We start from the raw sequence: 231,128 nt of genomic DNA on the forward strand, positions 1-231,128 counted from the left end.
CAAGGGGCACCCCCTGGTGCAGCTGCTGGGCACAATCCCGCTTGCCCTATTGCTGTCTCCCCAGTTGTGGTTTCCTGCAGGAGGTGCCCCTGCGGCTGGCTCGGCCGGGCTGCTGTGCTCTGCCCCACGAGGGTGTTGAAGGAAGCTGGCAGCCCCAGGCACTGAGCTTGGCAGCCTGTTTATTGCTTGTGGCTCAGGGGAGCCCTCCCCTGGCAGGCTGTGGGCTGGGCTTTGCAGGAGGGGAGCAGGTGCCTGGCCTAGCCCTTGTGCAGCAGGCAGCGGCTGTGGCCACTAGCAGGCTGGCTGGGCTGGTGTGCACGTGGGCAGTACCCAGTAGAGTCGCTGCTGGCCTGCAAGGCACCCGCAGCCCCCAGCCTGTATCCGCAGGGGGACAGTTTGGGGGAGCAGTGTCTGCCTATGCTCTAGCTGGCTCAGGCCCAGGCCAGGGAGCAAACCCTGCAGGGCCACATGCTCAAGGCCACAGGGGCCTGGAGGTTGGTTACCTGACGTGAGTCAAGCCCAGCCACACTCTGGCCTAGCACCAGCTTCTGCCTGCTCCTTGCTGGTGGGAGGTGCCTGCTGCACCCCAGGCAGCAGCCAGGCCTTGCCCTGCCTGTGGCCGCGGCCCAGCTGGTCAGACCCTGTGCTGAGGGGGCTGACACAGCACTGCAGGGCATGTCCAGGGGCCCCAGCTCAGGCCTGGCAGCTTGCTGGGCTGTAGCTGCCTGCCTCAACCCTGCCGTGTGTGTTCCCCCCCTCCGCCCCCAGGTCCAGCAGCACACTGGGCAGAAGGGATGCTGGCAGAGCACCCGAAGTGCTGGATACTGACAGGCGTGAGGGGCTGGGCCCTTTAGCACTGACAGGGCTCTGGCCTGTCCAGTTAGCGCCCTCGCTGGCTATGCACAGGGTCAGCCCCCATCCCCTCTCCCTGCAGGCAGGGCCTCGGAACGGCACCACTTGACTCTGGTGCCCAGTTGTCTCCAGCACCTTGGGGGGCGGGGGGAGAGGTCAGGGCTGCCGCACAGGGGCTCCCTGCAGCAGACACGCAGGCTGTTGCACTCGCACGTTTGCTACAGCCGTGGTGGGGGTGCCTTGCAGCCCATGTGGCTTGGCGAACTGGCCCCTGAGCTGGTGGCAAAGTCAGGGCACCCCCTGGAGGGCGGCGGGGGCAGGGGACAGCCAGCCTGGAACCCTCTTGTGCAGAGCTGGAAGTGCAAATGGCAACACTGAATGGTAGCTGCCCATTGGCAGTGCAGGGGCCTGGCACCAGGCTAGGGATGACCCAAGGGTCTCCCCAGGTGCAGCAGGGCTGGGGAGCCAAGCACAAGCTTGGCCCAGAGTCCTGGTCAGGGATGGGTGGCCGTAGGGGCGGGGAAAACCTGCCTAGCTGAGCCCTGGGTGCACAGACGGCCATGCCCAGCAGGATCCCTCCCTGGGGCAGCACCAGCCTGAGGGCAGGGCCTTGGTGCCCCTCCCATGGGGGGCAAGGGACAGGACTGAGCTGCCTGCAGGAGACCCCCAGTTTGGAAGGGCTGCATGACCTTCATCCCCTTAGCTAGGTGAATGGCACAGACAGCTTAGCTGCTTCCTGCCCAGCCCCACACAGCTCCTCGCTGCCTGCCGGCAGGTGCTGCTGTGGGCCTGTTCCTGAGAGGGGGGGTGGCATGCTGGGCAGGCTAACCTGTCATGTGCCCCCCCATGGAACTGGGCCCAGCCAACCCCATGGGCCCAGCCTTGGAGAAAGCACCCTCCAGCCACAGCAGTAAAAGGAATGGCACTAGGCATTGGGGTTTTGCATCAGCCTGTCCTGGGGGGGGGGGGCAACGCAGGATGCAGAGGGGTATGTGCAAGGCCAGGTGTGCCCTGTGGAGGGGCACCGCAGGGAGCCAGCAGGGCTGGGTGCCGTGGCGGGTGTATCCTGGGGGGCGGCACTGCAGGGCTGGGTGCCGTGGCGGGTGCCCTGGGGAACGGCACTGCAGGGCTGGGTGCCGTGGCGGGTGCCCTGGGGGGCGGCACTGCAGGCCTGGGTGCCGTGGCGGGTGCCCTGGGGGGGGGCGGCACTGCAGGCCTGGGTGCCGTGGCGGGTGCCCTGGGGGGGGGGCGGCACTGCAGGCCTGGGTGCCGTGGCGGGTGCCCTGGGGGGGCGGCACTGCAGGGCTGGGTGCCGTGGCGGGTGCCCTGGGGGGGGGCGGCACTGCAGGGCTGGGTGCCGTGGCGGGTGCCCTGGGGGGGGGCGGCACTGCAGGGCTGGGTGCCGTGGCGGGTGCCCTGGGGGGGGGCGGCACTGCAGGGCTGGGTGCCGTGGCGGGTGCCCTGGGGGGGGCGGCACTGCACGGCTGGGTGCCGTGGCGGGTGCCCTGGGGGGGGGGCGGCACTGCAGGGCTGGGTGCCGTGGCGGGTGCCCTGGGGGGGGCGGCACTGCAGGGCTGGGTGCCGTGGCGGGTGCCCTGGGGGGGGCGGCACTGCAGGGCTGGGTGCCGTGGCGGGTGCCCTGGGGGGGGGCGGCACTGCAGGGCTGGGTGCCGTGGCGGGTGCCCTGGGGGGGGCGGCACTGCACGGCTGGGTGCCGTGGCGGGTGCCCTGGGGGGGGGCGGCACTGCACGGCTGGGTGCCGTGGCGGGTGCCCTGGGGGGGGGCGGCACTGCACGGCTGGGTGCCGTGGCGGGTGCCCTGGGGGGGGCGGCACTGCAGGGCTGGGTGCCGTGGCGGGTGCCCTGGGGGGGGCGGCACTGCAGGGCTGGGTGCCGTGGCGGGTGCCCTGGGGGGGGCGGCACTGCAGGGCTGGGTGCCGTGGCGGGTGCCCTGGGGGGGCGGCACTGCAGGGCTGGGTGCCGTGGCGGGTGCCCTGGGGGGGGCGGCACTGCACGGCTGGGTGCCGTGGCGGGTGCCCTGGGGGGGGCGGCACTGCAGGGCTGGGTGCCGTGGCGGGTGCCCTGGGGGGGGCGGCACTGCAGGGCTGGGTGCCGTGGCGGGTGCCCTGGGGGGGGCGGCACTGCAGGGCTGGGTGCCGTGGCGGGTGCCCTGGGGGGGGCGGCACTGCAGGGCTGGGTGCCGTGGCGGGTGCCCTGGGGGGGGGCGGCACTGCAGGGCTGGGTGCCGTGGCGGGTGCCCTGGGGGGGGGCGGCACTGCAGGGCTGGGTGCCGTGGCGGGTGTGTCCGAACAGGCTACAATGCTGGGGGTTGGGAAGGAGCTGGCTGCTCTCCCTTTGCCCTGCTGTCCTGCACCCAGCACCATGGCAGGCAGCGTGCTACATGCATGCTCAGCCTTTCATGGGGCTCAGCCCCCCCACGTCGCTGCCTGCCCCACCCCACACAGACGCACTGCACCGTACACACAGTGTTACAAAACGATCATGCATTAGAAATGGAAGTTCTGCTGGGAGGGGGAGGGGGAGGGGGAGGGGGAGGGTCCCTCCCCTCCCCACCCAGGTGGCTGCAGGGGCAGCTGCCCTCGGGCCCGGTGGCAGGGCCGGCGCTCGGCCTGGCGCCGTGGCGGTGTTGGAGCGTTTCGCCTGGAACGGTCTAGCCGAAAATCCCGCCGAAGGTGGAGGCGATGACAATGCCCAGCACCACGCAGCAGATAATGATCATGATCTTCTTCTGCTTGGCCGGGGGCGGCACCGAGGGGAGAGAGGGGAGAGGTTACCGCCCGGGCCCAACGCTGCCCCTTAGAGCACGCAGGGCTGTGGGAGCCACGCTCCCTGAGCCCCGCATCCAGCCATGCTTCCCCAGGCCGGGTACACGAGGGGCAGCCGCTGGGAGCACGCTGCAGAGCGCTGGGGGGTCAGCCTGAGGTTGCTGGGTAGCTCTCAGGAGTGACCTGGGGGCAGGGACCTGCACAGGAGTCGTTCCCCTCTGTGCTTTGGGGCCAGGCAGCATCACCGTGCCAAAGGCCTAGAGTCGGCCGGGGGCGCCTTGTGCTCACGCTTCTGGGCAGGGACCCAGCCTGGCTCTGGAGCAGCAGCTTGTGGCCACCACCGGAGCTGGGGCCCTGGACTAACCAGCCCCAGGCTTGACTGCCATGTGACCCTTGGCCTGCCCACCCTGCTGGCAGCCACCACAAGGTTCCCTAGGGATGGAGCTGGCACGCTTGGAAGGCTGCAGTGGGGCCCTATGACTGGGCTGTGACTGGGGCAGCACCTGCAGGCAGCCGCACTCTTCTGGCTGCAAATCCTGGCTCCCCACGCTCCCCATGTCTCCTCTGCCCAGTGAACCCCGCCCCATGGCACCTGCAGGGGGCAGGTGTGTCCGTCGCTCCCTGCCCTCCCCTGCACATTCGGCTGCTCTCCCTAGGAGCCGGGGGGAGCAGGACAGCGCCAGCTCTGCCAAAGAGCCCTGCACACCCAGCCAGCTGTGCCCTGGGAGCCCCCATTACCCGGCCGGCTGTGCCCTGGGAGCCCCCATTACCCGGCCAGCTGTGCCCTGGGAGCCCCCATTACCCGGCCAGCTGTGCCCTGGGAGCCCCCATTACCCGGCCGGCTGTGCCCTGGGAGCCCCCATTACCCGGCCGGCTGCGCCCTGGGAGCCCCCATTACCCGGCCAGCTGTGCCCTGGGAGCCCCCATTACCCGGCCGGCTGTGCCCTGGGAGCCCCCATTACCCGGCCGGCTGTGCCCTGGGAGCCCCCATTACCCGGCCAGCTGTGCCCTGGGAGCCCCCATTACCCGGCCAGCTGTGCCCTGGGAGCCCCCATTACCCGGCCGACTGTGCCCTAGGAGCCCCCATTACCCGGCCGGCTGTGCCCTGGGAGCCCCCATTACCCGGCCGACTGTGCCCTAGGAGCCCCCATTACCCGGCCGACTGTGCCCTGGGAGCCCCCATTACCCGGCCGACTGCGACCTGGGAGCCCCCATTACCCGGCCGACTGCGCCCTGGGAGCCCCCATTACCCGGCCGACTGCGACCTGGGAGCCCCCTATACCCGGCCAGCTGTGCCCTGGGAGCCCCCATTACCCGGCCGGCTGTGCTCTCTGGCTGGCCCCACGTGCTGGTCACATTGAGTCCCCAACCTCTTGAACAGGCAAGACTCAAGCCATGACCCTCATGGCAGAATGGAGCCCAGCCAGTCCCTCCTGCACCTGAGCCCTGGAGCCAAGGCTGGGCATGGCCCTACCGCCTCCAAGTGGGGGACGCAGCCACCTGCCAGCAGGGAGCCCTTCTTGGCACTTGGCGCTGCACTGGCGGAGAAGCCAGGGACTGGGGAGAATGGTAACTGGGGCCCCACTGCCTGCCATGGGGCTGCGGAGGCTCTACCTAGCAGGGGAGGCCTGTGCCCAGCAGAGAGGGGCTGCAGGCCCATGGCTGGCCCCGCCGCACACACTACTCACCCGCCGGGCTTTGCTCTGGTACTTAACAGCCTTCTTGGTATCGGAGACCGCCCGCTCCACGTAGTCCACAGAGTGCTCCACGTTGTACTCGATGCGGTCAATCATCTCCCCCTGCGCCGCGAACCCCCGGCCGGAGACAGCCAGACGTGAGTTCCAGGCCCCCGCCCTGGCCTGCTCCCCTTACCTGCTCGCTCGCTGCGCCGTGGCTGGCCCGTACGCCCTCTCGCAGTGCAGGGCTTGGGCACCGCCCCCCTGTGCAGGAGAGAGGAGCGAGAGGTGAGACTCGCCATTTGCCTCCTCTGGCTGCTGAGCCCTGCCTTGCGCTGGGGCCCCGGGGCTGGGGCCAGATATAAGGAAGGAAGCCTCAGGGCCCATGGCTGTCCGGCTCGTCCCGCCCAGGCCTGGCCGTGCGGTTCAGCAGATTCTCCCGCTTGGGCCCCCGTGGGTACTGGGGGGCTGTTCCCCGCCTGGGACCGGCACAGGGCTTTGGAACATCCCAAGTGCCATGTCGGGGAACTCGGCATTTCTCACCCAGGACTCACAGCAGGGCTCGGGGCCCCCCCCGGCTGCATGGGACAGACACCACACAGACGGGCACAAGCGCTACTGCCATGCACGGACAGTCCCCTGCCCCCTGCACTGCCCTGCTGCTCCCCGCCACGTGGGCACGAGGAGCCAAGCCCCTGCTGGGGGCGCCCTACCCCATCAGCTGGGGCCCACGGCCCACCTGGGCTAGCCCTTGGGGCACCACTTAGCCATGCAGCTGGCAGTGCCGAGGGGAGAGGTTATAGGGCTGGGGCATTGCGGGACAGGGCAGATGCTAGACCTGGCCCGGGGCAGACTAATCCCTGCAGGAATCCAGTGCCCTCAAAGTCAGCAGTCGGAGCAGGAGGTGCCCCCTTATGCCAGCCCCTCCCCCTGCACTGGAGTCCTTCCTGCTCCCCCCCCCCCACACTGGAAACCCCCACCCCAGCCCTTCAGCCCCCCAGTGCCAACCCCTCAGCCCCTCCCCCTGCACTGGAGTCCTTCCTGCTCCCCCCCCCACACTGGAAACCCCACCCCAGCCCTTCAGCCCCCCCCGTGCCAACCCCTCAGCCCCTCCCCCTGCACTGGAGTCCTTCCTGCTCCCCCCCCCACACTGGAAACCCCCACCCCAGCCCTTCAGCCCCCCAGTGCCAACCCCTCAGCCCCTCCCCCTGCACTGGAGTCCTTCCTGCTCCCCCCCCCACACTGGAAACCCCCACCCCAGCCCTTCAACCCCCCCCAGCCCTTCAGCCCCTCCCCCTGCACTGGAGTCCTTCCTGCTCCCCCCCCCACACTGGAAACCCCCACCCCAGCCCTTCAACCCCCCCCAGCCCTTCAGCCCCTCCCCCTGCACTGGAGTCCTTCCTGCTCCCCCCCCATACTGGAAACCCCCACCCCAGCCCTTCAACCCCCCCCCAGCCCTTCAGCCCCTCCCCCTGCACTGGAGTCCTTCCGGTCCCCCCCTCACACTGGAACCCCTCCACACCAGCCCCTCAGCTCCCCCCCACACTGTATACCCCCTCTCCATCCCCCCACCAGTCCTCCCTACTCCCGCCCTTCAGCTCCCACCACTGGAGCCCTCCTTGCCAGCCCCTCAGCCCCCCCCCCACTGAATACCCCTTCCCTGCCTCTTGCACTGGTGATCCCCCTGTGCCCTCCCATGCCAGCCCCTCAGCTGCCCTCACTGGATACCCCCATCCCTACCCCCCAGCTGCTCAGCCCTCCCCTCCCCAGTCACACAGCTGCCCTCTCTGCCTGAGGTCAGGTACCCACCAGGCAGGGGGCTGAGAAGGGGACACGAGGCTGCACTAGGCATGTGGCAGCGCCCACTGCGCACGCACCAACACGCTGTGCAGCCAAGTGGGGGGCCAGCACGCCACACCACGCCCCGCCCCCACACTGAGACAGCCCTGGCTGCACTTTTGTGTAGGTCTCCCTTCCAGCCCGTGGCTTGCGTGGCAATGGCTGTGGCAGTGGTGCTGGGGGTTCCTGGCACGTGATGCTGCCAGGGCAGTACCAGCTGCGCCAGTCGGGGGTGGGCAAGGGACATGGCTTAGGACTGGCCCCGGGTGCTCCCTGGGACCAGGGGGTGGCTCCGCCTGCCAGTGCCCAGCGAGGGGCCTAGCCCTCCACAGAGCTGCCCCAGTCAGGGGCCCCCTGGGGGCCAGCTGGACCCATTTGCCCCACTCAGCCAGGCAGGCAATCGCTGCAGTGTCCCCAGGTGCCCGGGCGCTGGGCCATGGCCTGCTGCTTCAGCCGAGCAGGGTGCCAAGGGGCCAGTGTCCTGGCCTGGGGAGGGAGCACACACATGCGGGGGCACGGGCCATGCAGACAAGCGCATGCAGCGGGCTGGCCCACACTGGGCCGTGCACGGTACCTGCTGGCTGAGTCACGCTCATCCAAGTGCTCGGCGGCAGCATGTCAGGTAAGAAGAGGGTCAGGAAAGAGCAGGCCAGGTCTCCCCTGGCAGCCCAGGCCTGGCGCTCCGGGGTGACAGGCTGAGGCAGCTGCACGTGGCCTGACACCCAAGGAAGGCTCGGGGTTCGCAGTGGGCACTTCCCCCAGTGCTCCCGGGTCCCAGCTGGGCCCAGAGCTGCGGTGTCAAAAGCCCATTTACTGACGGCTCCTGCAGAGGGGCTCCCGGAGCAGCCAGATCTCTTGCGAGGTCACTGCTCCCCTGCCCAAATACAGCCCCTGGCATCCACAGTCTTCCCATTGCCCCGTCCTCAGGGCCAGGGCCCCATGCACACAGGGCCTGGCTAGCACAGGGTCGTTCCCACAGGAGGGAGGGGCTCCCCGGCCTACAGGCAGCTGTGACCACAGAAGTGAGTGGCTGGGGCCTCTTGCAGTGGACTGCACCTGGGGCCTGCCCTTCCCTTCCCACTCGATGCATGGGTCAGACCCAAGCCCCAGCAGCTACCCAGGCAGGCAGGGCAGGAGCAGGGAGTGTGCACCTGGCAGGGCCCGTGGGAGCCACAGGGCCCTGCCACACCCACCTGGCTCTCCACCAGCATGGCCATGTCCATGAACATGTCGTGCAGCTCCCGGATGCTGTTCTCCAGCTTGATGATCTCGCTGTGCCGCGTCTCAATCTCGTTCAGCGCCTGCTTCGTGATGCTGGAGTCCATGATGATCTGCAGGGAGCGGGAGAGGGCTCTTGGGCACCGCCTGGGGAACCCATGGGGGGCGGCTTAGCCCAGGGGCTCTCATGGGCCCGGCCTTCCTGCGGCACTAGCCTGGTAATGGCCGGGGGGCCCAGATGCCTAACGCAAAGGCTCGCGTGTCGTGAGCTCTGGCAGGGCAGACACTAGGGCCGGGTGGGTCGTGGCCTGACCGTGGCACGTAAGCAGCCAGTGCTGATGGGGCTGGAGTTGGCTCTCGCAGGCGGACACCAGCAGGGCCGGTTTGGGCTGGGGCGACGCCAGGCCGCGGTGAGCGTCCCACAGCACTAGACTGCATGCACCGTTGCAGGCTCAGGAGAGGCAGCCCCCTGCACGGAGCTGGGCCTTGCCTGCGGGAGGCTGACTGCCCGGGGCCCCCAGGTGCTCGTGGCTGCAGCCTGGGAGGATCTAGCACAGTGCCAGGGCCAGCCAGCCGCCCTCGCATCCCTGCCTGGCCCCGCATGCCACATGGAGCTCTTGAGCTGCTGCCCAGCTGGGATACAGGGTGTCCCCTGCAGCCACCAGGATCTGCTGGGCCAGGGCAGGCTTGGCCCTGGGCCCAGCAATGGCTGGAACCTCCCACTCCTCATGCTGCAAGTGGCCTGTGCTGAATGACCTGGGTCTCAGGCAATACCTGGCCCTTGTTGGCCCCGGCCCTAATGCAGCTTGGCGTCTGCGGCTGCGTGCCAGCCCCCGTGCTCAGGGCGGCGCCACGTGCTGTGCCATGGCCATGCCTGTTCTTTGTCCTGGGTGCCAGCTGTCTGGAGCAGCGACCCAGACCCTGGGGGGTTGTACATCCCCGGGGCTCTGCTTTATCCCCCGCTCTCCTTGGCCACAGTCCCTGCAGTACAGCTGGCTGGCTGTACTGGCCCCCAGGCAACATGGGCTCTGCGGGGCTGGATTTCTCCTGGGGAACGAAACGGCTCGTGTCTCCTGAAGCACCTGCCTGCTCCGGTCAGGAAGCGTCCCAGGGTGCCCTGCCCCTCGCGTGAGCAGGGCTGGGCCACAGAAACCACCCACTGGCCTTTCCCCCTCCTTTGGCTCATGACATTTCCATTTCCTGCCCGGACGGCGGCTCGACTCCGGACAGCACAGAGCCAGACACTGATGGCACTGGAGGCGGCTCTCTGGTGACCCCGAGGGGCTGGGGAGGGAGCACGGGCTTCTCCATGCCAGCACCAGAGTAGTCACTGCGGGTGTCACTCCAGGGCTCTGGCCAGCACCGCTCACGGGCATCCAGCGAGGCTCCCAGGAGAGCGGCAGCGGGGCCTGAGGGCTGCCAGGCTCCTGTCCCGAGCAAGGGGCTGGCTTACACGACTCGGGCGCACTCGTCACTTGCCTCCGGGATCCCTGCTTCTGGCAGGCCAGAGAGCAAAGCAGGGGCACCGCACAGGGGCACTGGGACAGGGAGGGAAAGGCAGATGGGGAGGGGCTCTCCAGGGCTCTGGGGATGGGGGAGCGATGGGGCAGAAGAGCCTGTGGGGCTGAGAGAGGGGAGGGGCTGCACGGGGGCATAGCTGGGCCCTTGTAGGCTGGGGGGAATGAGCTTCGCTCACGTGGCTGTGTGCACAGGGAGGAGGAAGGATTCTAGCAGCGGCTGGGCTCTGCCCCATCCCGAGACAGCTCCAGCCGAGCCACACCCCTGGCAGTATTGCTCGCTGCCCCCACCCAGACGTACCCCAGAATGGGCCAAGGAGAAAAATCAGATGCCTCCTCCCGTTTGCATCCAAGGGCCTGGTTTGTATTGGCTTTGCCTGCGGGCGCACGAGCCAAGCAGGGCAGGAGCGCGCGGGTAAGGAACAGTCAGCAGGCGAGACGGGCTTGCCGTAACGTCAGTCGCTCGCAGGGCGGGAGTGCGCGGGTGAGGAACAATCGGCGGGCGAGACGGGCCTGCCGTAACGTCAGTCGCTCGCAGGGCGGGAGTGCGCGGGTGAGGAACAGTCGGCGGGCGAGACGGGCCTGCCGTAACGTCAGTCGCTCGCAGGGTGGGAGTGCGCGGGTGAGGAACAGTCGGCGGGCGAGACGGGCCTGCCGTAACGTCAGTCGCTCGCAGGGTGGGAGTGCGCGGGTGAGGAACAGTCGGCGGGCGAGACGGGCCTGCTGTAACGTCAGTCGCTCGCAGGGCGGGAGTGCGCGGGTGAGGAACAGTCGGCGGGCGAGACGGGCCTGCCGTAATGTCAGCCGCTCGCAGGGCAGGAGCGCGCGGGTAAGGAACAGCCGGCGGGCGAGATGGGCCTGCCGTAACCTCAGCCGCTCGCAGGGCCGGAGCGCGCAGGTAAGGGACAGCCAACGGACGACACTGGCCTGCCGTAACGTCAGTCGCTCGCAGGGCGGGAGCGCGCGGGTAAGGAACAGCCAGCGGGCGAGACGGGCCTGCCGTAACCTCAGCCACTCACAGGGAGGGAGCGCGCGGGTAAGGGACAGCCAACGGGCGACACTGGCCTGCCGTAACGTCAGTCGCTCGCAGGGCAGGAGCGCGCGGGTAAGGAACAGCCGGCGGGCGAGATGGGCCTGCCCTATACTCAGTCGCTCGCAGGGCGGCAGCACGCGGGTAAGGAACAGTCGGAGGGCGAGACGGGCCTGCCGTAACCTCAGCCACTCACAGGGAGGGAGCGCGCGGGTGAGGAACAGCCAACGGGCGACACTGGCCTGCCGTAACGTCAGTCGCTCGCAGGGCGGGAGCGCGCGGGTGAGGAACAGCCGGCGGGCGAGACGGGCCTGCCGTATCCTCAGCCACTTGCAGGGAGGGAGCGCGCGGGTAAGGGACAGCCAACGGGCGACACTGGCCTGCCGTAACCTCAGCCACTCACAGGGCGGGAGTGCGCGCGTGAGGAAGAGTCAGCGGGCGAGACGGGCCTGCCGTATCCTCAGCCGCTCGCAGGGCGGGAGCGCGCGGGTAAGGAACAGCCGGCGGGCGAGATGGGCCTGCCCTATACTCAGTCGCTTGCAGGGCGGGAGCGCGCGGGTGAGGAACAGCTGGCGGGCGAGACGGGCCTGCCGTATCCTCAGCCGCTTGCAGGGCGGGAGCGCGCGGGTGAGGAACAGCCGGCGGGCGAGATGGGCCTGCCCTATACTCAGTCGCTTGCAGGGCGGGAGCGCGCGGGTGAGGAACAGTCGGAGGGCGAGACGGGCCTGCCGTAACCTCAGCCGCTCGCAGGGCCGGTGTGAAGGCCCCCAAGAGCTCAAGGTGGGGAGAAGCCTCTGCAGTGCCCCTGGGAGGGGTGTCTGGGTGCAGAGAGGGGAACGTGAGGCAGGGCGTGCTCTACTTGTCGGCCATTTGGTCACAACTAGAAGCCTGGGCTGCCCCTGGCTGTCATGCTGGTGCCTGGGGCAGGTGAGATCTGCCGGAGCCAGCCGGTGCCCTTCCCCCTGCCCTGGTGTGCACTCCCTCTGCATGCTGCGGGCACGTTCTCTGGCCCTGCCGAGGCACCTGGAAGTCCTCGGCCTGCTCTCACAACACGCAGACGGGGGGGTGGGGACTCCTGTGCTCTGAGATGCTGCTGCATACACAGGCAGGTGGGTAGTGAACAGCACAGGCTCCGTCCGGCTGGCTGGGCTGTTCTCGGTCCCGTCCCGGCTGCACTTGGGCTTGAGCTGCAGGAACCGAGTGTCTTACCCCCGAGGAGAAGATGGCCGGATTCCCGCTCTCCAGCATGTCCTCCAGCTCCTCACTGGTCGTGGTCCTGCCAGCTGCAAGGAACAGAGAGGGCAGGAATTGAGAAGGGCAGAAAGTAGCTAGGCATAGCCCAGGGCCCTGCCCCTCTGACCCTCAATCCGGCAGACCCCGTGGCGAGCCTTTGGCTTTGTAGACTCTACGGGCCAGGTCTGCTTTGGCCAGAGGCGCACAGGTGCTGCTGGAAGGCGAAGCAAGCCCCGGCCTCCAATGCGCTCGAGAGCAGTCACCGACTGGCCTGGCGCCAAGGCCCCCTCCGTATAAAGAGCAAGGAGCGTCTCCCATTGTCCCGGCCAGTGGCCAGCAGGAGCTGGTATCTGCCACGCTACCCCCTGGTGTGGATGTCTCAGAGCACCGACGCTCCCCGGGCAGCCCTGAGCCAGCCAGGGGCCCCAGTCCACAGGGGCTGGGTGCTGTTTGTCCATAGGCTGCTCTCCGGGCTGCCGTGGCCCAGACTAGGGCCAGTCGTGTCCAGAGAAAAGGGGCAAACCTAAGCGTCACGGCCCTCTCTAGAGTGACTCTCCCCGGATCCTCACTGGGGTCGCCTTGCCCCATGTGGCCGTGACGCCCCCACCAACACCGCACGGTGACTGCCCCTCCTCTAACACTGTGCTGACAGGGCCAGGGCCAGGGTGCAGCGGGGTGGGCCTGTTGCTGTCCTCTGCCCGGGCAGCCCTCTGGCTTGCAGCAGGGGTCAGAGCAGAGCCCAGGCCTACAGAGCCGGGAGGTGGCTTGTGAGAAGCTGTTCTCTGAGTGCCACATGGGAGCGGCCAGGCAGCAGAGCTGGGCAGCTTCAGCCTTCCCCGCAGCACCGATTCCAGCTGCCTGGTTTTCTCCCCGCGTCGGGGAGCCAGGCTGGCATGCACAGAGGGTCTGCACCGGGGACCTTATCCCCGTGATCTTTGGCTGACCTGCTCTGCAGCTCGGGGCGCCGCTGACACCAGCAGCAGTGGCCTGGCTAAGGGAGGCTCTACCTCCCGGGAGGAGAGCTCTGGCCACGGGAGGCTGCCTCCTCCTGGTCCCTGGGGCGCGACGTTCCACCACGACGGAGCCAGAGGGGCCACGCTTGTGATGGGACTCTGGGAAAGGCAGCAGCTCTTGGGGAGGAAGGGAGCAGCCTCTGGAGAGCCGGCCCTCGTTTCAGGAGCCTGCTGCTGCAGCGCGTGCCTAGGGCCCAGAACCAGCGCCCTATGCTCGAGCCTGCCCCAGCCAGCCAGCCGAGCCGGGGTCGGAGCAGCAGCCTGTGGCTCCTCAAGGGCTGAAGAATGCACATGGCGAATGGCTCCCATTTGACGGGGGCACCCACGGGCCTTCAGAAATCCCAGGCCAGGCCTGGCGCCCTGCAAGAGACGTAACGGCTTGGAAAACGCTGCTCGTCAGCTTGGAAATGGGCGGGTTGGTGGAAGTTAAGATGTCGTGGAACTCAGATCTGCCCTGGCATAATGGTGAAGGGACCATTTACCAAAGCAGGGCTACCCAACACGTAGTCCGCAGGCCACACGTGGCCTGTCGCCCATGTGTGGCCCGCGGGGCGGGTTGGGTTCACGTGGGGCGGGACTCTTCGACTATGGCCACCACTGGGAACATGCTGCACAGCCAGGTCTGATACGCGTTTTAGTAGTTAATGGCCAGGCTCCTTCCAAGTGCTGGCATGGGCTGGAAAGCGGGTAGATGTTGCATTTTATTAATAGCAGCAGAACTGACTTCAATGGGGCCAGTGTGTTGTGTAGTCTTGCCTTCATCTTTGTATTCATGGCCATCAGTGTGAAAGAAGCTATTTGCATATATTTGCATGTTTATGCAACCACACTTAAGTTGCAGTCTTCACCATGTGCTGTGGGTATCACTGTGGCCCCCTGGGGCATCCAAAGTTGAATAGCCCTGGCCTAGGGTGTTATGCAAATGTCAGAAAAACCTACAAAATGTTGATAAAAAACCCAAAAGAACAAGCGAGAGAAAAACCCTACTGGAAACAAGGAAACTGGCTTCTTAAGGGGCTGGAAGGGACCCTGATAAACTGGCCAGGAACCCAGCTCTGCCAACCCTGAGAGCCAGCTGCCTCGTGAAATGCAAAGTGAGTGAGCAGAACTCACAAATAACACACGTGACTAATGGGACCTGGACACCTACAGAACTAGCTGTGTTTATTTGGGAGGAATGTGACAACGGGTGGCCAAATCAGTGCACAGCCCATCTGTGACTATTATTCACCTGCCTCTCTCAAAATATTAAATATACAGAAGTGAGCAGTGAGAGCCAGGCCCCTGTCGAAACGCATCAGGGAAAGGTAGCACTGAATGGCTGCTTGGGGTGCAGGGGGAATGGGGCCTAGGGCTCTGGAGGCCTTCGCAGCCGCATGCCAGCGCCCACCAGGTACCTCCCCTCGCTGCGCGGAGCAGGACGCCAGGCGGCACCCGGCCCTGGGAACGGCCCCAGTGCTGAGATGAAGCCCCTGCCGGGGGCTGACGGCCCCGCACTGACTCTGCTGCTGCAGGCAAGGCCCAGCTCCAGGCACTGTCCAGCATTCGACTGGCCGCTAGATTGGAGCCGGGTTTGGCTCCTGTGCACGACCCCCGCCTGGGGTAGCGGCCACAGAAGCTCCCTGACTGTGCTGGCGTGTCCTGCCGCCCCCTCCTGGGCAGAGAGAGGGGCTTCCAGGACTCACCTCCCTACGAGCCGGCTTCCCGCGGGGCCAGGAGGGGCTGACGGTGATTTCTCTGGCTGGCGCTGGCCTGGCCCTGCACTGCCCCCATTCCCCACGGCACATCGACTTCGCCAGCAGAAGGGAAACCCTCCATCCTTGTGGCTGAGCGCTATGTCTGCTCAGTCCCCCAGCCATCTCCCCGTGAACGGGGGAGGGTGAGAAACAGGCCGGTCACTGAAATCGCTTTAACGAAGTGCCCCAGCTCCTCATTAGGGTTGCCAGGTGTCCAGTATCGACCCGGGCAGTCCAGTATTTTTTCCTCCTGCCCAGTAAAAAAAAATTCAGAAAATACTGGACACCTAAAATGTTTTCTCCTGGCCAAGAGGCAAAATACCAGACACCTGGCAACCCTACGACACACTCGGCAATTGGGGCCAGCCCCTGGCCTCCCCCCGCCCCCAGACGCCCTGCTTACCTGGTTCTGCAGGGAAGCTGCAGTCTGCCTTGACCAACAAAACAACATGGCCACCGGCAAAAAGCCTAAAGACCAAGGGGACGCAATGCGCAGCCACGCCGCTGTACCTATCCCTGTTCTGACTCTGCAGTGCTCTGAAAGGGGCCCTGCTGTTTGATTTAATTTTTTTTTCCTTAACTCTCAGAGTCCTTTTTTTTTTTTTGCTCAACAACTTTGGTCTCCCCCCCCCCATTTTTTTCCTGCAACAGAATTTTTTCCCCAGTGTTTTTTTTCTGAGGGGGGGAGTGTTCGGTATTTTTGGTTAAACCATATGGCGACCCTATTCCTCGTGCAGGGTGGAGCTGATGTCTCCATGAAACTCACACGCTTTGCTGGTTAAAGGGAAGCTTAGCCCGTGTTCCTGGCAGGCGGAGAATCATCCCCCTGAAGTTCTACCCACAAGCTCACCCTCAGCGCCCCCACTGGGATCTGGAGCCGACAAACGGAAGTTCAGGAATTTCCTCAGGTTTCTGCTCCTCCCTCCACCAGCCGCAAGGGTCAGATTTAAGACCTTCCATATGAACCCATGCCTGGGCCATTTGCAGCCCAGAGGACGTGGGAGCCTGCCCGTACGTCTCACGCCCACACTGGGAGGGCCAGCGTTTTGTTCCCAGAGGCTTCCCTCCCCTGCCCCTGGGGGCTGATAGCAGCTCTTGAGCCACATGTAGACACACAGCCCGCGCCCAGGGAGACCCACGGAATCTCTAGCTTTGCAGGGAAAGTGAAAATCTTCTCCCAGCCTGGCTCAGACCCAGGTTCACGGCCTGGCCCTGGGGAATGCCGAGGGAGCTCACATCTCACTCCATTTTTCTACTGGACGTGAGCCAGCCCCTGCCTGCAGAGCTGCTGTCCCCTGCATAGCTCGTGCCCAGCTACCGAGGCTTGGCAGAAGCCCGTTGTGGTTTTGTCATTTGTATTGATCACAGCGAGTTTGTCTTTCCACTTGTTTGGACGGCTAGCTGTTGAGAAGCGCCTTGCGCGGGGGGGCGGGGGCAGACACCAAGGAGTAATGTTGAGGGACATGTTACAGGTTTCTGAGTAAAAACAAGAGGAGCCCTGTGGCACCTTGAGACCAACACGTTTATTTGGGCCTAAGCTTCCCTGGGCTGGCACCCAAAGGGCAGCAAAGCGGGTTCTAGCCCACGAAAGCTTAGGGCCAAATCAATTTGCTACCTGCAATTCCCGCTGCAACGCCTGTCAGCTGCTGCAGCAGAACGCCAAGCAGTGTCTGAGCATTCACAGAGCCACCCCGAGGGGTGCGGAGTTCCCCAGGCCCCTTTGACTCGTGCTGTCCTGCCTGGAACGATTTCTGCATGGCTCCGTGTGTGAGCAGAGCGTTCACGGCTCACCCACCTTCCAGCCGACAGATGAGGGGTGAGGAATAGTGCAGGGAGCTTTGGTGAGGATGCCAGCCTGTTAATGCCATTGGCCAGACACGGCCGAGGAGCCTCAGCAACGCGGCTTGCTAAAAGCAGGGCACTAATTAAGCAATAGCCCAGTCCCCGCGCTGAAAAGGGCTCCCTCCTCGCTAACTCAGCAGCTATTAATTGCAACCTCTGCACACCTCTCGCAAACACTCGACAGCCGGCTACCGGCGGCACAGCCCACGCGTGCAGCTTGTCGCCAGCATCACAATACACACAGCAGTCGCCGAGGAGACGGCAGGAGCAGAGTCGAGAGGCTGAGCCAGGAAACAGCTTCCAAGAGTTTCACCGGCTCCCTGGCCACGCTGAAGCAACCTGCTAGGAGCTGCCTGCCGCACTGGGACTCCCCAGACTGGCGCTGCAGCTTGGAGGGGCAACGCCTGCGGGGCAGGCCGGGGGCGGAGGGGGGTGAACGCACAGGCCCCCAGTGTGCCTAGGTTTCATAGGCTCTTCTGCCCCTTCACAAGGTCCATCCATAGCTACAAGGGGAGGCGCCGTAGGCTGCTCCAAACACACACAACGCCCCACATGTGCTGTATCTAACCAGGGGAGGAGAGCGCCCGGCCCCGTGGGCTGGGGGCAATGGGGTTGGCAATTGGTCACCGTGTCAAATCCAGCGCAAGCCGCGGGGGGCCTTTCGGAGGATACAGCTGCCACCACACAGAGCTGGGGCACAGGCAGGAAACGTGCAGGGACAGCAGGGGACCGGCAGCTGAGAGCAAGGTAACATCAACAGGAAATGAAAATGCGGCTGCACCAGATTTGGGGGCTCCCAGGAAAGGAGTCTGGGGTGTCAGCCCAACCCTCCCTGGAGCCCTCTCCCAAGGGTCCCATCACAACAGGCACCAGTTGGCCCCTTTGAGAGGCCCTGGAGACGGGATTCCTCCTGAGCCTGGCAGCCTGTACAGGGTCCAGTCCACGCAGACATAACCAGGCTCCTGTGCTGTCAACCGGCACCTCTCCACAGCCTGCAGCTCCCTCCCAACCCTGCCTCTTCTAGCGAGACTGTCTGCGTCCAGGCACCCAGCAGGCCTGGCTCTCCGGCAGTGCAAAGCAGGCCAATGTGGGCCTTGCCGGAGCCAGCCGCACCGAGAGCTCTGCTCTCCTGACATGATGCTACTCACTGATTTCCAGCTGCCTTTGAATCCTCCCTTTGCAGCGCTCTCGGTAGTCAGACTGGGTGGCGTTGTACTCGGACATCACCTCCACGAACTTGCGCGACAGCGTGGAGTGCTGGCGAGGGAAGCGTAGCAAAGAAAGTTGCGTTTTACTTAGTTCCCCAGGGAGAGCGGCCGTTCTCCGCTGAGCCTGATCCCAGCTCTGAAGGGCACCCCCTAAGCGGCTCTCCCCTGCCATTGCCAGCTCCGAGGGACCCCAGTGCAGCGCGCAGCCACCCGACAGCGTCTGCAGCAACATCATCTGCCGACGTCCCAAGGGGGCCTTCAGGGCTCTCGCCCCGACACGAGCCTGATGAGCTCGTACCTGCTTCTTGCCCTGGGAGCAGAGCATTTGGCAAGGCTGCTGGAAGGGAAACGGGCGCAGATTTAATGTGGCCACGCCCAGGCATTACGCAGGAAGGTGGCCAGACGAATCGCTGGGATTGGCTGAGCAGAAAGCTAAGCAAATGTCTCATAAGCAGAGGGACTGGAGTCCGAGCTGCTGCCTGCAAGGACCTCGGGGGGCACCAGAAGCTGGGCTGGGAGAAGCAAGGCAGCCACACGGACGACCAAGTGGTCAATGCACCTGCCTCATTCTTTGTGAATGCCCAGTGTCTGCAGTGCAGCAACGGCAGCGGGAGCCGTAGGAAGACCAGGTCCAGCCCCACTGACTGCAGCTCTGGAGCCCCTGCTGCGTGGCTCAGAGCTCCAGGGCCCCACCACATGGCTCACAGCTCCAGGGCCCCCCACCGCGTGGCTCAGAGCTCCAGGGCCCCCCCACCACATGGCTCACAGCTCCAGGGCCCCCCACCGCGTGGCTCAGAGCTCCAGGGCCCCACCACATAACTCACAGCTCCAGGGCCCCACCATCTGGCTCAAAGCTCCAGGGCTCCCCACCACGTGGCTCAGAGCTCAAGGGCCCCCCGCCACATGGCTCAGAGCTCCAGAGCCCCCCACCACGTGGCTCAGAGCTCCAGGCCCCCCCGCCACGTGGCTCAGAGCTCCAGGGCCCCCCACCACATGGCTCAGAGCTCAAGGGCCCCCCACCACCTGGCTCAGAGCTCCAGGGCCCCACCACATGGCTCAGAGCTCCAGGGCCCCCTGCCACGTGGCTCAGAGCTCCAGGGCCCCCCACCACATGGCTCAGAGCTCCAGGGCCCCCCGCCACGTGGCTCAGAGCTCCAGGGCCCCTCGCCATGTGGCTCAGAGCTCCAGGGCCCCCCGGCACATGGCTCAGAGCTCCAGGGCCCCCCGCCATGTGGCTCAGAGCTCCAGGGCCCCTCGCCACGTGGTTCAGAGCTCCAGGGCCCCTCACCACGTGGCTCAGAGCTCCAGGGCCCCCCGCCACGTGGCTCAGAACTCCAGGGCCCCCTACCACGTGGCTCAGAGCTCCAGGGCCTCCTGCCATGTGGCTAAGAGCTCCAAGGTCCCCACTGTCAAGGGTGGCTTATAACTATGGTGCTTGTGCCTCAGAGCTCTGGGGGCCCTTCCACGCCTGGTGGCTGAGAGCTCCCAGGCCTCCACCCTGGCAGCTGACAAGTCCGACTGCATCAGTCCCGGGCTCAGGACTGAAGCTGAAGAGGTCATCTCGGAGGCTGTGACTTCTCAGTGCTCCAGGGAGAGCGCTGGGCCAGGCAGGGACAGAACACTGCCCAGGACAGCTCCTGAGGCGAGCAGAGGAAACGCACCCGCACCAGGGGGCCAGGCCACGAATGACCTTAACCTGCATTCGGCTCCAGGGGTGGGGACGGAAATGGCTTCCCAGCCCGGGCGTGCTGCAGTGCTGGCCCGAGAGGAACACGAGCATTGGCGCAGCCAGGGAATGTGCCTGCTGGCCCCCTGCCTTTGGGGCGGGGAGTCCCTGAGCCAGCCCCACTGCAGCTGTCTGTCGGATTCCTAGTCCTCGTCCTGCTGTGTCCTGAGCCCCAGCTGCACAGCCGGGCATGGCCTGCCCCTCGCTCACCGGAGACGCGCTGAAGTGGGCACCCCGGAGCGGGCGCAAGGGCAGGCTCCAAGCAGAGACCAGGCCCCCTCACAGCCCGGAGGCGGCTCAGCCAGGGTCACGCTCTCGGAGGAGCAGTTCCCCAGTTTCTCTTCTAAACCTTCTTTTGCACACTCCCTCCCCCGTCTCTGCACGTCTGCGCGGCTCCCCGGGCGGGTGGCTCTGCAGCTTGCTCGGCCTTCGCTAACGCTTTGCAGCTCCCCCGGAACGCCAGCTCTAGCTCAGGGCACAGGTTGGGAACAGCAGGCCAGGCCCAGGGCTTCCTTTCTCACAGCCCCTCCAGCTCTGTTCAGCCCTGAGCGCCCCAGGACCACCATGGTGTGGCCCTCGCCACTGGAACAGTTCCCTTGGCAAACGGGCGCTGCTCTGCAGGAACTCAGCTGCCTGGGGGGCTGGCAGGCCCTCAGCAGAACAGAACACTCCGATCTGGGTAGCCTGCAGGCCAGTTTACAGGGAAGTGCTCCAGAAAACCTGGGGCTACGAAGTAACAAGACCCAAGAGGAATACAGACCCTGAGTACAGCTGGGCGCTCCCTGCAGAGGTTCACAATGGTCTAAAGGGGAAGGTTGGCTCATGCCAGCACAAGTCCTAGCCAGCACTGGGCAGGGTCCCAAGTGTATTCTAGGAAGACCAAGTCAAATTGCTAAATGAATCCATACCCAGCATCCGCGTCCCAGGTGCAGCAGCAGTCAAAAAGTAAATAGAACATCAGGAATCATCGGTAGGGATAGAGAATAAGGCAGAGAATATCTTATTGCCGCTATAAATCCATGGGCTGCCCACATCTGGAACACTGCTCACAGATGTGGTCGCCTCCTCGCCAAAAAGCTCTCAGCATTAGCAAAGGTTCAGAAAAGGGCCACAAAAATGATTGGGGGTTGGAACGGGTCCCATATGAGGAGAGGTTAAAGAGCCTGGGACTTTTCAGCTTAGAAAAGAGGAGACTAAGGGGGGATATGATAGAGGTCTATAAAATCATGAGTGGTGTGGAGAAAATTTATTTCCTTGTTTTTATAACACAAGAACTAGGGGTCACCAAATGAAACTAATAGGTAGCGGGTTTAAAAGAAATAAAAGGCAGTATTTTTTCACACCAATGTACATTCAACCTGTGGAACTCCTTGCCAGAGGATGTTGTGAAGTCCAGGACTATAACAGGGTTCAAAAAGAGCTAGATAAATTCACAGAAGTTAGGTCCATCAATGCCTATTAGGATTGGTAGGAATGGTGTCGCTAGCCTCTGTTTGCCAGAAGCAGAGAATGGGAGCCAGCGGCTGGATCACTGGATGATTCCCTGTTCTGGTCATTCCCTGTGGCACACCTGGCACTGCCCACTGTGCGAGGACAGGACTCTGGGCTGGACTCAGGACTTTGGGCTCGCCCAGTCTGGCCGTTCATACGTTAGAGTTTGTTCAGGACCAAATCTCTCCTCTGCCCATCACTTCTCCCTCTCTTCCACCTCGCCCCTCCCGTCCTCGCCCTCTGGCAGATGCCAAGCGATCACAAGGGCGCTGCCAGCACAGGGATTAGCACATGGACAGGCTCGGCCCTGTGCCTGCGGCCGTATGAGGGCAGGGGCTCTGCTGTACACAGCACACTGGGGCAGAGCTGAGTTGCTGCAGGTGTGAGTGGTGAGCACTGGCGGGGGGCCTGTCCCATAGCATTCACGGGACGCATGCACAGGGGGGAGGGGACCTTTGCCCCGAGTGACTGAGGGTCCTGTCCCAAGAGCTAAACAGCCAGATACATGGCTACAGCAATGCTAGAGCCCCCCGCCCTCCCTGGGGAACAGCAGCCCTGGGGCAAGGAAACATGGACGGGAAATGAAAATGTGGGTGCACCAGATATGGGGGCTCCTGGGAGAGGAGCCTGGGGAGTCAGCCCAGCCTTCTTGGGACACAATTCCTCCCCCAGCAGCCTCTCGGGCTGCCACGCCCCTTCCCTTGCATCACTGTGTGCAGCTTGCCCTGTCTCCCTGGTATATCTGAAGAGGGGGCTGGATCGTCCCCCGTTACCCTGCCGGGCCGGCCCGGTGCCAGGAGAGGGGCTGGATTGTCTCCCGTTACCCTGTCAGGCTGGCCCAGTGCCAGGAGAGGGGCTGGATTGTCCCCCGTTACCCTGCCTGGCCGGCCTGGTGCCAGGAGAGGGGCTGGATCGTCCCCCGTTACCCTGCCCGGCCGGCTAGGTGCCAGGAGAGGGGCTGGATCGTCCCCCGTTACCCTGCCTGGCCTGCCTGGTGCCAGGAGAGGGGCTGGATCGTCCCCCGTTACCCTGCCTGGCCTGCCTGGTGCCAGGAGAGGGGCTGGATCGTCCCCCGTTACCTTGCCTGGCTGGCCTGGTGCCAGGAGAGGGGCTGGATCGTCCCCCGTTACCTTGCCCGGCCGGCCTGGTGCCAGGAGAGGGGCTGGATTGTCCCCATTACCCTGCCCGGCCGGTCCGGTGCCAGGAGAGGGGCTGGATTGTCCCCCGTTACCCTGCCGGGCCGGCCCGGTGCCAGGAGAGGGGCTGGATCGTCCCCCGTTACCCTGCCTGGCTAGGGGAGGGGCTGCTGTGGTGTGTTCCATGTTGTCCACATCAATCCAATTGCCCAGAGGCCCTGCCTCCACGCAGCTGGCTGAGAGCTAAGGCGTGTTTGCTTCCAGCCATGCGCCTCCGTGGCCGGTACCTTGGCGTAGCAAGGGGAGGTCCACGCTGGGTGGGCAGAGCTCTGACCTGCCTCGCTACAGATCAGGTGCCTGGTCCTTGCTAGTGTCTCCCCCCTGCGATAAGCGGCCCTGAGCCTGGTCCCTTCCCACCATACAGAGTCCTGAGGGTGCATGAGGCCCCCGGCACCAGGAGAGGGAGCTGGCAACCCGGGCAACAGAGAGCCCTGGGTCCCTCCCCCCCCCCCCCAGCCCCGGCCTGTTGCTCTGCTGGTTCTGTGGAGCAAGGGCCCTCTCCGTGGTCTCATGGCCACGCTGTCGGTGTGGAGCCTGGCGCTGGCTGTGAAATACCCTCTGCATAAGGATGGGGGTGTGGGAGCCAGAAGCCCAAGGATGGGAGCCCTTCATCCTCTTTCCTCTGGGCCCTGGGGCCTGCAGCGGGGCCTCAGGCGCAGGCGGGAGCAAGCCCTGAGCAGGATGGGGACATGCTGAGGCTCATTCCCGGGGCACAGTCTGACCAGAGCAGGCACCTCCGGCTCTCCCCCAGGGAGCAAGGTGAGCACCAAAACTGCACCTGGGACACAGAGCCCACAGAGCCAGGCCCGAAGCGATGGGTTCCTAGGGCCCAGCACCTCACGGGGCCGTGACCCCCCCACAGCAGCCACCTGCATCCCAGGAAAGCGCATTCGAGGGACTCAGCACTGGCCTCACAAGAGGAGGCAGCTTGGGGAGCCTCTTACGTCTGAGAGAGAACAGAGGGAGCAAGACACAGGTGTCACATTACCAAATTGGAGGGAAGCAGCCAGATCGCTGCTGCACCCCTAGGTGGGGGTGTTGGCCCCAGAAATTGATATGGGGGGAGCCATGTGGGGTATTGAATGGGAGCTTATTGTTTGTTAATCTTATGTACACTATTTATGTGAGTGTATAATGTCTGTGTGTGTAGGTAGGAATCTGTAATCTGTGTGGAAGCTGAATATTTCTGTGAATGTGGTTAAGCATGGCTATGGACAGGCTGAGTAGCAAAGCCCTGTAGAACAATGACTCTCAATAGGCTATGGACACACCCAAAGAATGGGATTTGTCACCTGAGGGCAGCCAGCAGGAAACATAGAGATTGGCCTCTGACCAGGTGACTGGCTGCATACAAGAAGAGGCCAGGAAGGAGTATAAAGAGGCCATGCGGTCGATGCCATTTGGTTCTCAGCTCAGCACTTCATCCCAGAGGCAGCACTGCAGGGATTGAAGAGCCCGGAAGACCTGTGAACCCATCCTGATCTCAGGATGTGCAATAAGAACTTTTAAACCAGCAGCTGCAACATCTCTGCTAGAGCCTGCATCGAGAACTGGGAGATTCGGTGCATGTAACGTACTGTACTTTAATAACCTTACTCTCATGCTTTTCTTTCTTGTAATAATAAACCTTTAGATATAGATTCTAAAGGATTGGCCCAGCGTGATTTGTGGGTAAGATCCAGAGGGTAAGTTGACCAGGGATCTGTGGCTGGTTTCTTGGAACCGGACAGAACTTGTTCGGGGTAGGTGGGATTGGGTGCTAGGACCCCCCACCCGTGTATAGGCCCGAGGCCATCTGGGGCACGGATATTGCTGGGGTGTCGGAGGGGTTTTGCTCGGGAGGCTTCAGGCAGGCAGCTGAAGCGCTCTGTGAGACTGGTTTGTGGCCTGTGTGGAGAGGTCGCCAGTCAGGGGGACTGTAAAGAGCCCCGGATTTGAGCAATTCGCCCTGAGCGGACGCCCTAAGCTGTGCCCAGACACGGCCCGGTCCGTCACAACAGGCGACATGCATCATGAGCAGCTGCTGCGCTCACAGCCACAGTCAGTGCAGGGAACGGAGCGGCGCAGCCCCGCAAAAACCTACCCAGCAGAAAGGACTTGCAAGGAAAGGGAAAGCAGCACAGGGTCTAAAACTGCTCCCACTTGCAGCAGAGACCAGTCAGCATGGTCGTCAACAGGTGGGCCCCTCCCCAAGGCCGGGCAGGCAGAGCTCTGGGCACAACGGCCGGGCCCCTCCCCAAGGCCGGGCAGGCAGAGCTCTGGGCACAACGGCCGGGCCCCTCCCCAAGGCCGGGCAGGCAGAGCTCTGGGCACAACGGCCGGGCCCCTCCCCAAGGCCGGGCAGGCAGAGCTCTGGGCACAACGGCCGGGCCCTTCCCCAAGGCCGGGCAGGCAGAGCTCTGGGCACAACGGCCGGGCCCTTCCCCAAGGCCGGGCAGGCAGAGCTCTGGGCACAACGGCCGGGCCCCTCCCCAAGGCCGGGCAGGCAGAGCTCTGGGCACAACGGCCGGGCCCTTCCCCAAGGCCGGGCAGGCAGAGCTCTGGGCACAACGGCCGGGCCCCTCCCCAAGGCCGGGCAGGCAGAGCTCTGGGCACAACGGCCGGGCCCCTCCCCAAGGCCGGGCAGGCAGAGCTCTGGGCACAACGGCCGGGCCCCTCCCCAAGGCCGGGCAGGCAGAGCTCTGGGCACAACGGCCGGGCCCTTCCCCAAGGCCGGGCAGGCAGAGCTCTGGGCACAACGGCCAATGAACGATGGTGCCAATTGCGGGCAGAGGAGCCGGGGTTGCTGGGATGCAAAGCGATGCTCCAAAAGCGACAAGAATGATTAAAGGTTTAGAGAACATGACCTATGAAGCCAGGCTTCTTGAACTGGGCTTGTTTAGTTTGGAAAAAAGAAGATTAAGGGGGGACATGATAGCGGTTTTCAAATATCTAAAAGGGTGTCACAAGGAGGAAGGAGAAAATTTGTTCCTCTTGGTTTCTGAGGACAGGACAAGGAGTAATGGGCTTAAAGTGCAGCAGGGGAGGTTTAGATTGGACATTAGGAAAAAATTCCTAACTGTCAGGGTGGTCAAATATTGGAATAAATTGCCAAGGGAGGTGGTGGAATCTCCCTCTCTGGAGATATTTAAGAACAGGTTAGATAGACATCTGTCAGGGATGGTGTAGGTGGAGCTTGGTCCTGCCTTGAGGGCGGGGGGCTGGACTCGATGACCTCTTGAGGTCCCTTCCAGTCCTATTATTCTATGATTCTATGAAAAGCCGCTGCAAGGGGGCTCCGGCCACTGCACTGGCAGCTAACACTCTCCAGCGTGTTTGCTGCAGCCCTGGCCTGCCAGCACGTTCCGTCTGCCAGGCAGCCACGGCCTCACTCGGGACAGGAGTCAGAGACATTGGAGAGGAGAGTGATTTCTTGGCAGTGAAACAGCCAATCGAATGACTCCTCATGCTAGGCCAATTCTCCAGGTAGGACCGGCCCAGCGTACAATTGTTCCTGACTTACAGTGTGTTCTCAGGGCTTTCCCCAGCCCAGTTTCAGGCGAGTCAGGCGTTGGGTCCATTACTATTCCGGGTGCCCCAACATCTAGTGCATCACATACTCGTATAATGCTTCTCCCGGAGCCTTTGCTCAGTTTCATCCCATTATTGCTGAGTCTAACCACGTGGTACCATCCCTCTGCCATTCTGCTCCTTTGCTTTTTGCACCCTCAAATATGTGGGTTTGGCCACCATCTAGCCCGAAGCAGCACTTCAAAGCTTTTAGCACAAGTTAGTCTCATGAGACCTGGGCTCCTAAGTGGCTAAGTCACTTTAGAAAATGTTACCAGGCCATTCAATTCCTGCCTGTCTGGGACTGGATGCACTAATGAATTCATGCTGCTCAAGACTATACAGGCTTTATGGGACATGATGCCTCATAGATTTCAAGGCCAGAAGGACCATCATGATCCTCTCCTCTAAGAAACCTGCTGAGAGACAGCGCCAGTCAGCAATGAACTTCACTGCAATGGGAACTAGAACTGTGTAAGCTGTTCCAATTCTGTTTTTTCCCAGGCTGCCAGCCAGGTCGGTGCCTGAAGCAGGACACACAGGGCCCCATGGAGGCAGTGAATTCCCAGGCCACATTATGGGCCTGCAGAGTGCAAATACAGAAGTTCATAGTCTAAAAATTTTTAGTTTGGTCACATTTGGGGCATAAACTTCCCGACTGTGTCATTCAGTTTCCACATCTCTTCTGACCCTGCAAAGCCTCTTTTCATGTCCTGTAAAGTGAGCCAGTTTCTAGGACACGCTACAGAAGGGGCCTTTCTGTCCCCCACGTGCATGGACTATAGTTGATTTCTTGGTTCAGTAAAATCCCTTTGGGCCAGATATTTCAGAACGTGTATGAAAACCCCAGACACCTGAGCTGCCCACCCAGAAGCACTGATGAGCACACCCCTTTCCCACGACACACACCGAGCATGGGACCCACATGGAAGTTTTGGGTGTGTGAGCTGGGAGTGCACAGAGCCTGTGAGCACTTTCGCTGGCACATTGGACAAACCACCCATGACTGCGCCTGCATCATGCCTGCGAAGAGGCACGTGACATGCTTTTCAGGGCTCCAGGCAGGATCCTGGCAGCTTATGTCCTCCCTCACTTTCTGGGGCACATTAGTGCACAAAGCTCCTCTCAGCCTCCCTCCTCCCAACCCCAAATCCGGCCGGAGACAGACGCACCTGCGTTTTCCTGATCCTCAGGTCAGCAGAGGATCTGTTCAGTCCCTCCTCTTGCTCAATACTCTGTTCAATACCTGGTCATGGACAGAAGAATACAGCTTATTTTGGGCTGTTTAGCAGAGAGTGCTTTGCAAACCGACCCCAAAAGCCTAGAATACCTGTGAATTAGAGACGTTTCTGGAACCACTGCACTCATGTCCTGAGATACTGGCTGAAAGGAGCTTTCCTGAGTACAAACCACTAGCTCCAGCTCTCTCTTCCATTTTGAGACAGCAAGACTGGTTACCAGTTTAAACATCTCTCCCCGGGTATGTCTACACTACCCTCCTAGTTCGAACTAGGAACTCATTCCACGAGGAGTAACGGTAGTTCGGAATAGGAAGCCTAGTCCGAACTACCTAGTTTGTGCCGCGTGTAGCCGCGCGGCACGGGGTTCGAACGAGCAGGGATTTTAAAAATGGTGGCGCCCAGTTTATGCAAATGAAGCCCGGGAAATTCAAATGGCTTCATTTGCAAGTGCGGTATGCCTACATTACCCCGCTAGTTCAAACTAGCGGGGTAGTGTAGACATACCCCTCTGACATGCTCCACTGAGAAAGTGTCAGGACATCTATATAAATCCATGGGACGCGCACATCTTGAATAGTGCCTCATCTCCAAAAAGATATATTGGCCTTGGAAAAGGTTCAGAAAAGGGCAACAGAAATGATTGGGGGGTTGGAACAGGTCCCGAAGCGAAATTAAAAAGACTGGGACTTTTCAGCTTAGAAACGAGGAGACTAAGGGGAGATAGGACCGCGGTCTATAAATTCATGGCTGGTGCAGAGAAACTGAATAAGGAAAAAGTTATTTACTTGTTCCCATAACCAGGGTTCGACAATTAATGTAATCTACTTGCTCGTGGTGAGTAGATTACAAGCCGGCATAGCCGCGCAGCATGGTCTGCGCATGCATAGCATGCCAAACCGCGCGGCTGGCGAGTGGGGCTTGCCGTGGCTTGGCGAGCCCCGCCCATAACATAAGAACTTCAGGGTCGTCAAATGAAATGAACAGTCCACAGGTTTAAAACAAACAGAAGGAAGTTTTTCTTCACACAGCACACGGTCAACCTGTGGAACTTCTTGCCCAAGGACGTTGTAAAGGCCAGGACTTTAACAGGGTTCAAAAAAGAGCTAGATAGATTCCTGGAGGTTAGGTCCATCAATGGCTCTTAGCCAGGATGGGCAGGGATGGTGTCCCTAGCCTATTAGTCAGAGGCTGGAAACGGATGACAGGAGAGGGCTCACTTGACGATTCCCTGTTCTGTTCACTCCCTCTGGTATCTGGCACTGGTCGCTGTTGGCAGACTGGACGCTGGGCTGGATGGGCCTTTGGTCTGACCCAGTCTGGCCGCTCTGATGTTCTAACGTAACAGAGTAGGGCTTCTGTGTCCAGTACATGGAACAGCAAACCCTCCCATCCATGCTCCACCTCCATTATCCACGCTGTTAATGAGCATATTGCTAGTACTGGACCCAGGACAGAGCCCCGTTGCTCCCACACCCTCCAGTCTGACAGCAGAGCATTGGTAACGACTGTCTAAGCTCAGTCTGTCTCCGTGTGTGCCCACGCCTGACAGCGACTGCAGAGCATTGGTAACGACTGTCTGAGCCCAGTCTGTCTCCATTTGTGCCCACGCCCGACAGCGACTGCAGAGCATTGGTAACGACTGTCTGAGCTCAGTCTGTCTCCGTGTGTGCCCACACCTGACAGCGACTGCAGAGCACTGGTAATGACTGTCTGAGCCCAGTCTGTCTCTGTGTGTGCCCACACCCGACAGCGACTGCAGAGCATTGGTAACGACTATCTGAGCTCAGTCTGTCTCCGTGTGTGCCCACACCTGACAGCGACTGCAGAGCACTGGTAACGACTGTCTGAGCCCAGTCTGTCTCCGTGTGTGCCCACACCTGACAGCGACTGCAGAGCACTGGTAACGGCTGTCTGAGCCCAGTCTGTCTCCGTGTGTGCCCACACCTGACAGCGACTGCAGAGCACTGGTAACGACTATCTGAGCTCAGTCTGTCTCCGTGTGTGCCCACACCTGACAGCGACTGCAGAGCACTGGTAACGGCTGTCTGAGCCCAGTCTGTCTCCGTGTGTGCCCACACCTGACAGCGACTGCAGAGCACTGGTAACGACTATCTGAGCTCAGTCTGTCTCCGTGTGTGCCCACACCTGACAGCGACTGCAGAGCACTGGTAACGGCTGTCTGAGCCCAGTCTGTCTCCGTGTGTGCCCACACCCGACAGCAACTGCAGAGCATTGGTAACGACTGTCTGAGCTCTGTCTCTGTGTGTGCCCACACCTGACAGCGACTGCAGAGCATTGGTAACGACTGTCTGAGCTCAGTCTGTCTCTGTGTGTGCCCATACCCGACAGCGACTGCAGAGCATTGGTAACGACTGTCTGAGCTCAGTCTGTCTGTGTGTGCCCATACCCGACAGCGACTGCAGAGCATTGGTAACGACTGTCTGAGCTCAGTCTGTCTCTGTGTGTGCCCATACCCGACAGCGACTGCAGAGCATTGGTAACGACTGTCTGAGCTCAGTCTGTCTCCGTGTGTGCCCACACCCGACAGCGACTGCAGAGCATTGGTAACGACTGTCTGAGCTCAGTCTGTCTCTGTGTGTGCCCACGCCCGACAGCGACTGCAGAGCATTGGTAACGACTGTCTGAGCTCAGTCTGTCTCTGTGTGTGCCCATACCCGACAGCGACTGCAGAGCATTGGTAACGACTGTCTGAGCTCAGTCTGTCTCTGTGTGTGCTCATACCCGACAGCGACTGCAGAGCATTGGTAACGACTGTCTGAGCTCAGTCTGTCTCTGTGTGTGCCCACACCCGACAGCGACTGCAGAGCATTGGTAACGACTGTCTGAGCTCAGTCTGTCTCTGTGTGTGCTCATACCCGACAGCGACTGCAGAGCATTGGTAACGACTGTCTGAGCTCAGTCTGTCTCCGTGTGTGCCCACACCTGACAGCGATTGCAGCCTGCTCCTAATTCTTTAGTTTGCTAGTGAGATTGTCATTTGGGACTGTGATAAAACGTAAGAGCCCAAGAGCGGTCAGGCTGGGTCAGGCCAAAGGTCCCTAGCTGGGACTGGCTTTTTCCTTTGGGGTTGAGGAACCAGGGGCAAAGGATCTGAGGAGGGTCTGTAGTTAAGCACTGGGGAGGGGCAGATATGGGGAGACCCAGGACTGGAAGGGCTGCAAGGAGTAACTAGGCCAGTGGACGCCAGGGTGAGACCTTGTGCTTGTGACCTGACTGCTGGTGAGAGGGCTCTAGAGCAGCACAGCACTAAGGCACCAGGGGTTACAGAGCCCGGATCCTGGCGGGGCCTCCGTCTCAGGCAGAGTCTCTAAGTGCCAGGCATTTTCTGTGTGGGAAGGGAGTGCTCTGACGCCAACTCCACTCCTGAGCTGACCTAGCGCCCCCACTGCATTCGGAAAGCAGGCTGGTGGGGAAGCTCTGGGATGGTTCCCTGGGGAGGGGGTGGAGTCTCCATCCCTAGGGGTGTTTAAGTCTTGGCTTGACAAAGCCCTGGCTGGGTTGATTTAGTTGGGATTGTCCTGCCTTGGGCAGGGGGCTGGACTTGATGACTCCTGAGGCTCTTCCAGCCCTGGGGTTCTATGATTCTAAAGCATCCCCTGAACTCCCCAAGAGGACAGCTTCAAGGTCAGTGAGAGACCCCCACGCGGGAACACCGCAGCTCGCGGTGCTTTGCAGCATTGAGCTCAGCCTGCCAGCGGGGCGCCCTGGGAGCCGTGCACGGGGATATGACCCCAAGAGATGGGCTCGGGGGCTGTGCTCATCAGTGCTGGGGACGGATGAGCGCGGCCCCACACCAAGGCAGGAGGGACCACTGGCAGCCCTGATCTGACACCCATGATCAAGTCACCCCTCGGCAAAGCAAACGGACTGTGCTCCCAGAGTCTCAACACAGGCAGGTTTTCTGACCCTTCACTCATGCTCCTGGCTCTCTTCTCAGCCCCTCAATTTACCAGCACCCTTCCTGACCCACGGGCCCCAGAGCAGGACATGGTGACTGAGCAGCGGCCGCAGCAGAGCCAGATCGAGGAGGTAAAACCACTTTGCTGCTGCTCGAGATTCCCCCAGAGTCGCATCAGCTTGCTTGGCCCCAGTGTCGCACTGGCAGCTCATGCTCAGCCGATCCCCCCGGTGTGTTTTCAGGGTCCCTGCTTCCCTGGAGAGAGCCCCCCGCAGATGGCTGCCAGTCCCTGTCATATTCCCCTGGATTCAAAGGCCCGTTGCTCGCTTGCGCAGCTGAGCAAGAGATCCGGCTCGCGGGGCGTCCTGTCCCCCGTGACTGGCCAAACCCGTCTTTGCAGATGTGCTGGTACTGCAGCCAAGCGAGAGGAGTTCTTCGCCCGCCCCCCAGGACAGTCATTGCTGTCACAGACAGGAGCAGCTGTCCGAGTCTCCCAGGAGCAGGCAGTCAGGGCGGGTCTAGCACCTCGTCACCCTGCGGGGCCAGGGCTGCTGTCGAGGAGAAGGGTGAGAAATGGGCCAGGGAAGGGGGATGTGCTTTTACTGCCAGACACAAGGATCTAGTTACAGATGCGCCTGTGGGAGCCAGGGAAGGGCAATGTACTGCGCTTGAAATCTACAGAAGGGAGACAAGAGGCCAGGCAACTACCTTCCTCAAGCTACAGGAGCAGCCGATTCTCCTACTAGGAGGGCGAGATGGCAGCTTTCCTCTGAAAGGACAAGTGGTCTGTTACTGAGCACTGCGATCGATGACGCTACCGCTGGTCTCCGGACACTGGGGACACCTGAATGCTGGCTGGAGAGGCAGTGCAGCCCCTACAACGCGCCTGATGAGCTCCACGATCAGGCTCAAATGTTCTCTCTCCGAGTCAGTGCCCTGCTCCGTGACGTGCTCCCCGGTCCGTCCGCCCGCCCTGGCAGTGACAGAGGGAGTCTGCTGGTAATGGAAGCTGCCAGTCAGGCTCCCCCAGCCCTTTCTGTGCTGCCCCAAGGCAGGAAAATGCCAACAAAAGGAAGTACACTGATGAAATAAGTTGACCTTCCTTGACTCTGTGTCCTTTCTCCCTTCACGCCCGTCCCCTCTCCAGAGCCCTGTGTCTTCTTAACAGGCACCTCGCCCCGTTGGACAGACCAAGGGGAGAAACCTGTGCTGGGAAGATTCGGATATTCGTGCTGCAGACTGGAGCTGCTCATGTGCAGCTGCTGGGCATCTGGGGATTTCGGTAGGGGGCTGTGAACACAGGACAAGGCAGAATTTCTGTTCGGGCAGCCTGGCACCCTGCCAGCACACGCAGAGCGCGGTCTCTTTGCGGCCACGCACCAGCCTCCTTCCCTTGCTTCCTACCAGGGCTCCATCTGCATGTGGGAAAAGGCCTCCTGCCCGAAAGCAGAGATCATGCCTGACCACCCTCAGAAAGCTGCATCCAGGCCCGGGGCCCAAGGAAAGGGCCCTAGGGCAGGTGTGTCCCTCACAGGCCCTTAAAAGCCACCTAACCCAAAACAGAACCTGGCTGCTGGCACTTGAAATGCAAATGGTTGTAGAGCAGTTTTTAAACTAGGGGCCAGGGGAGAACTGACAGGTGCACAGGGCACGTGGATCAGACAGAGACATCCCTGAGGGGAGGGTGTACATATGGAGATTCGCGGAGAGGATTCATAACATACAGAGATCTTATGAGAAACAGTCAAATGAAAAGAGTCCCATCCAATCATGTGAGGTAATGGCCGACAGCTAAAAAGTGACCAGTCTCAAGAATAAAATGCATGAACTAGAGTGTCTTGTATTGAATCAGCCTATTGATAAAAGGCATCACAGAAACTTGGTGGAATGAGTAAATCGCTAGGACACAGTAGTAACCAGGGTATGAAATATATCGGAAGGACAGAACAGGTTGTGCTGGTGGGGGAGTGGAGCTGTATGTGAACAAAAGCATAGAATCAAACAAAGTAAAAGTCTTAAATGAACCCGACTGTGTCACCACCCAGAGTGGTGGGTTCAAATCTCACTCCTGAACTGCCCACCCTAGGAGCAACAGGGCAGGACAGACACCACAGGCTGTCCCCGTGATGGAGCCAGCTTCCTCATTAGGAAGGGAGGCTAAGGGATGCCCTGAAGGGAGAGCAGGAGGGTGAGCTCTGGAGTGGACTAGGGGCTAGGGCATCTGTCTGGGGAACATAGGGTGGTGGGTTCAAGTCCTACCCCTGCACTGCCCACCCTCGGTGCAACAGGACAGCCAGCAGCAGCAGCTACTCCAGGCACTGACAACCCTCAGAAAGCTGCATCCATTGCACAAGAATAGCTGCTCTTCTGGAAAGCACCCACCTGCTCTTGTGCAAGAAGATTTATAGTACAGCATGGTAAGAGAGGACTTCTTGTGCAAGAGTTATGCTCTTTTCTAACTGGTGTAAGCTCTCTTGCACAAGAGGGCAGTGTGGACGCTCGGCAGGGATTTCTTGTGCAAGAAACCCCTATGGCTAAAATGGCCATCGGAGCTCTCTTGCGCAAGAGAGTGTCCACACGGCCATGGATGCTCCTGTGCAAAAACACATCTCACACAGGGCAGTGTGGACGTGTTCTTGCACAAGAACCCTTGCTCAAGATGTTCTAGTGCAAGAAGCCGCCAGTGTAGACACAGCCCCAGGGCTGGAGCTGGCTTCCCCCATTAGGAAGGCTGGATAAGGGACACCAGGGAGGTGGGCTGGGCTCTGGAGTGGACTGGGACAGTGTTTCTCAACCAGTGGTACAAGTACCCTTGGGGTATTCAAAAGAAGTCTGGGGGAGGGGTACGTCAACACAATTGAAATTTACTCTATGGATAGTAATTCCAGGCTCTAATCATATGAATATAGCAGGAGACATATATTACCACCCACCTGACCAGAAGAGTGACAGAGACTGTGAAATTCTCAGGGAGATTAGAGAGACTATAAAAAAACCTCTCAACTATAATGGAGGACTTCAGCTATCCCCATATTGACTGGATACCCGCCACCTCAGGACAGGATGCAGAGAAAAAGTTTCTTGACATGTTAAATGGCTGCTTCTTGGAGCAATGAGTCCTGGAACCCACAGGGGAGAGGCAGTTCTTGATTTTGTCCTAAGTGGGCCACAGGATCTGGTTCAAGAGGTAAATGTAACTGGCCGCTTGGAAATAGCAACCCTAATATAATAAAATGTAACATCTCTGTGGGAAAAACACCTCAGCAGCCCAGCACTGTGGCATTTAATTTCAGAAAGGGGAACTACACAAAGCTGGAGAGGTTAATTAAACAGAAATAAAAAGGTACAGCGCCAAAAGTAAAATCCCTGCAATCTGCATGGAAACTTTTCAAAAACAGCATAATAGAGACTGAACTTAAATGTATACTTCAAATTAAGAACATATTGGGAGAACCAAAAAAGTGCCACCATGGCTTAACAACCAAGTACAAGAAGCAGTGAGCAATTAAAAAGCCTTTGAAGTACATCAAAAGCAGGAAGCCAGCTAAACAACGAGTGGGGTAACTGGATGATCAAGATGCTAAAGGAGCCCTTAAGGTCATTGCAGAGAAACTAAACGAATTCTTTCCTTCAGTCTTCACGGCTGATGATGCTGGGGAGATTCCCAAACCTGAGCCATTCTGTTTAGGTGACAAATCTGAGGAATTGTCCCAGATTGAGATCTCACTGGAGGAGATTTTGGAACAAATTGATAAACTAAACAGTAACAAGTCACCAGGACCAGATGGCATTCACCCAAGCATTCTGAAAGAACTCAAATGTGAAATTGTGGAACTAGTAACCGTGGTTTGTAGCCATCAGCTTCTGTATTACATGTCTGGGAGGATAGCTACTATGACACCAATTTTTAAAAGGCTCTAGAGGTGATCCAGGCACTTACAGGCCAGTACCAGGCAAATTGTTTAAACTAGAGTAAAGAACTGAATTGTCAGACACATAGATGAACATAATTTGTTGAGGAAAAGTCAACATGATTTCTGTAAAGGGAAATCATGCCTCACCAATCTACTAGATTTCTTTAAGGGGGTCAACAAGCATGTGGACAAAGGGGATCCAGAGAATATAGTGTACAGAGATTGACTGTTGGAGGAGGTTGACTGTGTGTTGTGTGAAGAACTACTTTCTTGTATTCGTTTTAAACCTGCTATCAATTAATTTCATTTGGTGACCCCTAGTTCTTGTGTAATAGGAATAAGTAAATAACTTTTCCTTATTTATTTTCTTCACACCTCATGATTTTATAGACTTCTATCATATCTCCCCTTAGTTTCCTCTTTTCTAAACTGAAAAGTCCCAGTATTATTAATGTCATATGGTAGCCATTCCAAATCCCTAATTATTTTTGTTGCCCTTTTCCGAACCTTTTCCAATGCCAAGAGATCTTTTTTGAGATGAGGCGACCACATCTGTACACGTGTTCCAGATGTGGACATCCCATGGATTTATATAGAGGCAATAAGATATTCTCTGTCTTATTCTCTATCCTTTTTTTAATTACTCCTAACATTCTATTTGCTTTTTTAATTGCCGCTGCACATTGAGTGGCTGTTTTCAGAGAACTTGCCACAATGACTTCAAGATCTCTCTCGAGTCGTAATAGCTAATTTAGTCCTCATCATTTTTAGGGATAGTTGAGATTATGTTTTCCAATGTGCATTACTTTGCATTTATCAACATTAAAATTCATTTCCATTTTGTTGCCCAGTCTTCTAGCTTTGTGAGATCCTTTTGAAGATCTTCACAGTCTGATTTAGACTTGACTATCTTGAGTAGTTTAGTATCATCTGCAAAATTTGCCACTTCCCTGTTTACCTCTTTCTCCAGATGATTTATGAATATTTATGATCCAGGACTGACCCATGTGGGACCCCACTAGTTACCTCTCTCCATTCTGAGAACTGACCATTGATTCCTACCCTTTGTTTCATGGCCTTCCCTCTTAGCCCATGATAACTTACTTAAGAACCTTTGGTGAGGGATCATGCCAAAGGCTTTCTGGAAATCTCAGTCCACTAGATCCACTGGATCCCCCTTGTCCCAAGAGCACTGCATACAAGCCTTGTGCACTGTCTGCAGGAGCCCCTCTCCCAGGTCTTCTGAAAGCCAGCGAGTGACCCCAGGGCAGCCGTAGAGATCACTAAGCCTGCAGGCTCGGTGGGGAGGGTATTGAGTCCAGCGGGACACGGGGACTCTTCAAGCAGCTGAGAGACAGAGAGCAGCAGCGAGGGCCAGTTCCTTGCGGTGCTGCTCGCTAATACTCACTCTTTAATTTGGAGCGCACTTTGTTCGCTGTCTTTTTGATGTCAGACATTAACTCTTCGAGCTCCTCCTTGGTTTCTAGAGGGAGGAAGGAGAGAACAAAGATGGGTGCACTGCGGACATGGAGTGACTCTGCCCCAGCCCCAGTCACTGGACAGGACTCAATCTGCACCTGCCAGGTGGGTTGGGGAGCCCTGGACAGTGTGGCTGGAGTCTCCATCCCCTCCTCACAACGCACTTGAACCACTGACTTTTTTCTCCACATTATCTCCAGCTGAGGGCCCCAGGCCACAGCCTCAACCTTCTGCCCAAGGACCATGCGTGGGGGACTCAGCAACAGAGCTTCTGTCTGGCCACAGGCTGCAGTTCACTCTACCTGGCAGCAGAACCTTGCCTCTTCCTCCAGGGCCTGGAGACCCCCCACCCCAGCACACACTGACCTGGGCCTGGTACAGAGCAGCGCCAGGCTGAGCACCTGCCTCCCTGGCCCATGCAGGGAGATGCCAGCTGGGCCACATCAGATGCATGCTGCACCCCCTCATCCGAGGGCCTGAGCATCTACCCATCCCCCTTTGCCCCCCCAGAAGGAGTAAAAAGGGGTCACTCGGCAAAGCAGGCTGGGAGCTCCCTTCTCAGGGAGCCTCAGCCAGCCTGAGAGCGCCAGGCCCGTGGGACAAGGAAAGAACCTGGATGTGCTACTAAGTGTCTGAGCCTTGCCAGGCCATTCCCAGTCCTGCAGGCACCTGCGCTCAGCACTGGACTCCCCCGGACTCAGTCACTTAGCTCGGGGGGTCTCCCCAGCTCCTTCCCAACTAGGGAGATGGGACCTGTGGCAGGCCAGCGGAGAACACAGCAGCAGAGAGAGGCTGTCCAGGGCTCCAGGCCAGGCGTTGGCTTGCAGTCACAGTGTCCCAGGCACAGCCAAGCGCCCCCCACTCCATGCCAGCACCTCGCAGGAGCTGGCTTCACTTGGCCAATTCTACACAGGCCTCCAAAACAGTCACCCCTCAGTCTGAGCAGCCAGACTCTTCTTGGCCCCTGCAGCTCTCAGACACCCTGCTCAGCTAATTCCCAGCCCACACCCACCAGCTCACCTGACCTCACGGCTTGTGGGTGAAATGTAGGGAGAGAAATGGTTCCGTGTCTGAACCCGCTTCTCATGAACATGTCTGGCTAGTCTGTCAGCAGCATAACACTGAACAAGGAAGGCAAGTCATCTCCCCGCCACCACCAACCAGCTTCTCCAGGTGCCCATCGTGTAACAAGCATGTGTCACTTCTGCACCCCCAGGACCCTTACCATGCAAACCACATGCACCAGTAGTGCAGCTCCAGCGCGGAGAGCACCCATTCCCCATATTCCTAGAGCTTCCTCCCATGGCTCTCCCTGTGCTTCACACACCTGAACAACCCTCCAGCGTCTGTGTGGCCGGGAATATTTGCCTCCTTTTACAGATGAATGAACTGAGGCACGTGACTAGAATTCAGGCATCCTGACTCCTTTGTGTGATTACGTGCAAAACCACCGCTCTACCGGGGGAGGGGGAATGCAGAAGCCAGGCTGTGCAGGTCAGCCCACACATTCAATAACTAGTATTGTATTTTGATCATTAGAATGCCTCTAGGCAGAACCAGCACAGTTCTTACATTGTAGGGCTCAATTCCACCCTGGGGAGGCCTCAGCTGGAGAAATGTTCCATGTTGGGGCCCCACTGTAAGAGACAGAGTGATAAACCGAGAGAATCCAGCGGAGAGCAGAAAAAACGGTCAAAGGTTTAGAACCCCCGACCTGCGAGGGAAGGTTAGAAACCTGGACGTGTTTAGTTCCTGGGAGAGAGGACCGAGAGGGGTGCTGACCGCAACCTTCAGGTATGTCAAGGGCGGTTACAGAGCACGATGATCAATTGTTCTCCAAGTAGGGCAAGAAGTAGCAGGCTTAAACTGCAGCAAGGAAAATGGAGGTTGGATATTACAGAAAACTTTCTACATCCATGGGTAGTCAAATTATGGAATACGCTTCGAAGGGAGGGTGCAGCGCCCCCTCATTGGAGGTATTGAAGGAGAGGTGGATGAGATGGTCTTAGGTGTACTGATCTGAGTACTCAGGAAAGCACTAAACCAATAGCAAAACGGGCCAGTAAAAAGAGCATTAATATGAGCACTCAGTACAAAGCCAAAGAGCTGAGAACAAAATAGAGCAAGGAAGCAAAGGACACAACAAAAACGCATTCTTGCCTTGCCCACACACCACTGCCAGGCACCGGAGAAACAAACAGGAGGAACTGGAATTGCTCAAGTATTAGCATAAATTTGATCTAGTTGGTGATACTAAAAGCCAGTGGGAACATTCACACAACTGGAAGGTTAAAATCAATGGCGATAACCTAGACATGGACCACACAGGCAAAAGAGGGGGAGGAGACGCAGTCTGTCACTGAGAACTCAGAAGAAAATGATCCAGATGCTTGTGGATCAATGTCCTAACAAATAACAGGCAACTCAAGGTATTTATTTGTTGGTGTCTTCTACAGACAGCAAATCACACATGGGAACAGCATGACTGACTCCTCACACCTCCATGTATAACGTGTAGGAGAAACAGCTGCATGGTCAGGAGAGGGGGAGACTTCAATCAGAGTGACACTTCCTGGAAGTCTCATGGTGCCAGACCTAAACCATTCTTGGAATTTCTAACTATTAGAGATGACAATTTACTAACTCAAACTGTCTTGGATCCAACCCAGAGGGGTTCTGTATTTGACAGTGTCCCTGTAGATAAAATAGTGACAAAAAATAAAAAATAAAAAAATTGAAAGAGCCAAACGAATACCCAGAAACCATCTACTTCAAGACAGACCCAGGAAAACCAACAATAGTGGCTTCATGCAGTGGGTTTAATCCACTTGTCATCACCTACAGCCCCCAACTTAAACCCATCCAACGCATTATGAATAAACTACAGCCTATACTGGAGTGGTGCCACTCCCCCATGGCACTTGCGAGTTCACACATGGACACACAAGCCCAGGGAGGCCAAGGGCCACTGTTAGTGCGGCTTCTTTTAGAACGGACTCATTTTTAAAATTCCAGTTCCTGGCAGAGGCTCTGTGAAGGTTTTAGAAACCCTCTTACTTGTCACAAGGGGGTTGCTGTTCAGCTGCTGACTCTCTGGAGGGGTCTTTTCAACAAGGCAGCCACAGGTAGGCTCTGATCTTGCATGTGCATTGGAGAAGCCCCCTTATGCCAACAGGAGGACCTGTGTTAGGAAGTGAGAACAGCCTGGGTCCCCCCTACCTTTCTATCCCAGGAAAGTGTGACGCTTCCGTTCCCCACTGTGCTGTCAAACGGACAGTGTTCACATCCTACAACAGAGAACACATTCCTTTCATCTTTGCAAACCACACAGCACTATATGAGAAGTCTGAAATTCCACGCCTCGCTTACCCCGCCCTATTGTGTCATGGGCATGGACAGCACGCAAATTCTGCTAACCTCTGAATAGATTTTGAAATCACAGTAAGGATGGAATTAAAAAACTCACCTGCTTCTGTCTTGTGAGTTTAAAATAGAACCTGTTAGAATGAAGGTAGCTTCAACAGAAAGATATGGGCTGTGCCATTTCTCAGCTTCATGAAACAGATTGATTAGATAGATCTTTATGATAAAGAAACTAGCAGATTTAGTCAGCAATGATCGGGTTCTTACCATGATTCATTTTTTTAAATAAAAGAAAAATGTACATGCTTTATTGAAATGATTGTATGTTTCAAATATGCTGTCTTATGTCGTTCATTTTAGTAATTTTTTAAAATGGGACTGCCATCAAGTGTATTTTTTTTTCATCCCTATAACGTCTCATCAGGTGCTATGTTTTAACAAAAAAGGGCTATAGTCAATCTGGTTTCCAATAATAGTGCCTTCTAGTTTTCAAACCTTAATCCTTGCTTTAGCCATGTCAAAACAGAGCACTACTCCAAATTCCTCCATTTTATCTTGTTTTCTGTAAGGTTTCTTAAGAAGCTAACCTATTCCAGGCTCATCCTATGTTTCTGGCTCATCTTAGTTCAGTCTCTTTCAACATTCACTGAGTTATGTCAATTTTGAGGACTATACGTGATTTGGTGATTGTCTCTTTTCTGTTTGGTTTTATGAGAAGCAATCTCATTCCTGGCACATCCCGTTTTCCTGCCACAATGAAACCCTCATGTTTCTTTAAGTTCTGAGAAGAGGAAGCTGTACACTGAATGTGGTGGTCCTAGCTCTTACCAGTGAGGAGGAGTTCTTGATCAAACAGACAGATTCTCTAAATACAGAGCAGATGACACAACTTTGGAGGGCAAGGGGTTTATTAATCAGATTAAAGAGATATCCAGGTCTTGTTTACCTAGAAGGCTTCATAGATATTTTCTACAGAGAACTAGGATCATGACATATCATCATAAAGTGAAACCTGAGTAACTGGCAAGGGAAGCAATTTTTAATTAGATTGTTTAAAACTCTGGAGATTTTTTGTTTACATTTTTAACTCAAATGCCTGATGAAGGGTTGGGAGAAAAGACCTTTTCCTTAATGATTCAGGCCCTCCAGTGAACAGCTGAGAAAGTTCTAATGCTCAAGTTCCCCATGGAAGCCATCAGAAAAAACAGGGACCACAAACTATTTATTTCATATTATTTATATTTAAAGATTGAAAAAAACCTTTCAGCCCTGCTTTATTGATTGCAGAGAGAAGGACAGTCCCAGTACTAGTCTCCTCTGCAGGCCACCTGTCATGTAACTATTTATCCTGATGCTTTCTTTGCAAAAAGAACAATACACTGCACAGGAAAAAACAAACCAGAGGGCCAGAGATATCCTGGGTTTCCAGCTACACCTTGCAGGATGCTTTACAGTTGATCTAGCCTCAGCAACAGAAGAGTGCAAAGCCCAGAGGTTCCTCCTTGGAGATTAGCAGAACTAGCTGAACTTTTTCATAACATGTTATGGCATCAAAGTACTAAAAATAAAAAACATTGTTAATAAAGCTCCAGGCTTTCAGCCAGGGGCCTCTCGCCTCATCACATGGCAAAAAACCATTTCCCCCTCAGGTCTGCCCCAGAGTCCTTGAGGCAAGTCCAACACATCATTGGACTGCCTGTTATGTCACAGGCACTGCTCCTCTTGCCTGGCCGCAGATAAGACGCCAATGCCACTGGATGTTGTGCCACAGAACTCAGAGGCTCCCGACTGCTTTACGGTTCAGCTCTCTTGCTCCTGCCCAGGGTCCGAGAGCATGGCATTCGCTCAAATTTGAGTTCTGCCTTATTACAGCTAGGCCCATTCTTCATAGCAGAGAGAGAACATTGAGGCCCTTCTGGCAAGACACAGGACTACATGTGCTAATTCATTCTCTTGCTTCCACCCGTGAGGAAGAGAAATTACCACTCCTTAATAACAGATGGCTGCAGTGCCCTTTTAATGCATCTTTTAGCCCAAGACTTAAGTACTTTCCCTGGGGATAAAAGAAAATGTTGTGGAGGTCACAAAATACTTCCTTCAGCTTCACTGAAGAGAGGGTCCGAACTAATTCCCCTCAGGATGTTCAATGGAATCTGTGGTTCACTGGACCAATTTAATAACAACTGGCCTATTCTCATGAAATTAGATGAAGAAACCCAGGATTAAATAGATGGAGTAGCTCATCCGAAGCATCTAATATTGCAGGGTTACTCAACTTTGGAAGCCCCAGAGGCCACGATGATACTCACAGCACATGCTGAAGGCCGCAACTTAAGTGTGGTTGCATATACATGCAAATATATATGCAAATATATGCAAATAGCTTATTTCATGCTGACGGGCATGAATACAAAGATTACACAAAGACTACACAACATGCAGGCCCCATTTAAGTCTGTTCATCTGATATTAATAAAATACAATATTTACCCAATTTCCACCCCATGACAGCACTTTTAATGAGCAATGGCAGTACAGGAAGTTCACTACTAAAACGCGTATCAACAGAAGACCATTCTATTGACTAGCCTTTGTGAAGCGTGGTCCCAGTGAAGGCCATGTTCAAAGGATCCCACCTGCAGGCCATGTGCTCAGCCCCACATAAACCCAAACCACACAAACAAATAGGCTGCGTGTTGAGTAGCCCTGTAATATTGGATTAAAGAGGCATGTAGAGGATATGCTCGGTATACTGAAAGCTATTGTCCACAGCCCTAAACAAACTTCAGAGAAATTGCTGCTGTATTGCTGATGCTGTTGAAATTTGGAAGGCACTTCAAGAGACATTGACGAAAGAAATACCTCACCAGGAGTAAAGAAGCGACTGGAGCAAACGCTAACTCTGCCTCATTTTCCTGTGAACATTCTTAACCAAAATACAAAGGTAAATGTCTAACTTCTGAAGATGCTACTGCTGCCATGACATGGGCATCTGAAAATCATGCCTCAGTCATGCCCGTCATAAGAAATTTCAGGGCTGGAGCAAGACCATATAATCATTATGTGTTTACTGATGATGTATTGAACAAAGTCACTCCCCTGAATGGGTGGGAATCATTAGCCAGGCACTTGGAACAGAGTTCCTTCAGTGGCTAAGCCAACTATTTCCTCTGCAGGCACAGGGGCTACGTCTACACTGGCCCCTCTTCCGGAAGGGGCATGTAAATTTCACGAGTCGTCGTAGGGAAATCCGCGGGGGATTTAAATATCCCCCGCGGCATTTAAATAAAAATGTCCGCCGCTTTTTTCCGGCTTTTAAAAAAGCCGGAAAAGAGCGTCTAGACTGGCCCCGATCCTCCGGAAAAAGTGCCCTTTTCCGGAGGTTCTTATTCCTACTTTGAAGTAGGAATAAGAGCCTCCGGAAAAGGGCACTTTTTCCGGAGGATCGGGGCCAGTGTAGACGCTCTTTTCCGGCTTTTTTAAAAGCCGGAAAAAAGCGGCGGACATTTTTATTTAAATGCCGCGGGGGATATTTAAATCCCCCGCGGATTTCCCTACGACGACTCGTGAAATTTACATGCCCCTTCCGGAAGAGGGGCCAGTGTAGACGTAGCCTTAGTGTGCCGAGGTCTTGTCACATGGTTAAATACAAAAAGAAAGAAGCAAACAGCTAAGCGAGCTGCACGGCTGTCGTCTGGATACCAAAGCAAACGGGCATGGAGCCTGCTTGGGTGCTTTCCGGTCTGTGTTCTAGGTGGCCAGTGTAACAAAGGAGATGAAATAGGAAACGGTCTCGCCACAGAGCTAACCAGGTCTAGGCTGATTCCGTATGCGTGCTATTGGTACCCTGGCTCCCAGGACCGGCCAGGCACGGCACCAGCCAATGCTTGAATACGAAGTGCACAGAGCAGACCTGCCACCTGCAAGACTAATGCTCATGGGCTGTAGTGGTCAAGATGGTTTCAGGACCTAAGCACTGACTTTGTCATTTCCCAGGGACCACTGACCCCTGCCAGGACCTGCCCCCACCTCATGCCTTCCTCTAAAGACCCACCCCTGCCCTGCCTCTTTCCGCCATCTCCCCCCGAGCATGCCCCGCACTCAGTCCGCCCCAGCACCTCCTGCATGCTACCAAACAGCTGATCACGGTGGGTGGGAAGCGCTGGGAGGCAGAGGCACCGCTCAGCAGGGCCACCAGCTGGCAGGAGGCACTGGGAGGGGAGCATGAGGCTGCTGATGGGTGTTGAGCACCCACTTTTCCCCATGGGTGCTCCAGCTCTGGTACACCCATGGAGTTGACACCTATGCTTCAGGGTGCAGCCAGATGGCAAACGCTGCCCTGAGGAAAGGCACTCTGTTCATACCACTGACCCAAGGCTAACGATGGGGATGGGCAGGGAGGGTGCTGGGCAGGCGTCTGCTGCCGATTCTCTCATTCCGCTCCCTCCTTTGGAAAGAAGCAACTGGGATTTGATTTTCCTCGCAGTTCTGAGGAGCCAAGAATAACAATTCCTTGCTCTGTGCTGAGGAGGTGGAGGTAGGAGAGAGGCAGGCACAGTCTGGCCTGACGTGCCAAATAAGCACAAGTCCCAGAGCATGATTTCCTGCGCATCCCTCTCCTCCCGCAGGCCCGCAGCTAGAAGCCAGGTCACCTGTCAGAGCAGTCACCACAAACGTAAGTGGTTCCTACAGTGACAGCCACTGGGAGCCACTAGAGCAGGGGTGCGGAACCCAGGACCCAGGGGCCAGGTGTACTCCCCTCCCCCCCCCCGCTTGCCTGGATCCAGCCTCTGAAGCTTGGGGCTCCCCCCCAACATTGGGGAGCCCATGCTGGTGCTCTAGTCCCTCCCACCTCCCCATGGGGCTGGAGCACACAAAAGCTACCAGGCTGGAGCCCCCTAAGCTCTGGTGTGGGAGGGTCTTCTCCTTCTCAGTCGGGGGGCACATCGGTGAGGGGTTGGTTTTCTTTTTCTTTTTGCTTCTCACTTGTGTGCTACCCCTGACTGATCTTTCTGTGGGCCAGCAGCCCCCAGCCCAAGAAAGGTTCCCCACCCCTGCACTAAACACTGAAGACTCAACCCTCTGATCTGAAGCCTGCACTCACTTGGCATGCAGCTGATGCTGAGCAGTTAAGACTCCGTAACACAGGCGAATGTGGATCTTTTATAAATGACGTGACATTAAAACTCAACCTAACGTTCAGCACTTTGCACAGGAGGCAAATCCAAATGCAAACGCTGCCGACCACGCACACGTGTGAGCGCACAGGTGACGGGAGCTTTGAGAGCAGGTGCGCAGACATGGACCGGGACAAGCGTTTCCAACATAAATGAAAGAATCGTTTAGAAATGAATTAAGCAAGAGACACCTGACGTTGCATTTTCCCTCCAATGAGCAGAACCCGCCTGCCTTCCTCACTGTCGGAGTCTCTAACAAGAAGGATGGGGGCAGGTGCAGCGCCCCTTACACCACCTCCTGGCGGCACCACCATAGGGGTCACCAGAGCGGCCCCCCCTGCAGACAGAGTGGAGGGGAGAACTTCTGGCACCGTGCATGTGGGATGGACAGAGCGGCACATCCCAAAGAACGCCCATTGCAGGTGCTGGGGCTGGAATTGTTTCTGAGCAGCAGCAGGAGCGAGCAGCCCCAGGGTTTCTAGGGAAGGTCGGGAGTCTTAAGCGCGTGTCATTTTATGTCCATCCGTTCTGCAAACAGAGCGCGGCTGTCAAATGGAAGGTTCTGCATAGACTGTTGAGCCAACAGGCTGGAGAGGAGCAGCCAGGACGCCCGCTGCAGTGAGAGCTGACACCATCGGCTGCATCAGAGGCCACCAGGAGGTCTGCTCTGGCTGCCACCAGACCCTCTTCCTGAACTCCTTCATGGAACCCTCCAAGAGCAACACCTTGGACTTCGCCATGTTACAATCACTGCAGCCAAGGAGCTTGGTGGTTGCCTATCGCAGTGGTGCACAACCTGTGGGTCACAACCCACAAGGCGGGGTCTTCCTGGGGGGTTGCCAGCCCTGGGGGTCGCTGTTGAAAAAAGGTTGCACACCACTGGCTTCTCGTAACTGCAGCCTTGGAGGAAGAATAAATTGTACAGCCAAACAAGTCCTTGTTCGTTGGCGTCGCCCTGCTGGTCCTTCTGGCTAACAGCCTCTGCACTAAGTGGTTCAGGACGGGGGGTGGAAAGGTACTCATGGTCTTTTTCTGGGACAAAGCATTTGCTCTAGGCATTCTTGGAAATGGGTGGCAGAGATGAGGAGGGTCTGCCAAAGGGCCTGTCATGGCTCCTTCCCCCCTCTGGCATAATAAATGCAGAAGTGGGGGCCAGCAAGTGTACCCCAAAGCCTTATCTACCAGGCTTTGGTATAAAACTTCCCCCAAAATCTTAAAAAACCTAGATCTTGGGAATAAAACTTCCACTGCCACCACCCAAATATTAATAAAGCAACCAGGGGAAAGATCATTTGGGAAATCTCACCCCTAAAATAAAAATCAAGGCACACAATTAACCACTGCCAGGTTAATAAAAAGAAAGGAAAGAACTTCTATTATCACAACAATGTTCCTGTTGCCAGAAGAATGACTAGATGGGAAGGTAACAAAATATACTCATGGAAAACTCCATGGGCCTGAACTTAGTTACAAAGGAAAGCCAACTCCTTTTACAACATGTACAGGCCTCACATCCCAGACCCGACTCATCATATACAGAGTAGCCCAGTGTCGGTGCGTCTGTAACGCTGACGTTCACGGCCCCCCCCTCCCCGGCCTCCGTGATGGTTCGGCCCAGTGTTGCGCTGCTCAGCTGGGCCTCGGCGGGGGAGCAAGCGGCGGCAAGCGGCCCTTTGAGGTCCGCCCCGGGCCCAGCTGAGCAGCGCTGGGGGAGCAAGTGGCAAAGGGACCCCAAGCAGCAAAGGGCCGCTTGCCGCCTCTTGCTCCCCCGCCGGTGCCCAGCTGAGTGCGGCTCACCTGGGCCCGGGGTGGCAAGCGGCCGTTTGAGGTCTGCTTGCTGCCGCTTGCTCCCCCGCCAGGACCCAGCGGGAGCGCGCCATGGAGGGAGGGGAAGGGGGCAGGGCACCACACAAGGAGGGGAAGGGAGCAGGGCTGGCCGGAAGGGGGCTGGGAAGCAGAGCTGGGGGAGGACTGGGGGCTGTGGGGCTTGAGGGGAGGATGGGGGGGCCCGGAGGAAGGGGGGAGGGAAGCAGCATTGGTGGGGGGGTATCCAGGGGGCCATGGGGCTGGCTGGCAGGAAGAGGGGGTGGGAAGCGGAGCTGGGGGGAGGGGGAGGGGGCTGTGGGGCTGGACAGGAGGAGGGGGACGGGAAGCAAACCTGGTGAGGGGGGTGTGTGTGCAGCGCGGACCCCAAATGGCCACTTACTGCCACTTGCTCCCCCGCTGGGGCCCAGCTGAGCACCGCTGGGCCCTCCCCCGGCCGTGTACGTCACCACCCCGCCCCCCTCCCTTGCGGCAGTCCAGCTGAGCAGGCAGCACTCAGCCAAGCACCACAGCGGGAGGGAATGGGAAAGGGGAACGGGGAGAGACGGAGGGGAGAGTGAGAGGCAGGAGGGGGAGAAGAGAAAGAAAGAGACGGAGAGAGAGGCAGGAGGCGGAGGAGAGCTGAGAGGGGGGAGGCAGTAGGGGAGAGAGAGAGAGAGAGAGAGAGAGAGAGCGCGCTCAGGAGAGAAGACCTGAAAATCCCATCTTATGATGGGCTAATTGGCTAGTTAAACAAGAAAACCTGATGGATTTATCTAAACTTTACCCTACTTACAGAAAGTGAAGAATTGTTTCTTGGAGAGAGAGAGAGAGAGAGATGTTTGTCTCTCTCTGTAGCTGCAGAGAGCTCACACAGACAGACAAAGGAGGGAAAAACCCAAATTATTTTGTCCAAGTTTGAAATTCCTATCTACATTCCTATTGGCCACTCCACCTGGCTAGGTGTAGTTAACCCCTTAGTCCTCAGGCTGCTGGCTAACCCTCATAATCATGACAGGGCCAGTCATGGTTTCCAGGACCCCCACATGCAGGACAGAGCCACCTTGGCAGGTGCGGTGGAGCTCAGCACATCTGACACTGCATCTGCTAGCTCCTCCAACTCTTCAGCATGAAGCCCCAGATTAGAGGCAACCTGCTTCAGGGGCGTCTGGTGTGCCCTGGCATCCTGTTGTACTGGCTGAGGGGTGCCTGTGAGGTCCTCGTCTGCCCTCTCCTCCTGCAAGCCAGATTGCTGGCTCGTTGTGGCCTCCTGGGATGATCCTTGTCAGGGGCTTGTGCCTCTTTGGGAGGCTGATGGCTGTTCCAAAGCCCCCGATGTTGAGCAGGCTGGGTAGGCAGGTTGAGTGAACCCCCATGAGTTCCAGGGAAATCAGGGCACCGGCCACGGTCCCTGTGGTCCTCCCAGGGGATGCAGTATCACGGGCAGGGGTGCCGCCATCAGCATCATTGCTTGTCCTGGAGGCAGGGATTCCTACTCGGTGCCATCTTCCGAGGCCTCGTGGTCCCTGTCAGAACTGCAGGCTCAAGAGGATCTCTCCAATGGGACGGGTCTCTGCCATGGGAGCTTGGGGAGCAGCGTGGCTAGCAGATCAGCAATGGGAACCCAGAAATCAGCACCTCCCCATGCTCACGTGGTGCTGGGACCCGCAATGGAATCTGGACTTGGAGCGGGTCCTACAGCCCAAGGATCTCCATGACCAGGAAGATCGATGGGCTGGAGACAGACGATGCTGATTACCCCAGCGGTTGTGGGAGCGGTGCCAGGGTCCAGGGCAGTGGGGACCATCCATGTCTGCGCTGAGGCTCTCGTGAGAGACCCCCCAGTCCTGCTCCCCGTCCCACCACCAGGGGAATGGGGGAGGGGGGGCGTGCACAGAGCCTGCCTCCGGTGTCTGAAGCCTGAAGGCTCCGTGAGAGGGAGCACTGGCAGGATGGGGAGGGGACCAGCGCCACTGGGATAGCGACACCCAGAAAGGGCCCACGTGGGTTACTCTTGGACCATAGTACCTCTGAGAGGCACCAGCAAGGCCAAAATGTCCTGTGCCGCCCGAAAGATCTCTGGTGTAGGCCTCACTGCTACTCGGCATCACCGGGGGACAGGGAGGGCAGGGTTGCTCGGTCTGAGTCAGCCCCCAACCCTGCAGGGAGGTGTCAAGCTGCCCACAGCAGGTCTCGGCTCTCCACTGGCTTCTCTGCCTTCACGGATGCCAGGGAGTGTTCCCTCACCACAGTCACCATTTTCCGGACTGGAGGCGGCCAGGGGGCTGGTGCCGTCCTGACGATGGCCCAGTGGAGCTCTCCACACGAAGTCATGGCAGTTGCAGCTGGTCTCCGGTGCGGGGACTCGCGCTGACGCCATTAAGCGTGCCTGAGGTGAACGTTTCTTTCCTTCTTCATTGGAGGCTTGAACAGTTTGCAAATATGGTGGCTCCTTGCTAACGTGCCCTTTGCCTAAACACCACAGGCCACTGCTGTGCGGGTCACTACCAGCATAGGGCACCTGCTCTCTGGACGTGGTTTAAAACCTGGAGAGTGGGGCCCATCCCTAGACTAAGCCCTGTCAGGGGCACTAACAAGTACAAACTACAACTCCTACTGTGACCTACTGAGCAAGTGACACACACTGAGCACAGGCAGGAGTAAACTGGCTGAGGCACAGCAGCTCCATTGTACGGTCACAGGCAGCAAGAAGGAGCTGAGGGGGGAACGCACAGCGGCCCTTCCACCCTGTCGTGGCAACACCACTGCCTACTGCTGAGGGAAAATCTTCTGGCACCAGTGCATGTGGCGAACAGGCCTCTACTGTGGAATGGACACGAGCAGCCCCTCGGAGAAGACCGGGCTTTACGGGCTGTCCTCGAAGCTACACGCTCACACTAGAGTTTTGCCTTCCAGAGAAAGCATTGTAGGCTGAGCCACTCCAACAGCGCCTCGGCCCAGGGACAGCGCACAGCCAGCATGGGCAGCATGGCCCAGGGATGGGGAGTGACTGCTATCCTAATGGAACTGCAGCCAGAGAGCTGACAGGCCACACTGCTGGCACATCAGAACATGGACAGCGAATCAGTGGCTACGGAGGATTCCAACAGTTCATCTTAAGAAGGCTGCTTTATTTTTAGCAATATTGAAAATTAGAGCTTAATTCTATTGCCCAGCAAGACAGCACCACTGGGGGGCTGTGTGGAGAAGCTAATGGAGACACAAGCAGTTCCTTAGTGTCAAAATCTGGAGCTGAAAGTCCGCCCCGCCCCAGAAAGGAAGAACAATCCCCCGGAGTAGACCTGGGGCACTGATGTGACCTGGGGCAATTGAGCCTTCTCTCTGGTATGTTCCTCAGAGGAAGGACATAGCTAAAAAGGACCTTTCATCCACCAATGCCTGCCTTCTCCCTCGCTGCTAACGACTGGACAGGCAATCCAGGAACCCATCCATACTACAGCTGCGTATGAAGGAAGGCGCAGCAGACCCCAGAGGCGGTATCTAGCTACAGACATTCGTGGAATATCAGGCCAGAAGTGACCACTGTGATCATCTAACACAGTGGTAACCAACCAGTCGATCAGGATCTACCAGTGATCGTGGTGCCTCTGACAGGTGATCCCGACTGGTTTGGCCAGGAAGCTCTCAAGTGCTGGCACTTCAGTTACCCCTCCCCCCATTATCATGCTGCTCCTGCCCCCAGCTTTGGAGCTGCCCCTCTGGGAGCCTCCTGCTTGCTGTGCAGGGTGTGCGAGGGAGAAGAGATGGGACACTGATGTCCCCTTCTCCCCCCATTCCTGTACCCTGTCTCCACTCAGAGAGAAGGGGATGAAGGGAGCTTGGCAATGCATATCTCTGTCATTCTCACACACTGTGGCTACTTCTACAGTGCAGGCTTCTTGCGCAATAACTGTTTTGTGCAAGAGTTCTTTGCAAAAGTTCTTGCACAAGAGCGAGTCCACACAGCCATGAGCTTTTGCTCCATACATGGGGAGCGCGGACCCCAAACGGCCGCTTGCCACCACTTGCTCCAGCTGAGTGGCGCTCGCTCTGCGCCGTTCAGCTGGGCCCCGGCGGAAGGGGAAGGGGGGCGGGGCGATGACGTACATGGCCGGGGGGCATGGCCATGTACATCACCGCCCCCCTTTCCCTCCTGCCGTGGAGCGGAGTACTATGCCCCTCAGCCGGACCTCCGCAGGTGAGAGGAGGAGAAGGGGGGGCGGGGACGTACATGGCCCCGCCCCCTGGCCATGTACTTCATCGCCCCACCCCCCTTCCCCTGCGGCGGCCCGGCTGAGCGCGCAACACTCAGCTGAGCCGCCACGGAGGGAGGGGAAGGGTATGGGGCGGTGATGTACACAGCCAGGGGGCAGGCCGTGTACGTCACCGCTCCCCCCTTCCCCTTCTGCTGTGGTGCTCAGCTGAGTGCCTCAGCCAGGCTGCCGGGCGAGCCAGCAGCGCAAAGGTCCGTTTGGGCTCCTCTGCGGCGGGAGAGGAAGGGGGGGCGGGGCAGGGCGGTGACGTACATGGCCCACCCTGTGTACAGCGCTCAGCTGAGCGCCATGGTGGGGGTGGGAGGAGAAGGGGAAGAGGGGCAGGGAGAGACAGAGGGGAGAGAGAGGCAGGAGGAGGAGAAGACAAAGGGAGAGTGAGAGGCAGGAAGGGGAGAAGAGAAAGAAAGAGACGGAGAGAGAGGCAGGAGGCAGAGGAGAGCTGAGAGAGGGGGGCGGCAGTAGGAGAGAGAGACGGAGTGAGAGAGCTCAGGAGAGAAGACCTGAAAATCCCGTCTTATGACGGGCTAATTGGCTAGTTGATCAATAATGGGGAACTGTGGTCAGTGGAAGCTGGAGGGTCGGTGCCTGTGGATGAGAAGTAGCACATGGAGCCATTCCTGTACATGCCAGATGCTTTGAGGGGTGATGCAGGGCCAGAGCAGGAGCGGGCCTCTTGCGCAATGCCGTTACGCCCATTACTTTTCAGGAAGAACGGCATTGAACACGAGGGTATTTGTTGCGCTAGAAGGGGCAATGCAGACAGCTCCTTTTGGCGCAAGAGCCTCTTCTGCAAAAATGGAGGCTCATTAAGTATGCGGATGAGGCATGGCGATATTCCACACTTAGCCTCATTTGCATATTTCTGGCGCAAGAAGCCGGAGTGTAGACATAGCCGTGGAGGCAAACACAAAGGGCTCATCTAGACTACATGGAGCGGTCGAAAGAGGAATTTGCATATCTTCTTCCGATCGCGCTTTTGAAAGTGAAAGTAGTTTAGATGCGGCTTTTTTTGGCGAACCCCTCCCCTTGTTGAAAAGCTGCGTAAACCTCATTTTTTGAGGAAAAGTGGCTTTTCGTCAAGGGGGGGGGGGTTCGCCGAAAAGCTGTGTCTAAACTTGAGCCTAAACTACTTTCACTTTCGAAAAATCCTTTCGACCATTCTGTGTAGTCTAGATGAGCCTAAATGCCAACTGAGCAAGGCATGGGAGGAGGACACCTGTCTAGTGCTAAGATGCACCCTGATAAGTGTATGAATACCGTGGTTGGACGGGTACCCTGGGGCCCAGGGGGCTGTGCCCCGGAGGGGAGCAGGGTGAGGGCACTGGGCTTCAGCTATTAAAATCAAAGGAGCACCTATGCTGTGACCACAGGGACTGGACACAGGGGCCCAGCTCCCTCCCAGTCCTATGTCCCTAAAAGCCTCCTGAGCGTCTGTTGGAACGGAAAGTGCTTCCTTGTCATGGCACAGGACTAGCTTTCTCCAGAACACAGAGCAGTAACATTTACTGACCACTTCTCGGCAGCATTATTGCGAAGCATTCTCCCCTTTCGTCCAGAAATGGACCAGTCCCATTAGTGCAATTCCTTGGTTCCTAATATAGCTATGAATATTGTACAATCCCAAGCTTCTGGCTGATAAGAATTACCATCAACTCCTCATCTTTTCCCCATTTGCTTAATATACGCACATGATCTGTATAGCTCCCTCCACCCCTACCCCCGCCACGGCAGTCTGGCTTTTTAAATAATATGGCTTTTTTTTTCAGTTGTGGCTGTTTGGACATCCAATAACAATTCTTAAACAGCTCCCTATTAGCATTCCTATTTTTCTGTTGAAATATTTTCTCCTGGCTGATTTGGCACATAATAGTTTTCAGCTTTATTACTGGCCTTTAAAATACCCAGTTTTATTTTGTTTTTTATAATAATGGATTTGGACTTTTGTGACGGACCGGGCCGTGTCTGGGCACAGCTGAGGGCGTCCGCTCAGGGCGAATTGCTCAAATCCGGGGCCCCTTACAGCCCCCGACTGGTGACCTCTCCACACAGGCCACAAACCAGTCCCACAGAGCACTTCAGCAACCTGCCTGAAGCCTTCCGAGCAAAACCCCTCCGACACCCCAGCAATATCCGTGCCCCAGATGGCCCCGGGCCTCATACACAGGTGGGGGGTCCTAGCACCCAATCCCACCTACCCCGAACAAGTTCTGTCCGGTTCCAAGAAACATTGGTTACAGGAATTAACATCAGTAACAAGAACAATCCTATACCAGGTGTATACTGAAATTCTCCATCAGGCCCCTTCTCTGGCCCCACACCATTGCAGTTTTGGCCGTTCAGGTTTAAACTGCAAATCTTCTTGGCCAAAGCAAGTCCTGCCCCTCCCCCTTGTCCTCTGGGCTCCAGGCCTGAAACCTCTGGCCAGACCAAGACAAAGGGCTGGCTGGGTGTGACTCCCTGGCTCACAATGGCCCTGGAATTCGCCCCCTTCCCCCACTCAGTGGGGTAACAGCAGTGAGCTGTAGACTCCCAAGTCTCTCCTCTGTCCCTCTCTAACCTCTGTTTCCACATGGAACCAGATATCAACTTCCCTGATTGATTATGAGTGTCCACAGTGTCCAGAGATGGGAGCTTAACTGCCATCTCCTGCATCCTAGGGAGAGTGACCACACAGCTGTTCTGCTCTGCATACTTGGCTACACAGTCCTTCTCCTGAATCTGAGACACTAACTTCCAACTCTCCTCACTCACCTGGGAAGAATCTTGTTCCAATTCTCTGGCTGTTCCTGCCTCATCTGGAACAACCCTCAGTCCCTCTGAGACTTCTCCAACACCATCCACACTAGGTTTCCCTAAACCCAAGTCAGTGGAGTCACTGCTAACAGACAAATTCTGTCTGTCAGGCACCAAAACAAGTGCCTCACACAAGAAGCTGCTGCCGTTTACAGGCAGAGCTTTCTCCTGAACGCCTTCTCCCAGCAAGGCCCTGTCACCTCCCTCAGTCACAGCAAACTGCTTGCTACAAGCACTGCCAGGACTCTCCTCCCTATGAGCTCCCTTAAGCAGCAGTTCACCCTTCCCTGGCTCTGCAGCAGCCTTGCCCTGCTGAGCCACAACCAACTCCTCCTGCAATTCCCTTACTCCGTGAGTCATCTCTGGCCCCTCTGGTGGATTCACAGACAATCCCCTCTCAGGCACACAGACAGACCCACAAGAGACAGGGTCAGAAGCACCTTCACTCCCTGTGCAACTCTCTAGATGGCTGTAAACTTCCACACCATCATTAGGCTCCAGAGTTAACATGCCCTCAATCTCTCCTTGTGCCTGGGCTAAGGGGTCACCCTGGTCCCACAGAGTTGCTCCCCCCTCTGCCAGCAACACAGCAGCATTAGGCACAATATCAGGGTCACCACTGTCTGGTCTCTGGGGTTCTGGTAAAACACTGACTGACTCTACCTGAGTCACCTCATCCCTCTCCCCAGCAGACACAAACCTTGGGCCACCCCCTTCCTGGGCCTTAGCCATATCCAGACCCAACTCTGGGACAACAACACTGCTCTCAGCCTTCACAGACTGTGGGGCACCTTCCTCAGACAAAGGAAGAAACTCTTCCCCACACACAGACAGACAACCAGAGACAGCTTCTCCCTTGTCCCAACACCCCTGGCTAATCTTAGGCATACAGCTAGCCACTGGGACAGCTTCCTTTACTGCCCCACTGCTACTTCCACCAGCCAAATTGCCAGCTTGCACACACTGTGCTTCACACAACTCAATTTCAGCTTGTGCAGGTTCAATTCCACAAACCTCACCAGCCACCAACTCCTCAACTAAAACTTCACTCTGGCCAGCCACTCCAGGCTGCTTCAGAGAAACATTTCCCTGACTTCTGGGCTCTTCCTGCCCTGGTTCTGATTCCAGCCTCACCTCTGAGGCATCAGACGGGCCCTCACCCACAGGCTCACATGTAGAGACACTTTCCCCTTGGTTACAGGGAGACTGACCAGCTCCAGGAAACTTTTCATACCCACATGCACCCCCTTCCCAAACCTCCCTGTTAGCTACAGGTAACAGAAAAGGTTTGCATTCACACATGCTTTGGGGTTGGGTCATCACATCAGCTGGGCAAAATACGTCTGCCATATCATAAGCACACCGCATACCCACAGAGTTATACATTGAACCTTCAGGAGAATACAGTCTCTCTTGTTCTTTTAGTCCCTTAAGCTGAAGGTCAAGTCTAGCATTTTCCTCCTTGGCTAGGGCCATCTTCTCTGCATGCTCCGCCATTTCCTTAAGCTGATGTCTGGCCCTCTCTGCCCTTCTCTCTGCATACTCTGCCATTCTCTCTGCATGTTCTGCTTTTCTCATCTCAAGTTCCCGATCCATCTCCTGCTTTCTCTTAGCAATTTCTTCATCTGCCTTCCGCCTTCTTTCAGCAGCCTCCTTGGCTTGCTTCTGCTCCTTTTCATCCACATCTCTGGTTAATAACAGCACTACCAGATCTAGTTTAGAGGCCCTTTTCCTAAAGGCAATGCCTCTCCCCAAGCACAAATCCTTCAGAGCACTTTTGCTCAGACTCTCATATAATTCCGGGATCATCGCAGCGGCTCTTTAATCAACCAAACTCTCAACACCAAAAATCAAATTTAGACAGCGTGGGGTCCTGATCCCAAAGCTCAATTGACCAAGATCTGTGGATCCTGCCGACTACGCCACTGTGACGGACCAGGCCGTGTCTGGGCACAGCTGAGGGCGTCCGCTCAGGGCGAACTGCTCAAATCCGGGGCCCCTTACAGCCCCCGACTGGTGACCTCTCCACACAGGCCACAAACCAGTCCCACAGAGCGCTTCAGCAACCTGCCTGAAGCCTTCCGAGCAAAACCCCTCCGACACCCCAGCAATATCCGTGCCCCAGATGGCCCCGGGCCTCATACACAGGTGGGGGGTCCTAGCACTCAATCCCACCTACCCCGAACAAGTTCTGTCCGGTTCCAAGAAACCAGCCACAGATCCCTGGTCAATTTACCCTCTGGACCTTGCCCACAAATCACGCTGGGCCAATCCTCTAGAATCTATAACTAAAGGTTTATCATCACAAGAAAGAAAAGCATGAGAGTAAGGTTATTAAAGTACAGTACGTTACATGCACCGAATCTCCCAGTCCTCTAGCAGAGATGTTGCAGCTGCTGGTTTAAAAGTTCTTATTGCACATCCTATGATCAGGATGGGTTCACAGGTCTTCCGGGCTCTTCAATCCCTGCAATGCTGCCTCTGGGATGAAGTGCTGAGCTGAGAACAAAATGGCATCGACCGCATGGCCTCTTTATAGCTCCTTCCTCGCCTCTTCTGGTCTCAGCCGGTCACCTGGTCCTCAGCCTCTCTCTGCTGGCAGCTCTTGGGTCTCCGCCCTCCTGCTTTAGGTGTGTCTTTGGGCCATCAAGGGCCATTGTTCCACAGGGCTTCACTACTCAGCCTGCCCATAGCAATGCTTAACCACATTCACAGAAATATTCAGCTTCCACACAGATTACAGATTCCTACCTACACACATAGACATTATACACTCACATAAATAGCGTACATAAGATCAACAAACAATAATCTCCCTTTGAATACCCCACATGGCTCCCCCCACACCAATTTCTGGGGCCAACACCCCCACCTAGGGGTGCAGCAGCGATCTGGCTGCTTCCCTCCAATTCAGCAACGTGACAACTTTGCACACAACTGTAATTAAGTCAGGATCAATTGCCCCCAAGCAACCTCTTGCTTTTAGTTCTAGGATCAGTCCCTCTTTCTCTGTCGGGGGGGGTCTACTACAGGATTATTCTGCATTGGCTGTAACACTTCTGAGGTAGGAAATTTTATCTATGATTTTTAGAAATTCCAAGGGACAATTTAGTACTGACAACAGGAAGCCTCCACAATGTGACTCAGACAAAAAAGACCCCATGATAATACAACTTTTCTCCTACACATCACAGATCCAGGCTCCAGGAGCTGGTTATCTTGTTCCTATATGGGATTCAGTTGTCCGTAGCACACCCCATGCTGTGCTTTACCTGCGAGGACAGTTTTGAATGCTTGAGGGTCACTATCTGTATCCAAGCTGACAGTAACTCAGAAACAAGGAACGATATTTGACATTCCCCCTCCCCTTTTGCCCATTCAATCCTCCCTAAATAGGTTATACCCAGTGATATTCATATGCCCATCTTGTGACTCTTGCCACCAGGTTTCAGTTATACCAAGTAGGTTGCATTTATAACTATGAATTATTCCAATTCCTCGTTTGTTACCCAGCCTTTGCACACTGGCACGCAGACAATTGAAGAATTTCGTCGCCACATCTCTTAGTGCCTTGATTAATTGTGTTCTCAACATCTTCACTTTGTTCTAAATGATGCTGATCTGTTCTCCCTTTTCATCAGGCGTTGGTAGGGTCTGCCTCGGAGGCACCTGTCATTTCTGCTTTGGCTCATCTCCCCCACCAGTCTGCATTTCACAGTGCACAATTTACAATGGAACCGGGTCATACTCTGGAACCGTTAGGGTAGCGTCAGCATCCTACCACGTGGATATTAGCCCACGGGGGGTGGACCCCATATTTGGTGGCTCTCTCTCCATTCCTATAGGGTGGCCATTTAACACCAATTTGTCAGGGAGCTGAGTCAGGTACGATCTGAACCTGGGGATAGATGCGACCTGGTTTCCTTGGAAGTGGCTGCCATCGGAGCACAGAGAACCAGAGAAAGGTGAAGGGCACGGCCTACGTCCAGAGCATTGGTGCCAACTGACTCGGTGCCAGTACAGCAGGGGCACCGGAACAGGGAAGGTGAAGAGACCAGGGAGAGCTATGGGGTGGAGAGATGGAGAGGGACTCAGGGGAAAAGGCGATACAGCCCTGGGGAATCGGTGAAGGGACAGCCTGAGGGTGGGACCTGGAGGGGTCGTGACCCTGGTGTGGGAGCCAAGAGCTCCCCCACTTTTAGGGACTCTCCGCTGCCACCGCTGCACAGATAAGCCCTCTACCATGGCCGTCCCGTAGGAGGGAAAGGGCATTGGCGGAGCATTGCTGGATTTCAGGGGTGGCTGGCCCTTAGGGCCCTAGCCAGCAGGCACAGCTCTGAGCATCTCCACTGGAGGACCTGCCCCAGGACCAGAGTTCCATGGGGAGGCCTTGCAGTGCCTGGTGCTACCACGTGATATGCCCAGAACTGGCCCCCTGGCTGGGATTTCGATAAAGCACTGCCCTGGCAGGAGGGAACGCACCTCTCGAGCCCTGCACGGCCCCGGGCAGCCACATCCCAGATGCCAATGCGGAGAGCTACCGCTCCTTGCTGCGGGTACAGATACATTCGTGGACAGCGCCCGCGTGCCAGGAACCCAATCGCTGCCTCTGGAGCTGTAACTGGCTACAGATCTGCTGTCCCTGAGTGACATCTCTGAACCGAACATCAGAGCAAATGGCTGCGAGAAACTAAGGCTCAGCGCAATGCTGAGCTACCAGCAGTGCCCCCTCGTGCCGCAGGGCCTGTGTGCGTCGCACACACACATCCGCTGCAGGCCTCTGCCAGGACAGCGACAAGCCAGACAGCCCACTCATCCCAAACCGAATTCAAAGCACATAGAAGTTCCTCCGCACGGGCAGTGAATGAACACCCCCAGTCCTGCACACAATGGACCAGGGAGCCAACCAGCAGGGTGGGGTGGAGAGTGCAAACATTACAGAAGCAACTACGGCCTGGTGCCAGCACAGCTGCTAACTCCAGCGCCCCAGGCTGTTCTCGCTTCAGGGTGCCAGACACCAGCAGGCCGGTTCCAGGAGCTGGGAGCCCAGCCCACTGGCTCACTGACTGCTGCCCGCATTGGAAGATGTTGAGCTACTTGCCGGGGGCCTGCATACCTGGGAGAGCCCCAAGAAGCCGACTGACCACCCTGAGCAGGAGGATTTAATGACGAGCAAGGCTCTGTGGAGACTTGAACTGCTCCAGGATAAACAAAACACTGGTTTGTGGGGCCTTCATAGACTCACACGCTTCACCCCACCCAGCCTCCTGGAGCCCAGGAACCCAAACTTCCTGTACCACAAAAGCAGCAACAGCTCTTGGGGGTGGCCGGGGATCAGATCTTGTGGGGAGGAGGGGGTGCATGACAGACATGCTCTTGCAGCTCCCATTCGCTCCTCCATGACCATTCTCCTGGCTAAAACAACACCACGCTAACCCCTTGCACCTTTAACTCTGCAAGCTTCCCCTGATTCCATCGAGCAGGGAAGCTAAATTCCCAGCTTTGCATAGCTTTCTCCTGTGACAGTGACCAAATCACGCCATGCCCCCGTTTCCCAGCTGGAAACCAGAGCTAACACCCCTCTGTGAGAAAGGACACGCTTGTCCCCCTCTGCCAAGCAGGGTCAGTCCCTGCTGCACATTTCCTCTGGCCTTGCCTCCCGGGGTCAGGCTGGACCGTTAACCCCACTCACCGTGTGCCAAACCTCCCCTCGCCCCAAGGCTGGCTCACCCCAAACTAGGGATGCAAATTCAGCATTTGAAAGAGTCAATGAAGTGGGGATTTAAATATCCCGCGCGTCATTAGCATGATCTCGCCGGCGCATTACTCCGATCAACAGCTGTTTTGAAAGTGAAAGTGCGCGTTGGGACGCGTTAGTTCGAACCAAACCCCTTGGCTCCAACTAACGTCAATCCACAGGATGTTTGGTTCGAACTGACCCCTGAGAGCTGTTGCTGCTTTTGTGGTTCGGTGTCTGTGCTGCTTCCCGGGGCGGAGAGGGACCTCAGCTTGGGGCCATGGCTGGGGGAGACCAGGGAGCTGGCCCAGCAGGACCGGGCGGTGAGGAGCCCCAGAGAGGAGGAAGGCAAGTGGCAGTGGCCGTGTCAGCGCTCCGGGAGGCCCCCATCACAGTCGTTAGCCCCCGTTGTGCTCGGCTACAGCTGTGAGACTCCAGAGTGACTCCACCAAAAGCTGTCGCAGCTAGGGTCTAGTTTTGGCCCACAGCCAGGACAAGGACGTCTCCTCGAGATGGGGCTACACCTCCAGCTCAAAGTAGTGTCCCCCCTCGTGGACGGAGTGGGGCCTAGGAGGGAAAATCTCTGGCTCTCCTCTTGTGCAAAGCAGTTTGGTCCCCCAGTGACGGGAACAGAAAAGCTGCGTCAGGCACCAGAAGGGAGGGCTTCTTGTCACCAGGCCCCCATGGCAGCATGCACTGCGCATCGTGCAGTCCCTAGGCAGCCCCTCCCCCTAAAGCCAAAGGCTTGCTCCTTAGCCACCGCGGGCACCCCACTCTCTCCACCTGGCCAGCGGGGGAGTAACCCTTCGCTATCTCCCACGGGGCTCGAGAAGTGAAATTCACCAGGTTGCAAACCTCTCTGGGCCTTGGGCGCTGTGTAATTACCATGTCCTCTTGGCTTAGCATCACTGGGTCTGAGCTGCACTGGGCCAACACAGGTCAAATAGCAGGGGTAACCGAAAAGCCAGCCAATGGCACAAGCTGCCAGGGGAGGCTGTAGTGCTGGCATCCCAGGCAGGGTCAGGGCTAGATCAGTCATGCGTCTGTCAGGAACGGCTGGGGCGAAAGGAGGATTGCTGGCACACGGCTGGGGGACAGACTGAGATCCCCTCCACCCAGACGTCTCGGAAAGTGCTGGGAAGCGGTGCCAGCCACAGCCTGGTTTCAGAGAATCCTCACGTAACCCTGGGCCAAATTCTGCAGACACTGACTTTGGTGGTGTCACCCAGCTGTAGCCGAGCACAACGTGGGCTAACAACAGCAGCTTTCCCTCTGCCCCGAGCCGCTGGTCCCGCCCACGGCTGCACACAGCTCTGTGACTCACAGGCGCTGACTCCCTGGTTCCAGTCAAAGTGGCGGATGGTGCTGTGGGGTGGGTGTTGCAGGGGCGGAGGCAGAGCAAGGGTGAGGCCTCAGAGGCAGGGGTGAAGTAGGCCAGGGCATTCGGACACAGCAGCTCTAGGGAAAAAGCACCTCTGACCCACAAGCCTTGATCTGCCCCACGTGGCGAAGTACCAGGAGGTATGTCTACACTACAGCGCTAATTCGAACTAGCGCATCTAGAACTAAAAACTAGTTCGAATTAGTGTTTTGCTAATTCGAACTAGCGCGTCCACACTGATTGGACGCAGGGGCGCATTTAAGGGCGGCTGAAACCGGTTCTGGCAGGGCATCAGGTCAGTAGTTGCGTTGTGTGGCTGCTGTCTGAGGCTATCTGAGGCTCGTGCTTAAAGGGACCCCCCCGGACAGCCGGTTCTCAGCTTTTCTGCTTGCTTGCCAACCTCGCCGAGGGACAGCAAAGCGTTGGTCTCTGTGCCCATCTGTGTCGGTGCTTCCCTTCGGGGACGCCGCCGCAGGTGGCAACATGGAGCCAGAGCTCACCCTGGGCTTTCTGGTGCAGTTTATGGACTTGCTGCTGCAAGCCTGCCACCAATGGCTGGAGGCTGCCTGGTTCCACCTGGTGCATGTCAGCCCCCTGCCTCTCCGCCTGGCCACCCTGGGGGACATGGAGCAGCTGCGGCGGCGCCCAGGCGCCGGCGTGCCCTGCCGCATCTGGCGTCTGGACACCAGCAGTGACTGGTGGGACCACATCGTCCTGGAGCACTGGGGAGACCAACAGTGGACCCAGCACTTCAGGATGAAGAGGGACACCTTCCTGGAGCTCTGCGAGTGGCTCGCCCCTGCCCTGCGCAGAAGGGACACTCGCATGAGGCCCGCCATCCCCCTCCAGAAGCGTGTGGCCATCGCCCTCTGGAAGCTCTCCACGCCGGACAGCTACCGATCCGTCGGGAACCAGTTCGGCATGGGGAGATCCACCGTCGGAGCGGTGCTCATGCAGGTATGGCACTTGCCGGCCACTGGGCCGGGGGCGAGGGGGGCTGCAAGAAGGGGATGGGCCGCCCCAGGGAAAACGTGGGGTCAGGGGGTGTGACGCGCGTTGGGGGTCCCCCGTCTCCTGCACCCCGAAATGGCACAAACAGACTCCACCAGCCAGTGGACTTGAGGGTGATTTATTGCTCCTCCAGGATACAGCACAGCACAGCACAGATGTAATCTGGTTACAGGAACTGGGGCTAAGAGGCCTCAGTGCTCCCCTTGAGATAGGGGAGTCCCAGCCCCCCTCCCCAGCTCCTTCTCCCCTGCTTTCCAGACAGGAACTAACTCTACCTCTCCCAGCCCTGCCCCCAGCCAGGGCAGCATTCCACCTCCCTTTGTTTCTCCCCATGGGGGGTTGGCTGGTTCAACCGGTATGGTACCTTTGCATAATAAGGTTTTCCCTGATGGGTCTTGCTCCAGACAGCAGAGGTCACCACAGCCCAGCAAGTACCCCCACTACGTCACAGGGGGGCAGGAGGCAAAAGTGTCCCGCACCGGAGGGGCAGTCTCTCCCGGCCGTACTACACGCCGCCCGGGGGGGTTGCTCCCGGGAGTGGGGCGCGGGGCACTGCCAGGGCACGAGCACTCCCAGCCACCCCACTGATTCGCGCTTTGCTTTGTCTCTCCGCAGGTGGTCAAGGCCATCAACCGGGTGCTGCTCCGCAGGGTGGTCCGCCTCGCCGACCCGGACGCCGTCATCTGGGGGTTCGGCGCCCTTGGCTTCCCCAACTGCGGGGGGGGGGGTGATGGGACACACATCCCCATCCGTGCCCCGGAACACCAGGCCTCCCAGTATGTCAACTGCAAGGGCTACTTCTCCGTCCTCCTGCAGGCCGTGTGTGACCACCGGGGCCAGTTCACGGACATTAATGTGGGCTGGTCCGGCAAGGCACACGACGCACGGGTGTATCGGAACTCCTCCGTGTGCCAGAGGCTGCACGCCGGGACCTTCTTCCCCAACCGCCACATGCCCATCTGCCTGGTGGGGGATGCGGCCTACCCCCTACAGCCCTGGCTCATGAAGCCCTACACGGGGCACCTCAACCCCTCCCGCCAGGCCTTCAATGCGAGGCTGACCAGGGCCCACATCGTGATTGAGGGGGCCTTCGGGCGACTGAAAGCCCGATTTAGGTGCCTCCTCACCCGCCTCGACCTCGCCGAGCACAACATCCCTCCCGTGGTGGCAGCATGTTCTGTGCTGCACAATTTGTGCGAGAGGAAGGGGGAGGCTTTCCTGCCAGCCTGGATGGCTGAGGATGACCGCATGGCTGGCCAGTACGCTCAGCCCCGCACCGCCACCATCCGGGAAGCCCAGCGGGGGACCGTCCGGATCCGGGAAGCCCTGCGGGAGAGCTTCCAGGTGGAGGAGGAGGACTGAACTCTCCCTGTATGCCCCACTGGGGCCTTCTTCCACCCTCCCCCCTTTCCCCTCCCTAACCTCCCTTCCTAATGTCAAATAAAGACATCTGTTTTGGCAAAAAAACCCTCTCTTTATTTTACATAACTGGGGTGGGGGAGGGAGGAGTGAGGGTGGGAGAGGGGAGGGGGAAACCTGGGAGGAGGGAGCTGGAAGGGGGTGGAAGGGGAGGAAGGGAAGGGAAAGCTCAGGCTTGGGGGTCCGGCTAGCTCTCCCGTCTCGCAACACTGCGGGTGCGGGGACCTCGGGGGGGAGCAGGTGTGGAGGGTGGGGCAGGAGGGACGGGGGGTGCGGAGGAAGCGGGAGAGGGAGCAGGGGCAGCAGAGGGAGCAGGGGCAGCAGGGGTGGGAGGAGGAGCGAGAGCTGCGGCAGCCGCAGGAGCCGGAGCAGGAGGAGGCAGGAACCGGTCAACCAGGGTCTGGAGGTGGCCTCTGAGGCCACGGCCCTGCTCCTCCAGCTCATCCACACTCCGCTGGCGCAGCCGAAGGTCCTCCCGGACCCAGTGCTCCTGGTTGCGGAGCAGCTGCTCGAACCGGAGGTGCCGCCGCTGGTACTCCTCCTGGTTTCTGGCATGCCGGCTGGCCCGGGCGCGGGCGGCTGTTGCAGGCGGGGTGGTGCGCCCTGCAGTCCCAGATGCTGCGGCTGTGGTGAAACAAGAGCCGCGGTCAGTTCTCCCTGGGGACAAGGTGGGTGAAACCCAGCCCCTCTCTGCAAGGCCAAGGCCCCTGCATGACACCCAGCTGCTGTTCCATGGTGGGCAAGGCCCAGGCGCATGGTCCCTGGGCTCCCTCTCCCCCCCACTCCCCCGTACACATAAGGGGAGCATGATGGTACTCACAGGTGGAGGTCTCCCCGGCCTCGGATGACACACGAGATGTTGTCTGTGGGGTTCCTCGGGGGTCCTGGGTAGGCTCCTGGCAAGATCCTGGCTCGCAGCGTCCTCCGGCTCCTCCTCCTCGGTGTCCAGGACCGGTCCCTCTGCCCCGGGGTCAATGACCACCCGGGGGGCATGGATGGTGTGAGCCCCCAGGATGCGGTCCAGGGCATGAAAGTGGGGGCAGGCCTCCGGGTTGGCTCCTGGCAGGCAGGCCTGGGAGCAAAACTGCTGCAGGTCCTTTATTTTGCAGCGGACCTGCTCCCGGGTCCGCTGGTGGCCTCTGGCGGCCAGGCTGGCAGCCATGCGGCCGTAGACAGCCGTGTTCCTGTGGCTAGTGCGGAGATCATGGACATTGGAGGCTTCCCCCCAAACCTCGATGAGGTCCACGATCTCCGCACCTGACCAAGCGGGCGCCCACCTCTTGCGGCCCCGGGCAGGCTCCTGGGAGCCGCCAGGCTCGTCCCGGGAAGAGGGGGAGGGCTGGGTGGCATTGGGTGGCTGGCTCATCTTGTGGCAGGTGCAGGGTCTGCTGGCTGGGTGCTGGCAGCCTTGCAACTGGCACAAACTGTGTAGCCAGCCCGTGGCCCTTTAAGGGCTCTGGGGCCGGGAGGGGGGCAGACAAGTTTCCCTGGTGTTGGCCAGAGTGGCCACCAGGGCAAGCTGGGGAGGACTAGCCTCCCACTAGTTCGAATTAAGTGGTTACACAGCCCTTAATTCGAACTAGCTAATTCGAACTAGGCTTAGTCCTCGTGGAATGAGGTTTACCTAGTTCGAACTAAGCGCTCCGCTAGTTCGAATTAAGTTCAAACTAGTGGAGCGCTAGTGTAGCGCCTATCAAAGTGAATTCAAACTAACGTCTGTTAGTTCAAATTAACTTTGTAGTGTAGACATACCCAGGCTGAGTATGTCCCTCCTCCCGTGGCACCGAGGGACACCGAGAACTGACCGCGGCACTTCTCCCTCAGGCAGCTCGCTCGGTGCCTCCACCTGCTCCCCACTACGCACGTAGCAAGCAACCCGCTGTGGAGTCTAGCGAGCCCCTATGGCCTGCGCCTCCCAGGAGCCCCCAGTGTCCAAGGGCAGCCAGGGGCTAGAGAGCTTCACAGCATCTCCCGCTAGCGAAGTGCAGCAGAAAACCACTGAGGTCCTGAGCTGTGCAGCTCACCAGTAATGAAGTGGGGACGGGGACAGTGCAATCTCATCCCTGGTGGGAGGAGGCTGTACCGTGTGGAACGCCCATGTGAACAGCCCTGCGTTACCATTCCCCACCGCCCTGCCCCGGCACGGCAGTCAGAATAGCATCCGCTGGACCTGCTTTGGGGCTCCCTAGCATCTGTCTCTCCAGTGCTCCCATTTTCCCCGCCCCAGTGAAACACAAGTCTTGTCCTGGGGCTTCACACCCACCCTTCAGACCCCCTCCTGTTTCGGGGAGGGGGAGGTGAACTGAGGCCTGGTTCGCGCTTCTCGTATCACCTTTGCCATTCTCTGACCTGCCGAGACCTTTCTCATGCCGCGCCCGTCCCAGAGCAGAGGGAGTCAACCCTGCCCAAGGGTGGAACAAGGGTCACGAGAAAAGCGTCGGCGAGACACAAGATCCAGTGACTCATGAGGAAAGGGTGAATTGAATCATTTAGATACCGAACCGCTTTCACGTCTGTCTTTGAACAAGAATGATGAATAAAGTCTGCAGCGCCGGTGAGCCGCTATCAGCCAAGACTGACGATCCCACCTGCAGACAGCTGGGCAGGAGCTGGCTAAAAGCTCCCACTCAATGCTTTTCTCTTTCCCTGTGCGAATGGCTCTGGGATTCTCCCTTGCTCATGGGTCTCGTTTTACTTCAGATTCTCTGCCCCAGCCTCAAGTCTCAGACCCTCTAATCATGCCACATTGTCACCTCTTGGCCCGGGCATGTTCTTTCGCTACGGAATCCCAGACAAGGCTGACCTGAAACTCCTGTGCAGATCTGACCCCCTGAAACAAGGTTTCAATAGCCCCCAGCATCATACAACAGGTCATTTCCCACGCAGGTACTCTCACCTTCCCATCGCTGCTGGGGATGAGCCATAGTCACTCGGATTTAATTCGCACTCACGGCACAGTCCCATCTCTGTATCCTGGCCTTTTTTCTTGCCTGTTCTCTTCAGCATGTGAGCAAGTGAGCTGTAGCTCACGAAAGCCTGTGTCCTAATGCCCTAAAAAGCATGTTAGTCTTTAATGTGCCACCAGACTCCTTGTTGGTCTTAGCTGAAGAGTGTTTGTAGGGCTCCCCAACTGCTCCCCACCAACTGATTTTAATGTCCCCTCCCGTTGCCCCTTAACTCACTAGATTCCTCAATCTGCCAAGATTTGCTTTCCTGACTCTAATCCTCCTGCAGACTCATTCTTGGAGCATTATTTCACGCTACAGACGGCTCTGCAATGCCAGCATTCACACTTTACCACTCACATCTGGTACTGGCAGCTGTTTCGACTAAACGCTGCTACCTATGTGCCTCATCATTGGAATACATTTGAAAGAAGTCTATTTAAAATTGAACTACTCTGTAGGCGATACCATCTGCACCGGGCTAGATAGCAACCTCCTCCTCTCAGCCAGCCAGGCCTGGGCCCCCTCTGTGCAGGGACATCACCCAATGCAGAATGATTCGCTTTCCTACTCACTGTGCCCCAGTGACCAATGCAAACTGATTTTCATTGCTCCTGCATCGCACCACAGGCACCGCACCTGCTTCCCATCACTGCTCCGGTGCAGAGCATGTCATGACCCACGGTTTAACAGCAACATAAATGGAGCATTCTCTCAATTAACTCTGGTCAGAAACAGTTCCGCTGTGTCAGTATTTACCTCCTCACTGCGCTTCGCCTCCCCTCGGCCCTTGCACTACGAAACTGTGCTCTGCGCTGCCCTCTCCTTCGGGCTGCATGAGGCTGGGAGTGATGCAGCAGGGCACTGCACCTTCATTTCTAGAGACCCTAGAATGTGTGGGGACAGCTCCCTGCAGCCTGTAAACAGGAGACACCCCCGTCGCTTTCTTTGGTTGTTCTTTGTACAGCTTCTCAGCACAAACAACTAAAACCTCCTGCCCTGGGACTGGCTACCCTGTGTTCCTGCTCTGGGCTTGTGCAACCTTGCCCGGGCTACCACGGGACGACCTGAACCGCTCCACACAGCTTGTATTTTGGAGCCCGTGCTCCACGCTGCCTGCAGGAAGGTTTGACGCAAAAGCTAGAAGGCTGGTTCCCCGTGGCCTAGGCTGCACCCTAACATGGCTCCATAGCAATACAACCATAGGTAGCTCTTCTATTGTGCTTTTCTCCAGTAGCTCTCCAAGTGGTTTCAACAAAGGGGAGCACCCTTACCGGGACCCCGAGGCACCGAGAGGCAGCAACTTGGCTGAAGTCACCCCCCAGGCCAGTGGCAGAGCTAGGAATGCAACCCAGGTCTCCTGAGTCCCACTCCACTGCGCTACCCACTAGGCCACCCAGTGTCAGCACCACCCACGGCACTGGGGCACTGCCTCTCTTGCAATGCCTATGGAAAAGGTACAGCACAAGGCTATGACAAACTTGTGAAAGTCTTTAAAGAGTCCCCACATCCATCTGTTTGTTTTGGGCCACCTTTTCTCTTCCTTGGGCCATGTGCTTTCTGCTTACTCTGCCATGGCAGTACCCACAGATCCCGGCTCAGCTCCGGGCCTGCGGAGCAAGGCGCTCTGCAGACACAAACTGAGAAGCTGTCCCTGCCCCGTTGAGCTAATCCGACAAGCACCCAGCCTCAGGTTAGAGCCCTGGGGCTTGTCTACACTGGCCCCTTTTCCGGAAGGGGCATGTTAATTTCACCTATCGTAGTAGGGAAATCCGCGGGGGATTTAAATATCCCCCGCGGCATTTAAATAAAAATGTCCGCCGCTTTTTTCCGGCTTTTAAAAATTCCTACTTTGAAGTAGGAATAAGAGCCTCCGGAAAAGGGTGCTTTTTCCGGAGGATCGGGGCCAGTGTAGACGCTCTTTTCCGGCTTTTTTAAAAGCCGGAAAAAAGCGGCGGACATTTTTATTTAAATGCCGCGGGGGATATTTAAATCCCCCGCGGATTTCCCTACTACGATAGGTGAAATTAACATGCCCCTTCCGGAAAAGGGGCCAGTGTAGACGTAGCCCTGGTGTTTTCAGGTGCTTGGCTTTCGTCCTTGGGGGTGAGCTGCGTTTGTGTCTAGTAACAGGGCGAAGGGCTGAAGGTCTGAAGGGCTGGGGATGGAGGCAGCCGGGGAGAGAAGAGAGGGAAATGAGGTCACCGGCCGATCAGCAGAGGAGAGAAAGGTTCACAGGGGACCCTGCTGAACGATGACATCAATGGGCAGCTGCTGCTGGGTCTGCTCCTGTCGCAAACACTCAGCTTGGCAGCTCCTCCCAAGTTGGGCACAGACGCTGCCCCCAACCTCCCTCCAGTCTCCCTTTGCCAGCTCCACTTCCCGCTGGCTCCCCTCCGCCCACAGCCGTCTCTGCGGCGTCTCCTTTCCTGAGCTAGGGCTCTGCAGCTCACCGCTGCACCAGGGGCTCTCTAGGCAGGGCCCGCTGGGCTGTGCAGACTGACAGAGCTTTTCCCTCCTATGCTACCAACTGCCCAAGCCACGGAGACTCTGCCCATTGGTCCCACACCCCCATTCTGTGCCCTCCTCTGGCCTGCACTGACACTTCGGGCAGGTGCCTGGAAAAGGGTCAGCACATGAACATTCCCCCCCTGCCCCCGCCCAGGAGCTTTCACGACTGTCAAGTGCCAGGGGCGGGGGGGCTAAAACTCCCACTGCAACGGGGATGCACAGATCTCTTACTAGGAGATCCATTCCCCTGGCAGGGGCTTCTTGCATGGTGCACGTCAGGCCTGACTGCTCTCTGCCTGTGGCCCACAATTGAGCAACCCCTTGAGGGGCTTAGACTTTGCTCTCGCAGGTGGGGATGGCTGGGTGGTGCTGCTGGGCTGCGATACGGCGGGCAGACTAGGAGAGCTAACCCGAAGCTGTGACTGTGTCCGTCGCTCCCTCCCTTGTGCTGCCTGCACTCGCAACAGCCTGGGGCTGTGCAGAAGCCCATGGAGGATCAGGGCAGGGAACACGTGCGCGGAGCTCAGGGGCTCAGGATACTGGGCCATGACTTCCCCTAGGAAGCGACTGGAAAAGTGACTGAAAAAGTCAGAACAGTAGCAACTGGGATCTTCTCCCTGGTGCTGCCCCCAGCTTTGTTGATGTGTCTGGGTGCAGCGGCATCAGTGTGGTGCCTTGTGACACGCTCGTAGCAGGTATGTGGCAATCCCTGCTCGCCTGCAGAGATCGCTGTCACTCACACACAGGCCAGCAAGCCTGGGCCACACTTGAAGCAAACGGGGATAGGCTAGCACCGCGGGGGGGGGGGGGGGGGGGGAGGGGACTCAGAGGTTACAGCTGAGGTCTCCTTTGAGGGCTGGGTTGGCTCAAAATTGCATTCCCCATGAGCAGAGAGAAGGCCTGAGTTCCCCGTGATGCAAAGCCTCCAGTCCCCAGACGCGGAACCGAGTCGTTTCCCTGGCAACAGGAGAGGAGAACAGAGGCAAGTGCTGGCCAAGCCATGTGCTCTTCTGGAGGATGGGCCAGGGACCAGGCTGCCTCATCTCATTGGCTGCAGTAATTGGGAGGAGGATTTTACCATGTAAACAATATCAGACCCACTCTCCTCTTGTGGGTAAACTCACGACAGCCAAATTAATGGGACTATGGCCTTTTCCACTGGCTTCTGTGCCCAGGTCACTGGTCTCCTGAGACCAGCCAGCACTTCAGGAAAGCCAGTTCCATCAAGCACATCCACAGACAAACTCGGTGCATGTAAAAACGCAGCCCAGCTCCTATTTCTTCTGCTGCTCAGCAGCCAATAACACGGCTGTAGAGAGCCCCTGGCTAGGACGGAAGCCATACACTTTGGACTGGGAGGGTAATAAGCATTGGAACATTTTCCAAGGACCACGGTGGACTCGCCATCACTGGCAACGTTTAACTCCTGTTTTTTAACAGATCTGCTCCAAGCATTATTGTCTCTGGGCTGTGTCATGCAGGGGGTCAGAACGGTCCCTTGTGGCCTTGGAAGCTATGAGGCGTTTCATCTTGTGAATTTAGCTCTCCTTTGTATGGTTCAGTTGTGCTTGATACATGAACATTCAAACCTTTTAATGGGAGACCCAGGATGGGCAGGGCAAAAGGACACAGAGATTCATTCAAACAGGGAACAAAGAGATATTCTAGCAGGGTTCTTTGGGTGATCTTTAGTAACTAGCGTCTTCCTGTCATGGCACTGATGCACAAATGCAGCCAGAGGATTTCAGCAAAAGGGAGCAGTGACTTGGAAGTATTCCTCAGAAGGACACTCAGCAAAGTCCTCCACTGGTGCAGACAGCGACAGGTCTGGGAAGTTCCTGGAGGTCGGAGAGGCCCCTCTAAAGCTCTCTCCCAGCAAGCGCTTCCGTTTCAGGCACCCATTGCTGTAGCTCTTAACCTGCCCCAACCTATCCCACCAATGCCGGAGAGTCGGGTGTGACTGGAGACACAGAATTGGCTCCTTGGGCTGCGGTTCTGTAGCTACAGACGTATTCAAAAGTCCAGAACCGATCTCAGCTCCTGGGCAGTGTCCCTCTAAGATTTCCCATCTGTGAGCTGGGTGAGTTTTGTCTTGTGTACCGATATTGCGCACAGCCTCACCGCAGCCCGGCTCCAGCTGTGGCACATGGGGCAGCCCCCCACCATGCGCTGGAGCATCACCCCGGCACGCTGAGCCCCCACTGTTGCCAGGGACTCTCCCCAGCAGACCTGCTGCAGCCCAGGACTCCCACATTCTGCCTGGACTGTGTGATGGCTGCACCCAGGTGGGGCCATGGCCCACGAGCAGCTGCACTGTGGCCACAGCAGCACTCATAGAATCCCAGGGCTGGCAGAGACCTCAGGAGGCATCCAGTCCAGCCCCCTGCCCAAGGCAGGACCAACCCCAACTAAATCCACCCAGCCAGGGCTCTGTCAAGCCGAGACTTAAACACCAGTCCCAGAGCACAGCCCTGCCCACGGGAGCAGCTGGGCCATGGCTGCATGGTGGCTGCTGGGCCTCAGCTGCTCCCAGGGTTGTGGCCATGTGCTGGGCAGCAGGGGCCGCAGCTGGGGCTGTAGTGCTATTTTAAGTACTGTGGCTCAGGCTCCAGCTCCCAGCTGCCGTGTGATGGCTGCCCAGGTGTGCCTGTGTACCTCTGGGCACTGCTCAGTACTGACAATTAACCCCAGGGTGCATAAAGCTAGTCTGAAACACAGCAAAGAGCCGAGCCGGATGGAACAAATTCAATCATCAAAAATATTCCCTTCCTAGTGAATAATTACATCCTGTCCTCTGATCTTTGTGTTTGCACCCTAACCACCAACCTCCATGGCTACGCCTGCCCACCAGCCAACCTCCGTTGCTACGCCCGCCCACCAAACAACCTCCGTGGCTACGCCTGCCCACCAAACAACCTCCGTGGCTACGCCCGCCCACCAAACTCCGTGGCTACGCCCGCCCACCCACCAACCTCCGTGGCTACGCCCGCCCACCAACCTCCGTGGCTACGCCCGCCCACCAACCAACCTCCGTGACTATGCCCGCCCACCAACCAACCTCTGTGGCTACGCCCGCCCACCAACCAACCTCCGTGACTACGTCCGCCCACCAAACAACCTCCGTGGCTATGCCCGCCCACCAAACTCCGTGGCTACGCCCGCCCACCAACCAACCTCCGTGACTATGCCCGCCCACCAAACAACCTCCGTGGCTACGCCCGCCCACCAACCAACCTCCGTGACTACGCCCGCCCACCAACCAACCTCCGTGGCTACGCCCGCCCACCAAACAACCTCCGTGGCTACGCCCGCCCACCAACCAACCTCCGTGACTATGCCCGCCCACCAACCAACCTCCGTGGCTACGCCCGCCCACCAAACAACCTCCGTGGCTACGCCCGCCCACCAACCAACCTCCGTGGCTACGCCCGCCCACCAACCAACCTCCGTGGCTAAGCCCGCCCACCAACCAACCTCCGTGGCTACGCCCGCCCACCAACCAACCTCCGTGGCTATATCTCACACCACAACTCTTGCCCAAGTGCACTTCTTAACCTGCTGCTTGCACAGGAACATTGATTTAGATTTGGATTCTCCTTTCCCTCCCCCTCTGAAAGAAGAATTTTCTGGTTATATTGGCATCTCTTCTTACCCTCAACCCCCCTGCTGTGTCAGGAACGGGATGGGCAAAAGAGACAGAATAAACTCTGATTTCACGCCAGCTGCTTTTTGTCCTAGCATGCCAGTTTTACATCACCGCAGAATGAGCCGAGCCAATACAACGTGCCTCCAACACAAAGCTTATGCAGAGATGCGACTGACTTAATCACGTGAACTTACTGGAGCCAAGAAGACTTCTCATTTACCAGGACTTATTCCAGCACAACATAAACAAATCCACAAGAAAAAAAGAAAAGCAAAAGCAAAAGTTTTAGTTAATCCCTGTAGTTCTGGCATGTTTGCCTCCACTATCCCTTTGACCCAGGAAGTTGTAAGTGGCATTTTCAGTTTTGTGTCCATATTCTATTTTGGTCAGTTAATTAGAGAGACAGCAGCTGCACTGTCTTCCCAGGACTTTACTTCCTTGTTCTCTCCTATGATCCCCACACACCAAGCTAAACCATCCCTCTTCTACGCTGCTATAGATTTCCCAGTGCTTCTTGACCACAGAGATCACTCTATGGGTATGTCTACACTACAAAGTTAGTTCGAACTAACGGATGTTAGTTCGAACTAACTTTCATAGGCGCTATACTAGCGCTCCATTAGTTCGAACTTAATTCGAACTAACGGAGCGCTTAGTTGGAACTAGGTAAACCTCATTTTACGAGGATTAAGCCTAGTTCGAACTAGCTAGTTCGAATTAAGGGCTGTGTAGACCCTTAATTCAAACTAGTGGGAGGCTAATCCCTCCCAGGTTTCCCTGGTGGCCACTCTGGCCAACACCAGGGAAACTCTATTGCCCCCCTCCCGGCCCCGGAGCCCTTAAAGGGCCACGGGCTGGCTACACAGTTTGTGCCAGTTGCAAGGCTGCCAGCACCCGTGCCAGCAGACCCTGCACCTGCCACACCATGAGCCAGCCACCCGAGGACACCCAGCCCTCCACTGCTCCCTAGGACCAGCCTGGCGGCTCCCAGGAGCCTGCCCAGGGACGCAAGAGGCAGGCACCCGCTTGGTCAAGTGCGGAGATCGTGGACCTCATCGAGGTTTGGGGGGAAGCCTCCAATGTCCACGATCTCCGCACTAGCCATAGGAACGCGGCTGTCTATGGCCGCACGGCTGCCAGCCTGGCCGCCAGGGGCCACCAGCGCAGCCGGGAGCAGGTGTGCTGCAAGATTAAAGACCTGCGGCAGTCCTACTCCCGGGCCTGCCTGCCAGGGGCCAACCCGGAGGCCTGCCCCCACTTCCACGCCCTGGATCGCCTCCTGGGGGCTCATGCCGTCCCTGCCCCCTGGGACGTGATAGACCCCGGAGCAGAGGGACCGCTCCAGGAGACGGAGGAGGAGGAGGGCTCTGAGAGACAGGAGCCTGCCGGCAGCCTGCCCAGGACCCGGGACCCCCGAGGCACCCCACAGAGCCGCTCGCCTGTGTCGTCCGAGGCCGGGGAGGCATCCACCTGTGAGTACCATCGTGCTCCCCTTATGTGTACGGGGGGCTGGGGCAAGAGGGAGCCCCGGGACCGTGCGCCTGGGCCTTGCCCACCATGGAGCAGCAGCTGGGGAGCCTGCAGGGGCCCTGGCCTTGCAGAGGGGAGCTGGGTTTCACACACCTGGGCCCCTGGGGTAATTGACCGCTGGTCTTTTTGCACCACAGCTGCAGCACCTGGGCCTGCAGGGCGCACCACACCGCCTGCAGCAGCTGCCCGTGCCCGGGCAAGCAGGAGAGCCAGGAATGAGGAGGACTACCAGAGGCGGCACCTCCGGTTCCTGGATCACCAGCTCCGCACCCAGGACCACTGGGTCCAAGAGGACCTGAGGCTGCGCCGGAGGAGTTTGGAGGCCCTGGAGGAGCAGGGCCGTGCCCTGCGAGGCCACCTCCAGAGCCTGCTCGACCGCTTCCCAATTCCTCCTGCTCCTGCTCCCCCTGCTCCCCCTCCTGCTCCCCCTCCTGCTTCCTCCACACCCCCCGTCCCTCCCGCCCCCCCCCCACAACCATTTCCCACCGACGCCCCCGGACCCGCAGTGTGGCAAGATGGGAGAGGCAGCCGGACTCCCACCCCTGAGCTTTCCTTTCCCTTCCTCCCTTCCCTCCCCTTCCAGCTCCCTCGTCCCAGGTTTCCCCCTCCCCTCTCCCACCCTCATTCCTCCCTTCCCCCACCCCAGTTATGTGAAATAAACATACGTTTTTGTTTGAAAAACAGGTGTCTTTATTTTACAGTAGGTAGGGAGGGAAAAGGGGAAGGGGGGTAGGGTGGAAGAAGGCCCCAGTGGGGCACGCAAGGGAGAGGTCAGTCCTCCTCCTCCACCTGGAAACTCTCCCGCAGGGCTTCCCGGATCCGGACGGCCCCCTGCTGGGCTTCCCGGATGGCGGCGGTGCGGGGCTGACCGTAGTGTCCAGCCATGCGGTCAGCCTCAGCCATCCAGGCTGGCAGGAAAGCCTCCCCCTTTCGCTCACACAAATTGTGGAGCCCACAACATGCTGCCACCACGGGAGGGATGTTGTGCTCGGCCAGGTCCAGACGGGTGAGGAGGCATCGAAAGCGAAGCCCCCTCCACCACAATGCGGGCCCTGGTCAGCCTGGCATTGAAGGCCTGGCGGGAGGGATTGAGATGTCTCGTGTAGGGCTTCATCAGCCACAGCTGCAGTGGGTAAGCAGCATCCCCCACCAGGCACACGGGCATGTCCACGTCCCCGACCCTGATGTGGCGGTCGGGGAAGAAGATCCCGGCCTGCACCCGCTGACACACGGAGGAGTTGCGGTACACCCGGGCGTCGTGTGCTTTGCCAGACCAGCCCACATTAATGTCCGTGAACTGGCCCCGGTGGTCACACACGGCCTGCAGGAGGATGGAGAAGTACCCCTTGCGGTTGACGTACCGGGATGCCTGGTGTTCCGGGGCACGGATGGGGATGTGCGTCCCGTCGATGGCCCCCCCGCAGTTGGGGAAGCCGAGGGCTCCGAACCCCCGGATGACGGCGTCCGGGTCAGCGAGGCGGACCACCCTGCGGAGCAGCACCCGGTTGATGGCCTTGACCACCTGCGGAGAGAGAAACAGCAAAGCGCCAATCAGTGGGGCGCCCGGGTGGCTGGGAGCGTTCGTGCCCTGGCAGTGCCCCGCGCCTCACTCCCGGAAGCAACCCCCCTGGCGGTGTGTAGTACGGCCGGGACAGACCGACCCCTCCGGTGCGGGGCACTTTCGCCTCCTCCCGCCCCCCCTTTGTCCCTAGGGCGGCCCATCCCCTCCTCGCAGTCCCCCTCCCCCCCGGCTCAGTGGCCGACGAGTGCCATACCTGCATGAGCACCGCTCCGACGATGGATCTCCCCATGCCGAACTGGTTCCCGACGGCGTGGAGAGCTTCCAGAGGGCGATGGCCACCCGCTTCTGGAGGGGGATGGCGGGTCTCATGCGAGTGTCCCTTCTGCGCAGGGCAGGGGCGAGCCACTCGCAGAGCTCCAGGAAGGTGTCCCTCCTCATCCTGAAGTTCTGGGTCCACTGTCGGTCCTCCCAGCGCTCCAGGACGATGCGGTCCCACCAGTCGGTGCTGGTGTCCAGACGCCAGACGCGGCGGGGCACGCCGGTGCCGGGGCGCCGCCGCGGCTCCTCCACGGCCCCCAGGGTGGCCAGGTGGAGAGGCAGGGGGCTGACGTGCACCAGGAGGTGCCAGGCAGCCTCGAGCCATTGGTGGCAGGCTTGCAGCAGCTAGTCCAGAAAGTGCACCAGAAGGTGCAGGGCGAGCTGTGGCTCCATGTTGCCACCTGCGGCGGCCCCCCCCGAAGGGAAGCACCGACACAGACGGGCAAAGAGACCAACGCTTTGCTGTCCCTCGGCGAGGTTGGCAAGCAAGCAGGAAAAGCTGAGAACCGGCTGTCCAGGGGGGGTCCCTTTAAGCTCGAGCCTCAGATAGCCTCAGACAGCAGCTGCACAAAGCAACTACTGACCTGATGCCCTGCCAGAACCAGTTTCAGCTGCCCTTAAATGCCCCCCTGCGTCCAATCAATGTGGACGCGCTAGTTCGAATTAGCAAAACGCTAATTCGAACTAGTTTTTAGTTCTAGATGCGCTAGTTCGAATTAACTAATTCGAACTAAGTTAGTTCGAATTAGCGCTGTAGTGTAGACGTACCCTATGAGATTTAAGGCCTGCTTTCCTAATCCCTTTTTGCTGGTATCATTGAAGAAGGCACTTAATTCAGGCAACTGAAGATCAATAATCTTTTGAAGTGGAAATTAAGTCTTGAAGATAAAACCAGTGAACTCTAAATCCTTCAGTGCATGTGCTCCAAGTGTAAGTGACACCCCTGCTGTTTATTATGGGTTATTTTAAATATTCATATAACTTTGAACCTTTTAAGATTGCAGTGAAAAGCCAACTAATATTTAAAGCATCCAATGACAGACATGGAATGAATGAGGGTTTCATGTTTAAAAGGCAGTAGGGAAGGGCTGTGATGGAGGAAAGATTGGAGTCTGCACTTAACAGCCTTTTCAATTTTTAATTATTTTCCACTAGAAAGTTCCGGTGGAAGCTGCTCTCTGGGTGTCTCTGATGAATGAGCTGGGGAGGAGGTTTCAGCACTTGCATCAGAAAGGGAAAGGTTTTAAGTAGGCTTGCTCTGACACACAGGGGGCCAGGGGACTGGACGGTTACAACTGTGACAACGTTCTTTAATAAAGCTGCCTTTGATAGTAACAATCTTGCTGCCATTCACTCCATTTCTGGAGACAGTTACTGACAAAGGAGAGCAGAAACAGCTCCAGACGCACCCGCATTTCATGAGCGTCTGATCCCGCGCAGCCTGGTTGCTGACGTGGGGAGAATACAGAGGCGCCCACGCGTGGCTGAGGATTTCTTTGTAGCAATGGTAACAGATGCTCAAAGAGCAGCAAGTACAGGCATGCACTCGTGTGGGTTCCCCAAGGGGCAGAGGGAGATGTTTAGGAATGCACTGGCACCCTTATAAGCAAACCACAGGTCAACAGCTCCACCGCGCTGAACCAAGTAAGATGATCTCGGTGCTCTAATCATGACAGAGCAGCACGTGGGAGGAGCCTCAATCTAGATCAGGCAGAGGAGATGGGGATATGTACCTTGTGGGAAGCACCTGTCCACACACCTCAGTCTGGATCCATCTCTGCCCCCGGATTAGCAGGCAGCAGCTGGGTGAAGAGCCCCAGTCTCTGGGCCAGACAGGAGAAAGTGCCCTGCCAGAATAGCTGACTGTGTCTTCCAAGACAATCGTCTGTCACATTCGTAACAATGCTTATATTTGCCCCACTGCCATTGGGCTACAAAATTAACCCTGCCCTGGGCTGACTGGCGAAAGGTCACCCTCCTCTAACCATCACATGAACACCCTAAAATAATAAACACGTTTGCTTTGAGTCCTCCCCTGCTAACCTGATCTCAGTTCCTTCAGGAGCTCATGTGTTGATACCTATAATTTTGTCTTTTCAGCGCATTCAGCCCTGACAGCCTGGCACCTCCTCCTACCACCCACTCACCATAATCACTTACTACTCCTCTGTGTTCTTAGATCGTGCTCATCACCATAATATCTGTGCAAGTACGCAAATAATAAACCAACGTGGTTTAACCCAATCCCTCCTTTCATCCTGTCTGTCTCCTTTTTTCTTCTTTGAGCTCTTAGCAAAGTTGAAACCAGTTGCTGAACTCTGGAGAGACACTGGCATATTCTGATGAGTAGAAATCACAGATCAAGGTCTATCATACCTCCTTCCACAGCGGTAGCACCTGTTGAGAATGAATTTCTCCATCCCTTTCTCCTCTGTGCACTAGGAAGAATTTAGTACTTTATCATTTGTGAAGATCAAAGACAAAGTGCTAAGGCTGTCTCCAGTCCATATTCACTCTTGAACCACCTGCATCAGGATCTTCTTTCACCTCTTTCCCTCTCTTCAAAGATTCTGCAACCTTCATTTTACTCATGCCTCTCAACCTGCAACCCTGCCAGTATATTACACAAGCAATCCAAAGGTGTGATGAGTGACCAAAAAGGGAACAGCTGGGTTGCTGCATGTTATGCCATAATTAACAGATTATATTTTTAATTTTAAAAAACTGGCAAGGATCTTTCTCACTGTGCATTACATCCAAAGGAAACTTGAACATTAAATTGTCTTGTGCAATCTGAGGAACCAGAGATCTTGTCATCAAGAGGGTTTGAATCTTGGACTTGCAGGCTTGGAGAACTGATCTCTTCTACTTGGGAGGAAAGCATAGCTGTTGTCCTCTGTGGGGGCTAATTGGAAGAGGGGCATTACACACACTTTGCCAGTGGGCTACAAAACTCTTTGCCAAACAGCCGTGGAATGGTGGAGATCAGGAGTCCTAGAATATGGTCAGGTGAGTTGTCTCATAGTGACAGACAGAAAAGCCAACTCCAGAGATTTGACATGTTCATATTAAGCGGCTGGGCTGCTCAGTCCTGGATCTCACACACCTGTGATCTGGTTCCAATTCCAGCTCTGCCAAGAGGGGCCTGGTGCAACCACTGATAACTTGTCTGTGAAACAGGAGAAGGGCACTCAGCTGACTTCTAAGGTAGATACGAGCCGTTGCTCAATGGTAGGGGTCTGAAGTGCACAGACACACGAAGAACTGCTGGTGAAGTCACACTCTCAGCTCCGTGCACCTTTCTGAATAGGCCGGTATTCCAGAGGAGGTGGTCAGTCTCTCTCATAGGCACAGAACACGGCTTGCTGTGGCTGAAGGGTAATGAGCAGCCCGATTCAGCCAACACACCACACAACCTGCTGTTTGCACCATGCCGCGGGGTCGCCTACTGCCCGGCACAGGCCCCGGCTGGCTCAGGGCGCTGTTCGCACCATGCCGCGGGGCCGCCTACTGCCCGGCACAGCCCCCGGCTGGCTCAGGGCGCTGTTTGCACCATGCCGCGGGGCCGCCTACTGCCCGGCACAGCCCCCGGCTGGCTCAGGGCGCTGTTTGCACCATGCCGCGGGGCCGCCTACTGTCCGGCACAGGCCCCGGCTGGCTCAGGGCGCTGTTCGCACCATGTCGCGGGGCCACCTACTGCCCGGCACAGCCCCCGGCTGGCTCAGGGCACTGTTCGCACCATGCCGCGGGGCCACCTACTGCCCGGCACAGCCCCCGGCTGGCTCAGGGCGCTGTTTGCACCATGCCGCGGGGCCACCTACTGCCCGGCACAGCCCCCGGCTGGCTCAGGGCGCTGTTTGCACCATGCCGCGGGGCCGCCTACTGCCCGGCACAGGCCCCGGCTGGCTCAGGGCGCTGTTCGCACCATGCCGCGGGGCCGCCTACTGCCCGGCACAGCCCCCGGCTGGCTCAGGGCGCTGTTTGCACCATGCCGCGGGGCCGCCTACTGCCCGGCACAGCCCCCGGCTGGCTCAGGGCGCTGTTTGCACCATGCCGCGGGGCCACCTACTGCCCGGCACAGCCCCCGGCTGGCTCAGGGCGCTGTTCGCACCATGCCGCGGGGCTGCCTACTGCCCGGCACAGCCCCCGGCTGGCTCAGGGCACTGTTTGCACCATGCCGCGGGGCCACCTACTGCCCGGCACAGGCCCCGGCTGGCTCAGGGCGCTGTTTGCACCATGCCGCGGGGCCACCTACTGCCCGGCACAGCCCCCGGCTGGCTCAGGGCGCTGTTTGCACCATGCCGTGGGGCCTCCTACTGCCCAGCACAGGCCCCGGCTGGCTCAGGGCGCTGTTTGCACCATGCCGCGGGGCCGCCTACTGCCCGGCACAGGCCCCGGCTGGCTCAGGGCGCTGTTTGCACCATGCCGCGGGGCCGCCTACTGCCCGGCACAGGCCCCGGCTGGCTCAGGGCGCTGTTTGCACCATGCCGCGGGGCCGCCTACTGCCCGGCACAGGCCCCGGCTGGCTCAGGGCGCTGTTTGCACCATGCCGCGGGGCCGCCTACTGCCCGGCACAGCCCCCGGCTGGCTCAGGGCGCTGTTTGCACCATGCCGCGGGGCCGCCTACTGCCCGGCACAGCCCCCGGCTGGCTCAGGGCGCTGTTTGCACCATGCCGCGGGGCCGCCTACTGCCCGGCACAGGCCCCGGCTGGCTCAGGGCGCTGTTTGCACCATGCCGCGGGGCTGCCTACTGCCCGGCACAGCCCCCGGCTGGCTCAGGGCACTGTTTGCACCATGCCGCGGGGCCACCTACTGCCCGGCACAGGCCCCGGCTGGCTCAGGGCGCTGTTTGCACCATGCCGCGGGGCCACCTACTGCCCGGCACAGCCCCCGGCTGGCTCAGGGCGCTGTTTGCACCATGCCGCGGGGCCGCCTACTGCCCGGCACAGGCCCCGGCTGGCTCAGGGCGCTGTTTGCACCATGCCGCGGGGCTGCCTACTGCCCGGCACAGGCCCCGGCTGGCTCAGGGCACTGTTTGCACCATGCCGCGGGGCCACCTACTGCCCGGCACAGCCCCCGGCTGGCTCAGGGCGCTGTTTGCACCATGCCGCGGGGCCACCTACTGCCCGGCACAGCCCCCGGCTGGCTCAGGGCGCTGTTTGCACCATGCCGCGGGGCCACCTACTGCCCGGCACAGCCCCCGGTTGGCTCAGGGCGCTGTTCGCACCATGCCGCGGGGCCACCTACTGCCCAGCACGGCCCTTGGCTGGCTCTGGGTGCCTTTCCCCCTTCCTGGGGCCGCCTACCACCCGGCACAGCCCGCAGCCGGCTTTGGGCATCATTCGTGCTGCTGTCTCCAGGAGACAACAACTCCCAGGAGACAAAGCGGGCCAGGAACAGAACCTCCATTTATAACTTTGCCTCTACGGGCAATAAGGGTTTGACTTACGATAGTCCAATTTACGACGGTTCTCCAGGTACCAATCAGGTCATAAGTGCAGGGGTCGCCTGTATATTTTTACACTTTATTTGCCAGAGTTTATGTTCCTTTGCCTTTCCCTCGCTAGGATTTAACTTCCACTTTTTAACTGATGCCTTTTTACCTCTCACTGCGTCTTTTCACTGCTCCTTTCCAAATGCAAACAGATGGACATCATACCTAAGGGTGAAAAATCCACTACAATCTACATATCCCACGGACTACAGCCAGCAATTATGCCACACTTTTGCAAAAAACCAAAGGAACCACCTTATCAGCATTCTATAGAACAAACAGAAAAAAATTCAGGAGGAGCTCTCAACATAGAAACTATCATAAAAAAGCAAGCCTCCACACACACTTCATCTTTTCCAGACTTTACTACAATTCAACAAACCACCTACAAGGACCACTTCATCTCCCTTCAGAAGAAAAAGGACAATAAACTATCCAAACTGCTACATGCCCAGGATCTCTCATAACAGATACTTTCGACCCACCCAACATCATCATCAACCTATCTAACCACTCTCTCAGCCCAGCAGAGGAATCTGCCCTGTCCCACGGACTCCCTTCCGCCCCACCACCCCTAAAATAGGATTCAGTTCTGTGGGGATCTGGAATCCTACTTTTGCTGCCTCCACCTGAAGGAATACTTCCAACACATCGATGTACAACACACTGACCGTACCGCTCCCATCGCCAATCCCACAAGAGGAAGGCTTCTATTGGACTCCGACTAATGGTCGTAATGAAAGTCTTGATTTCTTCATCAACCACTTTCACAAACGTGCTCGAGCTGACATTGCCAGCAAACAACAACATATAACACACAGCCTCAGCCACGCAGAACACAGTGCTACACACAGCCTCAGCCACGCAGAACACAGGGCTACACACAGCCTCAGCCACGCAGAACACAGGGCTACACACAGCCTCAGCCACGCAGAACACAGGGCTCTACCCAGCCTCAGCCACGCAGAACACAGGGCTCTACCCAGCCTCAGCCACGCAGAACACAGGGCTACACACAGCCTCAGCCACGCAGAACACAGGGCTACACACAGCCTCAGCCACGCAGAACACAGGGCTATACCCAGCCTCAGCCACGCAGAACACAGGGCTACACACAGCCTCAGCCACGCAGAACACAGGGCTATACCCAGCCTCAGCCACGCAGAACACAGTGCTATACCCAGCCTCAGCCACGCAGAACACAGTGCTATACCCAGCCTCAGCCACGCAGAACACAGTGCTATACCCAGCCTCAGCCACGCAGAACACAGGGCTACACACAGCCTCAGCCACGCAGAACACAGGGCTACACACAGCCTCAGCCACGCAGAACACAGTGCTATACCCAGCCTCAGCCACGCAGAACACAGTGCTATACCCAGCCTCAGCCACGCAGAACACAGTGCTATACCCAGCCTCAGCCACGCAGAACACAGGGCTATACCCAGCCTCAGCCACGCAGAACACAGTGCTATACCCAGCCTCAGCCACGCAGAACACAGGGCTCTACCCAGCCTCAGCCACGCAGAACACAGGGCTCTACCCAGCCTCAGCCACGCAGAACACAGTGCTATACCCAGCCTCAGCCACGCAGAACACAGGGCTATACCCAGCCTCAGCCACGCAGAACACAGGGCTATACCCAGCCTCAGCCACGCAGAACACAGGGCTACACACAGCCTCAGCCACGCAGAACACAGTGCTATACCCAGCCTCAGCCACGCAGAACACAGGGCTATACACAGCCTCAGCCACGCAGAACACAGGGCTATACACAGCCTCAGAACCAATCCTAACCTCATAATCAAAGAGGCCGACAAAGGAGGCGCTGTGGTCACCATGAACTGGACAGATTTGGAACAGGAGGCGACCAGACAACTCACCAATACCAGATTCTACAGACCCCTCTCCTGTGACCCCACTAAGGAATACCAAAAAACCCTGGAAAAACTGCTCATGCTGCTCAGGAACAAATGTACACTAACCCCCGACCAGGAGCTTTCTATCTGCTACCCAAAATACACAAACCTGGAAATCCCAGACGGCCCATCATCTCCAGCACTGGCACATTTACCACAGGATTATCTGGCTCCCTCCTCAGACCCTATGCCACCAGCATTCCTAGCTACCTCCATGACACCACTGGCCTCCTGAGGAAACTTGAAAACATCAGTGATCTTCCTGAAAACACCATCCTGGCCACTACGGACGTAGAAGCCCTTTACACCAACATTGCACATGAAGATGGATTACGCCATCCCCGACAACAGCACTGCACACCTGATTACAGAGCGTGGCGACTTTGTCCTCACCCACAACTACTTCCAATTTGGAGACAATTTGTATCTCCAAGTCAGCGGCACAGCCATGGGTACCCACATGGCACCACAATATGCCAACATCTTTATGGCTGACCTTGAACAACGTTTCCTCAGCTCTCGTCCCCCACACCCCTACGTTACTTACGCTACATCGATGACATCTTCATCATATGGTCCCACGGAAAAGAGACTCTTGAAGAATTTCACGAGGATTTCAACAACTTCCACCCCACCATCAAGCTCAGCGTGGACCAGTCCACACAAGAAATGCACTTCCTGGACACTACAGTCCAATTAAATAATGGACAAATTTCCACCACCCTATACCGGAAACCCACCGACCGCTACACTTACCTTCATGCCTCCAGCTTCCATCCCAGACACATTTCTCAATCTATTGTATACAGCCAAGCCCTAAGATACAACCGGATTTGCTCCAATCCCATGGACAGAGACAATCATCTACAGGATCTTTATAGAACATTCCTAAGACTGAAACATCCACCTGGAGAAGTGAAAAAACAGACTGACAGAGCCAAAAAAGTACCCAGACATGAGCTACTTCAAGACAGACCCAAAAGGGAAAATAATAGAATTCCACTTGTCATCACCTAGGCTGTGTCTAGACTACATGGCTCCATCGACGGAGCCATGTAGATGAAGGTTATAGGCAAAGGGAAATGAAGCGGCAATTTAAATGATCGCCGCTTCATTGAAATTTACATGGCTGCTGCGCTGAGCTGACAAACAGCTGATCAGCTGTTTGTCCACTCAGCGCGCTAGTCTGGACGCTCCCCTGCCGACATCAAAGCCCTTTGTCGGCAGCCCCGTTATTCCTCGTGGGATGAGGTTTATTGGGGCTGCCGACAAAGGGCTTTGATGTCGGCAGGGGAGCGTCCAGACTAGCGCGCTAAGCCGACAAAAAGCTGATCAGCTGTTTGTCGGCTCAGCGCGGCAGCCATGTAAATTTCAATGAAGCGGCGATTATTTAAATCACCGCTTCATTTCCCTTTGCCCAATAAACAAATCTACATGGCTCCGTTGACAGAGCCATGTATTGTAGACGTACCCCTACAGTCCACAACTCAGACTCCTCCAGCGCATTATATACAGTCTGCAACCCATCTTGGAAAATGATCCCTCGCTCTCAGAGGCCTTGGGGGAAAAGCACATTCTCGCTTACAAACAACCCCCAACCTGAAACGAATTCTTTCTGGTAACCATGCTACACTTCAAACATCCAGGAACCCAGTCCTGCAATCAGCCGCGGTGCCAATATCTATACAAGTGAATTCATCACTGGAACCAACAACATAAGAACGGCCGTACTGGCTCAGACCAAAGGTCCATCTAGCCCAGTAGCCTGTCTGCTGACAGTGGCCAGCACCAGGTGCCCCAGAGAGGGTGGACCGAAGACAATGATCAAGCGATTTGTCTCCTGCTGTTCTTCTCCAGCCTCTGACAAACAGAGGCCAGGGACACTATTTCTATTCCCTGGCTAATAGCCTTTTATGGACCTAACCTCCATGAAATTATCTAGCTTCTCTTTAAACTCTGTTATAGTCCTAGCCTTCACAGCCTCCTCTGGCAAGGAGTTCCACAGGTTGACTACACGCTGTGTGAAGAAGAACTTTCTTTTTTTAGTTTTAAACCTGCTACCTATTAATTTCATTTGGTGTCCTCTAGTTCTTCTATTATGGGAACTAATAAATAACTTTTCTTTATCCACCCTCTACACACCACTCATGATTTTATAGACCTCTATCATATCCCCCCTCAGTCTCCTATTTTCTAAACTGAAAAGTCCCAGTCCCTTTAACCTCTCCTCATATGGGACCCGTTCCAAACCCCTAATCATTTAATTTCCCTTTTCTGAACCCTTTCCAAGGCCAAAATATCTTTTTTGAGGTGAGGAGACCACATCTGTACACAGTATTCAAGATGTGGGCGTACCATAGTTTTATACAGGGGCAGTAAGATATTCTGGGTCTTATTTTCTATCCCTTTCTTAATAATTCCCGGCATCCTATTTGCCTTTTTGACCGCCGCTGCACACTGTGTGCAAGGTTTCAGAGAACTATCCACAATAACTCCAAGATCTCTTTCCTGATCTGTCATAGCCAAATTAGCCCCCATCATATTGTACGTATAGTTGGGGTTATTTTTCCCGATATGCATTACTTTACACTTATCCACATTAAATGTCATTTGCCATTTTGTTGCCCAATCACTCAATTTGGTGAGATCTTCTTGGAGTCCCTCACAGTCTGCTTCTGTCTTGACTATCCTAAACAGTTTGGTATCATCCGCAAACTTTACCACCTCTCTGCTTACCCCTTTCTCCAGATCATTTATGAATAAGTTGAAAAGGATTGGTCTCAGGACTGACCCTTGGGGGACACCACTAGTTATCTCGCTCCATTCTGAAAATTTACCATTTATTCCTACCCTTTGTTTCCTGTCTTTTAACCAGGTCTCAATCCAAGAAAGGACCTTCCCTCTTATCCCATGGCCATGTAATTTACACAAGAGCCTTTGGTGAGGGACCTTGTCAAAGGCTTTCTGAAAATCCAAGTATACTATATCTACTGGATCTCCCTTGTCCGCATGTTTGTTAACCCCTGCAAAGAACTCTAATAGATTAGTAAGACAGGATTTCCCTTTACAGAAACCATGTTGACTTTTGTCCAACAAATTACAGTAGACTTCCGATAATCCGGCACCTTTGGGACCCAGGTGGTGCCGGATTATCAGAAATGCCGGACTATCAGGAGGTACTCTGGCAGGGGCGGGTCTCGTCGGAGGGGAACAGCAACCCCTCCGCCATTTTAGAAGGCAAAGCCTGCGAGCCGGGGAAGCAGAGAGGGGGAGAGAGGCAGATAGCCGCTTCAAGAAGTTCTAGTCAATTACACTGCCGCCACTGGATCAACAGGCTCTCAATCTACCTTTCCCCTCTACTGCCTGGAGTGGGGGCGGGCGGGGGGCTGAACCCTCCCTCCTGTTGCAGGGAGGCAAAGCCTGCGAGCGGCAGAGCCACAGAGGCAGCGAGAGGCAGGCAGCTGTTTATAAAATTTCTAGTCAATTACACTGCCCCAGGCTGGATCCACAGCCGACAGGCTCTCAATCTACCTTTCCTCTCTACTGCCCAGAGGAGGGGGGGGCAGGAGAGGGTAGGGGTCGGTGGGGGTGTGCTGAACCCTCCCTCCTGTTGCAGAGAGGCAAAGCCTGCAAGGGGCAGAACCAGAAAGTGGGCAAGTGGCAGGCAGCTGCATTCGGGAAGTTCTAGTCAATTACACTGCCCCAGGCTAGATCCACAGTCAACAGGCTCTCAATCTACCTTTCCTCTCTACTGCCTGGAGAGGGGGGCAGGGGAAGGTAGGGGTCGGCGGGGGAGGGGGCGGGGGTGTGCCAAACCCTCCCTCCTGCTGCAGGGAGGCAAAGCCTGCAAGAGGCAGGCCCAGAGAGGGAGGGAGAGGCAGGCAGCTGTTTCAAGAAGTTGTAGTTAATTACACTGCCCCAGCAACGGGCTCGCAATCTACCTTTCCTCTCTACTGCCTCTCGCCCCCCTCTCTGGCTCTGCCCCTTGCAGGCTTTGCCTCCCTGCAGCAGGAGGGAGGGTTCAGCACACCCCCACCGACCCCTACCCTTTCCTGCCCCCTCCCCCCTCCAGGCAGTAGAGAGGAAAGGTAGATTGAGAGCTTGTCGGCTGTGGATCCAGCCGGAGTAAGTGTAACTGACTAGAACTTCCTGAATGCGGCTGCCTGCCTCTCGCCACCTCTCCCCTTCCACTGCTCGCAGGCTTTGCCTCCCTGCAGCAGGAGGGAGGGTTCGGCACACCCACACCCCACCCCTCCAGGCAGTAGAGAGGAAAGGTAGATTGAGAGCCTGTCGGCTGTGGATCGCCGCCTCTCCCCTTCCGCCGCTCGCAGGCTTTGCCTCCCTGCAACAGGAGGGAGGGTTCAGCACCCCCACCGCCCGCTGACCCTCTACCCCAGGCAGTAGAGAGGAAAGGTAGACTGAGAGCCTGTCGGCTGTGGATCCAGCCCAGGGCAGTGTAATTGACTAGAAATTCCTGAAGCAGCTGCCTGCCTCTTGCCCCCTCTCCACCACCCTGCAACATGACAGAGAGTTTGGCGCCTATGCCCCCGCCTCTGCCCCTGCTGCTGACTTCGGTCCCCTTCTCCTCCCTCTTTCCTTTCCCTCCCGCCCCCCAGAGGCAATAGATAGAGCAAAGATAAATTGCAAGCCTGTTGCCTACAGATCCAGCCGCAGTTAGTGTAATTGATTAACAACTTGAAGCAGCTGCCGGAGCACTTCCGGGTTGCAGTTGGTGCCGGACCATCAGGCATACCGGACCACTGGATGCCAGACCACCGGAGTTTTACTGTATGTTCTTCTACATGCCTCACAATTTTATTCTTTACTATTGTTTCAACTAATTTGCCCAGTACTGAAGTTAGACTTACTGGTCTGTAATTACCAGGATCACCTCTAGAGCCCTTTTTAAATATTGGTGTCATGTTGGCTACCTTCCAGTCATTAGGTACGGAAGCCGATTTATAGGATAGGTTACAAACCACTGATAATAGACCAGCAATTTCCCATTTGAGTTCTTTTAGAGCCCCTGGATGAATGCCAACCGGTCCTGGAGATTTGTTAACATTACGTTTTTCTATTTTTCTATTATATCTAATAACATAAGCTACCAAATCAGGGGCTCATTCATCTGCACATCCAGTAATTTGATCTATGCCATCAAATGCCAGCAATGCCCCACTGCTATATGTATTGGACAAACTGGACAGTCCCTCCGGGAAAGAATCAATGGACACAAATCAGATATATGTGAAGGGAACATACAGAAACCTGTTGGAGAACACATCAATCTACCTATCCTTTTAAAAGGTAATCCCTTTTAAAAGCTCTCCAGGTGGCTGTCTTGTCACAAACCAATTCTACAAGCCTAATACACAAAGAGGGGTTGGAATTACAATTCATCCACAAATTCAATTCCTCAATCGAGATAATGGATGGATGGCACATTATCAACCTAACATTCAATGAAGGTGCCAACAGCTCTTTGTCTGTGTAGATTCTTGCTTAGTATCCTTCCTATCTAATTGCTACAATTTATCCTTATCTGCTTCTTTTAACTATCCAGTCTTCAGGTGCTTATAGATTACCAGCTCTGCCTACTTGTTTTTCCCTTTGATATTTTCATACCCTCTCCTTCTTGTTTCCTGCTCCCTTCCTTTTTTTCCTTCCTCCCTCTCCCTTCTCCCCTATTTATTTTGAGTCTGTACATCCTACACTCAAAACTCCAGTCATCTGAAGAAGAGGGCTGTTCCCACGAAAGCTCATGATCCCATCTACATGTTTTGTTAGTCTATAAAGTGCTACCAGACAATTTGTTGTTTTTTAAGTTTATCGTGTACAGACTAACTCAGCTACCCCCTGATGTTACTTTTACTTAGCTGTTAAACCCTACTGGCACTTTTTTGGTTCTCTGACTGTGTTTTTTAATTTGGAGTATATATTTAAGTTGAGCATCTATTATGGTGTCTTTGAAAAGTTTCCATGCAGCTTGCAGGGCTCTCATTTTCCTTTTCATGTACCTTTTAATTTCTGTTTAACTAACCTCCTAATTTTGTGTAGTTCACCTTTCTGAAATTAACTGCTACAGTGCTGGGCTGCTGTGGTGTTTTCCCACCACAGGGATGTTAAATTTAATTAATTCACTATTTCTAAGAGGTCCAGCTATAGTCTCCACCTGGAGCAGAGCCTGTGCTCCACTTAGGACTAAATCAAGAATTGCCCCTCCTCTTGTGGGTCCCAGAACCAGCTGCTCCAAGAAGCCGTCATTTAGGGCATCAACAAACTTTCTCTCTACATCACATCCTGAGGTGATCTGGGGATAGTGAAATCAATACAGGGATAGTTGAAATCCCCCATTATTATTGACATTTTTATTTTTACAGTCTCTCTAATCTCCTTTAGCATTTCACAGTCACTATCACCATCCTGGTCAGGTGGTCAGTAATGTATCCCTACTGCTAAATTCTTATTGTTAGAGCACGGAGTTACTATCCATAGAAGGTGTATGATATAATTTGGTTCATTTAAGATTTTTACTTCATTTGATTCAATGTTTTCTTTCATGTACAGTGCCACTCACCCACCAGCATGACCTGTTCTGTCCTTCCAATATATTTTGTATGCTGGTATGACCGTGTCCCATTGATTATCCTCACTCATTCCACCAAGTTTCTGTGATACCTATTATATCAATACCCTCTTTCAATATGAGGCACTCTAGTTTACCCAGATTATTATTTAGACTTGTAGTGTTTGTATATAAGCACTTTAAAAACTTGTCACTATTTATCTGTTTGCTATTACATGATGGGATCGAATGGGACTCTTTTCATTTGACTGTTTCTCACATGATCTTACCCAGATCTTCTTATCTTGCACCCTCTCCTCTGTACTAGGACATTGAGAATCTCCATGTATACACCCTCCCCTAAGGGATGTCTCCATCCGATCCATGTGCTCCTCCATACTTGTCGGCCTTCCCCCAGCCCTTAGTTTAAAAACTGCTCTACAGCCTTTTATATTTTAAGTGCCAGCAGTCTGGTTCCATTTTGGTTTATGTGGAGCCCATCCTTCCTGCACAGGCTCCCCCTTTCCCAAACGTTCCCCCGGTTCTTAATAAATCTAAACCCCTTCTTGCTACACCATCATCTCCTCCAGGTATTGAGACCCTGCAGGTCTGTCGAACTAACCCTGTGCATGGAACTGGAAGCATCTCAGAGAACGCTATCATGGAGATCCTGGGTTTCAATTTCTTACCTAGCAGCCTAAATTTGGCCTCTAAGACCTCTCTCCTGCCTTTCTCTATGTCATTGGTACCTACATGTACCACAGCCACCGGCTCCTCCCCACCACCACACATAAGTCTATCTAGATGTCATGAGAGATCCGCAACGCTCACACCAGGCAGGCAAGTCACTATACGGTTCTCCTGGTCATCGCAAACTCGGCTGTCTATGTTTCTAATGATCAAATCCTCCATTACTAACATCTGTCTCCTCCTAATACCTGGAGTTCCCTCCCCCAGAGAGGCATCCTCAGTGTGAGAGGATACCACATCATCATCTGGAACTATGGGGTCATTTCCCTCTGCTCCGGATAGATGTATTCCTTTCCTGAGCCTTTTGTGCTCCTCAACAGCACATGGACTCTCTGACCGGTGGTGGGACAGTTCTGCTGTGTCCCAGAAAGTCTTATCTACATACCTCTTCACCTCCCTTGGGTCTTCCAGTTCAGCCACCTCAGCCACCTTCAAAGCCCATACACAGTCTCTGAGGGCCAGGTAATCAACATGTGCTACCACCAATGCAATAAATAGGATAGCCCCCACTCTGCTGCTGGGCTTCTGCCTGCATCCTCTTTGTACTCCTAGAGCAGTGAGCTCCAACCTTTTTACACCCAAGATCACTTTTTAAATGTTAGGGCAAGCCAAGATCTACCCCATCCCTTCCCCAAGACCCCACCCTCCCTTGTGGCCCTGCCCTCTCCATTCCCCTCCTCTCCATCACTTGCTGTCCCCAGCCCTTACTCACTCTCATTGGGTTGAGGCAGGAGGTGCGGGCTCTGAGGTGGGAAGAAAGAGTTACTCACCTTGTGCAGTAATGGTGCTTCTTTGAGATGTGTGTCACTGTGGATGCTCCACGCTGGGTGCTGGTGTGTCCTTGCACCGGCGACTAGAGATTTTTCTAGAAGTATCCACTGCACCGTGCATGCGCTGTGGCACCCCCTAGTGCTGCTAGGTGCCAGCGTGGCCCCTCAGTTCCTTCTCTACCCGTGCTGGGGCAGGTGGGAGTCTGGCCAGGGTGCTGGTGGGGGCAGGGGCAGGGTGCTGGTGGAGGCAGCGGCAGGGTGCTGGTGGGGGCAGCGGCAGGGTGCTGGTGGGGACAGGGGCAGGGTGCTGGTGGGGGCAGGGGCAGGGGGAGGGGGCAGGAACAGCTTGGCTGGTACTTGGGGATCCCATGGCTCATGCTGCTCCTCTCCTCCCCCAAACAGCTGGCACGCTTCCTGAAAAGCTGGGGCTGGTGTGCAGCTGGGGAATTCCTTCCCCATGCTGCGTTCCTTCCAGAGGTGGCAGCAGTGGCGGGGTGGAGGTGAGGGGTCCCAGGTTGCGCGCAAGAGATGGCATCTCAGGAAGCACGCTGGCTGCTCTTCCCCTCCCCCAAACAGCCAGTGTGCTTCCTGAGAAGTTGGAGCTGGAGCGCAGCTCAGGACATCCCCTCCCTCCCTCCCGCTGCCAGCGCAGGAAGGCAGGCAGCAGGGGGAAGGAAGTCCCTGGCTGTGCACCAGACCCGGCTTTTCAGGAAGTGCGCCAGCTGTTTGGGGGAGGGGAGGAGCAGCCCATGTGCTTCCCGAGATGCTGGGTCTGGCGCGCAGCTGCGGGACTGCTCTCCCCACAACGCAGGAAGCCAGCGCTACCTCCATTTTTACAGGAGGTAGCGCCAGCGCAGTCTACTTCTTGGGGGTGGGTGGGAATGTGGGGGGGGGCCTGGAATGCCTTGTGATCAGCTGGTTGTGCCCCCAAAATCAACCAGTCGATCACGATCGATGGGTTGGTGACCACGGCTCTAGAGCTTGTCCTTTCTTGATGCTTATTTTTAAACCAAGTGGTTTTTGTTTTAGTTTAAAGAATGTGTTAAGTGTATCTAGCCCCCTCAAACTCTGCCTCTAAACTGCCCAGCAAAACTCCTTTATTAGCCCACCCTTCCTTTCTTATCTTTCGACTGGAGAACCTGACAACGCTTTTGGGACCAGCTTAGGAGCCTTAGTTCACTTTAATGATAAGCCTTTTGTTACCTTAATCCCCCGCCTCTGTTCATAAACAAACTCCCTGCAGCAAGGCTGGGCTGCTCCAGCTTCCGAATTCATCAGCCACACTCACACCGGCACCTTTGGCCCATGTGACGAGCTGCCTGTGCTGCTGAGTGATTTCTAGGACCAGGAGCAGCACATTAACACCAGAACCCCTACTGCAAATGAGCTCTGTCTGCATGGTCCACTGGGTCCAGTGGGGCACAGGGAAAAGGGATTCAGTTCTGGGTTTGGCTGCAGACCAGTCACTTCCCAACCTGTGAGCTAAGAATAATGATCCAGGAGTCACCTTCCTTTTATAGTGTTTGGAGATTGACAAATGCAGTTGTTATTTATCAGCTCTAGAAACCAGACAACCTAAGCAAGCAGCTAACTGAGCACCGCAATAATGAGCCACACTTTATATTAAGGGACTATTGATAAACAGCTTAGCAAGTGTTCACAAACTAGTCTCTTAGGAGCATGGTACATGAGTAGCCTGTGTTCTGGAGGGTTAAAAGCATGTCAGTGGGAAATGTTATGGAGAGTTATAAGCAACCTAGTCAGCTGTTGGACTCTATAACAACTGATTAGGGCAGAAAAGGGAAATTAAATTATTAGGGGTTTGAAACGGGTCCCATATGAAGAGAGGTTAAAGCGACTGGGACTTCTCAGTTTAGAAAAGAGGAGACTGAGGGGGGATATGATAGAGGTCTATAAAATCATGAGTGGTGTGGAGAGGGCGAATAAAGAAAAGTTATTTATTAGTTCCCTAATAGAAGAACTAGAGGACACCAAATGAAGTTAATGGGTAGCAGGTTTAAAACTAAAAAAAGAAAGTTCTACACAGCGTGTAGTCAACCTGTGGAACTCCTTGCCAGAGGAGGCTGTGAAGGGTAGGACTATAACAAAGTTTAAAGAGAAGCTAGATAATTTCATGGAGGTTAGGTCCATAAAAGGCTATTAGCCAGGGGATAGAAATGGTGTCCTTGGCCTCTGTTTGTCAGAGGCTGGAGAAGGATGGCAGGAGACAAATCGCTTGATCATTGTCTTCAGTCCACCCTCTCTGGGGCACCTGGTGCTGGGCACTGTCGGCAGACAGGCTACTGGGCTAGATGGACCTTTGGTCTGACCCAGTACGGCCGTTCTTATCTTCTTATTAACCATTTCTTACAATAGCTCGTAATCAGTTACTAGTCCTGTACATACCCTTGGCATTTATAAAGCGTGAAAGAGAGTCACAAAATTAATGAGAAATTCAGGGCCTAGCTCCAGGCAAGAGGCCAACTCCTGGCTATCTGAAAGCTTCTCTCAATCATAAAATAATTCTAACCTGCTCCCACAACAACCGCGCTCTCGACTGAACTCACACAGAAAAGCAGCCTGTAACATGTGGGTGAACACATCACAAAACAATGATTCCAGCTCTGACCTCTCGTGCCTTGTCCTCAAAGGAAACCTGCACAACCAGAGGGCTCACGTTCCTAACTCTGCTGGACACACAAAGCCATGGACTTGACAGCAACACTGGGTTTATGGTTCATTCCCACAGTCTGTAACAAACCCAGCTGCCTGCTAACCCTTAATTGCCCATTCCTTGTAAGCGGTCCCCTTCAGTGTTGTGACGGACCGGGTCGTGTCTGGGCACAGCTGAGGGTGTCCGCTCAGGGCAAATTGCTCAAATTCGGGGCTCCTTACAGCCCCCAGACTGTTGACCTCTCCAAACAGGCCATAAACCAGTCCCACAGAGCGCTTCAGCAGCCTGCCTAAAGCCTCATGAGCAAAACCCCTCCGACACCCCAGCAAAATCCGTGCCCCAGATGGCCCCGGGCCTATACACAGGTGGAGGGGTCCTAGCACCCAATCCCACCTACCCCGAACAACTTCTGTCCGGTTCCAAGAAACCAGCCACAGATCCCTGGTCAATTTACCCTCTGGATCTTACCCACAAATCACGCTGGGCCAATCCTTTAGAATCTATATCTAAAGGTTTATTATCACAAGAAAGAAAAGCATGAGAGTGAGGTTGTTAAAGGATAGTACGTTACATGCACCGAATCTCCCAGTCCTCAATGCAGGCTCTAGCAGAGATGTTACAGCTGCTGGTTTAAAAGTTCTTGTTGCACATCCTAGCATCAGGATGGGTTCACAGGTCTTCCAGGCTCTTCGATCCCTGCAATGCTGCCTCTGGGATGAAGTGCTGAGCTGAGAACCAAGATGGAGACTACCACATGGCCTATTTATCCCTCCTTCCTGGTCTCTTCTTGGCTATAGCAGGTCACCTGGTCCACCTTATTCCTGTGTTGCCTGCTGGTAGCCCTTAGGTATGAGTCACCACTCATTCTTTAGGTGTGTCCTTGGCCCATTGAGTGCCATTGTCCCACAGGGCCTCGCTGATTAGCATGTCCATAGGCCGGGCCCTGCCCAATGCTCAACCACATGCAGGGAAATATTCACTATCCATACAAATTATAGATTCCTAACTACACACACAGACATTATACAAACACATGAACAGCTTACATAGGATTAGCAGATAATAAGCTTCTATTCAGCACCCCACATGGCCCCCCTTTTATACCATTGTTTGGGGCCAGCACCCCCACCTATGGGTGCAGCAGTAATCTGGCTGCTCCCCTCCGATTCAGTAATGTGACAAGTGTGTAAACCTCTTACGCTTACCAATCGGCCCAGCCCCGACTGACCTCAGACACGTTTACTTTTCTACTCCTGAGGAAACGCTCTGTGAAGCTCCAAGCTTGCCTGCTGCACCAAGAAAAGCCGGTCCAATACAATACACTACCTTAATATATCTCTCTCCTCTTCCTAGACCCCCGGGGGGGCTCTCAGAGCACACTGCAGCTCCAGGGGGAGGAGGGTGTCGCTTTTTGATGTGCCACCAAAACAGGTCTTCTATGTGCATTTTTGCCAAAAGCCTCATGTCTTGGGGAAAGAGGCACCTTTCCATGTGTGCTGAGACTGGAGACACAATGACACTCCGAGGTTGCGAGAAGCTTCAATCTATTAACGAAAGCGACAAGGAGCCCTGTGGCACTTTACAGACTAACAGATTTATTGGAGCATTTTGCAGATCCAGACTAACATGGCTACCCCTCTGATACAATCTATTAACTAGGCGCTGCTGGCATTAAAGCCATACAAGATTTCTATTGCCGGTCTTCAGAAAACTGATTCCTCTCTAGTGGATCTGAACAAACTGAGACACAATTGAACTGGGAGAATCTAAGGGGCCTCAGGGCGCTCAGCCATTAAAAGAGCGACTGCTGCATCATGTACTGTCCTCGCCTTTAGTGCAGAACCTTAGATTCTAGGCTCTGGGCCTGGGTGCCTCTTAACTGGGGACTCAGAAGAATCTTTCGGGATACAACATCCATTTTTTCTCACGCTCCTGACAACTGCAAGACATTTTTTTAAAACAAATGTGTCGGGAAATTGATAGCACAGCTTGAGACGTAAACACGCCCCAGCGGCGGTACGGGAGCCTGCACAATGAGCTTATACTTTTCTGCAGATCTCTCAGTTGGGATGGCCTCAGAAAGCTCAGCTGGCACAGGGCAACTCTCCTCCCAGCCAAAGGGGATACATCCCTGGAATTCACAGACTCCTAGGGCTGGGGGCTGGACTTCATGATTCCTGAGGTCTCTTCCAGGCCCAGGGTCTAGAATCTGAGGTTCTGCGCTAACGTATAAAGACTGTTGGATTACCCGTTCGGACCGAGAGAGGGCGGCGGCGGGACGTGAGGGTGGAGGGAAATGGACACGGTGGAGGAGTTTCCCGATAATAAACCAGGTGTGGCATCCACTTTGAATGCTCAGACGTGTCGTGACTCGGGGCTCACGGCATGACACAGACCAGGCAGGAAGAATGCTGCCCAACCAACTTCCATTGTGTGTGTCCCGGGGCCCTACACAGACTCCTGATGCCACGTGCACTAGCCAGCTAGGCAGGGTGTAAATACCAACCTAACTCCTCAGCTCTGCCATGATGTGCCAACTCCTCTGGCCAGAGCCACCAGCAACTCCACAGCTCCAAGGCCAGCGGGTCCTCATGGATGAGGCTGTTACTGCTGCACGTGGAGTGCCCCTTGCCCTCTCCTCATTTCTCTCAAACATTTAGAAAAAAGAGCCAGAGTTTGGCTATTGATCAGCTGAAGTTTTACATGGATCTTCAATGTTTGCTCCATTCCTGCTTCTTAATCCTGGACACTCACCACTACGCGCTCCCTTCTGTAGGAATAGGATACAGAAGGGTGAACCGCCTCACACAGCTAACCTGAACTACCTGGGCTTATCTGCATTTCCCATGCAGCTGGAGAAAATCAGTCCCGACTGTGGCAAGGACAAAGTAAGTTGCTTTGTCACTTGCGCCTCGAGGCAGCCGAGGAAGCTCTGAAGTAACGTTTGAGCAGTGGGAAGCGATGGCATTAGATGCCGAGAAACCTGCAGCGCTGGGCTGAACTAGTTAAGTGCTAAAAGCAAAACTATATTCAGGGAGGCTCCCTGGTGCTGTATGGACAGCCCCACCATTAACTCAACAGCAGCAAGGGAACTACAGTAACACACTCAAGCTTACTCCATGTGAATGCAAATTACCAGAGAGAATCTGGCTTCTTACCACCTAGCCAACCAACCATTTTATGTTCACAAGGATCAGTGGACTTGGTGTCTACAGCATCTGCAAGGGCTAAACTAAGGGAAAATATCTTATTGCAGTACAATGCTACCAGCAGAACCTCAGAGCATTCTCCAGGGGAGACCTGGGACCCTAGGCAGCATCCCCCACCCAGCACACAGGCAAGTAGATTTTAATTGCAAAAACTCATCAAATCATCATAGTATCCTAGGACTGGAAAAGATCACAGGAGTCATCGAGTCCAGCCCCCTGCCCAAAGCAGGACCAATCCCAACTCAATCAGCCCAGCCAGGGCTTTGTCAAGCTAGGACTTATAAACCTCTAGGGACGGAGATTCCACCCCTCCCCAGGGAACCCAGTCCAGCGCTTCAGCACCCGCCTGGGGAAATCGTTTTTCTTAAAATCCAACCCAGACCTCCCCCCCTGCAACTTCAGCCCATTGCTCCTGGTTCTGCTATCGGCCCCCACTGAGAACAGCCTCTCCCCATCCTCTTTGGAACCCCCCTTCAGGGAGTTGGAGGCTGCTCTCAAATCCCCCCTCACTCTGCGCTTCTGCAGAATAAATAAGCCCAAATCCCTCAGCCTCGCCTCATAGGTCAGGACTCCTGGAAACTCAGATGGTTCCCTGGAGGTCTCAGCTTCTCCTCTCTTCCTGTCAATTCATTTTGAATGAACCCTGCTGCCTGCAGCTCTCTGCCAGGAATCTGCCCCTTGGCACTGTGAAGGGCCCAGGCACCCCTGACCCGCCTGCTCTCTCTGGGCGCGGGTTTCAAGTGTTCCAAGGAGAGGATATCTCTCTTTCCCCAGCTCTACCCTCACTGCCCCCCTCCCAACAGGACATTACATCACCCCAGGGGAAGTGGAGACATGCAAAGAGAGCCAGGAGGGCTCTCGACAGCGCCCGGGAGAGCACTGAAGGAGGGAGACACAGGACTTTGGAGAGCAGGAAAGTAGGCTGCTAGCTCAGTTTCATTCACCAACGCAGAGACTGCAGTAGCTGAGGCTAGAGCTGTAAGGGGCAGACACGTTCTGGTGAAAGGGGATTCAATCAATTCACAGTCCTGCTGGAAGGGCAGAATAAGTGGGGCTCCGCAGAAGCCTGTTTTGGGACCGGCTCTGTTCAATATCATCATCAAAATCATTAGATATCGGCATAGAGAGGATGCTTATTATGTTTGCAGAAGATACCCAGCTGAGAGGGGTTGAGACTGCTCTGGAGGACAGGGTCATCATTCAAAATGAGCTTGACAAACTGGAGAAATGGTCTGAGGTAAACAGGATGAAGTTTAATAAGGACAAATGCAAAGTGCTCCACTTCGGAAGGAACAATCCATTTCACACACACAGAATGGGAAGCGACTGTCTAGGCAGGAGTACGGCAGAAAGGGATCTAGGGGTCATAGTGGACCAAAAGCTAAATATGAGTCAGCAGTGTGACGCTGTTGCAAAAAAAGCAAACGTGATTCTGGGCTGCATTAACAGGAGTGTGGTGAGCAAGACACGAGAAGTCATTCTTCCGCTCTACTCTGCGCTGGTTAGGCCTCAATTGGAGCATTGTGTCCAGTTCTGGGCACCGCATTTCAGGAAATTAGAGAAGGTCCAAAAAAGAGCAACAAAAATGATGAAAGGTCTAGAGAGCGTGAGCTAGGAGAGAAGACTGAAAGAACTGGATTTGTTTAGGCTAGAGAAAAGAAGACTGAGGGGATGTGATAGCAGCTTTCAAGTACCTAAAAGGTTGTTACAAGAAGAGAGAAACAAAATATTCTCCTTAACCACTGAGGCTAGCACAAGAAGCAGTAGGCTTCAATTGCAGCACGTTGGACTAGGTATGTTAAGTTACACTTAACCAGCTAATCGAGTAGTCGATGGAATTTCCATCAGCTACTCAATTAGTCGATAAGGGGGGAAACGACAGAGCCGCAGCAGGGTTAGCTCCCAGCCACGAACCAGGAATCGGCTGATTCCCGGCTCACTCCTGGTCCCAGACGCTGAGCCTCTGAGGCTCTCAATACATTTAAAAAGCAGAGGCACCGTGAGCGGGACCGGGGGCGAGTCAGGACAGCTGATTCCCCAGCTCATGCCCAGTCCCCCCACTGTGCCTCTGCCCCACCTGTGGAGACAGCACTGGGGGGAACTGGCTTGGAAGGCAGCTCCCCCCCAGCACCAGCTCCTACTCCCCCCTCCTTGCTGCCCCTCTGAGGGGGGGTAGTCACTACTCGACTAGCCACTTCCATTCCTAAGCTGGACGTGAGGGCACACTTCAGGGTGGTTAAACACAGGACTAAAAGTAGCCAGGGGGTTGTGGAATCTCGGTTATTGGAGACATTAGACGGGCACCTGTCAGGGATGGTCTAGGCCAAGGGCGGGCAAAATCCGGGCCGGCAAAATCCGGGCCCACCAAGCCTTTTGAATCACCCAACAGCCTGCCCTGCCTGCCACAGCCCCCGGCTGCTCCAAATGGCCGTGTGCTCCCAGCATGTGCCTCTGGAGGGGGAGACTTTGCATGCTGCCTTCACACCTAGCCCCCGGAAACCGCGGGGAGCAGCGAGATACATGGAGGGAGCAGCCTGGGCCTGCAGCAAACACAGACCCTGCCTCAGGGTCCCACTGGGCTGCGGACTGGGAGCCGCCTAGGTAAGTGCACCTTGGCCAGAGTCTACCTCTGGCACCCTAGCCATTCTTGCACCCCAACTCCTTGCCCCAGGTCACCACCCGAACCCTCTGTACCCCTGGCCACAACTCCTTCCCAGACCTTGCACCCTCCCCTACATCCCTCCCCTAGCCCAGAATCCTCTGGACTATCTATCACCCCAGCAAATGTAAACCAAAGTGTGAACCATTAGTGAGGTAGCATGTAAGGACTCTGAAAAAGTAACTATTGATAAAGAACAGTAGGCAATGTGGAGAACGTGAACAAATACAAACCAGCCAGTGCCCCTGTATCCAGGAAGTTAGCTATTGAATATAGCTCACCATCTCCACTACACCACAGATACCGGGGGACATACCAGGTACCTCGCTGGAGACAAGGAGAAAGGAGGGATGTGGGCTGAGATCACAGTGCAAGCTGAACTCCATCCCCAGGGCAGCACTGCACCGTGCAAAGACACCCGTTCACTAACATCTCGAGGGGAATGGCAGCATGAGCAACAGGCAGCACAGGAAGTCTATGAGGAATATATCTTGCCAGACAGCCCTGACAAAACCACCACATTACTGCATGAAAAGAAAACAGAGCAGAGACTGTATTTTGATTTCTGTTAAGCATTTGACCTTAATTGAAGGATCTTAATTGACACTTTAATTCAAACTGTCTTGGAGTGGAATCCACAGGTGCACTGGGAACTGATTACACAACTGTACAAAACAAAGGAGAATCAATTTCAGCACTGGGAGAACGAGAAGGAATTCAGCATCCACAGAGTCCTGATCTAACAACTTCATTCTGATCTGCAAGAGGCAGCAAACTCCACACTTCAGATACTGGAAGGCAAGGCCAGCCTGGGAGCAGTCGCAAACACCCATCAGGACATAGAGGGTGTGTCTAGACTACATGCCTCCGTCGATGGAGGCATGTAGATTAGCCAGATCAGCAGAGGGAAATGAAGCCGCCATTAAAATAATCGCGGCTTCATTTAAATTTAAATGGCTGCCCCACTCTGCCGATCAGCTGTTTGTCGGCAGATCGGGGCAGTCTGGACGCGACGCGCCGACAAAGAAGCCTTTCTTGATCGGCACAGGTATGCCTCGTGAAACCAGGTTTACCTGTGCCGATCAAGAAAGGCTTCTTTGTCGGCGCGTCGCGTCCAGACTGCCCCGATCTGCCGACAAACAGCTGATTGGCAGAGCGGGGCAGCCATTTAAATTTAAATGAAGCCGCGATTATTTTAATCGCGGCTTCATTTCCCTCTGCCGATCTGGCTAATCTACATGCCTCCGTCGACGGAGGCATGTAGTCTAGACACACCCTGAGGGGCCAAGAGAGGTTAGAAATGTGGGCAAGAAACCAGAAAGAGAGATTTCACTTAACAAAACTGCAGAATAATAATAGGGAATATAGTTGGTCTGTTGGCTCAGGGAGATTGCTCGATTAATGCCAGGGGCTCTGGGCTCAAATCCTTAGGAAGCCCCGTATGTGGAAATAAAAGAATAGAATGGATATTGAACTTAATGCTTCTGCATTTAAAATACCTAAGCTGAGACCTAATGGGATGAGATTATATCATAGCTACGTGTGTGGTTCTACACCTGGCTCTGGCCACCACCCAGGCAGGCATCAGGTCCAGATGATCCTTGGGCCTGGTCCAGTCTGGCAGTTCCTACATTTCTAAAATGACCCCGAGCACCACTGGGAGAGACCACTGGAAAGTACTGCTGGCAGAGCCCGAGAGAGGCCTGGGGTTTGCAATATGGGGGCCAAGCAGGCCCAGGGGATTTTGGAACGGACGCACCATGGAACCAAGGAAGAGAGAGTCACTCTCCATAGCTGTGGTGCAACCACACCTGGAGAGCACAGGGACAAAGCCAGGCTTTCCAAAAGGCTTGTGAGGAAAGAGGGCTCAGGGAAGCTGACACACACACCATTCTGGAGATGAATAACAGCGGGGTGGGGCGGGGGGAGGGGAGTGATTCTGGTTGGGGCACAGGGAACTAACTCAGGGCAATGGGATGGAATGAGGAAAGGGAAAATAGCCAGATCAGGCTGTGGGACTGTCTCTCCAGAGAACAGAGCGGAGTTTTCAATCCAATAGCAAATATGCTGGAAGGAGCAGTTCTGCTTTGGCCCAGGGTGACATACTGGCGGGTAGTAAGGGCTCAAGAGACAAGTGACCTGCCCCCAAATGCATGAGTGGGTGCAGCAAGGAGCGGAAGCTTCTGGGTGGCCTGGGGAAAATCAAGAGGGGGGCCTTAGAGTGCCACCCACACTCCCTGGGGGTGGGAAGTGCAGTGACATGGCTGGGAGCCAGGGGAGCAGAGCAAGCTAGGGCCGCATGGCTCCACTTCCCACCGCCACCGCCACTGAGTACAGGAGCCCCGACCCCTGCTCCTGGCACCAGGCCCCTACTAGTTCCTGAGCTGTGTCAGTTGGGGGAGGCGGGGCAGGTGGCGGGCCTTGGGATAAAGGGGGCCTTGTCCCAGCCCTCCCCTGAGCTAGGAGTGGTGCAGGGAGGAGTCATGGGAGGGGTCCCATGGCTGGTGGCTCTCCCTGGGTTCCTTCCTTACCAGTCAGGCCTGATGTTTAGCTTCTGTTCGTGATGATCCAAGGCAGACTAGGCAGGAACTGTTCTCTGACAAATATGCTGCAGGTGCAGACTGGGGGCTGACAGCTGATTTCCATTTGCCCGTTGAAATGTACTGGCCACAGGATGGTTCGGGGTGGCTGCCCCAGGGCCTGTCCCTGAGGATGGCCCGGTGCACTGTGATACATTCCTGCACCATGGGCTGCTGAGGGGCGGGAGATCATCCTACTCCTGACCTGTGCTCTAGCTACCCAAGGTCAGCCTGCAAGGGTTCCAGTGCCCTTCTGAGTTACAGTCTTGATTCCTTGTGAGCCACTGATCACAGCACAGAAATTGAAATTAGCACCATTGGCCCAGGTCACTGACAGGTCAGTGCAACACTTTACAAAGATAGTGTCAGTTCTTCCGGCGAGACAGCCGTGAGAAGTAGAACGTGGGGAAGTTAAAGACAGCCCTCCCGTTCCTGGATTGTAGCCTGCTACACTGTCAAGTGAGTGCAGGAGCGAGAAGCAACAGAGAGATCCTCCCCAAGCAGAGCAGCTCTTAGCTGGCTGCTTAATTCCAGTGGGCTGCACTGGTCACGGAGGTAGCGAACTGGCCTTCAGGAGCCTTCTAAAAACAGCTGTGTCTATCACACTGAACATGAAACTTTAAGGGCTTGACCCTGATCTCAGCAGCATGCCAAGTAGCTGATTATTTATGGCACATAGCAATGAATGGCAAGATCCGCCTTTACAGTTAAACAGCAAATTAGAAATGAATATGCTAACTGGCAGATCAAGAGGGTTTTCCCCTTTCTCTCATAATACTTGCTAGCTGCAATAGAAGAGCATTGCAGCGTGCTCCCTTCCGTTCTCATTAACCCCCATCGCCCCAATTCAGAGCTTTCATGACCTTTACTAAGGCCATTTAGTTTGTTTGCTGGATGAATTAGAAATAGAATGTCCCCGAGCTGTCTCCCTTCAGTGCCATGTGCAGAAACGGGGCTGCAGCAAGAAGCATGCTCCTCCACTCTCCAGACCAATTTGGGCCTCAAAAGCAACCAGGAGCAATGACCCATGGTCTGGCCCTGGCTGGGATGGCTGAGTTGGGGTTGGACTTGCTTAGAGCAGGGTTGGACTAGACAACCTCCCAAGGTCTGTTCTAGGGATGTGAAAGTGTAACCGTGTACCAGGTTAACCGATGAGCCTGGACACCTCAGTTAACCTCCACAGCTACACACAGACCCCCGGTCCACCTGCTCCCCTCCATGCTGTTGCCTCTGTGTCAGAGGCAGTAGCACAGGGGAGCAGGCGGGAGCTGGTATGCACAGGAGCCGGCTTCAAGCTGACTTCTGGAAGCCAACTGCTACCCCACATGTAACTGTATACGCACTGAAAGTACTGCCTAGCCCTGCCAATCATTTAGAATCATAGAATCATAGAGCAGGAAGAGACCTCAGGAGTCATCAAGTCCAGCCCACTGCCCAAAGCAGATCCAATCCCAACAAAATCAACCCGGCCAGGGCTTTGTCAAGTCGAGACTTAAACACCTCTAGGGATAGACACTCCACCACCTCCCTGGTAACCGATCCTAGTTCTTCACCACCTGCCTAGTGAAATAGTTTTTCCTAATATCCAACCTAGACCTGTCCCACTATAACTTGAGACCATTGCTCCTTGTTCTGCCATCTGTCACTACTGAGAACAGCCTCTCTCCATCCTCTTTGGAACCTCCCTTCAGGAAGTTGAAGGCTGCTATCAAATCCACCCTCACTCTTCGCTTCTGCAGACTAAACAGACCCAACTCCCTCAGCCTCTCCTCGTAGGTCATGCGCTCCACCCCCCTAATCATTTTGGTCACCCTCCACTGAATCCTCTCCAATGCGTCCTTTCTATATTGGGGGGCCCAGAAGTGGACACAATATTCCAGATGTGGCTTCACCAGAGCGGAATAAAGGGGAATAATCACGTCTCTGGATCTGCTGGCAATGCTCCTCCTAATGCAACCTAATATGCCATTAGCCTTCTTGGCTACAAGGGCACACTGTTGACTCTTATCCAGCTTCTCATCCACTGTAATCCCCAGGTCTTTTTCTGCCAAACTGCTGCTTAGCTAGTCTGTCTACAGCCTGTAACAATGCTTGGGATTCTTCCGTCTCAAATGCAGGACTCAACACTTGTCCTTGTTGAACCTCATCAGATTTCTTTTGGCCCAATCCTCTAATATGTCCAGCTCATTCTGGACCCTATCCATGCCCTCCAGCATATCTACCTCTCCCCCCAGCTTAGTGTCATCAGTGAACTTGCTGAGGGTGCAATCCATCCCCTCATCCAGGTCATTAATAAAGATGTTGAACAAAACCAATCCTAAAACAGATCCCTGGGGCACTCTGCTAGAAATCGACCAACAACCTCACATTTATCCACTGATCACTACTCATTGGGCCCGACAGTCTAGCCACCTTTCTATCCATCTTACAGTCAATTTATCCAATCCATAGTTCCTTAACTTGCTGGCAAGAATAGTGTGGGTGACCGTATCAAAAGTTTTGCTAAAGTCAAGGTATGTCACATCCACTGACTTTCCCATGTCCACAGAGCCAGTGACCTCTCATAGAAACTAATCAGAAGGGTCAGGCTGGACTTGCCCTTCGTAAATGCATGTGACTATTCCTGATCACTTCCCCCTCTTCCAAGTGCTTCAGACTGGATTCCTTGAGGATCCCCTCCATGATTTTTCCAGGGACTGAGGTAAGGCTCACTGGTCTATAGTTCCCTGGATTGTCCTTCTTTCCTTTTTTAAAGATGGGCACTACATTTGCATTTTTCCAGTCATCCGGGATCTCTCCCAATCTCTATGAGTTTTCAAAGATAATGGCCAAAGGCTCAGCAATGACATTTGCCAACTCCCTCAGTACCCTCGGATGCATTAAAAATCCAGGCCCATGGACTTGTGTATGTTTAGCTTTTCTAAATAGTTCCTAACTTGTTCTTTCCCCAGCAAGGGCTGTCCACCTCCTTTCCCTACTGCTTTGCCTAGTGCATTGGTCTGGGAGCTGACCTTGACCGTGAACACAGAGGCAAAGAAAGCATTGAGTACTTCAGCTTTTCCCACATCATCTGTCACTAGGTTACTTCCCTCATCCAGTAAGGGCCCCACACTCTCTCTGATCACCCTCTTATTACTAACATGGCTGTAGAAACCTTTCTTGTTACCCTTCACATCCCTTGCTAGCTGCAATTCCAATTGTGCTTTCGCCTTCCTGCTCACTCCCCTGCACTCTCGAGCAATGTATTTATACGCCTCCCTAGTCATCTGTCCAAGTTTCCACTTCTTGTCAGCCTCCTTTTTGTGTTTAAGCTCACCAAGGATGTCCCCAGTAAGCCAATCTAGTCACCTACCATATTTGCTTTTCTTGCTGCACATCGGGATGGTTTCTTCCTGTGCTTTTAATAAGTCGTCTTTAAAATACTGCCAGCTCTCCCGGGCTCCTTTCCCCTTCATGTAAGCATTCCAAGGGATCCTGCCCATCAGTTCTCTGAATGAGTCAAAGTCTGCTCTTCTGAAGTCCAGGGTGTGTATTTTACTACTCTCCTTTCTTCCTTTGGTCAGGATCCTGAAATCTACCGTCTCATGATCACTGCTTCCCAGGTTGTCACCCACCTCCACTTCCCCTACTAGTTTCTCTCTGTTTGTGAGCAGCAGGTCAAGCTGCACATGGCCCCTGGTCGGTTCCTTCAGCACTTGTACCAAGAAGTTATCCCCAACATTCTCCAAAAACTTCCTGGATTGTCTGTGTCCTGCTGTATTGGTCTTCCAACACATGTTAGTATTATTAAAGTCGCCCATGAGAACCAGGGCCTGAGATTGGGAAGCTTCTCTCAGTTGTCCAAAGAAAGCTTCATCTACCTTATCCACCTGATCCAGCGGTCTACAGCAGACACCAACCACAACATCACCCCTGTTGCTTCCACCTCTAAACTTAACCCATAGACTCTCAACAGTCTTATCTCCCTCTAAGTACTGAAGCGCCGAGCAATCGTAGTGCTCTCTCACATATAGTGCAGCTCCTCCTCCTTTTCTCCTCTGCCTGTTCTTCCTGAACAGTTTATACCCTTCCGTGACAGCGCTCCAGTCATGCGAGTCATCCCACCAAGTCTCCGTTATTCCCATCAAATCATAGTTCTTTGACTGAGCCAGGGCTTCTAATTCTTCCTCTTTGTTTTCCAGGCTTCTCGCATTGGTGTACAAATACCTTAGATAACCAGTTGATCGCCCGGCCTTCTCCATCCGAATCAGGGGTCCTCCTTTGTTGCTCATTCCTCCTTGTGATTCTTCCCAGTGTCTGACTTCCTCACTTGCCTCAGGGCTTTGGTCACCAGCCCCCAGCGAACCTAGTTTAAAGCCCTCCTCATTAGGTTTGCAAGCCTGTCTGCGAAGATTCTCTTTCCTCTCTTGGTTAGGTGGATCCCATCTCTTCCTAACAATCCTTGTGCCTGGAACAGAGTCCCATGGTCGAAGAAACCAAAGCCCTCTCTGCGACACCACCTGCGCAACCATGCATTTCCTTCCTCAATTTGATTATCCCTACCTGGACCTTTTCCTTCAACCGGAAGGATGGACAAGAACACCACTTGCACTTGAAATTCCTTGATCCTTCTAAATCCCCGTTCAAGGTCATTCTTGGCTGTAGCATTAGGTCCTACGTGGAGAAGCAGGAAGGGGCAGTGATCCGAAGGTTTAATCACTTTCGTAAAACTCTCGATCACATCCTGAATGCAAGCTCCTGGTAAGCACACTTCTAGAGATTGCAGGTCTGGACGGCAGATGGATGACTCACAGCCTCTTAGGAGGGAGTCCCCGACCACCACCACCCATCTTCTTTGGGGGGGGTGGTCGTGGAACCCCCATCCCCAGGACTACTCATCCCAGGCCTTCTGGTAGGTGGTGTTCCCTTCTGATTTCTTCCCTGAGAGGTCTCTGCCAAGGCATTCTCCACTCCAGTGCCTGTGGAGAGAGCCTGAAAGTGGTTACTTACCTCTACAGGAATGGGAGATACATGAGCTGGCCGCCTTCTCCTTCTAGAGGTTACATGCTGCCAGTTTTCTTCCTTGTCCTGTACTGCCTGACTGGCTCTTCAGCATGCTGTGCCTGCAGGATTAAACGCTGCTTTCTATCGAGGAAGTCTTCATCTTCTCCGATAGAACGTAGGGTCGATACTTGGGCTTCCAGTCCTCTAATTTTTTCTTCCAAAATGGCAACCAGCTTGCACTTACTACAAATGAAATCCCTTCTTTCTTCTGGGAGGAAGGCAAACATGGCACATGCTATGCAGGTAACAATGGCAGAGCTATCACCATCCATACCTAGCTTCCTTCTGAGAGATTTCTCAGTTGTTATTAAATGCCTCCTTGAAGCGAAGGAGTGTAGTGAAAAGATGTTAAGGAATGGCGAGTGTATCTCACCCCCCTTTCCAACTCCCTCTCCACAGCCCCTGGTCACAAACTCTCTGGCTGCTGACTCACTCCTTTATAAAACCCAGGACTTCCTGATAGCCCCTTCGCCTGATTAAGGCTCAACCAATGAGCAGAGGCTTCTAGATTTCAAACCCTGATTAGAAGCTCACAGCTTCCACCTGCCAGCCTCAGCACTCATTGAAGGGGAAAGGGGAAAAAAAGTACAGCTCAGCCTGTGGCTTGCTCACTGCCATTTCCCTCAGCTTGTGGAAGATGTACATGCATGGACCAGGCAGCCACCTAGTGCGTGCACACAAACACACTTGTGCACAGGCACCAGCTGTGCAGCTACAAGCAGGGAGGCTCCAGTGCCCCACACAAATGTTCTGGTTCTGCCAATGGGGAAATTCCTAGGCTCTGCCGTTGCCTGCACTCCCTTTCCAGGAGGTTCCTCGTGGGCAGCCAGGCAGTGCACATGGGTAGCAATACTCCATGCTTAACACAGCCACCTCGCCAGGCTGCTGAATCAGCCAGGGAATGTTCTGCGCTCACACAGAAGAGCAGCTTGTCAACAGTCTGGCCCACACTCGTGCTCATTGTATGTTTCCCAATTAATAGCAAATGTCTCGAGATTGGGTAGCGAACACCCATCTTTCAGGACTGTTATTTCCCATCAGCATTTGCACCATTAAAAAGCAGAGAACAGGCAGGATGTGTAGAGCAGAACTTAAACAGGGGTCCCTGGGCAGACACCAAAGCCAGGGCAAAGCAATTGAGAAGATAGGCAGTGAGACTGCAAACAAGTTGGAGCCTGGGGAGGACTGGATGGCCAGGTTAGCAGCAAAAGTGGGCAGCAGACAGACAGACTGCGAGCAGCAGGCAGGGGGTGAGCCTGCAGACACTGAAATGGTGGGCACGAGGAAGGGGTGGACAGGCAAGCCTATGCAGAGAGACTGTGGGCAGGTGTGCCAGCTGACAGGCAGGGAGGCTGTGGGCACTGCGTCCCTATAACGCCCCGTTTTAGGTACTTGCTCCAAAGGCTGTGGGAAGGGCTGTGAAAGCAGAAGTGAAAAGTGCTGCATCTACAGCGATAGCAGAAGTTTCCCCATCCCTGGGGCCTTGCAGTGTAGCTCCCGTTAGTGCAGACAGGGCACCGCTAGGCCAAACTCGGAACAGCTGGAGATGTCGGCACAAAGATGGAGTCAGAGGATTTCAGGAGCAAACCCTGAACATGCTCACTCCCAGCTAGGCGACGGACTTGTCTTTGCAGCGGCTGCCTCCTTCCCTCCTGGGGTTCTGCACTTTCATTCCGTGGGTGAACAAGTCAAAAGTTCTCCAGTTCCTCCACCTCCTCCTGCAGAAACACACAGGGCTCATTACAGACAAGGGGAGAACTGCTGTGTAGTCAGGGCTCAAAAGGCCAGAGGGATCCTTGTGACCATCACAATCACCTGCTGAGGCACACAAAACACTGCACTGCTCATCACCAACAGCCACTCCAAGCAGGTCAGGAACAAAAACTCCCTGTGATCATTTTAAAACTACTAGCGCTGAACCAGCTCCAAGGGTGTGTCTAGACTACACCTCTCTGTCGACAGAGAGTTGTAGATTAGGCACATCGAAATTGCTAATGAAGCAGGGATTTGAATATCCCATGCTTCATTAGCATAAACGTGGCTGCCACTTTTTTCCGAAATTGAGTTTTTTCGGAAAAAAAAGACAGTCTAGACGCAGATCTGTCGAAAATAAACCCTTTTCCGACAGATTCTGTAAACCTCATTTTTTGAGGAATACTTACTCCTCCACAAGTCCCCTGTTGAATCAGCCACGGGTCACCTTAGCACTTTTGGCCACGGCACCATGCAAGGGGCTCAGGTTCTGCTGATTCTCCACCATGACCTCCAAGTCCTTCTTAGTCCCTGCTTCCCCAAACCCTAGAAGTGTGGCTCACAGGGAAACACAGGAGACAAGTCTCTCTGCCCAGCTCCCACCGGCTGCTTAGCTCTGCAGAGTGAGTGCAGAGACAGAGCAATGGTCCTGTGGCTCATGGCAGATTGACTTCTCCGGTTCAGCCCATCTGTTCTAGGGAGGGACGGCTGCCTGTTAATCCCCGGAGTGTTAGTCACTGCTTCATGGGCAGCCTCCACCCCTCCCCTTCACACACCTCTGAGCAGCTGCTGTAACAGCCAGCACCATACAAGTGCTTTCAGCCCACACTCCGTGCATGCTCGTGGGATCCCTGCTCCCAGCCTTCTCCTCTGAACCTGGCCTGATGGCTGAAGCTGTGTCCCAGGATTTCGTGGCAGCAGAGATCTTGCCCCTGGCTTGGCAGCATGTGGCGGTCCCAGAATAACCCCCATCAAGCACAGTAAAAGGATTTGAGGCAAACAAATCTCACCAGAGGGATTATTATCCCCACCTGTTCAGCCCATCTGCGAGCCAGTTGAGACTTACAGGGCTAAAGGTGAGGTCTAACAGCAAAGCATCCGCCATGCCCCCCCTCGCCCCAGGGGACTCTGCCCTTTGTTGTCAGCACCCCCAGGAAAAGTGATAGAAACGTAGCCGTGTTAGTCTGGTGGTGTGAGGCCGGGAGCAGCAGCACCAGCAGAGGAAGAAAGGATGTCATGGAAGCAGTGTCTGGCAGCTGCCCCATCTCTGCCTGCATTACAGGAGTTCTGAGGCCTGCTCCCTCCCATCCAGCAGCCAGTCAGCTGCCCAGAGCAGCTCCCTAGTGTTTGAGTCTGTATCCCAAAGGTGCCATGTGACTTGTCACTGGTATTCTTGCCCACCCACAATGGAATATACAATGGGCTGGAGAGATAACTAACGTGTTTAAACCAAGCCAGTGGGGGAAGCAGGAACTGTTTTTTCCAGGCAAAAGAATGTGGTGCCACCTGCCCACATGTTTCTCCTAAGGAAATGGAGCAAGGTATATCCAAAGACCAAAGAAAAGCATGCTTGCAGGCCAGGCCCCGAGAGCCACCAGGAGAACAGGCAGGCGAAAGTGACTTAATGGGGGATGGAGACTGTTCCCCCGGGACACCGGCCTGTCTCTTGAAGAGGTCGGAGAACTCTGAGCCTTTTCATAGGTTTGCTGGCCTATAAGGAGCGGGTCGGAGAGCCCTGTCGTTACCCTTCACCAGAAAAGACAAGGCAAGCCAGTACCTGGGACTCTTGGGGGGAGCCAGCGGAGGACTAAGATAGCAATGTGGGGTGGCAGCAGCCCCTGTCCACGGGTGGGCCGCACTGCTGGGGGGCTGGGCGTGGGCAGGAGAAGCTGCAGTGAAGCAGCCTCTGTCCGTGGTGGGGCTGGTACTAACCGCAGGCGGGGCTGCTGCCGGAGCAGCCTCTGTCCTCAGCCCCTTGCCTCTGATAAAGGAAGCAGTGGAGGGAAAGGGCAGGAAGGCGACACTGTGGAGCCGGTGCGGGGGGGGAACTGGCTTTTAAGCTGGCTCCTCCAGCACCAGCTCCTGCTCCTCCCACCCCCACTTGCTGCCTCTGATACGGAAGCAGCACGGGGTGGGGATGCGAGTAGCTGACTGCAGTGGCAGTTGACTGTTTTCTGGGGCCCCGGGCAGCATAATTCCACAGGGCCCCCCTTTGCCACGGCACATGCGCGGGGCTTTCTGAAGTGCGGGGCCCAGGGCGGCTGCCCCGTTCGCCCTGCCCTATATCCGCCCCTGGCTGACTGGATTAACCGATTAGCCTAGTCTTATCAGTTAATTGACTAGTTGACTACTCGGCCACATCCCTGGTCCCTACTCATCAGTGTGTACATCAAGGCAAGAGATCATTAGTGAGGAAACCAGTGCAAAGGGAGGGGAAATGGGGGTGTTTGTCACACTAGCAGGTGTTTTCACTGATAAGCTGCATCATCAAGTGTAGACATAGGTTTGGATTTTCACAGATGGATTCAGCAGGCAAATCAATAGCAGTTTATCACCTCCCCGTTCTGGCCAGAAGCCAGCCACCTGGCAGGTAACTCCAGTTGAGAGATTTGGGGGAGGACAGAGTAGAAGCTTTGCAAAAGGAAAAGTTTGCTTTGACCAGTCAAATACCTACTGAAAACAACGATCAAATTGTTCAGGTACCAACCGTGTGATTTTCAAACTGCCAACTGCAGTTTCAGCACCAGGTTGCTAGACTAGCACATTGGGGGTTACAGAATCATCCAATCAGGGAACAGACACTGTACCATGTGACACTCGTCTTGGCAGCGAGAAAAAGTGACATAACTCCTTGAAAAATGTGTCCAGCTTGATGGCTTCCTCCTCTCTGCCTCAGCCCCACCAGCCCAGGCATCACACCTGGCGCCAGAACAGCGTGGTGCTGCCATTCCCCTCATGCTCCCAGGTCATCCCAGCGCTATGGGCCAGGGACCACTGCGATCTGCTTGCCTGACCTGCTGCAGAGGCTCAGCAGCAGGGCTCCCTCTGGCAAACCTGGGGAATCAGCAGGGGCAGCTGCCTGACGGGCACACCTGGCAAGTGTGGTGTCTCAGTGCCCCTCGGCTGCCTCCTGCTGGATTTGCCAGGCTTTGCTGGGGAGAGCCCCAACCCCAGAGACCTGACTGGACACAGCAGGGAGATGCATGAAGCTTCAGGGCCTGGGACAGAGGGGCCTTCCTGGGAGCAGCGGGGAGCTGGGGCTTCCGCCACACTCCGCAGCAATGGTCTCTCTAATCTTTCTCATCCATATGCAGATTTTGTCCCATCCATGTGCGGAATAAATTTTTAAGGCATGTGTGAATGCACCACCAGTAGAAACAGTGCTCTGCTAACCAGAGGGGCAGCACCGGAACCTTCTCTCAGCAGCTGCCCAAGCACACAGCCTACAGGGCTCACCATCCCACATCCCACCTTGTTCCCAGACCCACCTGCTTGCTCACGCAGTGCTGCTCTTTTCTGGCAACCAAGGAGCTGTGTTTAGACAGCCCTGTGCTGTGGCGTCTGGAGGCACCTGGAAGCTACCTTAGCACAGACCCACATGCCTGCCCTTAACGGCCGAGGAGGAGGAGACTCTGGGGCAGACGGCCCCTCTTGTCTGTGTTGAGCGGGGAGTTCCGAAAGCAGAGCCCCACACAGGAAGGCGGTGAGGCTGAGCGGAAGGGCACAGGGGAATGGGCGTTTCAATTCCTTTAGCAGAGATGAATGTTAACACGAACCTGAGCCTGCTTTGCAGCAGATGGGCAGCAGGGAAACAAGTCCCTGCCAGACCCCATGCCCCAGCAGCCATCACTTCCCCTACCAGAGCCAAGCTCGGCACCTGCTGAATGTCACTCCATTTCGCAGCCGTTTGCCTGCGAGCTAAATCCCTTCCTGACAGAAAGCACGATGGGAGAGTGGCTGTGCAGCCCATGCCACAAGTGCAGGTGGAGCAGAGCGTGAGTGGCCGCCCCAGCAACGCTGGATACGCTGCTGCAAGGATGGAGCAGAAGGGCCGCCCAGGGCTCCTGCCAGAGTGAAGGGAAATCAGGACTGGAAGCCCCTCTCCTAATGCAAGGGGTTAAAGAAACCAGCTGTATCCCAGAGCCCAGACAGCAAACACCAGCTGGACTCTGCAAGAAGCAGATCCGACATGGCACACAGTCCCCCCCCAGACAGGTCCTATTCCGGCGAGTTGTAAAGTGGAGCTTTCCTATCACTCGTGCCAGCACTCAGCCATTGCTCCGAGGCCTCTGCGCAAGTCTGCAAGTGACTGTGTCTACCAATGAGACAGCCTGGTAGATTTCAGGTCTCTGCACTGTCACACTTCATTGCAGTTCTCTTCAGAATCTGGACTGTGCCCAAAACATCAGGGCAACGGCACCCACTGGCAGCAGCAAAGGAAGGCTCTAGTCAGCTGGACCCAGGAGTTCAGAGATCAATGCACAAAGATTTGGCCTGTAAGAGCCTCAGGGCAGAGACCTATCTGCAGTGTTACTGGCAACGCTCCCTGCATGCCAAGGGCGCTGGATACCTAACACTACTACGCCAGTCCAGAGGCACTTCAGGAAAGAGAGCGTGCAACTGGGCAACAAGTCAAAGAAAGAGCTAGAGATAAAAGCAGGAGACTGGGGACAGCAGCTGGGACAGCCCAGTGTTTATTCACCACCACCACCACGTGCCTGCTTTGTATGCAATCTTCACCCTCCACCAGGCAGAGAAGCACAAAAGCAGCAAGGGACGGGCGTCTGCTCAGGAGCACAGCACTCCCTGCACCAGTGCACTGTGCTGCTGAGACCTGAGATGCAGTCTGTGGGGCGCAAGGGAGACGCATTCCAGGCCCCTAAAATGCCCCAGCTCTGCTATGAATAGCTTGCAGCAATGAGAAACATGCCTTCCCAATGCGCTGCTAACTATGTGGTCTAAATTAAGGCAGAAATAATTACAGAGCAGCTTATTTTTGATGTTCACATGCATCAGGCTAAAGTTAATAGATATTTACTCTGCATACACTAGGAATTTCAGATAATACAGCATTGTTCAGGGCGACAGGGAAGACAATAGGCGTCAGTAACAACAGAGCTTAAATACACAGAGTACCTCAGGCAATGGCAGCTCCCTGGTAGAAGAGAACCCAGCCTGCGACTGGGAGGGGTTTGGCACAGGAGCATGAGATGTGGGACACGTGAGCGAGGGCACCGTTTGCTACCAGCACCGAGGCCTCCTGCTGTGGCTTGGTGCTATCTCCAGGGCACTGCATCTGCTCTTTGCAGCATGGTTGTGCTCTGGACTTCCACCGAGCTTTGTTCAGCCTCTGCAGCACCCAGGCTCCTCACCAGACCTGGCATTCGGACGAATCTTGTTTGGTGCAGCACAAACAAACACGCGACAGCGCCTGCCTGCAACAGGCCACATCAACTGGCTAGGAGAAAGGGGCAGAGCAAGCAGTGGGAACAAGCGGAACTACTGTACTTTATTTAAATCCCATTGGCAGGGTTACACCAGGGGAGCTAGATGGAAAGGAAGGGGGAGCAGAGTTGGAGCAGGCAGCCAGTGCAGCTGGGTGAAAACTGCAGACAGCTGTCTGATGCCATAATCAGCATCCGATGGTCCCTGCTTGACTTGCGCCAGCAGCAGAGTCCCTGGCTGGCTCCTCACCGCAGGCCCTAGTCCACAGGGCATGTCTATCCTGAAAAATCCCTGGGAGCCTGGTTCAGCCGACTCGGGCTTGTGGGGCTAAAAATGGCAGCGTGAGGCGCTGTCTGGGCTGGCGCATGAGAATCGGCACTGAGCTCCCAAGGAATGTTGAAGGCAACCCGGGAGATTTTCATAGGCCGTAAAAATCAGGCTGGTGGCACCGCAGGGCTACAGCAGCCTCCCCACCGGACTGGCTCCGCGCAGCTCCCGGCAGCAACCAGCACGTCCCTCTTGTAACAAGATGGTTTTTCTGTAGCCATGTTGGAAGGCCTAAACTAAAGCCTTCCTCGGCAGCCAGAGTGGAGGGCAGCAGCCAGCAGGTGTAAGGCCTGGAGCCACATCCTCATGTTCCATCTAAAGGGCATTACAGTAGTGTCACCCCAGGCTGTAAGAAGGGGACCTGTCCTAATGGCCCCCACTGTCACCAGATAAGAAACAGATTTCAAGATGGGGAAAAAACTTAATTAACTGCATTTCGCCTGGCAAGAAGCTGCTGATCGATAGTTGAGCTTGTGGAATCCTGGAGGATTATTGTCATCACTCTCCTAGTCTTTGTCTGTGTCTGGCTTGTAACACGAAAGCGCATCACCTAACAAACCATCCTGTGAGTCTTTAAAGGCCGCAGAAGGCAGAGCTCTTGCTGCACAGCTGTTACCACCTAGCTCCTGCGCGAGAGGCCTGCCCCTTGGGTCTCAGACCTTTCAGCTGCAGATGTTGCCTGCAGCCATTACCAGGGGCGGCCTTAAAGCCAGGAGGCCGCTGCTGGCGGGCTGCCCTGAAGAGGTGAGCCAAAGGGGGCTGGCCTTTTGGGTGTGTGTTGTGATGGTAGATTATAATTGAGTATGTGTTAAATTGTGTGTGCTGGTGAGAGCAGCACACTTGGTTGTGTGGTGGCCTATTCAGTCTCTGGGGAGAGCAGGGAGGGCAGGCAAGGGTTCTTGGTGGGAGGAAGTTCCCTTTAGCTGCCCAAACTGAAGGTGTGTGTTTGTTCTGCTCCCCCGCCCCCACTGCCAATATGTGGTTTGGCACAGATGGGGTGTCTAAGCAGGAGGGCTCAGATTGCATCGTGGCAGTTGTGACAGGTAGGGGAAGATATGGAAGTAAGATCCGGACTGGCCAGCCCAGGGGAATGAGGCTCAGACAGTTATGTACTATTCCTTTTTCCGGTCCTATTCCCAGCCTTAAAAATTCTGGGAACTTTAATACCTGGCCATCAGCCCTGACGGTGCTGCTGCTGAATGCCAGGTCAGTATCCCAGAAGACAGCTGTCATCCACGATTCAATTCTGAATGAAGGAGCTGACCTGGCTTGTATCACTGAGACTGGCTGAGAGTGGAGGGAGGTGTCGACCTTTCCCAATTGTGCCCGGCTGGGTTCTTGGTACAGCATCAGCCGCGGCTTAATGGCTGGGGAGGTGGGGTGGCAATTGTCCATCGAGATTCTATCTCACTGGCTGGGGTTGTGGTCCAACAGAGTGTCAGATTCGAGTGTCTGTACTTGATGTTTCGAGCAGCGCGGGGCCTGTTGCAGTCTGGCACTCATGACGAAATAAAGGAGCCTTTGGCCCCCCGCTGCGATCTGTTTGCAAAGCATTTGCAAAGCATCCGGCTGGATTTAGACTCTGGTTGTTGTGGGGCACAGAATGTGTTGAGTGCACCACCCAGTCTTTTTTCTCTGGATCAATTTCAGCTATTGCAGACTGAGGATGTGGCCAGGGTGCTTGGAGGAGTGCGACCATGTGTTCACTTGACCCCTGCCCTTCATGGCTTATTAAATCTAGCCGGGAAGGGATAACTGGCTGGGTCCAGGGGATTATTAATGCATCTTTTAGATCTGGAATGGTTCCTGCTGCCTTGAAAGAGGCAGTGATAAAACTGTTACTCAAGAAGATCTCCCTGGACCCACATGACTTAAATAACTATCGCCCAATTGCTAATATTCCCTTCTTGGGCAAGGTACTCGTGCAGGCGGTGGCATTGCAACTCCAAGCTTTCTTGGAAGAAACAGACTACTTAGATCCATTTCAGTCTGGCTTTAGGCCTGGTTTTGGAACTGAAACAGCCTTGGTCGCCCTGGTAGACCATTTATGCTGGGAGATAGATAAGGGGAGTGCATCACTGTTGATTCACCTAGACCTCTCAGCGGCTTTTGATACCATTGACCATGATATCCTTCTGGGACGCCTGGCGGAGTTGGGTATTGGCGGCACTGTTTTTCAATGGTTCCGGTCCTACCTGTCGGGACGCTTTCAGAAGGTGGAGCTAGGGGGCTGCTACTCGACCCCATGGCGATTGTGCTATGGGGTCCTGCAAGATTCTATCTTGTCCCCTATGCTGTTTAATATCTACATCAGGGGTTCCCAAACTTTTTGACACGGGGACCAGTAAATCCATTCACGAACTTTTGGAGGACGGGTAATGTTCATTTGCATATTTGCATATTTATTAATCAAATGATGAATATTCAAATAAGTTGCTTCTGGTCCTTCCAAAACCCCCAGTGTCAGCTTTAGCAAAGCTTTTGATACGGTCACCCACAATATTATTGCCAGCAAGTTAAGGTATATGGATTGGATAAATGGACTGTAAGACAGACAGAAAGCTGGTTAGACCAGGGTTTCCCAAACTTTTTACTTTAGTTGGAACCCTTTTTTTCCCCGTACTGCTTTTTGCAGCCCAAAAATAAAAACACATAAAAAACAAACTGAGAAAATACCAGACATATAACAAGTCTGGTATTTTCTCAGTAGGGAAGTTGTATTATTACTAGTATCAGTTTGTAGTTTCGAACTGCTTGGCTGGTAGATGTGCTTAGGCTGCACGAGTGTGTCTACCAGCCAGACAGTTCGCAACTACTCGAGGGTTGTGTGTGGGGGGACAACAGAATCCCCGGGCCGGACTAACTCATGCTTTGTGCTTTGCACTTTGCGGGGAGGAGAAGGGAACAGGGGCAGCATCCCAAGTTTTACATATGGCCGGGTCAGTCCCACTCCCTGCAGGCCGATCCATTCCTTCCACCTGCTCCCCACGCTGCGCCTCTGGCCAGCCCCACTTCCCCCAACCCCCTCCCAGGCAGCCAGGTCCCCCCCGTTTCTCCTCCCAATCTCCCTTGGCCAGCCCCACCGCCCGCGTCCAGACCTCCTTCCGGCAGCCGCTTCTTCTCCCCCGCCCCCATCTTCCCTGGCCAGCTCCCTGCCCCCAACCTCACCCCCCCTCCCGACAGCCCTGCTTCCACCAGCCCCGCAATCTCCCCAGCCTGCCCCGATTCCCCCGTCCAGTGCTGCTTCTGGTGGCCAGCTCTCCCCTCCTCCTCACCCCAGAATCCCCTGGCACCTGCACCTTCCCTTAGCCCTGCACCCTCCTGGTGCCTCCCCCTTCCCTTACTGCCCCTGCCCCCTTTGCCCTCTCTTTCCCTGATACCCACCCCCTCAGCACTCTCTGCCCCATCCCCTCCTGCCCCTCTGTGCCCTCACACGACTTGCTCCATCCTCACCTCTCTCATGCCCACCCCTTCTTTCAAGCCTTCTCCCAGCACCTTCCCCTCCCTCCTCTAGCCCCCAATGCCCTTACCCTCTCCTCTCCCAGCATCACCCTGTCCCCCCTCCCACTGACACCTTCCCTCCTGCCCTTTTCCTCATTGTCTGCACTTGGCCCCCTGGCATTTGTCTCTCTCTCCTGCACCCTGTCCCTTGGTGCCTTCCCCTTCCACTCCTCCCCCTCCGCGCAAGCCCGCTGCCGCTGCCGCTGCCGCTGCCGCCTCTCGCCTCCGCCCAAGCCCGTTCCCTACCTTCTGCCTTCCACATTGCGGGGGAGTCCTGTTTGCACTAAGCAAAAAAGAGCTGCAATTAGCAACAGCTGGGACACTCTGAGCTACACCCAGCTCCAGCAGAGGGTCAACGCAGCCCATGCCCCGAGGACTGCAGCTCAGCAGTGCAGCTGACAGCGGTTTCTCTTCTGTGTACACAACAGCCACACATCTTGCAGCTGAGCCAGTCCACTCACTAGCTGCCCCTGACTCCAGATCACAACTGCTCCATCTGCAGAAGGAAATTACCCCCAAAGCCCCAGCTCTTCACAGCACTGCTGAAGGCTACAGAGCAGGCCAGCACATACGAACAGCCACCCTGTTCAGACCCCTTAGCTGCCACGGCAAGATGCCCTGGAAGGAACGAACAGAGCAGGTGATAGTGGAGTAATCCCTCCTCTGGCACCAAGGTTCCCTCTAAGCTCCCGTCTCTCTCAGCTGCCTGCTGGGGACACAGGAACCCCTCTATTTCACCTGCATAACACGGATCTTAAACATTAATTTAAAATTCCCATAACCAACCACCTGATGTGTTACTTCCCTTCCTATTTTCAGTGTTGTCACTTGTTTCTGGCTTTGTTTGCTATCTGTGTTGTTTTATTACTTACTTTTACTGTTCTATATTGGTGCACTATTCATCAAATTAAGTGTTACCATCCCAGAGAAACTGTATAAGCCTGAGTGAATGCATTTTACTCTTTCAGTTGTCTGGGGGGGGGGGGGGGGGAGCCCCTTGACCATTCTGGAGTCCCCAAAATTTGTGTCTTCGCCCTCTTCTCTGGACGTACACAACCCAAACGCCTGTTTCAGGGCAATTGCAGCCCCTAAAATACGGTCCCCTCTATTAGGAGGTTTACGGCCTTGAGGCCTAGTCCAAAGGAAAATGCAGGACAATGTAGCACTTTAAAGACTAACAAGATGGTTTATTAGATGATGAGCTTTCGTGGGCCAGACCCAGTTCCTCAGATCAAATAGTGGAAGAAATTAGTCACAACCATATATACCAAAGGATACAATTAAAAAAATGAACAAATATGAAAAGGACAAATCACATTGCAGAACAGGAGGGGGATGCGGGGGGGAGGGGGAAGGAAGGAAAGTAAGTGTCTGTGAATTGATGATATCAGAGGTAGGGAGAGTGGGATGTTTGTGAGTTAATGGTATTAGAGGTGATAATTGGGGAAACTATCTTGGTAATGGGTGAGATAGTTCAAGTGTTTGTTGAGTCCTTTTTGGAAAGTGTCGAATTTTAACATGAATGACAGTTCAGAGGATTCCCTTTCAAGTGCAGATGTAAAAGGTCTTTGTAGCAGAATGCAGGTGGTTAAGTCATTGAGAGAGTGTCCTTTCTGGTTAAAATGGCAAGAAACTGTTTTTTCTTTGTGATCTTGTCTGATATCTGTTTTGTGGGCATTAATCCTTTGGCAAAGTGTCTGAGATGTTTGTCCAATGTACATAGCAGACGGACACTTTCGGCACATGATAGCATAGATTATATTTCTGGATGCGCAGGAATATGTGTTCTTGATCTTATAACTCACTTGGTTAGGTCCAATAATGGTATCAGCAGAATGAATATGTGGACAAAGCTGGCAACGGGGTTTGTTGCAAGGGAAGGTACCAGGGTTGGTATTAGTGTGGTATGTCCTGTGGTGGTTGGTAAGAATCATCTTGAGGTTAGGTGGTTGTCTATAGGAGACTATGGGTCTGTCTCCCAGAGCCTGTTGGAGTATGGTATCCTGTTCCAGTATAGGCTGTAGTTTATTGATAATGTGTTGGACAGGTTTAAGTTGGGGGTTGTAGGTGATGACAAGTGGTGTTCTATTGTTGGTTTTCTTGGGTCTGTCTTGAAGTAGATGGTTTCTAGGTATTCGTCTGGCTCTTTCAATTTGCTTTTTTATTTCTCTGGGTGGGTAGTTGAGGTTACCCTCCTGGGTGGCCCCTCCTGGGTGGATGCTGCTGCCGGGGCTGCCGCTGGGCCTGCCGCTGAAGCTGCCACTGAAGCTGCCGAAGGTTCCTGAGGCGACGGCAGTGGAGGCTGATGAAGCTGCTGAGGCTGCTCGGGAACCTGGGCCCAATCTCCCTCCCCTCTGGCACTCCTCCCTGACTGAACTGCCCCCTGGTCTCTTATGGCCAGTCCCACTGGGAGCATGACCGGCAGGGCTGTGGGGGAGTGGAACCCACTCCCTCCTCCCCAGTGCAGGGTTGGTAAACCCTGTCACACCAGTGTCAATAAATATTGTATTAATATTTGCAAGGAGACCATGATTGTTTCCAGTTGACTCATTGATTTGTTTAGCATCTTAAAAATTGAGCTTATGTGCAAATAATGTGACTGTAAGAGGGATAGTTTTGTGAACTGCAAAAGTCTGTGGCATGCTAGTGTTTTGGCAGATGCTTCATTTTTTGAGAGCAGCTTTAGTGACAATTCTGAAGATTTAGTGATCTCGTGGAGTAGGTTATTAAATTGAGGTTCTGGAGCATATTTTTAATGCTTTTACTTAATGGCCATGTCTTTGATTTATTTATTTTCAGTATGCCCCATTTTGGTGTGTTTACTAGCTTGAGTTGTTAGAAAGGATGATAAGCCATGTACTTCAAAGATAGTGTTAATTTTCTTTGTATTTGATTTCATATGAAATAAACATTTTAAGCATTACTCTTTGTTAATTATCCCTTGTTTTAATATTTTGTCTTCCATACTGTTTACAATATACATTTATATTGTGACAGGGTCAGGCCAGGGAACTGCTGCAGAGAAGGAAAAAGGCAGCCCAAAAAGGGAAAAAACCCTGTGGCTACGTAAAAGGGATGTAAATTAGACGTATCGCAATTGCTAATGAAGCGGGGATTTAAATCTCCTGCGCTTCATTAGCATAAAAATGGCTGCCGCTTTTTTCCCTGCACGGAGCTTTGCCGGAGAAAAGCACCAGTCTAGACGCTGATCTTGTGGAAAATAAAGCCTTATTTCCAGAGGGATAAGGGATCTTTCGGAAAAAGCTTTATTTTCCGAAAGATCCGCGTCTAGACTGGTGCTTTTCTCCGCCAAAGCTCCGTGCCGAAAAAAAGCAGCGGCCATTTTATGCTAATGAAGCGGGGGAGATTTAAATCCCCGCTTCATTAGCAATTGCGATACGTCTAATTTACATCCCTTTTCCGAAAAAGGGATGCAGTCTAGATGTAGCCTGTGAGAAGAAGCAGAGAACTGCAGCCCAATTAGATGCAGCTGGGAGGGAGCTGGCTCAGGCAAATTGGGGCCAGCTGACTTCTCTGACTTCACTGACTATGTTGGTATGTGTAATTTACATGCCTCTGTCGGCAGAGGCACGTAGTCTAGACATATCCTGAGTTCCTAAATGTATACATGGAGCCATATTAAAAGGCCCAGCTTACCAAACAATCCAAATCTCTCTGGACCAGAGACCTGTCTTCTTCCATATTTATCCCTCCCTTGGTTTTTGTACCACCTGCAGATTTTATCAGGGATTATTTGGTTTTCTTCCAGGTTGTTGATAGCAATGTTAAATAGTGTAGGACTAAGAACAGAGCTCTGAACAACCCTAGTAGAAACACCTGTTCAACAGGTTTCTCTATTTACAAATACATTGAGACTTGGCCAGCTTTTAGCCCTTCTAGCGTGTGCCATCGCTTTTCATAGCCTTCTAGTTTTTTAATCAAAATAGCCACTACTGGTCTTTGTAAACAAACTATGTCCATGTCCCCAGTGCCTTAGAGAGCCTGCGAATGGCTCATTTACCTCCCTGGGTCAGAAGCAAAGGATCACAGTCAGATCCTATCAGGAAGACAAATAGCTCAAAGAAAAACATACAAACAAATTGCACCTGATTTCTAGAAGCCACCATCTCACTCTCGTGTAATTTAGATTTATCAAGTGGAGAACTGCAGCTTGGATTTAAATTATATGTAACTGAAATGTGCCTCGCTATGTTTTACCCAGAGCACTTAGAGGTTTTAAATATTTATCAGGCATGCTGAAGTCCACTGAAGATGGACAGACCTGACAGACTGAAAGAAACTGGTTTTGATTTGGGGATTTATGCTCCCAGAAGTACTTCATTCTCTGAATATAATCCATTAAACAAGGCAGTCAAAGAGAATCATTAGGAAAACTAGTGTATGGAGGAAAGACTTGGCAGAAATCACTCCGAATCCTTTTCAATAGCTCCAAAATACAATTAACTCTTTCCCATTAAGCAGCTAAACTCCATTTGCTGGGAGCATGGACAGAATTGAGCCCTGGCAGCTGAAATAAAATAAATGATCTTTTGTGCACCAAAAATGACAATAGCTGCAGCAGTCAGTTATGCATGGAATACATGTAAGGGTTGATTTATCAAGAGGCTTGCACTTTGATCACAAACCTTAACAGAAACTGCCACCATGTGAATTATAAATGCAATAAAACCTCAGCATTATGAACACCAGAATCACGAACTGCCCAGTCACTCTCACCGCTCATGTGGAACTGGAAGTACATACTCAGGTGGCAGCAGAGATGGGAGGGAGTGAATAAAGTACAATCATGTGTTAAATGTAAACTACTAACCAATATAGGTAAAGCAGCATTTTTCTTCTGCATAGTAAAGCTTCAAAGCTATGTGGTCAATGTTCAGTTGTAAACTTTTGAAAACAACCAGAAGATTCTGTTGAGCATTAGGAACAATTCAGAGTTCTGAACAACTTTCATTCCCAAAGTGTTTGTTAATTCCCTTTTAAGCTGGACAAAGGAAGCCTCCATTTACTGAGCAGCCTCCTCATGAGGTCACAGCAGATTGTCGTTCTTATGAGCAAGGGTTCCCTTTTCAGCAGTCTGATTTCACTTGCCTAGTCCCAGGTTTCACCTCCCTTACAAATTACAAAATCAGACATAAAAATACAAAAGTGTCACAGCACACTAGCACTGAAAAGCCTGATTACCTGCACATTTATACCATATAATTATAAAGTCAATTGTGATATAAATATTGCATATTGTATAGACAGCAGCAAGTCACTGCTTAAATAAGTAATTGCAAGAAGTGTTCGTTTGCACTGACCTCACTATTGCTTTTTCTGTAGCCTGTGGTAAAACAAAGCAAATATCTAAATGATGTACTCCCTGGAAGACCTGTGGACCCTGGTTGAGCATCACTGATCTCGAGACCTGATCTGAAAAGGTGCAGTACAGTGTAAATTAAACAAATCCAGACTCACAGAACAAGAGTTCAATGGCATGATAGCTCAGTGAGCCAGATTCACCCCACTGGAGGCCAGAAATGAAATGACCTTCTCAGCAGCTGCAACTCAAACTGCAGAGCAAGGGTTGCCAGGAAGACATCCATGGAACTGTGGGTAGGAAAAGATTACCCCTTTGCAATGATGAGACCCAGGCTACCTAAGCACTTCACTCTCCTCTACTTGGGTTGCTGTGCTCGCAAGTCCACAGCCCTCTGCTACACAGGCAACCCAGTCACAGGACCCTGTTGTAAACTTACCAACCTCATCTTCAAACCAGTCCTGGTTCTTGCTCCCATTTCTCTTCCAGGCAGCTGTTCCCTTCTTCTCACGTCCAGCCTCAATGTATTCCCGGCCAGGTTAGCCCCATTTGTTCTTGTGCCAGCACTGTCTTTATCTTGAATTACTCTTCCTGCCCTGGTGTTTACCACCTCCGTGTACTTATAGACAGCAGTCAGGACCCATCTCAGCCTTTGTTGCCTTAGTCTAAACAAGCCCAGATCTTTTAGATCCCCCTCCATTCATAAAATAGATTCTCCAGTCTTGACAGCATTCCAGGAGCACTTCGCTACCCCTGTACCAATATGAATACATCCTAGTATGGCATTTGCCTTTTTGGCAGCTGTCTCACATTGGTAGCTACTGGTCATATCCAACAGACATCAGCTAAGAGACCCAAGTCTTTCTTCTCCTCTGATTTTCCAACCAATGAGGCCTCAACCTATGCCGAATTCGAACGGCCATACGAGGTCAGGTCAAAGCTCTAGATTTAATGCATCCGAGGGTACTGAGGCCTTTGTAGAGCCTTTGGCCATTATCTTTGAAAACCTGTGGAGATCGGGAGAGATCCCGGATGACTGGAAAAAGGCAAATGTAGTGCCCATCTTTAAAAAAGGGAAGAAGGACAAACCAGGGAACTACAGACCAATAAGCCTTACCTCCGTCCCTGGAAATATCACAGAGGGGATCCTCAAGGAATCCATTTTGAAGCACTTGGAAGAGGGGAAAGTGATCAGGAAGAGTCAACATAGATTCACCAAGGGCAAGTCATGGCTGACCAATCTGATTAGCTTCCATGATGAGGTAACTTGTAATTTGTTGAGCAAAAGTCAACATGATTTCTGTAAAGGGAAATCATGTCTTACTAATCTATTAGAGTTCTTTGAAGGAGATAACAAACATGTGGACAAGGGGGATCCAGTAGATATAGTATACTTAAATTTCTAGAAAGCCTTTGACAAGGTCCCTCAAGAAAGGCTCTTGTGTAAATTAGGTTGTCATGGGATAACAGGGAAGATCCTTTCATGGATTGAGAACTGGTTAAAAGGCAGGAAATAAAGGATAGGAATAAAGGGTAAATTTTCAGAATGGAGAGGGGTAACTAGTGGTGCCCCCCAAGGGTCAGTCCTGGGACCAATCCTGTTCAACTTATTCATAAACTATCTAGAGAAAGGGGCAGCAGTGAGGTGGCAAAGTTTGCGGACGATACTAAACTGTTCAAGATAGTCAAGATCAAAGCAGACTGTGAAGAACTTCAGAAAGATCTCACCAAACTGAGTGGGCAACAAAATGGCAAATGAAATGTAATGCGGATAAGTGTAAAGTAATGCACAATGGAAAAAATAACGCCAACTATGCATACAATAGTATACGGGGCTAATTTAGCTACAACTAATCAGGAAAGAGATCTTGGAGTTATAGTGAATAGTTTTCTAAAAACGTCCACGCAGTGTGCAACGGCAGTCAAAAAAGCAAATAGGATGCTAGGAATCATTAAAAAAGGGATAGAGAATAAGACAGAGAATATTTTATTATCCTTATATAAATCCATAGTATGCCCACATCTAGAATACTGCGTACAGATGTGGTCTCCTCACCTCAAAAAAGGTATTTTGGCATTAGGAAAGATTCAGAAAAGAGCAACTAAAATGAACAGGGGTTTGGAACGGGTCCCATACGAGGAGAGGCTAAAGCGACTCGGACTTTTCAGTTTAGAAAAGAGGAGACTAAGGGGGGATATGATAGAGGTATATAAAACCAAGAATGGTGTGGAGAGGGTGAATAAAGAAAAGTTATTTATTAGTTCTCATAATAGAAGAACTAGAGGACACCAAATGAAATTAATGGGTAGCAGGTTTAAAACTAATAAAAGAAAGTTCTTCTTCACACAGCGTGTAGTCAACCTGTGGAATTCCTTGCCAGAGGAGGCTGTGAAGGCTAGGACTATAACAGAGTTTAAAAAGAGCTAGATACATTAATGGAGGTTAGGTCCATAAAAGGCTATTAGCCAGGGGGTCAGGAATCGTGTCTCTGGCCTCTGTTTGTCAGAGGCTGGAGAAGGATGGCAGGAGACAAATCGCTTGATCATTGTCTTTGATCCACCCCCTCTGGGGCACTGGCCACTGTCGGCAGACAGGCTACTGGGCTAGATAGACCTTTCATCTCACCCGGTACAGCTGTTCTTATGTTCTTAAGTTCTAACTGGCTCTGTGGATGTGGGAAAGTCAGTGGATGTGATAGACCTTGACTTTAGCAAGGCTTTTGATACGATCTCCCACAATATTCTTGCCAGCAAGTTCAGGGAATATGGATAAATGGACGGTAAGATGGATAGAAAGATGGCTAGAAGGCCGGGCCCAGCGGGTAGTGATCAACGGCTCAAGATCAGGCTAGCGGTTGGTTACTAGCGGAGTGCCCCAAGGATCGGTTCTTGGACCAGTTTTGTTCAATATCTTTATTAATGACCTGGCTGAGGGGATGGATTGCACCCTCAGCAAGTTCACTGATGACACTAAGCTAGGGGGAGAGGTAGATACGCTGTAGGGCAGAGATAGGGTCCAGAGTGACCTGGACAGATTAGAGGTTTGGGCCAAAATAAATCTGATGAGGTTCAACAAGGACAAGTGTTGAGTCCTGCACTTGGGAAGGAAGAATCCCAAGCATTGTTACAGGCTGGGGACCGACTGGCTAAGTAGCAGTTCTGCAGAAAAGGACCTGGGGATTACAGTGGATGAGAAGCTGGATATGAGTCAACAGGGCGCCCTTGTAACCAAGAAGACTAATGGCATATTAGGGTGCATTAGGAGGAGCAGTGCCAGCAGATCTAGAGAAGTGATTATTCCCCTTTATTTGGCTTTGGTGAGGCCACATCTGGAGTACTATGTCCAGTTCTGGGCTCCTCACTATAGAAAGGATGTGGATGCATTGGAGGGTCCAGCGGAGGGCAACCAAAATGATTAGGGGGCTGGAGCACATGACCTATGAGGAGAGGCCAAGAGATCTGGGTTTGTTTAGTCTGCAGAAGCGAAGAGTGAGGGGGGGGGATTTGATAGCAGCTTTCAACTTCCTAAAGGGAGGTTCCAAAGAGGATGGAGAGAGGCTGTTCTCAGTAGTGACAGATGGCAGAACAAGGAGCAACAGTCTCCAGTTACAGTAGGGGAGGTCTAGGTTGGATATTAGGAAAATCTATTTCCCTAGGCGGGTGGGGAAGCCCTGGGCTGGGTTCCCTAGGGAGGGGGTGAGAATATGCTTCAGGTTGGCGGGTTGTCTGTGGGCAAGGACCGGCCTACCTCCCAAGGCCTGTGAAAGTGAGGGATCATTGTCCAGGATGGGTTGAAGATCACTAATGAGTGATCTCACCAGCAACTACACACCGCACCATAATAACTCGAACTCAGGAACCAATCCTTGCAACAAACCTCGGTGCCAACTCTGCCCACATATATACACCAGCAACACCATCACAGGACCTAACCAGATCAGCCATACTGTCACTGGTACATTCTCCTGCACATCCACCAACGTTATATATGCCATCATGTGCCAACAATGCCCCACTGCTATATACATGGGCCAAACAGGACAGTCCCTACGTAAAAGAATCAATGGACACAAATCTGATATTAGGAATGGCAACATACAAAAACCTGTAGGGGAACACTTCAATCTTCCTGGACACACAATTGCAGATCTAAAAGTAGCCATCCTGCAGCAAAAAAACTTCAGGACCAGACTTCAAAGAGAAACTGCTGAGCTACAGTTCATCTTTAAGTTTGACACAATCAACTCTGGATTAAACAAAGACTGTGAATGGCTTGCTAACTACAAAAGCAGCTTCTGCTCTCTTGGAATTCACACCTCCAGATCAGCTGCTAGAAGTGGGCCTCATCCTCCTTGATTGGATCCACCTCGTCATCTCCAGCCTGATCCTGGCCTGCATATTTATTCCTGCCTCTGGAAATTTCCACTACATGCATCTGATGAAGTGGGTCTTTGCCCACGAAAGCTTATGCTCCTACACTTCAGTTAGTCTATAAGGTGCCACAGGACTCCTCGTCGCTTTTGCAGATTCAGACTAACACGGCTACCCCTCTGATACTTCCCCAAGGTTCCACCCACGCCCTCCCCTACAGGGGTTACTCCCCTGGGGCTCTTCGCTGCAAGGGATCACTCCCTGGGGGTTCCTAACATCCTCCCCCACAACGGGTCAACTCCCCTGGGTTTTCAACCCCGCTCCCTCACAGGATTCACAGCCCTGGATCTCAGAGCTCTGCCCTCATTCCTTTGCCTCCCTCCACCTAACTCCCTTATCTGACCAAAGTCTGCGGCCCTGCACCCCTAGAGCTTGTTCCACCATGTCTGGAACTGGCAGTTTCTCCTCTTTAGCAAAGCCCCAACACTAGACGGAAGCCTAGTCAATTAATCTCTAAGTTCATGAACTTGCACTTTGTACTGTTCAGTTTTATCCCACTTCCATTACTCCAGTCCTCAAGGTCATCCAACTGTCCCTGTGTGATACTCCAGTCATCCTCGGGGCTGACTGTGCCTACGACTCCGAGTCATCAGTAAATACAGTTCACGCACATCTGCTCGTTGCCCTAAGTTCATGAAATGAAAATATTAAGACAGACTGGTCTCTAGACCAACTCTTGAGACACTCCGTTAGGAACCTCTTCCAGGGCTGGTAGCTCACCTTTCAGAACATTCCTTGTTCCCCTCCTTGTAGCCAGTTCTCTCCCCAGATTACAATTCTTGGTCCTAATCCCCAAAACGTTCTTCAGCTCGACTAATGGGTTTGTAGCACTACATCAAATGCCTTACTTAAATGCCACCAGACTTGGATGTGTATTTCCCTTGTCTAGGGAATTAGTTATCTTATCCATGAAAGATATCACGTTACCCGGGCACAGTCTCTATGGCACACTCCTATTGTCTTTTATCCCATTTTCCATTCACCTCCAGGTCTTCAGCACAAACTGTAAAGGAAAGAATAATGAAAGCTTTGCATACTATTGAGGTCAGCCTAATGAGTCTCTAGCTGCCCAGATCACTTTCTTCCCCCCTTCCTAACATAGAGACACTCGCTACCTTTGCTATTCTCCAGCCACAGAATACCATCCCTGATTTGACAGATTGATTAACACCCTTGCAGTCTCATGTGCCAGTTTTCAGTGCTCTGGGATGGAGATTATCGGGTCCCCGCAACCTCGGCACATTCAGCTCTTGGAGTTTTGCTTCCACCTCAGATCTGGCAATTTCCATTTCCAATCACTCATTCCCATGAGCCACTCTGCCTTTGCCCAGGTTTTACATCCTCATCCTTGCTGAAAACTTAGGCAAAGCATTAATTTAGTTTTTAGGTCATACCTGGATTGTCGTCAATTTCTTCCTCGCTTCCCCTTTCCTTGTTCTCTTGTTATTTCTGTGTCATCAGTCCTGGGCCCCAGCAAGTGTGCGGATATCAAAGTCTCTCTAAACAAAGTGTCTTGCATGTATCCAAGCGGAGTCTGGAAATCTCTCGGAGTCTCTGATATCAAGTTATTAGGGATGTCAGATATAGTGTAACCGCATGAAATCTGATTGGTCACATGACTATTTGATAGTCCTCGGGCATCGGGGTGGCACCCAGTGCACTCCTGGCCCAACTCCCGGGGAGCCCCCTGCCACTCTGCACTGCTGCCCCTGTAGATACAGAGGCAGCAGCTCAGGGCAGCAGCACCACTGTCCGCAAGGGTTGGACCTCCCTGCAGAGACTGGGTGTGCACAGAGACTAGTCCCCGACAGCAGCTCCTGTCTGCAGGGGGATCTGAGCTACCCACAAACAGAGGCCGCTCCACCTCCCCGGACCAGCCTCTGTTCGCAGGGAGCTCAGACCCTTTGTAGACAGGGGCTGCTGCCGGACCAGCCTCTGTCTGCAGCCTGGGCCCATGGGAGGCGGCCCAGCCTCTGTTCGCAGCCTGGGCCCATGGGAGGCGGACCAGCCTCTGTTCACAGCAAGCCTGGGCTGCTGCAGACAGACACTGCTTCATGGCAGTCTCCCCTGCCCCTCCCACCGGCAGCAGTGCAGGGGGGCAGACAGCACCACGGAGCTGGTGTTGAGGGGAACTGGATTTTAAGCTGGCTCCCCCCAGCACCAGCTCCTGCCTGCCCCACTTCATTGCCTCTGTAGGAGGCAGCAAGTGGGGGGTGGGGCAGGTGGTTCCATGGAGCCAGCACATGCGGAGAGCAAAAGATGGCTCCCTGCACATAGCAGCTCCAACCTGCCTCGCCCCCACCCTCCACGAGGCTGCCTTTTATACATGGAGTCCCCAGCGGATCCTGGGCGGCAGTGCTGCACGGAGCTTGGGATCAGCTGGGGACTCCCCAGCTGACTCCGGGTCCTATGGAAATGCCGCAGGGAGCATGGGGTCAGCTAGGGAGTCCCCAGCTGATCCCAGGCTCTGTGCAGCGCTGCCCCTTTGAAACGTTGCCGGAGCCTGTGGTTCTGCCGCTTTGAAATGCTGAGCTCCATGCGGCGCTGCAGCTTTGAAATAACCTCTCTTCCCTCCCCCCTCTATCAGAGGCAGCAACGGAAGGGGGGAAATTGACTAGTCAACTTGACTGTGCAATAAGCATTTGCTTATTGGATAGTCGACTGGTCAACTAGTCCTTAACATCCTTAGTCTCAACCTCCCTTCAGAAGGCAATTGGATGTGATAAGCAGCACCAGGCACGTGGCACAGCTGTGCATTGAATGCACAGGGACTGCTTAGCCATGAGATCACTGCTATTAGTCCTTCAATCATGAGCACAAAATTCACCTCTAACGCACAGGAGGATCAAAAAATCCTCCTCAGTCAGGTCAGAATAAAATACCAACCTAGCAGCTTCTGAGCTCCCCTTCTCTGTAATAAAACTCTATCCCTGGGCTCCCGGATCACTTACTGCTCAGCAACGCAAGTTCTATAACCCTTGTCTTTCGAATGAAGAGTGCAAAGCTACACTGCGCATTGCGCATTATTAGCTGGCTCAAGATTCCTATTTGGAGCCTTCTTCCCCCGACACAAATAATTAGCCAATTTCCTTTCCCCCCGTCCTCCGGGAGCTGCTGAGAAGCCCAGGGCAGCAGCAATCTGGCAGGTGGCAATGCCTGACGCCATGTCAAAAAGCAGAGGGCATTAATGAAATGCTGCTCAGCCAGTGCTAGTGGCCCTGCCTGCCACATGGGGACTGGCATCCTGACAGCACAGCACCCCAGACTGACTCGGGGCTGTAGCGAATGGCAGGTCAGTGATCGCTCTGAGCCAGCACACTGCTGCACATGTGTGCTCTGGCATCTGGACCCAGGGGAGGGGGCCTCCCTCTCCCAACAGCATTTCTATGCCCCACTCTGAAGAGGTCTAGGTACTTCTGGGGTCACAAGATCAAGGCAAAGTCTCCTGGACAGCAGGGAAGAGCAGCTGGAAGAAGCAGAAAGCAGCATCTTGCCCTGCCCTCTAAGGTGCGAGTGGAATGGAGAAGCACTGGGTCTTTGACACACCTGTGGCCACTGCACTAATTACCAAGACACAGACTGGAGCCCAGGCAAGCAGGATGCTAGGACATCCATGGAATGACGATGGGAGACATGCTCAGATTTCTTTGGCACGTCTCAGAGTCCCATCCCCAACTCTGGGCTGCCATAAACTGTCCATGACCTACCTAGGCTAGTGAGTGGCCCTCTGTCTCAGTGGGCCACAAGACTGTCCTAACCAAGACGGTCTCCCAGGAGAGGGTAGTCACAGAGAATCTGCGGGGGGTGCTGACGGAACAGTAGCAGGACTGTGGATGCAGATGGAGCACATGGCTCTCTTAGTCAATCAGCACGCGTCTCACTTCACATGCCCTTGCTTTACTTGTGTGACACTTTATTAATACTGGTAGGAAAAAAACTGCACAGCCAGAATAACCAGAATCCGGCAGGCCTGCATATGGGCAACGGCAAACAAAACGTGTGTCAGGCCACACACAGCCCCCTGTCCAGAGGTTGCCTCCCAATATCCACTCTCAGCCTGATCAGATTCCTGTACTGTGAGGTCCAGGAAACACGACCCAAGGAGTCCTGCACTGAGCCTCACACTGTGGGGTAGAAAGACAGCAAAGCTCTCAGAAAGATGTGCATACGTAATTACTGCGAGATCTCACATTGCAACGCTGACAAGGAAGCCAAGGTGGCAGGTGAGGGATCGCTCTAGGAATGTGAGGACATGGGGGAATTGCATTATCAGGCTGAGAGCTGGGTGAATGTTAATTGAGGTGTAATTAGGGATTAAGGACCTGGGTGTCTCAGCACTTGACACTGTAAATAGAGCAGCCAGAAATGAGCAAAGAGAGTGTGTGTACTGTAGAGCAATGGGAGGAGGATGGAAACAAAAGGAAGAAGGAGAAGAGTAAAGGAGTCAGGAACAATTGCAATCAGGTCTGTAAACGGTACTCTTCTGCCAGAGGTAAAACACTTCCCATGGTTTGACAAAACAGCCTTCTCCCAAGCAGCCCTCCTGACAAGGGATCTGATGCTAAGCGCTGTCCAGAAGAACAAGGCTCAACCCTCCAGCAGCCCCAGGGCTCTCCCCACAGTCCTGGTGAGCAGCAGAGAGAGATCTGGAGGGCAAGTGTTTGGAAAATGAAACTCCTCACCGGTTTATGTTCGGTGGGGAGTAGCAGTGCAGGGAGCACATAGGCTGAAACCCCACAGCTTGAACAGGGTCTTTTCAAAACAGGAGCATTTCTCTCAGTGCTGCCAGCTATATCTTAGTAGCATATGGAAGAGCCTGTAGGGAGCACATGGCAGCAAACCCAGCTGCATCCCACCAAGCTGTGCCGAACAGCTGCCCCACACACTCACTGGGGGAAGGCAAATCACAGGCTGCTTTTCCCCGTTCAGATTTCCTAAAGCCTGTCCACTGAGCCACAGCAAAACTGGGGCTGAGCAGACAGGCGTCTGACAGTTCAGCTCCTCTGTATGTACCGCCTTCTCTTTGCTAGGGTACGTCTAGACTACAGGCTTTTGTCGACAGGCTCTGTCAACAGATACTGTCAGTCGACAAAGCCTCTGTCGAAAAGGAGTGTCTAGACTACAGCCAGTTCTGTCAACAAAGCAAGCTGCTTTTTCGACAGAGAGTCGAGATGCTCTCTTTGGAAGAAGCACAGTGTGGATGCAATAGCGCCCTCTGTCGACATAACTCTGTCGACAAAAGGCGTTATTCCTCGTAGAATGAGGTTTACCACCATCGACAAAACTGCCACGTTCTGTCGACTTGCTGTCGACAGAACTCAGCGGTAGTGTAGACGCAGGTATGGTTTTGTGGACAAAAGTCCCAGATGATACCAAGCTGGGAGGGGTTGCAACTGCTCTGGTGGAGAGGGTCATAATTCAAAATGATCTAGACAAGTTTGGGAGATAGTCTGAGGTAAACAGGATGAAGTTTAATAAGGACAAATGCAAAGTGCTCCACTTTGGAAGACACAATCCATTTCACACACACACAATGGGAAGCGACTGTCTAGGCAGGAGTACGGCAGAAAGGGATCTAGGGGTCATAGTGGACCACAAGTTAAATATGAGTCGACAGTGTGATGCTGTTGCAAAGAAAGCAAACATGATTCTGAGATGCATGAACAGGAGTGTGGTGAGCAAGACACGAGAAGTTATTCTTCCGCTCTGCTCTGCGCTGGTTAGGCAAAGGAGGCAAATGGAAGGCCTGGGTCGTTGCTGAAAACATGCCGCTTCTCTGAGCAGCTGCATGGGATTCTAGGGGGAGGACTCAACCAGCGTTCCAGAACTGTCCATGGATTCCTCCTAAGAAACGCTTCAGACAACAGCCTAGGACAACAACAGGGAGGACATTGTTGATGAGGAAGAGGAGCAGGAGAGCGGTCAGCAGGCGAGTGGAGCGTCCGATCTCACCGCCCCAGGACCTTTCCAGAACCTTGGAGACGATCCCTCCCTTCCAGGACGTCTCGCTGCCAGGCCCTGAGGGTGCGGACGGCACTGCTGGTGAGTTCATGTTTTTCATCATGCTGCAAGTGGGCTATGGCAATTGGGCGTAATCTGTGGCAGCCACTCTGCCTGCACCGTGGGGGCTTCCCAGGACAGCTTGCTAAGGTGTCCGGAAAGGGGGCGGGAATCCTCCCTGCACATCCCCATGAAGCTCTCACAGAGGTTCTCTTTCATCCTTCTCACAAGGTTTCCAGGGAAGCTGCCTTATTCTGTCCTCCACAGTAGGACACCTGTCCATGCTAAGCCAGCAGAGAGTGGTCTGGGGTCACTGCAGCACAAAGCATTGCAGCATAGGGTCCAGGTTTCTGGACACATTCAGTCAGCATCCGCTCCCTATCCCCTGTGGGATTCAGAGAAGACTGGTATCTCGCATGACCACCTGGATGAAGCAGGGGAAGCTCCGTAATGGATTCCACCAAGGCAATACATCTCCATTTGCTCATCCCCAACATAGCATGGCTTGCTTACTGCATTAGCCTCTGCCGCCACACCTGGCCCTCCTCTCCCCACGGGTTTCTCAGTGTCCACTTGAGACCCTGTCCTTCTGCCATGTCTGGACCCACTTCCCGCCCGCAGGCTCCTGTGGGAAGGGAAAGTTGCACTCTCCCAGCCAACAGTGGGTTCAGAACACATGGTCACCACGTGAGCCCCTGCATGCCCTGCTGCCACACCACCGTGGCCCTCCTTTGCAAGGCAGAGGCTTGCCCTGCTGCTATTTGCAGGCACTGTGTCACACAGGCTTTCAAAGCGAATGCAAAAGAGTGAGCCCCGACCACTCCCTTATCATGCCTGCCGCCAAACGAGTCCAGCGTTCCCTTCAGATCTCTGTGCTGGACTTGCTGCATGGTGGGTGCTTAAAGTATAACTTTGGCCGTGTACACAACACAACGAGCCTGTGGCCCACTCCCCTGGCTGTTTGGCTTGCACAGATCTGAAGGCGAAAATGTAATTGGGACAACATATTCAATCTGCACGCTTTGACAGGGCGTGATTCAGTGCGGGAGGAGAACGCTGCTGCAGGAGGTGTGAATGGAGCGTGAGGAGAGGAAAGCGTGCCGGGAAACAAAGTGAAGACACAAGAGGACATCTAATGACATGTACCCAGAAACCCCAATTCACTGCCTTTGTCCCATCAGGCACCGAAAGCCTAAGCCAGAATGCAAAGGGGCGACAGGAACTGTGGGTTAGTTACCCACCATACCTCGCTGTCAGAGTCGAGGGCAGCCCCCTCCTGGCAATGCACTGTGTCAAACTCTTGCGCACAGCGAGGACATGCACCTTCGACTATGAAATCGGATGCTAAAATATTGACCTTAATAAATTCAAACTCTCTCATAGTGTACACGTGGCTTTAGAGACCACAGGGACAGGCACCGAGCCAGAGAGAAACAGAATTTCAGGCAACCTTTAAGAGGGCTTAGGTTGTGGGCCAGAATAAGGTTTAGATCAGTTCTTATTGAATCTTGATGGCTTCAACCACTCCTCATGAGAGCTACAGTCGAGTCAGGAAGGCAGCAGAAGGGATAGTAGAACGCAGGGGTCCTTCCTTCCAGCCACTTATTCTACTCTCTTTTCAGAGACTACGCTCCTCAAGGCAGCCACATGCCCAGGCTGCACGTCTGGAGGCACGGAAAGTGTTGCATGATTTCTCAGGCTGTGCCCATGGTATGAAAATCTGGCCTCATTCGCCTTTAGCAGCCTCCATGGTGAGGAGCTCTTGCCAGGGAGTGAGCAGGCAGTGTATCACCAGCTCTCTCAATTAAACTCTCCCATTTGTTCTCTTCCCCAGCATCTTAGGAGGCTGCGTGTCCTCAGCATGGCCCAGACTGGAGGTGGCAGTGGTGTGGCTGACACCGAAGGGGCACAAGTGCAAGCTCTGGGTCTAACCAGACAATCACATTTGTTTTCTAGCTCACCTGGAAGAAAAGGGACATTTGCTCTTTGCAGCCTCACTCCATCCCCAGGCTCAGGCACAGAATCATTCTGCACCAGTGGTAAGACGCTCCTTGTGCTCCTGCTCATCTCCTTTCCTACCAGCCGAAAGAGCCCCCGACAGCCCCTCTCCTAGCTGCCCATCCCAGCCCCATCTCTCTTTTCCCCAGGTGGCTTCTAGCGGTTCCATGGGCACCTCGCACCTCAGCTGGCGACTACTTTGTTGGGATTGGCCCTGCCTGGGGCAGGGGGCCAGACTCGAAGACGCCCGACGGCTCTGCCAGCTCTAGGATTCTATGATTTACACCACACACCGGTTCCGTTCCAGCCTGTGTGACCAGCCCCGCACTGCACCAGCATCTAATTCTTTGCACACGTCCTCTCCATCCACACAAGAAAGAGATTGAGCCTCATGCCACAAGGGAGCACACCCATGTTCCTACACCCCATGACCTGTGGCAGCAGAAAGCCGAGAACGCCTTACTCACTCTCATCTGGGTTGGGGGCCGCAAGAATAGCGCTGTGCTTCCTCTTCACCTCCTCCACGTTCTCAGAAATTTTATCAATGAACCCTCGAATTTCTTCCACCTACGGAGACATGGCCCAAATGAACACAGCTGTGCAGCATACTCATGCAGTAGAGTCTATGGGAAGGGGAGCAGTTGCTAGACTCAAGAGCTCCATCATAGGAGACCCAGGCCGGTTTAGGCTACTACCTATAGGAACACTTAGATGGGCACTACCTGATTGGCTATGCCATGAAAGGAGACTCTGAGCAGGGAGATCTGGGAGCAGGGGGCAGTTCCCATGTTTATTATATCAGTGACTCCAGCTCACTTTACACATTAGAAAATGGCTCAGAGGGGCAGCCATGTTAGCCTGACTCTGCAAAAACAACGAGAAGTCGTGTGTCACCTTATAGACTAAGGGTATGTCTACACTTGCCCCCTACTTCAAAGTAGGGAGGCAAATGAAGCATGCCGAAGTTGCAAATCAAGCCCGGGATTTAAATATGCCGCGCTTGATTTGCATGTTCCCGGCCGGTCGCCATTTTAGAAATTCACTAGCCCGAAGTAACTGCCCACGTCTACACGCGGCAGTGAAACAGGAGTCCGATTTAAAGCCCTAACTTGAATTAGCTGGTATTCCTCCTGCAATGAGGTTTACCAGCTAATTCAAATTAAGAGGCTTTAAATCGGACTCCTGTTTCACTGCTGCGTGTAGACGTGGGCAGTTACTCCGGGCTAGTGAATTTCTAAAATGGCGACCGGCCGGGAACATGCAAATCAAGCGCGGCATATTTAAATCCCGGGCTTGATTTGCAACTTCAGTATGCTTCATTTGCCTCCCTACTTCGAAGTAGGGGGCAAGTGTAGACATACCCTAACAGATTTATTGGAGCATAAGCTTTCATGGGCAAAGACTCACTTCACACTCATCAGATGCATCTGACAAAGTGGGTCTTTGCTCACGAAAGCTTTTGCTCCCATAAATCTCTTAGGGTATGTCTACACTACAGCACTAATTCGAACTAACGGATCCACACTAAAAAACTAGTTTGAATTAGCGTTTTGCTAATTCGAACTAGCATGTCCACATTAAGTGGACCCTGAACCGGGGTTAAGGATGGCCGGAAGTAGTGTCGGCAGGGCATCAGATTAGGACTTAGAGCGTGGAGATGCTGTCTCAGGCTAGCCGAGGGCTGTGCTTAAAGGGACCCAACCCCCACCCCGGACAGACAGTTCTCAGGGGTGCCCCGCTTGCAAAGCAGTCCTGGCTTGGAGTGCCCCGAGTGCCCACACTGGGCACATCACAGCACTCGGCCATCAGACCGGCTGCACTTGCCGCAGGCTGCCATACGGGGGGGGGGAGGTCAATCGGGGGGCTGCAGGAGAGCTTCCACCCCGAGGAGCCCGCACAGCCACCCCAGTCCTCCCCATCGGGGGCTCGTGCCCCATTCCTCCCTCACCTCCTTCCACTTACCCCTCCCTAGCCCCCCTTCCTGATGTACAAAATAAAGGACACGTGTGTTCAAAAATGGAAACGCTCTTTATTGAACAAAACTCGGGGAGACTGGGAAAAGGAGGTGGGAGAGGGGAAGAGAGAGGGTGGGAGAGGGGAGGGCAACTAAAATGATCAGGGGTTTGGAACAGATCCCATATGAAGAGAGGCTAAAGAGACTGGGACTTCTCAGCTTACAAAAGAGGAGACTGAGGAGGGAAATGATAGAGGTCTATAAAAGCACGACTGGTGTGGAGAGGGTGCATAAAGAAAAGTTCTTCATTAGTTCCCATAATAGAAGGACTAGAGGACACCAAATGAAATGAATGGGTAGCAGGCTTCAAACTAATAACAGAAAGTTCTTCTTCACAAAGCAAACAGTAAACCTGTGGAACTCCTTGCTGCAGGAGACTGTGAAGGCTAGAACTAGAATGGAGTTTAAAGAGAAGCTAGATAATTTCATGGAGGTTAGGTACATAAAAGGCTATTAGCCAGGGGATAGAAATGGTGTCCCTGGCCTCTGTTTTGGAAGGCTGGAGATGGATGGCACGAGACAAATGGCTTGGTCATTGTCTTCGGTCCATTCCCTCCAGGGTACTTACTGTTGGCCGCTGTCAGCAGACAGGCTACTGGGCTAGATGGACCTTTGGTCTGACCCAGTACGGCCGTTCTAAGCTCAGGGCTCAGGGTCGGGGGTCTCACTGGACCACCTTGATTTTCATGCAGACCTGCTCCTGGGTGGCCAGGCTGGTAGCTCTCCTGCCCTAGACGGCCACTTTCCTGTGCCTAGTGTGGAGGTCGTGGATGAGGTCCACGATCTCCGCACTAGACCAGGCGGGCGCCCACCTCTTGCGACCCCGGGCAGGCTCCTGGGAGCCGCCAGCCTGGTCCCAAAAAGAGGCGGAGGGCTGGGTGGCAGCGGGTGGCTGGTTCGTGCCGTGCTAGGTGCAGGGTCTGCTGGCTGGGTGCTGGCAGGCTTGCACCTGGCACGGGCACCGTAGCCAGTCCGTGCCCCTTTAAGGGCTCCGGGGCCGGGAGGGGGGCAGAAGAGTTTCCCTGGTGGTGCCCAGAGTGGCCACCAGGGAAAGCTGGGGAGGGATAGCCTCCCACTAGTTCGAATTAAGTGGCTACACAGCCCTTAATTTGAACTACAGGCAGTCCCCGGGTTACGTACAAGATAGGGACTGTAGGTTTGTTCTTAACTTGAATTTGTATGTAAGTCGGAACTGGTACATATGTAGGGGAAACTCTAGCCAAACATTTCTCCAGAGCTCAGTTTTATTCTCCCACACCTCGCTTCCCTCAGTCCTTTATTCTCAAGCTGAGGTGTCTGCTGAGAAAAGCCGCTCCGCGTCTCCCTGGTCTGCTGGGGGGCGGGGGTAGCTTCGCGTCTCCCTGGTCTGCTGGGGGGAAGCAGCTAGTGCGGGGTTGCCTCACCCCGTTTGTAAGTAGGGATCCGATGTAAGTCGGATCCATGTAACCCAGGGTCTGCCTGTACTTAATTCGAACTAGGCGTTAGTCCTCGTGGAATGAGGTTTACCTAGTTCGAATTAAGTTCCAACTAGCGGTTCGCATGTGTGGCGCCTATCAAAGTTAATTGGAACTCACGTCTGTTAGTTGGAATTAACTTTGTAGTGTAGACAGACCCTGAATCTATAAGGTGACACAGGACTTGTTGTTGTTTTTACAATAGAAAATGTTATTTCAACATCCGAGCTCAGCCAACTTCCATGGGATCTGGGAGACTCCAAATATCCCAGCTCATGAATTAGCATCAGGAATAACGGTTCTGCACCTGATACATGGAACAATTCTGCTCCAGAGGCACAACTGAAACTGCAGACCACCTTGCTCCTCTAACTGCTGGATCCCTGGGTTAACTTTTCAGTAATTCACGCGAACATCTGCCTGAGACGCCAGGAGAACAGATGTACTGAGTGAGAGGTGCACTTCTGACCAGTACTCCATCACGCGGCCTGGTAAGGCAGTTTGCTGATGTCCTGAGAAATGCAGTCTGGGTTTGCATCATGCTGCTTCCCTGGGCTGCCTGTCTCTGCCTTCAACGTGCTGAGTGACTGCGCCTGTCATCAGCCTTGCAAATGGGGTTTTGCATCCTACATTCAGCTCTTGGTAGCCTTCCTCGCGATGTCTTCACCCTCCCCCGCCCCATATACAGGCAGTCCCCAGGTTACGTACAAGATAGGGACTGTAGGTTTGTTCTTAAGTTGAATTTGTATGTAAGTCGGAACTGGTACATATTGTAGGGGAAACTCTAGCCAAACATTTCTCCAGAGCTCCGTTTTATTCTCCCACACCTCACTTCCTTCAGTCCTTTATTCTCAAGCTGAGGTGTCTGCTGAGAAAAGCTGCTCTGCGTCTCCCTGGTCTGCTGGGGGGGGCGCTAGCTTCACGTCTCCCTGGTCTGCTGGGGGGAAGCAGCTAGTGCGGGGTTGCCTCACCCCGTTTGTAAGTAGGGATCCGATGTAAGTCGGATCCATGTAACCCGGGGACTGCCTGTACTATGATAAAGGTGTTCTAAAAAGCTGCATGCATCACTCACAGCCACCCACATGCCAGAACAGAACCTCCCATGTGTAAGCCAGATATGTACAGAAAACGTAACCCAGGCCCATGAAGAGGGACTTTCAGGGTTGTTTTAGTACCTTTCTGCTTTAATCAAAGTCTCAGGTATGCAATGTGCAACCAGAAAGCCTCAAACAACAGTGGCTTTCTCCACCCTGGCATTGGGCATGTGTTCTAACTGACCAACAGTTGGTGCTGTGGTTTTGATGGATGCACCTGAAGGATCAAATAGCACATTACATCATAGCCTCTGTTCCTGCGCATTACACCACTGGTTCTGCTGTGAAGACTGAACGCTTCTCATTGATGCCTAAATGTCTATGGGGCACGCTCCATGCGGGACCCCAGCGGAGCTGACGAAGGCGGAACCCTACACATTGGCAAGCCTCGTGTCAACGAGAAAACGATTCAGTCCCCATTCCTGAACATGTGACTGAATCCCATGAGCGGCACCGACTGAGGGCAGGAATAAGAACATATGTGGCCGCTATTCTGCGGAGAATATCCAGCGGCAGGTCAGGAAGAAAGCAGCAGGTAGCTCTGACCAGCAGCGCAGCTCAAAGCTGCACTGAGAGAACAAATCTCTCACCTGCTCAAAGAACTCATCCATGAAGCGATCCCGGTCCACACTAACTGTGACTTCATCATCATCATCGCTGTCCTTCGCCTGTGCAGACACAAACACAGACATTAGTAACCTGCTGGCTACAAACTTTGCTGATCCATTCTAAGCGTTGGCCCAGTAGCCATCTCTGAGTCAGCAGCATGTGGGCTTCCTGCTGAACGCGGGCCTGGAAACGAGTTATCCCTGTGATGCAGGAGGTAAATGCTGACCCTTCAGAAACCGTGGGGATCAATTAAAAGCTGACACATTAATGGAAGAGGAAAACTCCAGGCAACAATGAAACCCTGGATACTATATTTAGTATATTACGAAAATGCTTAAGAAAATACCAAAAACAGGCTCACACACAAAAGAACGGTGAAAAATCACTGCAACTCATGATCAAGTCACTATAGTTTTTTGTGCTTCAGTTTACCCTGCTGGTAAATAAGAATAATGATATTTACATCTTTATACAGCATGCTGGAACAAATCATCGGATGTCCTCATACACACAGCAGAGAGCAGCTCACTGAAAATTACTGCTCCATGCACCAAAAGCCTGTGTGACTGTAATAAATGTGGGATAGAAAATAATACAAAGTATACTACAATCACAGTGTATAAACGGATGCTGTGTCTTCACCAAAACACTGAGTTCTCTTTTGGAGGCCGTAGCAGAAAACCTTAGCAGAAACAAAGAGGGGCAGGGTTCACAGACAGGTGACCAAGATTTAGAGACCACCAAAGTCTTCAATATGAGCAGTTGTAGTTGTGTTGGTCCCACAATATGAGAGAAACAAGGTCCTGTGAATATCCTGGATCAACACAACTAGACTAAGGATGTTAAGTAATGGTTAATTGACTAGTCAAGTAGTTGATGGAATGTCCATTGACTACTTGACTAGTCGACAGGCATGTCCGCATTCCTCCATTGAAATGTACAAGACCCCCAGGGCTCTTGTACATTTCAAAGGAGGAAAGCGGAACTCTGCGTACAGCCTGGGGCCCACTGACTCCGAGCTGCAGGCAGATGCCTTCAATGTCTCAACAACTTGATTACCTGCATTCTGCTTCAAAGACATTTTAACACCAGACTTGAAAGGGAAACCTCTGAACTGTCATTCATGCTTAAATTTGACACTTTACGCATGACACTTAAATTTGACACTTAACAAAGACACCAATTATCTTACCCATTACAAAGATAGCTTCCCCAATTATCACCTGTAATAGCATTAGCTCACAGACATTTACCTTCCCCCTCTCCCCCCCCCGTTCTGAAATTTGATTTGTCCTTTTTATGTGTGTTCACTTTTTTTTGATTGTATCCTTTTGGTATATATGGTCATGCCTATTTTCTTCCACAATTTTATCTGAGGAAGTGGGTCTGGCCCACGAAAGCTCATCATCTAATAAACCATCTTGTTAGTCTTTAAAGTGCTGCATAGTCCTGTTTTTTGTTTCAGCTACACCAGACTAACACGGCTACATCTCTACTACTATTCTATAAACAAAAACAGGGTTTCTAGAACATAAGAACGGTCACACAGCATCAGACCAAAGGTCCATCTCGCCCAGTACCATGTCATCCAACAGTGACAGATGCCAGGTGCATTGGGGCAATGAGCAAAATAGAATCATGTAGTGATTCCATACTGGGGTCCCCCTTCCCAGCTGCCTCTGGTAACACAAAGCAAGCAATAAACACACACACGTGAGTCTAATCCCCAGGTGGACAAGCACAAGGTCAGAAATTCCTAACCTTGCTTTGGCAGCAGCAGCCAACATGCTGTGTTCAACATAGAGCTAGGGCTTATTTGGCATATCTGAACTGAATCGTTTGAATTGAGGAGCCCTGGAGCACTTCCCTTCTCCCTGTGTCCTGGCAGCCTTGGTTTCCTGACCCAGTCGATGGCAGGCAGGCAGACACACAGACGAGAAGCCAGCCTCACACCGGTCAGGCTGTCTGTGCAGTTTGTACAGTATGGCTGTGTCTACACTGGGCCACTTATTCCGGAAAATCAGCCGCTTTTCCGGAATAAGCTGTGAGCTCTCTACACTGGCCCTTGAATTTCCGGAAAAGCAACGACACTCTACTGTACAAAATCAGCCGCTATTCCGGAAAAGCTACGCTGCTCCCGCTCGGGCATAAGTCCTTATTCCGGAACACTGTTCCGGAAAAGGGCCAGTGTAGACAGCCCAGTAGTCTTTTCCGGAAAAAAGCCCCGATCGCGAAAATGACGATCGGGGCTCTTTTCCGGAAAAGTGCGTCTACATTGGCCACAGATGCTTTTCCGGAAAAGCAGCCTGCCAATGTAGACGCTCCTTTTCTGGAAAAACTGAAAACGGAATAGTATTCCGTTTTAAGCAGTTCCGGAAATTCATGCCAGTGTAGACACAGCCTGTGTGTTTCCCCTGGTATTTCATGAACCTTTTCCCTGTGGAGACGTTTTGTGGAAGTCTCCATATATGTGCTAAAGTGGCACAATTTTGGCCTGCAATGCCCTTGCTAGCCTAGTGCACAAACTGTCCTCCCAGCCATTCCGTCCATAGGACTGGCCCCCGGGGCCCAGGACAGCTTGGGGAATTACCTGGGGGCCTAGTATGGTGTGGTGCAGGGGTCTGTCCCCTGCACTCACACAGTGGCAGGAGCAGGAGCGACCCAGCCCTCTGCTCTGCTCCGCTGCCATTTCCCAGCCTGCTGTGCTCAGCTTCACTGCTGCTGCCAAGCCAGGCCTCCGAGTACTTCCCAGCTCGCAGGGAATGGGCAAGGGATGCAGTGGGGCCGAAGAAGGTGTGGGGCACAGACCGAGCAGAGGTCCATGCCTGAGGCATTGGCGGTTGCCCTGGACCCCCTAAAGATGGTCTGATCAGAACTTAGGCCTGTTGAGAGAAATCTGGGATCTGGGAACGTTCTTGGTGTCTCTACCCTCTCCCAATTCACCCTGGTTACAGATGTGGGGGGGTGGGAGGCTGAGCTCAGGGCCCTAGTACAATTGTCTGCGCCATTCTCCCTCCCTCATCCGCCCTGCCCCTCCTCCTTGGCTCTACCCAACGTATCTCAGGTGTGTCTGGGAATTCCAGACCCGGGATACACCACAGCCCCACCTCTGTGCCCTGTCAGGTCAGTTCTGGCTCCACCCTGAGAGATAACATGGTGTCTCCCCAGAGCGCCCCAGCTTCAAAACAGACTGCAAGGCTCACACGCATCAGCAAACAGGAAAGTCTTCCCAGCAACCCTCTGCGACACAGTGACGGGGATCCGGGACCAAGAAGTTCACTCACAGATGCTCAGCAAGTGCAGCCATTGTGTCCCTCTGTAACACCGCCCAGCTTGCCCAAATGCAGGCTGCAAGGTATCCCTTGGGGACAACCCTGTATCACCACCTCCCTCTTTGTCTTGAAACATCAGAAGAAAGCGAACCCAAGTCCCCTTTTCCTTTACAGAATGTCACCGATGTCTGGTTGTATTGTTCTCAGTGCGCTTTCACCCGCCCTCACCCTTCTCCTGATGGCTCCGGCCAGGGCGACATGGGGAAAACACTGATCTCCTCCCAGTCACTCGCTTACTGACTTGGGCAAGAAACCCTTTTCCTTGTCTAGCCCTGTTTGCACTGGATCCACACACGCTGTGCACAGCCAGTGTCTCTTGCACAATTCCCTTGTACGCTTAGGCTGTTATCAAATAATCATCTCCCAGACCGATGCAATTGTATGTTTTAGCCACTTGGTGTTGTTCCACCAGATAACCTATTGCAGTGGTTCCCAGTCACCAGGCTGCGGCCCACTGCCAGGCACACCACTCCCACCACAACTGTTGGGGGAGGCATGACCTGCCCCACCTCTCAGCCAATCAGCACCGGGCAGGGGCAGGGGCAGGGGCAGGGGCAGGGGCAGGAGCAGGAGCAGGGGCAGGGTCTCTTCCCGGATGCGGACAACGCTTGGCTGCACAGCAGGGTTGTGTCTACACTGGCGGCATCTTGCATAAGAACATCTTATGCAAGGGTTCTTGTGCAAGAAAACATCCACACTCCCATGTGCGAGCTGTGCTTTTGCGCAAGAGCATCCATGGCAGTGTGGATGTTCTCTTGCACAAGAAAGCTCTGATGGTCATTTTAACCATAGGGGTTTCTTGCGCAAGAAATCCCTGCTGAGCGTCCACACTGCCCTCTTGAGCAAGAGCTCCTGCGCAAGAGGGCTTACACGTGTTAAAAAAGAGCGTAGCTCTTGCACAAGAAGCCCTCTCTTCCCACGCCGTACTGTAAATGCTCTTGTGCGAGAGCAGGTGGGCAGCGTGGATGCTTTCTGGAAGAACGGCCATTCTTGCGCAATAACCTGCCAGTGTAGACATAGCCCAGGAGGGCTGTACAGAGCCCGGAACAGCAGCCTTAGAGCAGCCATGGCCCAGGCAGCAGTGCTCAGCTGGAGGCTGGGAGGCAGCATAGGACTAGGTAGGCACTGGGGACTCCGGGGACAGGGCTAGTGTTAGGGGACTCTAAGAGGTGAAAGCCTGGCACTGGGGACGGCTGTGAGGGGGTTGAGTGCAATGGAGCTCTGGAAACGGGAGGCTGGCACTAGGGGTCTCTGAGGGCAGAAGGCTGGCATGGGGGGGAATGGGTGCAGGGGACTGTCATAAATAGGCACTCCTAAGGAGAGTGTGACTTCCCTGAAGAGTGAAGAAAGGGTTAAGCAACTGGAGGTGCACCTAGGTAGGGGGTTCAACCAATAAAAATGCAGATAGGAATTTCAGACGGGACAGAGGGTTTTTTCTTCCTCTCTTCTTTGTTTGAGATCAGAGCAGTTTCTCCCAGTTATTGTGGGAGATGGGTGACGCTTCTCTCTCCCTCCCCAAGAACAGACTTCTTGAAATGTGTAAGTAGGGAAAGTTTAGATCGTCCGTCAGGGTTTATTGTTTAATTGTTTGGGGGTTTGGAAATCACGTCTGAGCTGGTTAATTGTTTTTCTCCTTTGTAACTAAGGATTCCAGCCCAGGGACTTGCTCTGAGTCTATGTCACTTCATGGCTATGTATCACCTAGTCAATTTACCAGGCTTGCACCAGTAGTTTTGTTTTGATAAAAGAGTTTTCCTTTTGTTTTGATTAACCGGTGCTGGTTGATTGTTGTGTCCTGAAGTTTACATGCCTAGTTACCCTGGGAGAGTCCATTGTTCTCTGCAGAGTCCCTCTGTTTGTTTTCCTACTCATAGCAAAAGGGAGGTTGGGGGAAGGAGGGAGAGCTTTCACTTGGGAATCCCCTCCCTAAGGTCTCTCTTCCCTGGAAAAGGGTTTATTTGATATTTTCTTTTAGTCACTTGGGTGGTGGCACCAAGCACCAGTATTTTGTCATTTTTGGATCTTGGGGAGACTGAGATCGAACAAGTTTGTCTCTGGGAGTCACTGAGGGTACGTCTACACTAGCCCCCTATTTCGGAATAGGGATGCTAATGTAGGCATTCGAAATTGCAAATGAAGCCTGGGATTTAAATATCCTGGGCTTTATTTGCATCTTCCCATCTGGGCACCATTTTTAAATTTCACTAGTCTGAAATAACTGCCCGTGTCTACACACGGCAGTGAACTGGTACTTCGAAATAAAGACTTATTTCAAACTACCTGTTACTCCTCCTGCAATGAGGTTTAACAGGCAGTTCGAAATAGTGGGCTAGTGTAGACATACCCTGAGACTGGCATTGGGAGTGCTCTGGAGACCAGGGCTTTTGGCAGATTGGCAACATTTTATTTGCATATTCATTATTTGCAAAATGAATATGCAAATAGAATGGTGCCAGTCCACCAAAGTTTGTGAATGGGTTTGCTGGTCCCCAGCATAAAAAAGGTTGGGATGGGAAGCACTGACCTATTGGGTTTGCACCTTATTTATGTTTCAGTATGGACTCTCTACATTGAATTAGGATGAACTGCATTTTCAAACTGCCAAATGGCTAGTACGAATTTGAGACCAGTTTAGTAGGTTCGGCACATGGACAGTTAACACTCTCCATGGCTGTACATGCCAGGGAAGATTTAATCTGCCCTGCATGTGCAACTGAATGCCTGTTATGCCTCTACTTATAGCAGTGTTATGCTATAGCTAGGTTGACAGTATTCTTGCCAGCAAGTTAAAGAAGTATGGATTGGAAAAATGGACAGTAAGGTGATAGAAAACTGGCTACATTGTCGGGCCCAAGGGGTAGTGATCAATGGCTCAATGTCTGGTTGGCGGTCAGTTTCAAGCAGAGTGCCACAAGGACTGGTTCTAGGGCCAGTTTTGTTCAAAAACTTTATTAATAACCTGGATGAGGAGATGGATTGCACCCTCAGCAAGCTTGTGGATGACACTAAGCTGGGGGAGAGGTAGATACACTGGAGGGCAGGGGTCGGGTCCAGAGTGACCTAGACAAATTGGAGGATTGGGCCACAAGACATCTGATGAGGTTCAACAAGGACAAGAGCACAGTCCTGCACTTGGGACGGAAGAATCCCAAGCATTGTTACAGGCTGGGGACAGACTTACTAACCAGCAGTTTGGCAGAAAAGGACCTGGGGGTTACAGTGGATGAGAAGCTGGATATGAGTCAACAGTGTGCCCTTGTAGCCGAGAAGGCTAATGGCATATTAGGGTGCATTAGGAGGAGCAGTGCCAGCAGATCTAGAGAAATGTTTATTCCCCTTTAGTCAGCATTAGTGAGGCAACATCTGGAGTATTGTGTCCAATTCTGGGCCCCCACTACAGACAGGACGTGGATGCATTAGAGAGGGTCCAGCGGAGGGTGACCAAAATGAGGAGGGGGCTGGATCACATGACCTATGAGGAGGCTGAGGGAGTTGGGTCTGTTTAGTCTGCAGAAGCGAAGAGTGGGGAGGGATTTGATAGCAGCCTTCAACTTCCTGAAGGGAGGTTCCAAAGAGGCTGGAGAGAGGCTGTTCTCAGTGGGGGCAGGTGGTAGAACAAGGAGCAATGGGCTCAAGTTGTGGTGGGAGAGGTCCAGGTTGGATATCAGGAAAAACCATTTCCCTAGGAGGGTGGGGAAGCACTGGGCTGGGTTCCCTAGGGAGGGGGTGGAATCTCCATCCCTGGAGGTTTAAAGTCCCGGCTTGACAAAGCCCTGGCTGGGATGATCGGAGTCGGGGTTGGTCCTGCTTTGGGCAGGGGACTGGACTCGATGACTCCTGAGGTCTCTTCCAGCCCTGGGGTTCTATGACACTGGACCAAAAGACCCACAGCACATGGGTGGCCTGGCTCAGCTGACAGTAGAGACATTCGAACTCAGGCTGGAGCCCCTCCTCCCTTGCATGGTCCCAGCACTCTGGCTCCAGGCTGAGTGTCTATCCAGTGATTTTGCAACCCCACAGGCTGAACTCCATGTGCCCAAGTCAGCTGACCCCTGCCAGCCACCGGTGCATGGATGTACCTTACATGGCCCTGTAAATCCACCTGAGGGGCGGGTGCAGCCTTCTCCCTTTTTCCCTTTTCAATTCTGGGGTCACTTACAACAGAACCTGGTGCCTCCACACAAGGAAACTCCTCCTAGTGCAGGGAACACAGGAGGCTCATTCCTTAGGAAATATTTAATACCTGATCTGATCACTCCCAAGGAGCTGCTATCCCACCTTCTCTGAGATGACATTAACATCTCTCTCAGGTGGCACCACACCAAGGTTTCCAGATCCCATAGTGAAGCAGAGCAGGCTGCTGGGTTTCAGCACACGAGAGCATGCGTGCACCAGCAAGGAGATAGGCATTCGAGGTGAACTGTTTCTTTACCAGATCTGTCAAATCTCAGAGCTCATTGCTAAAAATATGCTCATGCAATGGGCAGCCCCCCCCCCTCCCCCTTATACCACATACTCACAAATACTAGGTCAGGGTAGGGGCCACTTAACATCTTTCTACCTCCAAAGACATCACCTGTAGCTCCCTGAGGAGCCAGGCACTCCTGTCCAGTATACTCTACAAGGCCTCTGGGGGACAGCCACATTCCTATAGCGATGTGGACAAGTCAGCTGAAGGGGAGAACACGTAAGAGATGGGAGTGAGAAATCATGAGACAGGCAGTCTTGCAAATCCCTTTTATGTACCCTTTAGCAATAGGACTCTATTTTCTATGAGCACAAAACTGCCAGGCTGCCACACTGCACTGTGCAGACCCTGCAGCTAGCAAATGCATTTCGCTTCACTAGAAGAGACAGGAAACTGTTTCTTGGGATACTCAGAATTTTTGGGGGATGGGGCCCCGGTGAGCTAAATCCTTGTACACCTGAAATGTGTTTGCAATAGCAGAATCCCAGTTCAACCAGTAAACTTCACATGTAGTATTGGGAAGACGAGGCATGTAAGATGTTAATCACCAATGGCTGCCAAAGCCAATCCCCCAGCAATGTCAGGGAGCTGTTTGGAAGTGAGGAGAACATCCCCCTTTAATCCTGGCAAATGATGCCTGGAATGGAGAATACAAACTGGGCCCCTACCAATATACCCTCAGGGGAATTACCTTACCAGCTCCAAATTAAGGGCCCCATCCAGATATTCACTAACTTGAGCAGAAGCAAGGTGCATTCTAGAGCTGGTTTATTCCTGAGCATGACAACAACTCATCATCCTTTGCATCTAATGCCCTTTACACACCATGACACTGAGTAAAACTTTCCAAAATATGTATGAGATTTAGTTCATTGCATTTTCAAAAGTGACTGAGGCCTGGTCTGCACTGCAAAGCTAGCTTAATGGAAGCTGCCCTGGGTCGGCCTAGCTGTGCATGAGTCTCTACTGAAATGTGTCTCTCACCCATGTAAGATCACGGTATGCTGACAGATTAATCTCTGCTCCCCCACTGGCGCTGATCCATGGGCAAGGCACTGAGGTCAAAGCAGCATGAATGGAGACGCTGCATTATTGCCTGTGTCAACTGTACCAGCCCTCTAAGCGCTGACCCATCACACCCGACATTACCCACCCAGCCACAGCTGAGAACCCCATTGCCAGGATTCACAGAGAACTTGACCCTGTACTCTCAGTCACCCCTGAGTAGCTGGCTGGCTGCCAAAACTTCCTAAAAGGAAGTGCACTGGACAGGACAAGCTGCACACTGGATCCTGGTGGGCATGTGTAGGGCCGACACAGTGAGCCACGTACGCACGAGCACAAGCCATGCACTATGCCTACGTATTGGCTGAAGTCTGTAGTACAGACAAGTCGTTAGGCACTATAGTCTGTCACTGAAGTGACTGGGATGTAGGCTCTTAATCACACAAATCGCACCCACTGTACCACCAACATCCAAATAAGTGTCCAGTTCTTTTCCCTACCAATAATATAATTAGCTTTGCCAAAGGAAGGTGGAAAATCAAAGCGATGCTGTTTAAGAAATTCCACTGCATTTTTCATGTGAATGTTGGTGTCGTGGTGCATTTTTTCCTTTAAGTATTCTCTTGTGTATTCTCTGCACAACTCTCACCCTTCCTGCAACAGCCTCGTTGAAACACGCTTGCTCTGTGATGCCTTCCCAGCTGCAATGACCCCTTCCCACTCCATAACAGCCTCATTGGTACGTCTCAGAGCAGGCAACCTGTGATGTGCCTGCTAAGGCCTTCCCGTTGGGCAGTGTCACCTATGTGCACGACCCTGTCTATATCATAAGAAAACCTGGAAATTCAAGAGTTCTCTCAAACAGTTGCATTATTTAGTTCTGCCATATTGATGCAGCAGCTAAAAAGAATCTATTGTCAAATCACCCTGGTCCCGCGAACCTGCCAGATCTCACAAGGTCCCTTTCAGAGAGCCCCAGGGAACCAGTACATCCAGCAGGAAGGAGTCTTGGGATCCAGCTGGTAGCCCTCTTCCTTTCCAGCCAAGGCAGACTCAGTCTGTGTATGTCTGCGGTTCAAAGGTGGCCTCGCTTCTCTGCACTCATTCAGCCTCCTGAGAGCTGCTGTGTATTACTCAGACATGCAGTGGTGCTGTGTGTAAGAGCTGAGGTGCTAGCCCACATATCTTGGCCAATTCCAGGTTGTAATTACATTTTGCTTCCCTAAATTCCACTGGCAGCATCAGGCTTCATCTCCATGTCCATGCCTGCTGCACAGGCACTGCGCTGGCTTTTAGAGCTGCCACTTTGTCACAAATGAAAGAACATGACACTCAGGAAGACATGAGCACACAGGGCTTCAGGTGAGCATAAAAAGAAATTCTCGCTCCCAGATTTGATTAGAAACTAGCATTTGTATTTTCCTCTGTACGCCAGCATGCTGCATGTAAACCTATAGAGCATTTGCTCTACATTTCAGTTTTAAAAATTACATTAGCCTGCTCAGTCTACTCTTCTTTGCTAGGCTGTTGTTCTTTTAGAATTGTTTTTGAATCAGTATTTTGCTTAGGCTGTTGTTTCAAATAGTCCATTTTCCCCATACGTACTGTTATGCTCCCTGTCTCTATAGGAGTTCATAATATTAAAGTTGTAAGGAAGAAGAAGTTACTAACCTTGTGCAGTTAACGATGGTTCTTCGAGATGCATGTCCCGTGGGTGCTTCACTATAGGTGTCGGGCTTGTCCCGGCGCTGCAGATCGGAGATCTTTTTCAGCTGTAGTTGGCCGGACCGCGCATGCGCGACGTGCGTCTCGTGCCTTTCGCATCGTTTCTGAGTGTGCAGTCTGGATCCCACCAATTCCTCCTGATCCTCTAGAGTATGAAAGACATAATAAGCAAGGTACCCCGAAGAGGGCGGGTCGTCAAGCACCCACGGGACATGCATCTCAAAGAATCATCATTACTGCACAAGGTGAGTAACTTCTACTTCTTCTTCTTCTTCGAGCAGTGTCCCGTGGGTGCTCCACTGTAGATGAGTTCATAGCAGTAGCCTACTTCAAGGAGGCAGAATTCGGAGTTAATACCCTACTGCCGTGGAGAGGACAGCAGAGGCAACTGCTGAGTCAGTCATAAGGATGTTAGGGATAGCATAGTGTTTAGCAAATGTAAAGCCGGAAGACCAAGTAGCTGCACAGCAAATATCTCGTAGGGGAACTCCCTTGAGGAAGGCAGTTGACTTTGCCATCGCTCTCATTGAATGGGGTCTCAAAGTATGTGGGAGAGGTTTGTTCTGCAGTGAGTAACATTGCATGATCCACGTAACGATGAGTCTGGATATGCGCTGTGCCAACAAAGGATGGCCTTTGGAACATTCTACGATGGACAAGAAAAGGCTCTGAGATTTCCGAAAGCACCGTGTCCTGTCAATGTAGAAAGCCAACACTCGATGGACATCAAAGGTGTGGAGCTGTGCATATTGTGTCGAGGAACGTGGCTTAGGGTAGCGTGTGGGGAGAACTATTGGTTCATTTATGTGGCACTCCGAATTCATTTTTGGTAGAAAGGCTGGTTGAGGGTGAAGTATTACTGCCTGGGGGGTAAACACTGTAAGGTGGTGTCACCAAGAGGGTGGATAATTCCCCAACCCTCTGCACTGAGGTTATTGCCAACAGAAAAAACACCTTCATGGTTACAGTGGATAAGTCACAAGTTGCCAAGGGCTCAAAAGGAGACCCCATTAAGGCATCCAAAACTAGCTCCAGTTTCCATGGATCTGAGGGGTGCCTGTGGCATGGGAAGAGATTAGCCAACTCTTTCATAAATCTCTTCATCATTGGGTGGGAAAACACAGACTAGCCATCCACAGAGTGCCGAAAGGCAGTGATTGCCGCAATGTGAACTTTAAAGGATGAACAATCAAGGCCAGAGCGTTTGAGATCTAGGAGATAGTCCAAAACGCGGTGAATAGGGACGAAGGAGGGGTCCAGTTTTGCAGTAGAACACCATGAACAGAATCGCCACTATTTATGCAGGTAAGTATTGCGTGTATTGGATCTCCTACTATGTAATAGGACCTGTTTGACTGATTGGGAACAACTCATCTCTGTCTGTTGGAACCAACTGGGTACCCATGCCATCTGAGCGAGGTGGTCGAGCTGAGGGTGTGTCAAGTATCTGTGGTTCTGCGTCAGCAAGTCGCGGTGTCTGGGAAGATGGTACAGAGGATGGACTGACATGTGAAACAGGTAAGGAAACCATGTCCGTCGTGGCCAATAGGGGGCTACTAGTATCACTCTGGCTCCTTCCATTGCTATCTTTTCCAGAACTTTGGGAATGAGAGGAGTAGGTGGAAAGGCATATAGAAGGTGGTGGCTTCAGTCGCATAGGAGCACATCTCCCATCGACTTCAGTACAATACCCACTCGTAAGCAGTATTGAGGGCACTTTGCATTCCGGTGCATGGCAAAGAGGTCTGTGGATGGATATTCCCAGCAGCGGAAAAGGGTGAGAAGCACATCTGGTGCAATTCCCATTCGTGATTTGTCAAGAAATGCCTGCTGAGGGCATCGGCTGTGATGTTCTGCTCGCCAGGGACGTACGCTGCGATAATCGTAATTCTGTGTTGGTTGCATCAGTTCCATAATCGCATCGCCTCCATGCAAAGGGATCGGGATCAAGCCCCACCCTGTCTGTTTATGTAGTATACTGTTGTCATGTTGTCAGTAAGAACACCAATGACATGACCACATTTAGGGGAAGGCATTGAAGACTGCTCTTGACTTGAGCAGGTTGAAATGTTGCAAGGACTCCTGAGAGGACCAGCAGCCTTGGATTTGTTGGTCTTGTAGATGTGCGCCCCACCCTAGCTGTGATACATCGGTGGTAATCTGCATTGTTGGTTGAGGGCGGTGAAAGGGTATGCCATCCATCAAGTTGTCAGGGATGGTCCATCATGCCAACGATTTTCTTACGTGACAAGGTAACGTGACCCTCCTGTGGATGTCGTGACCATTTGGTGCATATATCGAGGCAATCCAATGTTGAAGGCATCTGAAATGCAACCTTACATGTGCTACGACGTATGTCGTAGACAAGTAAGTATGGGGGTTCTGGAGCTGATGGAGAGAACCTGTATCAGGTCTTAGATAGTTTGGAACCTGTTTTTTGGTAAATATGCGCAAGCTGTGGTGGAGTCGAGGTGTGCACCTATGAACTCTATGGATTGCTGAGGTGTCATGGATGACTTTGTGAGGTTGATTATAAGACCAAGCGCTTTGAATATGGTTCTTGTTAAGTTGGTAGCCTGAAGTGCTTCGTCGAAAGAAGGTACTCTGATCAGGCAATCATCGAGGTAAGGGAATATAATAACTCCCGCGCACCGTAAGTAAGCTGTCACTACTGCCAGGGTTTTCAAGAAAACCCTGGGCGCTGATGATAGACCAAAAGGCAGGACTTTGTCCTGGAAGTGCTCTGAACAGACCTGAAAACATAGAAAGCGTCTGTGAATTAGATGAACGGTCACATAAAAATAGGTGTCCTGGAGGTCGAGGGACATAAACCAATCTCTGCTGTGCAATGCTGGAATGATAGTCACCAGGGTCACCATCTTGAAATGTTGTTTACGAAGGTACCAATTTAAGTGTTGAAGGTCTAGGATTGGCCTCCAACCTCCTGATTTTTTCTGGGTCAAAAAATAGTGGGAATAAAATCCCTGCTCTTGAACTCATCCAGTACCTTTTCCACCGCTGCGATAGTTAGAAGATGAGTTACCTCCTATTTCAAGAGAGACTTGTGAGATGGGTCCCTAAAGAGGAACAGGGAGGGAGGGGTGGCAGGAGGAAGTGACATAAAGGAGATGGTGTAATCCAATGCAATTATCTGTAGAACCCATCGGTCGGTGGTAATTGAGGCCCATCGTTGGTGGAATGGTCTCAGGCAATGATGAAAAAGAGTGTTTGTGGCATGATAGCGAGCAGTCAGCGGAATGATCTGTAGTCCCTCAACCAAGGCGTCAAACCTGTTGTCTGGTGTTCTATTGGTTAGGCGCTCTCATTTGTGGTCGTCTTTTCTGCTGTCTTTGCCTGGTCCGTTGGTGCTCCTGTTGTCTGTAATGAGGCATTGGGTGTGAATATGGCCTCTGTTTTTGGTAAGGCATGTAATGTTTCCTGCGATATGGAGGCATAAACATCCCCAATGTCCTAAGTGTTGTCCTGGAGTCCTTGCCAGAATGGAGGACTTGGTCTGTCTTTTCCATGAAGAGGTTCTGCCTGTCAAAGGGAAGGTCTTCAACCTTTGGCAGGAGGTCATTTGGCACTGACGCCTGCTGCAGCCAAGATGTTCAGCGCATGATCACCAATGTGGCAGTGGTTCATGCTGCTGTATCCGCGGTATCTAAGGCTATGTGGAGCGCTGTTCGGGAAGCCGTGTACCCTTCCTGTACTACAGCCGTGAGAACTTCACACTTACTATCTGGCAGATATTTAAGAAGTGGGACCACTTTTGAAGAATTGTCAAAATTGTGATTGGCTAGGAGCACAGCGTAATTTGTCATCCTTAGAGTTAATGTGGCCGATAAGTAAACTTTTCTTCCAAAAAGATCCACACGTCTGCTTTCATTGTGAGTACTAGCACTCTTATATTGAGGAGCTTTAGCTCTCTGTTGTGATTCAGCCACAACAAGAGAATTCAGTTGTGGGTGTGCAAAGAGGAATTCCATGCCCTTAGTGGGTACAAAGTATTTCTTGTCCACTTTCTTATTTGTAGCTGGGGTTGATGCCGGTGTCTGCCATATATCATCCGCTATTTCCAAAATCGCATCATCAAGTGGGAGTGCAACTTTCGACCTCTGGGACGGTTGTAGGTTTCTTAGTAAACGGTGTTGTTTCTGTTGGACCTGGTTACCGATGGAGCTGGAGAGTTTGTCCTGTTATCTGAAGTTTGAGGCTGGTGACAGGAAGGCGATCTTACTGTGTTGTGTTGAGGGGAGTATGAACAACATCTGTCATAACAGTAGTCATGGCTGCATGGACCGTCATAGTGACATGCGGAAGGCGGAGGATATCTGCTCCTATGAGCATCGCGGCGTCTGTAGTAACTGGAGCATGTGGGAGACCTGGGTAACCGCGATCTGCCCCTTGAATGCATGGAAGATGCTGGGGAGTCTCGGTGTCGACGATGGTAATGTGGCAAAGTGTAAGGTGGTAAGTACTATCCTCGTCTTGTGGTTTGGTGCCTTGCCAAATGATCGGACCGAAAAGATTGAGCTGGATACGGAGAAGGCGGTTCTGGGGAAAATTCAGCATGGTCCGGACTGGGTGATGGGGTTGGCAGCTTGCACGATTTTTGGCACACTTTGGTCAGTGCTTGTGACTGTCCGCATGATGATGTAGACGTCGACGCTGGCGTAGGTGCTGAGTGCACAGTCATGTACAAGGTAGGTGCCAGCAATGAGTGGTGCAGCAGTGCTGAGCATGTTCCTGGTGCCAACACTTGGCAGCGCAGCGGTGACGGCTGCATTGTTGGTGCCACCGCAGTCAGTGCCGGAGGACTCAGTGCTGTTGTCAGTGCCGCAGAGGTTTTCAGCGCCGAGTCTCTGGGCAGTGCTGGGTATGGTGCTGAGGTACTCCGGCCCTGCTTGTGTTTATCGGGCTGGCGGCAAACAGCTGTGCCTGATGTGCCCGGTTTGTCCCCGGGGGCAGAGCATGAGGGAGAAGGCCTATTCTTCGCGTGGGCAGGCTTGGGCGAGGCAGGTCGACGTCCGCTGACTACGGCCGGTTCAGGGGATCAGGAGGAATTCGTCTCAGGTGGCTGTAATGCTTTATCAAATAGAAGCATTTTCAGCATCATCTCCCTGTCCCATCTAGCTTGCGTTGTGAGCTTTGAACAGTGGGAACATTTCTGTGGGATATGTCCTTCACTGAGGCACCGTATACAGAGTGAATGCCCGTCTGAGGCTTTTGAAAACCGGGTGAGCCCGGCATGGCTCAACCAGTGCGCGTCTTCCGTCCCCAAACTGAGGAAGAACTAGAACAACTGACTATGCTACACATATTACTATTTTTATTTTATTTTTTTAAAACAAAGCTAACACTAGAACAAACTAACTATTACTATGACTGTAAAACTAATAACTACAACTAACTAACCAACCACGAACAATTTCCTGTCTCAATCCCTGACAGGATTAAATCAGAGAACGTTCACTCCGTCCGCGGCTGAGGACAGCCAGGAGGAACTGGCGGGAGCCGGACAGTGTACTCAGAAATGGCACAAAAGGCACGAGATGCGCATGGCGCATGTGTGGTCCGGCGAACTACAGCTGGAAAAGATCTCTGATCTGCAGCGCCGGGACAAGCCTGACACCTATAGTGGAGCACCCACGGGACACTGCTCGAAGAAGAATAGCTAGCTTCCATGGGAGAATGAAACGATTTGTACTACACATATCCCTTGCTTACATTGTGTGTTGTGAGACTGAACTAAGTAAAACACTGTTCAAGGCCTTAGATCTGTGAATCTAAGAGTAAAGTGGTATCCAGAATCAAGAAGGAAGTTAAGGCTAAAGCTTTTTGGTACAGAAATTGTGTTTTTTCCATGTTCTGAAACATGCCCCAGCTCTGTCAGCCTTTTGTACAGTTTTGTTTGGGGGCACTGAAGTTTACATTTGCTCCTGTGTGGACATTCTTCCACATGTCAATTTAGAGTAACAGCTGAGGGAATCCATGTCAGAGAACTGGTCAGTAAGAATTGGTGCGATCTAGAAAACAAACAGCAGACAAATCTGCGATGCTTTAACCATGTAAATAATGCTCGTGTTTCCTTTTCCTATTAATACATTTGTGGCTAGTTTATCACTGGACTGGCTACAAACACTGCCATCAGTGAAATTGAAGGTGCAATTGACCTGGTGTCTGGGAGTAACCTGAAAACTGCTCCGATTCTTGGTGTGTGTACAGGGCAATCTATCACAGACACAGGCTCACCTCAGTGGCAAGACAGATCGGAATACAAAAGGGCGTCTGTGATTCCATGTTCCGGCTGTTTTAGTGTCTGAGAGTCCATGTTCCGGCTGTTTTACACTTGGTAACTGGCTGCTGAGATTTGAGCAGAGACCTCACAGCCAATCTGAGGTTTGTCCCCTGGTTCGTAAGAATCTCCCCTGAAGCTAGTACTAATTCTCTTGGGCCACTGTGGGGCAGCTGGACTGAAACAGTGCAAGAACTCTCGGAACAGAGCCACTCCACCTTCATCCACCCAGAGTTTGTAATGAGCCCTCAGCCAATTACTACAAGGAAGACCCCAGTTCCCTTGTTTTAACTACAACACATTCTGATGTAGCCTGTTTTGAATACAGCAGCATTGGAAAGGGACACAAACCCTGCAGCAACAATGCTCTTTGTCAGCTAGGTTACGCAATCAAACCAACTTGCCTCAGAAGTAAAAATGGCACATGGATCATATTAGTACTTCTGGCAGCCTGCCCCTTTTTTAACGAGTCTCCTTCTAGCTCCTAGATTCCCCAAAGTTAAATCAGCTTAAAAGTGCTCTTCTCTGCACAACTGAACTCCGGGCTATGGGGCCTGATTCTGCCACTGAAGAACGCAATCTCTCCACCCAGAGTTTTGCAGGACAATAAAAGCTTGCTGAAGAGCTGCATGTGTAGTGGACACACCATGACGAGAAAGGGAGAACTCTTATTCCAGCCAAGCTCTGAATCCAAGGCAAAGAAAGCCATCCTCAGTTCCAAGGGTCTGGTTAAAATGATCAGCCAGGCTGAGCTGCAAGGGAGTTGTGAGACTCTCTCTCCTCCCTACTGCAGACACCTCTTGAGAGAGCTGTGACTAGATATTAACATCCCACTCACTAGAGCCCTGTAAATCCATGAATATCAGCTTTATATCCACGGATGTGAATGCAGATGTCCTCGACTCACTTTTGCAGATACAAATGCAGATGCTGATGCAAAACAGGTCTAGCACTCACACTGAAGGAGAGTCGGCTCCTTATCTTGATACAGGAGCAGAACTTCCTAACAGGCCAGGAAGCGTAACAACAAATTATAAACAAATTCAAGCCATTTTACAGAGAAAGTCCCACACCTGATCAGACCAAAGGTCGTCCTCTATTAGAGCAGCAGTGCACCAAGGCTCCAGAGCAGGCTCAGACGCTGTCATTCTCGGCACCGTCCAAACACAGAGCGAGACCGCGTGCCTGTGCCAGAGAACGCACAATTGCACGGGATCGTTCCAGTGAGCTTGTCTCCACACTGATCCGCAACTGCTGCCTCCTGGGAAAGTGTAATACCCCCTTGGCCATGTGCTTGAATAACTAGCTGTGAGGAAAGCTTGTCCGCACCCAGGCAGCCAGTGCTTGGCTTTTGTCCTGAAGCAGGAGGGTTTGCTGCACATGTTTATCTCAGAGGCTATTTCCAGTCAAAGACGTGCCTGAGTACCTAAGACCAGGAGTGTCCCGGGTTCCATTTTAGTCCCTCACCAGCATTTTTATTTGTAACTGTTTTCTGTGTCAGCCATCTCTGTGTAGGGTCACTTCGACCGTGGCTCTTTGGAAACACATTTATTCTGGCATTAGAAATCACCTCCATGCCTCCTACTCAAGTTGGGTGATTGGTGTGCACAGCTCAGCCGGGGCAACTACCCACTCCAGAGTAACAGCAGCCACTAAGCCTGGGACACAAACTACACCAATAGTAGGAGATGGTGAGAAAAAGCACATTGAGGTTCCCTCCAACAAGCCATCCAAATGCAGTGGGAAGTGGAGAGAAGGTTTGCCAGCAACACACACAGGAGAGAGAGCTGCTGGGAGCTTTACAACAAGCCAGATGAGAAAATAGAGGCCCCTTCAGCTCTGTTTTTAATGCCATTAACTTTAACAGGAACAGGCCTTGGTTCCCACAACACTTAACCTCTTGACTCTCATCTTCAGCGTTGCCAGTAGATTCTCATTTTTCAGACCCATCTCCACTGATCTACACAGGCTCCCAAAACTGCACCCCACTGAGGGAAATCAGCCACTTTCAACTTGACTCTCTTTGTAAAATGTCTTGTCTTTTCCTTATCAGCAAAGCAACACACAGTGTGGTACAAAAGACACAAGACAGTCTGCTGCTCTCAGTAAAGCAAGGAGGCCCTGCCTGCAGAGGGAATCTGCCAGAGCAAGGACTGCAGGATTTGGCCCACCCTCTGCATACACACAGAGCCGTGTGTTCGCTGACAAGTAGAGAACTACATTATGCAGAATCTATAATAAGCTCACTCATGTACTCACAAAGCTCTGTGTGTAATTGTAAACACACAAACGCAGTGAGTTCTCATTGATACCTGAAGCACTGGTTTGCACCTGTACACAGTTTAGAAGCTGCAGCAGATGAACAACAGGGGCAAAAGAATTCAATAGAGATCCACATGGAAGCTTCTCCATAGCCCTTGGAATATTAAAGGGACGAGATGCCAGGCTCCCCAGAAATGCAGCCTGACCTAGTCTTCAGTCTGTGAAGCGCTGCTGCGCCACGCAGGAAAAGGAGAGAAAGGTTCTGCATTTCTGCCCCTAGAACTTCATGGAAATTAGATTAAGAATCCGGAAGCTGCTATTTCACTCTGCTGAAAATCACAGACTCATAGAAGATTAGGTTTGGAACAGACCTCAGGAGACCATCTAGTTTAGCCCCTGCCCAAAGCAGGACCAACCCCCAACTAAATCATCCCAGCCAAGCCTTTGTCAAGCCTGGCCTCAAAACTTCCAAGGATGGAGATTCCACCCGCTCCTTAGGCAATCCATTCCAAAGTGCTTCACCATTCTAGTGTCATCGTTTTTCTAGATCCCCGCCCCACTGCTCCATGTTCTGTCATCTGCCGCCACTGAGAACCCTCTTTGGAACCACCAGCCCCCTTCAGGGATTTGAAGGCTGCTATCAAATCCCCACTCACTCTTCTTTCTTGCAGACTAAGACCACTTCCCTCAGCTGCTCCCCATACGTCATGTGCTCCAGCCTGCTTATCATTTTTGCTACCCTCTGCTGGACTCTCTCCAATTTAATAAATAGGAAACTAGACCACACCTTTGCTCTACAGTGTGGCATTTCCACGCACGCCTTCAGGCGACACTTACAGACAGGCTCAATAGGCAAAGTTCAAATCCTTCCTCAAAAACTCAGGCTGTCCTGAGCCAGAAGTTTGCTTCAGGCCTACCTCCAATTACTTTCTTGTCAGGTAAGGGACAAGAAATATCTTGAATATTTACATGCAAAATAGTGACAAGAAGATACACAGGGCTCGCTGACAATGACAAACTGCAGTGATACAGCGCGCCCTCATAGCACTTATGTGAAGACATAGCGACACTGATGGGAGAGGTTCTCCGAAGGGATGTAAAAACCACCTAGAATAGTTAACTGGCTAAACAGTTTGTTTAACCCGTTAACCACCGGCTGTAGGCGGTGGAGGCTGTTCTGGTCTAGGGATGTTAAGTAGCTATTAATTTGCTAGTCTAGTAGTTGATGGAATTTCCGTCAACTTCGATATGCACTTCCTTGTTCCGCCCAGTAGGGGATCTTGTGCATTTCACAGCTGGAATGCCACATGGAGTCCAGGGCCAGCAGGAAATCCCACTGACTCTGGGCTCCACCCAGGTGCTTCCACTTTGAAATGCACAAGAGCCCACACTGGAGATTCTTGTACATTTCAAAGCTGGCACACCGCGTGGAGCCCAGGGTCAGCTGGAGAGTCTCTTGCTGATCCCCGGCTCCCCCCAGCATTTCAAAGTGGAACTCCCCAGCTGATTCTGGGCTCCATACGGCACTGTCACTTTGAAATTCCGCAAGGAGCCTGATGCCGGGCTCCCCGCGGCATTCAAAGCAGTGTTGCTCAGAGCAGCTGACCCCAGGCTTTTGCAGCACTGCCACTTTTAAGTATCTCCCCTCTTCTCTTCCATCCTTGCTGCCTCTATCTGATAGAGGTAGCAATGGGGGGGACCAACCAGTCGACTCTTCTGTCGACTATCCAATAAGCTTTTCATTATCGGATAGTCGACTAGTCCTTTACATGCCTATTCTGGTCCCACCTCAGCTGCAACCAGGCTGCTTGGCCTCGCCATAGCTGGGCTCCTACCAGCTGGGCTGCCAAGGGGGGTGGCCTTGGGTTAACCAGTTAAGCTTTAAACAACTCTAGTTCTCCAGATGGCCCAGGTACTCCACCTCCCTGAGAGAATCCCCCCATTGTTAGGGCAAATTAACTGTGTGGGTTTTTCACACCCTGAGTAATGTACCTAATTGCCTAGCATTGATCAGGCCTTACAGTTCCCTAATAACTTGCAGCTTGGGAGAACCTCCTCTGGAAAGGGCCAGTACCACAGTTTGGGGGTAAATAGCCATAGTCATGGTGTCCAACATGCTAGCCACTAGCCACATGTGGCTATTTGGTCAGTTACGTATGATTAGTTGGTTGAACAATGTGGCTATTTGGCCGGTGGATTGTGGCTAGTTCGCTATAGCAGTAGCCACTCTGGCGGCTACTGCTTCAGAACTGGTTGGACACCACGGAGCTATAGGGTTTAAGTCATACATTGGAATGGACTGTGTATCTAGCACATATATTCGCCATAGAAAGTGGTATATTTTACAGTCTGTCCTGTGACTCTAGCCCTGGATCTCCAATCTCACTTTTCTCTGATACCAGCCCAGATTTCAGGGAAGAAATTTCAGTGACTGAAATGTTAGAGACCAGCTACGGTAGCAGCTGAACTCCAAACTGAGTTAGGAAATGTTTCAGCACCTCACAGCAATGGTAAAGCAATAGCTCATGAGGCTTCCAAATTGATTTCTTCCTCGGCGCTAAGTTTTATTACTGGGAAAATACTGTTATCAACCCCCTTGGAATAAAGCCCACCCATTGTAGCAGAACCCTGGTCAGTTTCTAAATTCAGTCCCAGAAATATGTCAAATCTTGTCCATTTAGCCGTTTTATCAGCATGTGTTACAATCTGCTTGAAAGGCAGGTGTGTGCAATCAGCATTTTGTATGGCTGGATTGGGAAGGGTCATATTTTGCAGCTCAGGACAAGATGCAGATATCAGACACATGCAACAACAGCCTGGGAATAATTTGGACTGAAAACAGCATCCCCAGACCCAGGGACTCTGAAATTAACCTCTTATAGACCCAGATGATCTATGAAAGGTCTTGGGAATAATTTACCAAGTGACAAAACTACAGCAAGGAGCAGACAGATTCATCAATCTTAAATCCTGAAGTACCACCCCCAAAAAAAGATGACTAGTAGGAAAGGTTCCAAATGATGACCTACAGCTCTTGGAACACTGGAAGGGAAGCTCAGTCATCGGGACAGGTAGCGTGACTATACAGCCCTATCCTGGGGGGAGGTGCCTCACCAAAGTGGTTATTTGTCCCATTTGCTGTTGCTAAACTTCACCAGTTGGCAAGAGCAAATGGGACAAATAACCACTTGGTTCAGAAAAGTGGGGTTTGGTGTGGAGGAACATGCAGGGGGAGGGCAAGCAGAGATGCCAGCAACAGCCATGGGAGGGGGGTAGGCAGGGTTCCAGCAACTGGCAACAGCCTTGCACCAGGAGTGTAAGGGCTCAGGCAAGCAGTTGGGCGTCTCCCATTTTCCCTTTGAGAAATCTGGTCACCCTAAGCAGCAAGGAATACTTAAAAGAAATGGAAAAGCTGCACCCCAAGCTGTGCAGACCCTAAGCCCCAGACTGGAATCCAGCCAGAAACTCAGTGAATGCTCCAAGTTAGCAACATTCCCTCGTGTCCGTTATCCAAACTCTGACCGCTTTTCAGAATGTAATATAGGTGAACAGCTGTCAGAGAAGGGAAAACACCGCCCATTGCCTTCTCCCGTCTAATCAGTTCTAAGGCTCCTGAATCCACCATGTTATTAATAACATTCTGCTGCTGTTCATCCACCTCCCGACTCACTGCAACCAAAGCAAGAGAAATTGCCTGTTGGACTCACAGAGGTCACCCTCTGAGATAGAAAAATAGGTCACATTTAAAAAGGTGTTTGGACATTACAGTCCAAACTCCCTGCCAGTGTGAGCTATATGACCAAACAGACATTTTCAAATGTCCAGACATTTGCCCCCACTTAAAACACACTCCTTTCCTCTCTAGCTTCCAGGGAATGGATGCCCATGCACTACCCCTGCATTAGAGTCCTCTGTCAGAATTTAATGAACAATTCTGTCAATTACATGTAAGACAAAACGGAATCCCTCTCCTTCCCACCCCACCCCCTAAGATCTGTGAGGAGTAAAAACACATCTACTGACTACTATAAGATCCAGAAACATACAGGGAGCAATTCTGTTGGATAACAAGGTGCCATTTTTACATAGCTCCATACCGTAATTTAACTATGGAGGCCCTAGCAATGCCACCATCATTGTCCTCTGTATCCAGCGTCTCTCTTAGACTATCCAACATTCCACCGAGACGTAATGGGACTAGCACACAATTGAGACCACTTTCTGCCAACCTCACATATCCTGCCCTGCACACAACAGACTAGCATCCTCCCTGTGCATTCATGACCCAGCTCCTTGGTGCCAGGCTGCTATAATTGTGCACAGCCTGCTGTTCAGCCACTGTGAATGATTACAGAACAAGTTTTGTATTCAGAAGCTCAGTATGAAACAAGGGAAAAAAGAAAGCAAACATTGTATGAGTTAAAGAGAGTCTTCTGTGGATCAACATTGGTTACTCATTCCCCAAAGAGCAAGTATATGTGTGAAAATCAGGATGGCTTATATAATGGTCAGCCCACAAATAAGATTAGACTGGCTATAATCCAACAAATTAATGAAATCTCCTTTCTGATCAGACACCACATAGACCATAAATAAAACCTAGCAACAGTCAAGACGCACATTAAACCCTACAAAAGACAACGCTGAGGGAAATGAAATGAACAGTCTTTTCACCCACAACCAACTGAAAGGCTAATGGGATTTAGTGGTAGATTTGAAAACAACAGCAGGTATATAGAGTGCTAATATCAGACCCTCAGCCACAGAGGACACAGCAACAAAGTACTTTATGATGGGAAAGATGCCAAAGCTGGTTTAGCACCTGACTGAGAAATCATCCAGTAACATAAGCAAAGGCATCTTCCAAGATGTTTTTCAGAGACCAGCTGTGAGATTTGGCCATATTTCTGTAGATATCTACTGAATCTTTGACAACAGAGGTAATGTGTCAATAATTTAGCTATGTAGACAGAGGCAATGCCAATATTTTAAAATCTGGTTTTGTTCTAAAACAGAACACAAAAAAAGTTAACATTTTCCATGAAAGAGATGAGCCCCGAGACATCAGACCTTGTCAGTATAAATTAAACATACATTTATTTTTTTAAAATCAATGCATTTAAAATTAAATTTGAAAGCCTAAATTTACTGTAACCTATTAGAAGCTTTTATATTAAAGACAAATAGTGCTATGCAACAGAATCCTAGAATACTAGGACTGGAAGGGACCTCGAGAGTCATCGAGTCCAGTCCCCTGCCCTCATGGCAGGAACCAGTACTGTCTAGACCATCCCTGATAGACATTTATCTAACCTACTCTTAAATATCTCCACAGATGGAGATTCCACAACCTCCCTGGCCAATATGTGTGCTGCTGTCAGCCACTAAAAGAAATCACCGACTCAGCACCTAGAACCAAAGTTTGCTGAAGTGCTAAACCAGCTTTCACAGCACCAGTCTCTTCTGCATGCAGAGAATGTTTTCTTCATTTCAGTTTATTCAACTAGTCCAGTTCCATGACTTGTTCATTCAACACTGAGAAGCCAACTAGGAATTAAAAAAGCAGAAAAGCATGTTTCCCTCTTCCAATCTATGAATAAAGACACAGTATGAGCAGAAGAAACCTACTAGCTCTAAAATCTTGAAGGACATAGTGACCAAAAAGAAACAGTTCACTCCACTGTCTATAAATAATACTTCCTTTATTTAATAAAGCAATGAGCTTTCAATGACAAGCAGGTTTTAATAGGCTGTTTTTATGTGCCCAGCACATTGAAGGTTGTTTTATTTAACTAATGAAAAATTCAAAATGCTAAAGTTTTGTGCATTTTAATTGCACTACAATTTCCATCAAAATTAAAAATCACAAATAAAAATTTAAACATCTAGTAAAGAAATGTATTGTTCACTTTTTCCCAGCATAATAAAAATGTCAAAATTAAGAAGGTGAATAAATGTATTTAAGCAATTATATTGCTTAATTTACACGTGTAGCTATAGTATAGCCTCTTGGTTAGCAAAAAAGCACCACGTTTAGTGCAAATGCTATATTTAGTTGCAAATCAACATGTTTAAATGGTTACCAACCAATGAGACTCAACCTCTATTTAGGAAAATCATTTAAAAGTAAAAATGCAAAACAAGATTAAAATTGATTATTTAAATCAAGATTTTCTGCTTGCTAATTTAAATGATGATAGAATCCATAATCTAAATGTATATTTAAATGTATACAGGCAGTCCCCGGGTTACGTACAAGATAGGGGCTGTAGGTTTGTTCTTAAGTTGAATCTGTATGTAAGTAGGAACTGGCGTCCAGATTCAGACACTGCTGAAACTGACCACCAGTTCTGACTTACATACAGAATCAACTTAAGAACCCCAGGCGTCCCCAAATCAACTGCTGCTGAAACTGATCAGCAGCTGATTCCAGGAAGCCCGGGGCAGAGCAACTCTGCCTGGGGCTTCCTGTAGTCAGCGCTGGTCAGTTTCAGCAGAAGCTGACTTGGGACGCCTGGGGCAGAGCAGCTGGGGTGCTGCTGGGTTGCTCCAGTAGCGCCGCTCGGTGCTACTGGACCAACCCAGCAGCACCCCATCTGCTCTGCCCCAGGCGTCCTGATTCAGCCGCTGCTGAAACTGACCAGCAGCGGCTGAATCAGGACCTGGGGCAGAGCAGCTGGGGTGCTGCCGGGTTGGTCCAGTAGTGCCCAGAGCGGCGCTGCAGGACCAATCGGCAGCGCCCCAGCTGCTCTGCCCCAGAGTCCAAAACAAAAGCCTGGTCTGCTGGGGGGGGGGGGAGCACACTAGCTGAGCCCCCCCCAGCAGACCAGGGACACGGGGAGCAGAGCCGCAGCGGCAGCGGGGTGCCGCGCCTCTGAGGCTTTGCTCTGGCAAAGCCTCAGAGGCGCGGGACCCCCCCGCGGCTGCGGCTTCAGTCCGGGTGCCTGTGGTCTGCTGGGGACCGTCTCCAGCAGACCAGGGGCACCGGGCGGGTTCCCGCGCTTCTGAGGCTTTGCCAGAGCAAAGCCTCAGAAGCGCGGGGAACCGCCGCTGCTTCCGCTTCAGTCCGGGTGCCTGTGGTCTGCTGGGGACGGTCCCCAGCAGACCACAGGCACCCGGACTGAAGCCGCAGCCGCGGGGGGGTCCCGCGCCTCTGAGGCTTTGCCAGAGCAAAGCCTCAGAGGCGCGGGGAACCGCCGCTGCTGCCGCTTCAGTCTGGGTGCCTGTGGTCTGCTGGGAACGGTCCCTAGCAGACCACAGGCACCCAGACTGAAGCGGCAGCAGCGGCGGTTCCCCGCGCTTCTGAGGCTTTGCTCTGGCAAAGCCTCAGAAGCGCGGGAACCCGCCCGGTGCCCCTGGTCTGCTGGAGACGGTCCCCAGCAGACCAGGGGCACCGGAGCAGCTTACGAACGGGGCTTTCTCGCCCCGACCTCCGGGGCGAGAAAGTCCCGTTCGTAAGTGCGGATCCGACATAAGTCGGATCCGCGTAAGTCGGGGACTGCCTGTATTTGAATTATATTTATAATCTAAATTGCTCTGATTTAAATCAATCCCCCCAATGCATAGTAGGCTACTACTTTTTTTGCCCTTCCTTGTTTGTTCACACACAGCTTTGCTGCTATGTTGACTGTTTCTACCTGGAGTACTTGGTTCTGTACATGAGAGAGAAAGGACCTGACAGTCCAATGGCTTGCTCTTAATCTAGCATCCTGATATGCAGACCATCTTCCCCATGGTCCCAGTGAGCATGAGCAGTCAAGCTGCTGAAGCAGTCTCCACATCGCAAGTGTGAAATGTTTGAGGTTACGTAGCCAACAGAGCTGATGGATAGAGGGACCGAAGCCACAAGAGGAATTTTGAGGGAAATGATAACTGCCTAACAGGGCCTCTTATCGAGTATCTCTAGTGCAGTCAGTAGTTCCATATTTCCCTTTCCTATTGGGCAGGGTAAGTATACCCACCCTCCTTTTCTTCTTCAACAGGTGCAGCAACAGCCACTAAGCTGGGATGCAGATGGGTGGGGAAAAAAGAAAAAAACCTTTATACAGTAGTTGATAATAGCGTGTCTGCTCTTTTACACATAGCAGGATTTGACCATATGCTCATGGCTGTCTGCAATGCACTTTCCGATATGGGAAGAGAGATTTCACGGCTGGAAGGGGGCCTGAAAATATCAGACACACATTGAGATGTCTCTTCCACTGTGTTTAATAGCATTTTCAGCATTGTAGCCATTCTTTCTACTGGCATGGAGCTGGTTTTGACACTCTTTATGACCCTGGTGTCCAAACAGTTCTGAAGCATTAGTGGCTACTCCTATAGCAAACTAGCCACACTCACCCAGCCAAATAGCCACATGTGGCTAGTGGCTACCGTGTTGGACACCACAGCCTTATGAGCTTTTGAAGTAAGGTGCTGTATATGGCACAGGAAGAGAGGGAATGGCCTTCCTCCAGCAGGCCAGACACCTAACATGGATATCTCAATCTTGGAATACAGGACGAGAGACACCTCTCTTAAACCCTGGCCTTTTCCCCTTCTAGACCCCCAAAGAATCATAGAACACTAGACCTGGTAGAGACTGCAAGAGGGCATCGAGTCCAGTCCCCTGCCCTCACAGCAGGACCCAGTACCATCTACCATCCCTGATAGATGTCTGTCTAACCTGCTCTTAAATATTTCCAGAGACAGAGATTCCACAACCTCCCTAGGCAACTTATTCCAGTGTTTAACCACCCTGACTTACGCTTTTTCCTAATGTCCAACCTAAACCTCCCTTGCTGCAGTTTAAGCCCATTGCTTCTTGTCCTGTAATCAGAGGCCAAGGAGAACAATTTTTCTCCCCACTCCTTGTAACACCATTTTAGATACCTGAAAACCGCTCTCATGTCCCCTCTTAGTCTTCTCCTTTCTAAATGAAACAATCCCAGTTCTTTCAGCCTCCCTTCATAGGTCATGTTCTCTAGACCTGCCATCATTCTTGTTGCTCTTCTCTGGACCCTCTCCAATTCTCCACATCTTTCTTGAAATGTGGTGCCCAGAACTGGACACAATACTCCAACTGAGGCCTAATCAGCACAGAGTAGAGCGGAAGAATGACTTCTCGTGTCTTGCTCCCAACACCCCTGCTCATGCATCCCAGAATCATGTTTGCTTTTTTTGCAACAGCATCACACTGTTGACTCATATTTAGAGTTGGTGGTCCACTATGACCCCTAGATCTCTTTCTGCAGTTCTCCTTCCTAGACAATTGCTTCCTATTTTGTATGCATGAAACTGATTGTTCCTTCCTAAGTGGAGCACTTTGTATTTGCCCTTATTAAACTTTATCCACTTTAGCTCAGACCATTTCTCTAATTTGTCCAGATCATTTTGAATTATGACCCTATCCCCCAAAGCAGTCGCAACCCCTCCCAGCTTGGTATCATCTGCAAACTTAATAAGCGTACTCTCTATGCCAATGTCTAAATCATTGATGAAGATATTGAACAGAATTGGTCCCAAAACAGACCCCTGCGGAACCCCTCTTGTTATACCCTTCTAGCAGGATTGTGAACCGTTAATAACTACTCTCTGAGTATGGTTATCCAGCCAGTTATGTACCCACCTTATAGTAGCCCCATCTAAGTTATATTTGCCTAGTTTATTGATAAGAAGATCATGAGAGACCATATCAAATGCCTTACTAAAGTCTAGGTATACCACATCCACCACTTCTCCCTTATCCACAAGACTTGTTATCCTAACAAAGAAAGCTATCAGATTGGTTTGATATTATTTGTTCTTTACAAATTCATGCTGGCTGTCACCTATCACCTTATTATCTTCCAGATGTTTGCAGATGAATTCCGTAATTCTGTGGTCACCAACCCATTAATCATGATTGACTGGTAAATTGCGGGGTCACTACCAGTCGATCATGAGGCATTCTGGTTCCCCCTTCAATCCCCTCACCCACAAGAAGGAGCCTGCGCTGATGCTACCTCCCGCGAAAATGGAGGTAGCGCCGGTTTCCTGCTGTGGGGGGGGGGAGGGGCAAAGTCCCACAGCTGTGCACCAGGTCTGGGTCTCAGAAAGTACACAGGCTGCTTTTCCCCTCCCCTAAACAGCTGGCACACTTCCTGAAATGCCGGGTCTGTCGTGCCGCGGGGGGACTTCCTTCCCCCTGCTGCCTTCCTGCATGGAGGGAGGTGGGGGGCATAGGAGTCCCAGGACAGGTGCCAGCACCAACTTCTCAGGAAGCGTGAATGCTCTTCCTCTGCTCCCGACAGCTGCGTACTTCCTGAGAAGTTGGAGCTGGCGCACAGTCCCAGAACTCCTCTGCCCTCCCCACCCCCGCCACCACGTACAGGAAGGCAGCAGGGGGAAGGAAGTCCCCAGTGGTGTGACAGACCTGGCTTTTCAGGAAATATGTCAGCTATTTGGGGGAGGGGAAGAGCAGCCTGGATGCTTCCTGAGACCCTGGACCTGGCATGCAGCTGCAGGATCCCCTGGTACAGGCTGAGCTGTTCCTGGCCCCTTCCCCGGCCAGCAAATACCGTGCCCCAGTCCCCACCAGCACCCTGCCCCAGCACTCACCAGCACCATGCCCCAGCCCCTACCAGCATCCTGCCCCCTGCTCCAGCACCATGCCTCCTGCCCAAAACTCCACCAGCACCCTTCCCCTGGCCAGACACCATACAGCACCCTGCCCTTGCCTTATGGCCAGACACCCACCAGCCCCTGCTCCTACCCCTGGCCAGTCACCATCCAGCACACTGTCCCCTTGCCAGACACCCACCAGCACCCTGATCCTGGCCCCTCCCTCCTGGCCAGATCCTGGCCCAGCTTGCTCCTGTACCCTCCTCGTGGAACAAGGAGTAACGGTAGTTCAAATTAGAAAGCCTAATTCGAACTACCTACTCCATGCCGCGTGTAGCCGCTGGCATGGAGTCCGAACTACCGGGGCTTTAAAAATGGCGGCGCCCGGCAAGATGCAACTTTGATTGCCTACATTAACCACCCTTGTTCGAACTAGGGTGGTAGTGTAGACATACCCAAAGTGTGTAATATGGCTTCTTCCCTGGAGCGGTCTGGTTTTGTGTAGAAGTGGGGTAGGACTATCGGCTCATTGATATGAAATTCAGAACCAACTTTGGGTAAGGATGAACAAGGCTGCAGAATAACTTTATGCCTTTGAAAAGTTGTGTATGGAGGTGAGGCCGTGAGTGGTGAAAGTTTGCTAACCCGCCTTGTGGACGTGACTGCAAGCAGGAACATCTTCATGGTGAGGAAGGTAACTGATGAAGTTGCCATTGGTTCAAAGGGTTGTTTTGTGAGTGAGTGGAGGTCCAATTCTAAGTCCCACGTGGGGGGTATAGGTGTACGCGGTGGGTGTTGGTTTTGTAGGCCCTTCCAGGATCTACTAGAGATGGGGTGAGAAATATGGAGAGCCTGTCAATGGGAGGGTGGAAGACTGTAAATGGTGGCCATGTGCACTTGGAGACCTGAGAGCGACAAAGTTTGTTGTTTCAGATGCATAAATGTATTCCAGTATCAGGTGGAGTGGCACCCTAGAGGGTTGGACTCCCCTGTGTGTGCACCACTGTGTAAACCGTTGCCATTTGTACAGGTAAGTCTTGCATGTCGTTTGTCTCCTGCTATGCAGTAGGGCATTTTTCACTTGTTGGAAGCACAGTTGCTCCGCTCCCGAGAATCAGATACCATGCCATCAGGTATGAAGTATTGAGCCCTTGTTCTGGGAGAAAAGGTTTGAGAGGTTTAGAAGCAGGCAGGGAGGTCCTAGAGACAGGCAATAAAGACATGGGAACCCTGTCTGTCAAGGCCGCACTGGGGCTATTAGAATCACCCAAGCCCCATCCACCTGTATCTTCTGGAGGACTCTGGGAATGAGAGGGATGGGAGGGAAGGCGTATAATAGATGCGTCCCCCAAGTGAGGAGAACTGCATCTCCCAGGGAGCCGTGTCCTATGCCCGCTCTCGAACAGTACTGGGGGCATTTGGAGTTCTGTCGGGTCACAAAAAGGTCTATCTGTGGTACACCCTTGCGTTAGAACAGCTCGCAGGTGGTGCTTAGCCAGAGGGTGTGAAGCTATTTTTCTCTGAGTCACAAATTTTACTACAGAATCTAAGATTTCATTTCTAACAAAGTTCCCACCTCTGTGGATGGGAAGGTACTCTACCAGATACAGTACCTACCACTAATAAGGTTCTCTGAACAGATCCCATTAAGAAATAGGCAGTTCATGTTCTGTCCACTGAAGAGATACCCTGTTCCTGTGAGGTGTGGAAGGTCCATAAGAAGAGAGGCCTGTTCCAGCAGCACATAATAGATCCATGGTGGTGAAAGAATGCATCCTTGTTCTGCTGGACACAAAGTCCCTTAAGAACATAAAAACGGCCATACAATGGTCCATCCAGCCCACTATCCTGTTTCCAACAGTGGCCAGTGCCAAGTGCTTCAGAGAGAATGAACAGAACAGGGAATCATCAAGCAATCCAACCCGTCATCAGATCCCAACTTCTGGCAAAGAGAGGCTAGGAATACCAAGAGCAAGATCAATGAGGCTTATCAGGTTCACCGGGACTCACAAACTCCACCTCCTGCAAGATTTAGGAGCCTAATCCTAAAACATCCTCCTTCCCATGATCCTTCGGAGGCTCATAATTTCCACGCATAAGCTAGGCCCTCCCACCCCTACCAGTGGCCTTACAAGGCTCCTTCTTCACCAGGCCATCAATGATGCAGAACAGGCCCCAAGCCAATTGAGTCTCATGGCAGGCAAAGGGTGGTCTTGCTCAGCCATGTGACTTTGGCCAGCCTACTATACTCTCATGCATTTCCAGTAGCTCTGATTTCCATCATGGGTATGCCTCCTTCACTAGGTCACCAAGATGCCAAATTCTCTTCTTAATCAGCTACCTGCCTGGGTTCCCACAAGACCCAACATTAAACCATTGTCACAGGTCAGCTGTCTCCCAAGTGATCCTGGTGGCTAGGGGTGGCTCTATAGCCCCCTCCCTCAATTTCCCTCCTTGGACTCCTCAAATACTCACAAGAGACTTTCACAAGCTCAACAACGGCCCTTCCTGGGCTCTCGTTTATTGACCTGAACTTCACAATTACCCAAAAGTCTTTCTAGGTTGAGGAACTCCATCTGCTGGCTCTCTGAGCCCACCATCTTTACCTTCCTCCAACAGGAATAAACCCTCCAGCTACAGCTTTCTAGCTAGGCTCCCTCAGGGAGCACTGGAGGAGGTATCCCCTTCCTCCAGTCTCACCCAGCAATCCCCTCTGAGCTGCCCACAGGCCTGTTTTTCTACCCCTCTCTTCCCCCACCCCACTGCCAAAAAAACCCTTTGTTTAGTCAAATGACCGTCTGTCACATGATTTAATTCACTCCCTCAACCTAGGCAACCAAATCAGCTGTGCCCCAGATAGCTCAGACCTATATCCCTGTAGAGGACAACAACAAACAATGTTGTGGTTCTTGCTCTTCATGGCACTAGTTAATGCACCTAGTGAAATTCAGCTACACAGCTTTACTTAATATTAAGGGAGTTTACTTGCACATCACACTGAACACTAACCCAGACTTTCCCATTCACAGAGTCTTAATTTTTTGGGCTTCCAGACTTGCCCAGTCTGTCACTGATTTTTTCCGTAACCTCCTCTAATTGTACTGCTCTCCCCACCATTTGGTTCTTACCTCGCTACCATTTGTATTTTCAGATCTCTATGGTGTATCACCTGTTCTACCTTCACATTTTGTCCTGCTTGGTTTGATATTAGCACATTATCATTCCGTTTCCTTTTCCTTGGCTATATTTCCCTATTTTCTGTCCCTCCACCATGCATTTGCTTTACATACTATCCCTGAAGCTAACATGTCATTTGCCATTTGTGTTTACTTAAGGTAAGCTCTTGACTCCAGCTGGAGTTTTGCACACTACTGCAGATTCTCCCATTCCTGACCAAAGGAAGAAGGGAGAGTAGCAAAATACACACCCTGGACTTCAGAAAAGCAGACTTTTGACTCCCTCAGAGAACTGATGGGCAGGATTTTGAAGCACTTGGAGGAGGGAAAAGTGATCAGGAAGAGTCAACATGGATTCATGAAGGGCAAGTCCTGCCTGACCAATCTGATTAGCTTTTATGATGAGGTAACTGGCTCTGTGGACATGGGAAAGTCAGTGGATGTGATATACCTTGACTTTCCCTTGATATACCTTGACTTTCAACAAGAACAAGTGTAGAATCATGCACTTGGAAAGGAAGAATCCCAAGCATTGTTACAGGCTGGGGACCGACTACCTAAGTAACAGTTCTGCAGAAAAGGACCTGGGGGTTACAGTGGATGAGAAGCTGGATATGAGTCAACAGTGAGCCCTTGTAGCCAAGAGGGCTAATGGCATATTGGGTTGCATTAGGAGGAGCACTGCCAGAAGATCTAGAGAAGTGATTATTCTCCTTTATTCAGCTCTGGTGAGGCCACATCTGTCCAGTTCTGGGCCCCCCACTATAGAAAGGATGTGGACACATTGGAGAGGGTCCAGAGAAGGGCGATCAAAATTATTAGGGGGCTGGAGAGCATGACCTATGAGGAGAGACTGAGGGATTTGAGCTTGTTTAGTCTGTAGAAGAGAAGAGTGAGGGGGGATTTGATAGCAGCCTTCAACTTCCTGAAGGGAGGTTCCAAAGAGGATGGGGAGAGGCTGTTCACAGTAGTGACGGATGGCAGAACAAGGAGCAATGGACTCAAGTTGCAGTGGGACAGGTCTAGGTTGGCTATTAGGAAAAACTATTTCACTAGGAGGGTGGGGAAGCGCTGGGTTGGGTTCCCTAGGGAGGTGGTGGAATCTCCATCCCGAGAGGTTTTTAAGTCTCAGCTTGACACAGACCTGGCTGGGTTGCTTTAGTTGGAATTGGTCCTGCCCTAGGCAGGGGGCTGGACTTGATGCCCTCCTGAAGTCTCTTCCAGTTCTATGATTCTATGATTCCTAGTCTCACAGCTCTAACAACTTCCCTCTTGATTCATATCCATACATTTTCTGGAAGTAACCATTTGTCACAGTGCTTAGCTTAATGAGCCTTATTGTACATGGTCTGCCTGTAGTGATAATCTTGCATATTTCCTTTGAAAGAATAAAGCCCTTGTTAAATAAGGGGATACGTAGTAAAACAAACATTTGCGTAGCATCTGTGTGACTCATACAAAGACAAAGCCATCCTCCCAATTAAAGCAATGGGGAACTCACGCTGAAGCCCCTCTGGCTTAAAAGTCTTCATATAATCAGCACCTACTCAGCAAATGAGCCATAGTTTGTAACCACAGTGTCAGTACAATAATTCCTTGCTTAACAAGTGCCCGCTTAACACGTTTTTGCAATAGCACAATTTTTTTTTAGGGAACATTTTTCGAACAATACGACCCGTCCCTGCAATAACACGATTTCCTGTACTGGTCGGCCGGTCACCGGCAGCTGCACGGGGCTTCCCCTGCCTCCCTGCAAAACGGCGGGGGTTTGCTGTGCTGTTCCCTGGCCACCCCCTCTGGCCGGATGCATTGCGTGTGGTGAGGAGGGGTCGTTAGGGAACGGCACAGCGAGCAGCAAACCTCCGCCGCTTTGCAAGGAGGCAGGGGGAGTCCCACGCAGCTGCCGGCGACTGGCCAGCTAGGGAAACCCAGCTGCCGGCTGCAAGCCCCCCTCCCCTGTCCTTCCCTTCTCTAGAGCCAAACACCTCCCCTCCCTGCTGTAATCCAGTCCTCCTTTGTCCCCCAACCTTATGTCCCGGTCCAAGCTGCTAACAAGCGCAGGCTGGAGCTGCAAGCGCATGTGGGCTTGAAAGGTAACCTCCACCTTTTCCATGATTTTCAATGGGAAAATTGACCCCGCATAACACGTTTTCACTTTGCACGATCATTTTCTGAAACATATCTACTGTGTTAAATGAGGAATTACTGTAGTTTCCTAAAAATTATATGGGGCCCAATTCCACGAGGTGCAGAGTATCTTCAATTCCAATTTGCTTTACTGGAAATCTAAGGAACACAGTGGGACAGGGCCCCCATGCTTTATGAAAACTGGCTCAGGAATATAAGTATGTATAATTTGGAAATGCTTTGGACAAAATACCTCCTTTAGCCGATCTATTCTAATGTTACAGTCTGCTGGACCTATATGTATCCTATTTTGGTGCATGTATCATTCTTGTATGAGAAGTTAGAAATATGAAGTAGGAGACTGTTTACAGTTTTAGATGTGCTAATGAGAGGCATTACTGGTGCCCTCCCCCCAAGACTTGACTTAACTTGGTGATCAACTTAACAACTTGTAAACAGCCTTGTTTGGCATTTAAGTCCAGAAAGTGGTTGGTCCTAGGAAAACATGTGACCATACTACCTGGCACTGGGATTCCATTTTGACCCTGGTATTTTTCCATGGAAGGGGGGGATGTAAAACAAAAGATTCCTGTTCTAGGGGAGAGCCTATTGAAGCAATGGGAAGCTATCAGCCTTTTGTCTTCTGCTGATCTGGGGAACAGCCTGGAAGGACACAAAGGCTACGTCTACACTGGCCCCTTTTCCGGAAGGGGCATGTAAATTTCATGAGTCATAGTAGGGAAATCCGCGGGGGATTTAAATATCCCCCGCGGCATTTAAATAAAAATGTCCGCCGCTTTTTTCCGGCTTTTAAAAAAGCCGGAAAAGAGCGTCTACACTGGCCCCGATCCTCCGGAAAAAGCGCCCTTTTCCGGAGGCTCGTATTCCTTTGAAGTAGGAATAAGAGCCTCCGGAAAAGGGCGCTTTTTCCGGAGGATCGGGGCCAGTCTAGACGCTCTTTTCCGGCTTTTTTAAAAGCCGGAAAAAAGCGGCGGACATTTTTATTTAAATGCCGCGGGGGATATTTAAATCCCCCGCGGATTTCCCTACTACGACTCATGAAATTTACATGCCCCTTCCGGAAAAGGGGCCAGTGTAGACGAGCCCATTGAGGGTTGGAGACCCAAGTCAGAGTGAAAGAATTTGTCTCTGAGTTGAAGATTATGCCTGAAATAAGAACCACTCTAAGTTAAGAATTTGTATGCAACAAGCTTTTTCTTTTCCTTTTAATTTAGACACTTTCTTTGATCTGTCCATTTTTACTTGTAACCACTTAAATCCAACTGTTTTTACTTAATATAAACATTTTTACTATCAGGCCCAGTGTAAATAATTGGTACTTTGCAGGGAAAAACCACTGGGCACATCCCTCTTTCACTGATAAAAGGGGCTTATCTGATGAGCTTCCACTGTGTAAAATGTTTACACAGAGAAAGATGATTTATTTGGAGGTTTTTGGTCCCATTTGGAAGTTAGTTTCCTTGGTGATGCACCCTAGAACTGCATCCTCCCAGAGCTGAAGTGGTTCAGCATGTGTTGCTCTGCATGGGGGCTGGTTACCCCAACTCTTGCCTGTGAGAGACCAGAGGATGTGACCCAGCCGGACTAGGTGGGGGGGAGCCACAGAGAGCAAGAAGGCAGGTGTCAATGGCATGATCAGGACCTCTGTGACCACACCCCATCACACACAGCTTCAGCAGGAGACTCCATCTGTCACATCAGAATACATGTCCTGCCCTTTACTGCCAGAGATTTATTTCAGAGAAAGCCACACTCCTTTCACAGTCATGTTCTCAAATCAATCATTAATTACCCTTTAAACCACCCCAAAAGACAAAACCTCACTTAACAAAGCAAGTCCAGGGAGGAGTTAAAGATGAACTATTCATGTAAAGTTGAAGCTTCCTAGTCTTGTAACCTTTCTAGCCAACAGTAGCCTACACTTACAAACATTAGTCCTAAATCCATCTGTGCAATCCCCATCCCACCCTTCCCCATGCCCACGCCTCCTCCCCAAGCAAGGCCTGTAGTTCCCTCCTCCTGCTCTCCCTCCCAGCCAAGCCTGACCTCACTCTAGATGCCCCTCCTGCCCACCTCTTTCTGGTCCCCAGACCCACCCAACGCCGAAGAGGTCCCCCTCCCGAAGGCAGCAGCGCAGGCTGCCCCACTACTCCTCCCAGTCCTGATCCCCCTTCCAGGCCAGACATCCCCCCTCCCCTGCCACCTTCTCTTTATGTTTAATAAGAAAAGATTCATGTTGTTCTGAAACCAAACATCGGGAGGTCAGGGAAAGGGCAAGGGGAGGAGGTGACAGGGGAAAGGCAGAAGCCCCTGGTGGGGAGGCCCTAGGGAGAATTACTGGGGGGCCTGAGAGATCCTCTCCCCCAGCCTCATGGGCCTGGCAGGTGGCAGCTGTTGGAGGTTGCTCAAACGCACGGCCCTTGTGGCTGGCATCTGCCACGCCCCACGGGAAGAAGGCCTCCCCGTTGCGCTCCACCATATTGTGGCGGACACAGCACACCGCCACCACCTCGGGGATATTGTGCTCCCCGAAGTCCAAGTGTGTGAGGAGGCAGCAGAAGCGTCCCCTGAGGCGCCCGAAGGCACACTCCACCTGCAGCCGGGATCCTTGCTGGGATCCAGGTGGCCAGTGTAGGGCTTCATCAGCCAAGGCATGAGTGGGTATGCCGTGTCCCCCACTATGCTCACTGGCATGTTGTGCTCGGCAGGGGAAAAAAGGTGCCCGCCTCCAGCTTGGCGCACAGGCTGGAATTACTGAAAACTCGGGCATCGTGTGCCCTGCCTAACCACCCCCATATAAATGTCTGTCAAGTGGCCCCAGTGGTCCACCAGGGCCTGCGGGACTACTGAGAAGTAGCCCTTTCTGTTTATAAACTGGGCCGCTTGATGGGATACGCGTGCCGTCGACAGCTCCCACAGAGTTGGGGAAGCCCTGGGCAACAAAACCACACATGGTTGCATCCAGGTCTTGGAGACAGATGACTCTGCAGAGCAGCAGGGAGTTGATGGCCCAGATGACCTGCAGAAGGAGACAAAGAAACACACACAACAGAGAATGAGAGGGGGGTTCCGTGAGCCCTTGGGAGGTGCCCATCCCCTCCCCTCAACCCCTCAGGAACCACCCTCTACAAGCCCGTGCTCCTCCATCCCCGCAACAACAGGACTATGGGAGGACAGGACTGCACAAGCCCCCGGGCCAGGCCTTTCCCCCCATCCCCAGTCCACCCCCTAGAGTCTCTAGCCCCCCTCTCTCCCGAGGTTCCCCCTTATCCAGCACTCCCCACACCCTCTGAGCAGGGACCGCAGCCCACAAGCTCCTTACCTGCATAAGCAGGGCTCCACCGGTGGACTTCCCCACCCCGAATTGGTTGGTCACGGAGCGGTAGCTGTCTGGGGTGACCAGCTTCCAGAGGGCAATTGAGACGCGCTTCTGCAGGGGGATGGCGGGCTGCAGGTGGGTGTCGCGTGTCTGGAGGGAGGGTGTGATCCAGACACAGAGCTCGAGGAAGGTGGCCTTGCACATCCGAAAGTTGCGCAGACACTGCTGGTCATTCCACCGCTCTATGACCAGCCGGTCCCACCACTCCGAACTGGTCTTCAGCCTCCAGAACCTTCTGGGTATGGTGGGGTGTGGCAGCCAGACTGGAGCAGCCGCAACCATGCAGAGGGTGACGAGTAGCAGTTCGGTATCCAAATCCAGCAGGAATATGTAGGCTGCTGGAAGCAAGTGCTGCAGGAACTGCAGCATGGCCGTGTAGGGCCATCACTTGCCCAGGGGCAGCTAAAGTTCCATGGCACACAAAGGCAAAAAGCTGTGGCATCCCCAAAAAGAGGGCAACCACAGCAAGCACTGCTGAAGCTTTGCTGTCCCTCAAGAAAAGTCCTCAAGAGGGAGTCGAATGTCCGTCTGACAGCGGTCACCATCTGCTTAGTTTCTTGTTGTGATGTACCCTTTATTAAACATCAGAGGGGTAGCCGTGTTAGTCTGAATCTGCAAAAGCGGCAAGGAGTCCTGTGGCACCTTATAGACTGACCAAAGCGTTGGAGCATAAGCTTGTCATCTGACATGCATCTGACAAAGCTTATGCTCCAACACTTCGGTTAGTCTATAAGGTGCCACAGGACTCCTCACTGCCTTTATTAAACAGTCATCTAGGTAAGGAAATATGATGACTCGCAGACGGAGAAGATGAGCAGCGACGACGGCGAGGGTCTTTGAAAAGACCCTTGGAGCTCAGGCTAGCCCGAACGGCGGAACTCAATACTGGAAATGTTCATTGTTTATGACAAAGCGCAGGAATTGTCTGTGCGCAGGGTGTATGGCTATGTGAAAATAGGCATCTTGTAGGTCGAGGGCAGCGAACCAATCGTTGTTGTCAAGAGATGGAATTATCATGGTGAGAGTTACCATTTTGAATGGCTGTTTTCGAAGGTAACGATTTAACCGGAGTAGATCGAGAATGGGTCTCCAACTCATGGCACCAAATTGTGGAAGAAAACATTGTCCTCACTCTGCGTTTATTATGAGCTGCAGCAAGGGAAGATCTGCCTCGAGGGGGGAGGGGGGGGCTTCCCCCCATCCGAACCAGTTTTTCCCTTGCTGCAGCTTGTAATAAAACTGCCTCTGGCTACTTGTTGCTTACAAACGCAGTGTGAGGACAATGTTTTCTTTCACAGAATAAAACCCTCTTCCTTTGAGCCAATCCAAGACCTTTTCTATCGCTCCATTAAATAAAAGGTGATAGGCTTCTTATCGTAGAAGGTCCTCATGAGATGGGTCCCTGAAAAGGGACAGGGTCGTTGGGGTAGTAGGGGGAAGGGATGTGAAAGGAATGGTGAATCCCAATCTTATAACCTCCAATACCCGTTGGTCTGATGTTATCGCAACCCATTGTGGTAACAGGGTCGCAGCCGGTGATGAAATATGGGATTGGTGTCTGTAACAACAACTGGTGAATTCTGTGTGCCCTTGACAGGGGAGTCAAACTTGCTGCTTAGGTGTCACTGGGTTGTTGCTCTGGGTGGCTGTGGACGCCTCCATTGCGCTCTCTGCTTGGGGCAGTTTTGATCAAATGGACTTTCCCAGTGTGGAGCATGTCGTTCATCTTTTCTGCAAACAGCTTAATCCTGTCGAAGGGAAGGTCCTTGACTTTGGATTGAAGTTCTCTGGGCACAGCCGTCGTCACGAGCCATGAAGATCTTCTCATGGACACCGCTGTTACTACTGCTCGTGCCACCGTATTGGCAACATCCATGGCTATCTGCAGACCCGCCCTGGAACATGCATAACCTTCTTGTAATATTGCCCGCAGAAGCACCTTATCAGTCTCTGAGATTCTTTGTGTGATTTCCATTAGCTTCGCGATGTAATCGAAACTATGGTTAGAAAGTAGCGCCGCATAATTTGCGATACGGAGGAGGAGAAGCGTGGAGGATGAGTACACTTTTCGACCAAAGATGTCCAGTTTTTTTGCATCCTTGTCTGCCGCTGAATTTTTTATCTGCAGGTTTTTGGCTCTTTGTAAGGCCACATCCACCCCCAACGAACTGGGTTTGGGGTGGGGAAAAAGGAACTCTGAGCCCTTAGGTGATATGAAATATCTTTTCTCAGCCAACTTCAACGTTGGGGTGCTGGAGGCCAGTGTATGCCAAATTTCCACGTCTGACTCTAAAATTGCCTCATCAAGTGGCAGCGTCACTCTAGATTGCTGTGTAGGGTGCAAATTTTTTAACAACTTATAGTGTTTCGCTTGCACCTCCGCTAATTGAACATCTTGTGATTGAGCCACCCTTTTGAAGGGATCTTGAAATTCCTGGACATCATCCGGGGGTGAAGAATCTCCAGCAAAAACCGCGTCATCTGGAGAAGACAATGAAATGTCTTCCGGGGAAACAGCATGCGGCTGATCGTCGGTTTCCGAGACCTGCCCCTCTTCTGGTTCAGAAAGCATTGGCACCGAAGGGGCATCCAGAGGGGGTCTCAGGGATTGTGTTCTCTGCTGGGTGGGAGCGGGTGGTGAGTGTCATCTGTAATAAGATGAATGGCAGCAACATGAGTGGGAGTGAGACTGCGATCTGCCATGCTTCTCAGATTGAGGACTGCGGAGTATGCCCATATGTAGATGAATAAACCCTTCTCTCTGATGAATGGTGTGGAGATGAGGAAGGTTGCGCCAAGGACACTGGCGAAGGAGATACTGAGTGGATCCTAGGAATCGACTTTCGAGCTCCTTTTGTAGGAACTGAAGTTGTTGTTATATGAGTGTGAGCAGTCGAGAGGTCTCCTGCTGTGCTGCTATGGTCCTCTTCCCCGATAAAGGACGTGAAGCAGGGGAAGGTGGAGAGCCTCTTTGTAATCCCAGTGCCAGGTGAGACCGCACTCGCGGTGCTGAGCGTAGCGGCTTGCACGGCACCGACGGCACCGTTGGGCCCGCACCGCAGACTGTACCGTAGATACCGCGTCGGTGCTTCGAGGAGCGCTGCCCTCCCAGTGCCATTGCCTTCTGTCTGGCGCCGTTAGTGGGGGCTCTGATGGTGCCGCTTGCAGCTCTGGATCATCAGTCCCCATTGGTACCATCTCTGGTGCCGATTCACCCGCATCATGCGATTCCGGGGACGGTGCCGTCTCCAGCGACTCTAGTGCTGGCAATTGTGGTGCCGAGTGTCTGTGCCCTGAGGGTGTCACACTCCGCCTGTGCCCCGTATGGGGAAGGGAGGACAGCGGCGGCACCGATGCTGTACGCATTGGTGGCTAAGCTGTTCCCACTGCAGCCCATGTGTTTGACTTAGCGGGCTGCTGGCCGATCCCCGATGTACCCAGCCTGTCTCCCTGGCTTACAGGAGACATGGGAACTGCGGGTAGGGAGAGGCTCTTCTTCTTTGCCGCCAACGCCCCGGGGAACGATGCCCTCCTCTTTTGTGCCTCAAACGACTCCTGCGGGGAAGCTTCTAAAGGCTGAAGAGCCTGATCACATAAAAGAAGTTTGAGTCACATGTCCCCACCTCTGCGCGCTCTAGGGGTCAAGTTGGAGCAATGAATACACTTTTGCGGGACATGCAACTCTGAGGCAGCGAATGCAAGCGGCGTGACCCTCGAACGTCGGCATTGCCTCCTTACACTGGGAACACCGCTTAAATCCTGAGGACCCAAGCATATTGATTTCTACAATTGTCCAAATGAAACGTAACAACTAACTATTCTAACTATAAATCTAAGAACAACAATTTTTTTTTTTTAAACAGGAACACTAACTAATGAATAACTAAGTAACTGATTAACAGAAAATTTAACTATTTACAACTTTTCTTCAGGTATGACTCTGAGGAGAGATACCAGAGCTCCACCAGCAACCGACAGTTGAGAGAAATAGGCAGGGAAGCCGGACCTGCTCACCGAGAAGTCTGATGAAGGAACGCCTAACAGTGAATGCTAGTGGGAAGGGGGTAGGTTTAGAAGATAAAATTTAAAAATAACAAGTTAAAAATCACCTAGAAAAGTTAGATGCCTGCAAGTCACCAGGGCCTGAGGAAATGCATCCTAGAATACTCAAGGAGCTGATAAAGGAGGTATCTGAGCCTCTAGCCATCATCTTTGGAAAATCATGGGAGACAGGAGAGATTCCAGAAGACAGGAAAAGGGCAAATATAGTGCTCATCTATAAAAAGGGAAAGAAGGACAACCAGGAAGCTACAGACCAGTTAGTTTAACTTCTGTTCCAGGGAAGAAAATGGAGCAAGTAATTAAGGAAATCATCTGTAAACACTTAAAGGTGGCAAGATGATAGGGAAGAGCCAGCATAGATTTGTAAAGAACAAATCATGTCAAACCAATCTGATACCTTTCTTTGATAGGATAACGAGTCTTGTGGATAAGGGAGAAGCGGTGGATGTGGTATACCTAGACTTTAGTAAGGCGTCTGATACTGTCTCGCGTGATATTCTTATCAACAAACTAGGCAAATACAACTTAGATGGGGCTACTATAAGGTGGGTGCATAACTGGCTGGATATCCATACTCAGAGTAGTTATTAATGGTTCACAATCCTGCTAGAAAGGTATAACTAGTGGGGTTCCGCAGGGGTCTGTTTTGGGACTGGCTCTGTTCAATATCTTCATTAACGCTTTCGATATTGGCATAGAATGTACGCTTGTTAAGTTTGCAGATGATACCAAGCTGAGAGGGGTTGCAACTAAGTTGGAGGATAGGGTCATAATTCAAAATGATCTGGACAAATTGGAGAAATGTTCTGAAGTAAACAGGATGAAGTTTAATAAAGACAAATGCAAAGTGCTCCTCTTAGGAAGGAACAATTAGTGTCACACATTCAGAATGGGAAGCGACTGTCTAGGAAGGAGTACGGCAGAAAGGGATCTAGGGGTTATAGTGGACCACAAGCTAAATATGAGTCAGCAGTGTGATGCTGTTGCAAACAAAGCAAACATGATTCTGGGATGCATTAACAGGAGTGTTGTGAGCAAGACACAAGAAGTCATTCTTCTGCTCTACTCTGCGCTAGTTAGGCCTCAGTTGGAGTATTGTGTTCAGTTCTGGGCACCACATTTCAAGAAAGATGTGGAGAAATTGGAGAGGGTCCAGAGAAGAGCAACAAGAATGATGAAAGGTCTAGAGACCATGAGCTATGAGGAAAGGCTGAAAAAATTGTGTTTGTTTAGTTTAGAAAAGAGAAGGCTGAAGGGGGAACATGATAGCCATTTTCAGGTATCTAAAAGGGTGTCTTAAGGAGGAGGGAGAAAACTTGTTCATCTTGGCCTCTGATTACAGGACAAGAAGCAATGGGCTTAAACTGCAGCCAGGAAGTTTTAGGTTGGACATTAGGAAAAAGTTCCTACCTGCCAGGGTGGTCAAACACTGGAATAAATTGCCCAGGGAGGTTGTGGAATCCCCATCTCTGGGGATATTGAAGAGTAGGTTAGATAAATGTCTCTCAGGGATGGTCTAGACAGTACTTGGCCCTGCCATGAGGGCAGGGGACTGGACTCGATGACTCTCGAGGTCCCTTCCAGTCCTAGTATTCTATGATTCTAAGAAAGAAAGGATTCCACGACAATCATCTCAGGGACTCTTGTTTTCCTATTTAAAAGATTCAATCTGCTGGGAATGAAATCCATGATTCTCAATCTTGACGTGAAATATCTGCAGTTTAATCCTACCGTGCACCTCAAACTGCAGCCCTCACTCACCCTTTTATTCCAGCCCTATGCCTTACCTAACTGCCTGAATGGGTTTGCCTGTGAAGTGAACTGTCCACTAAAGATCATCAAACCACACTTGTGACTCAGAACAGCACTTTAGTTCTCTACAGGGGTAAAGACTTGCTCTTCAGCCACCAAATCTCCTGCACAATCCATTGTAAAATAAAGAACGTCTAGGGAAAGTTATCAGTGTCGCCAGCTCTTGCAATTGTATTGCAGATCTCATGATATATTGTGCTTTTCTTAAAGCCTCAACTGCTGGAATCAACAGACAGCATGAGAAAATCAGCTTCCGTCTTTCAAAAAAACAAATTTCTAATGCTCATGGCTGTGGTGAAAAGCTTGGAAGCATGAAATGAGTGCGCTCTACAGGCTCAGAAACTAATAGACAAAGAAAAAAAATCCAAACTATCTAAAAAAAAAAAAATCTCATGATTATTAAGGATCCTGAAAGGCTTGAGGTTGGCAACATTATGTTGCTAAAATTCTTGTGATCCAGATGAAGAACAAAGACACCCTACTCCTGCTAAAAAAGAAAACCATATTTCATGATTGTGCCTGGAACACAGCAGTCATTTCCAGAAGCAGCAATGAATTATTAACAATAGACAGAGCAGAGATTGGCTACAAGTTTTAAATTACAACTTAATCTCTCCCCCACTCCCTCCGAGACATTTCACTGGGACTGAGAGAGAAGGGAGACAGTACACAGCGATACCTGGAGCTAGATTCTGAGTCTCACTTTTTTAAACACACACCCAAAAGTAAAAAGCAAGACTCACCAACTGGATGCAAACCAGATAGGCAGCAAGAACCTGAGCATTCAGAGTCTGCTGCAGTTGAATTGTACAGTGTGGTAGAAATACATGGACAGTTTTAGGGCAGAGCATGTAAAAATAATGGTAAGCGCACACTCCAAAATAACTGTTTCACAAGGAAAGGATGATGCACAGCCTTTTCAGCTACAATTCTGAGGCAGGGACCAATACAAGGAGATTCCTTATTCCACTCCCTGGATCCTTCCCTCCCATCAGTGCACAGAAAAGGTAAATATACGACATTTCAAATACATGAAAGGTTGTTACGAGGAGGGAGAAAACCTTCTTGTCAGGATAATTAAGCGCTGGAATAAATTGTGTAGGGGGTTATGGAATCGCCATCAATCAAGAATAGGCGAGACAAATACCTGTCAGAGATGAACTCGTTATTACTTAGCCCTGCCTTGAGTGCAGGGAACTGGACGAGATGACCTACACTTCTATGATTCTACTTTCACACAGTGAGGGAGCCAAATAGAGAGCTCAAGTTTGTAAAAGACACCAATTACTATGGTACCAAAGCAGACATAATTAAAAGAAAAAGAACTCCAACCAAAAGAGATGTGGCTCCTTTCCCTCTTCTACTAGGTAGATGACTTGCATGTATTGTCTGGGCACGAACTCCTTTTCTTCTCTTTCGGACACCATTTCCAACAGAAGCCTCCATCAAACTGGAGAGACTGCCGTCAGAGCTAGGCAAAGTCTGCTCTCTTCCGGTAGCATTCCACAACCCTCGGCCATTTGCTGAAAACTGTCTGGAGCACCTATCACTATCTGCGCTGCTCCACCTGCATTGTTTTAAGGAACACAGTTAACACAGGGAAAGTGATCAAGTAAGAATGTAACAACCATACTGAGTCAGGTCAGTGATCCATCTCTCTCAATAGCCTGATTTCTGATAGTGGCCAATGCCAAGTGCTTCAAAGGGGATAAACAAAGCAAGGCAATTATCGAATGATACTTTCTTATATTTCTTTTCGCCAGCTGCCTATCAGTTTCATTGGGTGCCCTCTGGTTCTTGTGTTATGTGAAGGGCTATTCACTTCTCTGTTCATTTTCTCTACACCACTCATGATTTTATAGACCTATATCAGACCTCCTCTTAGTTGTCTCTTTTCTAAGCTGCAGCCCCAGTCTTTTCCATCTCTCCTCAGATGGAAACTGCTCCATACTCCTAATCCCTTTGGCTGTCCTTAATATATATTTTTTTAATTCTAGTATATGTTTCTTTGAGAAGAGCAGACCAGAACGGCATGCACCGTGCAAGTTGTGGGCATACCATGGTTTTTATAGTGGCATAATAATATTTGTTGTCTTATCTATCTATCCTTTTCCTAATGGTTCATAACACTGTTTGCTTTTTTGACTGCCACTCCATGTTGTCCAGATGTTTTCAAAGAACTATCCTCAATGACTCCAAGATCTCTGTCTTGAATAAGAATAGATAATTTAGATCTCATTATGTCCTCGATACAGTTGGGCTTATGTTTTTCAATGTACATTATTTTGCATTAGCATCATTGAATTTCATTACCATCTTCTTGAATAGTCATCCAGTTTTGTGAGATCCTTTTGTAACTCTGCACTGTCATCAGTGTACTTAACTGTCTTGAGTAATTTTGTATTGTCTGCAAACTTTGCCACCTCACTCCTTTACCCCTTTTTCAAGATCATTTATGAATGTGTTAAACAGCACTGGTCTCAGTACAGATCCTTGGGAGACCCCACTAGTTACCCCTTTTCGATGTGAAAACAGACCTTTTATTCCTATCCTTTGTTTCCTGTCTTTTAACCAGTTATTGATCCATGAAAGGACATTTCGTCCTAATCCATGGCTACTTATTTTGCTCTATCAAAGGCTTTCTGAAATCCAAATACACTACAGCCACTAGATCACCCAGGAGAATGTTTGTTAACCACCTCAAAGAAGTCTAACATATTAGTAAGGCATAATTTCCCTTTACAAAAGCCATGTTAACTCTTCCCCAGAATAGTGGGCTCATCAAGGAGTGTGTCTAGACTACAGGGTTTTGTCGACAAAAGTCCACTTTTGTCAACAAAACTAGACCTGCATCTACACTGCCGCTGAGTTCTGTCGACATAACGTTGACAGAACTCAGCAGTTTTGTCGACGGCTGTAAACTTCACTCTACGAGGAATAACGCCTTTTGTCGACAGTTCTGTTGACAGACTGTGTTATTGCATCTACTCTGTCCTTTGCATCTACACTCTCATGTCGACAAAGCGGCTTGCTTTGTCAACAGAACTGGATGTAGTCTAGATGCTCTTTGTCGACAGAAGCTTTGTCGACAGTATCTGTCGACAAAATTTCAGTCAACAAAAGCCTGTAGTATAGTTTCAACCAATTTGCCTGGTGCTAAAGTTAGATTTACTACCCTATAATTGCCAGGATCACCTCTGGAGCCTTTTTTTAAAAAAAAAAAAACAGTCATCACATTAACTATCTTCCAGTCATCTGATACTGAGGCTGATCTAAGCCATAGATTAAATGCCAGTTAATAGTTCTACAATTTCATATTTGAGTTGTGAATACCATCTGTTGCTGGTGATTTATTACTATAAAATGTATCAGTTTGTTCCAAAACATCCTCTAATTACACCTTAGTGTAGGATAATTCCTCAGATTTGTCACCTAACAAGAATGGCTCAAGTGTAAAAATCTCCTTCACTTCCTCTGCAGTGAAGACGGATGCAAATAATTCATTTAGCTTCTTAGAGTCTTGTCTGCCTTAAGTGCTCCTTTAGCACCTGGATCATCTAGTGGCCCCCCTGATTGTTTGGCAGGCTTCCTGCTTCTCTTGGACATAATTCTTTTTGTTGTTTGTGTAGATGTGTGTCTTGCTAATTGCTTTTCAAAGTTTTCTTTTGGCCTATCGAGTTCATAGAATCATAGAGCTGGAAGAGACTTCCGGAGGTCATCAAGTCCAGCCCCCTGCCCAATGCAGGACAAATCCCAGCTAGTTATAGGTTTACACTTGATGCACAAGAGTTTGTGCATTTCTATATAACGTTTAATGTGAAGCTCTATTATGCTGTTTTTAAAAATGTCCAGGCATTTCACTTGTGTGACTGTTCCTTTTAATACCCATTGAATTAGCTTCTTTGTTTTTGTATAGTTTAAAATAAAAGGGCTAGGCTAGCGCCACCATTCCTACCCACCCTGATTAATAGCCATTGATGGACCTGTCCTTGATGAACTCATCTAGCTCTTGAATCCTGTTACAGTCTTGGACTTGACAACATTTGGCCCCCCACTACAGACACCATCTTTTACTCAGCCACCCGAACATGCCCCTCTTAACATCTTTCTGAAGTGTCTTGTTTTTTTAACTTTTATATCCTGGGTGAGCAAATTACATCTCCTACTGTAAGAAGTTGAGATTTCACCTAGATCCCAGAATTCCTCACACCCCCCTCCCAGGAACAACTTTTAGCATCTGCACTGTGAGTTCGATATACCCTCACTCACGTAGTTCTCCTTGAGATAAGCAAGTGCAGCATATCTAAAGCTCCTTAGCAAAGGCATTTTAGAGCTGAAGGCCAAAAGAGCAAAATTACTCCCTTCCAAAAGCGAAAGCATTGATTTCTGAAGTCACTTCTTGCCCAACCCCTATCATTCTAAAAGACATCCCCTAGAGAGATTTCCACTTGGAACGGACTTGTCGATGGAAGTTGAAGGAAGGGGAACGGTCAGGAATCGGTCTTATAATGGAACCTGGCTTATAACTTTAATTGTGGAGTTCTTATGCCATCAGTGTGGCCAAGCTGATGATTTTTGCTATTCCCTTAAAGGGGTTTTCCATCAAGTCACTATCACATCTCCCATATTTATAATCAATTGAATTCCTACTATTCACTATATTACCAGTGCAGAATTTCAGATCCCTAGAACACTGATGGCTTCAGCACTATAACAGGTCACAGTTAGTGGTGCTTAAATGAGACCAGGTTTCTAAGTGTCTGTTCTAGCTGTAGTATATTATGCTAGACACAAGGGCAAATCCAGAGACTCCAAAGACAGAAGGGACCAGTGATCACTTGGTCTGACCCCATCTAACACAGGGCAGAGAACTTTCCCACGATCATCCCTAGAGCATCTTCCAAAGCACCACCTCTTACTCTTAGAGGCAGAGTCAGTGGCAAACTGGATTCTTCTCTAAAGAACCCCCATGCTCCAGGCACAGCATAGTGTTTGTCAAACACAAGGAGAAGGAATGACTGACAACAGAGGCGACAGGTTTGTATAATTTTTGGTAGTGCTCCATTAGCCACACTCTCGACCCCTGTTAACCACGCCCCCTGGCCCCCATTAACCAGGCCTCTGGAGGTAACATGCTCAGGGCAAGATGGACACATGACCAGAAGTAAAAGATGTCATGTCACCACTCTCGAAGGACTTTTCCCACCATCCTCCTACCAACAGGATTAGTTTGGCCCCCACCAAACCCCCCCCCCCATGCAACTATCCTGCAATTGCATTAACCCAATATGTGTGACATTAACTCGGGGGCAGAGAGGCTGGGGGAAGTGTTCCCTCACGGCTACTTGCGCAAGTACAACCGCTCTTGCGCAAGAACCCACAGAGTATCCACACTGCCCACCTGCTCTTGCGCAAGGAAATTTACCGTACGGCGTGGTAAGAGGGGGAATCTTTCACAAGAGCTATGCTCTTTTCTATCAGGTGTAAGCTCTCTTGCGCAAGAGGGCAGTGTGGATGCTCAGCAGGGATTTCTTGCGCAAGAAACCCCTATGTATAAAATGGTCATCGGAGCTTTCTTGCACAAGAGAGCGTCCACACTGCCATGGATGCTCTTGCGCAAAAGCACAGCTCGCACATGGCAGTGTGGACATGTTCTTGCGCAAGACTTCTTGCACAAGAACCCTTCCGCAAGATATTCTTGCGCAAGAAGCCGCCAGTGTAGACATAGCCTAAGAGTTTCCTCCCATGAGCAGAATGAATTTTGTGTTGTGCACCAGTACTGAGTTCATGTGGCTTGTTTGGATGTGCCACTATAGCACCCAAGTTATTAATAAATATTTTATAAACTTTTACCTTTTCTCTCTGCTGCCATGTTTCCTCCTCTTGTTCCATCAGCTCCCCTGGTGCCTGCTGCCCCCCAACTCCTCACCCTCTTCTGCTGTTCGGACTCCTGCCCTTCTGACTGCCCTCAGCCTTCCTGCAACCTGCCCCCCTCCGCCAGCCCTTCTCTCCCCCTGTGCCCACTCCTCCAGTAGCCCCACTCTGATCATGTGAGCTTCCCCTCCTCATCCCCTCTTCTAACACCGCCCTCTACACACCTGCCCTGCCTCTCTCCTCTAGTGCTGGTCCCTCCCCTTCTGCTTCACCCCCAGAATCCCCTGGCACCTTCACCTTCCCTTAGCCCCGCACTCCCCTGGTGCCTGCCCCTTCCCTTACTGCCCCTGCCCCCTGTTTCCCTGATGCCCACTCCCTCACCACTCTCTGCCCCCATTCTCCTTATGCCCCTCTGTGCCCTCATACATGACTTGCTCCATACCCACCTTTCTCATGCCCACCCCTTCTTTCAAGCCTTCTCCCAGCACCTCCTCCCTCCCCCGTCTAGCCCCCAATGCCCTTACCCCTCCTCTCCCAGCATCACCCTGTCCCCCCTCCCACTGACACCTTCCCTCCTGCCCTTTTCCTCATTGTCTGCACTTGGCCCCCTGGCATTTGTCTCTCCTCCATGCTGTCCCTTGGTGCCTTCCCCTTTCTTCCCCCTCCCCCTCCACACAAGACCGTTCCTCCCCCTCCCCTTACCGTTTCCCTTACCTTACCTTCTTCCTTCCACTTTGCGGGGACGGAGTCTGCGCTCGGGTCCCAGAAGTTCCCTGACTGAACCCGGAGCCAGGCCATACGGTGCAATGCTGCACGGAGCAGTTTTGAAGTCCCGGGCCTTGACATCACGTCACGCCCGGGTGTCTCCCCGCTTACTGGTAAACGCCGCGCATGGCAGCAGCAGCAACCGGCAAGTGGGAGCTGGACTGAAAGCTGCGCACAGCAGGGACGGGACAGGGACCGGGGGGGATGTTCTGGGGCTGGGGTGGGAGGACACGTGGGGGGGCTGGCAGGTGAGGGCCGGGGCCCGCTCCAGGCAGGGCCAGAGGAGAGATCCAGCTCCAAATATTGCTGGAGCAGGGCCCCCGGCTGAATATTGGTGGAGCATGGGCACCATGAGCCCATATAACTCGCCGCCCATGACTGACAGGACAGACACACTTGCCCAGGCTACGAGGCTAGGCAGAGACTCTCAGAGCTGACCTCCAAATACAAAAGATCACCATGTTTGAATATGGATGTGAAGCATCAAAATAGCCAACATGATGTTAAGCATGATTTCGCAACCAACGCAGGCGAGGTTTAATCATCGTCGGTTGACATGATGCTTGTCCACACAGACTCCAAAATCATGGTCACCACATCAGCTACCCCGACTCCTCCCACTTCCAACATTCTGTTGTGCACTTACTGACTTGCAGGGCGCCTCTGCTGCAATCATGGGATGTGACTGCAGATTGAGCAGACCTAGCTGAGCTATCTTGGGCACCAGAGCAGTGAAGTTGCGGCAGTGCACGCTTCAACACAGGTTAGTTCACACTGAAGTGCAAGCTGCCCAGGGGTCACCTGAGCTAGCCAGGCTGAATCTAGATCAGAGGTGTCTAGCCATGATGCTGTCATGCCTAGATTGCAGCATAGACATGCTGTGACAATACACCCTCTAGGTTCACACTCTACACACAACTGCAACCATCTTTGTACAACATGCCTTGTAAGGTGTCATTTGAAAACTCATAATTTGCTGTTCAACATTGTCCTGGTAAAATTTGTGGCAACATGTATGTGAAGTTATAAAATTCCTCTGGACAATGTTATTAGCTCATGTACCAAACCTCACAGCCCTGCCCAAGTGGAAGTGAGCAGACAGGTCTGTCCCAAACAAAGGAATGTGTGCTTGCTTTAATTTGCATTTAACAGAATCATCAAACAAAAACCCAACCAAAGTTTAAAAAGTTAACAAAAAAATCCAGCAAGGAACATCCTCTCACATAGAGTCTGTGCCTCCTGGTTCTCAGCTGCAAATATTTTTTGAGAGGGTGACTAAAACTACAAAAAGGAGGGACAAACATCCCAAAACACCCATCTTCTTCTCCCTGCCCACCTCAATCTCTGCACCTGAGAAGACAAAAGAAAACAGAAGTCGGACTCAGAGGAAGAGTACTGATCTGAAAATTTGATCAGTAGTCTGTTGAAGTATGTGGTAAGACTGCATGCTTTGTAGCTACAATAATTCCTGAAGTAGATACTAGTAAATGTTTAAACTCTATTTTTTATAATAATTTCTGACTTGTATGCCACATTATTTGTACTCATTTATTGTCTCTATAGGTAATAAGCTTGTTTTCCTGTTTTATCTAATCCATAGGGTTTAAATCGATGTCTCTGAGTAACTAGTGAACTGCCATATTAGTCTCTTAAAGGAATAATGGGCTGAGTCTATTGGTACTCTCCAGGAGAAGGCTGAGCAGCCCAAGACATACATTTCTGGGGGAAGATCTGGGACTGGGGATGTGTTGGGGTCACCCAGGTTGGTCACAGCCATAGTGTAGCTGGCAGACTGCAGTTACACACAGTCAGAGCACAGTTTGCATGCTGGAAGCTACCACATTCCCCAACTAGTCTGGATTGTGCCCTGGTATGTTACACTAGGGCTGTGAACGCCTAGCCGACTATTTGATAAGCAAATGCTTATCAGACAGTCGGCTCACCAGTCAACTAGTTGCTTCCACCACCCCTTGCTGCCACTATCGGAAAGAGGCAGCCAGGAGGGAGAAGAGGAGGGGTGCTTCAAAACAGCAGCGCTGCATGGAGGCCGGGGTCTGCTGCTTTGAAATGCCGCACCAGCGCATTTCCCCACTAACCCTGGCCTCCATGCAGCGCTGCCGCTTTGAAACACTGCGGGGAGCATGGGGCCAGCAGGGGACTCAAGCAATTCCCTGCTGGCCCGGTGCTCCTCGCAGCGCTTTCACCTCTGAAGTGTAGCTACAGCCACAGAGCTGTTGCTACACTTCAAAGGTGGAGGTGCCGTTATCGACTAATTGAACAGTCGATGCACATTGCATCAACTATTAGATTAGCCAATCACTCACAATTTAACATCCCTATATTGCACAGAGGAATCCTAGCTAGGTCTGGGTCTGAATAAAAGCATCCGTAAATAGGCTAAAGAAATAATAATGAGAGCAAGTGGCCTGGTATATTAGCACGACCCCTGCAGAAAGTGTTATAGCCTGGGTCTACACTAGCATGTATCTGAAAACCTCCAGTCGCCTAAGTAGCAGCACCAACAACATGTTCTTGCCCCGTCATCTTGCCCCCCTCAGGCCCATCTAAGAGGGCAATGCTACGAATGCCCCTGGCTGCTCTGCACTAGCACTCCCACCAGCAGAGCTGCACTGATCACAGCACAACTCTGCAAGGCTGGGAAAATGGCAGAAAAATGGCAGTTTGCAGCAGATACGGCTCTCTGAAGAGGGACAGGTCTAGCTGTGCCAAGGGGCATACTGCCCAGGTCACTCGCAGCGACAGAAGTTAGTTGGAGGCTGCTCTGAAAGAATAAGTCACCTAGTGGAGAGAAACTGTGCTCCTTTTCTCAGTAATGCCTCCCCAGGAATACTTGGCAGAATCTCAAAGAAGGTAGGATGCAACAGGTAAGACGTGATATCAGGGAGCGAGGCAGCTCTGGCTTGTGCCATGGTTTTTAAAGCAACCAATCAAATCATGCATTACACAGGCCTGGACTCTCAGATCTTGGATTTCTGGCTCCCAAGCAAGCTCAGAACTTGGCAATTGCTCAGAGTACCCTTCCGTGAGGATGTCTGCCAGAAAAAGAGTCAGAATATGTCAGCAGCTGCCCCACTCACTGGGGATACCCATGCACATCTGAGTTTAACCCTAGAAATAAGGGAACAGATGGGCTTGAGAGGCACCACATTACTCTTTGGTCAAAGGGCCAAATCTAGCGTAAACAGACTTACCTCCTACTGATTTCAATGGGATTTATAATAGACTCACTCTAGGACTGATGTCAGTAGAAACATCTTTCACAATCAGATTTCTAATGGTCTCTTCCTTCACATCAGAGTACATTTGTTAGCTGTTAGAGGATAGGGAATGGGAGATTCATGTGACTGTATTGAATGTAGGGTTGCCAGGTGTCCGGTTTTGAACAAGTTGTATTATTATCATGAGTATCAGTCTGTAGTTGCGTACTGCGTGAGCGTGTCTACCAGCCAGGCAGTACGCAACAATGCAGTAGAGGGGGAGCGGGTGCCAGGGTGGGATGGAAACCACGGGGCTGGACTAGCCCATGCGGGACGGGCAGCGCCCCAGGATCTGCATGTGCCCAGGCCAGCCCCGCTCCCCGCCTGCTGGTTCCCCTCACCGCTCTTCCCCCCAAGCCAGACAGCCCCCCTCCCTCTGACCTCCTCCCAGCCAGCCCTGCTTCCTGTCAGCTGTTTCTCTCCCCTCCCCCCCCATCTCCCCTGGCCAGCCCCGCTCCCCCCCAACTCCCTCCCAGCCAGTCCCGCTCTCCTCCTGGCCAGTCCTCCACTTCCCATTCTGAGATCATGTTTATCCGGTATTTTTTTTGAAACCCATCATAAGAACGGTTGTTACTAGGTCAGACCAAAAGGTCCATCTAGCCCAGTATCCTGTCTGCCGACAGTGGCCAGCACCAGGTACCCCAGAGAGGGTGGACCGAAGACAATGATCAAGCGATTTGTCTCCTGTCATCCTTCTCCAGCCTCTGACAAACAGAGGCCAGGGACACTATTTCTATCCCCTGGCTAAAAGCCTCATATGGACCTAACCTCCATGAAGTTATCTAGCTTCCCTTTAAACTCTGTTATAGTCCTACCCTCCACAGCCTCCTCTGGCAAAGAGTTCCACAGACTACGCGTTGTGTGAAGAACTTTCTTTTATTAATTTTAAACCTGCTACCCATTAACTTCATTTGGTGTCCTCTAGTTCTTCTATTATGGGAACTAATAAATAACTTCTTTATTCACCTTCTCCACACCACTCATGATTTTATATACCTCTATCATATCCCCCCTCAGTCTCCTCTTTTCTAAACTGAAAAGTTCCAGTTGCTTTAACCTCTCTTCATATGGGACCCATTTCAAACCCCTAATCATTTTAGTTGCCCTTCTCTGAACCCTTTCCAAGGCCAAAATATCTTTTTTGAGGTGAGGAGACCACATCTGTACACAGTATTCAAGATGTGGGCGTACCATAGTTTTATACAGGGGCAGTAAGATATTCTGGGTCTTATTTTCTATCCCTTTCTTAATAATTCCTAGCATCCTATTTGCCTTTTTGACCGCCGCTGCACACTGTGTGGAAGGTTTCAGAGAACTGTCCACGATAACTCCAAGATCTCTTTCCTGATCTGTCATAGCCAAATTAGCCCCCATCATACTGTACGGATAGTTGGGGTTATTTTTCCCGATGTGCATTACTTTATACTTATCCACATTAAATGTCATTTGCCATTTTGTTGCTCAATCGCTCAGTTTGGTGAGATCTTTTTGGAATCCCTCAGTCTGCTTCTGTCTTGACTATCCTAAACAGTTTGGTATCATCTGCAAACTTTACCACCTCTCTGCTTACCCCTTTCTCCAGATCATTTATGAATAAGTTGAAAAGGATTGGTCCCAGGACTGACCCTTGGGGGACACCACTAGTTACCCCTCTCCATTCTGAAAATTTACCATTTATTCCTACCCTTTGTTTCCTGCCTTTTAACCAGGTCTCAATCCAAGAAAGGACCTTCCTTCTTATCCCATGGCAAAGTAATTTACACAAGAGCCTTTGGTGAGGGACCTTGTCAAAGGCTTTCTGAAAATCTAAGTATACTATATCTACTGGATCCCCCTTGTCCGCATGTTTGTTAACCCCTTCAAAGAACTCTAACAGATTAGTAAGACATGATTTCCCTTTACAGAAACCATGTTGACTTTTGTCCAATAAATTATGTTCTTCTACATGCCTCACAATTTTATTCTTTACTATTGTTTCAACTCATTTGCCCGGTACTGAAGTTAGACTTACTGGTCTGTAATTGCCAGGATCAGCTCTAGAGCCCTTTTTAAATATTGGTGTCACGTTAGCTACCTTCCAGTCATTAGGTACGGAAGCCAATTTAAGGGATAGATCACAAACCACAGATAATAGTTCAGCAATTTCCCATTTGAGTTTTTAGAACCCTTGGATGAATGCCAACCGTTCCCGGAGATTTGTTAATATTAAGTTTTTCTATTTGTTCCAAAACCTCCTTTAATGACACTTCAATCTGGGACAGCTCCTCAGATTCATCACCCACAAAGGACAGTGCAGATTTGGGAATCTCCCTAACATCCTCAGCCCTGAAGACTGAAGCAAAGAAATCATTTAGTTTCTCCGCAATGGCTTTATCATACTTGATTGCTCCTTTTATATCTCGATCGTCTAGGGGACCCACTGGTTTTTTAGCAAGCTTCCTGCTTCCAATGTACTTAAAAACATTTTGCTATTTCTTTGAGTTTTTGGCTAGCTGTTCCTCAAAATCTTTTTTTGCTTTTCTTATTACATTTTTACACTTGATTTGACAGTGTTTATGTTCCTTTCTATTTATCTCACTAGGATTGGACTTCCACTTCTTGAAAGATGCCTTTTTGTCCCTCACTGTTTCTTTTACTTGTTCGTTAAGCCATGGTGACTTTTTTAGGTCTCTTACTATGTTTTTTAATTTGGGGTATACACTTAAGTTGGGCCTCTATTATGGTGTCTTTAAGAAGTTTCCATGCAGCTTACAGAGATTTGGCTCTAGTCACTGTGCCTTTTAATTTGTTTAATTTCAAAAAGGGGAATTACACAAAAATGAGGAGGTTTGTTAAATGCCAGAGTGCTGGACTGCTGAGGTGTTCTTCCCACCATAGGAATGTTAAATGTTGTTATATTATGGTCACTATTCCCAAGCAGTCCTGTAACAGTTATCTCCTGGACCTGATCCTGTGCTCCACTCAGGACTAGAACATAAGAACGGCCGTACTGGGTCAGACCAAAGGTCCTTCTAGCCCAGTATCCTGTCTGCCGACAGTGGCCAGCACCAGGTATCCCAGAGAGGGTGGACCGAAGACAACGATCAAGCCATTTGTCTCCTGCCATCTCTCTCCAGCCTCTGACAAACAGAGGCCAAGGACACCATTTTATCCCCTGGCTAATAGCCTTTTATGGACCTAACCTCCATGAAATTATCTAGCTTCTCTTTAAACTCTGTTATAGTCCTAGCCTTCACAGCCTCCTCTGGCAAGGAGTTCCACGGGTTGACTACACTCTGTGTGAAGAAGAACTTTCTTTTATTAGTTTTAAACCTGCTACCCATTAATTTCATTTGGTGTCCTCTAGTTCTTCTATTTAGGGAACAAATAAATAACTTTTCTTTATCTGCCCTCTCCACACCACTCATGATTTTATAGACCTCTATCATATCCTCCCTCAGTCTCCTCTTTTCTAAACTGAAAAGTCCCAGTCACTTTAACCTCTCCTCATATGGGACCTGTTCCAAACCCCTAATCATTTTAGTTGCCCTTTTCTGAACCCTTTCCAAGGCCAAAATATCTAACCCTAACCCTAACTAAATCGAGAATTGCCTCTTCCCCTTGTGGGTTCCTGCACAAGTTGCTCCAAGAAGCAGTCATTTAAGACATTGAGAAATTTTATCTCCGCTTCCCTTCCTGAGGTGACATGTACCCAGTCAATAGGGGGATAATTAAAATCCCCCATTATTATAGAGTTCTTTATTTTGGTAGCCTCTCTAATCTCCCTCAGCATTTCAAGGTCAGTATCGCTGTCCTGGTCAGGTGGTCAGTAATATATCCCTACTGCTAAATTCTTATTACTGGAGCATGGAATTACTATCCATAGCGATTCTATTGAACATGTTGATTCATTTAATATTTTTATTTCATTTGATTCTACATTATCTTTCACATACCGCGCCACTCCGCCAACCACACGACCTGCTCTATCCTTCCAATATATTTTATATCCCGGTACGATTGTGTCCCACAGATTTTCCTCATTCCACCAGGTTTCAGGGAATGCCTATTATGTCAATCTCCTCATTTAATACGAGGTGCTCTAGTTCACCCATCTTATTAGTCAGACTCCCAGCATTTGTGTAGAAGCACTTTAAAAATTTGCCACTGCATATTTGTCTGCCCTTCCCTGATGCATTGGATTCCTTTATACGCAGTTGTTTGTCTGCTCTGGCTCATGGTTTGTCCTCTCCCCTCCTCTCTTTCTGACTACAGCTTAGAGAATCTCTGTCAATGGATTCTCCTGTAAGAGAAGTCTCCATCCGATATAAGTGCTTCTCTGCACCAATCGGCTTTCTTCCATCTCTTAGTTTAAAAACTGCTCTACGGCCTTTTTAATGTTCAGTGCCAGCAGTCTGGTTCCACCCTGGTTTAGGTGGAGCCATTCCTTCCTGCATAGGCTCCTCCTCTCCCAAAAGTGTCCCCAGTTCCTAATAAATCTAAACCCCTCTTCCCTACACCATCGTCTCATCCACGTATTGAGACTCTGATACTCTGGTAACCCTAATTGAGTGTCCATTCTTCTGTGAGCAGTGCCCTTCCCTCACCAGGGCTTTAGATGTGCTGAAAAGTCACTGTACCCAGGCCACTGGAGGGAAAACTTAGGATTCACTCTCTAAATTTTAAAATTCAAAGAATGTTAAGAATCCCATTAAAATGCAAAGCTATAATCTGTGGGGCAGCAGAACCCTTATGCTACTCTGTTAGCTTCAATAAGAGCCATCTTTTCATTTTCTTGCTAGCTCAATGTATGAGATCTATGAAAATAGGAAGAAGCTGGTCCAGATTATTAATGAGGATGGCTAGAGAGACCTGCACCTCAAGTACAGGCAAAGCAAAGCCCAGCTTCCTCCTAACCTCAATTCGTTAGAGATTAGAGGAGCCACTAGCAAATGAGAAGATCTCCCCAAAGTCCCCTTTATCATTTCTTGCCTTTCTGATGTGCAGTTTGCATCTACTGCAGAAATTACACCTCTCCCTGCCCTCGGGTTTCCATCTCTAGCCTTGACATTCTCAGCCCACGGGACCTTAATACCCTCTCCTGGTGCTTAAAGGAGAGCAGTTCCCATTTGGCTCAGGCATTCACAGGATGTGAAGCCCTTCCTGCTGTTCAGAGAACAGAAAGGATCTGCAACTGAAGCCTTTAATTAAAAATGTTTTTTCCATTCATACACCTGGTGGCAGCCATCTTGCTGAAGACACACACAGAATGACATTGGCAGAGAAGGGGTCCTGCTGAGACTCAGTCCTGCTGGAATTCTGCTGTCAGGAGCAGAAGGATAGTAATGTTTACAATCTTTCAAAACATTCAGCATAAAGCTATCGTTATTTCAATCAGTTGCCAAACTAGCATCACAGCAGGAAAGAAACTGAACGGCCTGTTTTCTTTAATATTGAAAAACTAACATTTTTAAATACTCTGCCAGTGTCACATCTCAGTCAGTTAGTGGCTACCAATAGGGCACTCACGTGACATAGATTTGAAAATATTTATTTATTTAAAACTCTATCACAGTCGGTACTGTACTGGAGGAACAGTCCTTTGCCTTGGGAGCTTTCCAATTGCTTCTTTTGCACAGAATGGCTGTAATTTTCTTTCATTCATCCCCCTCCTCACCCCCCCCCATACACTCCCTGTTTCTGTTACAGAATTATGGAAAATAGAGAGGGTTCCCTATTGTACCATTTCAGTTTTCATCCAGCCCAGGTTTAACTGTCCGAAGTAGCAGGTCATCTACCCCTCCCCTTGGGAGACAATTCCACAGTCTAACACAGCTCACTCTAAGTGTCTCCCAGTGCTCAGCCTACACTTTCCTTTTCTGGTTTAACCCCAATGTGTCATTCTTAAATGATTCCTTTCTCCGTTTGGATTAACACATTTCAAACAGTGTTGATGAAACTGAGGAACAGCACCGCCTGCAGCAGAAATTAGATTGAACTTGCTGAGTTCCTGTCCATCACAATTTTGGACAGTGGACTTCAACCCTGGCCCTCTTCCCCACCTAACCTTGAAATTTCTAGAGCAGAAATGACTGACAGACCAACCAGTCATGAGAGGGAGCAGCAAGGATGTCAATGTACACTGGCTCCCGTCGCTGTAAAACTAGCAAAGTTTAGATTAATCCACTTCACTCTCATTTGTGACCTAGCTATGCATTTGAACTCCGGACTCCGGAATAGGCAGGTCTGCGCACAAGTATCACAGCTATTTTTGCAGGACAAACAAAAGCAACGTGCCTGGCTCAGCAGCAGGGACTATTCCTTGTGTACAGCACCCAACATGACAGGGCTTCATTCCTGACTGGGGGTGCCAGTTTCCATCTCTCAGAGCTATTAATTCAAGCAGTCTTCAAACTTAAGCAGACAACCTGTTGTTACACTGGTTTCCACATTTTCCAAGTTACCTTTACAACCAAGAAATCAAGAAGCATTATTTCCCCCTCACCCATCCAACCACCAGGAAGAGCTAAGATTTTGTAGCACAATTCCATGTTCACAGAATATACAGCATGGTGGCAATAATGAACAGAAAGTTACATGTGTGATATGGTGGCAACTGTCAGATCAGGAACAAGAAAGTAAAAACATCTGAGTGGCACTGGCAAGGCTGCACCTACAAACCTATGCAGCTCCAGGTTCCTCGTCGTCTGAATGAGACCTGACAACCAGAGAGAATGAAAAAGCAACAGAAATGAGTAGGGGGTCAGAGGGACTGTTTTATGAAGAAAGGGCTAAACAGCTACATATGTATATCTGGACTAAAGAGCAACTAAAAAGCTACAATATTAAACTACAATGATCTAAAAAGCAAAAATATCAACAGATTTGAGGAAGAACAATGAAAATAGGAAAAATGGTATAACATTCCACAAAGGAAGAGAGTCTGGCTATCTGGAATCATTTGCAAGAGCTCTAATTTCTGTTACTTGACGATCTGCTGCAGTTTCTTAAAAGAACTTTCCTACAGTAGCCCCCAGGCAGTATTACAAAGGCAAAACCTTAGCAACTCTGTTCAGTTTCATTCAGAAGCCAGTGCCTTTGCTAGGAAGCATAACTAAGTATAAATACTCAACAGAATGTAAACAAAAAGATGCCTGCTCTGATGCAGTATTAGGTAAAACTTGGGTTAATGGTGTTGGTGTTTATAATGCAACTTGTGCCCAGAAACTCAGATGAAGATCTGAGCCACATTATGCTCAGTTCTGTATAAACTCACAGAGAGCTATAGGTTCCAGTCCCAAAGAGCTTAACATTAAGTCCTGCAACTGAATCCACACAGATGGACCTTTAACTTCAAGGGGGTTGTGTAAAGGGATGTTAGGCTGCAGTAGTTTATACTATTAACCATTAAACTCAGAGTTATCAATTAATCCTAACGATTACACACACCACCCCTCTTGCTGCCTCTGTATCAGAGGCAGCGGGGGGGGGGAGGGGGAGGAAGGAGGGGAGGAGAGGTGGGTGAGAGCTAATGCAGAGCCAGTGTTTAAGCTAGCTCCCTGTGTGTGCCTGCTCCCACTGAGCCCCCAGTACTCCCCTCCCTTACCCCCCCCCCAGCTGCTTCTCACAGAGGCAGCAGCGTGGGGAGGTGGGAGCCAGTGCCTATGCAAGGCACTGGATTTTAAGCCAGCTCCCCAAGCACCGGCTCCCGCCTCTCCCTTCCCCATGTAAACGTGTAACTGCTAAAAAAATCTAGCGGTTATATATTTATACAGCTACACATTAGTTAACATCCCTAGGTCTGTATGGGCACAAGGCAGGGTTGCCAACCCACAGAAATTTCATTTATGGACAAAAAATGGGAAGAATTTACAGAGACAAATTTTTTTACGGACATAATTTTTACACTATATTAAGACAACATAAAAGTGAAAAATAATCGTTGTCATTCATACATCACAAGAACAATAAGCTATTTAATTCACTTTCATTTAGTTAGTCATGGCCCTGACGCTAACTCGGCAGGATAATGTAGATGATAACATCACATAGATCACGTGATTCATGTTACGTCACCTCAACCATTGAGCTAAATAAACTAAAACATCCAATTTCCACTGCGCCGCAGCAAAATGGCTGAAGCAGCACAGAAGAAATGTAATTGTTATAGAATAATTGCTGTTTTTTGAAATTTTATTGCACTTTTACGAAATTTATGGACACCTAAATTTTTTTTAGACATGTCCAATTTCAGCTAGTTTTTTTACAGACTGTCTGTAAATTTATTAACGGTTGGCAACCCTGGCACAACGGTCTGTGCATTGATTCAACAGTAGCACTGTAGGGCTACGTCTACTCTGGCATGATTTTGCCCAAATACTTTTAACGCAAGAGTTTTTGCGTTACAGTATTTGCACAAGACAGCGTCTATACCAGCATGTGCCTTTGCGCAAGAGATGTGCTTTTGCGCAAAAGCATCTGTGCCAGTGTAGACGCTCTCTTGCGCAAGAAAGTTCCGATGGCCATTTTAGCCATCGGGCTTTCTTGTGCAAGAAATGAACGTTGCCTGTCTACACTGGCCTCTTGCACAAGAACAGTTGCGCAAGAGGGCTTATCTCTGAGCGGGAGCGTCAGAGTATTTGCGCAAGAAGCCCTGATTTCATACATTAGAACGTCAGTGTTCTTGCGCAAGTACTTGCGGCCAGTGTAGACAGGCGGCAAGATTTTGCGCAAAAGCAGCCACTTTTGCGCAAAATCTTGCCAATGTAGACACAGCCTAGGAGTACAAAATGCAACATGTGGGTGTAGCAAAAAAAAAAAAAAAAACAGAGTGGAAAGAGGGAGGATAACAAAAGCCGGTGCTTACATGGGCTACATATATGTATATTTGTTTCATTCTGTATATTACACACCCCTACAACAAGCAGCTCACTGACATCCAATGCAAATCTTGGTCCATTAAGAACAACCAGAAATAAAGAATGGCCCAATGGATTCTGAGAGTCACACAGCAGCCAAGGAAAACTCTCTGGAAGTCAGGGTGAAGCAGCCTCACATTAGGGCCCAGGGACAATGCCCTGCAAGGGCTAAAGGGTGCACCAGATCCGTTCCTACAACCTCCTGTCAACCTACCACACACCAGAACATCCCATCAGCCAGCCTCTGCTAAGGCTCCTGGGAAGGTTTTCAGACACATGCACACGGTGTCACCCTCAGCAAATGGGCCAAGTCCATTTATACAAGCTCCTCATAGGCCTTCCCCTCTCTCAACACCCCCCTCATTCTAACACAGGTTCACATCTCTTCTCCCCACTCTGTATGTGCTGTCCCTACCCTAGAGAGGGTCAAACCTACACAGCAGTCCATCTTACCTTCCTTCACCGTGGGGAAAGACTTTTATTTTAGTCAAGACTAAGGATGTTAAGAAGCAGGTAACTGACCAATCGTGTACTAAACACAATTTGTATCAAGTACACGCTGTGGCTCTGCAGTTTAAATATAGTAGGAGCCGGGCGCTCAGGCAGCCCAGCTCCTACTACATTTAAACTGCAGAGGGGATAAGTCCCAGTCCCAGCTCGTTCTGGGTCCCAGACCTACCCTGCTGAGGCTCTGCCTTTTAAATGTAGTAAGAGCCAAGTGACTCTTACTACTAGAGATGTTGAAATTAGATTAATCAACTAATCGAACAGTCAATGAAATTTCCATCCACTATTCAATTAGTTGATAAGGGTGTGTCCACTTTGAAATGTAGCCAGAGATACTGGCTGTTGCTACATTTCAATGGCAAAAGTGCCATGTACTCTGCCTTTGAAATGTACAAGAGCCCCAGCAGGGTATCTTGTACATTTCAATGCCAAAGCTCCATGCTGTCTTTCAATCTTTGAAATGCACAACAGTCCCTCCAAGTGCTGCATAGAGCCTGGGGCTCCACGTGTTTCAATCTCTGAAATGCACAAGAGCCCCTGCTGGCTTTTAAGCAGGCTCCCCACACCATCCCCCCCCCCCCCCTTGCTGCCTCAGATAGAGGCAGGAAGGGGGAAAGTGACTAGTCGCTTACATCCCTACTTACTATACAGGCAGTCCCCGACTTACGCGGATCCGACTTACGTCGGATCCGCACTTACGAACGGAGCTTTCTCGCCCCAGAAGTCGGGGCGAGAAAGCCCCGTTCGTAAGCTGCTCCGGTGCCCCTGGTCTGCTGGAGACCGTCTCTGCTCCCCGTGTCCCTGGTCTGCTGGGGGGAGGGGGCGCAGCTAGTGTGCTCCCCCCCCCCCCAGCAGACCAGGCTTTTGTTTTGGACTCTGGGGCAGAGCAGCTGGGGCACTGCCGATTGGTCCTGCAGCGCCCGTGGGCACTACTGGACCAACCCGGCAGCACCCCAGCTGCTCTGCCCCAGGTCCTGATTCAGCCGCTGCTGGTCAGTTTCAGCAGCGGCTGAATCAGGACGTCTGGGGCAGAGCAGATGGGGTGCTGCTGGGTTGGTCCAGTAGCACCCCAGCTGCTCTGCCCCAGGCGTCCCCAAGTCAGCTTCTGCTGAAACTGACCAGCGCTGACTACAGGAAGCCCCAGGCAGAGTTGCTCTGCCCCGGGCTTCCTGGAATCAGCTGCTGATCAGTTTCAGCAGCAGCTGACTTGGGGACGCCTGGGGTTCTTAAGTTGATTCTGTATGTAAGTCAGAACTGGCCAGTTCCGACTTACATACAGATTCAACTTAAGAACAAACCTACAGTCCCTATCTTGTACGTAACCCGGGGACTGCCTGTATTTAAAAGTCAGAGCCGCAGCGGGGTAAGTCTGGGATCCGGTGCGAGTTGCTCATGCCAGGTCCCTGACTACTATGACTCTGCCCCCCTACCCCTCTCCTGCACACCACGGTAACAGTGCTGGGGGAACCCGCTTTTAAGCTGGTTCCTTCCAGCACTGGCTCCTCTTTCTCCCCTTGCTGCTTGTGATCTAGAGGAAGCAGGGGGAGCGAGCAGTCGACTCGACTACCCAATAAGCCTAAGCATGTCGGCTACTCTTTTACGTTCCTAGTTAGTCCATTTTGCACAAGCATGCCCCCCCTTCTGAACCTGCCAGTGTCAAAGCCACTCATGCAACCGGCTGCCCAGGGCCTGCAGCAAGCATGTCACATTCAACAATACTTGAGTGCCCTGCCAACCTCTGTACCATCAGGGCGCACACAATGGAAGCCTCAGATTACCTCTCCAGGCAGAGGCATCAAGCCCCCCAGTGCAGCCCTCCTCTCAGCACAACACATCCAGCCTCCCCACCCCCGCACTCACCCCACAACCCCATCACAGCGAGGGCAGGGTCTGACCTGACCCCCACCCTCACCCTCACCCCACAACCCCATCACAGTGAGGGCAGGGTCTGACCCGACCCCCACCCTCACCCCACAACCGAGAGGGCAGGGTCTGACCCAACCCCCACCCTCACCCTCACCCCACAACCGAGAGGGCAGGGTCTGACCCAACCCCCACCCTCACCCTCACCCCACAACCGAGAGGGCAGGGTCTGACCCAACCCCCACCCTCACCCCACAACTCCATCACAGCAAGGGCAGGGTCTGACCCGACCCCCACCCTCACCCCACAACTCCATCACAGCAAGGGCAGGGTCTGACCCGACCCCCACCCTCACCCCACAACCGAGGGGGCAGGGTCTGACCCGACCCCCACCCTCACCCCATCACAGCGAGGGCAGGGTCTGACCCAACCCCCACCCTCACCCCACAACCCCATCACAGCGAGGGCAGGGTCTGACCCGACCCCCACCCTCACCCCACAACCCCATCACAGCGAGGGCAGGGTCTGACCCGACCCCCACCCTCACCCCACAACTCCATCACAGCAAGGGCAGGGTCTGACCCGACTCCCACCCTCACCCCACAACTCCATCACAGCAAGGGCAGGGTCTGACCCGACCCCCACCCTCACCCTCACCCCCCAACCCCATCGCAGCGGGGGCAGGGTCCGAACCCCCCCGGCCCGGCTCTGTGCTCGGCTCGGGACACGAGCTTGTCGCTCGCCCGCACAGAGCGTCCCCGGCCGCTCGCCCCCGACCCGGGGCAGCCCGGCCGCACTCACCGCGCGGAGCTCGCCGGTTCGGTCCTTCATGCTGCCGGCTCCGGCCGCGGTCGGGGCGCGGCGGGGCGGGGCGGGAGCGAAGAGGTGGGGGCCGGGCGGGGCGGGGCGGCGCATGCGCCTCAGCCGGCCGGTCCTAGGGCGGGGGTGTGAGTGCGTGGGGGGCCCACGTGTGGGGACCCTGGGGCTCGGCCGGGCGCGCTCACGCTGCAGAGCGTTCCGCGGGTCGCTGCGGGCGGGCTCGTGGCCAGGGGCGCAGCAGCCGTGCGCGCGGAGAGCCTCGTGTCAGCGGCTCCGGCGGGGCTGGGCGATCACTTCGGGGGGGCATGAAGTGGCCTAGGGCCCCTGCAAGGGGCGGGGCCAGGACACGTGTGTGCTCCCTACCCGCAGACCCTGACTGGCCAGGGGGTAGGGGGCACCTGGAGTCTTTACCCCCCATCTCTGGCTGATCTGAACAGCCACTTCTTGTGCGCCCCCATCCCCAGGCCATATTCCCTGCGGCCGGATCCGACCCACTGAGGCGCTCTCGCCCACCCCTGCTCTACAGCCTCTCCAGTCTGAGCTAGCTGAGAGCCAACTCTGGCTGGAGAGAATCACTGAGATCTCAAAGGATGCCCCAGTCACGTCGTCCCGGTCCAGTAAAGGTGTATTTTTGTTTAGGGCTATATTGGGAGCTACAAGAATTTGACAGCTTCATTCAGTTTTCCCTGGAAACTCAGCCCTTTCTAAGATAGGGTGGGTGGGCAAAGACAAGGAGTTAATTCTGGGTTTAGGGAGTGGTTACAGTTCTGAATTTTAAATGGCTCTTGAAGCAATTGCATTGTGTTTTGGAGCTTGCAAAGGGTCCTTCATAAGCTGCTCACTAAATAATTTTCATATTTGTTTTCAGTGAGGCCATCGCTAGATTAGATAGTGCTCTCTCACAAAGCGGGGTAGTAATAGAGACGTAGCCGTGCTAGTCTGCTGCTGCTGAAACAAAAGATGGGACCATGCAGCACCTTAAAGACTAACAAGGTGGTTTATTATTTGGTGGGTCTGGCCCACAAAAGCTCATCACCTAATAAACCATCTTGTTAGTCTTTAAAGTGCTGCAAAGAGAAGGGGGAAGAGTGAAGAGAGCCTGTTTGTGGGAAGAGTTTCAGAACTCCAGGGTCCAAGGCAGCTCTAGCATGCCACCCTGTGGTTAAATCATTCTTTTTAGGACGGAAAGAACTATTAGTCATTTAATTGCTAGTCTAACCTAAGGATGTTAAGGACTAGTCAACTATCCAATAAGCAAATGCTTATCAGATAGTCAGTTGACTAGTTGATTCCTCCCCCTTGCTGCCTCTATTAGATAGAGGCAGCAAAGAGGAGGGGAAAAAGAGGGAGTACTTCAAAGCGGCAGCGCCGCGTGAAGCCCGGGGTCAGTTGGGCATTTCTGTGGAACCCAGATTCTGGGGAAATGCCTGGGGACAGCCCAGCTGATCCCAGGTTCCACTGAAATGCCACACAGAGCCCAGGATCAGCTAGGGAGTCCCCCGCTGACCCTGGGATCCATGTGGGCACTTCTGCTTTGAAATGCACAAGCGCCTTTGCTGGGGCCTCCTGTAAATTTCAAAGTTTGCAACCTGGAGTCAGCAGGACTTCCCGCTGGCCCTGGGCGGCACGCAGAGTTCTGCATTCCTCCTTATGGCTGTGTCTACATTGGCAAGATTTAGTGCAAAAGCGGCTGCTTTTGCACAAAATCTTCCCGCCTGTCTACACTGACTGCGAGTATTTGTGCAAGAACACTGACGTTCTACTGTATGAAATCAGTGCTTCTTGTGCAAATACTCTGATGCTCCCACTCAGGGATAAGTCCTCTTGCGCAAGTGGTCAGTGTAGACAGGTAACATCAATTTCTTGCGCAAGAAAGCCCAATGGCTAAAATGGCCTTTGGAGCTTTCTTGCGCAAGAGAGCATCTACACTGGCACGGATACTTTTGCGCAAAAGCAAATCTTTTGTGCAAAGGCACATGCCAGTGTAGACGCTCTCTTACTCAAATACTCTAACGCAAAAACTCTTGCGTTTAGAGTATTTGTGCTAAATCTTGCCAGTCTAGACGTAGCCCAAATGTCTGTGATGCCAAGATAGCTGCCTCTAATGGGGCCTGGTGACCCGCTCAATGAGAAGAAGTCATGCTCTGACTAGGATCCCAAACCAAAAGGTGAAAGCAAATCACATTTGTAAGGAACAGGAGGGAACGGATAGATGAGGCAAGAAGGAAATCTTGATCCACAGCGCAGCATTATGGCTAGCTGTGGATTCAGCATGTAGAAGAGCCACAGAGCTCTACTATCCAAGTAGCGAGGACAGGCTGCCATCTACATGCCTGACATAGTAATGCAAGTATCCCATTTAAAACAAAAAAAAATCAATTTAAATCATGATTTTAAATGTAAACACATTTTAATCTAAATTGGATTTTTTATTTACATGCTGCTAATTCTGTATTTTCTTCCCAATCTTACAGTTGGGCTTGGAAGAGTAAAATTTAATTTACTGATAAAAATATAAATAAATGTTGATTTCACTATTCATATGCAAAAGGATAAAAAAATATTTCCACCACTAATAATCAAAATTTACAGGTAGGCAAAGTAAGAGCAATACTGCTTGAGAAAATTTTTAACATTTAAGGATATTTACTTTGTCAACATCACATGTCAACGTATACAATTTATGTTTTAACAGTTATACAGTTTAACTTTTTTAATCTCAATGTCCATAGCACTTACAAAATTATTATGTGAGCCCCAAAATGTCCTGGAACTGTGAACATTTAAAAATCAATGAAAAGCTAAAAATAACTTAAACATTAATATTTTGTATTGAAATCATAAAAAATATGTCAAATTCTGCCAAGCCCACTAATAAACTCAAATTATTACTTGGATGTTTTGTGCTTATTTCTTTAATCAGTTTCCAAATTGTTAGAAGAATTTTAGAATAATTTTTTTTCTGCTAAAAAAGTGTTACATTTAAAACATTCATCCCTGTAGAAAATGAAAAAAGTCTAGGGCATTAATAATAAATATCACCTAGAAGCCACTGAGCAAGGCACTGTACAAAAACATAGCTCTTGCCTCAGAGAGCTTACAATCTAAATATAAAATGGCAAGAGGTGGAGACAGAAAGATGAACAGGAGAGCCCAACGAACCGATGAGAATGCTGATCAGCATGGCAGACAGTGGTTCATGGATGTTCCTGGAGAGCCCCTCCCAAATGAGGGATTGAGGAAGAGGAAGCACAAAAGTGCTTATTTGAAAATATCACAAGTAGGCAGTGAAGACTGGCATGGCTGGCAGAGGGGAGGTGGGAGTCAGCATCACAATAGTCTGAACACTTTTAGGGTATGTCTACACTACCACCCTAGTTCGAACTAGGGTAGTAATGTAGGCAACCGGAGTTGCAAATGAAGCCCGGGATTTGAATTTCCCAGGCTTCATTTGCATGTTGCCAGGTGCCGCCATTTTTAAATGTCCGCTAGTGCAGACTCCGTGCCGCGTGGCTACACGCGGCACGGACTAGGTAGTTCGGACTAGGCTTCCTATTCCAAACTACCGTTACTCCTCGGAAGCCTAGTCCGAACTACCTGGTCCATGCCGCGTGTAGCCGCATGGCACAGAGTCCGCACTAGCGGACATTTAAAATGGAGGTGCCCGGCAAGATGCAAATGAAGCCCAGGAAATTCAAATCCCGGGCTTCATTTGCAACTCCGGTTGCCTACATTACCACCCTAGTTCGAACTAGGGTGGCAGTGTAGACATACCCTTACTGTGAAACCAACACAAACTAAACACTAAATGGAAAAACAAGTCCCCGGTGCTTTCTTTACACCCAATGCTGCCTTCCCATGTATTGAGCCACCACAAGTCAAGAAAGCTGGCATGTTTCCATTTATGTACTGAAAATGTCAATCACTGAGGCACTGAAGCCGTTTTGTTTGAAAAGAACAAAAACGCTATGCCAGTACTTCTTCTTGAAAATAAAATTGGGCCCATTGATGCCACGAATGCTTATATGCACATGCTTACCTTCTGCATAAGTTGTATTGTGCCACTGCTGTCAGTTGTCATCATGGTAAATCCCAAAGAGCTGCAGCTTCCTTGAGACTGAGTACCACCGAGCTCCATCTGTGGTAGGTATCAGGGACCAAGCAGACAGAGCATGCCCAGCGACTAGAGTAGGAGTCAGGCCTAGTGCTGGTGCCAAATCAGAGCTGAGGTTCAGAGCAAGCTTAGCTGGTGAGAGGTAAGGGCGGAACCAGGACTGGAGCAAGGCAGGAGCAAAGCTGGGCCCAAGCAGGCCCAGGTGCTCCACAAAGACACGTCGTAGACACCACTGTCCGTAGAGCAGGGTTGCCGGTCCCGTCAGGCTAAACTGGGAACATCTGTGCTGCTTAGACTGTCTGGGGTTAAGTTAGCGGATAAGCAGGCCACTGCAGGCCTTTGCTCCTGGCACATGGTCCTGAAAGTGCTCTAGCTGGGTGGTCAGTTAGTGACCATTGCCGACAATTTTATTGTGTCCCCTAAGCTTTGGTGCAGGCCCATATGCAGGAATTTCTGTGGAGGGGATGAGCAGTGAAGGGGCTGATGGCTACCCTGACCCTGTGGCCCAGCCCTATCCCGGGTCCTGGTAGAGGGTGGAGGGAGAGAAATCAGATCCAGCATTCCCCCAGCCAGCGGGAGCATGGGGGAAGGAGGCTGGGGCCACTTGCTGCTCCTGCCTTTCCCCAGCCAGCCAGAACATGGGGGTGGGAGGGGAGGCTGGGGCAATGCACCATGGGGGAAGGGGCGTTCACACCCTTTGCACACACACACAGAGGTGTAGCGAGAAGGGAAGCGGGGGGGTGCTGGGCTGGGGCGGGACCAGAGTGCCTGCAGCACAGGCCCGTGTGATGCATAGAGCAGTGAGCTGGGCCATGTGCTGCCTCCCTGTACACACTGCAAGCCGAGGCAGCCGGGCCAGGTGGCCACTTTAAAGGCAGGATTACCTTATCCGTCCCATACCTCCGGTGCCTGGCTCTGGGGAAGGAATGGTTGCATTGGAATGGGGGGGTAGGGTGCCTGGCTCTGAGGGAGGGGTTGGTGTATTGGGATGGGGTGCCTGGCTCTGGGGGAGGGATGGGAGTATTGGGGGTAGTCATAAAGTACATTTTTTAAAAAATTATAACAAGGAAAAACTTAAAAAACAACAAATAGTCTAGTAGCACTTTAAAGACTAACAAAGCATGTCGATGGGATCATGAGCTTTCATGGGCAAAATCCACTTCCGCCCACGAAAGCTCAAGATACCATCTACATGTGTTGTTAGTCTTTCACGTGCTACTACTCTGTTTGTTCTTTACGTTTTTCCTGTTACAGACTAACTCAGCTACCCCCTAAAGCTTATAAAAACACTGCTCTATACCTTTCCTTTTGGCCTCCCTGTTTCTCCTTTGGCAAGTTGGGCAGGCAGGAGTTTTGGTAACAATATATCAGACGTGCACACAGTGCCTGCTCTGCCTCAGCTGGGGCTGGATAATCAGAGCCTCCATTCTAAAGGAGTTGGTATCACTGAGGTGATAGATCCCCGCATGTTTTGTTGTGGATTTTCCAGAGAAAATACTGGTGTTTTCTAACAGTCACCCACATCTCCCAGTCCTAGCAGAGACTTGGGATTAACGTGGCTCTCTCAACTAAAAGTCTTATACATGTTTGGATGTTGTGATTGTGAACACCTGGCGAGGCAGTCTGCTCAAGGCAAGGATGGCCTTGAATCTTGACATCTATGGCTTCATAGAATCATAGAGCTGGAAGAGACCTCAGGAGTCATCAAGTCCAGCCCCCTGCCAAGGCAGATCCAATCCCAACTAAATCAACCCGGCCAGGGTTTTGTCAAGCCGAGACTTAAAAACCTCTAGGGATGGAGATTCCACCACCTCCCTAGGGAACCCATCCCAGCGCTTCACCACCCTTCTAGTGAAATAGTTTTTCCTAATATCCAATCTAGACCTTCCCCACCGTGACTTGAGCCCATTGCTCCTTGTTCTGCCATCCCTCGCTACTGAGAACAGCCTTTCTCCATCCTCTTTGGAACCTCCCTTCAGGAAGTTGAAGGCTGCTATCAAATCCACCCTCACTCTTCGCTTCTGCAGACTAAACAAACCCAAATCCCTCAGTCTTTTCTAAATAGTTCTTAACCTGGTCTTTCCCCATCAAGGGCTGTTCACTTCCTTCCCATACTGCATTGCCTAGTGCATTTGTCTGGGAGCCGACCTTGTCCGTGAAGACAGAGGCAAAGAAAGCATTGAGTACTTCAGCTTTCCCCACATCATCTGTCACAGGGTAGTTCGAACTAGGGTGGCTAATGTAATCATTCAAACTTGCAAATGAAGCCCGGGATTAAAATATCCCGGGCTTTATTTGCATGTTCCCGGGCGCCGCCATTTTTAAATGCCCGGTAGTTCGGACTCCCTGCCCGCGGCTACACATGGCACGGGCTAGGTAGTTTGAACTAAAGCCCCTAATTCATACTACCGTTACTCCTCATTGCAGGGAGTCCGAACTACCGGGCATTTAAAATTACGGCGCCCAGGAACATGCAAATAAAGCCTGGGATATTTTAATCCTGGGCTTCATTTGCAAGTTCGAATGACTACACTAGCCACCCGAGTTCGAACTAGGGTGGCTAGTGTAGACATACCCTACGTTACCTCCCTCATTCATTAAGGGCCCCACAACCTCTCTGATCACCCTCTTATTGCTAACGTGCCTGTGCAAACCTCTCTTGCTACCCTTCACATCTCTTGCCAGCTGCAATTCTAACCTCGCTTTCATCTTCCTGATAACTCCCCTGCATTCTCGAGCAATATATTTATACTCCTCCGTAGTCATCTGTCCAAGTTTCCACTTCTTGTAAGCCTCCTTTTTGTGTTTAAGCTCACCAAGGATGTCCCCAGTAAGCCAATCTAGTCGCTTACTGTATTTGCTTTTCTTGCTGCGCATTGGGATGGTTTTTTCCTTTGCCTTCAATAAATCGTCTTTAAAATACTGCAGCTCTCCTGGACTCCTTTCCCCTTCATATAAGCGTCCCAGGGAATCCTGCCCATCAGTTCTCTGAGGGAGTCAAAGTCTGCTCTTCTGAAGTCCAGGGTGTGTATTTTGCTACTCTCCTTTCGTCAGGATCCTGAAATCTACCATCTCATGATCACTGCTTCCCAGGTTGTCACCCACCTCTACTTCCCCCTATTAGTTCCTCCCTGTTTATGAACAGCAGGTCAAGGTGTAGTGGGGGGTGCTGTCTGCTCTGTATCCCGGGGTCCCCCTGTGTTGTGATGTGTGATTGCCACTGACTCGCCCACGTGTTGTGATATAGTGTCAGCACTTTGCTGGTTGCTGTGCTTGGGCAGTGGGCTGTGGAGGACCCCCACTGGCGGTGTCTGTAAGCATGGCCCAGCAAGAGGGGCCTCAGGACAGTGGCCAAACTGGTTCTACTTGTTAAGGGAAGTGTGTGCTGGGGGACGGGTCAGTCTTGGGCTGGAATCATGGAGGAACCAGTCTAAGGAGGGGCTGGAATCCAGGGGCCTAGGAGCCCCATCTCAAGGGGTCTGAGGCATCCTGGCCCAGACTCCTGTAAACACGTCACGTCTATGTTGTGCTGTATCCTGGAGAAGCAATAAACCCCCCTGTTCTACCGGCTGGCGGAGTCTGTTCTTGCTGCTAGGGGGGTGCAGGATTGGGGGGGATCCCAACTCGCCATCACAGTGGTGTCAGGAGTGGGATCCACTGCACCCCGTGGATGGAGCTTCCAGCAGCAAGTGACAAGGCGCAGTAGAAGGAGAGAGGGGCTTAGAGCCAAGGGTGCTGGAGACAGAGCAAAGCGGTTCTTGGGAATCGTGTGATGCTACAGCACTAGACCGGTGAGTCTGCACCATGGGGACCGGCGGGGAGATGACCTACACCCAACTCCTGAAAGCAGAGCTGGTGGGGCTGTGCAGAGAGAGAGGTCTGCCCGTGGGGAAAGCAACCAAGACCCAGTTGATTGCCCGGCTAGAAGAGAATGACCCATCCAGGGGCCTGGAACCTGTCCCAGTAGGAAGCAGCCAGACACCCCCGGGGAGTGTCTCAGGCTCTCAGACCGGACAGAGGGCTGGAGCCCGCCGACGAGATGCGGTGCCCACCAGACCAAGCTCTGCCAGCTGTGGTTCGTCCAGGGCGGAGTCCAGTCTGGCAGAGCTGCAGCAGCTGGAGATTGAGCTGCGAATGAAGGAATTGGAAGTACAGAACAGTAGAGAGGAATGCCAGGACCAAAAGAAGCAGTGACAGCATGAGCTGGCCATAGCAAAGAGGAGAAGCCGAGAGGCCCTGGCTGCGGTGAGTGGGGAGGGCCCCAGGCGGCCCGGGGCGGTCAGATGCTTGGAGAAGCTCGTGTTGGCCCAATGTAAAGACGTGGGGGACATGGACGGGTTCCTCAGCTCCTTCAAGTGGGCCTGTGAACTGCACCAGATCCCCCCAGCTGACTGGCTGCAAGAGTTTACCCCCGTGCTGAATCAGGAAGTTGCAGGGGTGCTCAATCAGCTGGAGGATCTGCAGTCAGGTGATTACGAATGGGTCAAAGAGACCCTGCTGCACAAGTTCCGGCTGACCCCAGAGACCTACAGGAAGAAGTTCCGGGGGGTGCTGAAGGGGCCACAGGAGACCTATGTAGATATGGCCTCCTGCCTGGAGCAATACTACCACAAGTGGGTGTGCGGGGCCGGAGCCCAGACCACAGAGGACCTGCTTAAGCTGCTGATGCTGGAACAGTTCTATGAATTGTGCACACCCAGCCTGAGGCTGTGGCTCAAGGACCAAAGACCAGAGAACCCCCAGGAGGCTGGGAGACTGGCGGACGAGTTCACAGTGAGCCGGTCCGGGTGTGAACAGGAATCGTGGCTAGAGAGGGAATCGCGCAGAGACCGGTTCTTGGCTGACCAATGGAGAGAGTCACCCACAAGGTGAGCCCAAGAGACAAGGACCAGCCATCTGCTCCCTAGAGAACCAGCCAGGGCTTGGGCAGAGCTGGCCCAAAAGGGTCCGCAGGACCTAACCTGCCATCACTGTGGGCAAAAAGGCCACAAGAGGGCTCAGTGCACCAGGCACCAAGATGTGGGATTCCCCCAGGTTAACTGGCTGGGGCTGGGGGAAGGGCAGGCTGCCCCAGAGGCAGGGGCCGGCAGGCAAACCTCTGCTCAGAGAGGGGGAAAGGACACTCAGTCAGGGGCAGGCCGTGAGGCTAGGCAAACTAGGCAGTTGCCTAGGGCACTGCCGGCCCGGGCGTCCGATGATGACATCACGGCCATTGATGGCCGTGCAGGCGGAGGTGCCGATCGCGCCTTCTGCCTGGGGTGCCAGCTGCCGCAGCCGGCCTCGGGCCACTCCTGCTCTCAGTGCACCTCCCTTGGGAGATCTGACCCTCTGGAGGCGGATTTCTTGGTGTACCAGGTGGGGGCAGGGCGGCCCCTGTGGAGCGAGAACCTCGTGCCCCTGCAGGTGGATGGCAGGGAGGTGATGGGTTTCTGGGACATGGAGGCGGGGAGGTGACGCTGGCCTGGTAGTGGCACCAGACCGTATGGTGTCCAACACTCAGCTGACCCTGAGGGGCATAGACGGGGCCCTGTTTAAGGTGCCCGTAGCCCAGGTGCATCTGAAATGGGGGACCAAGGAGGACCCCAAGGAAGTGGGGGTGCACCCGCACTTACCCACAGAGGTGCTGATGGGGGGTGACCTAGAGGAGTGGCCAGATGGACCCTGGTCACCACCCATAGCCAGACCAGGGAAGGGCTCCCTGCAGGGGGCTCAGGGTCCTATCCCAGCGGACACGGAGTCCAGCCAGGCTGGGACTCCAGACCTAGGCAAGGGTGGGGAACAGGTCCCGATCCCTGCCCCAGCTGCTGAATTCCAGGCGGAGGTGCAGGCAGACCCCTCCTTGCAGAGGCTGAGGGACCAGGCTGGCCTCCGTGTAGCTCAGCCCCTGGGGAGAGGTGGTCAGGAGAGATTCCTGTGGGAGCGGGGATCCCTGTACCGGGAATGGCTTCCCCCCAGGAAGTTGAGGGCATGGGGGGTCCAGCAGCAGCTGGTCGACCCCCAAAAGTATCGCTGCAAGCTGCTGTATCTGGCCCACGACGTCCCCGTTGGGGGCCACCAGGGGATCCGGAGCACCCGGCTGAGGCTGCTCCAACACTTCTACTAGCTGGGGATATTTGTGGCCGTGCAGCAATATTGCCGGTTCTGCGACTCCTGCCAGAGGGTGGGGAAGGCCCAAAATGGGGGGAAAGCTGCTTGGAGGTCCCTACCCCATATAGAGGAATGGTTCTGGAAGACAGCATTAGAGATAGTGGGGCCTGTTAGCCTGGTGACCTGGATGGGAAACAAATACATCCTGGTAGCCGTGGATACGGCTACCCACTGCCCCGAGGCCGTGGCTCTGCACTCTAGCGAGGCAGACATGGTGGTAGACGCGCTGCTGGCCCTTTTCAACAGGGTGGGGTTCTCCCAGGAGTCCTCACAGACCAGGGATCCAACTTCATGTCATCCCTGCTCCGGTGTTTGTGGGAGAAGCACGGGGCCCAGCTCACCTGGACCCCAGCGTATGGTGCCCAGTCCAGCAGGCTGGTGGGGAGGTTCCAGGGGACCCTGAAGCAGATGCTGGAGGCCTTCATGCACAGGCACCCAAAGAACTGTGACAAGTACCTGCCCCATCTGCTGTCTGGTCTGCCAGGTTCTCCCCGATGGACCCTGGGTGTGGAAGGGGGAAGGACCCCCTGGGCTTGCTGATAGAGTTATGGGAGGGGGAGACCTCCCTGGATGGAGCATTGGGGGTGGAAGACATCCTAACTTTCTGGGGGTATGTCTACACTACCCTCCTAGTTCGAACTAGCGGGGTAATGTAGGCATACCGCACTTGCAAATGAAGCCCGGGATTTGAATTTCCCGGGCTTCATTTGCATAAGCGGGGAGCCGCCATTTTTAAATCCCCGCTGGTTCGAACCCCGTGCAGCGCGGCTACACGGGGCACCAACTAGGTAGTTCGAACTAGGATTCCTATTCCGAACTACCGTTACTCCTCAGTTCGCTCTCGGAGGGGGGAGAGATGTTGTGTAGTGGGGGTGCTGTCTGCTCTGAATCCCGGAGTCCCCCTGTGTTGTGATGTGTGATTCCCACTGACTCGCCCACGTGTTGTGATGTAGTGTTAGTACCTTGCTGGCTGTGGAGGACCCCCACTGGCGGTGTCTGTAAGCACGGCCCAGCAAGAGGGACTTCAGGACAGTGGCCAAACCGGTTCTACTTGTTAAGGGAAGAGTGTACTGGGGAAATGGTCAGTCTTGGGCTGGAATCATGGAGGAACCAGTCTAAGGAGGGGCTGGAATCCAGGGGCCTAGGAGCCCCATCTCAAGGGGTCTGAGGCATCCTGGCCCAGACTCCTGTAAACACGTCACGTCTATGTTGTGCTGTATCCTGGAGAAGCAATAAACCCCCCTGTTCTACCGGCTGGCGGAGTCTGTTCTTGCTGCTAGGGGGGGTGCAGGACTGGGGGGGACCCCAACTCGCCGTCACACAGGTCAAGCTGCACTTGGCCCCTGGTTGGTTCCTTCAACACTTGAACCAAGAATCATAGAATCATAGAACTGGAAGAGACCTCAGAAGGTCATCAAGTCCAGCCCCCTGCCCAAGGCAGGACCAATCCCAACTAAATCAACCCGTCCAGGGCTTTGTCAAGCCGAGATTAAACACCTCTAGGGATGGAGACTCCACCACCTCCCTAGGGAACCCAGCCCAGTGCTTCACCACCCGCCTAGGGAAATAGTTTTTCCTAATATCCAACCCGGACTTCTCCCACCACAACTTGAGACCATTGCTCCTTGTTCTGCCATCTGTCACTCCTGAGAACAGCCTCTCTCCATCCTCTTAGCAGCCTTCAACTTCCTGAAGGGAGGTTCCAATCAAATCCCCCCTCACTCTTCGCTTCTGCAGACTAAACAGACCCAAGGCCCTCAGCTTCTCCTCATAAGTCATATGCTCCAGCCCCCTAATCATTTTGGTTGCCCTCCGCTGGACCCTCTCCAATGCATCCACATCCTTTTATAGTGGGGGGTCCAGAACTGGACACAATACTCCAGATGTGGCCTCACCAGAGCCGAATAAAGGGGAATAATTACATCTCTGGATCTGCTGGCAATGCTCCTCTTAATGCAACCTAATACGCCATTAGCCTTCATGGCTACAAGGGCACACTGTTGACTCATATCCAGCTTCTCATCTACTGTAACTCCCAGGTCCTTTTCTGCAGAACTACTACTTAACCGGTTGGTCCCCAGCCTGTAACAATACTTGAGATTCTTCCGTTCCAAGTGCAGGACTCTAGACTTGTCCTTGTTGAACCTCATCAGATTTCTTTTGGCTCAAACCTCCAATTTGTCTAAGTCACTCTGGACCCTATCTCTGCCCTTAAGCGTATCTACCTCTCCCCCCAGCTTAGTGTCATCCGCAAACTTCCTGAGGGTGCAATCCATCCCCTCATCCAGGTCATTTATAAAGATATTAAACAAAACTGGTCCTAGAACCGAACCTTGGGGCACTCCACTAGAAACCGACCGCCATCCTGACATCGAGCCATTGATCACTACCTGCTGGGCCCGGCCTTCTAGCCATCTTTCTATCCATCTTACCGTCCATTTATTCAATCCCTTAACTTGCTGGCAAGAATATTGTGGGAGACCGTATCAAAAGCCTTACTAAAGTCAAGGTATATAACATCCACTGACTTCCCACTCTCCACCGAGCCAGTTAGCTCATCATAGAAGCTAATCAGATTGGTCAGGCACGACTTGCCCTTTGTGAATCCATGCTGACTATTCCTAATCACTTTCCTCTCATCCAAGTGCCTCAAAATGGATTCCTTAAGGATCCCTTCCATGATTTTTCCAGGAACCGAGGTAAGCCCATCTTACCTCGATCCATCTTTCCCTGGATCGTCCTTCTTCCCTTTTTTGAAGATGGGCACTACATTTGCCTTTTTCCAATCATCCGGGATTTCTCCCGATCTCCACGACTTTTCAAAGATAACAGCCAAAGGCTCCTCAATGACATTTGCCAACTCCCTCAGTACCCTCGGATGAATTAAGTCCGTACCCATGGATTTGTGTAAGTTTAGCTTTTCTAAATAGTTTCTAACCTGTTCTTTACCCACCACGGGCTGTCCATCTTCATCCCATCTTGCGTCACTTAGCGCAGAAGTCCAGGAGCCGACTTTGTCCGTGAATACAGAGGCAAAGAAAGCATTGAGTACTTCAGCTTTCCCCACATCATCTATCACTAGGTTACCTCCTTCATCCATTAGGGGCCGCACACACTCTCTGATCATCTTCTTCTTGTTAACATGCTTGTAGAAACTTTTCTTGTTATCCTTCACATCCTTAGCCAGTCGCAATTCCATTTGCGCTTTCGCCTTCCTGATATCCTCCTGGCATTCTCGAGCTATACATTTAAACCCCTCCCTGGTCATTTGTCCAAGTTTCCACTTTTTGTAAGCTTCCTTTTTGTACTTAATTTCTCCAAGGATTTCCCCTGTAAGCCAATCCGGTCCCCTACCATGTTTGCCTTTGTAGTGGGGTTCTATTTAAGACACGGGAGAGTAGGTAGAACACGCGGTAGAACTCCACGGTCAGCCCGTCCATGCCCGGGGTTTTATTGTTAGGCATGAGACGGAGGGCTTCCGAGAACTCGGCCAGAGTGAGAGGCAGCGCCAGCAGGTCTCGGTCGCCCGCGCTGACTGTCGGGAGCTCGGTACAGAGCGCCTTGCAGGCGTCGGCTTCGGTCAGATCCGGGGAGAACAAACTGGCGTAGAAGACCCTGGCCCTTCCACGCATCTCCACCGGATCCATGAGGGGGGTGCCGTCCTCTGCCAAGAGGCAGGTGACGTGCTTTTTGGCCCCCCTCCTTTTCTCCAGGGCGTAGAAGAAGCAGGAGCCGCGATCCATCTCCCGAAGGAGCTGGATGCGAGATCGAACAAAAGCACCCCGGGCCCTGTGATCTTCCAGGGCCCGGAGCTCCTCCCGCTTCTCCCAGTACGTCTCGTGGAGTGGATCCTTGGGGGCGGACGCCAGGCGCCTCTCAAGCTTGAAGACCTCCCGTTCCAACTGCTCTATCGCTGCATCCCTCCGCCAGCTGGCGCCCCGGGAGTAGTCACGGCAGAAGAGCCGGGCGCGCACCTTCCCCACGTCCCACCATCGCCACGCCGAGGGAAAGGCGGGCCGCTGCCCCCGCCAGGCCTGCCAGAACTCCCGGAAGGACGTCACAAAGCCCACGTCCTCCAGCAAGCTATTGTTAAAGTGCCAATAGGCCGGCCCCAGCCTCTCCGAAGTTAGAGAGGCTTTCACGGCCACCAAATGGTGGTCTGTGAACGGGGCTGGCCGGATGCTGGAGGAGTGGGCTCGTGCCAGATGGAATCGCGAAAGGTAGATGCGATCCAACCGGGACTGGCTCGACCGCTCATTCCCCACCCGGACATAAGTGAAGGTGGTACTGTCGGCCGGGTGGTGGTCCCGCCAGACGTCCACCAGGGAGTGATGTTCCACGATCTCTCTGAGGACGTCTGCCGCGGCCTGGCAGTTCGCGAGTCCTACACGGTCCCGGTCACCGAGGGTGGTGTTGAAGTCCCCGCCCAGGACCAGGCACTCGCGATGATCCAGAGTGCCAAGGAAGGTGGCCGCCTGCCGATAAAAGGTGACCTGGTCCGGGCCCGCATTTGGGGCTTAGACGTTGACCAGGTTCAACATCTGCCCCTCCACGTGGGCCCGGACGTGCAGCAGGTGGCCCGGGACAACCTCGGCGGTCCCCAGCACCTCGGGCCGTAGGGCAGGGGAGAACAGGGTGGCCACCCCGGCCGAGCGAGCGCTGAGGTGGCTAAAGTGCACCCCGTCCCCCCACTGCAGCCGCCAGCCAGCCTTGACAGCTGGAGTCGTGTGGGTCTCCTGCAGGAAAACCACCGAGTACCCCTCCTCCCGAAGGAAGGAGAGCACCCGGCTCCTGCGGAGACCCGCCCTACAGCCCCGGGTGTAATTCATGATGAGGGCTGGGGTGGATCCTCACGGGCAGGTGAATCGGTGGCCTCACGCAGGCCCCGCAGCAGACCGCTCCCCGACCCAAAGGTCAGGAGAGCGTTTCGAAACTTGCGGGTCCAGCGGTAGGCCGCCTCATCCTGCCTATTGGTCCTTCTCTCCTCTTGCAACAGGGCTCTAGTGGCCTGGAGGATGGAGTGGAAATCCCCCCAGCGCTGGAGGGCGAGCTGCACCTTTCCTCTTGCCCCGCGGTTATCCGCGAGGAATTGGCGCAGCTCACTCCTCAGCGCCAAGGGGGGGCCAGGGTTCTCCTCTGTCCGGGCCCCCGGATGGAGCTCATGGGCCACGGAGACGGGCAAACAGGGATCTGATCCCTGACGCGGTGCCGACACGGATGGCGCCGCGCTGCCCGTCCCCGACCCCGGCGAGGGAGGGGGCGGCGGAGGGAACAAGGCAGCCCCTAACGGGTTGGGGACCGGGGATACAAATACCACCCCACGAGAGCTGCTCGCAGCTAGCGGGAACGAGACGGCCCTCACGGGGGGTGGCACTGGCAGACATTTGGGAGGGGAGTGGGGACGGGTCAGGTAACACGACAGGGACCGGTGTGGGAGGAGGACAGGGGGACGGAAGCGGGGGGGTTCTCCACAGTCAGGGCGTGAGAAGGGGTGGGCTCTAGGCCGGACGGTGGGTCGGGGTTAGGGAGGGGGAGGGAGGCAGGGGTAGGAAAGGGATCAGGAGCAGTGGAGGGCTCGGGGCTGGAGATAGGTTCATAAAGGGTGGAAGCAGGGGTGGGGGGAGGATTGGGACGTGGGAGGGGATCAGAATCCCGGGTGGGATCTGGAGGGGCTTCCCCCGTGGCCATCCCACCAGGCTGCAGCTCCTCCTGAATGGGGACCTGGGAATCGGGAACAGGAAGGGTGGGGCCCGCGCCGACGCCGGGCTCAGATGGAAAGACAGGTGTTGGTGCCTCGGCGTCGGCCAGAGTGGTGTCTTGTGTGGGGCCCCCAACGGGAAAGGGGGATGACCGCCCCGCCCCGGTTACTGGAGGGGGGGCACCCCCAGCCCCAGGACCCGGCCGCTCGGCGCCAGCCGTCGCCCCTGAGGGCTCGGCGGCATCAGCTCCGGCGCTCAAGTCGGCCAGGCCAGTGGGCAGTATCAGGGGCGCCCCGAGCGTGAGGACGGGGTCGGCCACCTGGGACGCGGGGTTAGGGAGAGGAGGGGGCGGTGCCACAGAGTCGCCGCCCAGACCGAGGCCCGCTGGCGGACGGTCGTCCTCCCCCTGGGTGAGCGGGGTCAGACCCAGGGCCTCGATCTCCTCAAAGATGGAGCTCAGCTCCATCCCCTCGGCCCCGGAGCCTTCCCCTCCGGCCGCCAAGGCACCAATTACCTCAGCGGGGATGGAGGGGGGCTCAGTTGGAGCCGGGGCCGGGGGGGCTCCACCAGAGGCCTCCTCGTGGATAGGCTCTGCGGGGGGCGTCGTCGTCGTCCCCCCTCGCTGCCACGGCTTCCTCGGCCAGCACTTCCTGCTGATGCTCGCCGGGGACGACCTCGACAGCGCTGGCCCCCTTTGGGATCTTTCAGGGGGCCTTCCCGCCCTTCCCATCGGAGGGGGGAGAGGGATCCCACGAATGGCTGGCTCTGCGCTTCCCCGAGCGAGCGTCCAGCCCTCCGAGGTAGAGGTGGAGGGCTGGTCAGCAGGGGCAAGGCCGGGGGGCGCTTTTGGTTTTCGGGGAGGGCGTTGTGGTAAGGGTTAGAAAGAGGGGGATACCTCCACCTGGGGGGGCCCTCTCCCTCGCCCGGTAGCGACCGCACCACCCTCTCCTCCTCGGGCCCCGCAGAGACAGATCGAATGGAGTCGGGGCCCGCTTGCCCACTCGGGCATGTCGGAGGGGACCCCTCCGGCTCCCGAGCAGGGCCATCGGTTGGAGTAGGGGCGGCCGCGGAGGCCGGACTACCAGGGGTGCCGGCGGTGGTGGGCCCGGACCCCTCCTCCGACCAGGCCAAGGGACAGTCCCTCCGGATGTGCCCCATCGCCCGGCAGAGGAAGCACCGGGTCTCCCCCGAAGAGTAGTGGACCCGGTAGAGGGCCCCCGGTAGGGCACCATGAAGGACCCTTCGAGTGCCTCCCCGCCACGCGCCGCCGGCAGTAGCTGCAGCTGTGCCTGCCGGCGGAAGGACAGGATGTGGCGGAGGGCAGGGTCCTTGCAGCCCAACAGGAGAGGGCTGATGGTCGAAATCGGTTTCCCCAGAGTGGAGAGGGAAGGTAACATGGCGGCATTAGGGAGGAAGGGCGGGACGGAGGTAAGGACCACCCGTACGCCCAGGTCCTGCAGCGGTTCGAGGGGCACGTGCACGCCCCCCACCGCCAGGCCCCTCTCCACCGCCTCCTGGGCAGTGGCCTCTGAGGCAAGGAAGAACACCGCCTTGCCATACATTTTGGAGGCCGCCACCACGGCCGAGGCCCCCACCACCCTCGCCAACGCCCGCACATAGGTTTCCATGTGGGGCGAGGCGGTGACCAGGAGGCAGCAAACACCAGGGATGGAGCTGGAGGTGGCAGAAGGGGCAGATGACCCGGCACGTGGGGGGGCGGTAGCAGCCACCTGGGCGTACGCTCTGGGGGCCGTAAGTGAATCACACCCAGAGCCGGTAGAGGGAACAACAGGGGGAGAAGGAGCTGCGGCGGTTGTTTGGGCCGCAGTGGGCGGGACGGCCGCGGCCACAGGAGGTGTAGCTTTCTGGGCCTGGCCTTTACCCTTTTTCCCTTCCCGGCCCTTCTTACCGGCCGAGGTAGAAGGCCAACCCGCACCAGGGGGCGCATCGGCCGTGGCAGTGACGGGGCTCAGGCCAGGGGGCGGGAGGTCAGCCGCAGTGGTCATTTGAGGGCCGCTAGGGGCAGGGGCCTCCTCCATCATGGGGAGAGGGCGGAAGGAGGTACAGACAGCAAGGAGGAGGGGTGAGGACTAGCCACTCCTCCTCACCAGGCAGCAGGCAGGGGAGGAGGACGTCAATGAACGGAGAGGGGGTGGAAGAGGGGAAGGCACTGGGTTCGAGGAAGGGGCAACCGTAGAAAGGGAGGGTTCGCAGCCACTCCTGCTGAGGCTATGGCAGAGGAGGAGGGCGCTATTGCAAGGGAGGGACATGCAAGGAGAGGGGATACTCAATTGGGGACGGGGGGGGAAGGGATAGGAGGAGGAGGGGGGAACCAACCACTCCCTCCCACCGACTGGTTTCTGGGAGAGAGGGTTCTATCAGGGGTAATAGACTAGGGAGCCTGAAAGGCCAGCAGCCACTCCTCCCTGAAAGGCTGGGGGCAGAGGACGAGGGTGCTGGCAGGGCAGACAGGAAGCAAGGTAGTGGGTGCAGGGCAGGGGCCGACTCCTCCGGCTGCACTGGGGTACAAAGGGGACTATGGAGCTGTTGAGGAGGGGGTGATGTGCTGGGGGGGGGACTAACTAAAAAGGGGGGGCGCACAAGCGCTCGTGGTGGGGACCGGAACTCTGGGTGGGGCTACAGGACTGCTGGGGGCAGGGGTATTGGGTGAACAAGGCGGGGCAGGGCAAGCAGGGGCTGGGAAACAGAAGACCTGCCAAATGTGGGCGGGGCAGGTAGAACAAACTGAAGCTGGGCGGGGCTGGTCAGCAAACTGAGGGAGGGAGGAGAGAACAGAACCGGCTAACGGAGTGGGGTGGGCAGGGCTGCTACAAAGGGGAGTAGGGCAAGGAAACCAAGGGTAAGGGGGGGGCCCAACTGGACACTACTAAGGGAGGGGGGCCAAGTCCAAGGGAGGGGAAGCACACCCACGAGCACTTGTGGGAGGCTCAGTCCTCACCCACTGCCGCAGCAGGACAGTCCCAGTTGATACAGACGGGGGGAACAGCCAGCCCCACCGAGGGGCGAGTCCTGGTGGTGCAAGGGTTGATGGAGGGGGTTGTGGGGATGGTGGTATGGGGGGGGGCAGCTGGACTAGGGGGAGGCTCTACGCGTTTCCCCCAGCCCCCCTCTTGGTGTCTCTGTCCACCACCACCCCAGGAGCAGATAAAAAGCTCAGTCTTAACAAACAAACCCCTCCACAGTCCAACTGGCAGTCCTTGTCCTCCTCGGCGGGGTGCAGGTGGTACGGCAGCAGCAGCAGGCGGGCAGCAGCCAGGTGGGGCAGGTCTCTGGGTGGTGGGTGCTGGTGGGGTCCTCCTCCTCCTCCGGAGCGGTGGAGGGGAGAGGCAGGGCAGCCGGCAGGCCTCCCCTCAGGCAGCAGCAGCAGCTGGTGGTGGTGGTAGCAGTGGTGGTGGTAAGAAGCAGCGGCTGGAGCAGCGTCCGGAGGAGCAGGCCTCAGCAGGCAGGCAGGCAGCTGGGTGGGGAGGGCTCTGGCCAGTGCAGAGGCAGGAGCAGGAGCAGGAACAAGGCGGGGGAGAAGGAAGAGAGCAGCTCCTACACCCTGCTGCCTCTCCTCCTTCTCAGGAGTGTCCTATTTGAAAACATGGGAGAGTGGGCGGGCTTTGCCCGCCCACTTTCTAAAAGCCCCTCCCCCAGCCTTGCGGGAGGGACGACTGAACCCGTGCTCAATTAATTACTGGGGACAAATAATGACAAAAGGGACAAGGAGTGCGGGCTAAAGGTTTATAACTAGGGAGCCGGATGGGGACACCGAGCAGAGAACCCCGGTCAGCGCCCACTGCTCCTCAAAGCTGTCGATAGAGCCAGTGGACGCCGCCCAGAGGAACTCTGCCCGGATTCATGAAGCTAGGGAGGAATGGAAATAGGCCCCACAGTCACAGAGAACCCCCTTGTCCAGCATCCTCCTCCTGGTGTTATAGACAGCAGCTTTCGCCAAGGCCAGGAGGAGGGTGATGAGGAGGTCTCGTGACTTTGTGGGGCCACGGATGGGGTGTGCATAAATGAAAAGGTGAGGGGAAAAGTTCAGCCAGAACCTCAGTAAGAGGTTCTGGAGGAGCCGGAATAGAGGCTGCAACCTGGCACATTCGAGATATGCGTGCACCAGGTTTTCCCTCACGCCGCAAAAGGGGCAGGCTTCCAGGATGGGGGTGAACCACGCCAGGTACATGCCCGTGCTCACAGCCCCATGAAGGAGCCTCCAACTGATGTCCCCGATGGGCCGTGGAATTAAAGTGGAATACACACTGGCCCATCAGGGTCCCCCACCCTCTATGGGTCTTAGATAGTCCCGCCACTTAGAATCAGGGTGGGGAAATGCAGGGTGTGGAGCACGAGTGTGTACAGCTGTTCCCTAGGCATGGTCTGGAAACAGACCAGCTGCAGATTTTGCAGCTGACTGGGGGTCCAAGGATGGAGAGGCCGGGGGGGCCCGCAGAACAGGGGCCCAATAATAAGGGACGGAGGGTTTGCAGGAGGGGAGGGGTGGGGCGTACCCTCTCGCAGGGACCGCTGCAGGAAGTTGAGAGCGGGCCGCGGCAAAGCCGCCTTCACCTCCTGGAGTAGGTGCAGGGAGGTTCGGGGGGTGGAGAGCCCCATGCGCTGAGCGAGCGCTCGGGGATCCACCCAGTCCCCCCTGTCATAGTCCAGGAGGTCTCCGACCATGGTGGTTTCTGCCAGGATCAGCCTCCGGCGCACCGAGGGAGACTCCGCCACCTGCACGCACAAGGCTGGATTGTGGAGCAGGGGCTCCGCGAGGAGGTCTGCTCCCTCGGAGGCCACAACGGACCTGGTCGCCCAAAACAGCTTCCAGGTCTGGAGGAGGTCCTGGTAGAATTCCGGCAGCTCTGAGAGGTCTCGCGGAAGGCCCCTCGGGTGGATAAAAAAGAGCTGCCGGTCGTATCGGAGCCCTCGGAGGCGGCGGAGGAAGGCGTGTGCCAAGGTGCCCCATGCCGGACTACCTGCACTAAAGAGGAGTCTCTGCAGGGCCTGGAGGCGGAAGGTCCGGACCTGGCTGCGCATGAAGACCAGGCCCTGCCCCCCCCCCTCCAGGGGGAGCAACAGGACCCCTGCAGAGACCCAGTGCAGTCCTGGCCAAAGGAACTCCAAAGCTGCCCTCTGGAGCTTGGCCAGGACCTCCGGGGCCGGGCGCAGGGTGTTGAGCCGGTGCCAGAGCATGGACAGGACCAGCTGATGTAACACCAGTGCCCTCCCGTGAAAGGAGAGGCACCGGAGCAGTCCTGCCCATCCCCGCAACCGCTCACCCACCCTGGCCTCCAAACCATGCCAGTTTTCCGCGGAGAAGGATGCGTGGCGGATAAATAGACGCCCAGATAGAGCAGTGGACCCGCGCTCCACCTGATGGCCTGAAGCGCAGGTGGGAGGGAGCCGGCCTGCCACCCGTCCCTGACCACCAGGCCAGAGCTCTTGACCCAGTTGACCTGGGCGGAAGAGGCTGCCGAGTAGACGGCTTGGCAAGCCTCCACCCGCGCCAGGTCGCCCGGGTCCTGGACCACGAGGAGCACGTCATCGGCGTATGCTGACAGGACCAGCCACAGCTCCGGCTCTCAGAGCACCAACCCCGTCAACCTCCTATGGAGAAGACAGAGGAAGGGCTCAATCGCCAGAGCGTACAGCTGGCCCAACAGCAGACACCCCTGACGTATCCCCCACCCGAAGCTGACCGGCTCGGTCAGGGTCCAGTTGAGCCTGACCAAACACTCCGTGAGGGCGTACAGCACCCAGAGAAAACCCACAAAACGGGGCCCGAAGCCGAAGTCCTGCAGAGTGCCCAGGAGATACCCGTGGTCCATCCTGTCGAACGCCTTCTCCTGGTCCAGGGACAGGAGGGCGAACGACAAGCCGTCCCTACACCCGAGCTCTAAGAGATCCCGGACCAAATACAGGTTGTCAAAAATACTACGGCCCGGGACGGTGTAGGTCTGGTCGGGATGGATCACGTCCGCCAGCACGGACCGCAGTTGCAGCGAGATGGCTTTTGCTACGACCTTGTAGTCCGTGCTGAGGAGCGAGACGGGACGCCAATTCCGTAGGTTGCGGAGGTCCCCCTTCTTTGGCAGTAAGGCGAGCACCGCTCACCTGCACGACAGAGGGAGGACCCCGCTCTCCAAGGACTCGGCCCAGACGGTGACGAGGTCTGGGCCGAGGACGTCCCAGAACACGCAGTAGAACTCCACGGTCAGCCCGTCCATGCCCGGGGTTTTATTGTTGGGCATGAGATGGAGGGCTTCTGAGAACTCAGCCAGAGTGAGAGGCAGCTCCAGCCGGTCTTGGTCGCCCGCGCTGACCATCGGGAGTTCGGTCCAGAGCGCCTTGCAGGCGTCGGCATGGGGCCCATGGGTCGCATCTTGAGTAGCCCTGATCTAGATAATCTCAGATAGATGTCTATCTAATCTGCTCTTAAATATCTCCAGTGATGGAGATTCCATAACCCTGGAGACTGTTTAATTCAGAGTTTAACCACCCTGGCAGGAATTTTTAGCTAATATCCAACCTAAATCTCCCTTGCTGCAATTTAAACCCATTGCTTCTTGTCCTAAAATAAGAGGCCAAGGAGAACAATTTTCTCCCACCTTATAACACCCTTTTAGATACTTGGAAACAGCTATCGTGTCCCCTCTCAGTCTTCCCTTTTCTAAACTAAACAAGCCCAATTCTTTCAGTCTTCCCTCATAGGTCATGTTCTCGAGAACTTTAATCATTCTTGTTGCTCTTCTCTGGACCCTCTCCAATTTCTCCACATCTTTCTTGAAATGGAGTGTTGTGTCCAGTTCTGGGCATCACAACTGAGGCTTAATCAGTGCAGAGTAAAGTGGAAGAATGACTTCTCATGTCTTACACACATCTAGATCCCTTTCTGCAGTACTCCTTAGAATCATAAAATACTAGGACTGGAAGGCTGTGTCTACATTGGCAAGATTTTGCGCAAAAGCACCTGCTTTTGCGCAAAAACTTGCTTCCTGTCTACACTGGCCGCGAGTTCTTGCGCAAGAACACTGACGTTCTAATGTAAGAAATTAGTGCTTCTTGCGCAAGAACTATGACGCTCCCGCTCAGGAATAAGCCCTCTTGTGCAACTGTTCTTGCGGAAGAGGCCAGTGTAGGCAGGCAACATGGATTTCTTGCGCAAGAAAGCCCAATGGTTAAAAAGGCCATCGGAGCTTTCTTGTGCAAGACAACATCTACACTGGCACGGATGCTTTTGCACAAAAGCACCTCTTGCGCAAAAGTGCATGCCAGCGTAGATGCTCTCTTGCGCAAATACTCTAACACAAATACTCTTGTGTTAGAGTATTTGCGCAAAATCTTGCCAATGTAGACGTAGCCAAAAGGACCTTGAGAGGTCATCGAGTCCAGTCCCCTGCCCTCATGGCAGGA

General features: G+C 53.0%; 1 protein-coding gene across 5 annotated transcripts; it reads right to left on the minus strand.

Moving 5' to 3' along the window:
- Positions 1–2,687: 2,687 nt before the first annotated feature.
- On the minus strand, positions 2,688–207,848 carry STX1A (syntaxin 1A). 5 transcript variants are annotated; one of them, XR_012897117.1, is made up of 11 exons: positions 207,735–207,848; positions 141,483–141,560; positions 136,798–136,897; positions 36,394–36,468; positions 27,084–27,157; positions 17,890–17,998; positions 12,127–12,200; positions 8,346–8,483; positions 7,727–7,942; positions 5,326–5,577; positions 3,563–3,600 (listed from the first exon to the last, which is right to left on the minus strand). XR_012897117.1 is itself a non-coding variant. In XM_075904976.1 (10 exons), the coding sequence occupies exons 1-10, from the start codon at positions 207,762–207,764 to the stop codon at positions 3,523–3,525; spliced, it is 867 nt and encodes a 288-aa protein (XP_075761091.1). In that variant the 5' UTR covers positions 207,765–207,845; the 3' UTR covers positions 3,373–3,522. The 5 variants fall into 5 exon arrangements, 3 of the variants coding, with proteins under 3 accessions (XP_075761093.1, XP_075761091.1, XP_075761092.1); XM_075904976.1 differs by lacking the exon at positions 7,727–7,942 and having other exon boundaries at positions 3,373–3,600; positions 5,326–5,436; positions 207,735–207,845; XR_012897118.1 differs by lacking the exon at positions 7,727–7,942 and having other exon boundaries at positions 207,735–207,846.
- Positions 207,849–231,128: the final 23,280 nt, after the last annotated feature.

Source organism: Pelodiscus sinensis, chromosome 21, assembly GCF_049634645.1.
Source record: "Pelodiscus sinensis isolate JC-2024 chromosome 21, ASM4963464v1, whole genome shotgun sequence".
Taxonomy (NCBI): domain Eukaryota; kingdom Metazoa; phylum Chordata; order Testudines; family Trionychidae; genus Pelodiscus; species Pelodiscus sinensis.

Bases quoted from the DNA above. Each gene is read 5' to 3' on its own strand.
- STX1A (XM_075904977.1), bottom strand. From the start codon at position 207,848: ATGCGCCGCCCCGCCCCGCCCGGCCCCCACCTCTTCGCTCCCGCCCCG. The intron at 136,898-141,482 runs GTGAGAGATTTG...ATGTCTCCGTAG, and splicing joins TGGATGAGTTCTTTGAGCAG to GTGGAAGAAATTCGAGGGTT. The intron at 36,469-136,797 runs GTGAGTAAGGCG...TCCTCCCTCTAG, and splicing joins GGCCCCCAACCCAGATGAGA to AAACCAAGGAGGAGCTCGAA.